This window comes from Ammospiza nelsoni, chromosome 14, assembly GCF_027579445.1.
Source record: "Ammospiza nelsoni isolate bAmmNel1 chromosome 14, bAmmNel1.pri, whole genome shotgun sequence".
In the NCBI taxonomy this organism is placed as follows: Eukaryota; Metazoa; Chordata; class Aves; order Passeriformes; family Passerellidae; genus Ammospiza; species Ammospiza nelsoni.
The window spans coordinates 14,889,955-15,098,023 of record NC_080646.1 but is presented as its reverse complement, the minus strand read 5'-3'; the positions used below and the strand labels follow the sequence as shown (position 1 = coordinate 15,098,023).

Below are 208,069 nucleotides of genomic sequence, written 5' to 3'. Positions count from 1 at the left end.
TCAGTCTCCTGGCACAATGCTTCATGGCATCCTGGCCTCTATGAGGAATAGTGTGGCCAGCCAGCCAGGGCAGTGATTATTCCCCTGTACTCCGCACTGCTAAGGCTACCCTTGAGCTCTGGGCCCAGTTCTGGGACCCTCAGTTCAGGAAGGACATTGAGGTGCTGGAGCAAGTCCAGAGAATAGCAACAGAACTGGAAAAGTAACTGGGGCACGAGTCGGATGAGGGAGCTGGGGGTCTCAGCCTGGAGAAAAGGAGGCTTGGGGTGACCTTACTGCCCTCCAGGACTCCCTACACCAGGTGTAACAGGTGTAGCCAGGCGTTACACCCTCCTGCTGTAACTTGTCCTAGTGACAGGACAGGAGGACATGGGCTCAAGCTGCACCAGGGGACAGGTTGGACATCAGAAGAAATTTCTTCTCAGACAGGGTGATTAGATACAGCAATGAGCTGCCTAGAGAGGCGGTGGAGTTAGTGTTCCTGGAGGTGTTAAAGGAAAGTCTGGATGTGGCACGGCCCTTGCGGAGGGCACGGCCCCTTCGAGGACCAGGCCCCAGGGAGGGCGCGGCCGCCGCTGCCGCTCCAATGGCGCGCTGCGCTGCCGGGCACGGCCCCTCACGGTGACGCGCCGCTGCCGGCACGCCGCGCTGGCGCCGGGCCCGCACCGAGGGGTGCCGGGGAGGGCGGTGAGATGGCGGCGGTGCTGCGGCGCGGAGCGGCCGGTAACGCGGGGCGGTAACGCGGGGCGGTGGCGAGCAGGGCGGAGGGAGCGCGGGCGGCGGGAGCGCGGGCGGCGGCGGGGCCGGCACGGGGCGGCCGCGGGCCACGGTGCCTGCTCCGGCCTGGCCGAGCTCCCCGTGAGAGCCTCGCAGGCCTAACGAAACTGCCGCTTCTGTAAATCAAAACAAGTTCTCCCGATCCAACTGACGGGCACACTAACAATAAGCTCTCATTACGGTAAACTTACAGAGCAAACGCCAAACTTAAGCTGCAAGGAGAAGCTTGTCTTTTTTGAGGTGTTGTTTGGAGGTCAAATTCAAAATAATTTCCTGTTTATGGTAATAACCTGTACTGCTCATTCTGGTACGGTAGGTTAAAGTCACAATACCTAAACCACACCATTTTACTTGGTAGCCACAGACCAGGAGAAAAGTGAATGAGAGGCTCAATGCTGTCAGTGATTGATCAGTAGGATGCTGGGAATGAAAACACCATTGTATAGTCATACTGCACTTCGAAGGAGGGAACAAGAGCCACAGCACACTGAGACTCAGTTTCCTTGAACTGTGGAGCCCATCTGACTCCCAAAAGCCCCGTCCGACACAGAGCAGAGCAGCACTGTGAGCCCAGTTGGCTTCCAGAGTTCACAAGATACTCACACCACCTTGAGATTGCTGGAATTTAAGAATGACCACTCTATGCCCTTTCTCCATTTGGTCCAGAGAGTGAACACACAGCCCCTGCGTGCCAGATTCCCTATGGTAACAGCATCCTCTCCATGCTTTGGGAGTTCATCTCCCCCTGAAAAGAGTGACAATAAAGCAGTGCCCAGTGACAAGGTTCGAACTGCAACCCACTGTTGTAAAACTTTCCCATGGAGAACATGACTGAGTTCAGTTGAATTTGGCTGATGTTTGATTCCTTATTTTCCTTGATTAAGTCAATGAACACTGCTCCACATCAGAAGCAACAAACAAGCCTATGAATAAACATTTGAAGGGTGAGGATCTCAGTTTGTGGGGTACTTCAGACTTGATACTTCATAATCTGCTTGGTTAAAGAACATAACCCTTGGTTACAACTGTATATTTAAACTCTGATATGTATACTACAAGTAGATCAATGATCAACAGAATGACCCCCAAATAAATAAATTTTAAAATATTCTTCAAATGAAGCTGAAGAAGGTTATATACTCTAGAACTAGTTTTGTGATGTATATATGTGATATATAAATACACGTGTTTCTTTCCTAGAAACATGGAAGTGATAGGATTTCAATCACTGAAATCCTGAAAAGATTTCTTTTTCACCGCAAGTCATTTTTTGATTATTGGTTTTGAAGAAGATTAGAATTTTAAGTAATCTATATAGTTACTAATCTAGATAATGCAAGAAAAACACAAATGGTTTTTGTTTAATCTCAGTCAATTCAATAATGGATTTAAAATTTGTACTCTGTATGCATCTGACTAGAGCTAGGATAAATTCACAAGACTTCATAGAATAAATGCTGATATGAGTGAGCATATAAGTATCTTTGACTTTACAAGAATCCTAGGAATATACTTCACTTTTTCAGTCTTCCCAGGAAACAGCACAAGAAATCAGATATTTCTGGGGCAGAACCCATAAGAAAGAGCATTTTCTACTATTTTGCTAGTGTTTCACAAATAGCTGAATATAAAGAGGCTGTGTCTTTGTCAATTTACTTGAAATAGAAAAAATACAAATTAAATTACAATAACTGTGTGGTTATATGCCCTGTGTGAAGTGCAGCAAGAATTACAGATTCTTGAGAATAGAATGGGAAAATCCTTACCTTTCCATTAGTAAAGACTGCTTGGAAAAAAAATCTGCATTAGTAGTATTTCTATTGAACTGCACTCTGTTAATATTTGGAAAAAAAAATAAAACAGTAAATGGCTCTGGAAAACATAATAAATTATATAGAAAGGAGTTCTTCTCTTTCAAAGGATTTTTCTTATTTAGAGAATACTGCCTTCCTCCAAGTGGAAAAATCTCTCTTGCTTCAGCAAGAATTGAATCATGCCTTAAGAAATTACAGTAAAATGGAGCTGCTTCAGTAGAAGCTTAGGTGGGCAGGAAAGACTGCACAGCAGATATTGTGGGGGTTGTTACTGTTTGTAACACATTTATTTACTCTGGTTAGCTGTCAAACCTTGCACTAGTTAATTAGCCATGCCTTTAATCATGCCACCTAGCTCCTGCATGTTTGTACCTCGTGCATTTTAGGCATTGCACAGTACTGCTCCCTCCTGGAATTACTTGGTTCACCCTGATTCAGCTGCATTAACATGGCAAATGTTTCTACAAAACAGTTTCTGCACAGACATTTGAAAAACAAACATTTCTTTTCCCTGTGGAAATTTCTAAGGGATTTTCTAACATGTAAAAGTTGAAAAGCAGTTGCTGTCCTGTACCAGTGTGATATCCTAAAGGTACCAAGTGAAAGAATTGTCCAGAACTTCTGGCTGTGATGAAGGAGATGACAGGATGGAATGTGTGAAAGCCTGGCAAGAAATACTGCAGGGCAGTTACTTGCAGCACTGTACAAGTTTCTGGAAATACTTAATGTAGGATCTTGATTTAGTATCATCAAAAGGTTGTGAATAGACTTATTTTTGTGACACTGAGTCCTTGCTAATAGGTACATTGCATGTTGTAAATTTAAGTGCCAATACATGCAAACATTTCTTCCTCCAACCCAGCACCATGCTCAGAAAGACTTAGGTTTAAGGATTCATCAGTTTTTGAAGAGAAATTAACTGGTAGAATGTGGAATTCCTGTGGAATGGTAGTTCTCAGTTCCATACTGAGAAACAAAGCTGATTTAATTAATTACAGCTCTTACTGACCTTACAGAGTACCAAGAGCCCAGCCAGGCTATCCATCCTCAGTGTGCTGCAAAGCATCCACAGTCTCAGTGCTTCATTGGCACAATCTCTCAGCAAAGTAGCACATTTGTGACTTTAAAGCAAAGAATGCCTCAAAGACTCCCAAAGGGCTAAGATGCCTCTAGCTTGGCCTTAAGGCATTGGGAACTCTGACTTGGCCTAAAGCAAACTGGCATGGAATTAAAATGTAGTTTTAATGAATATGTCCTTTAATCTAGTTCTAATTTTGGTTCTAGAAACAACTGATGCTATTGCAATTTCTCCCCACCCCAACCCCTCTAGATTCTAATACTGACAGATTAATTTTAAGGTAATTAATAGTAAATACCCTCATTTTTGTATCTTTCTTTTTTGTGATCCTTTTGTTTGTTTGCTGTAATTTTGAGATGTATAGGCATATCCATATTTCTTTCGCCGTTTCATAAGGAGCTCTGAAAATATCAAAAGTCACTTTTAAACACATTATACAGTTGGCCTTTACAATTGGTCCTGTCTTCCTCTTTTCAACAGGCATATGTAAGAATTTACACCAAGTTTGAGTCTGCTTTGGGTTTTTATTCATTATTCTCTTAATACTTCTGAATATTTACTTAGTCTGAAGAGAGAGTGACTGTTTCCTTGCTCCCAGTCTGGCCTGAGCATTGCACAAGGGTGTGCCAATGCCTTGGCAGCTCTGCAGGCCTTCACAGGGGAAAGAGCAGGCACTGAGACTTTCTCAAAAGCATCGTGTCAGTGCTGTTCACTTTTTTTTCAGGGCTTCTTAGCAGATTGCAGACTTGTGCTCCCACAGTACAAACTCTATCATCATCAAAGTCCTTCTCACAAAACATCCCAAGCTGTTTGTGGAAACTGGGCCGACTCAATCACGTGGCAATTGCAGTGCCTGATTTGGAGAAAGCTCAGTCCCTGTATAAAGATGTGTTAGGAGCCCAGGTGAGTGAGACTGTTGCTCTTCCTGAACATGGTGTCTACACTGTTTTTGTGGAGCTGGGAAATACCAAGCTGGAACTTCTACATCCTTTAGGAGAGAAAAGTCCCATTGCAAGCTTCCTGCAAAAAAACAAGACTGGAGGAATGCATCATATCTGCATTGAGGTATATTAACATCATATTTCTTGTAATAAGATAGATACATTCAAGTATGCATGTTTTAATAGGTTTGAACTAACATATAAGGCTGTCATATTTCTTCTCTCTTATACAAAGGAAAGTTTAGGCAGATGTTTTGATAGTCAACTTGTTTCAAAAAAGGTAAATATTTTAAGAGGAAATTAACTTATTCCTGAGCAGCTACAATTTAGTAGCTGCAGTGAAAACCATGCTGGACACAGCAGAGTAAGAGAGCAATCCAAACCTGGAACTCAGACATGGGTGCACCCAAAGGCTTTGCTCTGTTTACTGTCACTCATCCTTGGGGAAGCAGGAATTCACTCCAGCTGAGCCCAGGCCCTGCTCCTCCTCAGGCCATCTCTGCAGGACAGGAGCAGCAGCTGCTCTGGCTTTTGGGCTCAGGGGAAGAACCTGGAGGGGACCATGGCCATGGCACACGTGGCCTTTCTAGTGTAGATAATTTGACAGTCATTCCTTTTTGTTTTGCAGACTGGTAGCTCTGTGTAGGAAGAACTGTAGTGAGTTTGGGATATTCACAAACAAAACTGGTGCAAATGGGTGAATTAGGTGATGTCTGTTCCTCTGAATTAAAGCTAAGAATTTCCTTCGTCCCTACCATAACATTGGCAAAAGAGTTTATTCACCAAATTATATCCAGACATTTCAGCCTTGAAAAACAGCAGTGATATTATTTTAATTCTGGGTCCCTATTGACTATTGAATTTTCTAAACTGAGTGCTAATATTATTATTTCAAAACATGAATGCATTTAAGTTTAGGAGGATTAGAATTTCATTAGATGACATGACACCAGAACTTCAGATCACAGCATATAGTGCAGGCATATTTTTGTTAATTACATATTTCTGTAGGAAACTGTACTGAAATACGGTATTAATGGCTGTTATTATAGTAAAGTTCAGTACAAATACCACATCTGATATATTTTTGATTATTCCAAGCTTTTTTCCTTAGGAAAATTAATGAACCTTAACCTACTCAGGAGGAGAATACATAAATCTAAAAGGGACTTTTACCTTCTGCCCGCTGCCCTCCCCTTTTCACCATTTAATGAGTTAGTGCTCTGTCATCCCTTATAAAGGGAGGTATTTTTCTTTACTTATTGAGAGAGAAAGTAATGCAGAATTTAGATTATTTATGGATGCCTTATAAAGTAACAACAACAAAAATAAATCAATGGTCTTTGTGCATCAGCTATTTCAGTTTATTAATTTCTTAAATATTGCACAGTCCATTTAAATGGTATTTTATAAAATCCTCAAACAACAAATGCAAACTCCTGCAGTATTTTTATTACTAGATGTTTTTAAATGGTTTATAACTTATTTTCAGAATTACATTAGAACTTTGAAATAACATTTCAGTAAGGAATTGTTATTGCTCCTGAATGTAAAGTCTGCATAATACAGTGCAAAATGTTAATTTGTGTGAACTGTATCTTTTTTAAAAGGTTGATGACATAAAAGCGGCTATGACAGAACTGAAGGAAAAAAAGATTCGAATATTGAGTGAAGAGCCAAAAATAGGTGCACATGGCAAACCTGTGATTTTTCTTCACCCTAAAGATTGCCATGGAGTCCTTGTGGAACTTGAGCAAGCTTGAGCTGCAATATTCATAAATAAAGCAATAGAAGAATTGTGAAGTTCCTGAGCTGGTGCTGGGAATATTGATGTGGTATTCAGTCTTTACAAGTTATTGAAGTGCCCATGGATGAAGTGCAGCTTTTGAGTACTGAAACAGTGCTACACATTTAGGATCTGTCTTTGCTCTTGTTGCTGATTTAATTTTCAGAATTAATGTTTGGCATTTCTTGGATTCTCTGTGATTCTGAACACAAATACACGAGCTGAGTTACAAATGTACCACAGTAATTTATCTTTTGTTGCCTGTTTGCAGCAAGATTTAACCTCTGTAGCCACAGAAACTGTACAGTTTCTAGGTCAAGCTGCATTATTTTGCTCTACATTTCAGAGCAGAGACCCACTTCCCAGTGACAACAACATAGCTTAGACATTTTCCTTAGAAATAAAGGAAAACAAATATTGTGCTTTCCTCTTTTCACCATTCACCATCTGTGCTTCACACTGATTGATTGGTTCATGCAATAAAAAACCCATATATTATTGTATGGATGTCTGCAATCAGTAAATAAGTTTTTCTTGGCATAACAATTACTGCCAAGGAAGTTACCATGCATAAATCATCATTTAATTGTTTTATGAACTTTATGGATATGCAGGCAATGCAACAAGAAAACCTGAAAACTATTTACCTGACATATACTTCATACTGTAATGCAGTTGTGACATTTTAGTTTTTTCATTTTTAGGGCTGTTTAAATTGTTTCCCCCCAAGCTTTCTCAGAGAAGGACATCTTGAAGAGACATGAACAAGCAGCAATAAACCTTTTTGCTTACTTTACAAATAAGGTTTTCCTGTGCAGAATCAATTACAAAATCAGTGGCAAACACACACCACATAAGTCTTGCTTCTGTACAGTTGTTAGCATTAAAGACCACACCAGTATGCTGATGTCACAGGCTGCAGGCAGTTTTGTTAACTTATTTATGAACAGACTTCACCTTATTGCTGTATATTACCCAAGCAGTCTTTTCCTTATGCTTTCTTTTATAGGTTTGTTTTGACATTTCAGCTGTAGAAATAGAAGACTTACTATTTCTTTAGTCTTCTCAAGCCTTAAAAAGTCATACTTTCCTAGCTTAACTACAATCTGAAATTTAAATTTTCCTACATCTCTGCATATGCAGTAAGAACCTTCAGCTTAATATGAAGATGATTTTAGTGCACAATTTTTACTTAATGGAATTATTTGCAACATATGTCATGCTTGCAGCAACAAAATACAAATATAATGTTGACCTGAAATTTAAACATGTTTTTAAAGACATTGCCACTTCCTCATGAATTTTACTTCTCAAAACAATCTCTACAAAGCAATGATATTTTTAACAAGATAGTTTTGTACTTAAAATAATTACTCCTTCTGTCATATTTTAAGAAAAACACAGCATTCCACATGGTTCCTACATTTCATCAAATCCCTGTTTAGAGGGCAGTTTGTGATCTAAATTCTAAACTGCTTAAATTTAGAAAATCTAACACTTATGATGGAAATGCAGAAAGATTTAATATTCCTAAAATATGATTCAGCCATTCTAGGAGAGATTCTATGAGCAAAGCTGCTTTTGTCTTTTCTTTCTGTCAAAGACAAGGAGGTACCTTTTTTGCAGAGCCAGCATAGGAATGCCAATACTAAAAGCCTCACTGGTTAAGATAATTGAACAGAAGCCTTTAAACCAAATACCCTTAGTTTGGTGCAACAGAAACAGTCCTCCCGTGGTTCATTCTCCATTTCTTTGTCCTATCCAAAGGAAATGGACTTCTGTGTAGGGTATCTATCAACAGAGTAAGTTGCTTGAGGTAGCATCACAGTTGAGACAGCCACAATACACAGAGCATCCCATGCAATTTCAGCAGGCTTCAAGCACTCACCCATACACAGTAACACCTCACCTCATCAGAAGGCTTCAGGCCTCTGCCCATACAGAGCAACGCCCCACCACTGCAGAAGGCTGCAAATATCTGCTCCTCTTGTTCTTCAGCCCAGCCTTTTATCCCTCCTGTTGATGCACTGCACCTGTGTGCCCTCTGTTCCCTTGGTCAGTGCCCCTGGGCACTCCCTGGCTCATTGCTGTCAGTGCTGCTCCCCTGCTGCTCACAGCTGTGCCCACTGGGGATGAGCTGCAGCCCCACTCCCAATGACCACAAACTGCACCTATAAGGCAGTGCTAGAGAACAGACATTTTTAAGTAAACACTTGCTCCACCTGATGATTGTGCTCCATATCTTATTGCCAGAAAGAAGCTTGTATTACTTGTTAGCTAGTAACCAGCAATTTTCCTGACTGACTGACATGGGGTTGCCCAGCTCTAAGTCAGCTGATGTATTTTGTTCCTGTATCTAAATTGTGCTCCTATCTCACAGTTCATACCTTTTTACTGACTACTCCTAAGGTGGAAGTCAAGAAAATGTCAGCACACACACAGCCCCAGCCCTGCAAAAGAGAGTTTAGGTGTGCAAATTAGTCAGTACACAAAAGTGGATCATATTCTTAAAAGCTCTTAAAACTGGATGGGATCAGACCTCCTTACTTTTCTGGGTGTGTGCTACAGGACAGGAGGATTTCCCTTTCTGGAGCTACAGACTTAGAGAATATCCAAGGGAGCTGAAGACAGCTACAGCTGAGAGAAGTTTCCTGTCCATAAACTTAACTCCCTTAGACTTCAGTGGGAACAGAATCAGCCCCTATCAACTGTGTAGTCCCTCACCTTAAGGCAGGCAGCCTTCACAAGTGCTTGTTCTGACTTACCAAGAGGTTGGTACAAGGTTTACATACATGGGCCTTTCTCTTTGTCACTGCCATGATTATAAGAGGGGAGTAACACCCAGGAAAACAGTGGAAATTCAGGGATGGAAACTGGGGAATGAGAGAACTGTGATTTGCTGCTTTCAGTGGAGGGACATTTAACAATACCCCCCTGAACAACAGTGATTCAAGTAACTGGAGCCTGATTATCTTGGAAGGGAATTAGGCTCTTCTTTTTTGTTTTTTGTCTGTTTGGTGGGTTTTTTAAAACAGCAAAACCTTCTTCTCTGATAATGTCAAGCTTCTCAGAAGATGGAGTATTAGTATTTTGCCAGTAAATTTTCTCACACTTGTGCCATTTGTCAAGTGCGAATTCCCTGTTCCAATCTCTGCATGTGCCTTTTTCCTCCTCTGAGCTGAAGCATGTTCCCATTTTATGCTGCCTAAGGCAGACAAGACACATTTTTCTGGACTCCATCAACATTACTCAGGCAGCTAAAGAGCTCATAATTAAATGATGCAAAGTATCTTTTTTTACTTCCTCTCTGCAGCCCTCAAGTCACTCCTAGGTGAGAGGAGGTGAACAGGCTGCAGAATGAATCCCATTCCTTATGATGAGACAAAACTAGAAGCAAACTTAAAAAGCTGAGAAAAGAACTAACAGCATGCTTTTTAAAAGAAAGCTAATGTTACAGCTTTGCAATTCTGCAAAAAGTCCTTTCCTGTCGTGCTGCTTCTGCTATTAACGCACCTGAACTTCATTCTGAATTCTGTTGGTTTCATTATTTCCATGTCAAGCTGAATTCTCATAGAAAGCCATGAACATGGAGATGTTTACATTATCTGGTTGAGGTACTTACCCTAGGAGTGTCTGGACTATGATACCCCTGGCACTTCATTTGATTCTGTCCTTAGAAGGAATTCTTCCTGTAGTGCTGTGACATGGGTTAGTTGCACATAGGAAGCCTTAACTAAGAGAAGAACTCAGAATTAATTGTTTCAATATCAGTTCTTTTACCAAAGCAGTTGCCATGTTGGCGAAATTGAGGCTGTCAAACAGAATAAGATCATCAAGTTCAACTAGTTAATTACTATGAAAATGGAAACTAACAGCAATGTATAAATTAATCAACCTAGGACTGACATTTCACAATGGAAGAGCTCAACTACTTAGGAATGCAAAATCTGTCACCTTGGACAAGCATTTTCAAAGCACTTTGAACAAATTATGAAATAAATATTTATCTTATTGTGAAGGAGGGATGTTTATGTCTTGTATAATCTTTAAATATCTATAAAATTATGTCAACTGTCAATTTTAATGTTCATTTACACTATCTTTTATAGTATCAAAAAGCATTGCTAACTGCAAAATTCATAGCACAGATTCACAAATGAGGGAGTTCTCTGATACATTTTAACATAATGATACATTTTGAAGTATTTAATGACTTCTAGGTCTAACCTAAAGTGGCCTTTCAACTCTTACTGCTAACGCAAAAATAGTAAATACGTACTAAAATCTTCTATGAAGTACATCTTGAATGAAAATTTTTACTTATTTTTAACATTGCATTTTTTTCAGTAATAAAGACAGGTTCAAAATACGATTTTAAGATTTGAACTAATTTGTAACTGCAGGTACCCTGAAAGCATATGTGGTGATGCACAATTTGCATTAAATAGGGGGAATATCCAGCTCTGCACCCATGGCTGGCTTTTATGGAAATTATTATTTCCAGAAATTGAAGAGTAAGAGAGATATATTCATGGACTGGTATCATGCACCCTATTTTTACCTTCAATTTTGCTATGTAATTTTCCATAATAACCATCTGTCTGAGTCACTGTCTCCAAAATGACGTGGAGGGAGAATGTTTGTTAGAAACTTAAATTTAAAAAAGTTAAAAAATATATCCCACTCCCTTTGGGACCTCTGAAGTCTTTGAGAGGTCAGTTGTGGTACAATACTTGCAGCTGCAGTAATTTCATTAAAAAAACACCTGCCCTTTTGGGCTGGAAATACTACTTTTGGTATTTTGATAAAGTGAGACTTTATTATGTATATGAGGCTGTTTCATCAAGTTAACAATTTTTAGAATTAATAATACTAATTAAAAGATCATTTGCCAAATGTTTAAACAACCTGTCTACAGATTATATCTGCAGATACACTGCAGTTCTGTGTAAAACATACATGCATTACAGTTTGGGTAATGTTTTGAGTTTTTAGTATCTTCAAAAGGAAACCAAAATCTGTCAAGTAATTGGGATGTAGAAAGGGACAGATGGGAAAAGTCACCATAGAAAACCATGCCAGAAAATAGCCTCTCAGCAGCAAATGGAGAGTCTTAAAAAAAATCTTAACAACTAAACTAAAAACTAAAACCCTCCCTCTACAAAATGGTGTTTCCATGAAGGACCTGTGCTTGTACATGGGATGTGCCTTGATGCTAACACCAGGGCAAAATGAACACACACCATGCTGAGCACATAGCTATTACAGTAAACACTGATATCTGGCTGATTAGCTACTGTCTCAAATTTGCATAATTATTAGCAAAGCCGGTCAGAATTTCTCTAAGATATGCATTTCTTTATTTACAAAATAGTCACTATCATCTAGCTGCTTTTAAAAGATCTAGAGGTTTCTAATAAAAGGCCTGAGGAACCAACTGTGTTTATCATCCACCATAAGAAATGTTCTTGGAGAAACTCTCTTCAGTGAGCTTTTAAATAATACACATTGAATCCTACTTTATTAAACTTTAGTAGTGGATCTATGTATTATTTGCACAAGGGCACAAAAATCATTTGTTCTCATAAATCTCGTCGTATGATAGAACGAGACTGAGTCCACTGCTGTCCCCTGCTATAATGTTCAAACTTTTGCTGTTTGGGTTTTTGTTGCACTGGAACACCTCAAGCAGCAGGGAAAGGTGAGGTGATCACCTAGCAGGATGACATGGCATGCAGGAATGTTATTCGCAGAGAGATGCTGTGGAGACTCCCAGAAAACACCCTCAGCTCCAGCCCAGCGGCAGAGCGGCTGCCTGGGGACACGGAGCGGCCTCGGGCAGTGCTGCCGCGGGATGGGGCACCCAGGGAACCTCGCTGTGGCAGGGCAGCGGGCAGGGGAGCGGGGCCGGGCCCGCGGCCTGCTCCCCTCAGGGCCCTCAGTGTCCGGACACAAGCGCTGAGCCTGAGCTGCTGGGAGGCACGGACACCTGGGGAGGTGGCACGGAACGCGTCCAGCTGGCCTCGGAGTGTCTGCAGAGAGGGACACGCCCCACCCTCTCTGGGCAGCTCTTCCAGCGCCGTGCCACCCTCAGTGTGAAGAAGTTTTCCCTCACGCTGAGGTGAAACTTGTGTTCAGTTTATGGCCATTGCCCCTCGTCCTGTGGCTGGACGCCACTGAGGAGTGCGGCACCCGCGGAGCTGGCCCGGCGCCCGGCCCCGGTCTGGCGGTGGATGGCGGACAGGTCAGTGCATTCCGCCGAGCCCCCGGGGCTGCGGGGCTCGGGGCCGCCCCCCGCTCGCTGCCGCCGGGGCCGTGAGGCGGCGCGGGCGCTATGCGCCATGCAGGTTCCCGGGCGCTGGCGCAGGCAGGTTCCCGGGCGGGCCCGCCGCGGTGTGCGGCGCTCGGCAGCCACACAAAAGAGCGGCTGCGGCTGCGGCTGCCCAACTGCTCGGGACCGGCCCCGCCGCTGCACCGCGGTAAGGACCGGGGGAGCGGGGCGGGGCGCTGACCGACCGACTGACCGACCGACGGACATACTGGCCGCCGGCCGGGGCGTCGCGGGCACCGGCGGCTCCGTCGGGGGTGGGGCGGCAGCATCCCGCGGGTCCCCTCAGGGGAGCGGGGAGCCCCTGGCCCCCGGCAGCACGGCCGATGCTCCCCTCGAATCGGGGCTGGGGGCTGCTGTCCCCGCGAGCGGCTACCCCCGCCTCATCCCATCCTCATCCTCATCTTCATCCTCATCATTCCCATCCCATCCCCATCCCCTGGCAACGAGCTGCCCGCGAGCGGTCGGGGAGCCGGGGTGAAGGGGAGCCCCTGCGGCATGGCGGAGCGGCCGGCGCTGCCGCGATCGGCGGCGCGGGGCTCCGGCACCGGGGGCTGCCGCACTCCCGCTCGTCCCCGCTGTGCCCGGGAGGCGCCGCCACCGCCCCCCGGCAGGCGAGGGAGAACCGGCGGCGATCCCCGGCCGGGCTGCGGCTCCGCTCGGCTCCCCCGGGGCTGGGCTGCGGCTCCGCTCGGCTCCCCCGGGACGGGGCGAGCTCCGAGCCCAGCCCGGCCGCCTGAGCCCCGCCGTGCCGGGACGGCGGCTCCAGCAACGCGGGCACCGGCCGTGCAGCATCCGCATCATGCCAGCGTCTGCTGGGAGGGCGGGAGGCTTAAGTCCGTTTGTCTTAATAAGAGTGAAAAGAAAAGCGAGATGAGCCCTCCTGTAATGCAATACCACTCGGAGTTTGTATTTGGTTCTGATTTCATGTCTCCACTCTAGCAAAGGGATCAGAGCCTTTGATCTGCTCTTTGCCCGTTCCCTTCAACATGAGATCTGGAGGGAGAAGGGTGCTCAGTTAAGAATACCTGATTTTTGGTGGGATGAACAGCACGAGATATTATAGCATGATCTGTTTGCCTCTTATTGAACAGTTTTTTGAATGTGTGTGTGTGGTGCCTTGTATTGCCATAACAAAAGGGATGGGGGTGGGGGAAAGGAAGGGAATACTGCATTTAGAGCTGCATCTTGGAAAGTCAAAGACTGCCTTATTTTGCCTCAACTGGCAATCTGTGCTTTCAGATTTATGTACTTTGCATCCTCAGGGTTGTTTTGGTGGTTGTTGCATGGTAGTGAGGAGATACAAGAAAAGAAATTTAGATAAAGACAAGAGATCATACAATGTGTATAGTACAGGGATAATGTGCATTGCAGTGATGTTTAAGAAAAGTCTGAAATTGCTGTGACCAGTTTGAAAAATGCAAGTAGTGTTTTCAGTTACATTACCTGGCCAAGGCCACCCTATAATCTCCCAGGAGGGGCTGGGAAATCTGTTTGCAGAAAAGGTATTTATCTATTATGCCTGCTACCCAAGAATCCCTCATTAATTAATAAGTAGAACTGAAAAAGAGAAACAATTAGTGTCATAGTTTCTTGTGGTTATGTGTAAGCCACAGTGTTTCAAATATAACATAGTTTTACAGGGGAGGAATTCTAGTTTAAGTCCTTATTGCCACTTAATATAAAATACAGTATGTGCAGGTCATGTGTTTGAGAAGCAAAAGATTGACATTTATGTCAAGCATAAGATGCAATTTATCATTCTATCATCCATGGGACAGACAAGATGAAAGAGCCTTTCTTTCATATATTGTTCTGCAAGAGCTAAACTGCTGAAGTGAAAGCCACTGTACTTGTGAGTCCGTTTGGAGCTCATAGGATTTCATGCTGCAGAACTGTCCTTATAAACCCTGACTGTCAGAGTTTCTAAATTCTCTGATAGTTTAGCCCCTATCTGCACTTGGAAATATCTGAAGCTATTTTTAAAAATGCAGCAGCAGCTACGTTATTGCTCCCTCTTGATCCTCTGATAGTAAAGGAAAAGTGTTCTTGCAAAGGCCATAAAGGCTCAGCTCTTTTGGTCAAAGTATGACAGTTCTAAGAAGGAATCTTTAAAAGCATGTTTTGTGTAGTTACTTGATTAATGCTGGTTCAGGTTGGGGACTGGACATGAATTTAAATAAGCTAGGTCTTTAAAAAGTGACCTTTGCTTAAGGCTGTGAACACGAGAAACCACTTCAAGAAGCATAATTTTACCATCTCTCCAGCTGTTCTGATAAGAACATTTGCTAAGAAATAATTTGTGAAAATACCATAGTTTAAACATCTTTCAGTTAATATTCCTGTGCTGAGGGTGGATAAATTGGAGGAAGTGACCTGTTCCAAGATACCAGCTCACAGAGAGACATGGAGGATTCAGGTTTGTTTCAGAAAAAATCTTGGTTGCAGCATTTGAACACATCAGGGTTCAGATGCTTCTGCAGACTTTTTAAATCAATTTCCCTGTGTTTAAATAAACAAGGCAATTATTTCATGCTTTAAGCACTGGTAGAGGCAGAGGAGCAGCCCTGCCAAAAAGGCCCAGAGGTGCTGGTGAACAGCAAACTGGACACGAACCAGCCACAACCCCTGGCCACAAAGACAGCAGGAGCACCCTGGTCTGTGTGAACACAGGCAGCCAGGACACCAAGGGAGGTGATTATTCCCTGCTGCTCAGCACCCAGCAGGTGACATTTACAACCCTGGGTCCAGTTTTGCTCCCCCAGTACAGGAGTTATTAAAGACCTGGGGTTCTGCAGAGGCCACTGAAGTGATTTCAGCGGGGGCTGGAGGCTGAGCTCTGAGCAGAGGGTGGGGAGTGGGGCTTGCTCAGCCTGCAGAAAGGGAGGCTATGGGGGACCTAACAGAGCCTTCCAGTCCTTATGAGGAGTTCCTCATGGAACTGATCCCAGACTCAACCCAGTGGCGTGTGCCAAAGAATGAGGGACAAAAGGCATAAATTGAAACAAAGGTTCAGACTGGATACAAGAGAAATACTTTGCCCCACAAGGACAATCATACATGGAGACAGGTGGCCCAGAGAGGCTGTATGGTCACTGTAAAGACCAGACTGGATAATTCCCTCAGCAAACTGATCAGGGCTCACTGATGACCCTGGTTTGAGCAGAATCTTGGACAAAAGATCTCTGACATTCCTAACAACCTGAAGTGTTATGATCCTGTTTGTGCCTATCTGTACATGATACAAGAAGCAGACATGTTTCCAGAAGTCAGATTTTTAAAGAAAGATTTAGAGTTTCCATTCTAGAACTAATCTGTGCATCCCAACAAAGATGGGATACAGTATCAGTATGATATATCAACATCCATTATGTGTGAAATAGCACATTACATTAATACAAACTAATACCTTACTATAAGCCTCCCAAGGAAGAGATATTTACTTGAAATAAACAAAAGGAATTGCATACTACTTGCAAGCAAGAGCTGTTACTGAGAGGTATCTTTTGGCACCACTATGAGCAATTAAAGCCTTGCAACATTTGTGCAAGAGATGTAATGGCAGTGGTTACATCTAGAGAAAATAAAGCACTGATGCAGTCACATGAGCTTCACAAGCTAAGAGGAAGGACTGAAAGCAGAATCAGAATTTGCTGGTTTTTAGGCACTCAAAAAACTTGCAGTCGCTGAGTCAAATGCTCATTATAAGTATTGGCAAATGTTTTTAGTCTGCTGGGAAGAGTATTACATGTATGATTTATTTTTTCCTGAGGACCCATGAGAGCTGCATGAAAAGCAGCTCAAGACAGCACCATGTGACTGGTGAAGTGTGTAGTGCTTTAGGCTTTTGCTGTCTGCACAAGCTGAACATGCACCACTTAAGCTTTGCCATGACATCCATGAGAACTCCCATTCAAATTCTCAGTTTTGTCTGAACTTAGGTCTTCTCTTGGCTAACAATACTATTTTTTTGGAAGGAAGGCCTTGCACAACTGGTAGAAAACAAATGGACTGAACAGTTTGTTTCTGATGCTGGTAGGTAAATGCACTGTCACTTGAGTACATGACATTCCTTTCCTTTTTTTGTTGCAGTACTTACTGTCTTCATTCACATGCTGCAGCAGAGGAAGGTGATTTGCACTTCAAGAGGAGTAAGTTAGAGCTGAGCAAAGACCAGTATGGAAAACTCTGGGATTCATAGGTGCTTCCACCTAAGCTAAAGAGGAAGAACTAGAAGCCCTGTAGGTAGGGATGGCAGGGCAAAGTGTCATTGTCCTCAGATAACGTGCAAGGCTGCTGGAGATGCATCCTCTGGAGTATACTCATGCATGAAGGCATCATTTTCTTTTGAAATAGAAGAAAATGAAGAGGAAAGGAAAGTTGGCAAAAAGGTATACAAAATATGTCAGTTATAAGCAATGTGAGGTTTGCAGTCCAGACAAGGATTTTCAAGTAGAACTTCTGCAATGCAGACATCCACTGATGATCCCAGGCTTGCAGTGGGAGCTGCGTGAGGAGTATCTCAGGGTAGTTGTCTGGTTTGAATTAGTAAGATGAAGTTTCCTTCAGGAAATAGCCCTGCTAGTTACAGACCTAATAATGAAGATTCAGCCACATAGAAAATTATATTGGTTTATTACTTAAAAGGCAGATTGAATATTTCCAGTCTATTAATTGAATGGAGTTTTTGAATTTTATTTTGTGCATTGATATTAGGAATATTTGTAAGCATACCATCAATTTGCATTATTTTCCAGATTGCTTTTGTTCCCTTTACTGAGAGATTCTCTTCACAGATGCACTTCTCAGCTACCACCTTTGCATAAGTTTCTCTTCCCAAGTCAATTGTACAGTAATCTAATAATTTCTGAGGAGTGAAATCCTTTTTATTTCTGAAATATTCTCCAAGAGAGACCTGACCCTGCAAGTTTTTCTTGTGTATGTATTCTGCCTTTGTGTTAAGGGCTCACAGGATCTGACCTTTGAAGATTTAGTGTAAGGTTTATTTTATTTATTAATTTAATGAAGATTAGGTGTAAGACAGAAAGATTTAGAAGTCTTTCACCTGAGTACAGAGATTAGATTCAGCTACAATCTCATAACGTGGTCATGGCAGGCGCATTTGCTTCTTTCTATCTTCAATGTACAAAACCAGCAACAAGCAGCTCACAACCCAAATAACAGCTCTGTAACACTGACCATGAGTGTCCTGGTGAGGGTGCAGACCTGGATTTGACCACTGGAGTCCAAAATGCCAAGGGATGTTATGTACCATGGGAATGTGTGGTGACAAGCACCACTTCCATAGAGACAGCACCAATCCAAGCAGTATTGTAAAAACCTCCCAGAAGGAGTCGCTGTGTTTGGCATTCACTGTTCAGGTTCAGTGAAGTACCTGATCTTTATGTGAAGAATAAAAGAGAAAATAATATTTCACTATGCCATCCACATCTTTACTGCCTTTGTACACTACGCAGAAACAAAGGTGTTTGGGTGGACTCCTGGTCACCCAGTGTGTCCTTCAGGATCAGAAGTGATAGTTAACTTTGCCTTTTCCTGCTCCAGCAACTTGGTAAAATATTGATTTACTGGATTAACTGACGAGAATGAGAGTGGCACAGCCTAGAATCTGTTCTAGAATGACAAAGGATTTTATTTTTTCCCCAATCACTAAGAGTGAAACGGTAGCAATAAGTTGATGTTACTCTCAGGAATCACTGATACGAGCTGCCACAAAAATTATTTCAGTGCAGCTTTTTTGTTTAGTAAAACCTTAAAAGAGGTCTCAAAACTCATACTCTGAAAGCTGAGAGATGCCTTTTCAACACATCTGGGGGATGGAATTGCCTGTTCCTCATGCAGAAGCAAGACTGCTTCAGAGCTGCTATGCTCCTCAAATCCCTACCAAATTGCTCTCCTGGGAATGAAATCTTGTATTAAACACTGTTACTAAACATATCCTTTTTTTTTTCTTTTTTGTTCTTCTTCTAATCTGCAGCTTTTGTGTCTGGTAAGGATGGCCATTCTCACTGGTACCAGGCTGCACAGGGTTGCTGTCCTGTCTTGAGTTTCAAAGACCACTACAGGCACTAATAATCATCAGGGCAATTACAAAGAACATAAATTTATTTCTGCTCTCATAAAATGATCCAGTATAGGAAAGAAGCAGGCTTGCATAGTTCCAAATTCTTACTATGCAGCATAGCACGTTGTTGCCATGCTACCAGATTGCTTGCCTTGATATTTAAATTTGCCCTTAGATTTGTATTTAAAAAGAATGAACTATTAACAGTGCATTAAAATATAAAATAACCTGACAAGACATAAGCCTCATCACCAGTTTGTTCATGGTTTTTTGGCCTCTACAGATTTTAATTTTCTTTTCTAAAATAAACCCCAGCATCACAACAAATCTAAGATATGCATGAAGCAATGAAATATGGAAAGATTCTGTTTGGGAGTGCAATAAAGGTTTATATCAAAGGAGGAATATTCACCATAGTTTCCATACTTAAAAAATATGCATTTTTCCTGCCTTACTGAGTGCCTCTTGCCATCTTTTGTCCTCTCCAATTTAATACAACAGAGGGAAATCAGAGTATGATGATACTTTCTTGTTATTGATGTATTGTGGAGGAGAAAGGAACATTATTTCTATATATATGTGTGTGTAGATATATATAAAATGTCCTTTAGGCACAAAATCTTGTGTTAGTGGAAGACAACTCTTGATTACAGATAAGGCAGCTTTAAAAAGAAACTTATCCCTGTGATATTCTTAGCCAGTCAATCAGTGTGGCTTTAATTATGTAGAAGTATTTGACATGTTATGGCCCAGGAGATAAGAGCTGTTGCATATTAGATGAATGAAAGGGAAGGAATTCTGTTGGTGACTAGAAATTCCATGCTCAGTGCTGCATTAGAGGCATAAAATGAGCACTGGAAGGGAACACTCCCTAGTAAACAGTGATTTGCATTGTATTGCAGATTCCAGCATTATGAAGGTGATTGGGGGCAGAATTTTTCATTTCTGGTTAATGACTACTGGCTTTATGATGGAAGAGTTGCCATGAAAATACCTGTGTAGTATCAGGAATGTGCCTTTAACTCAGTTGTTTTGGTAGGAATTTTTTAGTTTGCTTGCCTTTTGGTTTGGTTGACTGGCTTTTGTGTTTGCTTTTTTAATTTTTTTGTTAATAATTAAGGGGTTTTCTCTATCTTTTCAGTGGTAGGTGGAAGTCTCAGTTTTCACCAAGTAAAAGGTATCTGTTGTGATACTGGTTGTTTTCAATACTTGGAAAGAGACCACCTTAAGGTTTTTCCACATCTATTCCCCACCTATAGGCAGTGATAATAAATTATCTGTACAGCATGTGTTTAATTTAGTATTTGTCCTCCATTTATTATTCAATTCATATACATTATAACTGACCCACCAACTGACAGATAATGATTTTGGGGGAAAATGGAAGGGAATTATATATTACACCTCTACTATACCTTTGCAACTGTGTTATTTTCCTTCCTGTGCATGTATCTATAATTACTTTTAAAGTTTTTTTTCACAATTCAGTAGAATACCTGTCTTATTCTTGAGCCAACATTGATTTAACTTAGATATGTTGACATTTTTTAGTGTTGGGACTCTTACAGTATTTCATGGTTTAGTTTAGGCTCCAGCTTCTGGTGTGTGAGAATCACAGCTTTGAGCTTATTCTCAGACAGGCTCCAGGAATGAAGAAACTATGAGTTTGTATTTTAAACATTTGTGCACAATATGATACCTTTAATTCTGGACTTCTTGTGATTTGCAGTGCTACAGCAGTTGTGGTAGAAATAAGTTCCTTACTATTAACTAGCATCTGTTTGAATGTACTTAGTGAAACACTGGATTTAATCAATAACATGCAGACCAAACCTTTAGTAAAACCTGAATTATATCTCTAAGTACTAGAGAATATAACTTAATTGTACCTAACTGGGAAAATCTTAATTTTGTTGTACTGTTTAGTTGCATTTTACTGTTAACCTTCTTGCTGGGTTAAACTACAAAGATAAAAATAATTAACTTTGTAGATTAACATATTAAATATTTTGCCTGTGTAAATATGAATAGCTTGTGGATAAAAAGTTCTCTGCTCTGGAGACTATAACAGCATGGCTTTGCAGTTATTACATTATTTTCATGGTTGTTTTCTTTACTAGTACTGTGTCACTGGGGGTGGGAGTGAGGGTGTGTTTGATTTTTAAGCAAACTCCCCAAGGTTGGCTTTATTCATTTTTCAGCTGTAGACTTATAGATTTTTAAGCTCTTTGTGGCAGGTATTTCTGCAGAATACTTAAGCTGATGAAATTTTGATTAATGGACTTTTCCACAACACACATAATTTAGGATTTATTTGCCCTCAGTTGGAAGTTGTGACTATAGCAAATACAAGAGAGGAAGAATTAAATGGACAGGAATATATAATATGGCTGTTTAGGGTTTGCATCTGGTAAAGGAGCTGATACCAGGAGGTGCAGAAGTTGATTATACCCTCACAACGCTAGGCTACATAGGATGGTACAAAATTGGATCCTGCAGGGAAGCCTTCCAGGACACTGTCAGTCCATTGGGAGAGCCCAGGAGAGGTGCACACACTGTTAGGTTGTTGTTATTTTACAGTGGGGACAGTTTCTATTATTAAGGGTCTGTAACATATCTTTAAGTGGCTGGAAGTTGACCTTTGATTTGACCTGGGTGCAGCTCAAGCATCTTTGAAGACTTCAGTTTTGCTTTGAGCTGCAGCCTTCCCTGCAGTGCTCCTGTCCCTGGGAGTGTCCCCAGCCCCAGCAGGACCGTGGCTGCAGCACAGGAACTTCTGGCTACCACCAGAGACTGCCATGGCCTAGCTGTTCTGTTAATTCAGTTGGTGTTGATAATAATTAAGCTTAGAAAGGTGAAACAGAGTTTACCTACTGATAGAAAAATAGAAGTTGTTCAAATTGCTAAAGGAATTAGTCTGTGTTTGACTTTTCCAATGAGCACAACAGTTACATAATTAGTAGCCTCTAAGGATCCTATTCTGCCAGCCATAATACTTTGTGCCATATATCTATATATTTATGCAACTGTATACATTACTTACTTTAAACCAGATACCAAAATTTATATACCTATTGCCTTGAGCATCAGTTGAAGACAAACCAGTTTATTTATGAATAAATAATGAAATTACTGAGCATATCAGCAATATTCATACTGCCATTTACATTCTTGCCTCAGTAACTACTTACTGCATGTTTAGTGATGAGAGATGCAGAGTTCTGAATTGGAAAATTCATAGATAACTACAAAATGGACTGACCCACAATGTAGCAATGTGATGCCTCAGTGATTTTTCAACCATTTCATCTTTAAGGAAAGATGCTAATTCTTGAAAGTGTTAGCCAAGTGTGTAGGTACATTTACAGAGAACCTAGGAAATGCATGCTTATTTAAATACATTTTGCAAAACTTTATCTTACAACAAATGAAATCAAATGCTGGGGAAATTCTTTTTTTCACACTAGCTTTTTTATACATCTATTTGTAAAGACATCAGAATATTAGTGAATGTTATTTCATTAATATTCCCCTAGTCCTTTGCTAGTCAATGTATCAGGTATGGAGCAAGAGGCTCCATACTGCTTCCATACTGCTGCCCAGCTGTAACCTTGGGGTACAGCAACCTTGCAGTGCAGGATTAGTGCCTTTTCTCCAACAGATCTGCTCCATAGAGGGTTTTTTCTGTGTAATGCCAGTATTTTACAGGCTGCAGTTAAGCCAGCTGCAGCCAAAACCTAATCTCTTGTTTAGGCCAAGTGTAAATCTAATTAACCTTGCTGACACCGCATATTATTCAATCACAGAGTACACTTCCTCCAAGAGAATGGCTGAAGCTGTATTAATACTTTTTAGAATATTGTCTAACAGTGGGTTCTCAATGTTCTCCCTGCTCTGTGCTGCACTGTTGCTGTCAGTCACTGATAGGGAAAGTCTATGTACCTGTGTGTGAAGAAAACAAAAAAAATCAGCCCCAAATGTAGGTTTAACACTTCACATAGTGAGGATTTTGACAGGCCTCTGGAAGTCTCAATGTTCCCATCCCTGGCAGAGCACAGGACGGCAGAGAAGACAAAGCAGAGATAGCCAGCTATCATCTCCTGTGCTCTCGTGAAGCTAATGAGCATGGAGGAGTGACATGCACAGAGTCTAAGATTATTCAAGAGACTAAAAAATACAAATAGCACACTATGAGCTGCCAAAGGCTCATGCAAATCTGTTCTACCATTTCTGCTGGAATATTTCTGTTTACTCTTATTTTCATAATGACATTATTTCAGCTTTATCACACACCTGTAGAGAGCAGAATCTACTGTCTCATTTAGAGCAGTTCCTCTACCCTATAATGACTTGGCAAAAGTGAGAACATGCAGTTATCATCATGAAGGTCCAAAGGAAAATGAGTGCTTCCTAAGACCTTCAGCCAGCTGATGTGCAAGGGGAACTATGCTCAGAAGTGATTAATTTATGGGATATCATCTCATAGCATCAGGCTTGAATCCTACAGATTCTGTTACCTTGTTACAGAAATCACCTAAAATCAAGATGCTTTTTTCCAAAGATGGTCAGAAACTTTAAGAAATATTCAGTCCCTTGATTTTGTTGCCAGAGCCACTCAAGATAAGGAATAAACTTCAGTAGTAAACAAAAGGATTGCTTTTTCCCCTGCTTTGTCTGAAGAAGCTCAGCTCTTCAGTTTTCAACAACTTCTCCAACCAGAGAAGATCCACATTCCTCTTTTCTCCTTTACAAGCCATTAGGATCTAGTGGGAAAAGAGCTGTGCATCACAGCCTAGACAGCTAATGATGCCTCACTTCCTAGCTGTAAATGGAGCAATTTAAACAACACAGTTAATCCTACAGTTCTAGCGCAGAAAAGGCTGATAAATCAAGAATTTCTCTTGAACTTTGCCTGCAGATTTCATGAAAAGGATTTTTCCACCTTTACTGAGAAACTTTTTCAAACTAGAGAGTAGACAGTTGAGATAGCCAAAGTCACATTTTTTCAAAGAATCCTTTTAACTATGGGCTAATTGCCTATTTTATTTCATCCAAGATGAGTGATATTTGTATTATATGTAGCATCAGAAAAGAAATGAAACTTTGAAATCTTCTGTTTAGGCAATGAAGATATTGAGGGGAAAAAGAAGGGAAAAAATTAGCTCAGTTCTCCAAAATAAAAGAGCTCTGTCTTTGGTAATGCAATTTCACAGATAGAAATCTGCATAGACTAGTCTGTTTATCTGCTCAAAGCTCTTTACATAACTGGCACTTTGTCATCTTCTGTCTATAAATTATAGGCAGTCATTGCTGGAGTGTTGAGTAACCAAGCAGAGAATTTGCAGCTTTGCATATAAATGGAGCTACAGTCCTGGATCTATGTGAGCATAAATTTGGACATGAAGGCATTCTTGCCCTTCAACTTGACACCAGAAACCCCTCGCCCTTAATGGCATTCATCTGTGGATGCTGGTATAAATATGGAGCAGATAACCTCTTTGGTTCCTTTAAAATGGAATGATGGAAATTGATTTGGGAGAAAGATGTGAGTGCATAAATCATATCAAACCAAATACAGGTTGTTATGTGAAATAGGAGAATTAGGTAACAAATTTTATGTCAAGTGTTTTTCACTAAATTGGTGAAGTGAAGGCTTTCTTCAGATGTTACTCTTTGCATTGATAATACAATAGGAGAGACTGTTTACACCTCAGAAAATTCAGTCTGGATCAACCTAATTTGCATATTTCCTAATGTGACACTACAGTAACATCTGGAAATAGATCCTTAGATAGAACAGGAAATAGGCTTTATCTAAATATTCACCTTGCTAATTAACTCTTCCTGACAGAGTTAGAAGATCCTAGTCTTTCAGTATGCACAGCATGTTACAGCTGGCAGGTTTAAACCTCTGTGTAAGTGCTTGGTACTTTTTCAGAAAGCAAAATATTTGTCTATGCAACCTAAAAACCAACTTCAAAGGAGCTACAACATCCTAAATGTAAAACTCCACCTACCCCAAGTGAGGATAAACAATGATATCATTACTTAAATTATACTGGTTACTGTGGATGATCCAACCATGGCTGATTGCTTCTATTTAATGGCTTTAAATAATGTGCTGAAATTTGCATTGCAAATTGTAGGATGGTAGGCTATTTTTTTTCAACCAAATCAGGTCAATTCCACCCAGGTCCTCTATATCCAACAATCCAATAGTGAAAAGCATTTTGGCTACCCTGTTTTTCATCTTTTGTTTGCTTAAATTGTTTTCTGTTGACCATAAAAGACAGATATTTTTTTAAGTTCACTGTTGGGTTTCACAGATGTAGATTTAAGGAGATTATTTATGCTTTAGGATTTAACATCTACCAACATGCTGTTCATTTGCCTGATATCACAGGGGACTGGTTCTTTCATTTGCAATTTATAAATCCTCATCTTCAGACTTTGGTTTTCAGATAGCTGGATGTTTGAAACATCCAGCAGTTATTAATTTAATGAATTTTATCTCAGATGAACTAAGTGTTTATTCAGCCATCATGATACATGATAGGTCCAGGATTTTGTTTTGTTTTTAAATTTAAATAGAACAAGTAATGCTAACCTGGTATGTTCTTGAAGAGTCACCTTGGGAGCCCTCCCTTGGTTTGATGCATGTTTGATCAAAAATACTGGTTTTGTGTGTCCTTTACTGATAAATCTGGTGATTAACTTTCCAAAAGCACAACAGCAGAAGCTCAAAAGCCCACATCCAATGCTTTTTCCTTCCAAAAACCTTGCATCTGGAATGAAGTCAAACTTCTCTGCTCTGTGCTCTGTGTGCCTAATAAGACTCTAAGTGTTTGCAAAGGTGGTAAAAAAAGATGTGGCTGAGTCTGGTGCAAGTTTGTCTCATGGTACCTCAGACAAATGCCTGTAAATGTCTCTGCTGTGGCTCATACAGTCTTACATTCCATGGAGACCAATTTTTCATATTCCTGCAGGATCAGTTCCATACACTATGCTTGATAAAGAAATCCTTTATTCCCTGTAGAAGTCTAGATCTTGAGATTATACCAGTTTCTGATGCTGTTCTGAGCTGCCAGGTCCAGGGAGAGCAGGAGCTCGCCAACATTTGCTGTGCAATAAATGAGAACCTGCTCATAAAGCAGGATGCCTGAAACATTAAAATGCAAGAACAGAAGGTAACACCAAAATGTGAGCCTTGCTTGAAATGCCTGACTTAGCTAAATCTCTATGCTGCTTGCAAATATGTTGCCTATTCTTTTGTAATTAAAGCTTGAAATTATTTTATATATGGTGCAGTGATTAATTTCAGAATGGAGAATTTAAAAAATCCCTATGAGAGAAAGTTCATAATAATTAATATTATTATGCTAGAAATTTGAAAATAACTCTGTTTCTTTCTCAGTGGTTTTATTCTGTTCTTGGCAAGCATTTTCCTGTGCTGTGTTTCTTGTGCTATGAGAGCCATTCTGGATTGCTGATAGGCTCAAAACTCAGTTTGTGCTCAAATGACCAAATGCCTTGATTTGATAATTGGAGCTGGGGTGCTGTGAGTTTTCAAAATGCAGGCTAGCATTTTACAGGGGGCTACAGGCCCCACTATATTCTTACCAAGAGCTCATCCTGTATTCAGTTTTCTTTGGACTGTGAAAAACCAACAGAGGATAGAATTTCCCCATTGAAATTTCATTATGTTTCAGAGCTACTAAAAAAAAAAAATGTATATCCTGTTATACTGTAGTTTTGTAATATAATGCATCTTAAACATGTTTTGCTACCAAGTATCACCAGATTATTAGTATTTTATGGAACTCTCTTCCACCACTTAAAAATTAGTACTTCATCATCTCTGGTATTTAAAGACTAGGAAAAAATGCAGATAAACCAGAAAGAAGACTATGGAAGAGGCAAACAGTTATGCATCCATTCTGCACCTGTGCAAAGGTCATTTTCATGCTCTAGAAAGCTGAAAAACCCTGCCAGATACAGCCTGCAGCATGTAAGGGATGCTGAAACAGGCAAGGCCAGAGGCAGAACCTCTGGATCCTTCTGCTGCCCTCATGCATGTAAAGGGAAGCTTGAGCAGATGATGCAGAGAACTGGGGAAAAAAATCACTTCACTTCCAGAACTGGCAAATCTCCTCATTACACAACACACATACAGTGCTATACTCTGACAATGTAATTTGACCTTGAAAAAGTCAAACTATTCTTCACAAACCTCTAGAAAGTTATTCTTTGCATAGAGAGGTACTTGTTTTTTTTGCATTTAAAAGAAGAATTCATTATTCCAGGCAATGTCCATGTTTAATTTTCTATATCTTAGTGATGTTTACCACAATTGCTGATACAGATCTCTACTGTTTTCATATAGTTCAGCTCATCCTGACTAGTTTTACTCCTTTTTTGTTTCATAGTTCTACTGAAGCTTTCAATGATATCTGTCCATGAGGCATCTTGTACTACACAGAAGTACCCCAGGGCATTGTATAAATTAATATTCCATCCATGAATGTAGCTAGTAGTTAATTTATCATTTGGCAGTGAGAAACAAGAGACTAGATTACTGATTAATTGTAATGAAGCTGAATAGGATGCTCACGTGTATGCTGAAACAGGCAACCTGCTTTAGAAGTGTTGAGTCTAGCAGTTTAAGAAATAAATAAGAACAGTGGTAAATAGTACCAGTATTTTTAGTTTAGCTAATTAAAATTTTATAACTGGCAGAGAGGATTTGAGTTTATGGCATCTTCAGATTTGGCATGGGGAAATAAGAGAATTCTCAGGAGTTGACTTCTGCTATAACCTGTCATATCTTATTATGCTGTTTCCAAGTCTGTCTGATTTAAAACAAAACAGACTTATAATTTATTCTTCACTAAAAAGAAGAGGAAAGAGAGCCCAGTAAATGCAGCCAGGAAGTACACCTGAAATAATACCATGATAGCTGTGACTGTTAGGAGCAATTGCATCCAAAGATCATCCTAGGAGTAATTGTGTCTTGCCTCTTAGGAAGAAGCTTCAGAAAAATAACATAAGGAAATATTCATGGATTTCAATAATTACCTGAGCTGTAATTATCAAATGCAGTCTAGATAAAGACAAGAATGTGACCTCCTAAGCACACAGACAAAAAATGAATGAGCAAATCTCTTCTATTGGAGAGCATGTGTGTGTGGGTTCCACAGAAAGAGATGTTCTTGAGCCTTTTCACCTGGGCTTCAAACATCTCTGCCCAGGAATATCTCCAGTTATGTTTGTGAATACATGGCTGCTCTACATTATAACTCTTTTTAGGTTTTAGATTTTATTTTAAACCAATCATAATTTAAAAAATATAAGACTTTCCTTCCTAATGAATTATTGTGCAGTGTCACACTGCAGACACATATAGCCTGATGTGTCATCCTTAATTGATGTCTGCAGCACAGACACAGAGTTGTGTGAAGGACAGTGTGCCTTAGGACTGGCTCTTAGCTTTGGGATGAGGCATGGACATGGCCAGTAGTTAATTCTGTAAACCTCTGTCAGACACTGTGGATGTAATAGAGATGATAACAGAAAAAATTGACAGTCCTTTAATCCAGTCTCACTGCCACCATCCTTAGCCAAGATTATTCTTGGAGTTTTCTATTTGTGGGAGAAATATGATGAAGAATAGTAATAAAAACAGTGTATTTAATGATTTAGGAATTCAGTTTTTCAGGAATACTAAACTGTAACCTCTCCAGGTGAGCAGTGCTTGTGAAAGGAGGCAGCTCTGGGCACACCCCATGTAATCTCAGAAGGGATAAAATGCCACAGCTGATCCACAAAGCACTGTGCAAATTTGGCTTGTGTTCTGTCATTGTGCCACCAGTTAGGATTTACTGTGTTGATCAGTGGATTCAGACAGGGTAATTCTGCAGCATTTAGTATTGTTACTGCAGAAGCACCTTTACATTTAAATGGAGATTCCTTTAAATCTCCTCAGAGAGACAAGAAGAGACTGGACTCTCCTGCATGACTTTGCATCTCCCTTCAAATAAAAAGCTCATATATCTTTGGAACAGGAACAGTATCCTTGAAGGAGTGACCATATGTCACTTCCTGCTCTTCTGAATAGTTTTATTTACTGTAGTTTCATAGAAGACACTATTAATTACAGATTTCCTTAATGTACACTTTGATTTTAGAGTAAGAATAGGAGTTAGGTACCTGCAGTGTGTGCTCCTGCTTTGGAACAAATTTTTTTCATTTGGTTTGCACATTGACACTTTGTACTGCTGTCTTTTTGTGCCCTATAATTTTCTAGTCAGTCATCTTCCTACATTAGCTTCCTAATTCCACAAAAAAACAACAACAACAACAAAAAGCATTAATTCCCTAATTGATCTGTTGCAAGTAAGGTTTAAAGACATAGATAGTTGCTTGTGTTGCTTGTTTCTGGTACTCTGCTTTATACATTGCTGCCTCTCCTTACTCAATTGCTCTAAGCCTCCTTTCTTAACTTCACCCAGACCTCAGAACTCCTGACAGATGTAAAATACAGCAATCTTGTTGAGAAGAGCCTTTACTGGGTTATTCAGCTAATTCCTCTGCATCATGTCATCATTTCAGTGCTGAAGAACTTTCAGAAAAAGGCTTAAAAAATAGAGAAAGCAAAATCCCAGTTCAGGCTTGTCCTGAACAAACCAAATATTCTGCCTCAGTACTGCAGGAGTGCAGTTATAGCCTGTGAGGCTGGCTGAAATTGGAAATAGCATTCTCATTTGTCAGGCACTATAATCAAATTGGATGCAGATTTGCAGACCTGGACAACAATGACTGGATGTCACTGGTTATTTTTACACTGCACAGAGTGTAAACAGTAGTGGTTTGGGGTATCATGTAGTGGATTTCTGCCAGTGTTTCCTTTATTATCTGTAATTGGTGCCATGCAGTGATTTTCTATGCAGAGCAGCAGCTGGTTTATTTTCTTCAACTGCTTGCCACACCTTTGTTTCTGGATGCAAAGAAAATCTTTCTCAAGATAGCAACTAACAATTCAAGAATAGAAAAACACTGGGTTTGATAGTTTAAGACCTACCTAGAAGCTAATCATCAGCCTTTTGAGCAATTTAGAGCCTTCGAATTTCACTGCTCAGGTAGTAAAGGTGACACTATGATACAATTAAGGGCTTTTTTATTACTGAAGCACTAGCATTTATTTTTAATAAGGTGCTCTAGTCCTTTTGTGCAGACCTCTGAACTGTTTGTTCTCCAGACTCCTGCTTCACAGCTTATGGTGATGTATTTGGGCTGCAGCTGGAGCTGAATAGGAAAATGAAAATAGATAAGAATAGATGGCTTGTCACTATGGTCACTATAGCTTGAAGTTGAACTGATGAAACTAAATGATCTTTGTTTAGCTTTTTAAAATTTACAGTGACCACAGTAATATGTATCAGAGACACTTTGGAAGGGATTTTGAGAGACATCTCACCATAATCCTAATAGGCTAAAAAGAATGGATGATGTATGAGATTTACAGGTATCTGAGATTCTCCAGTTTATTATCTGTTCTTCCACCTAATGCACACAGGCATCATTTACTCATTAATACTTGCATGGTGTATGGGGAGGTTTATTTCTTATTTCAGGTTGTTTCTAAGATCCCTCTGTGGTCATACCTATCCCTTCCTCTTGAGCTACTCTTGGAATCCATATCCCCAGCATCACTGATGATATAATTGATTTCTGGAAAATATTAAGAAGACTAATTAATTTACCATAAAATTTAATCAAAGTTCAATTATGTGTTGACTTTAAGCATCCTTTTCTGAATAACTTCGTGTGTGTTTTCAGCAATTCTGTTCTAAAATTGATGATAAAGGAATAGATGGGTGAATTGCCCTAGGAAAAATGAATCAGGAGATCTCTGGTACAGACAAGGCTTTGTCCACCAGACTGCTGCACTAACTCTAGGGAGGTGGAGTCCATGATTCTGAAAGAAAAATACCAAAATGAAAGTAGAATGAAAGTGGCAGTAAGTGTGAAAGTGTGAGTAGCTGGCCAGATGTGATACCTAAAGAATTAGAAGAATACTCTATGTTCCAACTATGTCACTTTTAACTTCAAAGTATTTTGATTCTAAAATGAGGGATGTTCAAGTAAGAAAAGAATTAATGGCAAAATACATACTCCCTCAAATGTTTTTATGCTACTGGTATTTCTAAGAATCCTCCTAGTTAATATAATAGTTATGCTATTATAAAAGTATGATGTTGTTGACAGCCTCCAGAAATTGTCTTAATGTTTTGTGCAGCGGAAAATAGCAACTCTGTTGAGGAAATGAAACTCACTACCAGATGTGTTCTCCAGCAGTGTAACAAATATTTAAGTGTAGTAATCAGAGAGAGTAAGAGATTGATCAGGATTTGTGTCCAGTTAAAAATTTACATTAATTTACTACCTAGAATGAGCTAAGTCAAATCACACATTGATTTTCTTAACAGACAAAATTAGATTAAAATTAACCCATTAGATGTTAGAAATAAGATTATTATCACCAGCATATAATCTAGTAGACAGTGTTCATTAGGGTAGAAAGTGTCTACTGTGGTAAAATTCATTTTTGTTTCTTTTGTTCCTGTGTGCTTCTTACTTAGCAATAGAGTGTTTTATGGTTGAGCCTCTGCTAAAATGTATCTCAAAATAATTGCAGTGAAATAAAAGAAAACCCAACTAGGAACTATAATTCATAAGGTCTTAAAAGTATACTTTGTTTTTGTGCTCCATCTTTCAACTCCAGTGAAGTAATTGATAAGAAATGAAATGTCTGCTCTTTCTATAGAATAAACGAGTTGTCTCTTCCTTAGGCCCTCTGCTCCCCAAATTAATCATGATAATAAACCCCTAATTTATTACCCATAATCAACTTGAGATATATTTGCACATGTATGAGTTCCAGGTTACTCATGGCTGCTGTGTAACCTCTGAAGGTGCTGGATGTTTTTTAAAGAACAAGTAGCACATCCTCATTATCATTATCCAGCAGGCAAAGGGTTTTTGAGGAGTATGTTCTTCGTGCATCATCTCAGCATGGCAGCTTCTGTTTGCCCACTATTATATCCTGTCTGTAGGAGCATTAGTCCTCTATTTTTGTGGTTCCTTTGTAACTTCATGCCTCAACATAAGGATGAACAGTTCTGCCAAAATAGAGTATGGCACAGGCCCTTCTTATCCCAAAAAGGAAGTTACTCCCTCCTTGACCTTTAAAACACACACTTGCAGAAGCTTTACTTGACTGAAATGTGTGGGGTTGTTCCTCAGATCAGGCTTGCCAGGAAACCTGAAGTATTTCTGTAAATGCTTGCGTTGGAATGCTGCTTATTGATTCAGAGTGCATACATGGGTTTGTGGGTTAGCCCAGGAAAATTGCTGCAGTGTGGTGCAGTGGTACAGCAGCTCACTGCCACCTCTTGGCATTAATCCCAAGGCTTGAACCTTATCACAGCCAAGCTTTGCAGTACTTTTAAGCTCTACTGTGTAAAGGACTTGAGAAAATTAACTGATCTCTAACTGTAGATCTCAAGGACATTGCAATAAAATAATGTAATATAAAAATGTACAGTGAAGTATAAATGGCAGCTTGTATAATACTATTATACAGGAAATGCATTGCAATAAGCAAAGAGAATGTATTTGGAATGCTATGGAACCAAGTCATCACAACAAGATCAATTAGAGGTGATTGAACTCAGAGGCCTATTTAAATTACTTTAGTAGGAAGCATTAATATCTTGAGTACAGCTTCTAGGAAATGTGCTGTATTAGCTGTAACTTTCTTTCACAGACTTCTAATAACTGAACAGATAATTTACTGAGAGTGTTATAAAAGACTGCATATCTTAAAGCAAAATAATGAAATAGAATATTAAGTGTTGAAAAATTCCATTTTTAACACAGCACTAGAAATTCTTTCATGTCTAACCCAAGCCACTTCTTCTTAAATTTTTAGAAGACTTTAATTTCTTATTTTAGTAGCTTAAAAACTCTCTTTGCATTACTGCAGCAGCAATTGTAGAAGAAGAGGAGAGAGACCAATAATACAGAACTTGCAGATAGAAAAAATACTGACTGAAATACAAAGAACTTTCCTTTCCTTACTTCCTGCTGCAATAATTTCAGCTATTTTTGTTATAGAAAGTTCAGAGTTAACATCAAGTTGCTTGCAGTGTGTGGTAAAAAAGAGAAGTATTTTGCTGTACATGTAGATGTCCTACATAACACCTTTGTAGCCCAGTTTCACCATTTTTCAGGAGTTTTATCTCTTTGCAAAACTACCAAGGGAAGAAAAATAAAAAAAAAAAGGAAAAGCTTTTTTTTTTCCCCTGCAGAGATGAAGGGTTCAACAGAGCTACAAACCAAGTTGGAAAATTTTCTAGTCCCTTGTGAGAATTTCAATCTCAGCCACGTAGGCTTGGGGCCAGTCACCTCAGACGTGTCTGCAAGGTGGCTGTGACTACACCCTGGCACTGCTCAGCCCCTTCTAGTCAGGCAGGGCAGCACCCAAGCCCTGAAGCAGCTTCAGCTCAGGAGGAGGAGTCCCAGCAGGAAGCTCTGGCAGCACTCAGGTCCCTGTGCCCCCAGCCCTGGAGCAGCACAGCGGGTCTGGCCTGGCCAAACTGGGATTCTGAGAATCCCATTGTGCCATGGTGGAGAGCTCTACTCTGGGAGCTCATTAAACAATGGCATGGTAGTAGCTGCATGATTATTCACAGAGCACTTAGAATATTAATGATTTCTCTTACTGTGGATGAAATTTCTTTGTGATCGTATCCAGCTTGTGCAGAAACATTGTCTGTGTTCCCTGGAACTGCAGTGCTTCCACCACCCTTCAGCAGAGATATTCTGAGTCTGGACTAAATCCTAAAAAAGAGGGGAAAAATATCAAAATTGTAACATAATTCCTGATGTAAGATATTAAGCTGCTAACAAAAAAGGGAACTATGCATAGAAAACTTACATTAAAAGTAGTATTGCAAATAAAAGTACCTAATTTATTCTGCCAAAAAACTTTATCACATCAGTTTATTTTTTGTATCATGGGGCTTTGAGCAGCCTGTTCTAGTGGAAGGTGTCCTTGTCAATGGCAGTGGGGTTGGAACAAGATGATCTTTAAGGTCTCTTCCAACCCAGATCTATTCCTCTCTTCTTTGAGCTGTGAGACCAAAATGCAGCCTTTCAGATGACACTGCTTCAGAACTGCTTTTTGATTTGAGACTTTTCATTCTGGTGGTCAAAGATCAAAACCATTGCTCTGTTCTCTAGGGTCTTTGACACTGCCAGCATGAGTTTCTTCTTGAAATTGTGCTCTCTGCTGTCAGTCTTTCATGGCTGTATTGCTTTCTGTGGTCCTGAATATTTTTTCAAGATGCCTTCCCAAGGAGTCTTTCTTTTCCTGTAGAAGTCATTACAACCATGTCCATTGTTCTATCTTATTTCCCTCCATACCCTTTGTCTCAGTAATCTCATATTTAGTTATGGATGGTTTATATTTGCATCTCTATTCCAGACACTGCCTTTGTTCAGGATTTTAGATGTTCTCTCAATATTCCTAAAACAGAAGTATATGACCAATACACCTCTAAACCAGAAATTTTTGTACCCTGTTACTTCCTTTCACAGCCACTACAGAAAAGAACACTTTTTCTGCCTGTCCTTCAGGCCTGCAATTAGCACGTACCTTTTCATCTGCCTTCTTAAATGTAACATGGTTTTCTGTATCACATCCAAGGAAGTAATCTTCTTTTACAATTCTAATTAAGTTATGCCTAATTTCTGTAATGTATCCTCTGACCTTAATGAATGCAATTTCTCTTTTCTTATATCCACTCAGGCTACTACTACAGAGATCATATTCTTACTCCTCTGCTGTAAGAATATCACATCATCAAATCACTGCATCCTTTTCCATTAACAGTAGTAGTAATAATAGTGATTTTTAAAATCTGGTTTTTAAAGTGAAAACCTTAAAAGTTCTTAGTGTCCTATTTTATTTCTTATCCAGAAACCAACTAGAGCTACAGGACTTTGACCATCCATTTATTATTATATCTAGTTAGCAGGTTAGGCCTCTTCATATGCTGGCACTTGCATGTAGGAAAAGGTGTTAGGAAACACTTTACCAGATTTATCTATACCCTGTATATAAATTAAGAAAATTTTATTTTCCCCTGCTGCCTACCCACCCTCTGTCCCCCCCAAAAGAAAAAGGACAAGAAAAGGCAACTGGAGTGCTAATACTGGTGCTCATTATGATTGACCTTGTATCAGTGTGTTCCTGTTCTCCTTTGCAGGAGAGCTGTTGGCTTTTACTCTGGAGCTGAAGCAGGAACTTGCTTGGCTGTGGAGAACCTGCCTGTTCTGTGTTTGACAATCCACTGCAGCTATTCTGTCTTGTACTCTGTCATATGAATAGTAAACTGTGGTAGACTCAACTAACTTCCTCTGACTTGGCAAACTACCAGCACAGGGAGGAGGAATGCACAGAGTCCCCATCCTTCTCATGAGAGAGAAGAGAAAGAAGTATAATACAGCTCTCCAAATCTACTTCAGGTCATTTTTCTTATTATACTAATAATTTCTTTTGTCCAATGCAATAATTCCATTAAAACTAAATTTCTATCTATCTTTTTCAATAGGAATTAGTAAAAATATTTATGGAGTATAGGATATGATCCCACTTTCTCTAGAAGCAGCACAAATTAATTTTTAGATAATACCATAGATAGGCTATAAAATAAAAAATATATTAAAACCAGATTCTACCCAGATTTTCAGCTTCTGTATGCACATCACATCCATTGCCTTAAACTATTTAAATTACTTTGGAAGTATGACTGTAAGGTCTCTAGGGAGATGAATGAAACTTCAGGAGTTAGTTAAGGCTTTTATTAGAAACATGGAAATGAAGTAAGTTGGGCATACAGAGTACCTGTGTTTCCTGGGTGCAGGATACCCTGCTTGTTCAAAGTTTTAACACCACAGGAGAACAGGTGAGGTAACCTGAAACTATTCCAAGCTCTCAAGTAGTTTTACTACCTTATTTCCTCATTTTTCATTTTTCCTCCTTTTAGAGTTCCAATTTCCCCCCATATATATTACTCCAAAATTATTGATTACATTTCCATCTACCTTGCTTGTAGGCCTAAGTGATTTTTTGCCATTGTTCAGAAAAATAAGTTTCTGTTTCTATAGGACTTCAATATAAGGGCTGTTCACCAGTGACACAGCTATGTCAAAAGTGAGCAATTTAATATCAAATTAAAAGAATTTTGTATTATCTGTACTCGAACAGATGGTACCCTTACTCATTTTGTGAGCATGAATTACTACGAAGCTTAAAATAATTTATTCACTCTTAGAACTGCAGCCAATAGCTTATTATCTAGCTACTAGAGTTTTCACATCCATCAGCTCAACCAGTGATCCAGCTCTTGGAACATTATGTTCCTTTTGTGATTCTCCTGGGAGGACTTAAGGCTTCAGAACCAATGGATGAATACACATTTCTTTCATTTGTGAAATAATACTATAGAGAATCATCTTAGAAAAACTCCAGGAATTATTCAGCATATTAAAATGGAGCTATGTTGTAGAAAAGCAGTGTAGCTGACATTACTTAAGGCCCCTTCCAATTTCAAATTATGTATTCCTAGTTTATAGTTTTCAGTGATTTTGAAGTTCCTGTAAAGCTTTGAAGACATTGGAAGGAAATTACTGTGTACTTGGGGTTTTCCTGTTCCTGGGTACATTTTGTGCTCAGCTGTTTGGACAAATTTCAGCTGAAGTGTGAAAACAAAGTTGAAGCATGAGAAAATGCAGTTGAAGAATGCCTGTAAAATAATGCTAAACCCTTCAAAATCTTACAGGTAGGGACTGGATAAGCATACAGTAAGAGAGGTGCCCTGAGGCAAAGACATAGACCAGAGAGCCACAAAATTCAGCACCTACTAATTCCACAAACCCTGTGAGAGAAGCAGGATGCTGATATCCTCTTTCACCTATGCCTTACCTATACCAGCTTGTCCCAAAACACCCATTTTCTTTGGGATGAGGCAATGGGCCAAAGCTGATGCACAGGACATGAAGGTGACAAAGCACATTTCTGAAATACATCAATTTACCACTTTTCACATACTGTAGATTCTCAGAGGGCTGCAATTCAGAAGGTATCCTGTTTTCTGAAGTAGATTTCACTGCCCCAGACAAAGCAATAGTAGCCTAAGCACTATACTGACTGTTTTTTGAGACATAAGACTAAAAAACTGAATTTGATTCCAAATGCCTACTTGCTTTCCATTTATTGGTTGTATTCACCTTTAAATTGCTGTGGATTTTTCTGATTTTGGATTATGTTGGTTTGGTCTTTTTTTAGAGAGAAATAAGTATTTCACCTTAAAGGACTTATTACTAACATTTCACTTCAGTTGAAATTAAAAGACATGGAAAGCCATATCATACATATCTATAACTCTTCTGAATGGTTCAGGTACTGCTTAGGCAGGCACACAAAGAGGGATCTGAGAACATTTTCTTGTCTCATTTTCTGCCTGCCTGCAGTGCATCTTCCCAAAGCACATATCCTGTTGCCTTTATCTGAAACATAATGACCACAGAATGCAAGCAGTCAGAGATATTCTTTTGTTAATAGGTATGGATGGAGAAGGGGAGGGGTATTCTTAATAAATACTGATCTATGAAATATGCTGAGATTAAAATTTACCAACACTAATTGGCTTGCTTTGTGAACTCATGTTTTTCTCTAATTAAATAATGGTTTCCCAGCTGCAGTGGCTGCTTGGGGATACCAAACTGATGTGAATTACACTGTCTTTGCAGTGAAACATTGTAATGCTGACAGAAATTTGTTTGCATAGTATGATAATGCAGCCTAGAACCAAAGCTAAAGCAGCATGAATACTTTGATCTGCAGCTGGGAGATTCATTCAAATTTAATTGTGCAGAAATTTTTACTGAAGTAAAACTTTGAATAAGTGTCTTTACCTCTGAGTGATCCTACTGAAGGACCTGAACTGAAGTTGTTTATAACTGTGGGATAATGTATAATACAGATATAGTTCTGGCTTCCCCCTGCTCTTTTTTCCTCCCACTTCTGTGAAAAGAGTTCAATTTTTGGTTCTTCTGCCTTGATTTCTCTGCTACAGTTTTCCAGTTAGCAGTAGTATAAAAATTAATGGGCCTATCAAAGAGAAAGTAAAAACTTTATCAAGATCCCTCGTCCTGTGCTATTTCACACACATTTACATAAAATTGCTTGCTCTTTTTTGAAAAGCTTTATCTCCATATATCTGAAGGTTATTAATAGGCACAAGATTTGGTCAAGAGTGTAAAAGAACTCTCAGGTGGAGATGAAAACTGAGTCCCTTTCAGCCTGGTGTCTAAGATAGGGCCCTTAATTACTAAAATGTTGTTAAAGTAACACCAGAAGATGCACAGACTCTCATCATGTGCAGTGCTAATGGACTGTATCTCCTCACTCTTATGGATAATGTGCTCTCATTTTCCCATTACTGTCACTTCATCTCTCAGAGTCAACAGCAGTTCAAATTTTCAAACTCCAACTCCTAGTAAAAGTCACACTGTGTACCTGCTGTTGCCTTATTGAAGAATTGGCTTTGAATGAAAATTTTAATTATGCTTAACTTCGAGGTTTGAGAAAGAGTTTTGAAAGATGTTACAGTTTCTACTTAGTTGATTTTTTGCCCACTAACAGAGAAATCTGTTTAGAGTTCATTCTGCAGTGATGGAACCATGAGGGAAATTCTATGGAGATTCTAGTACAAAAAAAGAATTGTTGCTCATAGCAATCAAATATCTGCTGTTGAGGACTTTATTCCAATACTTCTGACGGCACAGTCTTTCCAAATGCAGCCACTTTTCTAAACAATTTACAATTGCTTATTTACACTTTTTATTACATATCTAGCTATGGTATTTCAGTTTTGAATATGCAATATAGTTTAGTGAGGTTTAGTTTAGTTTTTAAAATATATCCTAAAGTATAATATTCATATGATATCTATAGAAGCATTTTCCCTAGTTGATTTTTCTGGGAAAGGTTATTTTAGAATGCAGTTAGCAGTGATGGCTTCTACTAATGCAAGCAGTGAACTAATCTGCACTTCACAAAGCAGAATCTTTTATCAGGCACAACACAGGCATGCAAAGAGATAAGAGGAGCAGCAGGTCTCCAGGCAGTGGAAAGAAGGCACAGATGGCAAAGACTGAAGGAAGGTTTTTAAAGGTAGAAATGGCAGTTGACACATCCAACATCATTTATGCATTTATTTAAAGTGAACCCCATCTTCTCTAAATCTCAGTCATGCCTGCTGTTTATATTCCACATAACAGAAACCCACCAAAAACACAATTATAGATTTTTTTCAAAGATATGGGGTCAGCCCAAAGATTGGTGTTAATGTTTCCTGTGGTGAAGCTGTGCTGATTTGTGACTTTCACACTTTTACTCTACTTTTAGAAGTTTGTCCTCGTCTGTGACGGTCCACGTTTCTTCCCTAAAAGGTTCTTTTGAAAAATCAAGAATAAATCAAACATAGGAGCAATGTCTCTGTCCTCAGGTCACCTCTCCTTCCCCTGTTTGGTGCAGGGCAGCAGAACAGGAGGCACTGCAGCTTGGCTGTGCCTGGATCCCACTGCTCAGGGGAGCTTGGCAATTAAGTGGCTTTCCAGCTGCCAGGCACCCATTGGCTCAGATTTCAAAGCCATTTTCACTCTCTACTGATTTCTTACTTGCAAAATATTTTATTGCATATCCTAAAAGTGCTCTAAGCTCGTAAAAGTCATTTCCAGATAGAGAAGGGAGTTAGTTGCAACTTCATATTCTGATATTGCTCTCATTTTGTTTCAGAATATTATCTAAAAATATATAAATAATACAGCATGTGCTTATTTTATATAATCCCGTGTTAGTTCTTAATGAATAAGTAAATATATTTCAGATCTTGACAATACTGGCCTAGACAATGCACATGCTGTTCTTCAGAGATGCAACTCTGCAATACATAAAACAGACCTTGGATTTTACTGATCATTTAAAGAAGGAAAATAAAGAAACATGCATTGTTTCCAAGCCTTTGACATGCTCAAAGTGAGAGAGTAAGGAGAATACAACTAGGCCTTCTTTTAGTGAAGAACAGGATTGTAAGGGAGGGAGGAGAACATTACATCAGAGTTCTCCCATTTAAAAGTGTTGTTAGTCTTAGACAGAATTTGCCATCAAATTTCTTCCCCCCCCCCCCCCCCCCCCCTTTCTCCTGCAGTTACAATACAAAACACTCCAGCATATGCACAGGAGCCATTCCAAGGAGAACAAAAAATACCAGTCTGAAGTAGCCAACCCAATCAAAGTTTTATAGACTAAGGAAACACTGGCAACATAATTTATTTTAATGGACATATTAAGCTTTCACCATCTGTTCTGCCCCTAATTATGAACGCCAAAAGAACATATTTCACAGTTAAATCAGTAAGATGTTATTCATGCACTTATATGTTACTTCTACACTAACACTTCTGCAGTGTTCTCGTGCTGCCTACGCAATTCAGAGCAAGCTGCTCACAAGCTGAAATTGAACTTCTTGGTAAAAAGTAGTTTTCAATAACTGTTTCAGTGGGAGAGTACTTAGTGTAAAACATATTTTTAAAGAATAATTGGGATAATGAAAGCCTTTTGTTTTGGTAATAACTTGCTAAAAATCAAGACTGTGGACAAGTATGTTTTGTCTCTGCTTTCTTGCATTTTATTCCCCTTGTCTGACTAGATGCTGTGCATGCTGTGTGTGTACAGTGCCTGCTGAAACTGTTGTTCCAAGCAGTGTATCCTCACTGGAGAAGGTAAAAAGGAGCAGCTATTTTTAAGAAAGAAAAACTGAGTAATTTATAATGCTCACACTATCAAGTCAAAGATCACCTAAAACAACAAAAAATTCTACAAGTGACTCTTATTAGTGTTTACGTGGGAGAAGCAAAGGATGTCTTGAGTGTATAGTACAAAAAAACCCTGAATTCTTCTCCCTGCATGAGGCATCTCTGTTCCTTCCTTGGTCAGCTGCAAGGCTGTGCCAGCTGGAGCTGTGTCCAACACAGGAGATGAGTGTTAGCATTAACTGCCATGGTACCACCTGACATTTAGTGCAGCAGTCTGTACCATCCTGTATCCTGCACTTAAGGAAAATAAAATAGATAAATACTCTCTTGTACTGCTCATGCACCATCCCTTATTTTGGATTAGCAATTTAGCCCTTTGCTTAGACTTTGCTTAGACTTCAAAGTGTGATTGTTGTGTGATGCAGAAGAATCTTGGTGTGAAAGAGGGGAATCATCAGTGTGTTACACTGTGTCTAAAGAGCACAACTATCATCCAAGTAGTCTGGAAAGTACAGGATATTTTTAGCAATACAGTACAGAAAATAGTAAAATAGAGTGGAAAAAAATGTAATTGGTATTATATGGTTTGCTGAGGCTGAACAACAAGAAATAAATTTGGCATAACACTGGAGTCTTACAAAGAAGGATCTGAATTTTCTGCTGGAATACAGTTTATGTTCCTGTAAAGGGTGGAAGGAATCACTATTTTCACTTGGTTCTTTTGCAACAAGTCAGCTGGATACAGACTTTCTGAAACACAACTGTGAGATTGTATTGTAGAGATTGACCCTGTACTAGCAATCACTAATTCTGTGTAACAGCATAAAATTTATTGGACAAACTAATCAAGATATGGAGATTATGAAGTGCTGCCTAGAGACAGGGGGAATCAAAGGGATTGCCCATATTCTAGAGAATTTTCTAAATGAAAGGAGGCAGGAGATGCCAGGAAGTAGATGCTTTTTTATGCAATCAGAAAGGGAACAGAAATCCTTTGTTATTTTAACCTGGGGGAGAATTCTTCCTTTATCCACAAAGGCATAAAAAAAAATATTCCCTAATATCCTGTAGAAACATCAGCTTGACAGAAAATATCAGGAAATATCCTTTAAAAAATTATGCTTTGAAATAAATGCAACCTACTTGTCTCTGCAAATGGCTAGAATTTAGTTGTGCTACAATCTGACATGACACCCTAACATGCTGAAGTTTAGAAGGACTTTCATTCTAGGATTTCATTTTGCAGATTGAATTTTTTTTAAATTGTGGTCTTTGAGCTGATTGAATGTATTTTTCTTATCTTTTTGTTGAATCCTGAACTATTCAGAAGTTGAAACTTCATGTCCTGTAGCTGTCGACAATGAACATATGCTCACTGTCTAAAAAGAAAGGATAATGCAAACATTCATTTTACACTTTCATTTATGCTTATGCATGGATATATGTGTATAGGACTTTGTCTCTGTGGCCATACAGGAAACTATCCAAAAGGGCTCCTATGTATGTGAGCACATCTGACAGTAAAAAGTATGGTGGCAAAGGAATCCAGTGCCAATTGAAGGCATTTTCTTACAGCAGCATTTAAAGTATCCTGGTTTCAAAAGTTTCATTTTTTCCTTAGAGTCACTGGGTATTAATTACGTTAAATTCTATCCATCTCTTATTTTAAAAAGGGGAAAAGAGCTTGGCAGACAAAAAGTTGAATAAGAAATTTAAAGGTTAAATTTTGTGCACAGACTAAAGTTTTTAAATAGACTATGTTTATTCATTTATGTGAGTACATGTGGAAATATGTCCTTGAGCCATTGATACAAAATTATGGGAAGGCTGAGAAGAGGAATTGTATTCACTTTTGTAAAGTATCTTGCAGTTTACATTGGCAATTAGGAAACTGCATGAGATCTCTAATATAAAAGCTCAGAGAAAATACATATTTAAGTATATCCAGTACAACTACGAAAGAAAATCCCTTCTAATATGAGACAATACTTAGAGCATCTTTAATTTTCAGCTTTTAATTTACCTCAGTGATCTGGAGCTCCTTAATTCTCCTGGAGTCCCTGTGCAGCATCCTTTGTGGTGCAGACTCCTTTAATTACAGCAGGCAGCAGAAGTGAAGCACTGCTGGTGTTTTGTGTTAGTAGGTCAGCCTGGCAGGCACCTGGTACTAAACTGAGCCTGTTCACACATAACCTGATCCACCTGGTGTGCTGTGGCCCTGCCTCAGCTCATAACATTGAAGCTGTGTGATGCAGATTGCTAAAGGAGATAAAAATGTTATTATGGGAAGGAGACCTTTTGTGCTTTCATTATCTTGGAATCGCCAATAAAGGCAGGTTCTTCCTTGGATGCTTTGATGCTGCCTGTCTGCAGTCAGTGACAGTACATTCTGTTGTGCCTCCCAAAGTCATGCAGAGCTCTGCAGGCAGCAGGTGATGTGGAGATGCTCTGTTTGCTGCTCCTCAAGGGATTCAGGACAGCTTGTTACTGACAGCATATCTGCAGGCTTCCAAAGCCTGCATTGCTTGGGCTTGTCTGAGACACAGGCAGCACTGATTACTGTAGCATGTTGTCAGCTCTGCTGTGTCAGCAGGAAAAAATTCTTTTGATGTGGAGAAATAGAAAGAGAAGGCATTCAGTGTCTACTTAGCTCCATTTATGAGTGCAACATTAAAGCTATACCATGCCATCCTACAAATGCAGAAAATATTTTTTCTTTTTCTCCTCTAAAGAATACTTCCTCAGTAGGAATACACAACATTTATGGATTACTGCATTAAATAAAATTTTAAAAACAACTTCAAGGGTTTTTAATACAAAGATTCTCCTTTAAGAAGTTCTTGATTGTCAGCATGCATTTTATAGTTTGTATTAACCAGCCTCAGAGCTGCAACTACAAGAGCTAGATGAGAAGTCCTTTCTCCTACCTCCTACAGTGGGAACATACATCTCCAATTCTTCTTGCACATGTTCTTTTCAAGAAGCCCTTGCAAATAATTAAAATTTAAATAATGAAAAAACTGCTACTCTCAGAAATAGTTGTGGCTGCTAGCCAACATGTGCAAGATCAAGGGTCATGACTAGAGGTGGTTAAGACTGGCCAGGAAGAACCTGTCAGAGTCTACCAAGTTGATTGTTACTTTCCTCTGTCAAACTTACAATTTTGAACATGTAGCTGCTCCCCTACCACCTCCAGTGATAGTTTCCTCTTAGCAACTCTAGGAAAGGCCAAGCAGAAATTGCATATGCTTTGAAAATAATGAAATTAAATAGACCCAAGGCTGCAAAGATAGACCAAACACACTGGAGGAACAGTTTTTGTCAATGCTTTTTGGTTACAATATTCTTACAGGGTGGCACTTGTAATAGCCACAGATTTGGGGGGTTTTATTTAATTGAAATCCTTCTAACTAACATAATAAAAATAAAAACAGGTCTTTGAGAAAAGGTGAATTGTAACATCTCTTTCAGATATCCCTATCTCTCAGCAGCAGACAGCATACCCTGAACACATTACCTGCTCTGCCACTTAATATACATTAATTAGTAAACACATTTTTTACATGAGTCAGGGAGGAGTTTTATGCATTGGTACAATGTTCTATAAATTTATAGATGCATTCTAGATTAATGGTTTTGATCCCTAAGTTAAGTATCCAGGCACAAAATTGTCAAGATATGCTAAGATTTACTTTGAGCCAGAAAATCTTATTATCTTTGTGCTTCCAAATGTTAAATCACTGCCTTGAGGCCTGTTTTGAATAGTTTAATCATGTGAAAAGGAAAAAAAAAGATGGTCCTTACTTTGGAGAATTACATTTGGAGACAGAGATATAACTTTAAACAACTGTTGAAATAATTAAAAAATAGAAGTAGAGAAAAGGAAAACATGATAGAATAAGATGTGAAAATCTAAAATCTGAGAGTGAAAACCACCTAGTCCAAAACTTAGATTATCAGCAGGTACTCTTATACAGGAAAAGTGTGATACAATATTCCCAATGCAAACATTCTCAATCCAACCATTCAGAGTTCAGTTATTTTGCAGTAAGACCCACTTACATGGCACAATAATGAATTTGACATTGAGAGGAATGGAATGAAGGATGGGAGAAGATTCAAATATGCTACTAAAACCAAAACCAACAAACCAACATTGATGTGGCAATCATTTTTTATCTTCACAATGTGAAATCAAAATACTCCCTTTTTCAGTCACTAATTCAGAGTAGAAATTGTGAATATGAGAAAGGATTTGCACTGAGCTCGTTTAGTTAGGGTATCATCTACTGATGGAATGGAATTGCAGAGCTTTTGGAAGGCTCCTGGTGCAGTACCCAGAGACTGAAATACTCACACATCCACAGCAGATTTAGTACAAGGACTTGAAATAAGCCTTTGTCTTTTAGACAGCTGTCTTCATACACTGAGATAATTGCTTTAAGGTGCAAGACAACTGTATGGTCATTATGTGGCAATCAGTCTCTGAGTTTTCTTCAGAAACTTTCTCCAAAGGTTCCTAATCACTCCGTCATACCTATGAAATTACTGCAGATATGAAATTAGCTCTCTGTAAGCTGGCAAATGGTATTTCTGGGAAATTCTTGAAAAGCCAGTTTGGTTTTCTAAAAAAATTAGATCTGCTTATTTTTCTGGTTATGCAGTCAATCCTAGTTAGAAAGGAAAAGATGGTTTAGCTGTAACTATGGTAGTAGATGCAGGACTTCTCCCTGAAGCATTTCATTTTTCCTGGTAAATGTTGCTTGGACAGAAGTAATGTTAATGAAATACCTCTTGTGGAAAAGGACATGAGATCCCAAATCAGTATTAAGATCTCTCCTGTGTTGTGCTTTAGTGAGCAATAACAAAGAGTTGCTGTAGTTGACATGAACTTCTGTGGGGCTCAATATCTGTAACCAAATTCCACAGTACTCTGCAATTGGAGTGCAACACTGCATTCAGTGCTCTTTCCTAAGGTACTATTGTAGAGAGCACACTACTCTAACCTGTTTTAAAAAAATAAACTGCATTTCAGAAAGATTGATTTCAGCAGTTTGACTCTCTAAACACCAGTTACATATCTCTTTAGAGAGATCAGAATTTTGTGGAACACTTCTTTGCCCAAAAGTGCCTCAGGGTAAGAATTTTGTCTTTGATTATTAATTTTTATCCCAATAATTTGACCTCCTAATAAATGAGGTGATTTTGTGCAGTGAGTTTGTCTGGTATGTCCTAATGACAGCAGTGAAAGTTTCTGAATTTGCCTTTATTTAATTTTAACAAATATTTCGAGTGATAATTAACTATCCTCTGTGAGCAAAATTCTCTTTAGTCTAAATTGCCTATCTCTACAAATAAGAGAATAGACTGTCTGTAGTATTGATTAAAAGGGTGACTTTTGACCTAAATGTTTAGAAAACTGGCACACATGAAATTTGATTTTTTATCAATTAAAATTCAAATTTATAGAAATTATTATTAAAAATAGTCCTAGTAATAATTCCTGATTTTTTGTGAATAAAAAATAGAAAGTTAGAATTAATACCTGCCTCCCCATGTATTAACTTACCTGAAAGGGTAGGAACTATCTTAGAGCTATTCACTGGCAGGATTTGGGTTAGGTGACATGCTGCGCTGGCTTAGAGGAAAAACAGTCATCAGGCCCAGCATCCCATCTTCCAGCTGGCCAAAAGCTGATGGTTTGGGAAGATAAGAACAGAGTAACAGCTAATGAGACTTCCCCAGAACTGTGTACTTGTTTCTGTGAGGTCAGGAGTCCTTTTGAATGTGTTTTGCCTAGGACTTTTTCTTTTCCCTAAGGAAAGAGGCACTGCTATCAAATTCTTCACTTTTAAAAGACCAAGTGAGCCTCAGAAGTAAATGAGACTTCTTGTACAGAAGAAAGATGTGAGTTTATTCTGTTTTACCCAAGAGACATTTGAAGCCAGGTGTTGCTCACCAAGTGCACTCTGGCTCCCTTAGGGTCAAGTCTGGTCTGCATTTTTAGATGTTATTTACTAGTCTAAAAGAAACAAAATGTTTGTGGCCAAAGAGCTTACTTGGGAACTAGGAAATAAAGGAGCAGTTCACACCGTTCAGGTACTTTAGTCTGGGTCCTCAGTGAGTGGTAAATATGCATTTATGGAATCAGACATGTGGCTCCATATTACGGGGATATGGGTTTTACACACTGCTGAGCTGCTCCCATGCTCAAAGCTAAATGATTCTGTACTTTCTTTGCTGTCCAGCTTCTGGAACAGCCTGTCAGGTCAGCTGTGCCCTACAGATAGAAGGCTTAGCTCTGCCAGATCCACCAGTGTGCCTGTGCATGCTGCTTCTTGGGCAGGCTTGAGAGCAATGAGTGTGGGATGTGATTTAATACTGGCCTTATAGGTGGCCCTGCTGGACCTGCAGTGACTTAGTGAAAATCAATTCAAGTACAGATGCCAAAGCATCATTTGTTTTCCCTTTCTGCAGCACATCCTAGTCCCCATAGCCATAGGGAACAGCAGACAACAGGAAGGACCAATAATCCATTTGTCAATACCCAATTAAATTGCAGATTTAGTTCAGAGCACATCCTTCACTGCCCACAGGGCATCCAGCACAGCCTTCCCCTGACAGGTCACTCTGTGTCTCTAATACCTAATAAGAGTTTAAGGCTTTGTGCTTAGTGCTTTGTTTTCACTGACTGTTTACATGTAAACTGCTAAGCTGTAACTGTGTCATTCAGAGCACACTCAAATAACTCTGCATTCAAAATACTTACTTAAAAGGAAAGGTCTCATTTCCATAAGGTGTATATATACAAATCAAAGCTGGTGGGAGTAAGGTTTCAAGCCATCCTGAGGATCTGCTGCAGTGATTGACAGAGTCTTTATCTTCTACCCAGTTTTTATACATCACAGAGGATTTTACTGATGTGCAATTTGTGCCTTAGAAACTGAGAGGAAAAATCTTTCTAATCTTGATTTTCAAATGAGGTGATCATCTACTAAGGAGCAGTGTGTGCCTGAAACGCAACCAGCTGCAAGCTACAGATATTTTTTCAAAGGTGGAAAATGCAAAATCCCACAATATAATTCACAGTTAAAGTATCTGATTATCTTCATTATCTACTGCTCTTGTTAAATCTTTATTTTGTAAAAGGTCTCAAAAATTAACCTTGCAATTTGCTAATTCCACTGAACAAAGGCAGACTATTTTATCTTGAAAAGAACTAACACAATAGTCTTTACCCTTGTTTTATTCTTTCAAAAGGTTTTTTTCTTATTTACTAAATCTGCCAGCATGCAAGTATTTGTATGAATTTAAAAACCACTACGTTCTATTAAGGAGAAAAATGGAACCTAATCCTCTTATACTAATTAAATGGGAAGAGTGTTAATGAGGAACATGTCACTTGCCAATGCCTGAAAAATCTAATTTTGAGTGAGGTTCGACTCATTAAAATAATGTTGTCAGTACTTTTCCTGTAACATTTTAAAGAAATTTTTTCCCCCTATGGTTATGTTAAATGAGTCAGTGAAACCATTCACAAGACTTCAAGGTCAATAGTGACAAAGAGAAACCTTTTTTGAGGAGTTATTACACACTCACAATCAAGAAGCTGTAAAATTTGAGTGCAAATGGTTGGGTGTGAACCTGTAACCCAGCACTTAAACCCTGAGTTGTGGGAGAGTTAAGCATCTCCATTTTCTTCTGCAAACGAGGCCTGTGCAGTGGCCTCCCTGCACAGCCGCTCTGAGCTGCCAGTCTCCATTCCAACCACCCCCTCCAGCCTCTCACATCCACTGCATGGATGCTCCTGGAGTGGGGCTGAAAATGTGTGCCTGAAATGGTACAGTCTGAAATGCTGAATCTCCAGGCTTTATTTAAGGTGACCTATTCTTCTTTAGTCCCTTCTGCATTATTATTCAAATGGTATGCATGATTTACCTCTACCTAACCTGCAATTAGTATTTATTGAAGGAAAGCCATCTTTTTTTTCATTTTTTTCCCACAAGGCTGGCGAAGCATATATATGAAATAATTTCACAATGATTAATTAATTGCCTGTGATAAACATTTTCAATTTTGTGTTAAAAATTTGACCAGTTGCATAAAGAAAAAAATAATTAAAGGGTCTTTTCTTGGTAAATGGTAAACTGAAGTACAAAATACTAATAAGTAACTTTTGAAACATTGTACTTGTACAACATGTATTTTTAAGTAAGTATCAAGTTTAAGAATTTCTCTTCCTTTTGAATGGAAAAATGAAAAAAAAAAAAATACTGGCATTCTAGAATATCCCCTTTTTTTCCAGTGCTATTATGTTTTACTTTGCTATCACCTCTTTGCATGAAGGGATACTCTGAAATACGGACTTGGCTGAGGGCACTTATTGTAATTAAGGAAGTTGATGGCAGTAAAAGCAAAACAGTTAAAAATGTATTAAAGGCATAATTCTATAGTATTAAAATAATAAAGCAGCCTCTCTGTAAATTAAATTGAGCCAGGATGAAACCTTTAGTTTTCATCAGTATTTCTGTGGAACCACAACAAAAATAAAGGGAGTGGAATACAGCTGTATTGGTGAGAGTAATGTTTTATGGAGTTTAGATGCACCAAGTCTGTGTGGTTTCCTGGTGGGTGTGGAAACAAATCTGCAACAAGTGACAGATCTTAAAAGCCACGTGCCTGGCTTTTAAAAGACAAAAATGTGATAAAAAGGGTTGACACAAATGCTTTTTGGGATATTTGCATCCACCCTGAAGAGCTAATTCTTAAACAGCCATAGCTTTCTGAAAACTGTCAAGAAAAAACTGATTTCAAAGGCACAAATAACAGGAATATATGTGGTTGCTGTATTTCAGATGGAACTGGATGTGACCAAAATGCAGCATTTTCATTATGCCTATATAATGGTGATGTTGAATTAAATAACTCTCCCTTATAGTTAATCTGATATTGTTAATGGATAAATTTATCCCATTATATAAATCCTCAAAGTACTAAATGATGATGTTTAAATTGCAAGATCACATTTTTTGAAGTACTGTCACAACCCATACTATTGTCTTGGCATTCCTCAAATATTCTTTGATAAGCTAACTCATCTTTCTGAATTATTATAGTATTAGAATAGCACCATAACTTTTCTAGAGAGATTCCAAAGTTTTTTTCTAGTGGGAGAAGGAACTGAAGGAAATGAAGTTATAGATACTAAATATATCTATGTAGATTTTAATATATCTCTTATGTAAACATCTATAAGAGATATATTTGCTTGTATATTTGTTGTGTAACATGCATGACCTGCTAGAGAAGCCTTACTTCTCTCTGCAGCAAGTGGGAGTGTGTGTGTCTGACACACAGTTCCAAAAATTAAAGGTTTCAAATTCGTGATGAGCTAAAATTATTCCTGCATGTGTGAAAACCTATTTATCCAACACCCATTGGGTCCTTTTATAGCTGTGTGATAGCGACAGAGTGCAAAGCTTGCTCAAACAGCTTAAATTTAACCAATTTCCTTTCCCTTCTAACTGCATGTCAGGTTCAATAAAACCTGTTTTCCTTGCAGCCAGCAGCAATCTCAGGTGCAGCTGAGTGTTTGCAGGAGGCTGGAGCTGGGTGCCAGGGCTTGCCAGGCTCACAGCAGGCAGGGGCTCTGCTGCTAAGGGAAATGGCCACATTTACACCTTAGACTTGTTTTCTTGTGGAAGAGAATCTCAAGCAACCAAGAGATGTTATATTGCTTCTTACTGTCAAGACCTATTTATTGTAGTTTCATTTTTTCCTCTAATAGCATTGAAATTTGGAATTCACATATCTTGTCAAAAGTACTGGCCTTGGAGGAAGTCCCCAAATCCTGCCTCACCTTTCATTTACACCCCCAAGTCACCCATCACTGTATGGATTTGGTGGCTTAAAAGGCTCTTCTAGGAATTTGCCATGGCAGATAATATTTTTCCATAGTCCAGAAAAAGTAGATTTTGTCTGACCCTTATACAACATTTCTGACTGCACAATACATTTTACAATCATTGTTCAATCCATTTCAAAACACTGAATTTTTGCAGACAAAAAGGAATAATTCCATATATTGGCATTTTACGTAGAATCAGTTTTATCCCTAAGGTAGTATTTAAATTTATATCAGGGGCCAAATGCATAAGATTTTCTTTAGTGGATTTCCAGTGAATAATCTTTTCCAAAGTATACCAGTAAATAGAGATAAGAAGGAAATTTATTTCAGTTGGCTGGTTTTTATGAGCATTTTGACCAGAAAAATGCTAGTTAGACTTGGAGAATTCGCAGTAGGTGATGATTTTGCATGTCAGTTGTGCAAGGCCAGGCTCTGCTAATGTGGATATGTACAACTGTGACCTCAGGAGGTTTCACACAGCTGCCCCCAGTGTCTGCTCCATTGCTGAATTCCACCCACATGGCTCCCCACTGTTACAGCAGCACTGCCTCATGTTATGCTTAGAGGGATCTGTTATCATCTAGTGCAAGTCAGTACAGAAAGCAGCCTTGTTATTGAGATAAAAGCCTTACCCAGGAAATTGCAAGATGCCAAGAAGCATACAAATCAGCAAGAGAGAAAGATCACCAGGCTTTGGAGTAGCCTCCACAGTCAGCAGAAACTCACTCTGCAAAGCACTGAAAAGCTTGGTATAATCCATTCTAAGAGAGACTGAAAATTCTACCATAGCTCTGGATGGATTGCCATTATCTCGAGTGACTGAATGTGTTTTAATTGAATGCCATATATTCTTTATGCATGATAATGTTAAAATATAATATACTTTTTCCTTACTCCTGTATCTCTTTCCCTTATTCCTATACATCCTATACTTTTCCCTTGTTCTCAGTAAATTAGGAGATACAATAATCATAAGAAGATGCTAAAATTTGTGCCTATTATGGAATGAAATTCAAAGTTGATGCCTCTGCATAGCTATCACTGGAGCTTTGTGTGCTTGAGGGGTACTTTTTCATTATTTGAAACTGATCTTTTGGAGCAGAGCAGTCACAAGAATAAGCCATAAAATTTCATTGCCTTAATTTTGGAGTCTCATTCTGCTGAATACAAATATTCTGCTTCTGTGCTTCCCCCTGTTTAAAGGGCCTTAAAATAAGGTTCTGATTTTGCTGGCTTTTTCTCTTTTTGCTAAGCTTTTGCAGGCTTAGCACTGCAAAACTGATATTTGTCCTAACTCTCACATCTGTATGGATGCAGCACCACAGGTTTAGTATCACTCTTTGAGCTGGGAAATTAAACCCTAAAGGATGATTAAGCCACATCAACAATACAAGATAATTAAATATGTGATTACACACTTTTATTTCTGCTGCAGGGAAATAGCTAATCTTTTTAACTATAAAAGCTGGGATATATGCTCAAGAATACCATCTCTGCAGTGCCATAGTGCCACTGTCTTTAGCATTTTTCTGTTCTACTTTTAATTTCTATTGGTGGGTGCCAGTTATAGAGCATTTTTGGAATGGCTTTTACAAGGTAATTATTGAATTTTAAGAACTTATTAGATTAAACCAAACTGAAAAAATACTATATACCATGAAAAAATGTGCAAGAACATAATTCAGAATGCAAAATCTTTTAAAAATAGGAAAAATAGTTAAATCATCTCGAAAACCCCTCTATCACAAAACAGAAGATTTTCAAGCCCATAGAAAAGTAATTGCAAAGATCTCACTCTCAGGTGAGGTAATCAAACATCCCAAATGTACTTGTGGATGTGGTTTAACAGATACTCCATTGCACACCATCTCTCATTTGTTGGTGGTTTCAGGCTGAGGAGAGGTGCACTGGGTATGGCTGGCTAGATGCTGTTCCTGTCTCCAGTGCATCCACAGTCCATGTTCTACTGAGAATGCACCCTGCACACTGACAACATTTTGTTGTAGCTCAGTTGTACTCAGGACAAGCTGCTCCATTTTAAGAGCATTGCCTGTGGATACAGGGATGTGTACTTGCAGTATCTAATTCACTGCAGCCATTGTAGCTTTGGGCAGAATTTCTGCAAAACTGCAAATGAAACAATCCTGACATACAGAAACGAGCATTTGTTATCTCACAACTTTAATTTCTCAGTCTGCTGTCAGCTGTTAAACCAATAAAACCAGGTTAATGATGATTCATAATGGACATAATATTTTCTTTGTTTGCCTATTCAGTGATTTTTTTGTGACTACCTCAGATTCACAGTAGACACATAAGAGGAAGCAGAGAATGAGAAGAGATTTTATTTTTTGTCTTAGCTACACAGGAAGACCCTAGTGGCTACTCTTGAGATAACTGCAAAGGCATGTATTTTAATGCCATCTATTTTTGGATGCTGTTCATTTTCACCTCCCCCACACATTTCCCTCACTTCTTTAAGAATCATTCTTGCTCTGCTTCCCATGCAAATCTCTTGCTGTTTTCTAAGTCTCTATTTCAATTATGTTAAGCATATTAAAATAATATTTAGATGATTAATTGAAGCTCTGAAACACTCAGTAGCTCCAAATCTAGAGTTGTCTTCAGTTGTTTTTCCTCCTGGCCTACACCAACTGTGCCTTTAAAAAAATGAGAGGCAGGTGGTATTGATGCCTAAAGAGGCTGCCTGGAACAGAGGCTAGACAATGTTAAAGGAATAAAGTTGGGATTTATTAAAAGGCCTTTAAAGGATACACCTTGGGCAGTACAAGAACTCAGCTGTGGCTCTACCCAAGATGGACCCCGAGTCACGAATTTTCACACTTTTATAAGTTTCAGTCCATTTACATATTGGGGTTCATTTGTCCAATTACAGCTTCAGGTTATGGAGTCAGATCCTCCCAGTTTGCTCTCCTCAATTCACTGTTTACAGTTTTTGGGCCCAAAGCTGCAATGCTGTCCTTGCTGAGCTTGCTCTGAGGAAGAGATATGCATGCATATGACTGTGTTTGTAGGTATTTACTGCCATGCAGATCTAACATCCTGGACATAAAAGGACTGGTTTGATTATGTCCTAATAATGGAAGTTTCTGTCCTAGGCCTTTCCCCTCCCTGAACAATGTGTTGGTGTTTTATAGAGTGTTTTTGTTTTAAATTCAAAAGTCTCAGAGAAAAGGAATAGACATTTTTAACGGACCTGGCTAATAAGTTGTATGGCAGGCTGTGCCAGCCTGAGACAACTTCAGCGACATTGAGGTGGCACTGGGAGTGTCACAACATGACCCTAATTTAATCGTGTTGTGGTAGTCCTCACTGTTGGACTCTTTCCTTCCCCAGCACTGGGAGGTCAGTGTCACCCCTCTGTGCAAAGGCACCAGCATGCCCCTTCCTCCTGTGCTGTGCTCCCTCCTCCCTTCCCTTTGTTAGAGACTGTGCTCCTTCCAAAATGCCATGTCACATGCTCAGTCTGCTGTCACTGACACTGCCGGATTAGGGCTCCTCTGAGAGCTGGGATCCCAGTTCAACCGGCTTTTAGAGGAGCTGGCAGTCACCCTGCACTCTAGAACTCTGCATAATCAATTCTCATGGTCTGGAGAGTCACTGAAAAATGAAGTTAATGCAGTTTGGCCTTGGGGAATCAAAAGGCTACAGAATCTGACACAGTCACAGCAGGCTCATGTTCTGCTATCAGCTTATTAAAAATTCCAGTTCCCAGTCTAGGATCAGTCATAATTCCTCTGGACCAACTTAGCAGATGGGAGCCTATTAAGTCTTCTGTAATGAAAGCCTACTGAGAAATACTATTAGTTTAATATTAAAAATTGTTTTGAATGAATTGAAGTTAGATTCTTTTCCACTTATCTTTATTGGAGAAGAGACTGGTATAATTAGCATAAAGCCCTGCAATCATGAATTTTCTGATGCAGTTCTGTTGAAAAATACTGTTATCTCACTTACAGATGTACTGAGTAAGTAGATGAATGTGGCAGATCTAAACATATGACTGTGTTAAGAGGGTTGGGTGTTGTTTTTTCTTTTTTGCAGCATTTCTGGATGATGAATGTATAGGGCTAACATATGGAACAGCTTCAGTCAGCAGTGCATCCACGGCACAGCTCAGCAGAGAGAAGCAGAGGTGTGGGCTGTACGTGCTATGATCTCCCCTGGCAGTGAATTGTGTGCCAGTGCTTATAACTTCCATCTAAACATGACTTATAAAGAGTAAAACCAGTTTAATAGCAGTGAGATTGCAGAGGATATCTGCAGAAAATAGGAGGCATTGAACAATTCCAGGGAAGCAAAACTAGAGCGTCAATTTTGTCAAAACTGACAAAGGGTGCAGATATCTGAAGTGTGAGAGAAAGACTGAGGAGTAAATGGAAAAACAAACGTGGGGAGGAGAAGGCACAGGAAAGAGGCCTTGCAAAACAAAGTGAATATATCAAATTCAGGCCAATAGAAATCTTAGATTCACCTGTAAGTTGGAACAGCAGGGCTCAAAAATCATTTGGCTGTACATAAGCATGCAAAAGAATACTTGCTGCCAAAAGAACCTCACTCACTGTGAGGTGTTCTGAGAACCTCAGACCACTGTGCATGTTAAATGTAAGTAACTTGTTTTGCTCCCACTAAAATGCTATTCAGTTTGTGAATCAAGCAGAGATGCAATGCAGTTCTTTAACCACCAGCAGCAGCATGATACTGGGTATTTCACCATGTTTGTAATTGTTTACCATAAGCTAATTTAATTGGTCTCTTTTACTGGGAAGACAGTAAAAGATCTTTCTACACAGGTGAAAAGATGTAGAAGTGTTAAGGTTGACAAAACCCTCACTACAGCTGTCTGGGATTAGGTGCAGCAAACTCAGGAGAAAGCTAATGAGTATAATGAGCACTGATTAGAATAAATTCCAGCTGTAACCCAGTAGTTCTGTTTCTGAGAGCAGAAGAAATTGGTTCCCCTATGTATACTCCTTTTTGCTCTCACATGGAAATGCAGCATGTGTTTCCTGGAGATTGATTTTCCTTTCAACATTCAGCTGAGCCAGGGGAAAATTAAGAAAAATAAAGTAAAACCATTATTGAAAGAAAAGCATTTTTACTGAGAACCCTGTGTAACTGATCCCTTATTCACTGATCCTGCCAACACTGATGGAAGTTTAGCGATGCACTGTACAACTGAAGTCAGGGTTTGTCTCAGCAAGATAAAATTACTGAATCCCAAGGAAGGTAAACAGGGATCCAGCACTGATCCATGTTCCCAGGAACACTTCATGCCAAATGCAGCCAGAAATGGAAAAATGTGCTTGGAGTGATGTAGAAGTTTGACCTAACTCCCTGCTACCAAGAAGGGAGGTGAGATACAAGGAGTAGGAGGGAGTCTTACACCAGGCAGAGAAAATGATCTGTAGGCTCAACTGGAGCCTTTATGGATAAAGTGCCTCTGGATCCAGCAAATCATTACTCCTCTCTTCAACACTGAGCAATACAAGATAGAAGTCCAGTATTTTCTCCAATTTCTAATTTTTTAAGATACCTATGATGTTAGAAAGTTACAGTGACTGATGTGAATATCAGCTAAAGTACTAACCCATGCAATCAGGGACTCAGAAGGCTGCGTGCAGTAGTCTGAGTAGCAGAACACATAGTAAAAATTTTGTATCTTTTGCATTTCTAAAAGAAAAAAAAGTCAAAATTCTGGTTTTTTTTATATTTAAAATCTTGAGGATTAATGTCTCTGTAGGTGAGAAGACAGAAGAGTTCAGACCTGTGGCCCTAAGGAACATTGCTGCTTGACATGAAACAGCTTAAAACATTCAGATTATGCTAGACCTAATCTGTGACTAAAGCATTTTGCTAGGAAGCTTGAGAGATATTTTGATACAAGGGAAGAAAGCTAGGCTGCCCTGGCTGTTCTAATATTTGAGTTAAATACAGCTGTGTGTTTCCTTGACAGCAATGTATGTGCAGCTCCATAAAGAGCAGTTCTCAGACTGGTGTTTGAAAACTCAGCTCAGTAATTCTGATGTGTTGGTACAGTTGGAGAAGTTACATTTTGTACTTGAAGATGCTGTAATCAGTGCACATTCAGTCTGCAATTCATAGGCTGAAAATAATAAATTCTGCCTTTTTATTTCAGTACTTTGTTACCTTAAGAGTAGTGCCTGAGAAGATTGCAAAGTAGGCCAACTAGAATTGTAATTATTGTGCAGAAATTGCTTTGTAACTTCGGTTTCCATAGCATTAAGATCAGCATTGCCTCTCACCAAAAATCCAGCTCATTTTGCCTCAGTTCCAGCATACAGGGGTAAAGCACTGTCCTCAATCATCATTCAGGCTGAATTAACTGAAAACCCATTTCCCATGTCCCACTATATCAGTGCTAGTCATGCTTGAGAGGAATTATTTTCTCTATTTCTTACCACCTATGCTCTAAAAAATTTCCAGTCTGCCATGATTTTTTTAAAGTTCTTCGCACACAGTGCAGATGCTGCACATTAGCAGGTCCCTGTGGGGCAGGACTGCAGTGCCCACCTGAGGAGTGCCTCAGGCTGGCAGTTCCCACAGCTGATGGAGCTCCACTCACCAGCCACCCCTCCCTCCTTCCCCAGGCTCCTGTCCTGCCTTTTGGCTCTCAGATCACATCCAGGTGGCTTCCTGCAAAGTGTTCTACAATATCTACAGTGCACTGCATTTTCCTGCAGGAAAGCAACATCTTTGAGCATTCACCACTGGAATTTACAAAGGGCTATCACTGCAGAGATACCACTTATGGCAATTTTAGGGCTGGATATCAAATAAAGAGCCTTAGATGTGGGTGGAAAAACTCTATTATACTGGCTAAAAAAAGGGTTCTCATCTCCATATGCCTTAGGAAAATCTGAGTCATGGGTTTCAAACTGTGCTTGTTACAGGATCTCTGTTTCTGTATCTTCAGCCACACTGTTGTGACTTATGTGCAGGGTCAACTGCACTGTAAATATTTAAGTATTATTTAATATGGATAATATTTCCACTAGAAGATTGAGGCCATTGCAGATGAGAACTTTCTTTCAGTAAGAGGCACTTAATTTGCTCTGTTGTTGAAAAAAAATTGGTTGAACCAGATGAGATCTTTATTTTCCTTGCAGTGCCATTCAAAATTATTATAGCTCTCCATCTTAACTCATTTTAGACATGGTTGTGTAGTGCTCTCATGCCTGAAATGGTCATACAAGCAATTTTTCTTGCTCATGGGCAGTTTTTTGCAGCCTGTACAGAGCATTGCAGTGTTGTGGCTTAGATTACTATTACTACTTAGGTTACTATTTTAATCCAATAAATTTTGTTTATACTGCAGTATAGAAACATCCTTAGATTGCAGTAAGAGCTGACTAAATCAGACTTTGACTAAATTAGACTCAGACTAACCCTAGTGGATGGATGGCTTGGTGTTCTGACTTTTATAACTGACTCCAAAGTAAAAAAGTATCATCATTATTATTAAAGGCATAGTGGACATACAGAGTGCATTGAGAAAATCTTGCTAGTCTGGAAGTTCTTCCAATAGTGAGGAGGGGCAAGTAATCACAGAGAGGTTTTCCTTCACTGATCTTCTCCTTTAAAACTTCTCTTCAGATACACTATTTAATTTAAAGCTTTATTCTGTCAGGACTAATTCTGCAAGGTAACAATAACTAAAAAGGGCTCCATATGATGGGTTCCTTTCATACCTCCTCCTGTTACTAACATCATCTCTCCTTTGTACCTCAGAATCTAGAGCCCATGTTTCAGGGATAGATTTGCCACATGATATCTTTGCCATAATCTACAGATACATCAGATCCCTGGATTTCTCACAAACTCAGGATTTTGAGTTTCTTGTGCTATCAGAATTTCTACAGGGATATTGATAAGGTTACAGTGACAGGATTTATTTTCTAAGTTCACAATGCCTAAGAAATTACTCCCTATATTGCTCCTCTAATCCTCTAGCTCCATGTTGGTTTTATTGCCCAAGCCTTTGGACACTGATTAAATCAAAATGTTCTTGCAGTTGTGTGGTCCAGGTGAGGAGTCTGATCTCACTTCATGCCAATGAAGTAACTGCACAGGTCAAGTTTATCACAAGGATACAGCAATAAAACACAGAGAAACACAAATACTAAAAGTAGATTATTTCCCCCTTCCAAATCATGCAGCAGACCACACTTGTCAAGCCTGTCTAGAATTAGCTATTTTAAGTATTTTTATATAGTTCATATAACCCCTACTTATTTAGAATCCAGTATTTAGACCAAAAAAAGCACAGTTTAAAGTAGCACAAGTGTTAAGCAGGAAGAATTAGTGAGCTTTTACTGTTTATGTGTGTTTTACCTGGAACATAGATTAGACACTGAAAAAACAGAGGGATCTGGATAGATTGGAGCATTGGGCCAGGATTAATTTAAGGCTAAATGCCAGGTTCTGCTCTGGGGTGCTGGCTGGCAGCAGTTCAGGACTCAGCAAAGTGCTGTGGCAGCCCAGAGAGCAAAGAATGTCCTGGGCTCTGCCAAACAGTGACCAGCTGGTCAGAAAAGAGGATTGTCCTGCTGCACAGGACTGTCCTGAGCACTGATGCAGCATCACCTGGTGCTGTGTGCACTTCTGGACCCCATCTTTTAAGAAAGATGAGAAGATCCTCATGTGTGTGCACAGAAAGGCAGCAGAGCTGGTGAAAGGGCTGCAAGGGAATGTCCTTTGAGGCATGGCAAAGGACTTTGGGCCTCTCTGGTATGTGGAAAGGGGCTGAGGTGACTTCATTGCCCTCTACAGCATCCTCCAGAGGAGAAGTGGGCACGGAAGTGCTGAACTTCTCCCCAGAGAAGGTATCCAGTGATAAGATGGTTGGGAATGGTTCAAAGCTAAATCATGACAGTCTGGATTCAAACTGGACATTAGGAAGCATTTCTTTACCAAGAGCATTGTCAGGTGCTGGAACAGTCCTCCAGTGGCAGTCAATGCCCAAGCCTGTCAGTGTTTTAAGAGGCATTTGGATGAGGGCCTTAAAGCATGCTTTAACTTGGTCAGCACTAGGTGATTGTGGTAGGTCCTTTCCAACTGAAATAATTAATTCTAAAAGCAATATTTGATTTAACAATGGGAGATATTTCATGGCATCCAGCTAGAAAGGGCTAATAAACCAGCAAGTGCTTTTTATAAATAACACTTTTAATACCAATACATTATCTTTTAGTGCACTATGTGACTGCCAAGTTAGTAGAATTATTTCCCTTTAGTTTTGGTAAGAGCAGGTCAGAGTCTAAATGTTTGCTTTCAGTACACGTTAAAGAAATGCCTAAGCTGAAAATTGAAAAGAGGTCCCGTTTACTGCATAGTGATCAAAGCATAACCCCTTACTGGCAAGAAACAGAAATTGAAAACTAATTTCAAGGTTCAGGATTAATTCTCTGTCAAATTGACAGAAGAGAGCCTACACTAGAATACATTTAGCACAAATGTAGAACCTTCTCTTTATCTGTTCTTTTCAGAGTACAACTTATTACTCTGATTTCATGGTTCCATAGCATAAGCATTTTTAAAGTTAGCTGTCTGAATTTGATGAAATATCTACAAACACAGGCTTTTTACCAAATGAATCTATCAGATTGCTTCCTATTAACATCACTGTTCTCTGCTGATGACCTTTTCCTGAATGTGTGTTTTTCTATCTTCCCTGCAGTAATTGCTGGAAATGATTGTCATGTAAGGAGCTGGCTATGGCAAACAGGAAACATCAAAGCACTGTAGCCAGCATGCTGGATCACAGAGCCAGAGCTTGCCCGACTTCATCTCACAACAGGGAGCCTGAAAATGAAGAAAGTGACCTTCCCATAGAAGATTATGCAGCAAAGGAGGCAGAACTAGCAACTGTCAGAGCAGGTAGTCCTACCCCTGTGGAACATGAGTGCAATGACCATAGTGGAGATGGTGACTCCAGCTCTGACTATGTAAACAACACTTCAGAGGAGGAGGACTACGATGAAGGCTTGCCAGAAGAAGAGGAGGGGATCACATACTACATCAGATACTGTCCAGAGGATGACAGTTACCTGGAAGGAATGGACTGCAATGGGGAGGAGTATGCTCCCCATGAGGAACACCATGTTGAAACAGATGAATGTCATGAAGCTGTAGAAGAATGGGCTGAAGGCAAAATTCAGCACCAAGATGAAAACGAGGTGATGGACAGGCAAGAGTGGCAGGAAGGTCAAGATAATGGCATTCAGATTTTGGAGGATGAAGCATCATCTTTGGAGATCCAAGACCAAGAAGAAAACATTCAGTACTGTCAAAGTGAAGGTGACTATCAGGACTATTACCCAGCAGAGGCTAATGGAAATTCCCAGGGAATATCACCATACCATTCTAGAAAAGAGGATGCTGAGCTGGAAGAGCAGGAAGAGGACATTGACCAGATTGTAGCAGAAATCAAAATGAGTATGAGCATGAGCAGTATTAACAGTACAACAGAAATGAGTCCAGAGCACAGTGGGACTGAAAACATGGCACATGACTACAAAGAGACTTGTTCAAAGGGAGAAGCTGTTCACAGTGCTAACAGGCATGAGGGGAGGCCAAAATCACTGAATATCCCATCTGCCTCTAAGCACAGTGCAGATGTGCATCGAGGTTTTAAAGCCAAGTCAAGATCCCCCGAGGACAGACAGAAGTGGCCACAGGAGCAGGTATGAGGTGCTTTTTTTAAACAAACTGTCAGAGGCATTGTGCAAGAGTTACATTAGTTATTCCAAACGAAATTAGCAATATTTTTCTATCTATTAATATGTAAATGTATTAGCAGTATGTTAAATTTTATTGTAACTGCATTCACTTAATCACATTGTGTGTTTAGAAAGAGGTGCTAAATGTAATCAGCAGATGAAGAGATCTAGCAAAGAGGTTTTGCACAGAGAAGAGACAATTCAAACAAAGGTATTCCAGATACATGGGGCAAAACCAGTTTCTTTACACTATTTTCATTCTGCAGTGACAGTCTGGAGAAACTTAAAACCGGGGTCAGAATGGAAATAGTAGTATTTTTTTCCCATTACTTGCTCCTGTACCATTGCCTTAGTGGTTGATAATTTTCTGGTTTTGATAGAATGTATATCAAATCTAGATACTGTATATGTTAAAAAACCTTCAAGAAGTGCCTGCATATTGCAATGGATTTTTTTTTACTAGCTGGACATATCTTGACCTTGACAAGGAGGAAGAAATAAGAGCTTTACACTTACCACAAATGCTGTTAAGCAGTTTTATCACAAGAATGATGTAGAACCTAATTTAAACTGTGCATGATCTTTTCTTGTTCTAATGCTGAGTGCCAGAAAAAGAATCTAAGAATGAAGCTCAAGCTTTTCTAAAGAGAAAGAGGGGTGACTTTTTCCCCTGACATTTCAAATTGAACATGGTTGCTTCTTAGAGAGATATACCTCATTCCCTCATGCCATTTTAAAGCCTTGACTTTGCATCTCTAAAATTATATGCAGTTCAATATTAGTTATCTTCTGCAATGAACAGATCTACCTAAAAGAGGTAGAACATAAAATGTTCTTGGATCATAAACTACTAAGGATAAATGAATTATTTTGCCTTATCTTTAATTAAAATGCTTTATTAAACTTCACATGCATAAGTTTCCTGTTTCAGCTTTATCAACTCTGTAAATAGGATATTCTATAATTAAGTGCCCCACAGTTAAACAATTTAGTCTAGGTGATTCCATTAAAATACATTAATTCCTCTGAAAAACAGTAAAAGGAAATCAAATGCTTAAGTATATGCTGATGAAACAGGTCGACCTTCATTATAATTGTGAACAAAAAAAGTCTTAAGGGGATATTTTCAGATTTCCCATATCTGCAGCAAGTTTTTAATATTCATTACTACATTCCATTTCCAGAAGTATAATTATAACCAAATTGTGCAACTTACTATATTCAGTGCCCTACTGCCAGCATAGAAGTCCCTTAGAGACTAAGCCTGCTGATGCTGAATGGTTTGAACAGCTACTAGGTGTTGGCTGGGAGCACAGAGGCTGAGGTAGCATGTTCTAGACTCAGTGATGGACTTTCTTCCAAAAGCTACTACTGGTAGTGTTGTTCCTTGCAAGTTCTCAAAGTATTTGCAGAACAAAACATGAATTCCTGAAAAAGAAAGAATTCCTCAGTGCTTGACTAAGTAATTGTTGGGTTTTTCCACCCCACTGAACATTGCCCGTTCAAGACAATATTCGAAATAGACCTTCATTTCAATAACTTTTTGTTGCATTGAAACTTATTTATCAGAAGCTGAGCTGAACTGCATTTGTCATTCTTAATAGACTGCTAACAGCTGAGGGCTGTGTAACACCTGGGTATTGATTTAACTGTCCCATCTGAAAAAATCCAAAAGTACCTAAATATTTCTGAACTGCCTGTCTGAACTTTGATTGTTATTTCCTGTCAGTCTTGGAGCAATACTTTAATCTTATTTAATAAGGAGGGAAGCACTGCTGTGATAGGTAACCCCAGGCTGGATAAAGCCACTGAGCTTGTACCACCACTTTTAATAGCAACCACAAACTCCTGTCTGAATGGACAGAGAGCACTGGACAGTGCACAGAGTTTTATTCCTTCAAACATGGGGACAGGAAATTAGAGATACAGAAGTACAGGTATCTACTCCAAATCAGGCTAAACTGGGTGTCAAGGCAAGCATTTCACTTATAAGAAAGGCAACAAGGCACAGCTGCTGTGGGCACTTCACTGAAGAGAAGAGCCCAAGCCTCCAAGGTAAAGAGTGTGAAGTGGTATTTCTTACAGAGATACAGAGGCTCACAAATGGTCAGGAGATAATCATCCCTCTACCCACCCAAGCCTTCAGGGATGTAAAATAAAGAATAAAAAACAAGTTCAATAACCTTTGGTAAGCATTACTTGAATGTGCGTGTCATGACAAAACTGGTCTTACCTTGCTATGTTCTCACCTACTGCAGATAATCATTCTCAGCTTTACCCACAAATCAGGCTCATGGTGAGGGCATTAGAGTAAGAGTTGAGTACCTGTGAGACAACTGTTCACTTAAAAAATTTAAAAGGTTTATTAAAACCTCAGCAAAAATACAACAAAGGGACTAAATAAGGAAAAAAACCTGCAGCATTAGGACCAAGCTACCTTCCAGGCTGCCTCCCACATAGCTGCTTCATCTCTAAGATGACTGTTCAGTCTTTTATACCCCTGGGGGGCTGCATCAGCCAACCCTGGCCCCTCCCAAAGTCTGTCAGTCAGCTCTTCTGTGCCATTTATCAGTGGAATTGCTTTCTTGTCACTTGATTGGAGGTCAGGTATTGCCATGCCTCACCCCCCAGCACCAAGCTTTTCCATTCCCCCATGCAAGGGACACCTGTGCACACCTTCTTTTAACCTGGCCTAGCCAGCCCTGGCTGTCTGATGGTCACAATACAGGGGGGGCAAAAGGGAACTGTGGGGAGAACAGAGGACATCTAAACTACAATAACATAACTATACATCAATAAATCTTCTCTTAATATTCACACAATACTCATCTCTTAATTGCAAGAGCCAATCATCTCATTATCCATCTAGAACATGCCCAAGTTACATTTTTTCTTAGTAGCTCCTTAAAAGTCCTAAGCACAAGGTGTGGTTGGATGTTTAGCATTAATGCTGGACCTCAAAGAATTGAGATAAAGTGTAGAAGATTTTGTTTTTCTTCTGGGGCATTCAATTGGTTTAATATTTACTGTGAAATATTTATTTATTTATATTTACTATGAAATGTCAAAGGGATGGATGGAATTAGAGCACTACCTAAATGAATCTGTCTCATTTGTGAAACCAAGATAGCCATAATTCTAACTACAATATTTAAACCAACTACAATAATTCAATTTCTTCCATAGTGAAAGTAAAAAAACCCAAGGCTATTGTCAGTAGATTTGCATGCTAAACTTACTGCTTGCAGAGAAGCTGCATAGAAGAGCCTTGGTTTTGTCACCTTGCTAAAAGAGCTGTTATTGTAAGTGTGCATCTCACAGTACAAAAGATCATGATGAAAGGGATAATAGAGGCACACATACTGCATATAGAGCACTATTTTGCCTCAGTTATCTTTAAATAAATGTAGATTTAAATGCTTCTAGGTTAAATCAAGATATACTACGTGTATGTCAGTTTTTGTAAACAATGAGCAAGCAGGAATGTGCATTTGTTGCTTTATGCACATAGTATGCTCTCCTTAGCTTTTTCATGTTTCTCCTCCTCTCCTTTCCTGCCTCACATAGGTAGAATTACTGCTTATTTACATTTACATTCCATTAAAATACACAGCTATTAATTCTTAGCTTATGATAGGTGCTAACATTCTGTTTGCAAGACATTTGCTAAATAACAAGTAAACAAATGTGATTTTAAAGGTTCCTATTGCTGAGTTTGCCCCAGAAAACAGTCACTTTATAAGAAACACCTAACAAAGAAAAACAAAGTAAGCATCTTGTTTGACTTTCAGTGTGGGCCAGTTTCCTGTCTTAAATACAAGTGCTCAGGCTTCAAAACTTCAGGGATATATGAGCTTGGCTTGATTAGCCTTTATTTGTAAATACTTCTAGGGAAGCACTAAAGGAGATGATTAGCACTAGACAAGTCTGAGAGAAACCTAGAATGTGAGAATGCTGAGAATGTGTCCTCTCCTACCTTATTCAAGGAAATCTTATTTACCAACAATAATAGAAAATGTTTTTAAGAGCACCAACACCTATCCCACCTCTAACCTTTTGAAGAAACAGGAATTTGCCATGAAATTTGCCTCCTTTACAAAGGAGGACCTCAGAGGAAAGTCTGCTTTTCAATGATGCTGCCTGTGACACTGAATCCTACTGCTTCTCATTTCTCTACCATTCTTTCATAACACTGGCATACCTTTGAGAACCTAACCAAATATGCTTGCACAAACTGCCCCAGTAGGAACATCACAAGCTCCTGCAGTGACAGTCTGCTTGCACAACTTTCACAGAGGCTGTGTCCTTCTACTTCTTCAACATGGAACTCCAGAGACAGACTACAGACCCCTACAAAAATCTGTTAAAGAAAATTTAGCAAAGCCATTGTATTTTATCTCTTTTCCCCCTCCAAAAGCTTTGCACAGGTCAATGCTGCCACTGGGCTTCTCTTGCCTGTGCTGGTAGAGCTCAGTATTGACACAAATATTTATTTCCTTCTGTCAGCATGGGGACAGTGCTCTGCTGCTGCAGAATCCAAATCCAGGAGTCTTTTGTCTGTAAAAGATTTCACCTTTAGAACAGTGTGAAGAAACTAAAATGATAGGCAGTTTGGAAAATGTCTTAGGAAAATTTCTTAGGAATGTCTTGCTGGAAGTCAGTCTGTATATTATGGGATACATTTGAGAACAGTTTGTAGAAAACACAAATGGGTGTAAATGAAGAGTATCAAAGAAGGTTTCTGCATTGTCCTGTGTGCCCTAGGCAGCTGTGGGGCAGAACTAATAAATATCTGTTACCAAGTGACAGTTCCCAAAGTTACCAAGTACTTACTGAAAGCGCTAAGCTGTTGAAACAGTCTCAAACAAAACCAGTTTCTCTGAGCTAATTGGCCAAGTCACAGAGTTTTAGCAGTCAGCTCCTGACACCAGCAGACAGCAAAATCAATGTCTGCTGCCTAAAGATGCAGAAGTGACAAAGAAGTCCGGAAGTTTAAATCAGAAGGCTGCATGTGCTCCTAATTACATCTCCCTAAAAATTCAGCAGAGCTTTTTCTCTGAAACTCATCATGATTCTCAATTTTAAATATATGCAAGGACAAAAGAAAAGAAAAAAAAAAGGTTCTTTGAGGTGGTAAAAATAAATTGGAAGTTAAATTAATGTCTACTGAAATTTGATAGAGTATTGAAATAATTTTGTGGAATGCTTAGACCTCTCAACTTACTCTGACTCCTCTTTTCCCAATCTTGACTTGTTTACTTGGAATTACTCATCAGAATTTTATTTCTCTTCACTCCTGACGTGTACTAGCACCACCCCTGAACTAACACATAAGGAATGGAGTCTTTTTTGAAAGAAGAGTGTGAAGTCTGACCTTTTTTCCTGTGATCAGATAGTCATTTCTTTCTTAAAGTCCTGCTTACTACTTGGGTGAATCTTGCTTTGTGTATGTTGTCTTACCTGACAGTTGTCACTACTGAGCTCTAATGTGCCTGCTTCATTAGCTGACTAAATATTAGTCATAGGAAATCATTTCTCTAGAGGTGAGCATAAAGACTTGTTTTGCCTGCAGCTGCATACTGTGTTTAAAGGTCAGAAACCAAGGCGGTATATTCCCACTTAACATTCAGGCTGACCCTTTCAAATAATCCTTCTATTTTCATAATTGTTGATAGAAGTTTTTATTTCTGAAGCTTTATAATGGAAGTGGCATTTTGGCCCTATTTTTATACATTTTAGAGAAACTAAGATAAAAGGGAAAATTAAATATCCTAAACCATAAAAATTTGTTCCAGAAATCACCTTGGTTTTCCAGATTTGTAACACTGAAAATCTGGGCCATGAAAACTTTCTCAATACTTAGAGGACGTGGGCATTCTCCATGCTGGGTGCTGGTGTGGGGTCAGGTCTGGAAAAGAAATTCTGCCCCTGAGACTACTGGAACAGGAAAAAAAGGAGTGTTCTGCAGTTTAAAATACTTAGTGTTTTCTTTGTGTATGATTTTATATTTTCTCTTTCACATTTCTTCTGAAGCCTGAGGTTGTACTGCCAGCATCCTGTAGATTTGTTTGGCCCACAAGGAAGGAAATACCACAAAGTATCTCCTACAAACAGAATCCTACATTCAGTGCTAGAATTCTGTTTTTCACATCAGAGATGCCCATTAGGGCTGTTTTGACTTTGTACGATACTGGGAATAAACACATTAAAAAATTCTGACTTTGCTTTCTGATTTATTTGGACATGATAGCATTTGACTTAATTTCATATGAAAAAATTGCACTGACGTAAAATAATTTATATTTAAATCAGTACCGTAACTGCTACTTAATGATAATTGAAATGCCTTATTATTTACATGAAAGTAGATACTTTATTATAATTAAACAGCTTAACATTTTTATGTGAAACTGATATTTGCTAAATTACAGTAGGAAATACCAACTGCTATATCACATTATAATATTTTGGTACCAGTAATGAATACTGATTGTACATAAATAACTTCAGATAAGTAATGGATGTGAAATCCTTTCTTTTTTCCTGCAGATGTGCAATGGTTTAGAGCAGCCCAGGAAGCAGCAGCGTTCAGACCTCAATGGCCCAGCTGACAACAACAATCCCCCCGAGGTAAGTACCTGGGGCTGCCAGTGGTGCTGCCTGCAGCCAGCTTCCAGCAGGGACAGCAGCCCTCACACTGTCAGCCTTCTCCCTCTCTCACACAAACCTAAGCTCCCTTTCTTTTCCTGCACTGACAATAAATACCATATCTGCCTACTCTGAAAAGGCTTTGAACTATACCCATGAATTTTTGCTGCCTCATTCATTTTATGTAACTGTCTATGGCATGTACTCAAGCCCAAATTTTTCTGATGACATGCAGAGTAGGGAGAACACTTCAGAAGTTGTCTTTTTGGGTTATTGGAGTGCAAAAGTGGCATCCAAAGGAAATTGTGTTCTGCTTCCATTCCTCCCCCACCCCTCCCAGTGTCAGTCCTGGCTTAGTCAGCTGTGAAGAGACAGTGATAGACAGACCTGCTCCTGTCACTGAAGACTGGAGCAAAGGAGACATCTGAGAATGCAGAATGAGTTGTGCTTGGGGCTAGACACAATGAAATGAAATTGAGATTTAAAAGCAGAAGTCTCTTATCTCTAAACCATAACATATTTAGCCTGTAGCCTGTTATATTAATGAAGAGGCACATTTCTAAAGCCTTTTCCCATAATGGAGAAATCAGCTTCTTTCCTGGAAATGGGAACAACTGAGGAGGCTGGCAAAAAACAAAGAATGGAAGGACTGTATCTCTTCTAGGGACAGCAGCCTAAGAAGAACACTGTTATGGCCCCTGCTAAGATTAAGTGTAATTCTATGTACTGAGCAGTCAGGGACAGTTCTTTTCATTCACAGACCCAGAATCTTGCTTTGTAAAACATTGTTAAATATTCTTATTGGAAATCTGGGCTATCACTAATAGGCAATGTGATCTAATAGGCAACTGATTGTATTGGGAATTGCTGGTTTGTATTGTTCATTTGACATCAGACTTCCTAGGCCATTTCATGGTCTTCCTTCTGCCCCCCTTATTTTTTTGTTTGGTGGGATCTTAAAGTACTTTGGGACTCCTAAGTACAGAGCACGGTGTAACAGTTAGGTTGGGTTAATAACTGTGATGTGTTGTGTGCTAAACAGTGCCTAAATAGTGGTCATATATTTAAACAGTGGTCACCTGTTTAAATATAATAACAATTCACTTCGTTGTGTGAAACTTATTTTGTTACAGCTATACCATTTTTATTTCTCAACAGACAAAGAAAGTGTCTTCCTTTCCAAGTTTTGTTGATGGTAAGTTTGACATCATCCATAATTAAAGTAGGAAGAAGTGGAAGCAAATACTTTAATATATATAAAAGATCACAGTTCTAAAAACCAGTCAAACCCAAGAGAACACAGCTGAGAAGTTTGAGTATGGAAGTATTTAACATTTTCACCCTCCTTATGGCAATGGGAGCCTGGTGGTAATAAAAAAGGAGGAGCAGGTAGAGCTCCCAGAAGGATTCAGGTGAAAATGAAGAACAGCTACAAATCTGGAATATGTTATAAAGGGTGTAACAGTGGGCCCCAGGAGGAGGTTTATGAATGTGTAAGAGCACTGTGTTCTTCAGGGCCCATTATTAAACTCTGGGAACCTCTGCTGTCAGCACGAATGGAAATGTTCTCCCATACTGACTAAACAATGGTAATCCAACCTCTGTTCAGGAGAGCAAAGTTTTCACATGTTTCTTCAATCTCTTCTGCAGTGCTATTACATATATTCTGTTTGAAAAAGAATTATTAGCACAATCAGGTGAACAGAAATAAAAGAGGATTGTACTGAGAAACATTACCATTCTCTGATTAACAGACAGCTGAAAAACCTTTCACAGGGAAAATGCACACAGCTCTTCCTGCAAAGAAAATGACTGCACTGTAAAGTGAGAAAAGACAGTAGGACATTTTCAAGAATCTGATCCTTCAGGTCTGCCATGAACACACACAATAGAAGCCTTAAAAGATTGTGAAAAACTTAATTTCTAATGTCGTTCTCAGCTCAGGGAAAACTTAATTCAATTTAGAATAATATTAGGATATCCAACACATTTTTCTTTTATTCCCTGATCTCACCATCTTGACAAGCATGTTTTGTTTCAGTAATTTACTTAAAGAAAGTTCAAAGATTGCCCCTTCAGGTTGACACCTGAGGGATATCACATGGAACACTTGGCATGTACTGGCTAACAGGCCCCACATAGAGGTACCTTTAAACACATTTCCCAAGAGTGGCAGAGACAAGAAAGGAAGCTGATGCTTTGTAATAAGCATCTGCTGATTGCATGGTGGACAGGCACAAAGCAAGGCCAGCAGGTACAGAACTTTAAAGCAGCCAAGACAATTCCCCCCTTGTGGTGCTGCAGATACAACTGCACATTTTAATTTTACTGGGATAAAAAGGTTATGTCTTTTTCTTTACATACCAGTCAGCTCACTTCTCTGCTGGAAAGGGGTCAGGATACCCTTTACATAATATAATACAATACCTTTTTTTAGTTCAATCATTTTGCTTGCTCTGATTTTTTCTGTAGTGGGACAGTATGTGAGGATAAGCTGTCTATTAGGCTTTTTCTATTGCAGGTATTATATAGCATTGTCTAATACAAATAAATACATGGCTCACTAGGAGCTTATGATAGCTTACATGACTGCTCTCTGAACTCTGAGAAAAGCACAGGTTTTATTATTAATTTGTATGTAGAGTCTCAAAAAGTACAGGACCCTTCTGCACATAAGAAAAGATTTTGCCAGCTAACACTGCTGCTGTTCCCTGAGTTTTGACAGCAATACCACAGCCATATTCTGTTTTATATTCCTACTCTGTTTTAAAGCACTTTCAGCATGACTCCTTAACTACAGCAGCTATATCTATACTTCTATTAATACATAATATTTTTCATATGCCATGTAAGCAGAAAAAATATCTTTTAATCTATCGTATCTAAATGTCCTTTACTGTTAGAATTATTTTAGTAGTAGTACCACCACTACATGCTTGTAGGAGTAATTAGTTCTATGTTCAGTGGTTCTGGTTGTTCTGCACTCTGTCCTAGCACCATAAATCTTATTCCCTTACACAGTAACAAGCATGATGAAGTAAAGAAGTCAGCCAGAATATGGAAGTAGTAGATAGACATTCTGGAAGGTGATCTATGCCCTGTGTCCATTTATTCCTTATGAAAAATCTGCTGCAGTGCCACACATCCCAAGGTCTCAGTGACTTCTGATAGTTCAGCAGGAAACTGAGCTCTGTGCTCAGAGTGCAGTCTCTAAATACTGTCTGACTCCTTGGCTTACGTGATGTTAGGCAGATGTAAAAATGCATTCTTAACAGATTAACTAATTCTGTTATGCTGAATTATTGATTTCTTTTTGATTGAGTTTTCTTTTTTCTTATTTTATGAATACAAACAGTAATTAAAAAATGTTCCCACATAGTCCATTTAGTCTAGAATTATCTTTATACTTGTTACATTAATAGACAAGCAGAAAACCAAGTAATCTCTATTGCCATGACAAGTGCAGGAATTTGCAGGTAAATTTTTCAGAAATAGTTATCTAATGTTTAAGCACTAATATGCAACATAAAATTCCAATCTTTGCTCACATCAAACTAACCTTCACATTTGAAATCTGTTCCTTCTTCCCTTCCTCATCAGTAAGCCTTTGCACACACTTGCAGTCAAGGGCATGCTTAAGTGCTCTGATGAGCTGGGACCTCAGCCAAGTCTGCATTTTTGCATTATTTAAAGCAGGCAGAGATAAGGGAAGAAAACACCCAGGTGACCCAATTTGACCCTGGCAATTTTCAGCACGATTCCATCCTTCCAAGAGATGTCTTGTTTTACCTGGCAGTTGTTTACATTGCCTTCATGATGGGAAATGTATGTTGGAAATGTTTTCTGCCTAACATGTCTTTTTTTTTCTCTATTATCTACCCCTGTAAGCATTTTCTGCATGCTGCTGATTTATACATGATGTAGCTGACTGTTTCTACTATAATGATTCTGCAAAACAACATTTTTAAAGCTCTGAAAAGACAACCAATGACATCCAACCAAAAAAGCCCCAGTCTTTAAAAAAATCCAAATAAATAACACTATGATTATAAAATTATTTAACACCCTAGATTATTTTTTATACAAATTAGTTAAAAACACCATTGCTGTCACAAACAGCCAAAACATGAGAATAAATTGTTTTTTCCTTTGTAGCATCCATAGGTTGCACAGACCCCAAAGATATCCTGGGCATTTTGCTCGATGTAGTAATGATTATATGAGAATTTGCACAAAGAATTGCAGTTTTACTTGTCTTCAGACACAAACATTTCAAGAAAATTAATCTAAATTACCTACTAAGGGAGTTTACTTAAACTGATTTAAACATGTGGGTAAGCCTATTTCAGAGTTAAAGCAATCTTGATTCAATTTAGCCTCATTTACTTAGCCCGAAGTGAATGAAAGAAAACAAAATTAAAGCTACTTTAATTTTGAGTGAGTGTGTTGATACAGGTATCTAATGAAGTTTTGCTACCTTAACATTAAATTCACGTCCTTAATTAATTTCCCTCTCTGCTACCCTTGAAACAAGATGTCAATATCATGCAACATGAGTATTATGTTGCATGCTGTAGAAGTACAGATGTATGAGACTAAATTCTAGACCTGAAAAGACAAATGAATAACACCATCAGAAAAGGCACCATACAAATCACACCATCTGCTGAAAAATATAATGGTACAGAGATATTAGCACAGAAAAGCAGCGATACAGGAGCAGAGTTCTGGTGGAATTTTCATTCCCTTTGATTTCTTTTAGTGAATTAAGGCTGCAAGAACAAGGATTGTTTTTGGAGCTTTTGAAAGACTTGGCCTTTATGAAGAGTTTCACTGACTTCTAAATTACTGGCTTCTCAAGGATTTCTTTGAGGGTTTTCATACTTCTAGTGGAGATTATCAAGATATTTATTAATGCTTTCCCAATACTTCAAAAATTTTAAATTCCACAGAATTCTATTCTGAGTTATAATGAAGATCTAAACCATCACTGGATTTGTACAGATGTGAGCTAAATCAAATGTGTTCTGTGGTATATAATGAAGATTAAAACAATGGTGTTTGATAGCAAACCAAATCCCTCCCATTTGTACGAGCATTGTTAGTTAATGTCATGTCTCTGAAGAGTACAGGACTGCTATAAATATATATCTACATGTTTGTATACCTTGAGTCCTGAATCACAAAGACTGTGGGTTTTTGCTGGGGGTTGAGATTTCTGGCAGGTGGATTTGAGATCTGCAGGGATGAATAAGTGTCAGCAACACTGCCTAAAGAGGAGAGTCACTCATTTTAATCATGTTTATATTCTGTTGGAAGACTTCTGCTAAATTAGAATGGGAATATGAAGGATAGGAAAGCTCACTGAAAGATGCATGTTTTAACCACTATTTCAGTACATTTAATCAGCATAGCATACCATATATTCTTTCCACATAATAATCTTCCACATTGACTTAATTATAAATAAATTGAACACCAAACAATAAGCCTTTTTTAAAATTAACATTCCCCTTCAGTGTCATTTTTCTCCTTACACAAGATTTTTATACTTAAAAAAAATGCATTAGAAGGTCATCAAGTGGATCTAGCTCAAAGCACATTTCTTTTATAAAACTGTTGAGGCATAAAAAATGTTCAGTATAAAGAGATTTCAGCCAGACTCTGGAATGACTGTTCCTTACTGTCAATCTAATCAAGTTGGATGTAAAGCTTAACAGCTGAATAAAGAGGATGGTGAGCACAGTCCCAGAATTAGAAAGGTTGTTCAAGCCTCAATGTCTTTACTCAATTTCTCACCTCCCCACTCCTTAGAAAGGCAGTAACCATAAATGCCTCCTGTCAGTTCCAGGGCCTTGTGAACCTGAGGACCTCATTGATGGAATCATCTTTGCAGCCAATTACCTGGGCTCCACCCAGCTGCTGTCCGAGCGCAACCCCTCCAAAAACATCCGTATGATGCAGGCCCAGGAGGCAGTGAGCAGGGTCAAGGTAGGGCATCCTCCTGGCCTCTACAATACTCTCTGATCCTTTAACAGCTGATCCCTCAGTGCTGCAGGATCTGCAGCCTCAAACCTCTCCTGAGGTGCAGTTAGGTAAGTATACATCAGTATTGTGAATACCATTAGGTTACAGTGCTTGCTGTTAAAAATTCATACAGCAAAATAGAAATTATTCTGGAGTCTATTCAAAATTCTTTGGAACCTGTTTAACAAATTCAAGAGAGACAAATTGCAAATTGCAATTAGAAAATATTCCAGTGGCAAAGCACTGGGGTATTTTTTTGACCGTGGTTTTACTCTTCTGTTATTACTTCCTTTAACTTAGTACAAATTGAGAAAGTCTCAATATTATTACTTATATTATTACTTTTTAGGACAAGAATATTCATTGCTATTGTGTTTGGATTTGTGTTATTTACAGTGAACAATTTCTTTGTAATAATGTATCATAGACTGCTTCATAGAGCTCTGTAAAGAAAATAGTATTTTGATTAAGAATCTAAGTAGTAGATTTTTAGAAGTTATTTTACTTCTGCTGTAAATATCTCATCTGAATAAACACACTATTAAAGGCAGATTTAAATATTAGGAGAAAAAGTATGTGCATAGTCAATGAAATATTTAATTGCTAAAATTTGCATGGTTTTGAAGAGAACAAGTTTGGAAAGGCCACTTACAAGAGATTGTCATGACTGATAATTGATTTAGCATTTAGAAAGAAGTGGAATGCAAGAAAGGTCCAGTTCTTTAAACTTTCCAAACCTTTCTGTTTCTATTTAGCATATTGTGATATCTCAAGTTACAGTAAGTAATTGTTGATTGCAATTAACTCCCTAAAAACTGTTGTATGTATTAATACCAACCCCAATCTGTCAGGGGTACCTGACTGCTCTAGACAGTCATGGCAGGGGGCTTGAGCTGTGTTTTGTTCAACAGATACATGTAGACGTGTGATCAACATGAAGACAAAACCTTGGGTTTAAGATGCATGTGCTGCCCTTTTTGACTGCTGTAAATTTGGCAGGATAAGTGTTGGGAGCAGCTGATAACAGACAACACTTTAGTACCAATTCTTTTGTAATCAATTGTGAATGTGCACAATGCCATGAAATCCAATTATGCTTGAGAACTGCATAAAGTATAAACAAATCTTTCTCTCTTGCACATCATTCCCCCACTGCTCCCAGTTTTTTAATTTTCAGCAGTCTGGATTCACAGTCCAAGTTTTCCTGACTTCCCACACTGTGTTTTCTCTTTCCCTTTGTGTACATCTGTCTGCATTCTTTTTTTTATGCTGCTCCTCAGAGGATGCAAAAGGCGGCTAAAATCAAGAAAAAAGCGGTGTGTAAACTGTTTTTCTTGAATGCTAATGTTTACTTACATTTTTGTTGTCCTTGTTTTCCATGGCGTGTCATGTCTTTCATTACAGATCCTCATAAAGTTGTCATTTTGGTTTCTTCTTTGGTCTGCAGTAGAATAGTGAATGGAGTAAAATGAACTCATTTTCTTCGTTGTTCATTTGCTGGAGTGCCTGTCTGCTGCCCTTCTCCTGCTGAATACCTGTGATTTGTTTACTGCAGATGCACAGCCATTGTTATCTGGGAGATGTTTTTGAATGCAATGCTTATTTTGATTTTACTAACCAAAGCAGTAAGATGTTCTTCCTGTGCCTGTGACTTACTGTATATTTATTGTTATTGTTGATATTTAAAACCAAAATAAATTCACCACATAGTAGCTGGAACAATTCATACAGGAAACATTGCACTGTTAAAAACAATACTTCAAATAACTAAATACAGATGACAAAAATATCACCATAAGGATGGAATCAATACAAGTAGTATCTGCCAAAGTATGTGCTTGCTTTGTGTTTTGCTGGAAGATAATTAGAATAAAATTAATCTAAATGAATTATAGGCATAGCTAAGCCTTTATAACTCCAAAAAGGATTAGCAAATACATAATTCTCATCATGAGCCAGTGTCTGACCTGGAGACTGGTGCCTGCCTTTAGCCCAGGCTGAGACAATCTGTGGCCATTTTATTCTGAGGCTGCTGCCACAGGTGCTGCTCAATACCAGCTGCAGTGGTCCCTGTGCCCAAGCAGCCTGCAGGAATCCATATGTTCCTGCTGGACTAAAGAACAAGGGCAGCACTTGGACAATGCTTCAGTGAGAGGTAGCAGCTGCTTTGCCACCTCTTCTCCTGTTTTCTCAAGTGGACAGAGCCAGGACTCACATTGGAGCCTGGCATTACATTGTAATGATCCCTCTTGCTCTGTGACCATGCCCTCTGATGGGGTATGGAAGTGTTTCCCTAGTGAGCAGTGCTCAGAAGCAGCTGAGGTCATACCCTGATGGCCTTCTGTGATATGAGAGAAACGTTAGTTCAGTGCTTGGTTCTTTATTTTCTAGGAAAAACTAAAAAAAAAAAAAAGTCCTAAATCCCACCACAGCACTGAGCATCAGTTTGCACTTTTTTGGGTGAGCTCACTGAAGGTGGCAAGGCCTAAACAGCTGATGGGAACTAAGTCACCTTCTCAGTTCTCCTACTTTCTCAAGTCTGGTGCCTCAAGCACTGAAGTGCATCAGTGAGAAAGTAAAGAAAAACCAGCCATACTTTTTCACCTGTTTTCATATAAATAGAGAATTTTAATGCTTGAGCTGTCAGTCCCACAGGCTCCAAAATTCTCTCTTACCCAGAATATCAGAGTAGGCTTCACTCTGTCTATGCAATAAATGTACTCTTTGCATGTCTTTAGAAACACCTTTGAATAGCCAGCTCTGTAATAGTTTTAAGTGCAGTTGTCTCACATCACATTATGCTTGAAGCAGTCCATGAATTTGTCATTCTGAAAATTAAAAATTCTCTTGTAAAACATCATTTATCTTTTAGACCTCAGAGGGAGATTCCCAAGCCTTGACTGAAGTGGATCTGTTCATCTCCACACAGAGGATCAAAGTTCTAAATGCAGACACACAGGTAAGTTGGATTTAAACTCTTGGAGAATAATGTTGAGTTAGATTGTGCTCTTACACAGTTAGTGGGACACTTTATTGAACCTGGATAAATTCAGGTATTCAGAAAGAGCTCCTATTGTTCTAACACTTGCCAATAGACTGACAAGACTGACACCTGCTTTGCTTATTTGATGTGTTGGAAGATGTCTGCATGTTGCTATAATTGAGCTATAATTCAACTCAATTCAAAAAAAAATTCAACAGCCTTTCAGAATGCATGTACACCACTCCTCTGGAACAGCTTCAGATTTACAGTCCAACAGGGAAGTCATTTGCTGCTTTGACTAAGCCATTCATATCCTGCCATTTGTAACATTTCATCTCAATTTTTTTCCATAAATCACATCTGAGCCACCATCCTATTGACTAAGGTAAATTATTAATGGTTCATATAAAAGCAGCATTTGGAGAGCACAGCAATGACCAGCCTCATCTTCTCGGAATGCTTGTCTATTCAACAAGAGGTGATCTTCATCAAAAGGAGGTTTTGAGGAATTTACAACTAAATACATATAATTTATACATGGATCCAATATTTAGTAATCTCACAAGATCTCATAACTTTGATCATACAGGAAGTCTTCAAATTTTCATTCTTATGAGAGGCATTGAAAAGGGCATTTTTAGCAACATTTTGTCAGAAGTAAATCATGTCAAGTTTTCTTTTGTTTAGGGGATGTTATTGATAAATGAAGAGCTACAGTTTATAGCTGGAATGTATGGCAGTTAACAGGTACAGTGTCTGTTGAGTAAGGATTAGTCTTAGTGGAAATCACTCTTCTTACTTTAAATAGTTCAGCATTTCAGCTGAACACCAATTAAAAAAAAAAAGGAAAGGTCCTTTGAAGTAGCCCACAAACTGTCAAAGGAACTGGCATCTTACTCTTCTGATCCCCTGAGATTTGTGGTGATGCTCCATCATAAGTGGTGTCTAATGTCTGAGCTGCTCAACCAGATGAAAATAGTAATAGTGGAAATTGTTCTAATTCCAAGCTCTCTAGTGTTTTCCCTGGGGTTTTGTTTGTGTTTTTGTTTGCTGGTTTGGTTTTGTTTGTGTTTCTTTTTACACTATGTCTTTCAAAGAGCTATAACAGAAATATTCCCATGACTTTTTAGCATTTTTGGCTTGGTAACACTTTTCAGTGCTAGTGAAGGTCCTGGCTGGTATAATTACCATGGGTCTATTTCAGCTGGGGTGGCAGCTGCCAGAGACAATCTGTACTTTCAGGGCTTTATCAATTACATAAACCCTGTTTCTGCAGCATGCCATGTGTTTTAATCCATCTGTAGTGTTGTACAGCTCACGTGAGGCAACAGCTGAATGAAAATGTAAAATTCCCATTCAGGAAATGACATGCAGCAAGGTTCAAAATGCTGAGCAACACCAGTCAGGTGCATTCCTGGGCTGGAAGAGAGCCAGCAGTGGTGATTGTGTTGCCCTGAACAGCACAAGGAAATGGCACCCCTGCCATTCCTGGGTGTTTATGCATTTAGTTGCTGAATACATTCAGCCATCAAGCACCAGGTTAGTAGGGATGAAGTAGGAGCTGCCTTATGTTTGCCCACGTGCCTTGTTGATAGGACAGGAATTCTTCCCTGTGCCACAGCTTTGTGGGTTGCACTCGCTGCCCCAAACCAGCAGAAGCCACAGCAGCCTCTCCCAGCTTCTTGCTCAGTCAGTGAAGAGAAGCTGGTAAAATGAAGAAAGAAAAATAAAGATGTAGAGCTCACAAATGTGGATGTGCAGAGCCTCTGGTGCACGACTGACTCCACTAAATCGCCTGACTCATTAGGCTGTCTTCACACTCCCACAGGAGTACAGCACTTTAAAGCTTGGAGGAATGCTTAGGTTTTTTCCTTCAGCTGCTCTTTGGGTTTCAAGAGAAGCAACAAACAAGATTCTGAAAGAATTCCATGGGAAAGAAGGGAGAATCTGAGAAAGGGCAATCTAGACAGGAGAAGAGAACAATGGCTTCAGAAAAGCCTGAGAGAGGCTGAATTGCTAAGGATAAATATAAGGACAACAAGGATGGACTGGATAGGACTGAAAAAGGGATAAAGGAAAGGAGAGAGGCAAATAGACAGGAGGGATTTATGGGAAAGTAATAAAGGAGAGGGGTGAAAAAGATATTGGTAATGGAAAATTGAGTACAGTGGAATATGGAGAGACAAAGGAAAAAGTCAAGTCACAACTAAGTCAAAAGTAAACTCATATTTACAGTCACCAGATAGTATTTGCCTTACTCTTAACAGGAAAAATGTGGGAGGGATGGAGGAATGATTGCTTTCACCCCTACAAGGGGAAAATAAAAAAACTCAAACCATTTAAGTAACCTCTGTGTGATGATATGGGCAGAAAGGCTTTCTTGGCAGGTGAGATGAAATGCCTTCATTTTCCCAATGCATTCACTCTTGTGCACACTGCATGTATGATTACACCCTTACACAATACTTGGTGCACACTGCTGAAAAGCAATTATCTCTTATCTCTGCAGAGCTCCCAGCATCCTGCTGAGACATGTCCATTATAAAACATTTTTCCATTCTGACAGAAGTGCTGTAAATCCTCCTGAGCCCCTGCAGCCCTTAGAGACACTCCTCAAGCCATCTCTTAACCATCATTACTTTTCATAGGTTAGGGATAAGCATTATTTCAAGCCTGAGAAGAATCATTACAATAATTTTATGGGTAGTGATTATCTTCAGCAAGACAAGTGGTTCTAAGAAACAACAGTAATTTGTAGCTTTGTCTGTCAAGTTAAATTGTACTGAAATTCTTAAAACAATTACTTTGGTTGACTTGAAGAACAATCCTTCTTCCTTAGGCCTTAGAAAATTGTTCAACTGATGCTAAACTAGTGCCAAGCTGTTTACATAAAGAATGCTGCTGCTTATATAAATTATTAAAATTGTGAATTAACTTGTACCACTTGTTTTTGTTGCAATTAAGATGGAATTTGGTGGATGCTTTTAGCTATTAAGGTGAGGGACAGGGATGGTCAGGACACATCCTCAACTAGTTTGATCAGTATAACTATTATGCTTCTGGTTGCTTCTAGTTTGAGCAATAGATAAAACCTGGAAAAACTCTCCAAACTGATCAGTGACCCCAGCCAGAAGCAGATTTCAGGTGTGCCCTTTCTATTTCCTTAAGTACAGTTCATCCTAACAACAGCAAAATATGTAAAGGAATAACATAATTTTCCAACAGCATGAAAATGAATGTAAAACAGCAGCATAGCTCTTCATTCTTCCTTTACAGCAGCAACCATATTGAATTTGCTTAGGTAACAGTTCCATTGAAGCCAATGCCTTGGACAGCTGCTCTGCTTCCCTTTGACTGGAGGGAATATCCAGTCTGGGCCCATAGGAAGTGCTTCTGTAGCTTTTGTCTTTCTCCAGCAGCAGGCTGTCAAGCAGAGGGCAGCTGCAGTATTTGCAGGAGAGCAGCAGGCATGCAGAACTGCTCTGTTTGTCCTTGCTGTGTGCAGGAAACCATGATGGACCACGCGCTGCGCACCATCTCCTACATCGCCGACATCGGCAACATCGTGGTGCTGATGGCGCGGCGCCGCATGCCCCGCTCCGCCTCCCAGGACTGCATCGAGACCACCCCCGGCGCCCAGGAGGGCAAGAAGCAGTACAAAATGATCTGCCACGTCTTTGAGTCAGAGGATGTAAGTAAATGGATCCATTCATTTAAACAATGTAGGTCATGGAGAGAGCTCTGAAGTCAATGGCCATTCACGGGCAAAGTTAACCTGTGGGATATCAAACTGATCGTTCATCCTGGATTATTTCCTTTTGTCCAGTGGGTTGGCACAAAATGACACATATGTGCCTCCAGGCACTTGGAATGAGCTGGAACCATTCTGGACTTCTTCTTAACTGAAGCCAAGTCCCTTCTACTGCCTTGGCTGCCCTCTACCCAGTCCTGGTTCCTTGTGGCTGCTGACCTCTAGTTGTATGTACTCTCAAACATGCCACTTGATCCTTTGGTGTTTAGGAACACATTCAGCTGTTTATTTTTCAGTTCTCTTTCTTCATCCCTAGCAAAGATTACAAATTAGAATTTTTCTATAGAATCATAGAATTCTGTCCATCTCTGCTGTACATCCTGTTTCACTGTTGTGAAAAGTGCTGATGTGCCATCCCATACCTCCTGTGACAAAAGAAGATAACCTTGCTTTACTGCTGTTGTATATCTGGGTTTGGGATTGTAATAAATTAGGTGCTTCTGTCCGAAGTGGCAGAGAAGGGACTTCAACCTAAAACATTTATGGAAAAATATACCAAGCCAGTAAAACAGAAAAAGCAAAATTTGTTCTGTTTCTAACTTGGCAGTAAGAGGCAGTACAAAGTATTTGTCGTCACTGTTATTATAGGAACAATTATAGATATAACTTCTAGGTATATATTTAGATATAATACCAATTAAAAAATAATGGAGTTCTTTGGGTCAGACAGTCATAACTCAGAGGTTGCATATATTCTGAGTTAAGCAATCCATTTTCATTATTTTAAAGCAATTAGGCCCGTGAAGGAGAAATGGCATTGTCTAAAGGTTAGAGTTCTAGACTGAGGTTGTTCTGAGACCCAGTTAGCTCAGCTCTGTCACAGCTTTGCTTGGATAACCTTTTCAAGCAACTTAATTACATTATCTCTAAGTTGTGCATAATGCTTTCATAAGAGCTCAGAGATAGAGATGTAATTAAGATGTAAGAACTGGCTGTTACTGGCAGCAATAGAACAGAGCATGACATCTGGAGCTGTTGGCTTTGGGAAGGTAGAATGAAGGCAAAAGCAGAGGGCGAACTACAGAGAAAGCAGTGGCAATGGAGATCAGAAGGACTCAGTAATGAGTGATGAACTTTAATAATGGAATGATATGAAAATGTCCTGAGTGACCTCTGCACTACCATACTGCCCAGGGCAGTGGTCATAGCACCAAGCCTGGATCAGCTCAAGAAGCATTTGGACAATGCTCTCAGGCACACAGGCTGGAATTTTGGGGAAGTCCTGTGCAGAGCCAGGAGTTGGACTTGATCCTGATGGGTCCCTTCCAGCTCAGCATATTGTATGATTCTGTACAAACCTCTAGTATAAAGACTTGAAAATATGCTTTAAAAATTGAAGAAACAATTTGTGACTGGTGTCCTTGATTTTCTAAAGTCATTTCCAGTCAAGCAGATTGGTGCTTTTGTGTACAGCAGCACAAATGAAATACAGAAACAACCTTTTAGCATCAAAGAAAACACTTGATCAATAGATTGTAAGAAGATACAGATTTATAATGGCCAGAAAACCCCATGCATTTGAAATGCATTTAAAAGATACTGACTGTCTAAGAAACTGTGTTGCATTTTCAGAATACAGGTTTGATTAGTAATATTTTTAGGGCATGTAAGGTGCAATTAATGTCTCATATCTTCAGGAGCTACTCATATGCCCCAATGACCACACAAGTGATGATCCAAAAACATAAAAAACTCAAAATAGCATTCTCCTATGAGATGCAGTAAACCCAGAGTAAGAAAACCATAATTCAAATGTAGAAAAAGTGACTACACATTCCTTTTACTGATCTCTGTTTCTCTGTGTTCCCTTGCCATCTAGTGGAAAGTGCAGTTAAGTGCTCCAAAATTTAAGAGAGACGGGGGCTTTTGAATGGGTGTTCTCAACATTAGCAGGCTTTAATGGCGGCTCTGGCTGCACTCCTGAAGCGCTCCCTGCCGCTGCTGGTCGAGGCGTTAACGGGAGCACTGCCCTGGATGTGCAGTGGGTAAGCAGGGGTGTCCCTGGCTGCCGGCACAGGCACTGTGGCAGGAGCAGGGGAGCAGATGGCTGTGTTGGAGCTGTGCTTTCAGTCCTGCAAAGGCAGGGGCAAGCAGGTGACACCACAGCCAGAGCCACCACAGCCAGGGATGCAGGCAGAGCATCCCTGCTCCCCTCAGCCCTGCAGGCAGCCTGTGCTCCCTTCCACAGCTCTGCTGCAGCCAGGCCTCTCCAGTGCCCACTGGAACAGGGCATGGGCGGCAAATGGCTGCTTGCTGCTGCAGAGTACTGAGCAGGGGACAGCAGCAGGGGGTTTTAATGGAGCTTGCAATTTGATTTTGGATGGAATGGGTTCTTTCTGTACAGCAGACCTTAAAATGACTTTATATCCATGCTAATGCAGAAACTTTGCAGGATCCTTATTTTGATTCTGTCTTAAAATCCAATCTCTCTCCTGGTTTCTTGTGATTTCATTGCTAAACTGTTGATCTGTCCTTTCTCTGAGCTGCTTTTTTCTACATTTTAGGCACAGCTCATAGCTCAGTCAATTGGTCAGGCTTTCAGTGTGGCTTACCAAGAGTTTTTAAGAGCCAACGGAATTAACCCAGAGGATCTCAGTCAGAAAGAATACAGTGACATCATCAACACCCAGGAGATGTACAACGATGATCTCATACACTTCTCCAATTCAGAAAACTGCAAAGAGGTAGACTAGATTTGGATTTTCATTTCAAATTGATCCAATTTTTTTCAGAGTAAAAGAAATATTCTCAAAAATATTTTTTTTTTGCATTTTTAAAGATGATATTACTGTTTCAAGATGTGTCCTTCATCAGTCCTGTGTACTAAAACCAGCTTTATGTGTTATTAGGATTTCTTGTTTTCATGTTCAGGGTCTTTCTGTTTCCATTGATAAGAACAGTAATAAAGTACATTTACATCTGAGCTAGATAAGCTCTGTGCTATTCACAGTACACAGTGTAAGGTGATTTTATGTTTCACCTAAGCACTGACACAGAAAGAGCTGGCAGAGTTGTGGTTTTCTGCAAAAGATAACTTCAGCAGAAGTCAGCTGGCCATCAGCATTCCCTGTCATTCCACATTTGAGAGGAAATAATTCCCTGTATTTGCCTCAAGAACATGTTCTCTACTTAAACTCTTGCTCCACTTTATAGGTGTTAGCTGTGCTGTGGTTACTGACAGCTCAGGAGAAGGCATCATACATGCTAGGCACGAGTATATTCAATAATTAACAATATTAATAACAATAATAATGGTAATAATCATTAAGAGATCCTTGCCTGAAAAGGACAGACAAGCCCTGAGATCAAGAGAAAACCTGAGCAGTGCTGGCAGGAGTGGAGCTGAACAAAGCCTGGCTGGCAGGCACTGCCTCAGCCACAAAAGTTTAGAGCCTCCCCCTCTGGTTCCAGGGACAGAAACTTCCTTAGCATTCATTCCCTTGGCATCCAGTTCCACCACTTCCTACAGAGTTAACCATGTGTGAGTGCTCTGCCTATTAAACCTCTATGACCTTCAACAAACAAGTGCAGGACACCCCTGAAAAGAAACAGCTGTGTGTTCCACAGTTAACATTGAAGTCATGAAGTACCTAATGGCAAAGAACAGAATTTTGTTTGTGATTTGTAGATGTTATTTGGGAACAAGTGACATATTCATGCTCAAAGTCAGACAAATCGAAGCAAAAAAAATGTTTTTCCTTTTTAATTGCAGCTCCAGCTAGAAAAACAGAAGGGAGAAATTCTTGGGGTAGTGATTGTGGAATCTGGATGGGGATCCATTCTACCCACGGTTATCCTGGCCAACATGATGAATGGAGGCCCTGCAGCACGTTCAGGAAAACTGAGCATTGGAGACCAAATCATGTCCATTAATGGCACCAGTTTAGTTGGTCTACCTCTTGCAACATGCCAAGGGATCATAAAGGTACCCCAGACTTACAACTCTATGCTGTAGATCGTAGGACAACGCAGGTGGAATCCTCTGACAAGTGATCCTGTAGATTTCCAGCAGATACAATTTTTCATATCACTGCAAAAAACCCCAGCAATCTGTCATTAACAAAAAGCAGAATTAGAGATTCAGGAGTGATAATGCACAGAAATTTAGGGCTGGAGAACATGTTACAGTTTTGTTACTGGGCTATAACAAATGAGACCATGTCTGTAAAACTTGCCTAAATTAAGTACTTAGCTGTCTTCAAAGTTTTAAGCTTCCTCACAGCCTCCAGCATAAAATAAGATTAAAATCTCCTATGCATTTTTGGGTTCCATGCAGATAAAATGGATGGAGGCTGGAAGACTGCAGGACAGATCAAGTGAGCAGATGAAGACTCTGCAGACACAATGGAATTCCAGAATGCAATATCTTTAGTCATGGAGACTAAATCTGATGTCTGTGCAGATTTACCAAGAGCAGCAGAAGCAGGAGATTAATTAGCCAGATGCTGGGAAACAGCAAGCAGTAGTCAGTTTTGATTTTTATTGGAAGATTTGTTTAAATTTCTGTAGTAATTACAGGCAAAATTTTAATGTTTTGTTGAGCCAAATATCGAGGGAAATAAATAAGAGAAATGTATCTCTAAGTTAGCAATCAATTTCTGTTAACTCTCACTGGTCTTTCTCAGATCAGCTGCTTAACACTCTTGCAATTAGGAAATCACAGATGAGGGCTCAGTGAGATTCATTTCAGAAATATTGACTTTTGGAATATCTTACAGGGACTCAAGAATCAGACACAAGTCAAACTGAACATTGTCAGCTGTCCTCCTGTGACTACTGTCCTCATAAAACGGCCAGACTTGAAATACCAGCTGGGCTTCAGTGTACAGAATGGAATTGTAAGTTTCTGTGTTCATTGATTGTTCTGGAGTTTTTCCCTTCACTTTTTTGTCTTTTTCAAAAAACATATGGAAGTACTGAGACAATCTTGCATGACCTCACTTTTTCTACTGTTTATTAAAACCTTACAGTCTCTGAGTAATATAATGCAAATGGATGACACTGGGAGAAATTCTTGAGGGATTTTCCTACATAATAAAGCAACAAGATTTATAGCCCAGATTATTTGGTGCAATAGTCTGATCACGTAAAACTGTTATTAGTGCCAGAGTTGCAAGGAAATCTTATGCTGAAAAAGGTTTTTATAATTATAGCACTTCAATCTTAGATCTGATTCTGTTTCTCTTTTTAAAGTTTCATTCCACACTCACTAAGACTTTTAATTATTTTTCTGCTGTGCATAATTTATGTGGATCACATGGTAGTAGGCATGGGAATATAATTGTGACCTACTGTTATTGAAACTAAACTCTTATAAAAGCTAACCTCTCATTACAAAGCAATTGTATAGGCTGCGGCCCAGGTACCCCTCCTCTGTGTGCTGCAGCTTCCCTGTAATAGCAGCAGCAAAGAGGAGAACAAATGTGGCAGTGAACACTTACCCCAGGCAGCTCAGCCTCCTCCTCTCTCAGTTCTTCCTTCCCAAGCCATTCTTTGTCACCTTTCCAGAGCAAACTCCCCACACAACTAACCCAGGTAGTCACTGGCCCTTCTGGGGGCTGCCACTAGCAGTAGGGACTGGCTGTAGGGCAGGACCATCAGCATTTCCTCTTCCTCCAGTCTAGGGAAAAAATAATCACGCTGCTCACATAGAAAACCACATCAGAAAGGCTGTGGGCTCTGCTCCCTGTTCTGTGAAATGCATTGATTGAAGTTGCCAGATCTCTGTTTGCCACCCTTTGAGAGCTGGAAGAGTAACAGGTGACTGTAAGATGTGGTGCATGTGCCTTCCTGCACTTCAGATGGCTCAGGAGTGGGTTTGCAGCTCTCCTGGCCATCTCTCAGTTACTACTCCACAAGTTTAAAATGTTCCTGCCTAAGATTACATATAAAGGCACTGCTGTACCTCTGCTCCAGCTGGATGAACTCTAAGTGGTTCCTACCCCAGGATCTGGTTTCACCTGATCTCACAGAGGGTGCTCTCTTTGAGGCACTGATCTCATTCCTTTATTGCTCACCTTTGTAAGTCTTGTATGTTCCACTGGTGCTATAACCAAACAAGGGAATACATTTATATACCTGTAAGCATCACTGCATGTGATTATCAAGTTTTCAGGAGCCCATTCCCAGCTTTGGTGGGGGAGGGATCAGGGCTGGGGAAATGGATCAGGCCGAGGCGGATTAGGAGCATGCCATGCCCTTACATGGACAGGCAGTCTCTGTGACAATCTATTCATCTTGTCCCTGCTAATCATCTCCTACATGCCTGGAGCCTCAGTTTAGTAAATCCTGCAGGCTCTGCTTGTTTCCTGTCACAGTGTGCTCCCTCCATCTACTGGCCATGTCACCACACTGGCAGATCATCATTCCTTCCACTTAAATGAACAACATTCAAATGACATCAAATGTAAAGTTCACCAAAAGCAGCAAAAAATCCTTTTCATATAGGAAAAAGAAAAAATAAAGCCTTGCAGTGCATTTCATCTATGAAAAGCCTGTTTGAATATGAAAGCCAGTGAACAAAAAGGTAAGAGTAACATCTTTTGTTAGGCTGCTATGGAGACAAACCTCTGGGCCTGGAAAATCCTTTCCTCTGAAAAACTCTTTCAACATTTGAAAATATAACTATAAAATATATCTCTCTGGTAGTTTGACACTCTACTCTTTAAAAGTACTTTTGTAATTGCCAGCAATTGTTACAAATTATGATTGGATCCAGAAGTAATACTGTTCTTTGTTGGCTCAGCATTAGCACAGCAAAGAAATAAATGGCTTGTCAGAACAGATATAATTAAATGTCTCTTTCTGGTAGGCCATTACCTCATTATCCATGCCGCTGGGATTTATTTCTGTGCCTCCCCTGACAGCAGCCTTGCAGTGGTTTCTTTTCACCCTGCCTATCTCATCTGTGCAGGATGCACAGCCATTGGAGTGGGAATGGCCCATAAACACACAGAGCAGCTGCTGGCCACAGAAACCCCATCTGAGCTGGCTTTGCCTGCGCAGGCTGTCAGGCAGATGCTGACACTGCTGCAGCTGAAAAAAGGATGTTGTGCACACACATAACAACTATGAGTGTTGTGTGATGGGGAGGTGAGCATTAGATGACCTGTCAGCCACCTTCTGAAAGTCATTATACTACAGTTCTTTTAAAATGATGTTATTTAAATACAAGTGGTCCTTATGTATCACATTATTGTCTTCTAGATTTGGTCCTTGTATACCAGTTTTTATCTTTGATTGTGAAAAAAAAAAATCTGTATATTACCAGTTATATTCTCACTGCTGATAAAACACCACTTCTCAGTCAAAATCTCACTTTCTCTGAGAACTATCTACCCTGCCCCTAGCCTAGCACAAGCTATCCAAAAATACAGTAAAACTTTACAGAACATCTTATTCTTTCTTCTCTGCATTTGTTTACTGTCATTTAAACTGGCAAAAAATTTACAGGGTTTCAACAGTGTAATATAAAAGTGAGATGAGAAGAAATCTCATTTTAATAGGTTATGATTAAGACATTTACACAGAATAATGTTTGTCTGGCACTATTTTATCCTAATGCTTTGCTACTCTGTGGGCAGTTGCAATAAAACTGATTGTGAAGCTACTGAAGTTTCACATCTGATGTGCTGCAGCTGGTCTAAGGCATTGCAGACCTGTCACAGCTGAGTGGATTGAACCAGTGTGGTTTACACCTTTTTTTTTCTTTTTTCCCCTTCAGTTTACAGAGTCAATAGAATTTAGACTCTTGCTTAAAAGAAGCAGATGTGTCTTGCTTTATCTAATATTATAGCTGTTGCCATGTTCAACAAATACAAGAAGTTAAAGAGTCCTGGCTGAATAAAATCATATTTACTTAAAAATATTGCTCAGTTTAAACTCACCAGCTTCAGCTGTCATTGCTCCCCTGGCTGGAGACAAAACTCTTAAGGCTGCTTTGAGTCAGCCCTTGCAAATGCAGGAGTCACTAAATGTGTGCTGTAAATGCAGAATATTTTTTTCTCTGTGTGTGCTGTCTCTGGCTTAGCAGGGTCTGGGAGCCTGGGCAGAGCCACTCAGCCTCTGTCTGCTTCTCTTTCTACCTCATTAAAACACTTAATGCTCACAAAAGGAAGCTGCCTGCCTCCTCTGGAGAGGGATTCCTGAATGAGGAGACCACTTTCTATGTCTGGGGCTGTTAGAAATTAAAAACTGGCTGATGGTATTAAAAGTGCTAAAAGTGCTCTGAGAGCCAAGCAGGGAAAAGGGCTCTGGACAGATATGCAAGCTATTATCTTTTCCTTTATGCCAGTGGGGTGAGGGATCACATTTCCATTTGCTCCAAAACCTTTTATTTCAGCTGTACTGTCTATTTTCTTTTATACCACAAAAAAATATATGTACAGGGTTTCTTTTGATACATGCTGCTTTTTGTCCTTTCTGATTACTGCTCCCCAGCAGCAAGGAGCAAACTTATTCTAACAGTGAGTTGAATTGAGAAGCTTTCTGTAAAAGAGATCTGTGTAGTAGAGTTTATCTTGTGAGCTGTGTGATTAGAAGGCAGACTACCTGCAAAACAATCCATTGTATGGGACTGAAATTCAAGAACAATTCTGTAAAGTGATAGTGAAGCCCACCAGAAATACTTTAAGGACTCCAGGAGGTAACACTCAGCCTCTGGAGAGAGCATGGTGGAAGATAAATCACACCATAGGAGGAATGTGTTGGGGTTTGAGGTTTTTTGGGGCTTTTTTGATTTTTATTTTTTGTTTCTGAATGCTGAGAAAGGCAAAGCAAATAATATAATATATATTTTATAAGCACAGAATAACAATATATTCTCAATCCTCATATCAAACAGTTTGAACATCAAGTGAGAAGGGATTTCTTTTTTATTGCATTGTTATTTGTGGAGAGGAGTTTAAAGGAAGCTGCTAGTGCCATATAAGAAAATATTCCAGTCAACCACAAACAGTGTTTTACCTTCAACACGTCCCAGACTGGCCATCTCCCCACATCCTGTGCTTCTGAATTAGATAAACTCACTGGGGCACAAGCCCATCTTACCATACTTGTATTTAGCTCTGAACAAACGACCAGATCACAGCAAATGATGATTCTTGGCATATCATTCTAACCATTGACAGTAACTGCAGAAGCAGGCATTAGCTGATGCTCCAGCACTCATTTCTTTTCCTCCAAGAACTGGTTTTTCTCAGTCAACAAAAGGTAAATCCCAATGCTGATAAAGTCTGCTTAGTTCCAGAGATTGGAGCTGTACATTATCTGCCTTGGGTGATTCATGGACTTAGTCATTTGAAATAATTTGCCAGCAATTTGTATCTAATGCACAGCAGTCTGGCCTGCCAGGGTGGGTCCCCTTGCAGCATAGATACTGTTGCTAAGGAGGAAACACTCTCAACTCCACACCAGATTGACATTTCTCTTTCTGCCTGCACTCTATGCATGTTGCAACCTCAAAATACTTTAGGTAGCAATGTCTGCTGGGACTGTGTCTGCTGAATGTAGAATTATTTTTCTTGTAGAATTATTACCCTGTTGTAGGGGTCATAACATTCAGAATTGTGCCAAGTTCTTTACTGGAACCTCAGCTGCCAGTTAAAGAAGAATGGCTGAACTTGCCTCCTCCATCCTGAGCTCCCTGTGGCCAGCAGCACTGAACAGTGCAGAGGGAAGCTGAGACCCTGGAGGGCAGAGCTCCCTCCTCTCTGGCAGGGGCACAGGAGGTTGTGTCCCAGCAGGGCATAAATCTCTCTTCTTCTGTCTCCACTTTTGTGTGGCTACGACCTGTATCACTGTGGAAGGTATCTTTATGTTCCCAATTGGAGACTAAAAACAAAAATTATAACAGGCAGAAATCTCAGAAAAAAAACTCCCTCTAACAAACCCTAAAGTAACATTTAAAAACTCATTGATTAATACTTCCAACAACATCTTCTGGAATCCTGACAGCATCACCACTCATTAAGTCCCACTGAGGGCTGCACTGTGGTATTTCTGAACCTCAGTAACCACTGCTTTCTCCTGGCAGATTTGCAGCTTGATGCGAGGTGGGATAGCAGAGAGGGGCGGGGTGAGAGTGGGACACCGGATCATCGAGATCAACGGGCAGAGCGTGGTGGCCACGGCTCATGAGAAGATAGTGCAAGCACTGTCCAACTCAGTGGGAGAGGTAAGGGAACAAAGCCTTTAGCAAGGCAGCAAAATAGTTGAAAAAATTTATGTTTCAGTGGAAAAGAGTGTCAACACAGCATTAAATTCAACAATTCAGTAAATTAAGTTTGGCACTAATAAGAAACAATTAACAGTTGGGTTTTTTTAAACAACTAATGATGCATATTCACTGCATTTTTCCATTCATTTTTAAGAATTTCTGGCATAATTCTATACCTTCAACCTACTCTCTGAATTAAATCAAGTGATTAAAGGAAGAAATCACTCAGGGATGTTGGCTGTGAAGATGTCTCTTATCACTACAGCATCTGCCATAGAAATGAATTACTATGTCTGAAAGATGCAAACTGATATACATGTTTATAATTTAATTTCCAACTTACCTTGGAAGTAAGTTAAGTCACCTCTCTCCAGTACTTCTAGATAGATCAGCAATGAATAAGCAAGATTGTCCAGTTTTTCAAAATCCCTCTTGAATTTAATGGTAGTCTAAGTACAGAACCCTGGCCAGATCTCCAACTAGTTCCTCTGACAAAAATTAGAGAGAGCTGGTGTCCTCCTGGAAAATGATACCTGACAAATCATAATAGAGTATGTGCTCTTTGTCAGGAGCAAAGCTGTAGATTCCAACAGCCCCTCCATGGTCCCCCTTCACTGTGTAACTTCTCACCTAACATAGGAAAACAGCATGAAACTTTTCTTCTTTACAGCCTGAAGAGAAGATACCAAGGCAGCTGGTCAGGGTCTGTATTATCAGTCAGTAAACTTTCCCTTTCTTCTTCTTGTGTTGTCCAATAAGTCCAGTTCTGGTGGAGACCTGATTACCTGAGCCTTGGACTCTGTCAGTCTGTGAAATCCCTCTGGCACTGGGGACTGGAGCCCCAGGACTCCTTGAGGAAGGAATTGAAGTGCATTAGTGTCATGGTTTGACATTAGCCATAGGAGAAACTGTTCCACCAAACTCTTGATTGGCATTTGAACACCAGGTGCCAAAGTCCAAGTTCTGTGTTCAGAAGATCATATTGTAATTAGGTGAAAATATGAAATGACATTCCCACAGAGAGGAAGATAGAATACAAATTTATCCATTAAGTTCCATTAATACCAGAACAGCAGAATGAATTTTCAGAGAGGTTTGTGCTACTTATTATTTAAGGTCTGTAAACTTTACTGTAATTGGAGCAGGGTATATCAACAAAAAGTGTTTAGGTGGCTTTTAAAACTATATGATATCACATCATGTAATTGTCATTAATAAATTCAAAAACAAAACAAAACCAAACAAAAAACCCAAACCACATGAAAAAAAAAGCAAAGATAGCAAACCAGCATCCTAAAACCAGAGAACTTTGAACTAGAAACTCTAGGAAAAAGATCTATAGAAGCCAGGACAAAAAATGCACTTTGACCACAGGGAGATACAGATACAGGGGCCTTCTGGATTATTTTAAACTAGTACTAGCTCTATTAATGTCTGTGTAATCAATTGACAGATTCACATGAAGACTATGCCAGCTGCCATGTTCAGGCTCCTAACAGGTCAAGAGACCCCCCTGTACATCTAACATCTTCCATCCAAGCTGAAGCTGTCATAACTGAAGAGAATTTTGTATTTTGTATGAATGAAAGGCTTGGAAGCTGACCCGAGGACTCCAGAACAAGGAACAGACAGGTGTCTCTGCCTTTTCTCTCCTTCCTTTCTATTTCTTTGACAAAAAGTGTTGAGAAGGATGGTCAAGGACAATAATCACAGACAAAAATCTTTGTAAACATTTAAGTATTTTGAACATCTTCTAAACTCTTTTCTCATAGAACTTAAAACATATTTATTTGTAACCTTTATGTGGAGTGATGTATGTCTGTCTTGTTTGATAACACAGTGAATGTGAATATGTGATGAATGAGACTGCAGGAGATGGCAGAGAGAAGCAATTAGAGAAAGTTCTGGCTGCCTCAAGTGAAAAAAAAATCCCAGTCCCATAAAGTGGTCCAATACTGATGACTTTGCATAATTTTAAAACTGGTGCTGAATTGATGGTATTTCAGTGGAAAGGAATATGTGCAGTTCAAACTTTTAGACTCTACTGTAAAGAAAACCACTGTAGTACTTGGTATTGTTATGACAAGTGTAACCTGTTTGGCAAGGTGTGAACATAAACATGTAACAAGTGTTTCATATGCTAAATAAAGAATAATTGCCACAAGATTAAAATCAAAATATTTATTTAGATACATATTTATTTTTAATGCTTGTGATTTTTATGATTTAACAGAGTTGTTTCATGGATAACTTATTGCACAGGTTGTATGTATGTGTTGGGCTGGGGTTTTTTTTTCTTTAATTTTTGCATATTACCTTTTTGTTAATAATAGCTCAAAATGGGAAAGCCATGCTTACCTGTTTCTGTCTTTTATAAAGCATTCTTATTCCTAAGGCAATGTGTTCTGAATGTAAATTGTTTTGACAAATAACCTAGCACCATCAGCAGTATTAGAATGTGTGTAGATAAAAAACCTAGTAGTAAAGTTGTATTCCTTATGAGATTATGAGATAAATGTTAATTGGTGTAACCTTGTCTAATTTTTTTCTTTTGGCCAAGGCCTTGAAGAAAATACACTGTGACTTAAGAAGCCTTACCATGCAGTAACTAAAGAGCTTTAGATGACTGTACTTCAAGGAGTAGTGTGTTGCATGCAACTGACCTTAGGAGAGAATTAACCTATCACTAATAAATCTGAAACAAGAAAGGAAGCTTGCTTATTTTGTTTGTTGTGTAACTTTACATAGTAAAAAATTGCAAGTAGAAGATCATTTAATTCTTCATCTAAGTGCAGTTGCAAAGGTCACAGATTTTTTTTTAAAGGAAATATTCTCTTGAATTAGGAATTTGTGTATCATTATGATCTTGAGAGTAGAAGCTTTCAATTAGCATACCTTGTTGCCACTGGATGTCACTGTAACTTCACATCAATACAGAAGCATGCTATAATTAAAATACATTAAAATGGATGAATCTGTAAAACTTAAACTACCCATCTTCAGCTACATTCCTTTGTGACCTTTTCACAGGATGTCTGCCCAGCTCAGAGTGACACAAATGAAACCAGTATATGATTAAACCTCAAATGGAAACTAAGGCTACTGACAAGCACTGCTGCAAAAAAATTAAAATCCTGAAACATCAACCTGTGGTAGGTTCTTTATGAGAACCTTCTGTTTAAGGCCTTTCCAATTTCCTCTGAAAGAGCCAGGATGAAGCTTGCACTGGAAGATGTTGCTGGCAGACCTGTGTTTATGCTGGTAATGAAATCAGTGTCAATATTTACTTTTTGATATTTTTTAAAAGATCAATGTTAAATAAATCATAAACACAGCAGAACCATAATAATATGTTTTAGTAATAAAATTGTCAAAACTATGAATTGGAGTAACAATTCTTTTTGAAAATACTCAAGGCTCTGCTAGATAAAAATTCTTCTAACTTCCAGTCAGTTGCTGTTGGTAAAAAGTTTGTGAAAAATGCAGAATTTCAATCTTCTTCCCTAATGCATCTTTTGGTCACACACTGCAGAGGATTTACCATCAATTCCTGGTCACACACTACTGCAGGACTGAAGTGGTGAACATTCAGAACAGAGCAGGAATAAACCACACTGCAGCAAGTGCTGCATCTCAAAAGGGCAGCCCTGGGAGGGGGAGCAGATTTAACTGGACAGATCAGTTAGTCTGGAATGACAGACACTGCAAGAATGGATTAGAAACAGCACTGTGTATGTGGATAAATCACCTTTATGTTTGTATCCAAATCAGTGTTGAAAAGGCAAAGTCCAGAAATACTTTTTTATTAAAACACTGACGATAGTTAAAACACTTTGAGGTACATTAAATAAATACAACTTTTAAGTTGTACAGCCAGTCTCTGGTGGGTTTGCAATGGTTTTCAAGAAATGCTGGGCAGCATCAGTAGCATTTCTGTAAGTACAGTGAAATAAATGCATTTCTGGTTGGGAAAACACTTGTTATAACTTCACTAATAAATCGATTAAAAGTTTGCAAAAATCAAGGCTGAAATTTACATTCAGAAAAACAGCCGTTCTCATCCTGCTGTGGGGAAAAAAGTGGAATTCCAAAGGAAGACACTTTTTCCTAATCATCCACTAGCTGTGTTTGTCCCAGTCCTGGTTTCTTCCACAGCTCCCAGCTGCCATGACATACCTGCTGACCCTCTCAGAGGTTTCCTGGGACACTCGGATCACAGGATGGTTTCCTGGGGCACTCGGATCACAGGATGGTTTCCCAGGGCACCCTGATCACAGGATGGTTGCCTGGCACACCCCGATCACAGGATGGTTCCCCAGCACACCCCGGTCACAGGATGGTTTCCCGGCACACCCCGGTCACAGGAGGGTTCCCCAGCACACCCCGGTCACAGGATGGTTCCCCGGCACACCCCGGTTACAGGATGGTTCCCCGGGCACCCTGTCACAGGAGGGTTCCCCGGCACACCCCGGTCACAGGATGGTTCCCCAGCACACCCCGGTCACAGGATGGTTTCCCGGCACACCCCGGTCACAGGATGGTTCCCCAGCACACCCCGGTCACAGGATGGTTTCCCGGCACACCCCGGTCACAGGAGGGTTCCCCGGCACACCCCGGTCACAGGATGGTTCCCCGGCACACCCCGGTCACAGGAGGGTTCCCCGGCACACCCCGGTCACAGGATGGTTTCCCGGCACACCCCGATCAGGCTGTGCGGCCGCTCCCGCTCCAGGGCGCGGCTGAGCGGGGTCCGGCTGCGCGCCGGGGCCGCGGCGGAGCTCAGGGCGCCGCAGCTCCGCAGGTGCAGATCCCCCTGCAGCCGCTTCCTGCAGCCGCCCGCGCCCTGCTGGGAACTCGTCATCACCTGCGGGAAAGGCAGGAGGGGAGGAGGAAAGAATGGGGAAAACGGGGTAAGGAAAGACTGAATAATATTTCATTTAAGCTAACACTGAAACTCTTCCAAAGGAGGTTCAGCCCACCAGAACCCCTCCTGCTTCTGTCCTTGCAGCTGGTCAGGGCTCAGGACTGGGCACCTGGAAAGCACAGCCAGGCTCTCCGTCTGAACTGCAGTGTAAAATGTACTGCTGCCCAATAAATAGAAATTATTTCTTACTGATGCCATGTAACTATAAAAGAGCTTCAGTAGGAATTGTCTGAAGAACTTAAACTGCAAAAACATTTATATAAGGCATTTGTCTATGGAAACTGGACACACCTTTAGAACATCAGTGGCCTACCTGGTCTATGATATTGGCACTGAAGATGGCTTCTTCCATGTGTCTCTCATCAGATTTAATGACTGACCGTATGCTGTTCACTACGTGACGCACTTCTGGAGGGAGATTACAGTTTGAATGTTCCAAAAATTTTGCCACTAAAATTTTTGTGTCTTTATAGGCCTTAAGGTCCACTAAGGAGCGTGGCCGGTCTTTCGAGACGGTGTGAAAAGCCTTTGGCTTTAGGTGCAGATCAATTTTCCTTGTATCCCTCTGTTTTCCAGTTGGTAGAAAACTGCTCAAAGAATGCTGGCAAGCAGAGGCAGCCATATGAGAACCAGAGACAGGAACTAAAAAAGGGGGGGAAGAATATCTTTAAAGTAATAGTTTAAAAAAAGAAAAAGAGAAAAGAAAAAAAAAGGCAAAACAAATATTGTCACAAAGTTTCTACTTTGTCATAAAATGTCTGTTTTGTTTGAAGAGTAGCAAAAACATGCAGTCAAGGAAACATTACAAAATGGGTAATTTTAACCAGGAGTAACTAGGAGTAATCAGGAGTAAGACCTTTCCATGGCCAAGGAGGAGTGCCTTGAGAATGAGTGGGTGGAAAATTAAAGAACTTCACAAACCAGACATTTTTGTGTCCACCTTCAAGGACTTCAGCTGACATTAATGCTAAGGAAACCCACCAGCTACTCTGTGTTACATGCCACTCATACTCTTTTAGGCCCAGCCCCTCACCCCAGCTTTAAGGCTAAAGTTCTGCCTATTTCTAGGCCTTGGAAATGATATGCAAGAGAGATTAGTGAGAAACAGAGAAAGCAAAAATGCTGATCTAAACCAGAGGACCTAATTCAAAACATTTACTTTCATTCAAGGCAGGTTCCATCAGCATTGTACACCATACATTTATGCTGTTACCTGGCTTTTCTGCCTGAGATTTTTCAAAGCTCATTTCTCTCTCAGAAGCTTTTCATTATTTTTAAAAGAAAAAAAAGGAAACCCATCCTCTGCTTTAGAAACCAATTCTCACCTGTTTCTCCTGTAGCTGGAGATAATCCTGCATGTTGGCACTGCCTGCACACAGAAGTCCAGGCACAATTATCACCTTCAACCAAAGGCAGACAGAAAGAGCAAAGTCAACCCCTGCTGTCCTCCCCAAAGCAAGGAAAAATACAGTGGAACCTTTTATTATCTCCTTTACAGAATGAAACTACTCAAAGGAAATCCTGTTTTCAAGATGTCCATTCATAAAGAGAGGCTACTACACCCAGAGATGCCTTATGAGTTGTTACACAGATACAAAGAGGAAGACAGAGTTCATGTTTTATGGTTTCCTCTGTAATCCTAAATATTTCATCTTTAAGTGCTGAAACTATGGCAAGCTCCCTATAGAGGCAGACCTCAGACCTTTTCTGTATTTCCTGGGTGGACAGAGTTTATATTGGAAAATGGGGAAAATGAGAAAGATTAATCCTTCTAATTTCAACAAAACCAGCATTTTTATTCAATATTTCTCCTCCTTTTAAAAATATATTATCATTATTTTCAGTACAAATGTAACACAGCATTGTTTAAATTAATGGGTAGATGAGCAGGGTGGTACCTGATGAGCCAATCAGTAACAAGTGGTTATGAAGCATCTACAAACAGCTTTGGATGCCATCTAATGACGGTTTCTGGGATTCCAGCATGAGGATCAACAATGATGAGATCACACTGTACAGTAACTACCACCTGCAGTTTTTTCATTTCTGACAAGATGGAATAAACCATCACATTTGGTTGTTAATCTGTTTCCAAGACTGAAAATGGTTTTGAACTTCTAGGTAGCTTAGGAGAGGTTTTCTTCCATATCTCCAGGGACAGTTTATAATGAAAAGCTGGCATAATCCTCTCTGGTAGAGTGAATAATTAAATGAAGGAAACAAATGTAAGATGCTAAAAACATAGCAAATCTGTAAGAAATTAAGAGAGACAGCTTCTATTCTGTCTTTAATTTGTTCTATTATGCTTAAGTACTGTAGCACATGAATCATGGCATGGTTATTAAGAGGAGACACTTCAGAGGTTGTGTCTTCCCATCCATTACTAAACAGTTTAATGTACTTGCACCAAGTCAAAACTACACTACTGGACATGACCCTGAATTATCTGGAACACAAACACTACAATAATCACTCAGGCACTTAACTGGTACAGCCACATGGTCTATCATAGCTGATTATAAATGAAGTTTATTGTAATAAACATCTGTGCTAGGAGTTGATTTTGTCTGCCTTTGCCATGACAAACTTTACAGGGAAAAGGCAGAAAAAATGTGCAAACTATTAACTTTTAAGTAATTTTTTTTAGGAGGGAACCATGTTTGACAATGGTATGTGAACTCACCATTTTTATGTTTTTCAGGGAGTACACAATGAGTAAAAAAGCACCTATTAAACTAAACCTTCATTTATAATTTCTCCACTAGGAACGACAGGTATTAAAAAAAAAAACAAGTTTACTTAAAAGGGTTTAGTTGGAGAATTATTTGACTATACCATATAGACACCCCATCAGGTCAAGATGTGCCTGAAGCAAATGAATTCTGTTTTAGGGCCTGAAAGACTGGTGTCATTAGATCTCATTGCTGTTGTGTCACTGTCCTGTTGTACATATGCACCATCCCCATGTCAAATAATTTCTGTTCCAAATTATGGGCGGTGCAATTCAAAATCCATTTCACAAAAATCTACACAGTAAATGTCAAGGTTGTGCTTCTAAACCTCTTCATGTTGGCTTGGAGGTGAGGCAGAAAATTAATTAGTAATTTTTTCTTATAGTAGAAAGGCAGTGTCTTAAGAAAAACCCAAGCCCCAGCTACAATCTGATCACTGTATTTTCCTCTTTGAGAACATGGCTAAAGCTCCTCCAGCCTCAGTTCTCCAAAATCCACAGTTATTAGTATTAACAATGTGTAGTTACAGATCTGTCTTTCATAAAGTCACATCCACTTGACCAGTTCTTTTACTCCAGGACAATTTTTAAAAGTAGCTGTATGTTACTGAAAAAACCCAAAGCACTTTTTCTTGTGTGTTGGTTGAGGGAGCTCAGTTGGTTCCCTTTATCTTTGCCTGTTATTCAGTCCCATAGGTGTATTTGAAAAGCCTGCAGTGAATATCAACAGTCAGTCATGAAAAATCCCGATCAAATGCCTTTTGAAACTTACAAAGACTGTAAAGGGCTTCAGCTGTTTGTCACAGTTTAGGAAAAATATGCTTCAGGGCTGCTACAAACAGCCAGAATGTGTTACTAGAATTGGGCTCATTCTAAACCACCTATGATTTCCAAATCAGGTTCAATAAAAAGTAGAGGAAGGGGATGCAATGTAAACCTTCACAGAGTAAAATATTTCAAACTATTTTGCCAAACAGATGCATGAAGAAATACATCTAGAGACTCAAGTCAATCCTTCCCTGAAGGATTTGATAGGAAGTGTCTCTGTAGGTCAGCACCCAGCCCCTCCGAGTCCCTGCTCTTGCTCCCCCTCCCCTGGGTGTCAGCATCCCTGGAACTTTCTCTGCCTCTTCACTCCAGTCTTTGCTCAGCCCAGTTAATCTCAGTAATGCCCAACTGGTGTCCCTCAATGCCACTTTTGCAGAAGAGAAGATAAATGTATTTAGGACACATTAAGAAGGAAAGGAGGGCATCTGTCCCACCAGGTGTCCAGAGCCAGCTGGAGCACGGGGGCACGGCTGCCCACAGCCAACACTGCTCCATGAGCACATGGAGCAGAGGTCTGGAACCCTGCAGAGCCCGATCCAGAAGAGAAAGGGTTTGTTCTTCTTGACTTGCAGCAGCAGAAAGGACTCAGAAATTCCTACTTACTGTCTGCTTACTGGCAGCTTCATTGCACATATGTCCTAGCAGAGTAAATGTCATAAAATAAATGCAGACTTCTAGATTAAAGATTCACTTTTCCTGGCTCAGATGGAGAGGCTACATTTCTAAAGGTAAAAGACATTCAATTATTGAGCTAAGTATGAAGTCTCTGAAATGATATTATAAAGATGCAAGAAGTGCAATAGAACCAAAACATCATCCTAAATGGAATATGTTATCTCAATATTTTGTCTCCTTTTGCTCTGAGCTAGTCACAATTCTTCCTCTGGATCCCTTACAAAGCCTGGTGAACAGATCTTGCAGCAGCACAACCCACGACATTGTAAAAAGCTTTTAATCTTTACTTTCAAGCCACTTCTCCAGGTTCCCCTTCTGAATCTCTCCAAACAGCTTAGATCCCTTTCAAATGGTTTAGACAGTTCCACATTCCTGCTACTATCCTCTACTAAATCAACCCTTTCTTTTTCACTAACAAGCATATTTTTATGAAGATACACTGTTCAGCTAACATCTCCTCCTCCCTACTTTTCTAAAAGGAGATTCATAGCAGAAGACACTTATCCACGACAGCCAAAAGCTTTCCTTTTCCTTTATCATCTTGTCATGTGCCTCATGTTCATTTCTTTGTCCTTCAAAACTTTTCACCATACACCCCCGAGCTGCCACTGGTCACAGTGGCTGCCTGTGACATGCCCCAATACTGCCAATGTCAGTGTCACCTTGACGAATCACATCCTGATGTACAACAGGCGTGACAGCTCCAGGAGGAGTCTCCTAAATAAAGCCCAGCTGCCATTGCACTTCTCAGTTTAGCCTCTCAGTAGAACAGTAATAGAGAGGTGGGAAAAGCTACTCAACACATGGTTTTCTGAGCAGTGCAGAAAGAATGGTGAAATTTAGAAAAGCCAAAATTATTTTCACTCTGTCAATTTTTCCATTTCCATTCTTAAATTTTTACAAATTTAGGAAATATGCAAGGAGCTAAAGCTTTCACACCTAAGACAACCCTCTTAGGAACACTGCATGGAATTTCCAGCAGCACCAGTTGCTGCACCAATCAATCCCAGTGCTTTGCTGCCCTGTGTCCCACACCTACCTTCGGTGGCAGAGGAGCAGGACACGGGGGCACTGCTGGAGCGGACGATGGCTGGGGCTGGGGGCTTGCTGAGGTGCTGCTGCTGCTGCTGGACAGCAGCCTCGGGGCCACCTGCTGAAGTGTTCGCTGGCCCAGAACAGGGAGAGGTCTGCAAAGTGGCAGGAGGCTGGTGACAGTCCACACAGCAGGTTTTCTTCTGCTTCAAAGGCGGCGTGGCACTGCTCTCTTGAGCAGAACTCTGCAGTTCTTGTTCTGAGGGGCTGTAATTCCCTGAGGAACAGTCCAAGGACCTGCCGTGGGCACAGCTCTTTTCCTGTCCTTGGGACGTGTCTGTGGAGGCTGGGCTGTGGGAGCTGTCACCCTCATCAGGAAAGCCCTCAGAGCGAGTTCTGTGACACCTGCAGCGAGGGTGGCAATCCAGGGCACTGCAGCTCTGCTCTGCAGCCCCCTTGGGGGTTATGCAGTAGGGAGAAAGATCTGCAGACTGGAGAGATCCTTGAACTTCCAGCGAACAAAAATCTTCAGAGGAGTAGCTACGGTCTGGGACATCAACAGCCTCAGAGACCATCAAAGAGGTGCTCTCCACAGAAACTGCAAAACAAGAGATTCAGAGAAAAATACAAACTTCTTGCCTGCCCTCCCAATCTTCTCCCTCCCCATATTCTGTAGACTGACTTAAATTGAGCAATCTTCAAGTTCTTTTATCAATAAGAACTCAAAAGCTCTCAGATGAAGAATGCCAAAGTAAAAAACATTGAAGTAATTTACTTCTTTCTAGTGTTCTTCAGCAAAGACATTTTTGTGCTGTTCTTGATACTGACTTTTGAACTTTAAATGAACAGGCCCTATATTGTCCTCATCTACTTGCATCCCCAACATCTGTGCTTCAGGCAGCAAGCTTCCAATTCAGCTCCTGGAAGCCATGGAGGAAATTACTCTTTGGAGGAGGAGTGTGAGGGTCAGGAAGCCCCCATGGCTGCTGACAATGAGACACAAGCTGCAAGGAATGTGCAGAACTCTTGGAAGAGAAACAACAGTCCCCAGATCCACCTCAAAGGGCTTGACTAGAGCTCTGTCTAGCAAAACTCTGCTCTGCACTTGCAGCCCCAGCCTCTGACTGTGACAAGGTCCTTCTTGCCATGAATAACTGAAAGCAAATGATTCCTTCACCACTAGGAAGGGCAGAAGAGAAGAGAAAGTGTGCTCAAAGCTCCCACTTCCCTCTCTAAGGAGACAAACGCAAAGCCAGGATCACCTTGGGTGCTGAAGTCCGGGGTTGTGTTCCTCTCCCCCAGGCTCGGTTCAGACACTTGCTGAGCAGCACCAGTGACCTAAATGAACATTTGGAATGAAAGAGATCATTGACCTGCAGCTCACCAAGCAAAGTGCAGTGCTCAGGATCTGAAGGACACACCTGACAATGCTGAGGCACTTTCATATGAGCTGCTATTCAGACTGAAAGCTATTTAAAGTATTTTACATCTCTGGGTCAGGAGCAAATGCTAGGCAAAGACACAAGCTCAATGCAATTTTACATTTTTCCTGAATCTACAAGGTAAATTCATCTTGAATTCACAGGCACTTGGGGCTGCAGGCTCACACTACTAAACTTAATATCTGAGTTGAGTAAAAGCAATCTCTCTTTCTACAGTCTACTTTTCTCATATTGTGCTTGATTTTTTGTTCACCACATCACCCTAAAATAGGAGAGAGAAAACCAGAAACCACAAAAGCAAGCACAAGAGCAGTATTTTCACTTAGTTATTTGTGAGGATGTTACCTGTTAATGTGTTTTGAAGCCCTTTAACATCATTGCCACCCAGGTGCTCTCCAGCCTGGTGGAGGTTGCTCCATGGACACAGAATTTATTACCACTCACCTTTTTTCTGAGGGGGGGATCTAAGGGGGTAACTTCCCTTCACTTTTGAGAATCATGTGAACAAAATATAGACTCATTCCTGCTGGAAATACTGAATCCATAAATACCTGAAATTTAGGAAATTTTCTTTCTACTGATTTGATTAGACTTTGGATTGGACCTTATTACCAATATTGATAGATTTTTTGCAGTTCTTTGGAAATGTCATAATCAAAAAATGATTCCAATAACTAGCTGGTAACAAAAATAAAAAGAGAAAAAATACAAAAAGTTTGAAAGGAATGAAACTGATACCATCTTGAGCACAACGCATCATATCTACTTCTGTCTGTAGGGCCACAATTAACTAGTAGAGCTTATTAGGGTTGGTGACAGTCTAGAAATCAGCATCAGTCACCTCTGTGCAAACCTTTCTGTCAAGCACTTAATCTGTGTCTGGCCTAAAAAATTGGATGTGACACAATTAGTCTAAAGCTATTAGGGCAAGAGCTTCCATTTCACAAGCCAGTGTAGATTAAAGCACATATATTTGTGCATAACTTACTGTGCTCACTGTTTTCTTTCTTTATCTATCTCGCTCTCTCTCTCTAGCTCTCTCTCTCTCTATGATCCAGTGACCAGAAAACTTCTTTTGATGCAAATTTTGTTTTTAAAAATTATTTCAAGTTTAGCAAATACAACTCCAAGCAAAGAACAGTACCAGAAATACTTTAACTCAGCAAGAGATGGATGGATAGAGGACTGGGAAGCAAATGTGAAATCACTCAAAAATTTCAAAAGTGAAATTTTTAAACAATTCCCCTGGAAATTTCTTAATGGATCTTTCTTGATTGTAGCAGAGTATCACATCTGTGGTAAAAAGTAAAATGTGGTGTCACTTGAAGTCACAGATTGTTCCTGGGACCTAACCGTGGAAGTTCTGGGAACCAACTAGAAAAGTAAGAAATGTTCACAAATGCTCTTTGTTGTTGTAGAGAATTCAGACTGACTGCCTTTTGGAAGAAGTGGTGTAATGTTTTAGTGGTGTTTGTTTCTTTTTAAAAATCTAGGGATTCTAGGGGCTTTCATAAATTCCTAATCTAGGCACTTTCATAATCACTGACTTAATTTCTTAATCACTGACTGGAAAACATCTGTGGAAGATTGTGCTGAAACATTTATTGACACTCTGCATTGTCTCTGAATAATTGCTGAATGTATTTTCTGTGCATTTGGAATTGATTAACTCTCTTTCCTGGGGGAAGGAGAACCAGGGTTTGAATTGTAGCAGGTAGCACTGTGATGTTGAAGCCAGGTCAGAGTTTGGGTTCACACAGGAACAGCACATGGTTTCATGCAGGCTCCTGCACAGCCAAGGGTAACAAAACCTTATTGAATTCCACATCCTCAGACAGTCACTAAGCCATCAATGGAAAAAAGGAAGAAAACCTGTGCTTTTAACAAGCCTGCAGAGCCTACAGGTTAGAAAACCTTATAAAACACTGTCATTGATTCGGTTCACCCAGAATCCTGATCTGTTTTTTCTTATCTTTTCTATATCCCAGTCAATACTCTGCATGGAAAACACTGAAAACCACTTTTTTTATAGTCATGAAATGGGAATTGCTAATCAGTACAGATGACAACAGCAATTTTTACATGGATGCAACCACTTAAATTAGCACTGACATTTGTTGCCTATAAAACGCATGAAATACCGAGTCCAATTTGGTACAATTTAATAAAATTCTAAGGACCTCAATCCATTTAAAAACAAATAAAACCTATTGCTTGATGCACAGTAAAAGGTTTTACAATTATGACATTATTACATAATGGTTCCCAGAAGCACTTTTGTAGCTAAATCCCTGACATGATTTCCATTGCCAAGTCTGCCTTTGAGGGATTTATAAATCTCATTATTTCAGTTCCTACTGTATTGTGCTCTATGGGAGCATTTGCAGCATGTAAGGACTCAGGTCTCCGTTTTGTTCTTATTGTAGACCCAAAACTGTCTTAGCTCAGCTGGGACACTAATTGCAAAAAATACAAGCAGGCTTTTGTTGTCAAGAAAAATCTGTGGCTGTCACTGCAGGCTTTGGTTCTCGCTGCCAGTGAGCTGCAGTGCTGAGAACAGAGCCTGTCACAAGCTCTGAACAGCAACCACCAAGCTCATATGCACTCACTCCTGGTAAGAAACCACATTACTATCACTATCAGAAATGAAGTCACCACTCATCTTCTGGTGATTAGAACAAGCAGCTCTGGAGCTCAGGTGGCCAGAGGTGAAGAGGCAAGATGCTGAAACCTGTTCTGCACTCTCAGGAGTAGCAGTTTCTTGCCACACAACAGCAGAAGCTGATGACTACAAACTGCAACAATCAGAAGGTTAAGCAATAGAGAACTACTCACTGCTGCTGCATAGGAAGTAACATTTGTTAGCTAAACCCTTATAAAGAAAATGGTCTGGAAAATGTTTTTAAAGAATAAAAGTATTTTCTAATGATTGTTCTTAAAAGTTTATCTAGAATTATTTTGCACCATGAAAATGTGAAGACCACATAACGAATTTCCTTTGGTTTTCCTCACCTGTCTGGCAGGCATCTCTCCAATCACTGCCTCATAAGGAGGGGGCAGCTCACTTGGATACAGCATTCCTGGGCTATTAATGGTTACTTCATATAGAGCACCAAATGGGGAATGAGGGAAGTCCAAATGGAGACTTCTACAAAAAACCATAAACAAGCAAACAATTAAGAAATGGCATTGATTTATTACCTATACCACAGTGATGTAAATACTTTTCTGAATTCAAAGCCAATGCAGTACAAAGAATTACATTCAAGAAATTTATTAGACAAGGCATCCGAAATGAAGCCCTGGTTCACAGGGTAGCTTTAACAACTGTTTTTTATTTAGGATGCCAGCCATCTTTACCAGCCTGCTTTGCCATCATAAACATCCTCAACTGGTCCAAATTAATACACATTAATTGCAATAATTTCCTTTAAAAATTAAATTTCAGACTCAACTTTAAATGTATAATGTTAACTGTGAAAGGATCGCTTGCAAAGGGACCTTTGCTCAAAGCTCAGATATTGTTATCCTTGTCTTAGTTAAGGTCAGTCATTTCTCTATTGCAGAAATGCTTTAACACAAATATTTCCAGATGTAACCTAACAAGTTTGCAAAGAAACATATGCAATCTGTCTGGCAAAGAAGAGCCCAACGTAAGTGAAGGAGATGATTTGGGTTTGTGTTCTTGGAAAGAGCTGCAGGCCCAGAGCTCAGGCCCAGTGCAAGGGCAGGGCAGGGCATCACCTCTGTGCCTCCCCCACGGGCGTGCAGGTGTACTCTGGTGGGTAGTAGGGAGGGGGGGGGATTGGTGGGATGAACTCATCAAAATCCAAGGTCTGGTGCAGGACAGTCCCATGTGGAGTCATGCAGTCAGGATTGGCAGAATGTGGCCTCTGTGGCAGAAACTGGAAATGAACAGGTAAAGTTCCTTCAGATGGTAGAAACATCATCACCAATATCAACAATTTTAATAAAAGGTCAATATTAGCAACCCTGACCAATATCAAATTCATTAATACCCAAGCTGAAATGAAAAAGGCACTTCTGGGAGCATAAGAATACTTGTGATCAGATTGCCAAAATACAGCACAAGGTTTTACTAAAGGCAGAGAGGCTGTGGGCCTCCAGGTCGGTCAGTCTGGGGATGCAGGACACAGACATTTACAATTTAATGGCTTTTCAAGAAATATTTCTACATTGAATATTGTTTTATTGTAGCCCCACATAATCAATTCTATTTTAATAACTGATGAAAAATAGATATAACTGCTAAAATAAATATTTGCATGTTTTTGTTTCCAATCTGAACTGCCTTGCACTTGCAGAGAAAAAAACCACAATACCAACCCCCAAAACAACCCCAAATAAAACTACCTAGAAACAGGCTACTATATAGACATTGTATTTTGAATAAAACAACTGGAAATATCCCACCCATTTTTCACTTCCAATGAAGGGGCTGTTTATAGCTATTCTTTATTATTCTTGTAAAATGAAATATTCTTAATAGCTGTTTGTGGTTTGGTGATACAGACACTGCACACTTAAATGTGGTATAAAGCTTATAAGCACTGGTATGAAAGTAAGAAAAGCATTTATTCCATATACACATCTCAAAACCCAAAAGCAAATAACTACACTGCACAATAAAAAGTAATAATATTGAGAAGCACATCAACTTTTGTGACAGAGACCTCATCAGCTTCCAGGAGAGCAGGGATCTAAAGAAGCCATTCCAACACCATTGATATCAGGAACAATCAGAAGTGTTCTGGGAAAGGCCTGAACTAATCCAAGATCAAATATGGACTATCCTGAAGATCCCACAACCCACACCTGGCTCTATTTGGTCCCCATGGATCAAAGGGGGACTAAAAGACAATCCAAAACCACAGAATGTTTTCTTCTCCAGGCAAGCTTCTGCTCTCATATCACTTTTCTTGGATCAGTAAATTACTTATCTTTAGCTCCTACCTTCTAAAACAAGCCTGCTAAGAACCTCTGCTGAAGGCACATTTCTTTTTTGGGCTGGAACAAGACCTCCTATGTTATGGTACTGTAGGCTCATTACATTGTTTTTTGTTTAAATCCATGATAAAGATTTGGGAAGAAGTAAAATAAAAGGCAAAATGTTTATGCTTAGGAGATCCAGCAAATACAAAGTAAATTACCTTCATTTTTAATATCACAGTTCTATATTTATCACTTTTTGAAATTTAACTTGGTGTAGTTCTGCTGAATTTACCACATCACAGATATTACACTGGTCTTTTGCGTTTTAAAGCTTGAGTTACATCTCAGTTTTATTACACTCCCTCTATGTATGTTGTTTGAAAGGTCAGAGCTGTGATAACACAGCACAGCAGAGGGTCAGGAGGACCAGTACCACCTATTTGTCAAATGAAGTATTGGCTGCTGGGCTCTCCAGAGATATTTCCACACATAACTATTAATAAAGAACCTCCTCTGCAGAATTTGTTATTTCCTTACATCCTACAGCCAACCAAGGACTTCCAGCCGTTGCATTCTCTCATGGTACAGCAGAGAAACAGAGACATGGCATCAGTTTGATTTACTCTTTGTTACGTGAAACGTCTGATGCTCTTTCGTCCTCCATGCGAGTTGGGAAGCTGCCACACCAAGTACTATCAGACATTTCTCTGTTTGGCTTACAGGGAAAAAAACCAAAAACCCCACAACTTTCTTGCAGTCATTTGGTCTAAACTCATCTGATCTTTCAACAGCCATTTCCTAAAGAGTAACCTAAGATGAATGCCAACCATTAAACTCCAGACTTCTGCCCTAAGCAATCATCGGTCTGTTACCATCTCAAATACATGCAAGAATCTTTTAGGAAAACAGGAAGCAAGACAAACATCAACATAATTACCTAAAACCTGTAAACATTTATCATAATGAAAACAAATATCTGCGTATGCTGGGTCATCTTTTGTACAGTATTTGACTCCACCAGACTCAGGACTGCCCTCATCTTACTAAAACAGTTGATAATTGGGGTCATTTTTACAATCTGGAAACAAAACCATTTTAATTTACAACTCCCTTGACCTTCTCCCAGACTGTTTCCATGCTGCCATGGACCCCAAGCTTTGGTTTGCACCAGAGAACTTGCAGCTCTGTTCCCTCAGTGCTGGAGTTCCCTGGAGCTGGATCCCCTCACCCCTGTCAGAACGGGGCAGGCAAACACAGGGCATTGCACAGCAGGTGAACCACCAGCACACACTGTGTGGGACACGACAGAAGGGAGAGGTTTCACACAGGGCAGAAGGGGCTGTGGCTCCAGGAGGAAAAGATCTGATGCTTGGATGCAGCTCAGCTGAACAGCAGAATTCTCTGCATCCCTTTCAAGGTCTGGCCATACAAACCATGGGCACGAACTGTGACCGACACTTGACAACGAGCGGCAGGATGGACATGGAAATACACATGTTTGGGGTGTTTATAAACAACACTTTACCTGTGTGATATCATCCTGCTGGAAGGCACAGAAATTAAAGTGAAAAAGGCTGTAAGAGGGAAACTAGCAGGAAATGAAACAATAGCAAATATAAGGGATTACCACAAAGAACAGACATCCTTGAGAAAACAACTGAAAGCTAGTAAGTGGGAATTAAGTCATATTTTATTCCACTCTATGTTGTCTACTGATCTCTGCTAGTCTGCAAAAGCTCATTCTTTCTACAGGAAAATGTATTTTAAATATCTTCAAGAGTTACTCTCAAATAGTGAAGTCTGGCAGGGTTTCAGCAAAGCTTAATACAAATTTCATAGGTTAAAAAAGACAGTAATAAAATGCAGAGCTGAGAAAGCTGCAAAAACTGACAAATACTTTCAGACAGAAACACACATTTCTGGTATTAGAAGACAGCTGTTATCAAATAATCAGTCTCCAGATACTGATGGCAAACAGGACAGACAACAACAAGAACTGCCAAGCAGAAAATGGGGGTGGCTGTTCAGTGATCAGGATAAACAGGATCAAATTGCACTCAATATCATGTCAAAAACTGCAGCTCACACCACGGAACAGCTCACACAGTGGGACTCCCAGCCAGCCTTGGGATTGAACTGATGGCCACTGCAGAAGCTACGGATAGAAAATGTTTGCAGACAAAGATCAACAGCATATAGCATTTCTGGTAAATGCTAAATATCCAACTGCATTAAAAGCTTAGCAAAAATTTATAGCTATCAACAGGTACTTGAAACATATTTACTGGAAAGAAATAGAAAGCCCGTGACTGTGGAAATCCAGAAGACTCAACCATTTCTGTTACCCTCCTGGAGCTGTTGGATGCTGGGAGCTTTCAGAAATCTGACAGGCAATGAAACAGATCTGGAGTTCATGGTCTTTTAGGAAACAGCTGATCTTATGTTTGAAGCTTGGCATTCAGACTATTACACTCACACAGACAGGTATTTCCTCATCCTTAGCCTTACTTTAGTGTGTGAAACGTGTCTGGTACTGTAAGGGCATCACACAGCCCAGTGCTTGTGCCAAAGCAATGTGGAACAGAGCACACACTGACCACAGAACTCAGTGTGCTCTCATTGGGCATGTCTGACTTGGACAGAGTGGAACAGCCTGATTTAAACAGCCCTCATAGTGAGCACTACTTATTTTGTCTGCAGCTATGAGGGAAGAGTAAAACATTCTCTCTGCCTGGTTGCAGCAGGGTAAACAGGAAAGCTGTAAAATCTTGTAAACCCACTGTTGGACCTGCATTCAATACAGAAGTTTGCCATGGCAGCATTAGCAAGTTGTTAGGAAGCAGAGAATTAGAAGCACAAATGCTAGAAGTACCCCTCTTCCAGAAGAGGTAAAAGTTTTTGAAAATGCAGTTATGCTCACGGGTTCATTGCCACAGTACTGAAAATTCCACACAGCCAACAATGGGGCTGGACACCAGTGACCTCTGCCAGCTCCCAGCCTGCAGCCAGACACATCAGCCATCCCTGCCCAGTGAAGAATAACACATCTCTCAGTGTTTGACTTTTCCAGGTGGAATAAACACCATTACATAGACATGTGTAAAATCGTAAAACTCATTCTCTTTTTGTCAGATCGATTTTCCAGCTCTTCACTGAAAGGCTGTCCGTAAGTCGGTCACTGAAGTGATCAGAAGGTATTATCCATGTTCTGGATATTCTGAGTACACTGAGGTAAAACCTGATGGAGGAGACCCAGTTAAGGAACTGAAGAAAGAGCAGGTAAGACCTGTCAATATAATTCTCTATTGGAACTGTCCTCATGTGGTCCATCCTTCTGCCCAGGGCATGTCAGACTGACAGCTCTGCACCAGGACTCCAGCTGTGGGACCTGCCCACTGAACATCAGCAAAGAGATTCTGTGCTCTGCACACCCTGCCCAGCACCACTGACCCCATGGAAATGCCACTGCTGGAAGCCACTGCTCAGCAATTACAGCTTATCAACCACAAGTGCCTTGTATCAGTGTGTGCCTGGTGCTCCAAGGGAAACTTATCTGAGTTCTTCCTGTATCTGCATGTAATTACCTCTGTCTTCATATCACATTTATTACATGCACTGTATAACTCCAAAATCAGTCCTTTGGAGACTCCAGAGTTCATTATTCTCATTTCAGTCATTTATAAAAATCTGCTGATTTTTGAGAATGGGAAATAGAAATTTCTAATTGCATATAATTAAATACTGGCATGTTATCCTGAGTGAAAGTTCTGTGCAAAATGCTTGGGTCTATAATTCTGTCTTCAATTAGCTGTCCTCCTGGACAGGTTACTGTTTTCCTTTGCTAAAACACTGGAATCAGTATCTGCTGAAGGAAAATGTAGACTCTAATTGTCTACAAGAACAGAAGGACTATGGTTGACTCTTCTAATTTGTCCCTGATCTTAAAGGGAAATTATGAGACAGAAAATATTTTGATAAGGAAAATGCATTCAGATTTTTCTGCTCAGTTGTTTCCAGTTGCTGTTCCTAGAACCATCACAGGAACCTCATGGGCATTGCTCTGTCATATCTTTTTTGAAGTACTTACCATATTTTAGTCTTAAATATTAAATATTCCTATTCTACCAATAAAGTGTTTGATGAAAAATTGTACATTTGTTATAAATGTCAGATTTCCTGACCTAAGGTGTGCATTTATGGTGGGTGTGAGGGGAGTATTTATGCAACCATATTTACATTTAGGATTTTTCTATGGATGTACATCATCCCCAATGCATATTTCTAAAGGGAATGTCATCTGGGTTTTACACTACCTTAAGTGAGGTTTGTGCCCAAAAAAGGATTATTTAAGTTTTGATTAGATTAAATTAAAAGTTATATGTTATAATGTAAGATCAATTCTCACTTAAGCTTCACTCTACAGGTTTTTTATTACTATTTCACCAGAATATGGGGGTTAAACAATGCCAGCAAAATTTTACCCTCATAGAGAGATGGTTTCTGTGAGGTGTTTGAGTAGAAATATTAACTACAGCCTATTAAGATAATGACATGCTGAATTATCACTAGGACTGATGAAAACAGTAATTAAACATTACAGCTTGCATGTGTCATCGTTACCTTATTTTCTTTACAAAATAACAGATGGTTTTAGGTATCACACAACATGAACAGCTAGTAACAGTGATGGTGATAAAATCAGAACACGCTCATTGATATCAGTGCCAGCACTTCTAGGATAAGAAGTGTATAAACATATCAGGAGTGGAAGGAGGACTGGAATAGGTGTAATTAATGCTTTATCCTGGCCACAGTGGCTGTAATATTTTGTATTTCTTATTTTAATCCAGGCAGCTACCTTTGGAAGAAAACAGGGTGCATTTTCACAGCAGCCATTCATCACACAAGATGCAAACTGAAACTGCCTCAGGCAACAAATGAAATATCATGGAAGTGACAGTTTGGTTATTAAGAGCGGTTTCTTCACATTACAGAGCCTTGATCTGATCCGATTTGATTCACATTTATTTCCTGGAGGGGTGTGCACATAGAAAGAACAATTCTGGGAAGCCCTGTAATGGAGTGCAGCCTTAAACTCTCTAGTGAAACACAACAAATGCCTTTTCAATCTTTAGCCATGGTATCACTTTCTCTTGCAGCTTTAGTACAATTGGTAGGGCTTCTTTGCATGGGCAAATGCACATACTTAGCACAGTGAGAAAGGCTAAAGTGAAATGAAAATTTTGGGGTACTTTCTAAAACAGTTAACTCAAACAAGGAACAATCCAGAAAAAATATATAATAAAATATAAAGTAATAAAACTACTTGGAAGTATTTTGCTGTATTTTTTCCGTTAGCACATGAAATAAAATATTTGTTGGGTAGGACTGTTTTTAAACCAAAAAACACTTCTTCATATTCACTGGAAAATTTAAACTGTGCTTACTACTGGACAGCTTGTGTTTGTGTTTTTAGGATGTTTTTCCTGAAGGCTGGGCTGTCAGAAGACAGCAGTTTCCAGTAAAATACATCAGCTTGCCTGTAGGAATCAAGACACTTGCTGTATGCAAAAGTCATCAACAAAGCACAAAATCACAGAATCATTGCTGCAAATTTTCTTGAGACTGTTACACCTGCCTTATGTTGCTAAGCAATAAATTGGAATTCTTTGAATTTGCAAAAATTACCATTCCAATGGATTAATTTCTGAGACAAGAACACAGCACAGGAATCACAGAACTGATTGCGCTAATGATAACCTAATGACATCCAAGGAGGCTGTTCCCTATTGCCTCTTCTTGTTACAGGAGAGCCTACAGAGCTCCTGAATACTGCAGAACACAGTAAAACTATCAGCACAATAATTAAAACTTCCTCAGCTTTGAGGACTGGTATCTTTGCTGCTGCTGTCAAACTTCCAACTTGGTACAACCCCGCTAAGAGAAGATGCATCAGTGAAAACCAAAAGGAAAAAGCACAAATCCAGCATTAACAAGCAAGAGAAAATGAAGTTAATCAGATTTCTGGGTGCAGCAGAGCAAAGGGGAACTGCAGATCATGGGGCAATAGGCTGAAAGTAGTGAAAGAAAAAGAAATCCTCAGGTGAGAGTTGAGCTGGTCTAAGTCAGCGTAGCCCCAGGGAAGTTACGCTCACTTAGGCCTGGTAGGAATCGGGCTCAGCAACCTGAAAAAAGAAAGGAAAAACTGATAAACAAGAAAAGACTGGGATTGAGCAGAAATATAGATATATTTGTATTTCCCTTCTTCTGGGGAGAAGGAAGAAATTTCTTGTCGATGGAGCTGAAAGTGTGGGAGAACAGGCAGCTAAGCAGGAAGACAGAAAGCTGAAAACACAAAGCATAGGAAGCAAAAAGAAATAAACACTGAAACCAAGAAATGGCAGCATTGCCAGGTGGGCAAGAAAGAGTTTTAAAGACATCCAGAATGAGGTGGCAGAGAGAAAAATTATGCCCTTTTAGGAATTTGACTCCTTATTGAGGTTATTTCTTCTTGCATATGCCCATCAGGAGCACTTTAATATTGGTCTTGGATCACTGTTACCTATTTGTTTTTATTCCTCTGACACTGCTAAATACCATCAAGCGTAGATCAAGATTCCTGGAATATACACTTCTGGATCACTGCTACCATTTTTCCACTAGACAGACAGAGTTTTCAAGGTATGATAATCTCTTCATCTCCCCAGCATCACTGCAGGTGAAATAGTTCTTTAGTCAATGGGCATTCTTGTAATATGGAGAGGGAGAGTGTATGAAAAGAAAGAATAGCCAGAATACAATAAAGACCCTTTACCATTTAAAATACAAGTGCCATCAGCTGAAGCTGAACATTATTTCTGTTAATTGTTTCCCATCCATACTAGTGTTATTAAATAGCACTGTTCACAAGCCTCTACAAGCCTGCACAATATGCATACACAGAGCCCTACAGCAAAAATGCATTTATGTTCTATTTACAGTAATTACCTAAACATATGAGCCCAAATTATTATACCCATTTCTATGTGAAGCAAACACCAGATCCCAGACTGAAGAGATTCTTTAACTGAGTTTGAAACCCAGTGACTGGAATCTTGTCTAGAAAGGGCAGCCTTATCTCTGTAATTCATGCACTTAAATCAATACCCATGGCATCCAGTGTATTTCTAATTATTTATTTCTTTTTAAAACAACTGTGCCTGCATGGGCAGGTTTTACAACATTTCTGTGTTGTTTAAATGGTTTGCAGGTGACTTGCTGGGCCAGTCTTTCATCCATGCAAACTTTTCCAATGCCAGATGTACAAATGGCCAGTATTAGATTTGTGTGCGTGCCCTCCTTTATTAAACAGGACATTCCTAGATTAATCAGCAATAGAGCAAGGTTGCAAGCAGTGAAGCTGGCCTGAAAAATACAAAGGTTTTAAAATTTTTTTTGTTTTTTTTGTTTTTAACATTGAAACCTTGTGAATCCCAACACTCATTTGGAATAGGAAAGCAGCCTTTGTCCAACCAAAACAAGACAGCATCCTGTGATGCAGCTGACTGTGCAGAAGACTAATGATCCTTTTTGCTCTTGTTCTGAACACAACTGCTACTCTGACTGAACATGTTTGCCTTATGAAAACACAATTATTGGCGCAGGGCTGTGAAAAGTTCCAGTTTTGAGCTTATAGTTCCCATACTCTGTAGTTCTCATAGGAATCTAGTAATGAAAACCAGGATCTTAAAGCTAAGTAATTGCTCTGGGTAGTGTGGAAAGTGGAGATAATATACAAGTGATGACAGCAAATGTAACTGAACCTCGTTAATCACCTCGTTAACAAAAAGAAGAACTCCCAATTGCAAAATCCTGATCATACACCATAATACATAAACATTGAAGCACAGCAGCTCTTCATGCTGCATACATCTACATGCTATGTTTATATAGATGTATGCAGATAGAAAATACACCCATGTACACACACATTCTAACACTACACAGACACACAAGTAGGCTGAAGTTTATAAGCAAAGAGTAGCAAATGAGCATCCACAGAGAAGGACACTGTGCTGTGCTGGACAAACCCTGGGTTGCCACTGAAACGTACTCACCATTTGCAGGAGATCAGAAGAAACCATCTGCATGCAACACATTGCTGTTGCCAAAGCACAGACAATGGTGGAGATGATATTGAGAGCGCACACACTGAACAACAGGTCCTGCAAGAGACAGCAGCAGAATATCATCTCTTATCTCAGGGACACAAAGCACAGGAAATGCTTGAGGAATTTGATAACAAACACTCTCAACTGCTATCCATGAATAAGGTCCCAAATAACTGGGTAGAACTCATTTAGCTTGTAATCTTTTTCAGGTAGCAATCCACAAAAGCAGCAATTACAGAAACAAACATCTTCCCTTCCCCAGTTCTCACAACACATTTGCTATTAGATATTTCCTCAGAAATATTGGTATTCAAATTTCCTTGTTCCCCACAAAGACAATTTACTCTTTCACAGTCGACTCCTAGCTGCAGCTATCACAAGAAAGATACTGTAAAAGACATCTCTGATTAAAAACTACATGCAGAAATATTATTGCTTTGAGTAGTTGAAGTCTACAACTTAGGGTTGTGTGTTAAAAAAATTCTAGTATGAAATAGAGACTTATCCTGTGTCAGAAACTCAATGCATTTTTATACACGAGAGAAAACAGTGATTACCCACCCAGATATTTCACCTTCTACTGATGAATTGAGTGCCTATGTCATATTGTTGGCTTTGTTTTTAAAGAACAAGAAGTTTAAAATAGAACAGAGAATATTGGTTTAATAAGTAGAATAAAAGAAAATAAACATTTGAATTAAAATGGAACATTTTTAGAGCAATGATGTCACTAAAAATAAAGCCTTTATCTCTCTTCCAATCATCAGATTTGTATTTACTTTCTCCACAGCCAGTGAAAAGAAAAGAATTTCGTGTGCTGGCAATATTTCAAAACTACTACAATCCTTGTACAGAAACTGCATGGCTGCTGGGGCTATTGTGTGGCCCAGTTCTCTGAATAGCCAGTAAAAGCATTTGAGAAAAAGCAGCACAGAGAACAGAAGAAAATTGCTACAACACAGTGAGTAAAACCACTCTCTGTGTAAAGAACATTCCATAGGGTCTAAGTTTAACAGAGTATTTCATTCACTGCCAATGCATGAAACAACTTCCATGCTATAAATTGCTTTGTTTTCCCCAACAGTTCTGAAACAAATGATAGAAAGGTGCAGATTTACTCCTGCCACTGTAATTGTTTGCTCCTCAGGTGACCTTCATTTGAAGATGGAAATGCTAGGCATGGGAACCAGGCAGACAATAAATGGCCCAACAAGTTTTGGTCATTTAATAACTTACACTGAGCCAGATTTGCTCTTGTTGATCTGGTCAGGAGTTTTCTGTCTTCTTGGCCAGCCCCTCAGCCAGAGGAATAATGAATCAGCAGCATTAATAGCAAAATACTGGAAGGGCCAACCACCAAGTCACTGACAGAAGGTGATGCAGAGGACCCACTCAGAGTCATACAGACCAACTTAGGGCACTCAAATGCAGGTAAACAGACAAAGTGATCCCTGGAGACCCAATTAGTTAACAGTGCCAAAAAAGGGAGGTTGAGATCCTTCCTGTTCTGCTTTCCATATGGAAACCTAGGTAAAGAACACCAAGGCAGAGACAAGATCTAGGGTAGAAAACAGGACTATTTCCTAGCAGGAAGAAACATCATCCATTGCCTACAACAGCCATGTAAATACAAAAAACGTAGCCAATCTGAGTGCACAATTTAATACCATTTATGCTAAATAATAAAATCAGAGTTCTAAAGTAGGATGCAAAGTCACTCCAAGGCCCTCATACACTTTACATGTCCCAGGACAGACTTAACTGTGCCTCTAAGTCCCATGGCAGATGTTTTTCTCATTTGTTCCTAAAGACCCCACAGCTTCATCTCTATTATTCACTATTCCAGTGTTTATTTTTACCATCAGTGTCCTGGTTATGTCCATCCCACAGATGAAACCCATGGCTTCTTTTCTTCTACAGCTCTTGAGAACAGGCTGTTACACAGCAGACTTTTATACCTTTGAACTCTATTATCACTCTTGAAGCCTTTTCCACCTTTACTGCATGACATATTAACACCATTTTCTCCAATTCTCAACTGAAATCAACTTTCCAGGTCTCTGATCCTTTTCATTAATCTAATTTGTTTCATCTCACCTGGGCCCACATCTTTCTTTAAATGCAGGATCCTAAACCAGGCACAACTGAAGGCTTTGCAAACACTGACTCTGGTGTGAGGATTATTTCTTGTGCCTTGCAGGCTGCACTCATCCTTACCCACCCTGAGACATTTCCCGGCACTCTGGGACAGCTGTGCTCTGTTTGTTACTCAGCATTTTGCTTTTGCTGTAGGGCAGGGATTGCTGCCCACAGGAACAGCAGCCTCTTTCCACCTTTCCAGGCTAAGCACACAATTCCTCTTCTGCTACAACCTCTTTGAAGGTGAAGGCACAACTAGAAAATCCCAAATGCAGGGATGCAGAGTTTTTGTGTATTTCATAAATATCAATAAGGAGCAGACATCTAAAACACTGTAAGTCTAAAATTTTAATAGAGACAGTAACAACTGAGCAATGGTTGTGGAGGCCTCACCACCACTAGATATTTCTTAAAGCTATACTGCTTCTTTATTTGTTTTGGCTTTTTTATCCTAAAGTCTGTTTCAACTCAAACAGGAATCAAGCCATAACCCACCCTTCTCCTCTGTTCCCCACTGCCCCCAGCCTCCCCAAACATTAATCAGCCTCAGGCAATTTATCATTTTCAGGAAATTCACTCCCTGTGCCCTGTAGAAAAAATAATTAGGTAATCCATGACACTCATTTATTCAGCTATAGATAAAAGTGAGCAGGAACTAAAGCCCTCCATGGCCAAGCACACTGCCAGAAGGACAGGGCAGGTGCTGACAGACAGCAGCTGGAACAAACAAGGACAATTAAGGCATCCTTTAGGAAATGTCTGTGCAAAAGCAGTAACCACAACAGGGCCAATCCAACCCCCACAGCCCCAGCCTGCTACATTTATAGTTGTCTAAAGGAGAGGGAAATCTGTACTAAATACAAAATCAGGGAACTTTAGAAACAGATCTTTAGCTGATATCTACCAGAACACTAATCAGAACACACAACACATGAATCTCTAATGGTACAAAATACAATTCTCTGCTCCTCAGAAATGGTTGAACCAATTTCCTCCTAGATGCTGTCTTTGCCTTTTTAAGACAAAACTCTGATTCTTCAGCATGTTTATATGACAATTAATGCTCTGATAAGTATAATGTACTAGGGAGGATTACTCTTTGACAGGTTACATATACAATTTTCTTCATACACCTTAGCTCACTAGCTGCAGAGGACACAAATCCCTCCAGAGTGGAATCAGCTGTCAGGATTGCCTGGAACCATGCCTAGACCAGCCCAGAGATACACCCACAGGAGTCAGGCAGCACTGTGAGCTGTTTCTCTGTGGCCACTTATTTTCCCAAGTAGGGCCCTCACTAAATCTTAAAAGCACAACTAAAAGTTAATACTGACAGTGGAAAAAGCAAGATTTCATGGTTGCAGTATTCCATTTATACTACAACTGAACAATTACCAAAATAATGGAGCCAACACCTGCATAACTGTTTATCATGCTTTCCCTCCATAAAAACAGACACCTTTGACTTGTGCTGTGCTCCCAAAGGATACCTGGGGAATTCCCACACAATACCTGTGCATTCTCAAATCTTCATACTATCATTTCCCATATGTCTAACTTAGAGACAGAACAGTTATTTATTCTTTTTTCTAATTCAAGCTGTTTAAACTGTCATTTTTTTGACATTGTTTTTGTGCTACTGCACCTCAGTTCTTCCTTTACTAGCACAATTAAAACAATACATAAATGTATAAAAATGCATGCTCTAAATGTGTAGTCCAAAATCCTACAGAACGGATTAAAATAGGAGATACATTACAAAACCTGAGTATTATTTAAAATCTGAATGTTTAGTTGTAATATTTTGATATTTTGTATTCAAAAAATGTAATTTTAAGATATAATTAATTGAGAATATCATATAAAAACACATACTGCAATATGCTTGAAAAGCAATTTGTTCTAAAAACTGTTTTTTTTGTTTTCCCTCAAAATGCTGGGTGATAAAGCAGTCAGATGGTATCAAACTGGAATAAGTAAAAAATTGGTGATTGCCACATCGATAACTCAACTGTAGAAACAATCATTTAACAAAGCAATTTAGAACAGCTGTTAGCACATGCAATTACCTGACAGAAGCAAAGAGATGAGATAGACTCTAAAATGAAAAATGACAATAGCACAAAGCCCATCAGCCCATGATGGGTGCACTGGCAGAGCTGGTCCCTTATAACCAATGAACACTCACTCCATGTGTGCTCACTCTGCTGAAATTCCGTCCTTCAGAACATCATTTGTACCTCGTACCACAGCAAACATAAAGCAAAACTGGAATAGTATCACTTCACTCTAATGGTGGGCCATACCCATAGAGTTCCTTCAGCACAGACACCAATTTATAACTGCACTTGTCTCTAATATTAGTTACCTTTTAAAACCATCAAGTAAACCAGGCTAAAACAGGAATGTCTGCACAACTTCAAAACTCAAATGCAGACTTTGGTAAATATTCAGTCACTCTCTTGCTTCTACCTATCACAGCAATAACTGTACTGAAAATGAAGTTACACGCATGAACATCAAAGCAGAGAATTTGTCACTCAGTACAGACCACACCACACAGATGAAGCACAATTACATCTAAAGATTCACTCTGCCAAGTACTACACAGAAAATTAATCAGCTGTGCTGCTTACACAGAATTGAGAAAGTGTATTTAAATCTGTTTTGCTCTAGAAATACACAAAGTACATCCATTTCATTTTATGAGTTCCAGTCTGCTCAACAGTATTGAACTGACAGCTCTCTTTACAACACGCTCACATTTTGCTGGCTGAATAGATTATTTTGCTGTGGAAATAAAAGATTTGTAGTCTTTGAGGTTCTCGCCACTTTTGAGACTTTAGCCAATACAGGATGAAAGCAGCAAAATCAGCTTGCTGATGTGTGAAAGGAGCTCTGTGAGCAGCAGCCCTGAGCACACAGATCTCAGCATCCCCAGCCAACAATGGCTCAAAGCAGCTCCATGGCTGCAACGCTGTGGAGATCATTTCCTTTCTCCTTGATTGACTTCAATTACAGCGCTTCATTTCTTATACTACTGTATCTTCAAAAGAGATAATGAGCAGCAAAGCTTTTTCACCCATGAAATTAGTGTCAATGTACCTCTTTAATTCAAGAATTCAAGGACAACAATCCTTTTAACTCAAAATATAACTTTAGTTGTTCTCACTGGACGCATCTAGAAAACACTGGGAAAAATATCTGCTCTAACACAAGGAAGGCTCAAGAATTAATTCTGAGTCAAATGGGTCTCAACCACACATTGCATTGTAAATGGAGAGATGGTCAACACTTCATAAAATAGATTTAAGGTTTGAAAGTACAGTATAATTCACAGTGCACTGCTACTTAAAAATCTCTGCTTGCACTCCAGTTTGCATACCTTCCAACTCAGGTGCCTGCATTGAATGCAGTACTGGGGATATGATAGTTGGAGACTCCTGAAAGGCTAAGGTTTCACAACATAACTGGACAAGGATGGAATAAACAGATTGCAGTAATTTAAAGAGGCACCTTGTCAGCCATGAGAGAATTTACAACCATATTCACTCATTGTCCAAGCCAGCAACAGAAAGAAGTATGAGCAAGGAAAAGTAGCTCAGCTACTCAGACTACAAAGCCCAGCCTGATCTGCCCTATTTTTGATGATTTGTGGTGTGGTAAATACACTCAATGTAGGGAATATTTTCAGCTGCCTGTAAAGGAATGTGAAACAAATCCAGCATTTAAAAATCTGATCTGGAATTACTTATTCTGTGCTGAGCTTTAACCAATTTTAAGTAGCTTAAGAAGCCTTTCAGGTAATTCACTCAGTAAAATTAATAATATTGCATTTGGTCTTACAGTAAACCTGAGGAAAGACTGTTCTCATAACTCCAAAGAACGTGCTAGGAGCCATCCTCCTCTGCTTTGCAAATAGAAGCATCTCCTTCTGAATGAAAAAAAAATTAAATGTATGAGTAGACCTGGTCATCAGGAAACTCAGTAACAAAAAATTCAGATCCAAAGGAGAGGAAAGGAAAGAAAGTATTCACACAGAAGACTTCAAGAGCCCTGACTACATAAATCTTTAATAGAGATGCCTAACTAATGAATGGAACCAGAAACCTGAAAAAGACATTTACTATTTACATCATACTTGAACTTTAGCAGCTCCAAACCAAATATTTATGCTGAAGACAGAGGAGGGAATCAGCTTCTGTCCTTGCCTGATAGTCACAAAAGCATTCTACAGATGCACCTTAGGTAAAGTAGGAAGCAATTACATAAATAGCAAATCTATAAACTCACATACTTGTCTGCAGGTAATCCAGACTGTTTAAAGCTGTTAAAAGTAATTTAAAATACTCAACTGCATCCTTACTAAACTAAAATAGAATAACATTCCCCTCTTGCATGTCAGTATCAGACAGCAATAATACATTACAAAATAACTCAAACTTCTAAATACCTAACTTCATCCTCTCAAAATGTTGCAGGTATATCTTAAGTAAGTTAAGAATACTCTGAGTTTAGAAAGAAGACAAAATTTTCATAGATGAAAGATATCAGAAAAAATTGGCCTTTTTACTTTAATTAACCTGACAAGAAAAAGTCAGTTCCTTAAAATTTCATCCACTTCCTGCAGAAAACCAGATTAAGTAGATGTTATTGAAACTGCATCCTAACTCCTTCCCATCTGTGGCCATCATCTCATTTTTAGACACCTGATTCTTAATAAACCTTTTAAACTCTTTTAACTAATTTTGTAAATAGGTAGGATTTGCTTGTGCCTTCATTTGGCTTTAATTAAACCAAGTAACTTCCTAATATAGGATAAAGCTGTTCTAGAAATGTAGTTACTGTAAAAAAAAAAAATAAATCAAGGTACTAGGACACTGACATCCTTTAGAAGCACGGATCATTGAGCCTGAGCATCCAGAGGAAAGCAAAGAACCTTCTTTCCAGGGGCAATTTAGGAGCTACTACTGCAGGAAACTAAAAAACTCCACATGTCCTAGTGAAATACAGGAACCAGGAATTGTCTCCACTGTAAACCAGGGTAGATGGATCCCACTTGGGTGCCTGCAGATCTTAATGGCAGTCCATCTCATCATGCAGCTGCTATTTCTACTGAGTTGTGCAGGCAACACTACAAGTATGGTATCTTATATTTATAATTCTAACCCTACAATTCAATACCCTTGGGTGGGCTGAGACCCCAGTACAACAGTGAAATAGCACAGTATTTTTGGCCATTTTGCTGTAACATATAATTTTGTGCTGAAATCCCACTATTCAACTAATCTCAGAAGTCAGCATTTGCAATCAATACTTGTATCTATAAATGTGCATATATGGGACCATACATGCTGCAGTGGTAGCTCCTCTGTCCCCATTAAAAGGTTTGAGTAGTTTATTTAGGGCTTGAAATGAAGAAAGAGGATTGATTTACAAAAAGCACATAGAGATGGTTCATTGCAGAAACAACAACAACAAATTTAGAGATTTTTCAAAGCAATTATGAACCCCCCACTCAATACAATGCAAGGCTGAGTTAACACACAAAGGGCCAGGAGCCACTGCTGGCTTTCCTTGTCCTGTGTGACTGCCTGGGAACAAGATCAGACAGGTGAGATGTGCTGGATTGCTCTGTTCACAGGGAGCTCCACAGCTCCTACCACCAAAACCCCACAGGTGACTTAGTGGAAACATCAGATTTTTACCCCACCTGCAATAAAGAGGAGCACGAAACCTACAAAATGTTATACATGAAATGTAATCTTAACTCTGGTTCTCTACAATTTCTCTCCCTCTGGCTCCTCAAGCAATTAATATAATTGAGATTTTGGTACTAAAACACCTGTTTCTTTAAAATTACTTTGTAGTTGTTAACTGTAATTAAAGAGGCTGAGCCTTATCACTGTCAGCTGTTACCTACTGTTCTTAAATTTACAGCCAGGAATCAGAGCTAAGCCAAATAGAAAGGAAATGTAAAATTAAAACTGAAAAAGATGTAAAAAACTTCCTGAAAAAGTTACTTTCCTAACTACCTTTTCTTAGATGAAAAGTTCTGAACATAATTAAAATTGCACTCAGACTATACCCATGGAAACTCCTGTGTTTAAACCCATTTTCTTGTAATGTAAGTTGATATGTCAATTCCCTTTATAAATGATTGAGTTATATCTTAGAAGAAATTCAATTTTGTGCTTGTATTCTGACTGCTGTATTGGTTAGAATCCTTGTCTTGATTTACAGCATATGTCACTTCTACTCACTTCATATGCTGACAAGGTCCTCCAAAGATAAACAGTTGTTTTCCCTCTCATTAAAGTTTACCTTGCTGACATATTTACAGGCAGCAAACATATGCTCCCTCAATCTTTATTTTCATGGGATTAGCAAGTCAGCTTTTCCTGAATGACAGGTTCATGTTTCTGCATCTGTCATACTTTGAGGGACGTCCTTCTCAGAAGTTACCTTCTTGTAATACATTTCACTGTTATTGTTATGTTTTGACCAGCAATGCCAAGTTATGCTTCTTTTCCACTTACTAAACTCCTGCTACCCAGTAGGTTTTTGCTCTGTAATCTTTATCATCCTCATTAAAACCTGAGGCAGAGTTCTTACTTAATTTTGGGGCCATATAAAAATATTTTAACTTCTACCTCATCCATATTACTTAGTGTTAGCTTGGGTTTTTTTGCTTTTTCTTAACAAGCCTGAAGAACATTGAGGTATTTATTACATACCTTGTAAAGGATTTCTATCCATTCTGAATTTTAAAATATATCTTCAAATATCAATAAAACTTTTATTGCTTTCTCAGGACCGACTGAGAAAATCTACCTCCCTAAGATCCTTCTCACAACGAATTTTCTCTACTTTACTCCATTATTTTCTATTAGTTTTAATAAAATGAAGACTTTGAAATTGAGAGTCACAGATACAGAGTTCTGCTGATCATGCAATTAAACCTAGAATGAATCAATATCTGCCTTTCAGCCTAGGGTTCCTTTTTCTGAGCAGTTCTTTCATTGATTCCTTATTATTTTCAAAACAACATAGCATCAATGCTTTCCCATTTGGTGATAATGAAGTGAAGCAATGATGGCAGCAATCACACTGAGCTCTAACTCACTCATACAATATGCTCAGTATTTGCTCTCAATTTTTCATCTGGGTAGCTGTAACACAAAATGCTACAAGGTTTAAACTTCTTACAGTGTTGCAGGGCAGTTTATAAGCAGGTTTCCAGCACCACCCAGAAAGAACGCTCACTCACTCCTCTCCCCCAAAGCGATGTGGCCGCCTTCACATCAGGACATAATCTCATTATTCTGCAACACTTTGTGTTTCTTTGCATTCACCATAGCACCAATAAACACCACCTCAGAACAGCACAGTGAAAGATAATTCTTCTTGCATCTTCCAGCATAAACCAGCCAGCTTGAACTTCTGTTTCTTGAGTAATCCTTAACAGTTACCACACAAATGCTGATATAGTGATGGAGAGCTTTTTTGCACATTAGGGTGGATGAAAACACAAAACAGCAGCTGCTGCTCCCTCCATCACACACTTTGTGAGTTAAAACTGCAATAATCAGTTAATTCTCTCCCAACACACCTTGAGGGTCAGCCTCACTGCATTGCACTCCTGCAGAGGGTTCAGCTTCAGTGTTTCTCCCAGGTTACTGCAGCCTGATGTCTGGTGCTGCATTTCACAGCAAACACAGACACCATCACTGTCGAATTTAATCTGGGGAGAAAAGAAAAGGTCAGAAAAAGTATAAATCAACAGAAACACACTTCCCAAAAATAGTATTTGCAGTTACAATAATGACTACTAAATGCAAAATTAAAATCTCTGTGCAGAACCTTTGGAGCAGAATGTTTTTCAATGGCTAATATAAGCTATAAAAACAGGGAAAATACAGAAAGAGGATTCAATGTCAAAAGTGTTACCTTTTATGCCTCTTTTTGAAAAAAAATTGCTTTGCAGGGGCAGGTGAAACCAGAGTAACTCAACTGAATAAACATAAAATCATACCCAATATGGGATAACCAAAAATAACAGAAAAAGGTCAGAAAATATGTGAAGGAGTCATGATCACAAATCAGTCCTTTATTCCCCTAAGTAAAGATGGAAACACAGTGGCTGGGTGGTGAGATCTGAACCACCCTATTACTTACTCTTTTGCATTAAAAAAACCCTCAATATTTCCAGACACAAATCCATTAAAAAATTCCCAATGCAAATACACGTTCGCTATGTTAAAATCAAATTCTCTCTAGGATGTTGCCAATTTCCTGAACAAAAACAGGTACCAGCATTCCTTGTGGAATTACCTTGCACAGCCTTATACATAGAATCATTTCAACAGAATATTTACTTACTTCTCAGACCTCAAAGAATGTTTAAATTGTTCATATGATCTTAAAAGTTGTATGTTTAAATATATGTATTTTTAGTGCTACCCCTATCTGGCTTATGCAGCACTCTCTCCTTACATGCTGGTGACCAGGACAGCAGATGGAAGAGCAAAACTAAGAGTCAATTAAAAGAACATAATAAGCTTCTCCAGATGAGGTTCAGATGACTGAATGCTCGCTCACTATGATGAAAGCAAGCTCAGGGCAGGAGCTATCTCAGGGGACTTCAGCTCCTGAGACTCCAGATTGCCCTCTAGCTAGCACAATTTGTAAAATGCTTTAGAAAAAATTTGGTATGTAAATTACACCATTTCCCATATTCTCCAAGGCAACACTGGAAATAATTGTCTGTGGCAACTCACAGAAACTGGTAATACCCTATGCCAGAGACACTGCAAGGAAATAAAGAAAAAACATAGTTTGTTCACCTCTATGATAGTTGTGGGTTTATTTCTCATTAGCATACAATTTAACTATAAAGTAGCTTGAACAATTTCAGAATAGCTCTTTTTCAATTCCTGTAATCTTTTAATACATTTTTTTTAAAGGAGAAATATCTGAGCAAAACCCAACTAAATGGTTTATGATCAGCTGACCTCAGCTCTTCAAGCTGATGTAAAATCAAAGCACTGGCTGTCACTGGGGAGGTCTTGCTCCCAAAACTCCCTGGAAATGGGTCAGGGGTTGAGAAATGCAGCTGAGGAATTCTGGAACTCACACTTTGAATTTAGAGCTGTGTCAAAGCCAGGGGCCAGAAGGCTGCACCTGGCAAATCAATATCAGCTTCAGCTGCTAAAAAGTTTCTGTAATGAGGAAAATGGACTTCAGACAAAGGTTTTTACTGCAAGATCATCTATTCTGATTCTTGCTGCCCCTGTTCAATAAAGGACAGGCACTGACTCATGCCATGTATCTGGCATTGCTAATGTGAAATCCAGATCCCAGGGCCACCTGTACCACGTGTAATGTTCAGGTGTCACAAAGATAAGGCTCAAAAGGCTGGGCCAAGAATCCCCATTTATGAGAGATTCTCAATTCATAACTTTCTGAAAGTTATTCCATAACTTTGTACTGCCCAGTATCTCTTCTTTTAATCTAATTTTTAAAATTAGTTCAAAGCTAATTTTTTATATGGCACTTCTTGCAAAACACAGGGCCATCTGAAGAATCACAGCATATTCAAAACAGCCAAGATTCACTATCAGATTGGCAGCATATTATTTTTGGAGAAATTTGCCTTGTTGTGCACCTTTTCCCTCCATGTTTGTGAAGTGGCCTCTTTGCTGAGCAGTGTTGCTGCAATGGGGAGCAGGACAAAGGCTGCAGGTGTCGCTGCATTTGTGTTCTCAGCAATGCAGCAGCTGAAAGCTCTCCTGAGCCCCGGCTCCAGAATGCCCTTCCCTGCCCCACTGCAGACAGGATCAAGAGTTCATGCAGCTATTCTGTGACATAAACAGTGCCAAAATTAACTTTTTTTTCTCTGGGAAGGAAGGAGAAGTGGATTATTGTTAGCCCAAGGAAGGAGGAGAAGTGGATTATTGTTAGCCCAAGGAAGAAGGAGAAGTGGATTATTGTTAGCCCAAGTCACATCTCAAAGGCCATTTGCTGTGTGGTGCCACAAACAGAGACAGTAGCAGTGACTGTAAACCCTGCATTGGTACAGGGAGAAGGGGCTGGGATGGCTCCTTCCAGCTGCTGGGCTGGTGTTTACCAACCCCAGACACAATTACAGCAGCAGTGCCTCCAAAACTGTGTTTCAATCTCTTTTTGGCTGGCAGAGCTCAAGAATAAAGCATCATTCACTTCATCCCCTGCACATTCCCCACCATCCTGTGCATATTTGTGTCCCACTTTGTGATTCTTACTCATGCTAGTCAGTACTCACAGCTGACTCTGTGTGCTTTCATATTTATGACAGTTGCACAGTACACCCTCACCCAAACCATATTTAAGATTTCAAACATCAGCCAGAGCTGCCTATATGCATAAATTGTCTTGCAAGTTCATTTTGTTTTGTCAAAAAACAGTTCTGTTTCTTCAAAAGCCATAAAACCCATTAAAACCTGACTTTCACACAGCAGAGAATCAAAAAAGGAAAGGACTTTCCAGATTTATTACAAATACGTGGACATACTCTCACAGGCATTATGTTTATTTTTTTTCTAATCTGTATCAATTAATCAAATTCTGTCAATGCTGCTGGAAAGAAGCCTGTTTGCTTGTTTGGCTGCTAAGTGCACACACACCCTCCCCTAACAGGAGCTAGGAGTTGGTGGACACTGTCACTTTGCATTCTACCACCTCCTTAATACAAATGGAAATCTTCTAGTAAAAGTAGTAATAGATTTTACTTCTTCTAAATTAACCTTTGGGGGTTTTTATAGGGAATATAAAAAAGGGAAGGAACCATTTCAAAATGCACTATGAGAGTTCCAAAGCTGACAACAAGGCAGTGAAGGACAAGAAAGGTCCATTGGTTACTCAGGGGAAGGAACTTCAGTCAATTCCAGTACCGTATGCAGAGGGAAAGATGGGAGGACCCAGTAAGGATGAAGTTGCATTGTAGGGAAATACCAAGATTAAAAACTGACAGATTACTAAGAACAACACAGCATATATTTTTTTTCCTGGAATTTTAAAAATTGGTTTTTGATATGCACAGACCTGGGTTTAGCTCCAGTGCAAAATGGAATACAAATAAACCTCAGTTCTGGACCTGGGCTCTGCCATTCAGCTCTTTGAGAACCTGCACCTGCTTCACTTTTCCTTGCTTTGTCTATTCCAGCTAAAGATAATTCAGGGGCAAGAAGAGTCTTCCTTTTGTGTTACTGAAACCACCGGCCAATTTCAGCCGTACAACCAAAAATTTTAAAAAAAGTAACTTTTCAAGAGAGAGTAAGTAACCTTCCACTAAGTAACCTTCCACTATCACTACTTTTCTGAATAATAATCACCTCTAAATTAGATTAAAACTACAGCATTTATTTTTAAATTAATGACTTACAAGACAGGTAAACTCCATAAAAACAAATATAGATGAAGAAATAAAACTTATTCTGTCTTGTGCAGTAATAGAACATAAATTAAAATATATTAATATATTTAATAATATGTGTACATATAATATTTAAATATATTAATTGCTCTACCCATATTTTCAAAGAACAATTTTAGAGAACCATTATTTGTAAATTAAATGCCTACACACAAATTTTTGTCCTGTACACATTAATGAACAGCTTGAGTGTGTAACTTCTCTCTACACATCTGATTCTCACTGATTTAAAGCAGTATCTTGAGGTTTTGGCCACAGGATCTGCAGCTAATTATGGAAAAACAAAAAAACCCCTCCAATTAATTTTTGTAACAAGGCATTAAAGCTGCTGCCCTTTTCCCCCTCAGTGTTGAATGTTGCTAAGCTGCAGGATAAAGGGCACATAAACCAACTTCACAAATTACATATTCAAAATGCTAACATATGGCAAGCACATTTCTCATATTCACACAGAAATACATATTATGGAATCTACAATAAATCCCCAGTGTTTAAAGCAAAATAAGACCACTGAGTCTTGTTCTTTTCCTTCAAGTAACAACACTACATGTGAAGCACTGCTGAATTTAAACTCCATAATACAGTAGATACTATTATCACCATGCACTCACCATGAATGAGTTTGACAGAAGGACCAGAACTAAAACAGAATTTATTTTGAATTTGACTTTTTTAGTATACTGTGCTTGGAAATTTACTGGTTCAGTTACATGGGATGCTAACTACATTTCAAACCACATGTCTGCGAAGGCTGGATTTTGACTCCTAGAGCTGCATCCTCAGAAAGTACATTTGTATCCTAGGAGGCAAGTAAAGGATTTAGACTTAATAATGTACACCGGTCACACAGTGCAAGATTACACAGATCTACAGCACTAAAGAGAGCCATCTAAGGAATTAAAATTAAATATACACTTGGAACAAGCGGCTAAGAAACTGGGATTTATCCTTTTTAAGTGAAAAATGGTAATAAAGTAATTAAATATGCTCAGCATAATACATCACCACCTTCTGAGTCAAACCCTGTGCTTAATCATAAAGCAGTGCAGTTCACTCCAGTGTATCCCACAGAGGGTGGCCTATGAGAACAGAACTCCAGAATTCCATATATAAGAGCCCTGCAACATGGCAATGCAATATATTCATGTGTAAGTCCACAGCCTGACTGAAACGGGATTTTGAGCAAGGAAAACCTAAAGAGTGAGGTCTGGGTAGAAGAAACTGTTACTTTTTTAAAATTTTTTTTAACAGTTACAATATGATAAACAGCCACAATTAAATTAACTTGCCCATATAGAGTACAACACGCTGTGGCAAAGCTACTTAGCATTTCGTCATGCTCTGAAAATCAAAACTACAGTTTGAACACTTATTACTTAAACTCAAAACATTTCAGTCATGAGTTGACTTATGCAGGCATCTTCACAAGCTGAAGCCAGAAAATATGCTGGAATTCAATGTGTATACAGTTGTTTTTTTTTTCCTGAGATAAAACCACAGATGCTTTAAGTAAATTGTACATTATAATGTAGGGCGTGCCACATCATGATAATTTGTATTGTTCTGTATTTTATTTAGCATAAGTAACTTTCATTTACTTTGGAAAGGAAAATGAAAAACAACTCGGGTTGGTAAACAAAATATTAGCATACACATACCAAAATGTTGTGAAATCCACTGCCTGGACAAGTACTGGATGGAAGGAATTCTGATCCTGCTGACATCAAATGGTAACTACCACACCACTCTGACGTGGCCTGAACTCCACCTATTCTGCTGAAGCATCATTTTTACCATTACAGTAAAAGGTCAATCCTTATGATATTAAAATTACTTTTTGAGGTAGCAAAGCATTAAATCCATTAGCACTTTATTCCAAACTTTTCCCAAAATGTTTTTTTAAGTTGTAACACGTATAAATTTCTCTACTAAATACCTACTGTACTGGAAATTAAAGGAGTGTGTCATGGATATATTTTCTGAAAAACACCTTTACCAGGATTTTTCTCCTGAGAAGCTGAGAAGCCTCAGAGGAAAAGAAAAACAATAATTATCTGCTGCTGTGGAATGCAACAGGTGCATCTTTGATTGGTCCATGTTGGATGTTTCTAACTAATAGCCAATCACAGTCAGCTGGCTCGGACTCTCTCAGAGTCACAAGCTTTTGTTGTCTTTCCATTCCTTTCTATTCCTTGCTAGCCTTCTGATTAAATCCTTTCTTCTATTCTTTTAGTACAGTTATAATATATAATTTTCTTTTAATACAATATATATAAAATAAAATAATAAACCAGCCTTCTGAAACATGGAGTCAAGATTCTTGTCTCTTCCCTCGTCCTGGGACCCCTGTGAACACCACCCCAGGAGTGTGTGTGAACTCCTAAGAGATGAAGAACAGAGCCCTTGCCCTTGGTAAGAAAGGAGTTTTCCATCACTCACCAGCTGACATCCTTCCAGGGACTTCACCAGCTGAGCATTCTGACAGGAGAGAATGGACCCGGCCAGGTTCAGCATCACACACACTGCAGAGAGCAGCATGAAAAATGTTATCTGGAAAAAACCACAAGCACCCTATTATTACTCACTTCAAGAGGCAAACAAGGGAAAAATATAATTTAGATGTTCAAGAACTTCCAGCCTGTCACACAATTACATGGATGACAACATTTCATGTATTTTAAAGAGAGTAGGGTACTTAATCTGACAGCATCCTTGGTCTTGCACTGTAAGTGAAAGCTAAATCAAAACTAGACATGGCTATTATATGTTTTCTTCCAGCCATTTCAAAATAATCCATTTATCTCCCACTTCTATCACATCACACACTGAAAATTTAATGGGTTTTATTACCAAGCATTACTAAAAAGTAAGATTTGAAAAATGTTTTATTATAAACAGATATAGTCTTGAAACAATTTCAATCCTTTTGATGGGGATATAAGTATATTACACAGGAAAAGTATTTGTGACTATCACATATCATGAGCACCTACAAGTTGGGGAAAAAGGAGTGAATACAATTCCGGATATATATATATATAAATACTTGGTTTTTAAACAACAATTAAAATTTAAGCAGCATCCTCCACATCAACTACTCATGATGTTAATTACTCCTTTTTTCTCATCTCAAAATACATCAAAACAAGCATTAACCCGATTCCATCAGTTTAATTATAATTTTATTACTTTAAATGTACAAAAGCATGGTGCAGTCAGGGCAGACAAATCTCAACATGTAGGGAACAGCACAAGCAGTAAGAGTAACAAATGTGTTCCTGATGTGTGGCCACCTTAAATATTCAGTGTTGACACTGCCATAACTCAAGAGGAGCGTGAGTGTACTATATGAAATTAGTAAGAAATTCTGTTGCATCCCTTTTCCATATGCGTGCTCACAGTTTACAGCCCTTGACTGTTCTCACAAGATGTTATCTTTTGTCAGTGCATGTGCTAGGAATATTTTTGACAACCTTAAATCAAAAATGGCTGTGTATTTTTTTTTCTAGTGCTTTTGGACAAAACCCCATAACCTCCACAGTATTAACCAAAGGACAGAAGCTGTGTGACAAACTTCAGTTGCCAGCTTCAGATTCTTCCAAGCATCACAGCTGACAACAAGGGCTGCAACATACACCAGGTTTATCTATTTTTTGCAGTACTTGCTCCATATCAGCATTCATTAATGAAGAAACCTCTATTGGTGTTTCCAAGGTAACCTCTTCCTCTTGTCACTGGCAAAGACAAGAGGGACATGAAACAGGCTCTTAGAATTCCTGTTCATCTCTGTGGTCTGTGCCTCACATTCTGCTCAGGAGTTGCATTTCAAAGTGGCAGCCACCACATGATATCAATACTGGGCTTCTCTGTCACAGTTGTCTTCCCAATTTTGCTATTTTATGCCTCACTTCTTTAATGTCCCAGGCAGGGAACTACCTAATCTGGACATGGAGCTAAAGGGAGAAATCCACATCCTCTGCAAGTCTTTTGAAACTGCCTTGCCTCTTGCAGAGCACAAAGATCCCAATAAAAGGATTTGAAGAATTTCCAATCTCTTTCCTTATGCTTCTCAGCTAAATAACAAAAACAGCCTTTTACTGATGGAGTGGGACACACCTGGTCCTCTGTTATCACAACTTCAGAGGTAAAGTGTAAACTTTACACCATGCTGGAACACACAACAGAGAAAGGGAGCCACAAAAGTATCAATTACCATATTTACAGACATTAAAAAACATGTTCATTGTGCTTCATTTTTAACACCAAGCAGTCTTTTCTAACACTGGCACAGGTGCAGCAGTAAAAATAAACACAAAAATAAACCGCTTTGAAAGAATGGCTGTTGTGAGTTTTGATGGAGACCCAACATTACACTATGAAACACTATAGATTAAGTTAGATATACATTATTTATAAAGTCAAGTATGGCTAATTTCCACACTAAAATTTTCCTCAGAAAAAGAGCTACCAAAGAATACATTTGCTCTGAGAGCTCAGTGTGACATGCTGGAAGGAGCAGTATGAAACTATAAGGAAAGAGTATAAGACACAAACAGCCCAATGATCAAGGGCAAAAACTTACACTGAAGTAAGCACAGAATGGTCAGATACTGAAGGGCTATGACATCTTAATGCTGATTTAAAACTACATCATTATGTTCTTCACCTTTCTAGTTACAACATATAAACAAGACAAAATATTTCTAGAAATCAGCAAGGAGCATTAATGCCCCATAGCTGCAAAAGTCACCAAGAACTAATACATGAACAAAAAGCAAAGCCCATGGAATTATTATGACTTGGTGTAGCAGAACTAGCTTATATTCCATACAAAGGACTCTATGGAAGAAATGTTAATAGGAGTTCCTATGTAAATGTTACCATGGTCCTAAACAAATTCTACAAAACTAAAACAGTTTGGATGCAATGACTTAAAATTATGTAACAACTCACTATGTGAGATGCCATCTTGCACATGGACCCACACAAGGCTCTCCTTTTTACTCCATTTCTGGGAACTGCTTTAAGTATAAATATGCAGAGCATATCAAGAGTGATATGCATATCACCACACACATCTGCACAGAATGAAAATATCAGCACCCTCCTTTGCCTTGCAAGGAAGAGCCCAGAAAAAGTGCCCTTCCTCACTGAAAGAAAACAAACCAAAAACTTAAGTACTAACAGGTTATATTGTCTTTCCACTACAAAGGAAGTTGTTTGTAGTTCTCTCTTGAGTATAATTTGACCTTTTAGAAAATTATTAGTATTCTCAGATTACTTGTGAACATTTTTTCCTTTATGTTTCTTAAATGTAGATACAAACATACACCTGCCTTCAGAATGTCCCAAAGTAAATCATCTTAATTTTATGGATACCACAAAAAAAAAATCAAAGGGATTTACAGAAGTTGATCTATTCTCTGCCCTCCATTCTTTTTCATCACTTTCAGTTTTGCTTCTTGATATTCCTCTTTTTTTCACAACTGGCCTCAAGTAATTTATTCTCTTTTGTTTTTACCATACGTTTTTGTCTTCCTTTCATCTTCTTTCCCAAAGGCACTGTTTACCTGAAAACCCAACAACTTTAATCCTTGAGATAGCTGGCTCAAAGCACCTTCTTGCCCTTACTGTGTCTTTCACAATTTGCTCTTGAATTGATGGGAGGTAAAAAGGGGAAAAACAAATGAACCAACTTGTGCGCGCACTGCAGTTTGTGACCTGCAACACCAGACATTCACAATTTAGATTATCTGTCCATATACAGCTTTCTACCAAAAAAAGCAGTGAGAGCAGCTCTGAGGAGGAGGACTTGGGGGTGTTGGTGGATGAGAAGCACGGCAGGACCTGACAATCTGCAGCCCAGAAAGCCAACCCTGCCCCGGGCTGCAGCTGAGCAGCGTGGCCAGGAGGCTGAGGGAGGATTTTCCATCCCTGGCAGAGCTCAAGGCCAGGCTGGAGGGATCTCTGAGCAATCTGGATAGGGGAAGCTGTCCCTGCCCATGGAACAAGGTGACCTCTGCTCCCAACACAACCCAACCCATTCTATGACCCTATGACTTGCACAAATTTATATTAAACCCTGTTTTTCCCAATACCTTTGATGGGGATTCTTTAAGTGACCCAAATTCTTTAAGTGACCCCCTCACTGCTGCATATACACACCAAGCACACAGTAAAAGGGAGCAGCACATAGTGCATTTTGAAGAAATACCAACTACTACAAGCAGGAAGATGTTTCTACATGCAAAATAATTAAAATCCTCCAAAAGAGATGTAAATATTGTATCACATGAAACCTTATTTCTAAAAGCAACAATTTATTTCATTCCTCACACTTTCATTTTGGAGATACATATGAAATAGGATTGCTTCTTCATTGCTGGCATTTCAATCACTGCTTCCCCTGGTGGTTTGCAGGTTTGATAGTCAAGACATGAACACTGAGACAGAACATTACCCACTGTGCTGATGAAGCACATTACTCAACTCTCCTGAGCAAGGTACTTTGAATAAAACCAGGCATTGCCATGATAGGCTGCCCTCTGTAAATCTGCCAATCCTCTGCACCTGTAATACTGCATCTATTTCCTGTTAATAATTCCTGTCCTGCAGCTCCTGAAAGGTCAGAAAATCTCCTTGAATGAACTTTGGTTTACGCTGAAATCATTTGAAGAAAGCATTTTTTTTGAGACGCAGTAGTTTGATATGAAGTGCTAAAGGTTTCTTTCCAATGACATTAAATATGTGTGGGTGTATTTAGTGAGATTTAAAATACATTCCTTTTAACACACACATTTCTTATCTGTGAAACAGCAAGAATAGCCAGAGGTAAATGTGCTTGTCTCTATAAAACACTGTATAAGTAGATTAAAAACTTGCCCCAAGGTATTTTGCTCACAGAACTTTGTCTTACATGAACTGCAGGCAGTAACATTTATTTATATTTGTGCTACAGAATTCATAGTTTCCCTGACAGAGGTGCAGAAGGTTAAACACCAGAAGCAAATCTGAAAATTTATCACCACCAAGAGCTATGAAGCAGTGAGATCAGCAACTGTGCCAGGACTAAGTTAATGCAAGATTATCTGGGGTACAGCCAGAAGCTACCTGTTGGATCTGCCAGATGCTGAATGCTCACTGTATATTATAGGTTTAAATAGATAAAACATATATTTTTTAAATGAGCCCACTTTAAATTCTTACTGAACAGAAATGGCATTCAAACCAACACTCTTGTCTCATGGTTTGCAAGTGTACAAGAAACAACAAAATTTATCTTCCCATTATTTGCTTCATAATAGATCTCTTTTTCATGATTTCTCAATGCTTGCCAAGAAGAGACAGGATGAAATGTGTTGGCATTTCAGATCTGTTTAATTCAGTATTCCCTGTTTTTTGCTTAAATTAAAATAAAGCTTTGAACAAAAATATTTTCTCCAAGTCTAAAGTAACATTCTATATTAAATAGGAAGAAATATTCCCTTTGTGGCACAGCATCAGGCTAAATATTTTAATGTTTTTATGTTAGGAACCATAAATTATATCCTGTTTTATTCTAAATTGTATTAGCCTGTTCAATTCCCGTCATTATTCAATTAGATTACATATTCTCCACATTAAATTCCTTTTGACTCTACTGAAGCTATTTAACTTTGTAAAGGAAAGCTGAAGTCTCAGTATAAATATTAAAATCCATGCAACTATTTCTAATTTCAAAGCTAAATAATTCAGATGAAAACTTCTGAACTTGAACTTGGTGTATGGGATTTTACTGACCTTCTTGTGGCCCTATTAACTTGCTTTCATTCACATAGATCTTGGAATTTAATTAATTTATTATTTGCTGCTTGGTTATATCTTAATTTCTATATTTTTATTAAAATGTTCTGTGGAAAATTCCAACTTCAAATATTATTCTATTTATAAAAAATGCTACTGGTTTTGACTTACAAGAAAGAATGATGCCTCCCTGTGACTGTGTTTTGTTTAGTGCCAGAGCAGCAATCAGCTTCCAGCAAGAGTGAGCACTCTGTACCTTTGGAGAATTGTGGGAATTTTGGTAACAGCCCGGTGGGCAACAGAGAGGGGCACTGGGGTTTGCACTTACTGTGATGCAGAATTTGCCTCACACAAAATAACAGCTATTTAAAGACCAGACGGAGTAGTTTGGTTCCTCCTGTTTCCCTGTGCAGCAAACAACAACATCATCAATAAAGTGAGGGGTTTGGCAGCTGCTGCCAAGGCTTTTCAAGAACCCTGCAATCCAAAATGCAACCTTGGCTCTGTGTGCAGGAGCAGAGAGACAAATGCAAAGATGCCTTTATATCAAAACAAGTCTCCTAATATCTCATAATAAGAGAGATTTAATACCTCAGTGAAATTCCCTGTCAGTAGAAGCAATGAGCATACAAATAATTTCCTCAAGTGGAATCAGATTAAAAGAGTAAGACCACAATAAGTGCAGCACTGTACACACAGCAATAGGTGTTTGTTGTTTCTGTAATGCTGTGTTACAGCTCCAGCAATTACAATATTTATTGTAGTTTTTTTAGGAAACTAAGAGGAGGCCTGATTTTGTAATAAAGACCCTGGGCTCTCAGCTCAGGAACGTTAACCAGAAATTTGTCAAAAGTTGATCTTTCAGCATCTACTAATTTTCTGCTCTTTCTATTCCAATTATTCATTTAGGATCTACACCTTTCTGAATCACAGAACATTCTGAGTTGGAAGGGACCCAAAAGGACCACCAAGTGGCCTGCAGACTACCGCCATATAAAAGAGAGACAAGAGGAGTTATACCTTTTTTTTTTAAATAGATAAAATTTTATCTTTAAAAAGATAAAATTCAAGCTATCTCGTGAAGTATTCAAATAATGTGACACACTTATAACAGTAATTGTAACAAAAATAATTTGCAGGTAATTAGTTTCATAGCAGAGAACAAGTTTAGGTTTTGTCCAATAATATATTAGTAGGACAATGGGGAGTTGCCAACTAATATGCTAAAGAGGCTAATTTGAAGTTTGCTACATAAAAATAAGCAATCAAAGGAATCCTTCAATGATCTGCAGCTAATACTGCAACAATGCAACCCTGTCATAATAATTTATTATTATAAATTGTCATATAATCACATAATTTTTACTGTATGTGCAGTCAAAACAAGTCATTTGGACAAATGATTTATTTTTTTTTAGTAGTAGTTGTGTTGTCTAATTTTTATCACTGACATTTACATTTACGCACCACTGCTCCCCTAAATAAAAAAATCCATGCACATGAAATTTAAGTGTTATTTTGAAGGAGAAAGAAATCAAACAGTACTAACCTATTTTAATGCTACTCAAAATGTTGTCAATTTGAAATGCTTCAAAAACAACTGCTTCAGCTGTACAGTCAGGTGGAAAAAGGGGAGTTGATAAACAGTGTCATAATAAGAGCTTCAAATATAATGCTTTCTGAATGGAATTTTGACCACATAAACCAGATATAAAATTTGCAACTACCTCATCCATATTAGTTTCATTTATCATTCCAACATACTCTCAAAGGAAGTAAAAACTGAAACTTTTAAAAAATTAACAAATAAGACACTGTGTGTCAAAAATGTTCCATGACAACAGCGGAACAGGAAAAGAAAGCTGAGGTTTAGGGTCTTTAGACATTTAGGATGCTAGGAATTAATTAGCTAAATTAGTTTTGTATGCAACAACCTGAATTTAAACAAAACAGATAAATCAGTAAATGAAAACAAATACATTTTCTTCAACAATGTGAGTAGAATAATAACTTCTGAGAAAATCTACATAAGACTGAATTTATACTTCCATAGCAGCTGCCTAATGGGTTCATCCACCTAAACAATACATTACTTTTTGCAAGTGTCACATTGCAGGGAGGATTTCACCTCCATGCACGTGTCAGAAATGCTACTCCAAGTAAATTAACCTTCCCCAACATCTGTAGCAGGATTCCCTGAGGAAATAAAGGCTCGTGTTGTCCTGCTGACAAGGACAGGCATCAAAAGCTCTGTGAGCAGCCCTTCCTGGCAGAAGAGTAATGAGACAGAAGCAGGATGTAAAGGTCACACACACAGATATTTTGCATCTGTCTTTCCCAACATATTAATAGCAATTAGCTACTCACTTGCAATTATTCTCATTAATTAACAACTGCGTGGTCTCCCTGAGCCCTCACACACCAGAGCTCTGACTCCATCCCTGAGGAGAAAAATTCTGCCAGGTGAGCAGGGTCAGGGGCCACAAGTGCTGGTCTCCATCAAGGGCACAGGAGCATTTTCAGCATCAGTTTCTGAGGCAAGGCTTCACGTGGGCAGCAGCTCTTTCCAATTCAATTGTAATGTAAACTCACTACAGTTCTGGCCATTTCAAGAAAAATTGCACACACATCTCCAAAGACAACTCACATTAATAATTTGATGGAGATCCAGCAGTAAGTGAACTTTAGGATTTCAAAGACCTTTCGTCATATATCTCAAGTAAAATTTAATCCATAATGCTGTTGCAGGTTTTATGGTACTTGAAATAAGGAAATCCAAACACTCAAGCACACACATGTCTAGCTCAGGATCTAAACTGTGATTTACCTGGCAAGCAAATCCCACTGAAATCAAAGTATTTTTCTCCAACAAGCACAAGATAATTAGATTCTCTTTGGGTAACAGTGTGTTTCCTTCCATCTGTCACACAAATAAAACTAAAATCACATGAGCTTTGATTGAGCACAAAGAGTGAGATATCCATCCCCAACTCCATCACACCTCAAAATACTTTCTATTAGTTCATACAAATATTTATTCTACTTTTAAAAACATTTCAAATGCAGCTCAGCTTGTCTCAAATTTTTGAAGCTAGCGTTTCCTCACCATTTGGAAACAAAACACCAAGTTTAACAAATAGCTCCCATGTTGCCCAACTAGCCAGCCCCAGCGATTCATAACACGGGATTCATTTTCCAAGGAGGAAGAAGAAATGCTGAAGCAAACCAGACTGTCACCAAGAAAGAGTTGAAGAAATTAGACTGTGCAAAGGCTGCCAAGAACTCCAGGAGCAGATGGGATGCAGCCTGCATTTCTAAAAGAAGGAGCAGATGAGATGAAAGAACCATCAGCAGATATATATGGAAAGGCTGTGAGAACAAGGGAATTACTGATGGGCTGAGGAGAGGTGACTGCAGCCCCCAAGGCACACTCTCCACTGCAGGCAGCAGCACTGGGATGGAGCTGGGACAGTTTCCCAGGGCAGGAATGTGCCAGCAGGAGCTGCTGCCACGGCAACACCAGGGATGGCAGCAGATGGGAGGAGCAGGGGCTGCTTTAGGGTCATTAAGAAATGCTTCTTTAGGAAGGGGCAGGAGTAACGCCCCAGCAGGGTTTGCCTGCTCCTCAGGAAAAGCTGCTTGTGGTCTTTTTAATCTCTGCCACTGGGGATAACTAAGCAGCACACACGGATGCGCAGCAGAGGGGTCTGGATTCCCACAGGAGTGGGAACATGAGCCCAGGAACAGGCAGCCTTGGCCAAAAGGGTGTCACAGAGATGCAGACAGAGACCTTGGCAAGAGAAAGCTTTGAGAACTGTTAAGATGTAAAAGAGGATGTAGCACATCCACTGGCATCTGTGGCATCTTTTCTCCACCACTGCAAAGATTTCCCTGATTCACTTCTTCTGTTTCCATCTCAAGTATTGTTTCTTACCCAGTTCACAACTTCACTGGGCCATTCTCCATTTTTTCCCCTCTTCCTCTTCTGTCTGGTCTATTCTAATGAAAGGGCAGTGGGGCTAGGTTTTTCTAACAGTTGTTTCATGATATTAAAGAAGACAGAAGGGAATCACCAGTCTAATAAGTTTAAAAAAATCAATAGGCAGCGCACATTTTAAAAGCTAAATGGATATATTAACTTGCCTGCAAAAACAATTTGGAACATGAATGCAATCAGAGTTTAGACAAATTCAAATTGCAAATTTTGAAGACCACACTTTTCAGACACCCTACTCAATCCAACAAGAGGTATTATTTCATGGCCTAAACCAACAGTTTGTATATTGGGAAAAGACCTCTCAGGACATCAGTTTGAAACAAATATAAAAGAGAAGCAGCTTCAATGAAACATAAATCTATTTTAAATCTACTTTCAAACAAATGTAACCTGGAATACAGCTATCACCAAATACACTAACCTCACTTCTAGATCCTGTCTCACAGATTTTTAGCACAACCCCAGCCATGCTGTAGCAGTGTGCACAGACAGATGGTGCAGTTTGGTGACCAGAGCAGTACAGACACCTTAGTGCTCTGTACAGCTAACCCTCAGGGAAGGGAGAACAGGAAGGCAAGAGACAAAGAAAACCTAACTTTGTCCCAAGTATAGGAAAATACTATCTACAGCCTACACTTTCTTCACTGAAATCACTCAGAACTAAGATACAAACCTAAAGCAATTCAGTTATTTATGGTGCTTGTGGCACTGAATCTCTGAAACATCAGAGATCCTACTGTGTGATTTCTTATTGACATGGTTTTGATCCACTTCTGTCTGGCCATCTAGGTCCTGTTTTTATCAAATCTTTTGATGTCTATCTTCCTCATAGTGCCAGACTCACATTTCAATTTCTCCTTCCTGTCCCAGTCCTCCACAATTCTCTTCCCCCTGATTTAGCATTCAGCTCCTCTGAATTTGGGTTGGTTTCCTTCCATGCTCCCAGAAAAGAGATCAAACTAAAACACTGTTCTTGATTCCAAACCCTGGGTTCACATCAGTTCTCACCAAAATTTACAGCCTTACATCTGAAGAGCTACTTTTTTACAGCACTTTACATCTGAAGAGCAAACCCAGCACTGGATTTGCTTTCCAAACAGAAGTTGTTTCAGTTTCCCAGGTTTCTTTTTGAAAGCAGCAATATCCAGCATTCGGCCCCTGCCCAGCTCATCAGAAACAGAAAAGCACAGGTATGTAAGATGCTCTTGTTCTCACCCAGTGTTTTGTTCACCTTTAAACCACTGCTTCAGCCTCAAAGACAAGTGTTTGTCTACTAGCAGGGTTCCTAATGAACATTTTGATCAAGGAATTCAAAGAGCACTCATGCTGAAATGCCACTGCAGAGTGATCAAGGGCCCTGTTAAGGCAGAGGGATGTTCTGCAGCTCCTCTCAGCATCACACAGGTATCAAAGTCAGCAGTGACACACGAGGGGATGGCAGCCTCACACTGCTCCTCTCCCACTCTGAGCACTCCTGCACTTGCTCTTCCCTGCAGTTCTGACCTGCTTATGCTGACATTGCCCCTCATCTACACAGATCATCCTTTTATTCCAGGAACCAACCTAAATCTCTGCTTGAGGGTGGGCACTGGAGGGAGGAAAATCACTTCTTTTTTAAAACTCAAATGTTCCTCTCAGATTTCATCTGAAAGGAAGCTGTAAATTCCCTTACAAGAGTTTGAAAATACTTGCCTCACCCCTTAAGCTAATCTAGGAGCTCAGGTTAAGCAGCATGGCCAAGAACATGTCAACACTCCACCTCACCCAGCAGAATATAGGAAACTTACTGTTATATAATACACTCTCTCTCTCTCTCTTTATATATGTGTGTGTGTATACACTAATACACTATTTCTATATATTTTAGGTTTCATCTCTTTCCTGAAGTTTGGTTATTTCTGCTGTAGTCTGCAATGATATTTAGTGAGAGGAGATAATCAATGAGGAAAAACATTTGGACCAATTTTACATCTTATGGGGCAAAAGTATATGTGAATGTATTGATTTTAAATTATTAGTAATTTCCCTTTTCAATGTAGATATTTTTCTAATGATTTTTACAGAAAAAAAAGTATTCAAGTCTGAATTTCAACTAACTCAAGTTTTTCACTGGAATTCTAGAAAGAAAAATCTCTCCTTTTGCAACAACTACCAAGCTGACCCAAGATGAATATATTCTTTCAAAGTCAGTTTTGTATTTGACTGAGCCTTACTATGGGTGCAGCCTGAAACTTTACACAGTTCATCCTTTTGCCTGACATGCAGGTTGAACTGCAGCTATTTAGGACAGCTTCTCTTATTTTTCTAAAATGAAGAAAATCCTATGTTCTTATCAAACACAAAAAAAGGCTTGAAATAATGGTAAATTTGAAGGGACATCACACTGAGTTATACATGCACTGATTTGCATGTTCACTGGTGCACAAAACTGGATCTGGAATGCACATTTCATAGTAAATGTTCTAAATAGCTATTCTGAGTAATCAAGATCATTTATTAATAAGTAGTATCACCTTGTGCTCACTGACATTCACAGACATTAAGAAACGCCACATTTCTGTTCATTGGAAAAAAAATTAAATCTATCAGTTTATTGTAAAAAACTTTCAGTTAGAAATGTAAAAATGTTTTTCTGGGGGCACCCAAATGCCAGATGGCAGCAGAGAAGCTTTCAACTCAATTCAGAGGCTGAAATAATCTCCTTAGCACAAACAGATTTGCAATTACCATAGATTAGATTGTAACTGAAAAATAATCTGACTGCACAATTTAAAGTTTTTTACAAGGCAATTCAGGTGAAGCTCCACAAGCTTCACAATTTTCAGACACTTCCATAAACCAAGAGGAAACAAATTCCTACTTTAACACTGCATTTTAACACTAAGCAGTGGTAGTGACACAGCCAACACTTGGTTTCCAAAAAGGGGACCCTTGAAAGGCTTTCTGAAAGCACTACCACTACCCTGAGATTTCAAAATGAAAATAGAGAAAGCTTAATGAGGAAACAACTGAAACATATGGAAAATATTGTTCAAAATCAATGTGTGGGCAATTTAAATATCTCCTTTCCCTGAGTGTTTCCTCTGGTAAATGTAAATATAGGTTTGGTAACAGACACTTCTTCCTTGCATGTATAAAGTATTTTGGCAACATAAGCAACTGATGGCTAGGAGGTGACCAAGAAAATTCAGATAAACTAACAAAAAACCTGGTGAATTTTCCAGATGATCAAGATTTGCAAAGACACTTTAGCAGGAGAACTTCTAAATTTCTGCACATTAATATTGCAGTAAAATGTCCTTAGCACATACACATTTGTAAATCTTTGACTGAATGCAGAATACAAAACAGCATTCATACTAATAGCTTATTAATACACAACTACTCTCAGTTTTGACTTTGGTTCCCAAGTGTTAAACTATGCAACAATACACTCATTTCTACACCAATACTGCATAACACACTTCTATGATACAGCCAGAAACTAATGGTTGATGAACAATCTCTGTTTAATGCTTCCTCAACTTCCTTGTTTTGCCTGCAGAAAATGATACATTTGCAAAGAACAGACCCAGCATCTGTGGGAAACCCCTGTATGGTTACAGTGCTGGGCAAGGCACATCCAGCAGTGTGGGGGCTGAGCCTGGCCAGCAGGAAAGCACACCCAGCCCCACTCACTGCCCCCTGCAGCAGGACTGGAAGGGAATTAGAAAAGCCCAAGTGAAAAAACAACTTGTGAGATAAAGATACTTTAATAAGCACAGGAAATAGGAAAGAAAAAGCCAAAGCAAGTGATGCTGTGTGGGAAAACCAGAAAGCTTTGATAGTGCACAAGTGCTGCTCAGCAATAGTCAAAACACTGGTTATTATAAACCAACTTTAGTCACAAATCCAAGATATGCATAAAACTGGCACCTTAAAATATTATCACAGTTTCACCAGTTTTCAGGACACGACAGATGTTGCATGTTTTAATTTTATATAACTTTATTCATAGCTACAAATGATAAATATATTTATCTATCTTTCTGCTATCACTCTCAGCAATGCCAGATTTTGTAACACACTGCAACAAAAAAGGCATTGTAATATATTGCAATTGATTGTCTAGCTGCTTATAGTAATATGAAATAGGTTAAAAGGTAATTATTGGCCATATGTGTTGAATAAACAGATCAGGAGGAACATGGCTCATTAGCATGTTGGTGGCACTTTGTGCTGTGAGCTTGTAAAGTTGCACATTATTAACTGCTAATCAGAACAGTCCCCCTGCACGCGTGGGGTCCAACTGCTCAAATGTATTTACAACTCAGCAAGGAAAACAGGACAGTTGTAGCCACTGTAAAACCACTGCACAGCTTAGTCACACACAGAAGTGAAAACCACCATCCCTGTCCCTATTCTTCAGCTGATTATTGTGTCACCGCCAAGGGCCAATACAGGAGATCAGGATCTAAATCAAGAGCATTAAGCTTACTCTTGGAAATAAACAATTTCCTAGAGCAGATTTTAGGAAGATGAGCTGTTCTGCAAACATCAATGTTACCATTACAGTTTCCTCCCTTTTATCTCCATGTCCTTATTACACTGACCATGACTGCCTATTTACATTTCACTGAACCAGTCAATATTAGAAAGCCCAGCTGAATTTACAACATGCAAGGGAGTGTTCAGGAATCACAGAGGACAGGTCTCAACAGGCCTGGATAACATTTCTGATGTGTGAATATTATTTATTCCAATTATGTCATCTCTGCCTACTGTCTGGGTTCATAACACTAAAAGATATACCTGCAGTTCTAATCAAATTTATTAGTACAAGACTCTGCATTTCATACTGTCCATTATGCTTTTTATCCCAGAACTACCTTCAGTACTATGCTACAAATGTTTTGTGTTACTCTGTCACACATGCACACTGTTCCAAAGGCAATGTTTACTTGCTAACACATCCTTATTGACAGTCACCACGTGTTTTTAATGAGCTTGATTTCCATCTAATACTGCTTTACATTAATGGGCTAACAAACTCTATCAGCATGCACACACAAAGAATGGATCACTGCTCATTATACAGCAACTACACAAGGCTCACGACAGAAATATTAAAATGTGGCTGAAAATCATTCTGCAGATGAAGACAACTACTAATTTGGAATGGGCTTTTTTCCATTCAGATACCAGCTAAAAGATTACTCTGCAGTGCATTTTTAGGCAAATTAAGTTAAATGCAAAGGTACAAGCAGAGCAATAGTCTGTTTGTGAGACAGTAGAAAATTACTATTTTCACCCAGGTGGTTTATACATTACAACTTCAAAGGCTTCAAACTTTTTGTACTAAGTGTTTATAAATATCAGGATACACAACAGCACTGCAAACCATCCCCACAGACCATCCGGCTTCTCTATAAGGACAAAAGCACTGGGAGTTGCTCACCACAAGGGACAGGGGCCTCTTCCATGAAACAACACCAATCAGTCCTGACAACAGCACCTGGAACAGAGAGCAGAGTTACTAAAGAGGCACGAGGCTTATACCAGTGTCATTAAAACACAGCAGGTAAGGAGATCAAGTTAATACACAGCCATGATAAGTGTTTCCAGAAAGCTGGAAACCACATACTAAAATTAAAATGCTTCCCTTTTATTCTCAATAAGAAATAAACAGAATTCATACTATGCTGCTTTTAAACAATTTTCAATCCAGCTGCCAGATTCACTCAGTTGTGATCAGATCACAAGAAGTTCATGAAAACATTTCTTCTCTCCCAGTCCCAAATACTATCAAAAACTAAAGGAGAATAAATGTTTCGGGCAAATTTTCTTGTGAGCTCTTACCACAACTGAAAATGAGCTATAAAGGGGAGTAATGACAGAACAATCACAAAAACATCCAGGTATCTAGATAAATTAGCAAAAGGGTTTTTTGTTCTGCTTCACCCACCCAAACAACCTCCCCACTTGATCTTATGTTTGAGAGAGGACCCATACATTCATTAAAACTTGGATTTAGCATACAGATTAGCATATACATTACTCCCTATACTACAAACCAAAAGCAAGCAGGATTCAGACCTTTATGCACCTAAGCTAATCTTAGCTATTTTTAAATAAATGCAAATTACAGTTGAGTCACCATAAGCTTAACATGTGGTTAAAAATGGAGGAAGAAACAAGAAATGGGGTGAGAGATATTGACCCCAGTGTGGGAGAAAAAAAGTGGAGAGGAGCCTTTTCATTAGAACACTGAATTACAAAAATAGCAAAGTAGAATCCAAATAAAAGAATGAGAGAAGAGAATGCACAATATATTTATTTCAAGAGTCCAGAGTGTCATTTTTTCACCTCAGCTTGTGCAAAGAGTCTGTGTAATAATAACTTCTATAGTTGGCTAGTCACCTTTTCCCACCCCATCCTGCTTTCCTAACAATCATTTGGGTGTAAAAATAGCAGAGTATAATAAACAAAAATGCATCTATACCTGGCCACTGCAGGAGTGATGTACACTGCACTGGGAAGCAGGCTGGAAACAACCCAGTCTAGGGGTGCTTGGTGGGAATGTGGAGAAGGAGCTGTTGGTTCTCTGGAGCAGCTGCACTGAGGAGCGCCCAGTTTAAGCTTTCACAAAGTCTGGTCTGTGGACACTCCTACTGTGAGCATGTTTCAAGCATTTTTCACAATCTGACAATATCCACAGCTGCAGCAGCTGTTGAAAACATTATTCAGAAAGACAACATGTGGAAAATGTGCCTTTTGGTATTTTCTTTAGTAGCTATGCCATTAAAAAAGACCCCTCAAATTAGGGGTTTTTAGTGAAAGCCCAGTGTTAGTTTCTAAATGAAGTACAAGTGCAACAGCTGGGAGATAAATGCACAGTAAAAATGAACCAAGACCAGCACATGGATATCAAAGACTGTCCGGATAAAGCCTACATGCAAATGTGCATAGTTTGTATTCCACAGCATTTCCTACAGCAGAGGAGTCACACACTTCTGGATGGTGGCCAAGTGAAAGAAAATTCGAGAATTCCATCTTTGCCATTAATTAAATGTGCTCACACAGCTATGTTAGCTTATTATTACTGTATGATAAGTTGGCTCTGGGCTGATAATCCTGTAATGTGCAACTGCACTCAGAAGGTAAAATGACAAGGTTAGCCAGTTTATCTGCTGGCTAGACAGCACATGCTCTCAAATAAATGGACTGGCTGAAATTGTGAGGTTATTAAAGAAAACCCTTTAGGAAAAGAAAGAAATTGCATTCCAAACCAGAGGATGTATTGATACACACATAAAATATTTATAGGTAAATCAGTATTCAGCAAGTCACATGGTCAGTGCCAAGATACTGTAATCACTACCTATGAGCAGCAAACCTTTACTTTCATTTACTGTGCGACCTCCCTTCCATGAATTAAACCTCTACCCCTCCTGTCTTATTTGTGGCATTGCAGAGGGTGCAAGAAGGAAGCTGATCCCTTTTGTTCAGCTGAACTACAGCTGTGTTTGACCTTTAGAGAGGCCTTGTTGGATGAAAGAGGTACGTGTGTTTAGGTTTGGAAAAGGAGAGCTTTGTGGCCCTCACTGTACTGGCTCTCCATGCAAAAGGTCAAGCACAGCCAGGCCCCTTGATAAATTTGCATTAATTAAAGACACAAGAACTCAGTGTCCCACCTGTTTAATATTGGCATTATAAGAGGTCACCTCAACAATGCTGTCATGTAATTTACCAACCCCCATTAGTCCCTCGTGTTACCCAAAAAACTTATTTTGCTTTGAGGTGCCTCTACTCCCAGTGCCAAGCACCTCACATTAACCCACAGTGGGCACAGCTACGAAACTGGGAAAAAAGCACACAGAGGATATCACATCATGACATTTAGCTAGAATACACCAAATTACTATCAAAATAGAAATCTACAGATTTCTCTTGATATTGAAGATGACCAGGAATTTAAGAACAAAACCAAACCAAACCAACAAACCCAAACAAACAAGTAAAAAACCCCACAAAAAACCCCAAACAGTCTTAAGGTTTTGTTTTCTCTTCAGCTTAAACTTCTTATAAATACAACGTTAACATTAAATACAGTGAGCAGAAACCCTACTTTATTTCTATACAAAAGTAGCAATTATTTGAAAAGTAGTATGTAATTTACAGGCCCAAAATGTCTTACAGTAATCACTCAGAATATTCAGCAGCTCAGCATTGCAATCCATATGGCTTCATGTGCTTTTCAAAAATCACTATGTCACTATGTATATTCTGTGCACAGGTTTTTCTTTCTTAAATAAAAAGTAAATTGGTGTTTGAGGATTTTAACAATCCCTTAACATTGGCAATGTGTTTGGATTTCAGAACCTGCAGAGTACATTTATCTACAACTTTGGACCCAACTTCCATCGGCTGAATTGTAGTGAACCTCCCCATCCCACAATAATTGAAATAAATGACAGCTACTAAAATCATTCCAAAAAGTAGCTTTGTCAGATTCCATAAGGAGAATTCCCACAGATATATGCAGATATATGTACCTGCTGATTACTACAATGCTGAGGCACAGAGAAACAACAGAGTACAGCAGTGCTGACTTCTGCAGCATTAGAAATGCAGCAACTCAACATGCCTACGAAAACTCCATTATCAGCAGTGCAAGTGGTGCTCACGCATGACAAAGATGCATTTACTTTAACAGGCACAGACTGAGGCAGGACAAAACCAGAAGGTAAAATTACTTTCCAGTACAGGGACTGCAAACAAAGGCTTAGCCCTTGATGGTGTCTTTTCCAGCATTCTGCCTCCACAGTCTGGTGAATCCCTAGAAATTTAGAAGGCTTTGACTTTGAATATGGGACAGATCAGATGATGCAATCTCTCAATGTATCCGAAATCACCTCCTTTCCAACTCTCCACCTCCAAAGTGGCTCTTGTAGGTAACACATTCTCCAGTGTGGTTCCTTTAAACTTCTTTTCTGAACTACACAAACCTCTATTTATATAAATATTAAATAAAGCCATACTGGGTATAGTGAAACACTATCAAGGTACAAAAAAACCCATAGAAACTTAAAATGACTGACATGTATGTATTAATTTGCTTAACAAAATGATTTTTTTTCCTTAGTTAGACTTGGCATCTAGAAATGGTTTTCTAGTCTAATATAGAATATGAGTTATAGAATTCATGTTCTGTTTTTATTTATATTTCTCCAAGTTTTATTCTTTATTCTTGCTCCCTTGCTCAGCCTGGTACAACATGTATCAAGTCATTTGGTTATTTTCTACCACTTTAGGTGTTAGTCATGTTTTCAGTTTGTAAAAACAAAACCAATTCTCTAAGCAATGGATTCAGTCACATGAAAATAAGCATACAAGTTCTTCACAGCAATTGCAGAAATTCCTTCTCAGGCCTCTTCTAAGAACTAAATTTATGTGTTTACAGAAATCTGTGTTTGTGTTTCCAAAAAGGTGTGTTGTGAAGGCAGAAACCAGAGAGTTTGTGACTGCACATCAGACAAACACCACCAGGGTGGGCCAGGCAGAGCAGGCACAGCACAAATGGCAGCTGAGTGGAGAGGGCAGGGCAGGAGTTGGGCTCCAAAGGGAAATCCCAGCACCCCAGTGCTTTTTGCCAAAGCACAACAGCAGCTGTGCTCCTGCACCAGGGCCTGAAGCCACTGACCCTTCCCAAGGCTCCCCTCTCTGGGCTACAGCAGCACACACTACTGCAGAGGTTATTTGTGTAACTCAAATGTGCCTGCAAGGGTGGAGTTCTATTGTACCTTAACAAATCATATCCCCAAGGGCCTTTAGGTTTAGGTGTAAAATAAATAATATTCACACATCAGAAATGTTATCCAGAGAGTCTAAAACAATGGCTGAAATATCTTCCAGGATGATGTCTCTGTGAAATCTACCACAGCCCTTGTAAAAAGTAGACAATTATTAAACAAAATGTAAGCATTAAATACTGTGTGAGGAATGTCACAACTAGCATGTACTCAGAGACTATAAAAGCATGACATTACTACCAGAGCATGAAATCTTCTTATAATAACAGTCTCTGCAGCATCTGCAATCCATTAGTGCAAAATGCTGGTAAAGTTAAATACACACTACAGGAAAAAGAACTGTGCTGCATGGGAATAGGGGAAAGTAACTGGAATAGCCCACCAGTAATATTACTCTCCATTCCAATTCCTAGAAAAACAGGAAGGATGAAAATCTCTTGGGGTGAGGGTGGTATGAATGCATTAACAAGTACCAGAAGAAGAAAAATGCATATACACACACATACCCATGAAAAATGTATGGACAAGTACAGAACAGTGGCATGGTTCTGGAATGGTCTTCCAGGAAAGTCATCCTAAAGAGTGGGTGCTAATAAAAATCATACCATTACAGCATATTCAAAACACTGCAAAAATCAGTCATGGGCTAAAGAGTTTTTTCAAATAGTTAACATAAATATTTATTAGCAAATATGCAAACTGACTGTTCAACGTGCAGCTATCACTAGAATCCAGGCACTGCTCTCTCATTTAAAGGCTCCATCCCTATAAACACAAAAAGCACAAGTGCCACCAGACTGCAGCCACCAGCAAAAGATCTGGACACTGAAAGATAAATACAAGCAAGCCAGCAGCAACCAGAAAGCCACAATGATTTAAGCACAGTTTTGTGCTACTTTATAAAAAGTCTCAGTGTGTTCCTGACTCACAAACACTACATCATAGCTGAGTCGCTCTCATTTATCCACTGTGATCCTAAAACTAATCTAATTCTAATTGCCATGGAAACAGGAGCAGAGAAACAAAATCCCTCGGTGCCCCACAAGAACAGGACAGCAAAATTACCTATACATTGACACAGCTACCAGAATGTATTAACAGCACACAGTTCTGATCTCATTTTAAGCTCTAGGGTGAGATTTTTTTGGTCTTGTCTTTGTATTCCTATCAAATATTCTCCATACCCATCAGGAATCTGCTTGATACACATCTGTAATTTGCTTCTAAAAGGAAACAATTTAACATTCAGAGAAAAACAAGCACTGATGGAGCACATATATATCAGAATAATATAATTTTCAATTATAAAAAAAGTCATATGTTATGTATTTGTTACCCTTCTGAGTGCTTCAGAACCATTATGCTCAACTTCACTAAAATATGCAAACTGTATTAAAAGCTATGGACAGGGATTTAGATAAGATATTAAGCACAGAGCTGATATGTCAGTGACTCACAATGCAGTCTTAATTCTAATCTGGTTTTTATTAAACATCCTCACAGAACACACCATTACATTATCTCCTATGCCCCATAACGTAATCCATGAGCATTAATAAGGCACACAGCCATTAGCATAAGAGTATTTAAACAGAAAGGTAACTAAGCAGTGTGGAACCAATCCTCCAAGCTTGCAAATGTATTAGAGTATTTGTGAACAAACCTGAAATAAACAGATGACTGAAGAGCAAGCTCAATATGTGCTGTTTCATAGGGGAAGAGTTTGAACACAGAATAAAGTCTATTGAGACACTGTAAGGGATAACATAAGATGATTTTGTGGCTCTTGGACAATTCAATCTAAAATAAAGTTTCCTCACAACCCAAGCAACTTCCCTTCTCCAGAATGACCCATAGATGAAACAAAAGAACACAAGGGCTTTGAGTAACAGTGCTGCAGAATCAGATGCTGTGTTCCACAACATTTAAAATGAAAGCCAGAGCAAGCAATTATTTCACAAATAATTGACTGAAGAAATGTGCTGCCCATACATGATATTCAGCATCTCTACATTAGCTCAGATCAAGTGTGGATAGCTTATCGATTCCTTGAAGCAGGAAGGGTTTACTGAGGCAGCAGTCAAAAGCTTAATTAAAATGCACTGAACCAAAGAAATCAGTGAAATTAGAAGCAGTTTGTCCAATATGATAGATCTGTATGCAGGTGTTGTAAACTCAAGTGTCAATTCTTCCCTCATCTGAATATTTATTTTCTTGGGCTTTATGGGCATTCCATGCAATAGATTTACAAAGATGATTTCTAACAGGGACAAAACCTCCCCACATACAAGTATATTGAATTTCCTTGCCAAAACTGCTGATACATTTTTAATTGTTTGTAATGAAAGAAATAATGCACTTGAAATCATTGGGAAGCTATTATGAGTCTATAAAATGAATCATGCTTTATTTCTTTCATGATAGTTACATTCCTTCAAGGGCAGAAAGTGTGAAAACTTTAATTTATCTTAATTCCAGTAATGAAGGATGCCATATTTTTTTATTACTAAGGCAAAGGTATACCCAAACGGTAGCAGATCTTCACTTCCAGAATTTTCATTTTATGTTTTATTGTATTTTTTAAAAATTTTATATCCATAATGTTATTGTGACAAAAAGAAAAAAAAGAGAGAAATTTCTTTAGACATTCCCTAATCGGTTTTCACACCAATCTTGACTTGTATCATTGTCTCAGTACAGAAAATTATTCTAGAAATATTGTTTCCCAGTAGCATTAGGAAATTACTAATAAGATTTTTGCTGCTGGGCTCTTCCAATAATTATAAGGATGAAGACTGAGATTGTTTAGATAACTGAAATGAGACAATGGCTCTTTCAATTACTGACACAATTTCTCAGGGGATGAAAGCTGAGGTGTATTATTATAAAGCAATCCAAGTATTGATAACAAGAGCATTTTCTTTGCCTCAAACTCAGAAGGGCTCCCAAATGCACACAAAAAGCAACACCTCTGCACATCTCTAGTGCAGAGAAAGGCCCACTCCTCCAGTTCCATAGATCTTTTGGAGATGTATTTCCAACTGCAGTGCCACAGGGCACATGCAGGGAGATTAATCAAAAAGCAATAGAGCTCACAGTCTAACGAGCACGATCAGTGCTTGCCCTCCAGGCCGTGCCACCAGATAAAGGAAAAGGTTAAAGATGCACAGGCAGCAATGAGACATAAAGGAGCAGAGTAAATATTAAATGGTCACATCAGATAAACACTGTCTTCCTGGTGAAAGCCACTGACACTGCTGCTTTCACCCTCATTCCTGAGAGAGCCCTTCCCAGGCAGCTCCAGCTCCAGACTGCTGGTCTCCACCTCCAGAACAGGACTTAGAGGGAAAGGGCAAATGGATTTGGATAAACGCAGGTTTAATCAAGGATGGAGAGATGCCTTCCAAGCATGCCAACAAACCAAGGGGTCTCAATGAATTTCATGGCAGGCTGCACATGAGCCAGCAGTGCCCTGGCAGCCAGGAGGGCCAAGGAGTCCTGGGGGGCCATCAGGCACAGCATGGCCAGGCAAGGGAGGGGATTGTCCTGCTCTGCTCTGGGCTGGGGCAGCCTCACCTCAGTGCTGGGGGCACTACTGGGCACCACAATATAAAATACATTAAGCTGTTAGAGAGGGTCCAAAAGAGGGCAACAAAGATGTGAAGGTCTGGGGGCAAGCCACACCAGGAATGGCTGAAATCACTTGGCCTGCTCAGCTGGAAGAAAAAGAGACCAAGGGGAGGTCTCGTTACAGTCTACAACATCCTCAGGAGAGGAAGAGGAGGGGCAGGCACTGATCTCTCCATCACAGACAGGACTTGAGGAAGCAGCATGAGGCTGAGTCAGGGCAGGTTTAGGTTAGAGATTAGCAAAGTTTTTCCCCCAGAGGGTGTCTGGACACTGGCACAGGCTCCCAGGGCAGTGCTCACAGCACCAGCCTGACAGAGCTCAAGAAGTTTTTGGACAATGCTCTCAGGCACATGGTGAGATCTTAACAGTGTCCTGCACAGGGCCAGGACTTGATGATCCTGATGGTCCCTTCTCAACACCTGTCCCCCAGTTCCAAATCTATCTGAACGAGTTTTCTGCTAAGACAAGATCAGGGAAAGTACCTGCAGCACCTGGTCCCCCCCAGCCTCAACGGCACAGGATGGAAACCCAGCCTGGAGCCACTGTAAAACATTCCTGCCTTGTTCCTGCCCAGCATGCTCACAGGCCTGAACTCCAGCCACTTAAACCTGCCAGCAGCAAAATGAAAAAAGGAAATCATGCTGATACAGAGTCAAAATAGACTGAACAAAGAATGTAATGTCTTTAGAATAATTTAGAGCATTGCCTCCTTTCTTAATTATAATAACCTCATTAGTTACTATTAAAGACTTAAAATACATTCTTTGACATGTTGCATACAAGTTACAAGATACCTGGTTTTGACAGCCCTTGACAATAACTTATAAACATCTCTAATTGGTTTGGAAAGAAAGACAAAAGGACTGGGACAAGCTGAAAAGAATGTATCACTCCAGCACCACAAACCAACCATGAAGTTCTACCATGCACCCACAAGAAAATGAGTTTTCAATGCCAGGAGCAATGACAGCCACCAAGCTTCACAGAATATTGGACTGACCTAGGGAACAGGCAGGAGCTTTTCTCCCACCAAGCTCTTGGGCAGCACAGTGACAGGGACTTCCAGCTTGAGACTGCACAACTACTTGGCAAAGCATTGGTGTTTTCTAGTGAAATCTGACAAGTGACATGCTTCCAAAATTCAAGGCAAACTCTAGGCAAGAATTAAAAGCACCAAAATCTCTGTAAGTCTAATTCTACTGTAGAGGCTCCTTAACCTGTCAGCAGACAATAGGTTTGGGTGGTACATGACTTGCTCTTCCAGGAATTTTAATACAATTGATTATTCGGGCAATAATAGCCCAAATGCTTAATGAATAAAAGCATATCCTTAGTTCCAAAATCAAAGCCCAGAGCTATTTTAAGTGCAAGGAGAATGCAAAAGAGAAAATCCTATAACCATTACAGAGCAACTAAAATAATGCCTCTTTTCTCTTCATAAGGGATTCAGAGAGATTACTGATGTGTAACACTAAATTCATTTGCACAGCAAGTTGTAATTTATAATAAACATGGTTAAAATACTTGAACTCCTAAACACTGCAGACAGAAAAACTTCCTGTACAATACTGGTTACAAAACCAAGCTGGATCATCAAATTGAAATATTTCCCATATTGATTTGGAAATAAAGTGAGAATAGAACACCAATCTTCATATGAGACCTCATCTAACACCAGAGCCATTTGCCAGATCCTGGTGGTCTGCTTTCTAGGATTATTTAATGGCCATTCAACCACAAACCACACTCTACAGAAACTCCTTTCCCACAGAAAAATTAAGCTCAAGGAGTCCAAAGGCTTATTCCAACTGACTCTAAGGTCAGGACTTCTGCTAAATATCATGGGAACTGTGTGTCAAGATTAAGAGGAAAAACATCTTAGAGTCTTAAAAGAGCAGTTTTCCATTTTTACATTACTGCTAGATTGAAACAATTTACTCTAAAAATTTGTTCCTGGGGTTTTACAGAATCATTCATCATCATCAGAACTCAGACCCACAGAAACTGCTTCCTTACTGCATCAAATAAAACCTGCATTGTACAAGATCCACCTGCATTGTCACCTGTGGAGGAAGTAAAATCCCAGAAAAAATGATTCCCGCTGCCATGTGAAGCATGCTTGTTTAACAAGGATTACAGATTACCAGCATCATTCCTGACCTTTAGAGGCTGATCTACTACCACGTCCAAAAATGTTAATTTCATATGGTACAGCCATTCACATACAGGCACTAGACTAAGCAGTGTTTTATTCTCTTTAAAACACCTTCTTAAATGCCTCTAAGAAATAACTATAACTTTATCTAATATTAAATGGCCAAGCTCAAATATGACCATTTTCCCACTTCAGTGGGCAGTCAGATGTCTTCATTTAAAAAAATTCCACAGAGTCAAAGGCAAAGCAAACTGAGTAAGCAGTACATCAAACTCAATTATATTTCAAAGACAGGGCCTCTTTGGTTTGTTCTACTTGTCTCTGATTGCCTGCAAAAAGCTCACAAAGAAGCTTTGAAATTACCATCCCAGCAAGATTCCCACACTCTCAATGTTTGTGTTACTGCAGTCTGGCTGACCACAGACTCAACAAAAGCCCAACATATTGACTTTCATAAAAGCAGCTATATCCCTGCTTCAGCTGGAGATACTTTATTCATTAAGACAGGATAAACTCAAAACAAGACAGAGAGACTAAAACTTACTTCCAAATTATTTAGGGCTATTACATTTTATGCACACTAACACAACCTAAAAAGTTTTAACTTGTATTTTTGGCATTTAGATTCCATCTTAGTTAAATAAATTTGAAAATTAGCTCTCAAAACCCAAGACAGTGGTATGGTATTCCAGAACATGAGGTGTCACTTGTCTTTTCAAAAAACATGCTTGACTTTGAACTCAGGCATGTAATAGAATGAGATAGTGACTTTGCACACAATATCTGGTTTTAGAACCATCTCCTCACTATCTTTCCACATTCACTTTTCAGAATCACCATCTGAGATGCAAAAGCTTTGTTTTTAAGCTGAAGAAGGCAGAGAGAGATGGATCTATTCTACTCTAGCCAGCAGCTTTCTTTTTGTCCACATGGAGAAAGTTGACAGGAAGACAATGACAACAATGGTTGTTCTGAAACAAGTATCCATGCACTTTACAGGGAAACTTGGCTTTCTAGCAATATGGGACAGACCAAGGACCACTTGAAGCTTGCTGATTAATGGATAGGAGAAATTCAAATTGAGTTCCCCTCAGCTGGCAGCTGATGTGAAGAAAATCAGCCTCAGCACTGCAGAGCTGTCAGGAAGACTCTCTGAAGTTATTGCTATTGATTTATAGGAACATGACAACCTGTGCCTTGTGTCAAGGAGTCTGGTTAGGGTTACATCAGATTCTGGTGACTTAACTGGGAAATATTCTCTACAGGACACTCTGCAGTAGTAATTACACCCCATCTTGCACTACTGTAAACACATCATGACTAAACATAAAGACCACAGAAATGTGGCAATCCACTACAAAATCAGCAGAACAATGTCTGGATGTTGGGAAGAGGGGTCAAGTTTCTTTGTTTTGGTGGGTTTGTTTTTTGTTATGTGTTTTTTTTTTCTTTTTAATAGGAAAAAAAAAATCAATGCAAGTAACAAGGAAGATGACAGAACAAGGGAAGAGAAAATAGTAGAGCAATAAAAAGAACAGCTCTACACACAATAAAAAAGGCACTGAAAAACCTGAAAGTCACATTAATAGAAACTACATTATGCAAATAGTCTGCTATTCCTGTTTCATTCATCAACTTGGGAAACACAGATATTAGAAAGCCTCTAGAATACTACTGATTTTCATTAGACAAAAAGTCACTTAAAAGATTCAAAGCTTGCTAAATGGGATTCAGTTTTCTACAGCTTCTACAGCTTTTCCATATACAGGTATCTAAGAGAGCCCAGACAAAATGAGCCTCAGCTACCTGAGGTAGCTCACAGGTACCAGCTGGATCAGGAACCCAGAGCTGGGACTCTCCTGTTCTCTCACAGACCCAGTGAAGTCTCAGACTGATGGAGCTCCACATGCAAGAGTACGTGCAGTGTGCCCAAGGTGACAGTGGGCACTGTGCTCACACTGCTCAGGTGACAGTGGGCACTGTGCTCACACTGCTCAGGTGAGGTGACAGTGGGCACTGTGCTCACACTGCTCAGGTGAGGTGACAGTGGGCACTGTGCTCACACTGCTCAGACACCAAGGAGATGCAGCCACATCATTCACACCCCACAGGCACCAGAAATGAAAAGTTCGTGCAGCCAGTACATCCTGTCATTTCTCTCTCCTCCCTCCTTAGCTGCTTGCTGGATCAAGCAGTTTAAAGAAGATATTTCATATCTAATCATAATACTAAAAACACTGCTTTCACTTCTTTAAGGCAAACTTTAACAAAGGAAAAAGCAATCTTTTATTTGGCTGATTTTAGGGTAACTCAGTAGTCTCAACAGAATCAATCTTTCAGAAGTCTTTTTCTCTAGGGAACACAGGTGAGAACAGTGCTCTCACTGTGAAAGTAAACTCATTCACAACTACAATACTCTCTTCATAATGAAGTTAAACACCAAATCAAGGAACTTAACTAATACTTCTAAGAAAGAAATTCTACACCAAAAGAAAAAGTTATGACCGAATATAAAACTAGAAAAATTTAGAAGTGAGAGGAACTTCTGCGTTCAGGTCAGTAAAATTAAGTTCTTCAGCTTATCAAAAACTTTTGCTGACTTTATGCCAAGTTATATACAACTACTGCTACATTCCTTTCCAATCAAAAACAAAAACTCAGATCTAATCTACAGAAAGGAGAGCAGAGATCCTAACAAACAGCATTTGTCAACATCATCCTTAAAAATGAGTAACTTGCCCAGTATATGTCTCTGCAATATTTCCCCTTTAGAACTCACCTTGATTTATACAGCACACTGTATGGATTCCCAGGGAAATTACCTCGGTGCAGGAATGAAACATAGCAAGTGTAAAGAAATCTGTAATTCAGTTTTTAATAAACTCATCCAGCTCCCATAAAGAAACAAAATGAGTCTACAGAAAACTCCAGTAAATGAGCCTCAAACCAGTCCCCGAGTGCACATGCATCATTTGGCATTTGTATTTCGTTTTTTTTAAGTGCATTTTGCAAAGCTGACAAGTGCTTAATTGGCCTGAGTACAAGATAGTCCTGAATATCAAGTGACTCATTCTGCAAGAGCAAAAAAAGAGAAAAAAAAGAAGAGTGAATTGCACCAGAGCATCTAAACCTGGCATATGTCAGTCTTGCTGAAACCCCCAGCAGAGAGCCCATGGAACATAAAGAAATTTTAAATATCTCAGCGCAAAATCACTTTAAAGGACCCAGCATAACCCACAGCAACCAAAGTGCCATGCCTTGGGTCCCAGCTGAGGAGCTCAGTCAGAGCATGGATTCAGAGCCTTGTTACCCTAAGCAGCACCAGCACTTCTCAGCTGCAGAGACAGATACAAGATTAGCCCAGAAAATGAGACCAAAATATGAAAGACCAAACAAAACACTTTTGTTCATTCTGGAGTCAAAAGGATCAGGAGAAGAGTTCTGGGACACAGAAACTGGGAATTATAACAGAAAGTCATTTTGATCTTGAAGGTGGCATGGACATAATTAATTAATCACAGCTTCTGCTTCATTAAATACTCCTTAAAGAGGAGGAAAGAAACTGAATAAGAAAGAATGATGAAGGCTGTCAAAAACAAAACACAATAATATTCAGCATTCAGTGAGTATTAATGTGGATTGGGAATCTTTTTCATTTTAACAATTCTCACAATAAATAACTCTTGCAAAAAACTTCAATTACTCTCTTAAAATGACACTGATTTTGTTCCCTGGGATAGAAAAAACCATCATATTCTCAGTCATTTTTGTATTTCAGCATGTAAAGGAACTTTCATCTATAAAGGAACTTTCATCTATGTCTTCTCATCCCACTTTCTTCAGAATTTCCTTCCTACTCGTTGTAAAACTGTTCCCAGACATTACAGACCCTTTGTAACACACACAGCACTCAGCCTTGCTTTACACCACTACCAGGTACTTGTTCTTTTTTCACAGGGTTACACAGTCAGACACTCAATGGCTAAACACCTAAGGAAAGTCTAATGACATGAAGAGAAAAAAAAAAAAAAAAAGAAACCAGACTCAGAAGGAAAGTACAAAGGAAAAAGCTGGAAAGCTTGGGTCTTTTTAGAGTAGGTTTCCTGATTCTGGAAAGCACAAATCTTTGTCACTTCAATAGGTCATCTCACCTTTCCGTGCTTCAGACTCTGCAAATTAAGACAGTTCTTTGCTCATTCACTGCAGCGTTGCAAAATTTCATTAACTTAGAGCATGTTATACAGCATGTCAGATTCTGCTTGTAATAAACAAGCTCTACTGTATTTTTTCAAAGTAATTTCAGAAAAGACACCTTTAGAAATCCATACATCGTCCCTGCGGTATTTACCTCAGAAGGTTCTTAGTCTCTCTCCTGATATTCTACCCACAGAAATTTGGTGGTGATAGAGGGACCCTCACTGATGTTCTAATTGTTTTCCTTAGCTTCTGACACTGCTGGTAACTGCTTTGAAGGACACAGGACTTCTTTATCCCCAACAAGTGAAAGATGCAGAGAAGCATCCTTCATTTCTTCAGTCTTTATTTTACAGAAAGACCTCAAACCCAACTTGTTCCAGAATTCCAGTACAGCTTCACAAGAAACATTACCACGGAATATTATTGATCATTTTGCAGATCAGTTGTGTTAGAGCACAAAAAAACTGCAGGAGGGGCAGCAAAATTGTTACTGCTGTTGATAAAAAGAAGGAAAAAAGACAAAATCTCTCCTGTCCCTTCCCTCTAGACTTTCTATCCTACTTTCCATCTTGAGACATGGAAATCAGTAACAGCACCAAGTGTATTATCAAGACAGGAGATAGAGAGCATTGCCAATTCCCTGTGGAGTTTGGTTTTGTTTTGGTAGTTTTTTGTTTGATTTTAAATTCACACACACACAAAGAGTAAAAGCAGATAACTGCTAAACAGGGAGCTCTGCAGCAGGCAGGCACTGGGGAAATGGGATATGAAAAAGAAAGGGCCAGAGAAATGAAGTCAGAAAACTGCCAGAAGTCAGTAGTATAGTCAGAAAAATGTAATGAAAATCAAATTTAAAAACATCATTAAAAGCAATACTGTAACTATTAACAGAAGTGCAAACAAATATATAATTTTTTTGCTAGCAGGCAGCTAAAAAACAAACCACTTAAGATATAAAAATATGATAGCAAAATTAAAAATATTCTGTTTTGTAGCTGATAATTATCCCCTTTAAAGTTTAGTATTCAACATAAGCTGTCTTTTGCAGATATGTTCTGTAAATTTCTGAAAATGTTTGAAGAATCAGTGAAACTATGGAGAAGCAGCAGAGATGCTGCATGGCAAATGCACAATTCACCAAGGAGCAATTGATGCCAAGTGATGCAGACTCAAAACTCATTCCTGCTCCAGCAGTTCTGCAGACCATGCTCAGTGAAACTGCTGCCTGCCCAATTAACATCTTATTTATTGTCTCAGCAGAGAAAAAAAATCACTGCATTGCTGCTCTTACAACACAGAAATAACCCCTTGCTATACCTCAAAATATGATGGAATTGAACACAGTTTGTTACTCAGGTTATTACTAGATACAATAAAGGTCATTCTGAACCTCTATTTTACACATCAAAATGCTGAGCCACTGCATATTCAAAGATAATAAGCCATTTTTTTTAATTTTTAGGATGCTTTTGACCTTCCACTAACTACAGACACTACATGTTTATAAAATGCTTATCAATATTAATTTCCCAAACTGACAAGGAGCAGGCTTAGGTTAGGGGTTAGGCAGGAATTGTTCCCTGTGAGGGTGGGCAGGCCCTGGCACAGGTGCCCAGAGCAGCTGTGGCTGCCCCATCTCTGGAAGTGGCCAAGGCCAGGCTGGACAGGGCTTGGAGCACCCTGGGACAGTGGAAGGTGTCCCTGCCCATGGCAGAGAGGATGGAATGTGAGGAGCTTTAGGCCATTCTATAATTTCATTATATACATTATGCTCCAGAAATTATTCTTGCTCCCCTACTGATAACAAACTCATAAAAAAAAAATCATTAGTTTCTTTAAAATATCTTCCTGAAATATAAGAGAGTTAAAAACTAGGATGTGGTACTCTGTTCCCATATCACAGTTACTCCTGTATTCACTGAAGTTCTTGTCTCCCTTCCTGCCAGTAAGGTTATGAGTACTCAAAAAACAATTACTAAAATCATATGTACAATTTTGGAATCGGCAACAAACTACCTATTTAGCAATTGTAACCCAGGGACACAAAAACTTAATGGTGCTGCTTACTAAATACTCAAAGAAAAAGCAGTTTGCCACATTTTGAAATACTCTAATCCATCAACCAATTCTGTAAGTAGCAGTAACAGAACAGAAATGTGGTCTAAAAAGCTCCTTTCAATTGATTTACATCTTGGGAAAGCCAAAGAAACCCAATCTTTTTCTGCCTCAAGGTCTCCAAGAGAGGAGATCAGCAAGAGAAGCTTTCTCAAATCAGTCACACAATTTTAATTTCCTCAAATATACAACCTCTCAATTATATTTTTCCCCTAATTTCTCACCATTTCTTCCTTCTTTGCAGTCTGCAGGATGTGCTTTTAACAGTAAAGAAATCCTGGGCTCTAGGTAAGGCTCCACATTAAGCATTTGAGAGTCTGTGCAAGACTTCACAGTGCTTTCCTAGAACTCACCGTCAATATTTGGAAACTAAAACCATGCTTTTTATTTGCATTTAGTGATTCTACAGGGAGGCAGTAAATTCTCTGTGTGCTGTCATGGCTTGTCATTTTTAAGCTATAAAATCCATCCCCACCTTATACATGAAAAGAAATCACAAACATATCAAATCTTGATATTAGTTGGAATACAGTCCTAGCGTAGAATTTTCAAAGCAGATGAAGTAAATAAGATTCAACACTGAAAGGAAATCACAGTAATTAATACTTCTAAACGACTCTGAAAATTTGAATCTTCATTTTTCCTTCTTCTGAAAATGACAAACTGTATACATTTATGATTTTACAATACCACTTACCTGTCAGTAAAAGGCTATAATTTGTTCTCTGTTGCACACCAAATACCTTTAAAAGCAAAGCAGAAGACTTTTAACTAGAAAACTATTAAATATTCAAAGTAATTTTCTGCTACAGCTCGAGTCAAACATGACTTGAGTCACATAGTGCTGGCTTCCAATTTATAAATCCTTTTAGCAGTGTTATATAAACACAACAGAAAGTGATTTTCTCCAAGTACTTGTACAGTAATTCCTTTGAGGAACAATAAGAGAGAGAATGGAACCAGAAAACACGTGCAAGTGTTAATAACTGGCAGATTTACAAACATGAAACATCCTACATACTTATTAAAACATCATTTCAATGACAGCTATTACACCTACTACCAAAAGCACTTCTAATGAACCAGAGACTGTCAGATTATTCCTGCATGGCAAGAGGATCATTTAGGGACTAAGGCAGAAAGACAAAACTGGCTGAAGCCAAGGAGAGACATGAAAAGATTCTTCTAGCAACACAAAACCACAAGATTTGTCCATTAGCTACCAGGAAAGCTCCTCCCATGAAAAGTTCTCCAGTCTTCTCCATAGAAAATACCTTCTGGGCTTTTTCAAAAAATGGTAGTTATGACCAGTTATTCAATACTTGTAAAAGTTCCAGTTCTGCAAATCAGAATTAATTTAAAAAAACCTGAGATGAATTTGAATCCTTCAGCTAGGCATGGCCTATTGAAACACACAGCATCACAGAGTGGCACCAAACCCACCCAAATCTCCAGCTGTCACCCAGGAGTTTCCACCCCTCAAAAAGCCTGTTATGGATCAGCACAGGGAGTGTGTGCAGCTCCCCAAAACAGCATGTTTGTAACAGGAGGGTCACAGCCACAGGCAGGGCAGGCCAGCAGGAGCTGAGCTGCTGAGGGAGCAGATGCTGTTGGGAAGCTGACATCCACACCATCCACGGCTCTGCCTTGGCAGGGCTTGTTTTGCTTGGGTGCTTGTGGGGGTTGGTTTGTTTGTTTGTGTTTTTCTTTGCTTGTTTCATCTCGTTTTGGGTTTTTTTGTGGTAGGGTGTGGGGGTTTTGTCGGGTTTTTGTTGTTAGCTGGGGTGTATTTTGGTTGTTTTGTTGAGCCTTAAGAAACAAGATCTAGCTCCAGTCGGAGCCTGTGGATTTACCTGCCCACCCAGAGCCAGCCAGCATGAGAGCTGCTGGGGAAGCAGAGCTGCTGGGGAAGCACACTTTGCAGTTTAGTGCTACCCAGTCTGCATGCTCAGAGAGCTCCAGAAGATGAATCAGAGCCCAGTGTGCAGAATTCATTCTGCAAGTGTGTAGCTACAATATTTTCTGAAAAACCTTTTATTTAGGATTTTTCTTCTTGAGAAGCTGAGAGGCCTCAGGAAAAAAATGTAAACAATGGTTATCTGCTGCTGTGGAATGCAACAGGTGGGTCTGTGATTGGTCTCACAGAGTTGTTTTTAATTAATGGCCAGTCACAGCCCAGCTGGCTCGGACTCTGTCCCACACACAAGCCTTTGTTATTTATTCCTTCTTTTTCTATTCTTAGCCAGCCTTCTGATGAAATCCTTTCTTCTATTCTTTTAGTATAGTTTTAATATAATACATACCATACAAAAATAAATCAAGCCTTCTGAAACACGGTGTCAGATCCACCTCTCTCCCCTCATGCTGAGACCCCTGTGAACACCATCAAAGGAGTGCACACCTGAACCCACACAGCTCTGTGGGGACACACTGACATAACCATCCACACACCACCTCAGGCTGGGAGACATGATGGTACCACAACCAAAGAACTGTGAAATATGAAAAGCAAGTATTTCAAACAGGAAATTAAAAGATGTTTGCAAATAAGGATGCTCTAACACTGCTGAAAAATAAACTCAAGAGAAGTAAGGTATTAATACTTGAGTACATAAAGGGACCTAACTGTCAGAAAATGGGAAATATGCAGAAAAGGACTTGAGAATTGGTTTAACCAGGAATTAAAATATAAATAAGAAAGTGACAGAGGGACACAGACAGCATCTGGGAACAAATCAGCAGTGTCATCCATACAGATTGCACAGCATCCATTCTGCTGCCATAAGCACTGGTGAATATTCTCAGCAAGAATGTTCTGCCCAGCTTGCCCACATTTCATTAAATATACCCAACCACTGTAGAGAATCAAGGTCAGAAATAAAGATGCAAAAAGATTTGGAAAACTACTTATAATTAAGTTAGAAAGCTCTGTATGTTTTACCCAGGCTAAAGAACAGTGGCATTTTCTGGTGAGTTAAAAATCCTCAACAAACGAACAGCAACATTTGCCTTGTGCCCACCATATATGCATCCAGAAATATCAGAAGTTTAACTTCCAGAAAGAATTTACATTCCCTGTTAGGATATATAGAGTTAATGTATGAGATTCATATCAGCACAGTTAAGTGCTGGAAGATGCAATCAAGGTTACACAGATTCCTTTATTACCTTACTCCAGGAACAATTTAACAAACATTCAGCTGGAGATGCTGCTGTTTATAGATGGATCTCACACTGAAAATAGAACAGATGAGCTGTTGAGACCTATGCCAGGTGCACATTTCTATAACTTTATGATTTCTGTAAAAAATACATTCTTGATGTTTTATTTTAGTGTGTGCATACATGTAAGCACAGAATCAGGATATGTTTGTAACACTAATTTATTTTCTAATTTACTTATATAAAAATATTTGCGTGAATAATAATCTCTAATAAATTATATATTTATTGGGTATTATTATTTATTAAGAGAACATCATAATTCTCAGAGAAGGCAGTTTACCACTCCTTTGGTGCATTTTAGGCAGCTTTGCTCGTGCACTTAGAATGAATTGGAAGCAAGGAAGGTTTCTGTGTACTCTCCATCACCAAGTATCTCACCTGGGGATTTAGTTATTATCATGCCCTTCCTAAATCTTATATCAATGCCTACAGTTCAAACTTCTGAGACTCCCAAATTCTTTATCAAACAATTTAGTGGTGAAATCCAGCCTAGGTCTACAAGTTAAAACACAATTATCAATCTCTAAATATAGAAAGACTATTAAAGAACCAGCTGGCATTTTAAAACGATGAAAGCCAACACAGTTCTTTGGCACTAGCTGCTCATCAGCACTAGCTGATGTTGCTAAGCTACTGCTGCTGCCCAGTTCATTACACACCATCAGGTAATAAACTCATGCAGGCCACTAGGCTGCAGGGAAAAAAAAAAAAAAGAAGAAAAAAATAAGAAAAAAGAGGAGAAAAATCTCACTCAAAATATAGTGTGACACCAGTAAAACTCACAAGTCAAGTCCTGCCATCTGACTCCATGAAGTGCAGTATAGCTTGTGCCCAAATGAAATGATATACACAGAAAATCAATCAGCCTTTGGTAATGTTTTAGAGTCCACATCATTTTTACTTGCCCTCTTAATTTACTTCAACCTCCTTTTGCTACAACACAGCAAAGTTTTTATTGTTTTGCTACAATGTAGATAAGTTTTTGTTATAGACCTACATTTTGATGAGTGAATTTTTATTTTTGTCAAATAAATTTCTTGATAAAAACCAGAAGAATATTCTGCTTCTGTGGGTCAATGGAGGCAAATGGAACAAACTGGCAGAAAAGATGGTCATTTTTCTGGTGGTTAATTAGAGCCTATGAAGATAATGTTGTTTAGTATGTGATCACTGTTAAAGTATCTTTTGAGTTTCTGGCAGTTTCTATGAGATTCTAGTAGCAGCCTTTTCCCAATTCTTTCATCACTGATCACACTTGGGATTTGCAGCTTTCAAACCCAAACCTGCACTCACTCTTGAGCAGCCCAGCCAGCCCAGGTAGCACCATTAAACCATTTAACAAACCTGGAGAAGACTCCAAATACCTTCCTAATCACATCATCATCTCCACAGTGCTTTTTCTCAAGCTTGATTGCATTTTTATTTAGGACATTACTTTCACACCCTTAGCAAAGCTGTGCTGTCTGGAAGTCAGCCTTTTAACTGTGTTGGTGCAGGCGGAGATAATTCTATTGGAAGACAATTCTGACCACTAAACAATCCTGTCCTTTCCATCATACACTAACTTCCCATAAGCACTAACTTTATGCCTGTGATGTTTCTTCCCTTCATCATACAATTCAACTAAGAGGAACATTATTAAGATCAAATACAAATTGGATGCTTACTGGTTTGGGATTTTTTGGTGGGTTTGGTTTTAGTTTTTTCCCTAAGGTGAATGCATAACCAGTAAAAGAAATTACACAGAATAATATTTAATCATTTTTTACTCTCAGTCAAGAATCAACTGCATTCTGCAAACTTTCCTCTGATCAACACTTTCTACAAAGGAGATAAATGAGAGAGAGCAGAAGAAGAGATCTCAGGTCTAGAGAAGTGACAGAAAAGCAGGAGGGGTTTAATTGCCTGAGGGAAGGGACCCTGGCTGCACTCAAGCACAAAGGCTACTGGAGCTGGGAGCCAAGGCAACCTGGCAAAAGCACCAGGGCACAGCTCCCAGCTCAATACAGCAATTGGAGACCCTCACCTCCACAGACAGAAAGGTCACTGTAGAACTGTGATATTATTGCCTCACCAAGCAAGAGAATTTTCTGGATCTCAATGCTTTTTTTCCTTCTGAATAATTGACCTCCATTTTGTAGGAAAACAAAACAAGCAAGCCCCTATAGGCAGTACATCCTTGAAAGATCAGCTGTCAGCTTACCTTGTTCTAGTTTGTTTCAACACCATATTAGGAAATCCCCACAATATAGATTAAAAAAAAAGCAACTCAAACAACAACAATAAACCAGACAAAAAAAATTCCCCACTAAGCAAAAAAAAAAAAAAAAAAACCCAAACAAATTAACAATAAAAACTAAAAAACAGAACCAAACCAACAACACAAAAAAATTTTTTGCCAAGTTTCCATTTATATTTAAGAGGGTTACTTCCATATATTTGCTATTCCACAGGATTATAAACTGTGAATCTATACTCAACTAATGCTATATTACAATCCTAGATTTCTAGGAAATATTCCTTGCATTATCTGCTCATACATTCCTTAAAGCCTTGCTACAGACCACTGGGTCAGTGAAAGGACTGAATTCATTGTCCCTGCAATATGCTCTAGTTACTTTTTAAAAACATGGGTGGGTTAAGCTAGCAAAGTTTTAATTTCTCAGGCAAAGAAGGGCAAGAACTATTCATCACTATAATGTTTATTAGAGTTGCCTCAGTGTGTTTGTACAACCCTGTTATCCAATGGTGGGGCATATTTAGAGCTTACTGAAGTAACAGATCATCACTTGTCAGATGTGGAAACACAGAGGGAACAGATAGCACATTTCTTAAGAAAGTTCTTAGGGGATTGAGGAGGTGTGAATCTTGTCTGAGAACACACTATTGCTTATTCTCATCTTCCCACTCCTCAGGCATGTCAAGTGGCAACTGGGGAAGCAAACATTTCTCCCATTTAAATGACCAAGGAATTCTTTCACAGACACCAAATACATTGATTTTTAATATTTTATTGCCTTACACTGAAGTTAGTGCCTGCTTCTGAGAAATCCAGTAAACCACACTCCATGCAAGTACAACTTTACTAACTAAAAAGCTGTATGAGGTATCCTTTTCCATGCCAGAGAAACCACCTTCTTTAATACACAAGCCTACCTTTTCTTTCTCAAGCTATTCACTGGTAATTTAATTGGAAAAGAAAGGAACTCTTTTCTCCAGATCTGTTTGTAAAATTACCATTTTTCATCTTCTTCAGGATGATCTCCTCAGAAAGTATTTGTACTTCATCCAAAGTACTATTATATGTATTTATATCATTAAACCTCTCATTTCCACTAGAGTCTCCTGATTAATGCAATCACTGTGCATTATTGTTAATCCACAGGCTTCTTGTGGGCTTCAAACAAATATAATTACACTGACTGTTGAATTTTCTGCTTTCAGAAAACAGAACACTTCATAAAGCCTCTATATTATTTTTAAGTATAAGGTTTCCACATCCTATTCTCCTTTGGCATGTCCTTTGGCCTGAGCTGTAAGTCAGAATTCACACCCATCAGCTCTGTTTGGTGCAGGATTTGCTGGAACTCCCACAGAGCCACCCCTGGCTGTCCCTACGGTGTCCCAAGGAGCAGGGACAGCCCTGGCAGGCGAGGCAGCAGCTGGGCACTCCTGACACTCCTGGCTCACAGTGGAGCTTCTGGCCAGCTGGATGACACAGAGCACAGCTCCAGTGCTGCATTGCCATGCTTTACCCAAAACCAAAACAAGCTCCTCCTGACATTGGTCTCCTTTACCTCCTCAAACTCAACTCAAGGATTACATCAATAACAGCTAAACTGTCTAAAACACTGATTCCTCAGGCTAGAGGTAAAGGAGGTCAAAAGGCTTCTGGTGCCTTCTGTCTGTTAACCATATAACATTTCTGATGTTATATGGTTAACAGACCGAAGGCACCAGAAGCATTTTTAGACCTTTCTGAATCAGGGAAATATTGTTTAAACCATTGCTCTAATTTCTACATGAACTAGTTTTCAAGAATTTGAGCTACAGCTCATTACTACAGCATTCAATTTGGCACCAGGTTCTTTTTCTTGATTAAGTCACATACAGCAGATCCAAGGAAATATATTGTTTGGGGACTCCCATATAGTTCCTAAATATGATATATCTAACTATAAACAAAAAAAAATCTCATTTATTTTTATTTTCCAGGAGCTCTAAATGTTAGTGCATATAGAATTACTTTTCCAAAGGTAAAATTCTTCACAGACCTATATTGTTTCATTGATGTTATATAAATCAAATCAGACACTGATGAGGGGAAGAAATCTTCAGAATCCCAAAATAACCAACCTCCAAAAACAAAAATAAAATTGCTTGCTGCCAAAACATTCAAGATTGAAAAGTAACTGTAACTCTCAAATGGACTCTTTTTTTCCCCCATTATTTCTTATTTTCTCTAATTTTTCAAAATAGGTTAGTTAACAAGATAATTACTTCTGGAGTTATGAACCAAAACAGCTGATTGAGGCAAAACCTTAAGCCCACCCCAAACAATTCATACTGGAAGGCAAGTTTTTAAACTTCCAGGACATGAGAGGGAACTATCAAGGGGAAGGACATTACAATTTGCCTGGTGGTGAATTCCAGTCCCACAGGCACAAAGGGCACTGCAGCAGGGGAAGGTGCAAGGTCAGAAGTAGAAATTAAATTCTTTCTGCTCCTGCCCATTTCTTTAGGCTCACAAAGCAGTGATGGGTGTGACTGAACTCTTCAGACAAACCTCACCCAGACTGACAGCTCCTGTCCCTGGGGAGCACCTTCTCAAAGAGCTGGATTCATACTCCATCCTTCAGGCACTTGGTTCACAGGAAGGGAAAATCCAGCAGTTCCAGAAGTGAGGTCCAAAGGAAGGTGCCAAGCTCCTCCCAGGGAATCATTCCTTAACTGATGGATTTTCTCTTGAGCTAAGAACCAAGCTCTGTTAAAGCACAACAGAAGGTCAGGGAAGGAGGATGAGCACATGGCCTCTGGCAGACACCAAATGCCAGCAGATATTGGTGTGATATTGGTTATCCTTATTATCTGTGCAACACTGTTTGTACTGTCATTATTGCTTTTACAGTAAAGGTTCTTCTCCACTCAGAAGGCAAATATTACATACCAAGAGAAATGAGTCTGTCAAGCCACAGTGAGAGTATTTGAAAAGCTCAAAGGAAAAGCTGCACTGAAGATTTAACGTACTTAGGTAGGAAAGAAAATATTTACTGAATTAACATGAACTTCAAAAACAGAGAGCAATGTTTTAGTACTGTTCCTAGTCACTACTTATTGTAGTGATATTTCATAAGATCTCAAAGCATGGTCTGACTGTGAAGCTTTATTCCAAATTTCAGAAGGAATGAAGGAAAATTTTTAAGGGAGAAAAAGAAGTTCTAAATTATTATAAATTCCTTAGGTCCAGACCAATATATGTCACACAAGAATAAACAGGACAAGAATTTCCTGTTAGGAACTCCTTAAAAAAGCTAATGCCTCCTCTTGTACCAGAACAGATGTGAAAAATTGTTGATGTGAGAGACTTCAGCCTACACGTTAAACCTGACTCCTACATCATAACATTACTTCTGTCCTCCTGAAAGGACAACCATTGCTGGTTTATGCATAAAGGCAACATGGAGACGCTATAACATCCCACCCAAAGTGTGCAGGGTTCTCAGGAGACAAAGTGCCCCTGCCAGCCCACCTGTCCTGCCCTCACTGGTTTCATTCCCTCTGGTTCATGCAGCAGGTTCTGTGCTAGGAGGGGCACAGGTGCATCACAGAAATCCTTGGTGCAGCTCTAAGGGAGTCCTGCAATTACAGACCCATGGCAATGTGTCTCCAGGGCATGAGCCATTATCCTACATGCATTTTCCTTCCTTCCTTCCCCACATCCCCCACTCTAGTGGTGTTTTGTGGCTTGTCTTGCTCTGCTTTTAATGTTACTTTGAACATAAAAATTATTCATCATACTCTGTTGTATCTAAATAAATCTCCACTCCCTAATGTTTTTGTTGTAAACCCAGAAATACTCTTTTTTGATGCTCCCTTTTACTCTTTAAGTGTAACAAAAATTTATTTCACATGAAAACTCTATTATGTTTAAAACCACTGCAAAATGAAAACTCAGATCTAGGACTTCTTGAATTAACATTGCTTTTTGGAAGGCAATTTTCAAGGCAGAAAGGACTACAACAGCATCCATTTGGTTTATTCTAATTTGCAATCAACACAATACCCTTTCAGATAGAAATCATGTCTGTATAGGCAAGCAAGAGGAAGCTCATCTGTTCACCTAAAGATGCCACACTTTCATTAAGAGTTTTCTAAATGCATTTTTATTTTCAGCTCACAAACAGAAAAACTGAAACTTGCCATAACAATGTGTAAGTGGTCCTACACACCCCCAGAAAATTTCTGTTTAGGAGGGAACATGGAAAGGGTCAAGTGTACAGTTTGATACTCTGGATGACCTGAGACACACAGAACAGACTGAGCTCCCTTCACAGCAACACAAACACAGGGCAGCAGCCTTTGCACTGCAGTGTGGAATTACTTTTTTTTAGCCATACATTTCACAAGTTTTCAAAAGGTTTTGTATTTAAGCCTAGGGAAAAATAAAATTTGTTTGAACTACAGCTAATTTCAAGATATGACAAAACCACTTTCTACCAATGTTATTTCCAGAATGACACAGCAATGTCACACATGTCCACAGCAACATCAAAATTCCTGATGACTGTTCACAGAGTCAGAACTTGAAAACCTCTTAGTTTAGTAGCATTAGTCAACAAATTATTCCACTATTTCAGCAGCATTAGTCAACAAATGCTTCCACTGCTCTAACAAAGGAAAACATTGAGTTTGACTGCTCTGATAGAACCATGCTCACTAGAATCCATTATAGGGAGATAATGACTTGTGTTTATTATTGATAAATCAGGTTGTCCCTTGGCTCTTTACATTGAATGCTCAATGCTGGTTTGGTGTTTTGTTTAGTTTTGTTTGTTGTTTTTTTTTTTTTTAACTAAAGAGTAATCTTAATTTCTTTAGCAGACAAAATCTGTCACATCTGAAAAATAGCTGCAAACACGATTTTCCACACAGATGAAAAGAGTTTTTTTCCCTGAAGAGAGTGAATACAAAAGTGACAGCATAAAGCTACATGTTTATTATCTCTCAGTGCCTCTGGATTAAGTGTGTTCAGTTTAAAACCACCTGTTATCTCTGGCACTGAAGGCTTATCTAGAATCTTCAGCTTAAGCCATGCTCTTTTCTGCTAAAACAGTAGCAAAACAAAAAATCTCATAAGTACATTATACCCCACACATGAAAATAATTCTGCTGAGATTGACTCTTTGGAAGTGACAGAAATAACAAACCTGCATAGCTATCAGTGAGGACATTATTTGCTGGTTCTGCAGAACAGAAGTGACTCATGATGATGGCTTCTAGAAAGAAGGAAAGTTCATATCTAAAACTGAAAGCAAGTTTGCTAAGTAGAGTAACTCCTACTTTGTAAATCAGACCCAAAAGTTTAAAATTGTGCTGCTGTTTCAACTACCCAAGTTTAAATCAAGCTGTTATAAAGATCAGAAATCCAAGTGTTAAATTCAGTTTGCCTCCTTTAAGCAAAAATACATATTCTTCAGTGTTTACTCATTTTTATCAGAATATGAAAATAAAACAAAACAAAACCAATAATAAAACCAAATAATACACTTTTTAGAATATTATGAAATTATTCAATGTTTTAAACCACAATCTATTGGAAAACAATGTCTCAGAATAAGTGATGCAGCAGTAATTCCAGTAAGTATTTCTCATTTACTGCAAATTAGCTCAAAAGTACTCCACCCACTCAAGGCCCTTAAAAGCAACACACCAAGCACTGGCATCTGCTCCTCAGAACCGGCTATTTTAGTCTGCAGACCTGCAGCAAACTACCAATGGAGATGTAACCAGGATGGAGGAAAATTCTGCCCAGCACAAAGCATTTCCAGCCATTTGTGGGGAGCTCAGATCCTCTGCACAATACAGGAGCTCTCAGATTGGTAATTCAGGAAACCTGTGGGGCCAAAGAGCAAATGGAACACCAGCAGATCTGTTTGCAAAAGAATCTGGTCTTGAGAGCACCCACACCAAGCACTCAGTGGATGAGTGACCATTCACACAGGCTCCAGTGTGGCCCAGAGATTTCATCCTCCCAGCAGGCAGATTCCATTTGCTCTCCCAGCTCATCCTCTGGCTCCATTTATCCCAGGAGCAGAGTCTGTGTGTGAGAACACTCCTGGTGAGCAGGAGCAGTGAGTGGGAGCACACACACAGCCAGAACTGGAACACTGACACGGACACATCCACAGACCACCAAAAATAAAAAGGACAAAATAGATTGGGGACAGGACTGCAGCTTCAAACTGCACAGGCAAGAGCTTGTGAAGGAATTGTCCTTACAAACAGGTTGTAAACCCTCTGTTTATGGGGTAGACACAGTGATTCTATGACTTTGCCAAAGATGGAAGACTAAGCTTTGGGGCATATTGATCTTAAAATGTTGCCTGCACGTAAGCTGGGATGCTCTGAATGTATAAATATTCCTCAATTATAAATTCCCTATGTTTGTCACATTTGCATAACACTCCTTTAAAGCAATGTGCTTGCTCCCAAAGAGATGAGGTAATGACCACACCACCTGCTTCTAGAAGAGTAGCTTTCTCTAAATACACTGAAATTGTTCTACTCCTCTAAGTTACATATTTCAGGCACTTCACACCTTACACAGTCCCATTATCTGTTCTGCCCTTGGATCCCAGAAGGCACAGGAGTAAGCAGAAAAATCAATTGTGAAAGAATAGTTAATTAAACATAATAATTCACAATTCATTCCTTTAGTAAGTCACAACATAAAACTAAAATGAAGGTGCAATAAGTTCAGCAGCTGCAAATAACTAGATTATTTACCTTAGAAATTCCCATTTCCACCAAGGTACTTAGCTCTGTCCCAGTTTCTCAGTAGACTTAACCTGTTCCTCACAGCTAGTTCTCCTAACTTCCTGGGCAGTATTTACTGTCCTTTACACCAATGCTCCTACATTTCCAGCATTCAAACAAATGGCTGGAAAGGACAACCAGCATCCAGGAAAAATATTTCGTTCCTAAAGAGACTGAAACATACATCTGTCTTTCTGCTACAGAATAAACAAAAACAAACCCACAACAAAGTAACTAAAAGCTGTATGCTGACAACAGTAAGAAACTTACTCAAAAAATATTTTTATTCTGCAGTCTGGCTGCCTACAGAAATATAAAGACTTCAGAATACAAGTCACTTATAATAATATGGGATTAATAAAAACAATGCTATTTCTTCCCTACAGACTGGACACCTCCTGCTTCTTATCATAATTATCTTTGCTTTCTTCCACTGCTCCTTCCTGTAACACAGGAAGTTTTTAAATTAAATTGCTCTTAAGGCTAAGGCAACAGAACATACTCAGAAGCAATAAAGCTGATGTGCCTCCTGAAACAAATAATGTTGCCTCCCATGAGTCTGCTATTCTCTAGTGCACTGGAGACAAAAAAATCTCAAGGTTGTACTTGGCCCCAAATCCTCAGAAGCTACAAGCAGTTATTTTACCAGGCACAGTTCAAAGAATTAAAAAGGAATACTGTAATCTTTCTGACTGTTCCTCTGTCCAGCTGATTTGCTGTCATTCCATCAGGATATGGAAACAACACTCACCCATGAATGGCCTGCTCCAAAGCCCTGCCTGAGCACAGACTCCACAAAGCATCCACAGAGGATGCACCCAAGGCTCTCAGTTCTGATGTTCTATGAGGTGTATGAGCTCCTCCTGTGCACCAATGCCAAGGTTTAACTGCATCTATTAACAGCCTCGTGGGTTTTCTGGGTTGCATGTTTCTGGGTTTTTTGTCAGTCACACAACACAGTCAGGATGTACAAACCAAGAATGCTAATACAATTAATAATGGTCCATTGCAGACATGGCACATTGCAATCCTTGGGCAGTTTGTGAAGGTGACAAGCAAACCTGTGCAGGTGACTGATTTTTTTTTTTACCAACACTGTGTAGCACAACACACACCCCTAGCAGGCTTCCTGAGACACAAAGTTCCAGACAGCTGACCTCCTTCCACAGACTGCTCACATTTCAAAGCCCTGACAAACTTACAAAGGGAAGGAAAGAGGTGGCTGAGGTGTCAGCAAATCCAAAAAGAAGTCAGAAAAACCCAGAAATCAGATAGTAGTTAATAAAGGATACAGTGGTACACAGTAACAGATAATGTCTCAAAGAATCAAAGTTCATGTAATTCTTTTGCAAGTGTGCAACTGAAGGTTCCACTATCTGTAACTAAAACTGAGACTACACATTAAAATTCCTAACTGATCAGTCAAACTGGTAGTACTACTTTCTCAAATGTATCATCCCATTGAGCAGCTTTTATTTTGTCCCTATCAGAGGGGCAAAAACCTACCGTGACTTATTGGCCATATTGTGAATAGGCAAAATATTACTAAGTCATTTGTAGGATTTTTGAAGTGATTCATTTCCTGGTCTTCTAAATTTCACCAAATGGAAACAAGGAACATCAAAGTAACTGTCCTACTGAGTGGATGCATGCTCTTTCAGGAATGACATAAGATCTTCAACAGCCACATAGAGAAATCAGTTTCATTTGTTCCCTGGGCTTCACTATTTGATAATCTGTATTAGAGGTCTGGTAAGTCTCCCAGAAATTTCTTCTGTGTGGAAATTTACCTACCCAGTTTCCAAACCAGCAATACAAACTCCTCCAAAAGAAGCCTGAAAGTGAATATTTAGAGATACAGAACATTTGCTGAACCAGCAGCAAACTTCACAGAAAAACAAATTGTCCACAACAAACTAATCATCATGGCTATGTGCAGTCATGATATTGCAAAGGTTCTATTACATGCCATTGCAAGGGTTCCATACTGCTAGAGTCTCGTACCTCCTTGATGTTTCCTGGTACTCAGCTCCTCCAGACACTGACTCTTCCTGGTCCTCACAGCAGCCAACTGACTCCAGTTCCCACCAATCCACTCTTTCATAACACTTGTTCTTACTGGCCTCAGGTGTGGCCTGTTAACATCAGGCCTGCTCCCAATCTTTAGTAATTGGTTCAGCTGCAACTCTTTAGGGAATAAGATTACATTTTATCTTCTATCCCCCTACAGCTGTGAGTCCACAGATTTGGAATCCGCTATTAGAACAATCCTCTGCAGAGAAGGGATCTGGTCACACACTCTCACCCAAAAAGAGTTTCCCCCAAGGAAGCTGCGGGCTGAGCTCTCAGGCAGTGTGTGCTACCCAGGAGTGCACAACCAAGCAATCCATACTGTGGGTTCTCATACCCCAGAGAGGATCCAGAGCTCTCATAGAGCACACTCAGAAGCACAGGGGACATTTGGTGAAAAACCACCTGATAACCACAGAGTTGGAGTTCCATTTCTACCTACAGCAGGTGGACAGGAAAGCTGCCCTTGGAGTCCTAGACATGAAATTATCATCTGCAAGCCAAATAAACAAATAAATGTGTTCCAGGTTGTCCCAGTTCACTGAACACTGGATCACACCACAGGAGCAGTGAGGGTCCTTTCTCTCAAGGAGCTTGGCTTTGCTTTCACAGTCACACTGTTGGCAAGAGGTTTCTCATGCAAACTTCAAGTTCCTTACCCCAAGCTACAACTATCCCTCTACTCCTCCTGACTATCCACAGGCAATAATGGAAAATACCAGAAGAAGACAGAACAGGGGATAGGAGGAAGGAAAAAAACCCAAACTCTTTAGCTGAAATGGAGAAGAGAAAACCACAATTGCTAACAAATTGTCATCTCCCCTTCAATTCCACAATGATTTTGTACAGGAACATGCCAGGACAACCTGCTGCATGTGAGGAACAGCCAGGGTCACAGACAAGTAGAAGTTGTTGAAAGTTAACTCCTTTAAGCACCACCTGAGGTTTTTGTACAAAATAGGTTTAAAGTCATAGAAAACTACAGAAAAAACTCCTACATTCAGCTTTCTCAGTTAATGAAGTAGGCAAGTATATAACATATTTCCCATTTTCCACAAAAGAAAAGTTGGGTTTGAGTTCACACCAACAATCTCCCTTTATATCTGTTTCCATTTTCAAAGAACACAAAAAAGCAGGTATTTCATGAACCTTGAAAGCATTCTACATTAAAGATGCTTTTAAACCAGAAGAATTGATTTGCTCTGAACATGGGATATGGATGAAAAGAGGCACAATTGAGAAGAAACTTAATAAAAAGAAAAGGCAGCACAAGATCTTCCAGCAACACACTTCTACACAAGAACACAACAACTGCCACGTAACCATACATAAAAAAGAGATAGAAGAACACACAGCAATTACTCTAGTGCCAGAGTAATTTTAGAAACCTGGGCAATCTTATGATTTAGTTTACTATTTTATTAATACTTTGCTCTACTAGAGAGAACTCTGGTCTCTAAGCCTGGTCATTTTCTTAAATCAAGATTGGGGGAGTAGCAGGATAAACATCTTTCTGCAATCTTCTAAATAATTTGAAGAAAAGACTTCACAAAGTGGTATTTGCTTTTGCAGTCACACAGCCACAGCTCCATAGCCTGTGGTTTGCTGCTGTCCCAGGAACCATGAACATCACTGAACAGAAGCTTTCCTTCCATCTGGGCACACACACAACAACACACTACAACTTTGCATCCTAAAGGGCAAAGGGGGCACAAATATTTTCTCATCTTCAAGCAATTATGGACCTACAGAAGAGACAAATAACCCTGTCACTGCTCATACTTCCAGTGATCTCCCAGAACAGCCTAATTTTGAGACCTATCCTTCCACCACTAAAATGGGGCTAGTACTCTGCTCTTGATGCTCTTAACAGGATCAAAGACACTTATGCTCATTTCCCTTATATGAAAAAATATTTCCTTTTACCCAATTGAGAGAATGTGAAGAAGAAATCACCATTTTCCCAGGAAACTGCAATGGGAACAAGCTGCCAAGCATTTCAGCACACAGATTGCAAGGTCTTGCCAATGAAAGTTGCCTATGCAGAGAATTAACCAGTACCTGCTTATCTGAACCTCAAATTTCCTTCAGCTCAGTGTGAGGCTGACTCTGATTAATTGCCTTAAAAATGTCTTAATGCAAAATATATGAAGATACTCTTTATCTTCCTAATCTTTCCTATGAAAGATAAAATGTTTAAGGTATGGGATGATGTTTAAATAAGCTCTGAACTCTTCAAAGTTTTATGGAAATTATGGTGCCTTGTTCTTTAAATAAGCTCTCACTAACATGGACACTTGATTTCAAAAAGAAAGTGAGAAATCAGAACCTTTTCATTGCATTTAATTACAGAACTTTCTGTGTGTCTAATATGCAGCCTGATCTATTTTGAATTTTTTTCAACCAGCTAGACGGTTACAAACACTAGGAAATTATTTTAAGAAACATTTGAAATACTCATAAGAAAATTTTGAAGCCTTCATTTCTATTGACAGGTCATTTGGTGTCAAAAACTGCTGAGAAGTATCAATGGCAAGACTGCTCTCTGTTAGGATGTGCATTTCTAATGACTAAAAACTACAGTACACCACATAAACACACAACAAAATAGATTCACAATTTCTACTTCAATGTCAAATGACTCAGTTATTTACTTCCAAGAAGTGAGGGGGAAGTTGTGTGAAGGCAGTGAATATCTATGTCTGATTTTGGCACCAAATAAAGAAGGGAAGGACAGTTCCATCCTTTTTCTCTCATGTTACTTAAACCCACCTGTATTTATTTCTTTAACTGCATTTTATAGAAGCAAGCTAAAGACTTACTCTTCCACAGAAACATTTTTCAGCTGTGAGTGATGATATATTTAGTGTTTGTTAAATCCACTAAATAGCTCCAAGGGCTTTTAGAAAAAGGTGTGTAATGAACTAAGTTCAAAAAGTTCTTTAGGGCTCATCATGCTTCAAGAATTGCTCTATTTTCTCTTAGTTCTTGAGACTTAGAGATAAGGATAATAGGAGGAAAATAAGTTTATTCTGATGCTCAGATAGATAATTTATAAGGTGGAATTATTTTTTCAGAAAGTAACTCTTAGTTTAGGAAACAAGGTACACCTGCCTCGTTCTGACAGCACAGGAAAATAAGGCCTTGAAGTCAGCAGTCCTTCAATTCCCTGAGCCTTCCACCCATTCTACCACAGCCTGGAATCACAGGTTTGGTGTTTCCGGTGAGCAACTAGCATGAAATCTATGGGAAACACATCTTCTGTGCAATACACAGAGAGAAGAGTAGGAAACATCCACAATAAGGGAAGCAGCCTGTCTTGGAGCATAACAATAACCACCAGGAGTGTCTTTGAACAGAACACAGGAGGTGGGAAAAGGTGCCATTGAAAAAGTTGTGTTTACTGAAATCCACAAGCAGTTGTGCATATTTCTGCTCACTCCACCAAGGTAAGAAACAAAGGCTGCCTGAGCTGTGTTGGTTTAGTAGCACATTAATATGTAAGCAGCCAGATTCTGAACCTAAAACTCACACCTCATCACAACAAATAATTGCATATTATCTTGCAGAGGATCCAATTCAATAGAATGACAATTACAACATCAATGCTATAAGTGTAAACTCATATTTCTTTTCAAGACTAGAATAAAATACAACAAAATCAAGAAAGATATCTAAATAATTAATCCAGAACGACTCTTCTGCTCTGAAGGACTCAGAAAAAAAAAAGAAAAAAGTAATATTCTGCATAAGAGCATATTAAATAGTTTAAGACTTTTTAAAAATTACACTATTTCTACCACATGCTCAGAACTAAATAACCCAAAATATTTTATCTAACTGTTCTGGTTTCTAACAAGCACGTTTGAAGTTGAAAACTCCCTGGTCCGTTAAAAGAGCTGAAGAGACATAATTGAAACCAGTAATGCATTAAATTAAATGGAGCAAATCTTCACCAACAGCACAGAGTCTGTTACCAGTGCCCTCAGAAATGCCTAATTCTTCATAAATGTCAAGCCCCATTTCACTGCTTATGAGAAAAATTTTCATGAAGTGGGATTATCCTAATGTGTCCGTGTGTGCACCGTGCCCGCACACAGATGCAGCCCCTCATGATCAGCACTAAATGAGACCACCTGAGTCAGACTATCCACTCTGGGTTTTCGGGTTTTTTGTTTGTTTTAAATTTGTGCCAGCAGGACACAATGGAAAGTGGACAAGGATATACAAGGATACAAAGGAATCAGAAGGACCCCAGTTTGCGCTCAGCTTTTCCCTCAGACCGCCAGCCTCCCTCAGGCCTCTGGGCTGCCCCACAGCCCCGGCCCTCCCAGCGCTCCGGAGCACTCGTGCTCTCCTCGGGGAACTCTTCCACACCGTGTGTTTACCTTAAACCCCACTCCTGCTGTGCTCGTCCCCTTTGGTCACCTCCAGCACCTCACGCCTGGTACCGCAATTTGCAGCCGCGCCAGAGCCGAGCGCCGGCCGCGTCTCAAGGTGAGCCCAAGTCAGCGCCGCTGGAGCGGGCACCGGCGGCTGAGCCAACGCCAGAGGCTCATTTGTCATCCCAACTTTCACCCGACGCTGCTGATAAAACCCAATCCACCTTGGCCAGCCCTTCCAAAGAGGAGGTGGAAGAGCCACCGCGCTGCTGCCGGGCCGGGGAGCGCCCTAGCCGTGCAGAACACGGCACAGCCGATCGCGGAGCTCACCTGCCCGCCTCAGCGCGGGGAGGGCGCCCAGGCCCGCGACCGCCGCTCGCGTCCCACCTGTCGGGCGGCCGAGCATCCCTGAGGCGCCGCTCCCGCCCGCCCCCTCCCGCGCCCCCAGACTCACCGAGAAGCCGGCCCAGAAGGGGCAGGAGTGGCGGACGCGGGCCGAGGTGGTGAGCGCCAGGGCGGCGAAGCTGACGGCCACGATGAGGCAGCCGAGCACCATCTGCGTGACCCCCAGGGCCAGCATGGCCCGCGAGCGGGCGCGCTGCTCGCGCAGGCGGGACAGGCTGCGGGACAGCGCCGTGGGGCTGAGGGAGCGCGCCCCGCCGGGGGCCCGCGCCGCCCCGCCGCCCGCCGGCATCCTCCGCGCGGCCCCGCAACGCCTCCCGCCGCCCCCGCGCTCCGCGGGGCAGCCGGGCGCTGCGGGCACCGCGGCGCATGGAGGAGGAGCCGCCCTGCGCCCGCAGCGACCCGCGCGGCCCCGGCCGGGGCACGGCGGGCGAGGGGCAGCCGCCGCCGCCTCCTGTCCCCGCTGCAGGCGCGGGGCGGGGGGGGCTGCGGGGCTGCAGCGCGCGGGCGCGGCTCAACCTCAGCCGCCGGCGGGGGCGGCCCCGCTCCGGCCCAGCCCCGGCGGCGCTGCCCGGGCGCGCTCGCTCGGGGAGCGCCCCGGCCCCACCGCGGCTGCCGCGGAGCGCCCGAGCCCCGCTGCCCGGCGCCCGCCGCTCCGGGAGGGGAGGGGAGCGGGGGAGGGCTGAGCACGGCCAATGGCGGGCGGAGGCAGCGGCCGGAGCAGCGGCGGCGGCCGCCGGCCCTGCGGGCTCGGAGATGTGCGAGGCGGGCGAGGGGCCCGGGGCCGAGTGCGGCCGGACGGCGCCCGGGCAGCGACCCCGCTCCTGCCGCCGCGGCCCTGAGGGCAAAATCGCTGCCACCTGCGCTCTGTGCGGCAGCGGCACCGGCAGCCTCCCCCCGTGCTCTGTGTGCTCCGTCCAGCGGCGCAGCAAGGGCAGGGCTGGGGCTCAGGGCTGTGCAGAAGGCATCTTGAACGATTTTTGTTTTGGGGTTTTTTTTTTTCCTCACAGCAAACCGTAACCAAATCTAAGGCGCAGCATCCCCAGTAGCAGAAACATATGAAGCTTCTAATTATAAAAACTTCCCAGCCCTTCTGCTGCTGCCAGCGGGGTCTAGCATGGTCGGGCTGCCCACAGCACCTGAAGCCACTTTTCTGCAGAAGGGAAATCACAGCAATTAGGCACCAACTGCAAACAGCTTGGCCTACTCATGAAAAACATACAAACAGAACACAAACCCCAGGTAACCATCTCTTTTGTGCAGGATATTATAGTATAAGTATACTGCAGTATATACTATAGTGTAACTATACTGCAGGGTAGTTTAGGTAGTAAAACTATGCCAAGATTAACATGTTTGTAGCACCATAATCAGCTAAAATAGTTTGTTGGGTTTTTTTTTAAATACAGGAATTGGTACATGTAGTCTACATATCTGTAATTCTGTGATATTCATTAAAAAACCCCTCAATCCAAACATCACATGTACACCAGGCTTAAAACTTTATATTTGAGGCTCTTTTTCTTTTCTTACAGGAACTTTTCTTAGCATTAAAGAGTTTCCTGGGAGGTAGTAGTGAGGAAGTGCGCCTTGACAGCAAAGTGTCAGAGAAGGTTTTCTTCTCTTTATACCATATCCAGATGTTTTACTATAACAGAAGAACCAAAAAAAAAGCTTGCTGCTTTCAGCTTAATTCACTGTGTCATACAATATCATAGGATAGCAGCTGCTGTCACCCCACCATGGCTGAAATACTCCTCCAGCACATGTACAAGCCATATTTTAATCAGAGACAAAAGCACCTGACAAAACTCTGCACTGAAGAAACAAATGTTTTGCTAAAAGTTTTTAGTCAAATGCAGGAGGTACTACATTAACACTGCTCATGATCAGAAGAAGAATTAGCTTACAATGACATAGTTAGACTGGGCCTGATAACAAATAGGATTCAGCTGGAAACAGCACAGCACTACACATTCCCAGCTGATATTCCCAAACTGACTGCTGGCACAGGTGTGCTACCTCCCACCTGAAAGCCCAGGCAGAAGAGATAAATGAAGGCAGGTGGGAATATATGGTTATAGATCACAGTGAATTTTTGGTTATACCAGTTCACACTAAAACTAACATCCACTTGTATTTAAGTAGAACTATTTGCTGTCCAACATTGGAAACATTACTTTGAAATGTTCCTTTCAAATTCAAGGAAGAGTCTGTGTTCCAATGTTCGGCCAAATAGAGTGAAACATTCTAGCAAAAAGAAATCAAACCAAAGCCCAGATGCAAACTGAACCTCTGCAGTCTCTATGATTAAGTAGCTCATTCTCCATCAAGGCAGAAATGCTTTAGGTTATTCAACAGCAGGACAATCAGAAACCTTAATAAATGCATTTAAACCTCTATCTGGGTGCTCTCATTCAGGAACAAGATGGCCCTAGGGCTTGGAGAAATTAGGACATGTTACACTGGGGTGTGAATTTACATCTCACTAACTCCCTGTGCTGATACTGTTGAAAGTGTTACATACGAAGCAATTTACCTTCATTTCCAAGGACTTTCTAACTTGTATGTAAAAATAAAAAAAAAATTTAAAAATCTACATTTGTGGGTATTCCAGAGGAGGATCTGGCACTGAGATCCACAAGATCATCTGCTGTCCATGAACCTCACATGTGGGTAAGCTCTCAGGTAATCAATACTTCCACAGCTTTCAATATGGTCAACTAAGGGAGAAAAAAATTTATTTTGGCTTCCAGTATGAATCTACTGGACTTTAAATTGCTTTTTGTCACTTCAATATTTGTGAGCATTCAGATGTAGATAGATACTGTTCAAGATCTGAATTAGCTCTGGATACACTTCTTAGGTTTCTTTGAAGAGTCTTAGTTGCTGGATTTGTTTGAGAAGTATTTGAGAGCAATTTGGGAAGTAGTATTGTCCCTAACTAAAGTTATTTTGCTGAAGAGACCTTTTTGGTATACCTCCATTGATATTTTTCAGTGCCAGATCACTGCATGTAACTGTAAGTTGGATGTGGTACTGAAACTTCTTCCAGAACTGTGGCCACAAAAGCTTTGGAATAGCCATGTTTATTTGGGAACACTATATACCACTCATTTTAAATTTACCAAATAATTTGTTTCCCAAAGGCAGCCAGAAGGGCACTATATATCAGACCTTTTTATTAGCCTGTTAAAACCCATCAAACTCAGAGGCCAGTATGAAAATGATGCCACTTTTACCATAACTGGCATCAGCCGTTACTGGCTCCCACATGTTCAGAAAGCAGCTTCATCCTCAGGACTGTATTAGTGGATAGAAGTTCATATTTATTCTACCTTGTATTTATTCTACCCCACTTTGCACTGCAGTGAATTTCATGCATCTGTCTCTTCAACTGTTATTTGAGATGAAGCAAATGGCATTTTCAAGTATGACAGAATTGGAAACGGAGCAAAGAGAAGTAAATTCACAGTTGCAGCAAAGCCTCTCTTGCATTACAAAGGTGCCCCACAGGGTACAGATTTTGAAAGCATGTCCAAGGGCCCTGCCACTGCCACTTACATCCAGCATGGCTCAAATCTGCATCCCTCACATGAGCTCATGATTTGGAGCAGCCCCTCTCTATGGATGCAGCTTTAAGGGCTTATTAAGCACTAACAAACCAGGCCATCCCACACAATGTACATCTTAAACATGAAGTGCAAATTGGTTGAATGTGGTAACAGCCCTGAAAGATAAAATGCAAATTTTATCTACACAGACACACAAAATGAGAAACCCCCACAAACTTAACATATCTTCTTCCATATCCAACCTTCATAATTCATCTTGATATCTTGACTTAAAATAAATTTATTATTCTAATATTTAACAAGTCATTTCTCAGCCATTCAGATGTTGTTGCATCCCTATAACACCAGCAGTAGTAATTCCACTTCTTTTGTCCACGTTGATTCCTCAAAGGGAATCAAGTATCCAGACCACAACATCCAGGATAAGTTCAATTGAAGCATATAATAATTTCTTGGCACATATATAACAAATTTAATTATCTTCTTCCATGGCTCCACTTTGCCCTGTTCTAAAAATAACTTGTAAGGCACTCCAACATACTTTATCTCAGTTTACCAGGAACCATCCTCAATATATCCAATTTTTACAGAGGTAATGAAATTGGTTTATGGCTATAATTACCTAAATATGAAGTCTGTATCATTGGCAGAACTGAAGAACAACTTATTCTCACATGCCAACTTATAAGCATGTAAGGATATTTGATTCCAAAGGCAACAGAAGCTGGTATTTCAGTACATTTAAAAAGAAATTTACATTTTCTTGCACTTGACAGCCAATCTTCCTTAAGTTTATCTTCCAAAAAATTGTACTGGGCAGGGACAGAAAGGAGGGCAAGACAGCAAATAATAAAGATTTCTTTATCTATACACCACTTCCATTGTAATCAACATCTTGCAGGAAGTATCCTGCTTTACTAGCTTTAGGCTTTGAAAATATAAAAGCCCCCTCATAGTAGCAGATACCAAAATGTGTCAAAGACAAGAAGACAATGCATGCCAGTGCCCACCAGTGTAAGAAGAGATCATAGAGTTAAATCTGCACACTTAAAACCTTATGGTGGCACTGCTATCTTTGGGTACTACTTTGCTTCCTGATGAATCTACAATTTTCTTAAAATAGGATAACTGCCTCTGACAGGCTTGTAGCTAATCAATGAACCTCAAAAATAAAATTCCTCTTCCCACCTCCCTACTTTTATACTAATAGAACTATCCACTGTGTTTTCACTTGGCAAATCACATATATGATGATACTCCCAGCAGTTTTTCTGTGGAAGTGAATGAAGAGCTCACAAAGCAAATCAATTCTGTGTTCAAAAATAGTATGAATAAAAACTTTAAAAATGAATGTGAGGATCAGTAGACTTTGACTAAGCCCTGCTTCTGTGCTTGAATCCTAAGTGCCTATTTATGAAAGCTTTTAAAAGGATATATTAAAAACAAGAGCATCTACCTCACAATCATCAAGAGCCCTGCAATGAATCAATGCCTGGACAAAGTCAGGTTCCAAAAGGTAACACAAACAAGGGGAACTGTCACATCTCCACTGCAAGCTGCAAAACACACACAGAATCACACACAGAATGAGTGGGTTGGAAGAGACCTTCAAGATCGAGTCCAACCCATGCCCTAAACACCTTAACTAAACCATGGCACCCAGTGCCACTTCCAGTCTTTTTTTGAACACATCCAGGGAAGGTGACTGCACCACCTCTCCAGGGAGGCCATTCCAATATTTTATCACTTTTTCTGTGAAAAACTTCTTCCTAATATCCAACCTTCATTTCCCCTGATGCAGTTTGAGACTGTGTCCTCTCATTCTGATGTTTGTTGCCTGGTGAAAGAGACCAACCCCACCCAACCACAACCATCTTCAGGGAGTTGTAGAGTGATAAGGTTATCCCTGAGTCTCTTTTTCTCCAGGCTGTGCACTCCCAGCTCCCTCAGCTGTTCCTCACAGGGTTTGTGTTCCCAGCCCCTCACCAGCCTCATTGCCTCTTCTGCAGGTGCTCAACGTCCTTCCCAAACTGAGGCACCCACACTGTCCTTGGTGGGGTGATTGGTTCCTGTGTGCACATTCTCTCACTTTTCTCTCAAAGGACTTGGAGTTATATGTGGATCCCTGAATATCTCAGCTTTTCTGCACCTGTGAATTGGTTTTGTACCCCAACCAGTCACGGGCCTGAAGGAGAGAAAGAAAAGTACCTGCCATTACTTTACAGCCATTACTGTGGTTCCTCATATTTTTAAGTAGAGGATAATCACAGATCAGTTGGCTTCACAAAAATAGCATCCTTTAACAACATCATCTAAGTGTATATAAAGCTATAGGAATTACTTCTATATGTAAGCCAAAAGGGTTTTAAACAAGAAAGCTTTGCAGATAAAAAATGAAAGAAACCTCAATTTTCATGCTTGAACCTGAAAGTAGTGTGTATCTATTCTTCAGAAACACCTACCTTGGAATGGCTTCCTCCCTGTGAGTGTCCTGGAGAGCTACAGACACCACTGAAATCAGGATCATTGCTCTGCATTTTATGACTGCTTGAAAGTTCACACTGAGTATACGTGATTGGATCTGAAAAGCAGATTGCCCTGTGGTTTTACAAAAGGCAAGCTAGAACTCATGTTTTTAAAAATGAGGCAGATTTCTTTCCCAGATGATCACCCTTGGCCTGGCAGAAAATGTAATCCCCCCAAAAAGCATAAAGCAAAGAAGTACCCGGTATTTTCTGTCCAAGTCTTAGCAAAAATAAAACTATTTTAATCAGGACTTCAATCTAAGAAATTAAAACATAGAAAAACATATATCCAATACTACACAAGAAGTTTTAGACAGCACCTTTTTTACTGCATTAAATAATATCACTTTTCTTCTGTAAAACTTTAAAATGTGCAACACTTCTGTATACAAAGTAACAAGTAATAGTGATGAGATTCCTTATTGATCCCATTTCCAAGAGCAAAAAATAATGTGGTAGAATTAGCCAGTTCATACTGTCTTTTAAAATGGCTAGATTTTACAGGGCCAGAATCTACTAGATAAAATATTTTCAACTAAAATCCAAGCATAATTTTAAATGAAGAATCATTTTATGCATTCTCAAGTAGGTTTTTATTTCCTTTACTGAAAGATAAGTGAGTTACATTTTTAAAATTAGAAGTTAAAGACTTAGTTTTCTGAGAAAAACACCTCTTAACATCTTACATGATTCCCAAAATAAAATTTTCAAGAAATTAATTTGTTTGATTTACAGGTAAGTAATTTAAAGTATTTAGAATGAAAAAGAAAGAAGTCCATAATCCCTCACCTAAGTATCTTGCTGAGATTGTGGATTTTCTAATACAGCACATAGAATCTGCTTGTGGGGTTCTACCTATTCTTCTTATACATTAATGCATTCCTGAGAAATAGAGGAGAAAAATGAAAATATTTCCAATCACTATCAAGTAAAAATCAACAAAATATTGGGAAAAAACTTAGACACACTTTCTAGAAAATAGCTTATAAAAAGCACATAGTCTTTCCAGCTGTTATTGGTAGATGAGAAAAGCTGTAAACATGGGGCAAAAGGATCTTCCCTGGAGAATCAGGAATTGGTGTTTGGTGGCTGAGACTTGGCCTACCCAATGCTTCTGCAAAAAACTACAATCTTAAATAATTCAAAGCTTGCTTAGCTGCTCTTAGCAATTTAGTTAAAACCTGATAGATGAACACAGCTTCTACTTTGGAAAACTGAGGAGACCAGAAAGAATATTCAGCATGGAAACTCAGGTGAGGTGAAGTTAAGGCTTATTAAAGAAACTCTGGTTCTTGGATGAAATTATAATTCATGCAGGGCATTTCTTTCATATGAAGTTGCTACTGAAATTTTATGAAATCAGTCTCCAACAGAATGGACATTGGATAAATTGGATATTTTTTTTCAAGCTTTTTCTTTGTGAAATGCAGCTGCAAATCAGAGGGCAAAAATGGCTGTCTGGATGTATCTGAAATACATTCAAATTCAAGGCACAGTAGTGTTTTTTTGCAATAACTGACCATACACAATTAGATACATGAACTGTGGCAGTTTTGTGGGGTGTAAAAGAACTCATCTGCACACTAACACACCAAAAGGACTGTGTGGAGCAGAAACAACTCAGCAGTTGTACAGTTTTGTCCCCTTGGTGGAACACTTCAATGGGTAAGCTGGAACAGGCCTCAGATTTTCCTTCCATGCCCGAAGGCTCCATAGCACCATCCACCCACCCCTGGCTAACCCAGCTGCAGCCCTGAAACACATCTGTGAAACTTCTCCTCTGCCCTGGGCACTCTGTGAAACTCCTCCTCTGCCCTGGGCACTCTGTGAAACTCACTCCTCCTCTGCCCTGGGCACTCTGTGGAACTCACTCATCCTCTGCCCTGGGCACTCTGTGGAACTCACTCATCCTCTGCCCTGGGCACTCTGTGGAACTCACTCATCCTCTGCCCTGGGCACTCTGTGAAACTCACTCATTCTCTGCCCTGGGCACTCTGTGAAACTCATCCTCTGCCCTGGGCACTCTGTGAAACTCACTCATCCTCTGCCCTGGGCACTCTGTGAAACTCACTCATTCTCTGCCCTGGGCACTCTGTGAAACTCACTCATCCTCTGCCCTGGGCACTCTGTGAAACTCACTCATTCTCTGCCCTGGGCACTCTGTGAAACTCATCCTCTGCCCTGGGCACTCTGTGAAACTCACTCATTCTCTGCCCTGGGCACTCTGTGAAACTCACTCATCCTCTGCCCTGGGCACTCTGTGAAACTCACTCCTCCTCTGCCCTGGGCACTCTGTGAAACTCACTCCTCCTCTGCCCTGGGCACTCTGTGGAACTCACTCATGCTCTGCCCTGGGCACTCTGTGAAACTCCTCCTCTGCCCTGGGCACTCTGAGAAACTCATGCTCTGCCCTGGGCACTGAAGCACCTCAAGCAGAAGCACCTTTCTGGTGGCACTCAAGGCCCTGCACCCCCTTGTGCCCTTGCTCCACACAGGGAGACAGCAGGACTGTGCTGCAAGAAAAACCTGCAGACAGAAGTACACTGGTGTAATATATTGGGATAATATTTTTAAAGCCATACCCTCTTCTCCAGTCTAGTATTTTCCACCAGCACAGCTGTATTTCTGCAGACATATACAAATTCTCCTCACTCTCCTTTTTGGTTACCTAGCCCCCATGATTCTCTGCATTTTTCTAATCTTTCTAAATACCTCTAGCCTTCCCTAAATAACTCCACATAGAGTTCTGCATTAGGTTTTCAGAGCAACAACATGCAGAGTAAAAGGAGAAAAATGACATAATTCTCCAGTAATCTATACTTGCAGAGTACACTGGAAGTTTTATTAGGCTATTATAACCTTTCTGCCTTTTTTTTTCTGGTCAAGTCCATTTTGAAAGCAAAAGACTTAAAGAAAGAAAATGCTATGATTTGTTTATTTGAGCATCACACACTACTGTAGCATCCATTTGTTTTAAATGCTGATGAAATATAGAATATAGTTAGGATCAAACCCAGTTTAGTCGCCCTAAATTGAGACAGGTTTAAAACCCACTGCCCTGAGGACAGTCAGCCAGATACACAACATTTCCCTCTGGAGAATGGCACAGCCAAATCTGCTACTGAGGATGACAAAGGATTGGAAAATTTAGATAACCAGATTTCAGTGTTATTAACTAAACCCCTTAAATACTTTTTAAATTTTAATTGTTGGACTTTAAAAAAATTCTTACATTTCCTACTTTCACCTGTGTTCAAGATATATTTTTTAGATAAAGCTTACTGTTCATGTCAGTCCAGGCACTGCAAATGAACTTTTTCTCACTTCAACACACTGGCTGGAAAGAAGTGGATTTTTTTCCTGAGGTAGAACAGAATACTTTTTCCTCAAAACAAATATGCCTGAAGAGAAGCTATTTCTTCTGAAATGCATCATCCATGTAGAACATTACATCTGAATAAAATCCTGAGGTATTTGGAGTTCTTAGGCATTATATGGACTCTTTTCTTTGGCAACAGAATGGCAGAAAAAAAATATATTTAAAAGAAATCGAGACAAGTCTTACTGTATGTTTTCTGAAAAAAACCCTTCAGGAAGCGATAACTTCTTCATAATTATGTATTATATATTTATGATTCAGGTACAATTCAATATATGGAAAAGCCTTTATAAACTTGTTATCCATATGTACCAAGAATCTTTGACTTTATTGTTGTAAGTCTAAGTGGCTCATTTATGCACAAAACGAAATTTCCTTTCAGTACAGAAAAATATAGAGCAAGTCAAGAAGTTACATTTGTTCTGTGAAAAGCTACTCTTACCTGTCTACTTAAATCAGTATAAAAATGCAATATTCCATTTTTGACAGTGTTCTGAAAGTTGGGTGTGCTTTTTTAACAGCATGCAAAGCTTTCTTTGCTCTTCAAAGTGCTTTTAAAATAGGGCATTCATTCAACATAGGTGGCACTCCCTAAAAGAATTTTCATCTGGTCAGAAAGTAGATGGCCAAGTTTCTGTGAGAATTAAGACTCTTGTGTTGGAGGGTGCAAAAAGGGATCATGGGACCTGTGATTCAGCAGATCTCCAGTGCAGAAGGAACAGATCACTCCAAACAGGATACCTGGAATACCCAGGCTGCTGGGACAGACACTGGCTGATTATTGGTGCATTTAAAGGTTCTGTCACTGCTCTACAAACAGTGAATCTTACCCATGCAAATGGCTGCACCCAGGGACACTTCTGGAAGATGGTTTCTTCAAAATGAAAATAAATCTTTTCTATAATTAGCCATGTTACTTCTGAAAGAGAGGCACTTGTTCTTTTTAAAGGAATACTGCCTGTGTATTTTCCAAAGCAGCTTACTGTTGGCCTGAGGGGAAATAGAAACCATCCCTGTGGAATATCAGTGCATAATGAGCAGTGTACTTCTGTGGCTGCCTAGGGAACAGTGCTGGCAGCATCACTCACCACAGTGGCCTGAGGTCTGTAGAAATGGCAGGTGGAATGAAAGTCTCTGTTTTTGGCAATGCCAAAATGAGAAGGATTTAATATGCTGAACAATTGTATTCCAATGCTAATCTCTATTTTTCATTTTTTTAATGTCTCTAAATGGAATATTTTTGGTGATAATTTAAAAAAACAAACAAAATCTTACATATCTCTCTTATTATGGTGCTTGTCAGAGACTAATACAGGGAAACCTGGCAAAAACTATAAGGTGGAATGTAAGCCAAGAATATAAAATGGTCTGGCAGAGAGAAAAATTCCCTGAAGGATTTATAATAAAAACAATAATACAAGAGCTCTGAATAGAGAGGTGTACATACAGAAAAAGCAATTACTCTAACAGAATATTAGTTACTATGACAAGTGTTTGAAAAACAGACTTATCTCAGCTGCCAAAAATAATTAAGGAGATTGTCTCACTACCCTTCAAACAAAAGAATTAGTGAGAAATTTCATTCAGGCTTTGTGCTTCTTTCTCTAAGAATCAGGAAAATTAACAAGGTCAGCTAGAGTACAGCTAGGATTACTCTTCAGCCAGTATTTTAGCACAATTCTTAATACTTTTTTTTAAAATCTCCCTCTTGTTAAAACATTTGTTCCCAAGAGGGTATTTGATGGCTTGCCAGGCTGTTCAGTGCCCTCTCATTCACCCTGCAGCAGAAAGCATTGCTCCCCCTGGCACCAGAGCCAGGGCCAGGCACCCCTTGCTCAAACTGGTACCATTTCACACCCATCTCCTGCCATAAAGTGATGCTACTGAAGGGACACTGAGGCCTGAGGTAGCAAGAGTAATTTGGAGGCAATTGCTCCATTACACAGAATATGAGACAGTTGGATTATTATTTAAAGTTTTTCTGAGTATTTCAGGCCCCTGGGTAGGAGTTGATGTTGTACTGTGGAACTGAATAATTCAGAAGGGAGTCCCTTAGGAGAACAGCTGTTAGGTAAACACTTCAGGAAAAACCAAGTTTAGTAAAGGCCTTTAAATTATATTTTTCTTTCCCCACTGAAAGCCTAATTATCTCTTAGTAGCTCAGAAGATTTTGTTTCAACCTAACAACCACTTAATGCTCCCTGTTCTCCTCACATTACTGCCTGAACAGTTTCTGAGTAGTATCACATAGTCTCTAATCATTACGAGGGTGAAATGTTCCTGGGGTTGGAAAAGTAACTCTATAAGCTTCAAAAATTGAGAAACAATGGGGGGAAATTGCTATTCTGTTTGTGCTTCTTACCCTCCTGAATTCTTCCAGCCATTCAGAGAGAGTTCTGAAGGCTACAGGTACTTTGAATCCTTTTTCTTTGGTGATGTTCTGCATCACCAGCTGAGGAGGTTGGCATCCCTTGGATTCACACAGGACCTGCAGATAATGTCAGTAAAGTTCATCTCCAGGCATTCTGCTGCTCTGGGTCACCACACTTGGTGTCCTCAGAAAATTGTGTTTAAAGTGCTTCCTGTCAGGGGAGGCTGTGGCTGTGCTCCAGTTTCAGGGTGGTTGTTTTTTAAGAAAAGCATTACTGTAAGTGTTCTATTGCTATTAAAGATAAGGAACATTTTGACTTTAAATGTAGAGATAGAAGCTGATAAAATAACATATTGCTCACATAAGGCAGGACTGAAATAAAACCATTCTGGCATATAAATATTAAGTAATGTTTCCAATATGATCTGTGCAACTGAAGGACAACTACAGCTCCCCACTCCATATCCCAGATAAAGCTACTGGAACAATATATCATTTTTAATGAGATTTTATAGCATTCTGTAATTTCTTATTACCTCTGTATATTACAAGCTACTTTGCTTTCTGCTATGTGTGCATTCAAACCTATTTTTCATATTCATATTTTCAGTTGATTGCTGTAAGTATAGAATTAAATATGTAGCCTAGACTACTGTGGAAATTGCTTACAAGCCTCAGGTGTTATCCTGGAGGAAAGTAAACCCTAAATTAAACCAAAATCTACATTAGAGTCACACTTCTGGGGAGACAAAATAATCCAAAACAAACCATGCCTATTCTGTGTAATTCAGAATTTGGGTAAATTCCAAGCCTTCCCTTTGGTTATCAGACTGCAAAGGGAAGGATGTCTGTCAGGGTACTCTCAAAGAGCCTAACACAGTATTTTTTCTTCAGAAACCCATTAAAATTGCTTCTTTGATCAAACTCTCAGGAAACATTCTAATTTAAAGTGCTAAAGAACTGTGACTTTACAAGTTGTGTACTCTTTTCAAGAACTACTTCACCTTGCCCACTTCCTCTTGCCATTTTCCTCTATGAAATTACTCTAATCTCATTCTTTCCTCTCTGCCTCATATCAGCTCAATGATAAATAGAGTTAATAGGCCTTGCAAATCACAAATAGACAGGTGGTGCAGTGATGGACTTGCCATTAGCTGCATTAGCACAATGTGGTTTAGGAATTTCAAGAAGGTATAAGCACATTGAGCTATTACAGGCTATTTCAATAAATCACAGAGCATTTTATTTAATTAAGTCCCTTTTAATAGCAATATTAAAAATATAGATAGAAGTGTCATTAGTAAAAGCAGGTTTGATATACTAAATAACCTGGGGTTTTTATTATTTTCTATCCCATAAAAATAACATTCTATAATTCAACTCGATTCTTTGATTCACAATGTAAAATGCTGGGGTTGGTAGCTTTACATTACTGGGCTCATGGCCTGACAGCTTCCATTCCCTCACCTGCTGGGATTCTTTATCCAAATCCTAGGACATTACAACCAGTGAGGAACAATAATAATTAGCACAGCACAGGCAGCACTAGAGGCATCAGATATTTCTGTGCAAGAGGAAATGCTTTAACTGCAGAGAGCAGCTTTATAGGAATGAGGATCATTTTGCTTCACCAAATAGGGGTATAAAAGAGGATAAAGTGAATATTCAGATTATTTATTATTGGTCAACATTAAGTACATGACCTCCTCAGTATTTCTTTCAAATTTTTAATTTTTACTATGAGGGTAGTCAAACACTGAAACAGGTTCCCTGAAGTGGTGATCTCCATTCCATAACAGGAGACAGACTGATCATTATTTTAATTATTTAGGGAAAGACTACAAGGGACCAAGAAAAAAACAGAAGTGAAAGATTTGAGCTGTTGTATGGAGTGGGCAGAATTATGAGGCAGAATGCAGAGCCCATCTGCAGCCCTCATCTCAGGGCACACAGAACAGGAGAGAAGTTGTCTCCCTACCACAGCCTGAGTTCATGGCACTGGGAGCTGGTATCCCAGGAGCTGACATGGGTGGTGCTGGGAGCTTAAGAATAAGCCTGGGTATTTAAACTCTGGAATTAAAAATACCCACAAATGAGCGATACTCCATCCAAAACAGCCAACGAAGAATGATTGCCCCATACACAATGGAACCGTGTAGGGTAAAAACCATAGTTAACACAGTGGACCAAAGCCATATATATTGGAATGACTCCAAACTCCCCCATTTCCTGGGTTTTGAAAAGACCCTGATATTAGTGAAAATTGGAAGATGAGCAAACTTAACACCATAATAAAGCTTTGGGCTGCCACTAACTAAAACACAGTACAAACCAGCATTTTTAATATCCTAGGAACTGATCTTATGGTACCCAGTAAGTTACTCCTCCTTAATTTGAACTGTTTCTAACTCTATTTAGTTAGTAGGAAGCAGCCTGCTCACAAAGTACACTGCCTGGTGAAGACAACACATACAAAAGCTTACCCAAGTGCAAAAGCTATTTGAACAAATCCTCTTGGCCAGCATCAGAGAGCAATCTCATTTCAGTAGAGCACAGCCACTCCAGTCCTGCTCAACCCAAGTTCAGGGCCTCTTATGAACTCTGTTTCACAGATGGGAAGTTTTCCAACAGAGCAGTCTCCTCCTCATCTCCACACGAAAGGGTGTATTCAAAGACACTCTAATGAAGGACGTGAAACCAAACTGATCACTTCCACAAAGTGCAGATTTGTGGTCTTTGTTACTGAGCTCTGTTTCTCTACATGCCCTTCACAAGCAGCACTTATTAGACACAGCAGGTTTGCAGAGTTAATGGACTCTACACAGACTACTGGACATTGGAGTTCCTTGACAGACAGCTGAAACAATTTCCTGTTTATAATTTTTACATTTGGTAATGAAGTAATTATACTTTTAAGAGTCAAGAGCTGAAATTCCTACACATATGAAATGGCACATAGAAAACATTCGTCTTTCCCAGAAGTTGCTATCTTCAGATTTGGGTGAGCTCATGACTCTCTGTGGAAGGGCAGATTCATTAACAGGGGAAGATTCAGCAAAGAATGTTTTAAACCTTTTTGAAGCAATGCTTAAAACAAATAACAAATAGAAGTGAAGTGCTTCACTTTTGGCTGATATCTGCCATAGTCATTCAGAGCTGGTTTTCCCCCTGCTGAAGCAAGCTGAAGTTCTAAGCATGGTTTGCTGTTTCCCACAGCATTCCTGGGAGTAGCCAGAGCAGCAGGGACAGAAGTGCTGGGAGGTGGGGCTGTGTGTGCCAGGCACAAGCCAGAGCAACATGAGTCCTTCAACAACTGCATGGATTATTAAGCAATAGCTTATTTGCAACCATCCATCACTCCTCTCCTAAGCAATCTCCACCCAGGCATAACAACTTGATTACACAGCTCACACCATATGTGCCCACAACACAGCATTTCAGAGCTGCTTAACTCACACATGCAATGGATGATAATACTTTTATCCACGTCAGTCTGGCATTTTACGCTCTGCTGCCTTCACTGGCCTTGTATTTTGAGTAAGTGTGGCTCATCTGTGATATTCCCAAAAAAGTCTGTTGTTTTAAAATTGCTGAAAATTTCACCAACTGCAATGTCAAATTAAGAGCAGATTTTAAAAAGCTGAAGTAGAATCTAGACAAGTAAAAACTTGCTACATTCAGGCAATGCAGCTATTGCTTCCCACCTGTTCCTAACGTATATTCCAGGTCCACAATAGGATTTGGTGTGATTTTGAGTCAAGTAAAACTAGTTACTGCTGTAGGTTTTGGACACCTGTTAGAAACCTGAGGCTGGAAAAGGTAGAAGAGAAGAATGGTTTTTGGGTGGGGTGGTTTTTTTTGGCATGTTCAGCTGATAAAGCACTATTTTGATTTATTATGTTGATATTACTTCTAGTTCCTTACTGCAGTCACTTCTGGTAGCATCCCAATGTCTCTATTATGTTCTTAATAGGACCCTCCTGTGACCACTAGGAAAAACCCCAAAGCCTGATTTTCCTTTCTTTTACTGAAAACCATGACTCCTTACACATCATGTGAATTTTACACCACTCAACACCAGCATGTACACAAAGGCTGGATTAGCAGTATGTGCACACACATTTCAAATTGCTAGCTGCAGCTTTTCTCTGCTTCAACAGAGGATCACATTAACAATTATTAGTCAGACACAGTGGGCAGCCTATTACATGTTAGGAAGGATCTGTCACTTAAATGGAGTGATGGCTACAAACACACATCTACAGCATTTATTAGCTCTAAGCTGCCATCCCAAGTGCTGGGGAACAGTGAAATGAAAACACAAGTCACTTCCTCAATCAGAATGAAAGCTATTTCTTAAAGAAATGAAAATAAAATCCAACTTCAGTCATCACTTGAAGCTGAACAGTCCACAATTGTAATCCCACAAAAACTGAGAGGCAAATTAAATCTTAGCTGCGTACAACTGGGAAAAGTTTCTGGTCTGGAGGTCTGTGTATCAATAGGTTGCTTCAGCATCCAACAGCTGGCCTGGCAGCTTTTGCACTGTGAGCAAAGTGCTAATTAACATCCCTGACAGGGACAGCTCATAAATAAAGCAATATTCTAGAAGCTAAAATCATTTTTGCCATGTGCTGAATCTTAGAAGTACTACAGCAAAACACTCCAATGTCTGAATTCTCTAACCTTTTCCTGCTGAATTATAGAACATGGGCTGTAAATATTTAACTGAGACAAAGGAGGCTCTAGATTGTAGTAAGCAAAAAGTGTTACCTCTTCCATTAGGCTCATTCTATTTTCAAAGGTATTCCAAGGTTCAGTGGGTGGCAAGAACAGATTTTATTGTCAAACATGAAGCCTTCCTGGGAATGTTCAGTGAGAAGCTATTGAGGTGAGAAAAGAACAATGGAACACAGAGAACAGAGCTGTAGCTTGAACCTTGAAGTTCCACAGACTGGAGCAGCTGCAGACCTGCATGACCCAGGGTGTTCTGTTTGTGCCTGTCCCCCAGCCCAGGATGTGTCACAGTGCCCTTGCTACTTGCAGGCACCAAACCAATAATTTCCAAGGCAGACAGAGGCACTACAGCATTGTCCAGCTGAAAACAACAGACCAGGCAGCAGGGCTCCTGCTGCTGCAAAAACCAGATCACTTCTAGTATTGCAAGCTTTTAATGCTTCTTGACGTTGGGCACCAAATACAGGTGAGTTAATTTACCTTCTAAATATGGCAAATACTGTGTAAACAAGGAAAGCTTCACAGCATTAATGTCTGCAGAGTGAAAATTTCAAAGTATTACATGATAAGATCACATAACAGGATAAAAGCACTAGCAGCAACATCCCTACTACACTGTGGCAACTTTGCAGCCATTTCATTCAGGAAACCTCACTGAACACAAACAATTCAGCTAGATTAAAGTAGAGCTATGGACAGCTACAAGTACATTTTGTTCAATTAACAGCAAAAATATGGAAACCACACATGGGTATTTTGAGTTAGAACTGTTATGCTTATTTGCTTCCCATCTTCTTCCACAAACAGTATGACAGCAGAGCAGAGAAAGAGTAACAGCAACTAAATATTTTCTTAACCAATTTTTAAACAACACTGATGTCTTAGATGGTCTTTATGAAGTATGGTATTTTTATCACTTCTTTTGGACACAATCAGATACTCCATAAATAAGCAGGCCAGAGCAGTTCATAGATTAGAACTCACCTGGTACTCTTAAAAATGAGGGAACAGCTTCACTGGAGTTGGCACAGAAGTTATGCTGTCTGGTCAAAAGAGTCTTTGCATGGTTAAGGGTCGAAGGAACATCCAGAGGTCACCCTGTCCAGCTCCACTGCTCAAGCAGGGCTACCCAGAGCCAGATGGCTTTTGAATAACTCCAAGGATGGAGAGTTCATGACCTCCAGGGGCAATCTCATAGCAAATAAGTGGTTTGTGGTGTTCAGAAGGAATCCTCTAGGTTCCATTCTGTGCCCACTGTCTCTCTAGTTGTGCCTCAGGATCCACTGAAAAGAGCCCAGCTCCAGCTTCATTGCACCCTTCCTTGTTGTAATTGCTTCCTGCACATATTACAAAAAAAAGAACCCCTCCAAGCCTTCTCCCCTGCAGGCTAAACTGGCCCAGTTTTCTCAGCCTTCACTCATTGTAGAGCTGCCCCAGCCCTTCACCATCTCTGTGGCTCTTGGCTCCTCTCCAACACATCCACACTTTCCCTGGCCTGAAGAGCCAGGAGAGAACAGAGAGCTCCAGGCTGAGCAGTGCTGAGCCAAGGGGCAGGATTCCCTCCTGGAGCAGCTGGCAGTGGTTTGCCTCATGGAGCCCAGGAGAGCACTGCAGATGCCTTTGCTGAAGGGCACACTGCCAGAATGGGAGTGAATCTCAGTGAATCCCAGTGCCAAAACCTTCCCAAGGTGCTCAGCACACAGCAGAGCAGGGAGGTTTCCACATGCCCCAGTACAGCACCAAAGAGTGAAGCGACACAAAGCATTCCATGAGGCCACGTACCCACAGTGCAACTTTTTTTTACCACAGCAATTTGGCTTCTGTTAGTGCTGAGGAAAACATCATTTCTACAACAGAATCACAAACAATGTGCACTAAAAATAAATTAAGATGTTGAATAAAGGTATGGATTGCAACTGCTATTACTTGGATTGAAAGTTAACCTGGTTTCACTTCTGCATTAACTCCATTAGCCCTGCATTCAGCTACACTGCAGCTGAGCAGCACCACAAGAGTTATGACTGTACAAGACCCAATTTTGATCCATCTCTTTTCAATTTGCTTCTCCTTTCCCAAATACATTGAGCATGTTCCTGGAAGCATATTTGAACTGACACTGAAGAAGAAATTCCTGAGCTGCTACTACATATGAGACCTGGACTGTTGTGGAGGTTTTGGGGGTAACTTTGTCGTGGAATTATTTTCTTCTCCCTAATTACCTGTAGTTACATGTTAAGTGATTCACCTAAGAAAACCTGTCCACAAATTTAAAGTTTTACTATGAAGAGTCACTTTATATTTCAGTTCATTATTTATCAAGACATACAGAATGAATGAAATTACTTACACCACCTTTCTTTTGGGTCTCTCTCCTTACTCACTGGTCCCAAAATGGCTGCTCTTAATGCAAAATAAGCATCTAAACAAAATTACTCAGCAAATGCCATGCCTGTAAACACAGGGGCATAACATTCTGGAATTCTGTACAAGCCATAAGCAAATACTATTCTACATAGTTAATAGTATTCTACATGGTTATATTTATCCTTACATAACTCTGCAGCACAACCCCAGCATCCCTTCCTATGTATTTTTAGAACTTAACATTCACTAAGAATAAAATGATGCACAGATGGATCCCTGGATTTCATTGCCTTGCTAAACCCTTAAAATATCTGTTCATATTCAAGACCAGAAACATTTTTGGAACATCAATTTTTTTACTTAACAGAAAGAAATTTCTTACTCAGCTGTGATTGCTGCAAGATCTTACCACCCAAAATTAGTACATTTTGACAGAAAACTAGAGAGAAGTAAATCTTTGATCTTCTTGGCTTAATTTTTTTTTAACATTTCATGCAGATTTTTTCAAAGTCTATGAAGTTACATGAAGGTATTCATATAACATTTGGCATTTAACTTCTATTTTGTTAATAGAAAAATTATTATCTATACTCTAAATAACTACTTTCTCATGACAATTAAGAAAGCAAAGAATTAAAATGGGCTTACTAATGAGCCATCCATTTAGAGTGAAGGTCTCAAATGCTGGGAAGGCTTTTCAAAATTTCATTTTCATAACGCCATACACATAATTACCCAACAGCCTAAACATGAATTTTATTATATATTCCAATAGCATAAAGGTAATCTCCTCCTCCTGAAGAAAAAAGGTTTGGAAAAAACCTCAAGACCTAGAAAATACATTTATTTTAGATTTTTATCCAGATTAGACAATCCAGACTGTTATACAGACATCAGACTGCTATGGAAAAACCATTTTGAGATGGTAAAAAATACCCTAGCAGTAGTTTACATAGACTGTTCTTTAGGAAATTACTCTGTACTACACTGAATTCTTTCCTAAGGCTTGTTTGCAATTCGGTTTGAAAGAGATAACAGTTTATGCAAAGAGAACATGAAAAATAAATTAACTGCAGACTAAAAAAGTCTATAGAAGTCTATAATCTCTTGCTGGGTATATTACATCAGAGCATCCTTCTGGCCTTTTCCCCTTCAGTTTATTAGCTCATAAAGAAAACCCACAGCCCTGGAAAACTGAGAAAGGCAGAATATACGGTGCTGTAGCAAAGTGAGATGGCACAGTGAGGCCACAGTGAGTTGGAGATTCCTGTTGCACTGTCCTGTGGCATTCACATTCTCTGGAAAAATCCCTTGGCCCAGGATTTTTCTCCTGGGAAGCTGACAGGCCTCAGAGAAAAACAATTCTTATCTCATTTGCCTCTCCTGTGTGGAATGTGTTTGGAGGTTGTTTACCCACAGGTGATTGTTTCATTGGACTCTGGTGTGAGTTAACACTTGAGCCAATCAGGGCCAAGGTGTGTTGAGACTCTGGAAAGAGTCACAAGTTTTCACAATTACCTTTTTAGCATTCAGTAAATATCCTTTCTGTATTCTTTAATATAGTTAGTATAGCATTCTATTATTATAAAGTAATAAATTGGCGTTCTGAGAACATTGAGTCAGATGCATCATTCCTGCCTTCGTGGGGGCATTCCCTGCAAATACCATACTGTCTCTTTGCTTTCACAGCTTTCTAAAAAACATCTACAAAAGCAGCCTTCAAGCAGCTCCTGTTTTCTGAAAGCAGCAGCCAGTCTCAAAAAAAATCTTAAACCAATCTGTTTTGCAGAAGGAACATGATAAAGAACTATTTCTGCCAGAGTCCTTGACACTGAAGGGCACATGGCCATCGTGCAGCTGCATGAGCAGCTCTGGCTCCCCAGTGCCACACCACTGAAGCCATGCCAGGCTTTCTGATGACTGAACTAATACTGTGAACATCTTCCCCCCGGCTACCTACATGGAGTTCAGGCCAAAATGCCCCTTGTTTAGAGCTGACAGCAGTTTAAAATGCCAGCTGAGACACCTGAGGCTGCGCCCTGATGTCACCTTGCCCGTGACAGAAGCAGTTCCTTGGAGCCCAGCGTTCGGAGCAGGGCAGGGCAGAGCTGCCCGCAGCCCCGGCGCCCGCAGCTCGGCACGGAGCTGTTCCTTAGGCACTGCTCCCCCCCAGTGGTTGCTGTTCTCACTCACATGCGAGCTCAAAGGTGCCGCAGCTCCTCGGCCTGCGGAAAAACCCAGTAGCACTTGGCAGTATTAAGGGTGATAAATCAAAAGGAGCGGCAAGAGGCTGTCAGAAGTGAAGTGGGATTTCGGATTAGCCAGTCTGTGTTATGGATACACTGCACAGGAGCTCTGATGGAGCTCTCATTGTGCAGAAGCCTGCACAAAGGGAATCTTAACACTAATTGCTGATCTGAATCACTCCTTTTCAATTGGAGAGGTTTTAATTATATATTCATTTTCTTTCACAGTATGAGAAAGCAAACTTCTTATTTTAAGAAGTGCTTTTTTGTTCACAAACAGGTGATTATCTTTGTTTTTCCTGTTTGCCAAGAGTAGTCCAATTACATACACAGTATCATTATAATGTGATCAACAACCCTCAAGACCATATGGTAAAACTATTCCCAATTGCTATGAAAATCCAGTAAAAGTTCAAAGTGTACCAAGATCTGTGGCAGATATGCATTCTGACCACCCCAGAATGTCCAACGGATCCTATGGGAGGGGAACAAGACTTAGATACACAAGCACACCCCCCTGTTACCTGCAGAGCTCAGACTTCGCAGTAGTGGCAGGTCTGTATGTGCATATACATAAAACCAGACTGATAAGATTCACTGGATAGGTAGAATAGTTTTCTAGTTTTCACTTATTTATATTCAGACACATTTTCTGTTTCCTTGGGGGTTTTTAGAATGGTTCTTAGGGACAGTTTCTACCACTGTAAAACCACTTGCCTATGACTTTTTCTCTTAAAATAGGAGAACTGAAGCACCAATGCACACAACAAGGACTTGCAAACCTCCATCTCCATTTTTATCACATTTTGGCCTGAACTACATGCAGGTATTTTTGCATGACATTACGGTGTATTTCCTGTACATGGCTTGATCACTAGAAAGCCTCAGCAAGGTGGTTTTTTATTTTTGATATTAAAAAAAACAAGGATCACATCTAGAAATGAAAAGTGATACTGAATTTCCTCAGAATTAAGTGCTTTGAAAACCACACACAGAGTAGTTCAAAGCATGCTGGCATCACAGTTCACTACCTACCATGCTACATTTTAGAGTACTGCCTATAGACCAGAGGAGCAAGAGCATCAGCAAACTTCTAACCATCCTATCAAACAAAAGGAGAAACAGAAAACATGTTTAAAGTTATGGGTATGTCAGAATAGAGCTCGCTATTCACTTAAATGTTTTACACCTTTGTGAACAGACTCTGCTTGCTCATCACCTACTCTCACACTGCAGGAAGAAATTTTGAGCTCCTTCTCCCCAGAGCAATGCCTCCCTCACCTTCACTGCGGGGAGACACTTCTGCATCCTACAGACAAATTCATCAGAAAATACATCCTCAAGGAACTCTGCTGTGTTTTTTGGAGTTGGCGCGTTGTTAAATAGAATACTGCAGCAGCAGCAGCTTTATGGGCTCCCAGGAAACTCTCCCTGCTCAGTGATAGTTTTCAGCATTTGTGAAAAACTCTCTCCTCTTACTGGCACGGCTTAAAACTGGGCAGCTGTTACCATCACAGGCCAAGAGTCCACACCATTTACACCCATTAAATAATGGAAATTTAATTTATGGAAATTATATTTAAATGCCACCAGAATAGAAAACAAGTCTGCAGTCTCTTGAAACCAAAGCAACCCCAGAGGCTTCTATACCAGCAAGTCCCACATATGGATGAGAGGCTGGTGTTTGAGTAAGCTTCATTTCAGTGAGACTGACACAGCTGCACAGATACTACTGCAATAGCTTATGTCTGAATTGCCTTCTCAAAACTGCCTAGAAGTTGTCAATTATTAAGAAAAATGAAGATGTCAATTATTAAGAAAAAATGAAAGTCTGTATATGAAATGTATCTGGAAGATAGGCAAGCCCACTCTCATCACTCCTGCATTCTCAGCAGACACATGAAGGGCTATGAAAACCTTCAGTGTGCAGCTGATAGGAATTTTAAAAGTGGTGCCAATCCTGGCAGCACCAGTGCGACTGCCACTGCTGGTCAGGAAAAAGGGCTGCAACTCCTCAGCTCTGGTTGTTCTGCAGGGGCAGCAGGTTATTGTTTATGTAGCTCATTTCAGAGCATTATTTCCTATACAATAAGGTTTTCATCTGGATATATCTTGTGCCTTTACACAGCTTTTAGACAAGACAAGCTGACAACAATTAGCACAAATCTTAATTTTAAGCAACTATTTCTTGAGCACTAAACTATTTCCCCAATGTACTGCTTTACTAACATGCTACTTTGGTTAACAAATATGTAAATTTCTGTATCACCAATGTAGTTAATTCTATCTTACCTTTTTTATTTTGCAATGTGAAATATTTGGCCATTAATTCAGGAATGACATGTATAATTAGGAGGGAAATGACTGCAGTCAGTTTCACTATTACACCACCTATACTGGAAGTTCTTTATCAGGCTCTGTATTATGAATGATCCTTCTAGCAAAATCCTTCTCCTCATCTTCTTTCTACAAGAAATAATTTTCAATGTCAGGTTTCACTCTGGCAAAAATTATCTAAATCTTTGGCAAGGCTTTTAAATGTATATAATTTCGTATCACCATTAGTATGCAAAGATATAAAAGAACCTATCAGACTAAATACCTGATCTCATTTTCCTTAAATTCTACAGCCTTTTTCTTGTAGATCTTCCCCCAAATTCTAAGCCACAAAGCTGAAAGGGAAGTAGGCCACAATTTTACTGAGAAAATATTGCTTATTTTTAATGTAATTTAGAAACTAATACCTTAACAAAAGTGTTTTCAACCAGCACTTACCTTAACAGGCTGTCATTTATTCTCACAGCCTATCTACTGTGCTCATCAACTTTTGTACAAAACAGACAAGTGGTGCAGAATATTGTAAAGACAATGTAATACTAAGTGTATTTATTCTCAGATCCTTGCTTACAAGATCATAATGCACAGTTTGGAGATAATCAAAGACATTTTTACCCAACCATTTGATATTGCCAATGGATGGAGCCAGTAGCCAGTGAAGTCCATACGTACCCAGACCACCACAGCACTCAGCAAGGCTTGTACAGATGCCTTCCTCAGGTGACTGAGACACTAAGAACACATTTTTCACATATGCTTACCAGCCTCTATTCTCCAAAGCCGCATGGCTTTAATTTCCATCACATATTCCAGGTTTCATTGCAGCAGAGAATCTTCAGCCATACCCTACCACAGCTGAATTGCTTCACCTAACCCAGGCCGGTAGGAATAGATTACTTTTACAGATGTAACTGTGTATGTATCACTAAATATGTACTGCTACTTTTATTGGAAAAATCAAAATAATAATAATAAAAATATTTTTACCAAAAACCTAAATCAGAGAGGAACAGCAATTCTGTATCCCCTGTCTGTTTCCAACACTGAAGGCCCATTTTTAAAATGAACACAAGACTTGAGATTTACATTTTTAACACTTCTGTACAATTTGCAGGGCCAAAGCTGACCAGGACATCACTGAGACAAATAGGAAGAATTGAGAGATGTAGTTTTTGAGCTTAAATAGAAATAAATAGAAACAGTATTAAAACTTACCTCCTGCAGAGCCTAGCCTATACAAAATATATAAGGAATGCAACCAGTTGCAAGGATAAAGATTTCAAAACCACTATTATTTTAAAATAAATGTGTTACTTTAGCCTAGTTATTCTCACTGGCCATGTTTTAACCCAAAATAATAGGATTTAACAAGAAAGAAGGTATGCACATGGCTCCCATTAGATACTTGGACAAACCTTGCCACAGGCAGACAGCAAAGGACAATTTCCCCAACAGGCTGCTTTGCAGTATAGAATTGCCACATTTTTGAACAGCATCAGTTTCTCATCCCACTTATGAAACAACAACAGAGCAAAAGCTGGGTTGTTTTGGTTTTTTTTCATTTTGACAGAAAGGCATAACCCTATGCTCTTTAAAAACAGAAGAGCAGAAAGATGTAATCTGGGTCACTACAGTAGAATCACCACAGGACAGTTGCACCCTACAGCACACTCACGATGCCCAGGACACAAATAACACCATGTCCATGCAGGGTAATGCCAGGGTGCCTCAAGTGTGACTGACTCCTTCTGTAGTGTTTCACATGGTCCTGCTTTTGGCTGGGTTAGACACAAACTTCTTAGTAGGTGGTACTGTGCTTTGAACTCCATTACATCACTGTTGATAGCACTGATGTTTTTGTCTGGCCAAGTAGTGCTTACCCTAGGCCAAGTCCAGTCTCATGCTCTGCTATGAGTGAGTTAAGCCATGAGGAAGAACAGGAACAATAGTAAGTGCATCTTCTGGGCTAAGTCATGCCTGAGAAACAAAACTTACTTTTAAGTAGAAGTACAGAAAGTAAACATCAGGGTTTATGCATTGCTTCCCAGCATTTAAAAAAAAAAAATATTTTAGAATTTGTTTTCCCTGATAGAATGACTAGTTAGAAAGACTAGATAGAATGACTAGTTAGCCATGGAATACTCCAAACAGGTAATGGGATTTTGTAGGAATAACTTTAAAATAGTAGAGCTATACTATGTGTAAATCGGCATGCTAGAACACTACCTAGATTTTTGGAAGATTAGGTATCACAGGTAAACTAGCCCACCACAATGAGCCAGGAGAGAAATCTACCC

At 39.6% G+C, this 208,069-nt stretch overlaps 3 protein-coding genes and 1 long non-coding RNA gene across 6 annotated transcripts; 2 read left to right on the top strand and 2 right to left on the bottom strand.

Annotated features, from left to right (window-relative positions):
• Positions 1–563: 563 nt before the first annotated feature.
• MCEE (methylmalonyl-CoA epimerase) lies at positions 564–6,899 on the top strand. Its single transcript, XM_059482153.1, has 3 exons — positions 564–723; positions 4,394–4,734; positions 6,221–6,899. The coding sequence occupies exons 1-3, from the start codon at positions 693–695 to the stop codon at positions 6,371–6,373; spliced, it is 525 nt and encodes a 174-aa protein (XP_059338136.1). The 5' UTR covers positions 564–692; the 3' UTR covers positions 6,374–6,899.
• Positions 6,900–12,427: 5,528 nt separating this feature from the next.
• Positions 12,428–95,129, top strand: APBA2 (amyloid beta precursor protein binding family A member 2). 3 transcript variants are annotated; one of them, XR_009419415.1, is made up of 14 exons: positions 12,428–12,640; positions 60,383–61,388; positions 67,974–68,054; positions 69,231–69,267; positions 73,918–74,063; positions 75,380–75,415; positions 76,972–77,058; positions 80,588–80,773; positions 83,398–83,577; positions 84,606–84,818; positions 85,612–85,731; positions 90,927–91,067; positions 92,563–92,741; positions 94,140–95,129. XR_009419415.1 is itself a non-coding variant. In XM_059482176.1 (13 exons), the coding sequence occupies exons 2-13, from the start codon at positions 60,420–60,422 to the stop codon at positions 92,632–92,634; spliced, it is 2,268 nt and encodes a 755-aa protein (XP_059338159.1). In that variant the 5' UTR covers positions 12,428–12,640; positions 60,383–60,419; the 3' UTR covers positions 92,635–94,098. The 3 variants fall into 3 exon arrangements, 2 of the variants coding, with proteins under 2 accessions (XP_059338159.1, XP_059338160.1); XM_059482176.1 differs by lacking the exon at positions 94,140–95,129 and having other exon boundaries at positions 92,563–94,098; XM_059482177.1 differs by lacking the exons at positions 75,380–75,415; positions 94,140–95,129 and having other exon boundaries at positions 92,563–94,098.
• Positions 62,290–63,998, bottom strand: LOC132079507 (uncharacterized). Its single transcript, XR_009419416.1, has 3 exons — positions 63,862–63,998; positions 63,658–63,767; positions 62,290–62,852 (listed from the first exon to the last, which is right to left on the bottom strand). It is a non-coding gene; the product is annotated as an uncharacterized LOC132079507 (long non-coding RNA).
• Positions 95,130–95,659: 530 nt separating the features above from the next.
• On the bottom strand, positions 95,660–177,405 carry ENTREP2 (endosomal transmembrane epsin interactor 2). Its single transcript, XM_059482320.1, has 13 exons — positions 177,389–177,405; positions 146,673–146,729; positions 131,896–132,006; positions 125,596–125,727; positions 115,791–115,898; positions 109,220–109,237; positions 106,486–106,646; positions 105,754–105,889; positions 102,562–102,637; positions 101,307–101,897; positions 97,359–97,433; positions 96,347–96,675; positions 95,660–95,973 (listed from the first exon to the last, which is right to left on the bottom strand). The coding sequence occupies exons 3-13, from the start codon at positions 131,992–131,994 to the stop codon at positions 95,785–95,787; spliced, it is 1,914 nt and encodes a 637-aa protein (XP_059338303.1). The 5' UTR covers positions 131,995–132,006; positions 146,673–146,729; positions 177,389–177,405; the 3' UTR covers positions 95,660–95,784.
• Positions 177,406–208,069: the final 30,664 nt, after the last annotated feature.

Coding starts and splice junctions, on each gene's coding strand:
- MCEE (XM_059482153.1), top strand. CDS start 693: ATGGCGGCGGTGCTGCGGCGCGGAGCGGCCG. Junction 724..4,393: donor GCTGCGGCGCGGAGCGGCCG/GTAACGCGGGGC, acceptor CTTTTTTTTCAG/GGCTTCTTAGCAGATTGCAG. Junction 4,735..6,220: donor TGCATCATATCTGCATTGAG/GTATATTAACAT, acceptor CTTTTTTAAAAG/GTTGATGACATAAAAGCGGC.
- APBA2 (XM_059482176.1), top strand. CDS start 60,420: ATGGCAAACAGGAAACATCAAAGCACTGTAGCCAGCATGCTGGATCAC. Junction 83,578..84,605: donor ATTCAGAAAACTGCAAAGAG/GTAGACTAGATT, acceptor TTTTAATTGCAG/CTCCAGCTAGAAAAACAGAA. Junction 91,068..92,562: donor TGTCCAACTCAGTGGGAGAG/GTAAGGGAACAA, acceptor ATCAATTGACAG/ATTCACATGAAGACTATGCC.
- ENTREP2 (XM_059482320.1), bottom strand. CDS start 131,994: ATGCTGCTCTCTGCAGTGTGTGTGATGCTGAACCTGGCCGGGTCCATT. Junction 101,898..102,561: donor CCCGGACTTCAGCACCCAAG/GTGATCCTGGCT, acceptor CTTGTTTTGCAG/TTTCTGTGGAGAGCACCTCT. Junction 95,974..96,346: donor GTGCCAATATCATAGACCAG/GTAGGCCACTGA, acceptor CCTTTCCCGCAG/GTGATGACGAGTTCCCAGCA.